The sequence below is a fragment of the Heterodontus francisci genome, chromosome X, assembly GCF_036365525.1.
Source record: "Heterodontus francisci isolate sHetFra1 chromosome X, sHetFra1.hap1, whole genome shotgun sequence".
NCBI lineage: Eukaryota > Metazoa > Chordata > Chondrichthyes > Heterodontiformes > Heterodontidae > Heterodontus > Heterodontus francisci.
Genome location: NC_090421.1, coordinates 10624082 through 10912439, shown reverse-complemented (window position 1 = coordinate 10912439; position 288358 = coordinate 10624082). Strand labels below are relative to the sequence as shown.

General features: G+C 44.1%; 3 protein-coding genes across 7 annotated transcripts; 1 reads left to right on the top strand and 2 right to left on the bottom strand.

Moving 5' to 3' along the window:
- The first annotated feature begins 21191 nt into the window (after positions 1 to 21191).
- cd63 (CD63 molecule) lies at positions 21192 to 68827 on the top strand. Of its 2 annotated transcripts, none has more exons than XM_068024669.1 (8): positions 21192 to 21318; positions 21927 to 22012; positions 58054 to 58242; positions 60395 to 60469; positions 61467 to 61559; positions 62248 to 62382; positions 64260 to 64343; positions 66537 to 68827. In XM_068024669.1, the coding sequence occupies exons 2-8, from the start codon at positions 21947 to 21949 to the stop codon at positions 66600 to 66602; spliced, it is 708 nt and encodes a 235-aa protein (XP_067880770.1). In that variant the 5' UTR covers positions 21192 to 21318; positions 21927 to 21946; the 3' UTR covers positions 66603 to 68827. The 2 variants fall into 2 exon arrangements, with proteins under 2 accessions (XP_067880770.1, XP_067880769.1); XM_068024668.1 differs by lacking the exon at positions 21192 to 21318 and adding an exon at positions 21546 to 21666.
- Positions 68828 to 135984: 67157 nt separating this feature from the next.
- rdh5 (retinol dehydrogenase 5 (11-cis/9-cis)) lies at positions 135985 to 172271 on the bottom strand. Of its 4 annotated transcripts, XM_068024789.1 has the most exons (6): positions 171997 to 172270; positions 161223 to 161320; positions 145704 to 146034; positions 144377 to 144635; positions 143167 to 143330; positions 135985 to 141777 (listed from the first exon to the last, which is right to left on the bottom strand). In XM_068024789.1, exons 3-6 carry the CDS (start codon positions 146014 to 146016, stop codon positions 141554 to 141556), a joined length of 960 nt encoding a protein of 319 aa, XP_067880890.1. In that variant the 5' UTR covers positions 146017 to 146034; positions 161223 to 161320; positions 171997 to 172270; the 3' UTR covers positions 135985 to 141553. The 4 variants fall into 4 exon arrangements, with proteins under 4 accessions (XP_067880890.1, XP_067880893.1, XP_067880889.1 ...); XM_068024792.1 differs by lacking the exon at positions 161223 to 161320 and having other exon boundaries at positions 171997 to 172271; XM_068024788.1 differs by lacking the exon at positions 171997 to 172270 and having other exon boundaries at positions 161223 to 161379.
- An 11009-nt stretch (positions 172272 to 183280) lies between these two features.
- bloc1s1 (biogenesis of lysosomal organelles complex-1, subunit 1) lies at positions 183281 to 267590 on the bottom strand. The gene is made up of 4 exons (XM_068024911.1): positions 267453 to 267590; positions 247279 to 247351; positions 195668 to 195800; positions 183281 to 183711 (listed from the first exon to the last, which is right to left on the bottom strand). The coding sequence occupies exons 1-4, from the start codon at positions 267511 to 267513 to the stop codon at positions 183604 to 183606; spliced, it is 375 nt and encodes a 124-aa protein (XP_067881012.1). The 5' UTR covers positions 267514 to 267590; the 3' UTR covers positions 183281 to 183603.
- Positions 267591 to 288358: the final 20768 nt, after the last annotated feature.

The window sequence follows — 288358 nt, the reverse complement described above, 5'->3', positions numbered from 1 at the left end:
GGTGTAGTGGTAATGTCACTAATGCTAGTATTCCAGAGGCCCAAGCTAATGCCCTGGGCACATGGGTTCAAATCTCACCATGGCAGCTGGTGGAGCCTAAATTCAATTAACTAACAAAAGGCAGTCGTAGTAATGGTGCCGTGAAACGATCATTGATTGGTGTAAAAACCTGTCTGGTTTACTGTTGTCATTTAGGGAAGGCCTACATGTGACTCCAGACCCACAGCAGCCTCTCAACTGCCCTCGCAAGCCATTTTGTTGTCAGGGGCAATTAGGGATGGGCAACAAATGCTGGCCTTGTCAATGATGCCTGCATGCCATGAAAATGTTTTTTAAAGTTTCTCCTGAATCCCCTATTGGATTTATTTGTGACTATCTTTATATTGATGGCCCTTAGCTTTGGTTTCCCCATGACTAGAAACATCTTCTCGACGTCTACCCTACGTCATAGTCTTCAAGACTTCTATCAGGTCACCCCTCAGTCTTCCCTTTTGTCAAATCACAGATCATTAGATCCAAAAGTGGTGGCTGTTAATAAAAGTGCAAAATGCCACCTTGTGTAGTAAAAGTGGAAAATGCTTGCGGTTCTGCCAAGAAGGTTACTTCTGCAAATGTGCACCAGCCTGTTCTACTTTCAGAGGCAACGCGACCTGTGGTGTATTGCCTGCATTTTCTGTGTAAAAATCTCTACAGCTTCCTTTATCTTTCCAAATGCATTTCAAATTTATTTTACAATAAAAGAGATTCAGATCAGCTCCCTTTCAAAGCGCGGTCTGAATATTTCCACTCGGCTGTAGAACAATAGTAAAATGGATTAAAATTCCACACTGTAACACTTCTGTCATAAACCAGCATGTCATCTGACTGACCATGAGGAACATCATGGGAGATCCGAGAGCTTTTTTTAAATACTGCCTAGCTGAAAACCAGGCACATGCCAAACCTGATGGGGTGTAGTTTCCTCATTTCATATTCACAATATGTTTGCTGCATACAACCAACAGAGTAAAACACAGCCTTCAGCTGCCTCGGCCCTAAGCTCTGGAATTCCTTTCCTAAACCTCTCCTCCTCCCTCTCCTCCTTTAAGACACTCCTTAAAATCTATCTGTTTGACCAAACTTTTGAGCATTTTCCCTGATATCTCCTTACGTGACTCGATCCTTTCCTCACTCAAAGGTCCATTCACGCACGCTTTCCAGCAAGGAGTCCCTGGATAGCAATCCGGAGCGGGAACCTTTGTGGATTTATCCCTTTTCCAGCCCAGAATTGCAAGGCCAACTGTTGGGGTGCAACAGTCACTGACATCAGTGACTCAATACAAACCATATAGTGTCAGCTGTGGTTCAGTTGGTAGTACTCTGCTCTTTGAGTCAAATGCTTGGGGGGTGGGGTTAAGCCCCACTCCAGCCCTTCAGCACATTGTCCAGGCTGATACTTCAAAGCAATACTGTTGCCTTTTGGATAAAGAAGTTAAACTGAGGCCCCACCTTGCCTGTTCAAATAGATATTGATGTTCCCATGGCAGTATTCAAATCAGAGTGAGGAGCTTTCCCAATGTTCAGGCCAATGTTCTTCCTTCAACTGACAGATTAGGGAGAAGTGGTGTCGTAGTGCTCGTGTCACTGGACTCGTAATCCAGAGCCCAGGCTAATGCTCTGGGGACATGCGCTCAAATCCCACCATGGCAGATGGTGAAATTTGAATTCAGTTAATAAAAATCTGGAATTAAGAAGATGGTGGCCATGAAACCATTGTCAATTGTTGTAAAAACCCACGGGTGTACGAATGTCCTTTAGGGAAGGAAATCTGCCATCCTTACTCGGTCTGGCCTACATGTGACTCCAGACCCACAGCAATGTGGTTGATTCTTAACTGCCCTCTGAGCAAGCCATTCAGTTGTCAAGGGCAATTAGGGATAGGTAATAAATGCTGGCCTAGCCAGTGATGCCCACATTCCACAAAAAAAACAGCAACAAACAGATTACCTACTCATTCATTAACTTGCCACATGCAAATTGGTTGCCACATGTATCTACAAAATAAAAATGACTGCACTCTAAAAAGTAATTGGATGTGAAATATTTAGGCACATCATGAGGTCATTGCAAAATAGGCGATAACAAATGGGGAGTCTGTTTTACATTCTTCCGGATTTTACGGATTGCACAACCATTGAGTGAGATCACTGATCGAGCTACACCTCAACTCCAGTTCTTTGCCTTAGCTCTATATCACTTGATACCCTTTCCTAACAAAAAAAAAATCAATCCCAGGCTTGAAAGCCCTAATTGTCCCAAAGCATCCACAGCCTTTTGGTGGAGAGAATTCCAGATTTCCATGACCCTTTGTGTGAAAAAGTGCTTCCCGACTTCCCTTTTGGTGTCAGCTGTGGTTCAATGGGTAGCACACTTGGGACTTGTACACAAAAATCAAGGCTGCCACTCCAGTGCAGTACCCAGGGAGTGCTGCAGTTTTTTGGATAACCTGTTAAACTCAAGGGGCCCCCAACCGCCTCTCAGTTGGATGTAAATGATCTCAAGGCACTATTTCAAAGAAAAGTAGGCGAGTCATCCCTGGTGATCGAGCCAATATTTATCCCTCAACCAACATGACTAAAACAGTTTAGCTGGTGGGTGATTTATCACATTGCTGCTTGTGGGAGTTTGCTGTGACAGATTAGCTATCGTGTTTCCTACATTACAACAGTGACTACACTTCAAAAGGACTTCATTGGCTGTAAAGCGCTTTGGGACGTCCTGAGGGCATGAAAGGCACCATAGGGGCTGGATTCCGTGGCACCGGCACAAGGCCGAAAAGGCGGGGGGAACCCCACCTTGGCTTTCCAAGACCCCCGCCCCCGCCCCCATTCCCCCAGCACGATCTTACATTGTTCTGGTGCTTAAGTGCCCAGCACCGGGATCCCTTTCCCTTTAAAGATGGGGACCCCGCCTCCAAGAGCTGCTGGCTAATCAGAGAGCTGGCAGCTCAGCAGTATCAGCAGCGCCACCAGGAGTGGTGGCCATTGTCAGTACTGCAAAGACCTTGGACCCAGGCCCAGTGCTGGAGACTGAGACCCAAGGTAAGTGAGGCGGAGTCATGGGGGCCAGTCCAAAAAACCCCGGCAGGGAGGGGGTTGGGGTTGGGAAGGTGGATGTCAAGTGCAGGGGGAGGGGAGTCCAGGGAGGTGGAGTTCTTCCTGGTGGGGGTCCTCCGTGGGCCACCGAGGAGGGACCACCTCCCCAAGCCCGCAGGGAGGGCACTTCATATTATTGGGATTAAACCAGCGGTGGGGGCGGGGGAAGAAGCCCTTAAATGGCTATTAATAGGTCACTTAAGAGTGTCAATTGGCCTCTGGCGGAAAGGCCGTCATCGGCCAATCCCACCCCCGACAAAATCATTTGGGGATGGGGAGTTGACGGGCCTGCTGCCCCCCGTCTCCCATCGGAATTCTATGGGCCCCCACCGTCTCTGACCCCGTCTCGCGGGACTCATAAAATCCAGCCCTAGAAATGCAAGTCTTTGTTTTTCCCAAATTGGAAAGAAAGAACATTTTGAAGGAGAGTCACAGTTATAATGTAGGAAAGGTGGCAGCCAGTTAGTGCACAGCAAGCTCCCACAAACAGCAATATGATGATGCCCAGCTAGTTTGTTTTAGGTTTTGGTTAAAGGATAAATATTAGCCCAGGACACTGGGAGAACTTCACTGTTCTTCTTAGCAATAGTGCCATGGGATGTTATACGTCCATCTGAGAGAGCAGACAGGGCTCGGTTTAATGACTCACCCAAAAGACGACACCTCCAAATTGGGACTGACATCAATGACCTGTCTCCATTGGGAAAGAAAATCAGATGGAGTGCAAATCAGGCTGCCGATTCGCTGCCTCCGAGTGTGTGCTACCCCGTCTCAAGGCAAATTTATACCCCTTGTCCTTTGCTTCATCTTTCTTTGCCATTTATACCAAGCTATTGTGGGCTCACAAATTTATTCCAAGAATTTTCAAAAATCCTAAAACCCAAAAATTGGCAAAAGTCCTGTTAAGGACATATTCAGTAAAAAGCACATAGAATATTATGAATCTGGTGATGGCTGTCAATAAATTGCTCTTCAGTAATGGAATCAAGCAATCAAAATACTGCACACAGATTGCAACTCTCCTGAAATCAGGTATCACATTACTGAGTGTAATGTCGGCCGTCCACTAAGATCAATATTACATTGAGGTTACTGATGATTTGTGAAATAATGAAAAAACATTTTATGCCATTTGCAATGGCACTGAATGGGTTTGCAGTACATGATGTACTACCTCAGTAGATAGCTTTAAATTATCTTCCTGAGTTTCCTCAAGAAGAGTTTGTCCAAGTCCAGATGGTTTGATTCCCAGTATGATTTGAGCTGCAATGTTTCCATATTGCCCGAGACCCGCACTGGCACTGCCAGCCACCAGCTTGAACCCACAGCTTTCTGACTCAGAAACGAGAATGGTACCAACTGAGCCACAGCTAATACTGTACCTGATGACATTACAACTTTACCGAACGCCAGCATGGAGACAGAGCATGTCCACAACCTCGTGAGTCACCAGCAGTGCAGGAGACCTCATACAGAGCATGGAAGAAGTAGAATCTCCACCAGTCAATAGTGGTTTGGAAAATCCATTGCAGAGCGCAGAGATCCTACGACTTAGGATCCATGGGGGTCGGTAGGTACAGAGATCAGCATGGTCTTCCAACTGAGGGCAGTGACACATCGTTGCTATATTTGACATGGGGTCTACTTACCCAAGAAGGCCTGCAGTTAGGATAGTTAGTCTTATGGATATACAGATTCTGTTCTCAAACACAAGTGGGAGCCATAAGTCTACCATCAGTGACCTAAGCAGGGCACCAATTTATCAGCCGAGATTATGTGGCTTCACTCCATGACCTTTTGACCCATAGGTGAGAGCACTACCACCAAGCTAAGCTGACGTCGATGTGTGGCGTACAGCCATAGGCACAAGACAGTGACTGAGGCTTTCCTTGCCCTGGCACCAACTGGTCCCTCCACCATTTCCTCCGCATAATCTGAAGTGCCACTGGTGGATGAGCCATCTTCTACCAATGATACTGGTACAGGAAGGGCACCACCAAAGGTAAATACTCAGAGGGTAAGAAGTGCACGGTTGCACAGAAAAAGACCACAAAATACATACATCAGGCCCATATCAACTTGTGTAAAGAAAACCTGTTGATATCACCGTCTTTATTCATGTCTCCTTTATCAGATGGATTTCCAGTAATCTGGGGATAAAATTCAGTGGTACTTCAGTGTTGCTAGATTCAATGACAATGTCATCCCCAGTTTCAATTGATATTTGAGATGTACTGTCGAAACAGAGACATTCTGCAGTCTGCTGTTCTAAGATCTCCGAATCGACAGACAAGTACTTCTTGGAAGGGGAGGAGCCACTCAATCCCTAGTCTTTTCCATAAATGGCAGCTCATCTAAAACTCTGCTACCTGTGCTGATTCGCACCAAGTCCTGTTCATCCATACCCACTGTGCTCACTCACCTACACTGACTCCCAGTCCAGCAGCGCCTCGATTTAAAAATTGTCACCCTTGTTTTCAAATCACTCCATGGCCTTGCCACTCCCTATTTCTGTAACCTCTTCCAGCCCTACAATCCTCTGAGATATCTGTGCTCCTCCAATCCTGGCCTCTTGCGTATCCCTGATTTTAATCACTCCACTATTGGCAGCCATGCTTTCAGCTGCCTGGGCACTAAGCTCTGCAATTCCCCCCTAAACCTCTCCACCTCTCTCTCCTCCTTTAAGACACTCCTTAAAAACTTACCTCTTCGACCAAGCTTTTGTGATGACACAAAGCTGGGGGGGGGAATGTGAGCTGTGAGGAGGATGCAAAGAGGCTCCAATGTGATCTGGACAAGTTGGCTGAGTGGGCAAATGCATGGCAGATGCAGTATAATGTGAATAAATGTGAGGTTATCCACTTTGGTTGTAAAAACAGAAAGGCAGATTATCTGAATGGTGATAGATTGGGAAAGGGGGAGGTGCAACGAGACCTTGGTGTCCTTGTACACCAGTCACTGAAAGCAAGTATTGAGGTGCAGCAAGCAGTTAGGAAGGCGAATGGTATGTTGGCCTTCATTGCAAGAGGATTTGAGTACAGGAGCAAGGATGTCTTACTGCAGTTATACAGGGCCTTGGTGAGACCACATCTGGAGTACTTTGTGCAGTTTTGGTCTCCTTCTCTGAGGAAGGATGTTCTTGCCATGGAGGGAGTGCAAAGAAGCTTTACTGGGCTGATTCCTGGAATGGCAGGATTGACGTATGAGGAGAGATTGGGTCGACTAGGCCTATATTCACTAGAGTTTAGAAGAATGAGAGGGGATCTCATAGAAACCTATAAAATTCTAACAGGACTAGACAGGCGAGATGCAGGGAGGATGTTCCTGATGGCTGGGGAGTCCAGAACCAAAGGTCACAGTCTCAGGATATGGGGTATGCCATTTAGAACCGAGATGAGGAGAAATTTCTTCACTCGGAGGGTGGTGAACCTGTGGAATTCTCTACCGCAGAAGGCAGTGGAGGCCAAGTCATTAAATATATTCAAGAAGGAGATAGATATATTTCTTAATGCCAAAGGGATCAAGGGATATGGGGAGAAAGCGGGAACAGGGTACTGAATTAGACAGTCAGCCATGATCTTTTTTGAATGGAGGAGCGCGCCTGAAGGGCCGAATGGTCTACTCCTGCTCCTATTTTCTATATTTCTATGGTCATCTGTCCTAATAACTCCAACGTGTCTCAGATTTTGTTTGATAATTGCTCCTGTGAAGAAACTTGGGATGTTGTACTATATTGAAGGTGCTATATAAACACAAGTTGTTGTTTTTAAGCATCTTGTCCTTGGAATTGCATTTTAGCTACACGACGGTTGTAGCCAAACAAAAAACATAATTAACTAATGTATTTAAAAGCACAGGTTCTTATACTCCTCACCCTTTTGAATGACAGTCTCACTTTTGAGAAATCAGTCTCCCAGTCAGAGGTACCTTATTCAGGCAATGGACAGCAAGCTCCATAACACATACACACACACAGGAGTGCTGATGGCCACCCATAGTGTTTGACATGCACTGTCTGTGTTGGGCCTTTCCTGATGAGATTATATCTTGGCTTAAAGCCCAGCCGATGCACATTGTTTCAAATAGTTGCTTGTTTTTGGCAATTGTTATCCCAGATGTGTACGTCTGACAGGAATCAACAGCATTTGCTTGGCTGCTTTTTAAATGATGTACTTCATGCCGATCAAAAAAAAAGCCAAGTTCCCAGCATGCAATTGCTAAAGGGATTTTTGAAGGTAGTGTCTCTCTTAAAAGCAACCGGTTTTAAAACATGGAATGTATTACAAAGAGAGGCTACATAAACAATGGAGAAAGGTCCTTCATTTTTGTCACCCTCGGTACCTCCTATAGTACTCCCTTCCTTCTACAATCTACATGACTACGAAATCCATGCTTGGCATCAGATCATCACCCTTTCTTGATTTATTTAATCTTTTCTTGTACTCTCGAATCTTGGTGGTGTCCTGCACTTGGGCCTCGGCCATTCAAGTACCCTTGTATCGTTTGAATAATTGGCAAACACTTGGACAGTGAACGGTTCTGGTCGCCATATTGTAAAAAGGATATAGAGTCACTTGAAAAGGTGCAAAATGATTCACAAGGATGATACTAGAACTGAGAAGTTAGAAGTTTCAGGAAAGATTGACCAGGCTGAGGTTCGGTGCTCTAAAAAAAGAGAAGCCTGAGGGGTGAACTGATAGAGGTCTTTATAATTATGAAAGTGTTTATTGGGGTAGACATAGGGAAAATGATTTCACTTGCAGGGGAGACAAAGCTAGGGGCCATAAATATAAAATAGTCACTATAAATCCAATAGGGAATTCAGGAGAAACGTTTTACCCAGAGAGTGGTGAGAATGCGGAACTTGCTACCACATGGAGTAGTTGAGGCAAAGGTAGATAAACACATGTGGGAGAAAAGAAGAGTTGGGGTGAGATGAAGTGGGGGGTGAGAGGAGACTTGTCCAGAGCATAAACACTGGCATGGACCAATTGAGCTGAATGGCTTGTTTCTGTGCTGTAGAACAGATGTAACTCGATGAACACAAACTTGAGATACTGGGACTATTTCCACTTCAGCAGAGAAGACTAAAAGGAGATTCAATTCAGGTTTCTTGAATTATGCAAAGTTTTGTAAGCATGAATAGAGAAAGACTATTTTTTCCATTTGGAGAATCAGTGACAAGAGGACAAGGACAATTTAAAATTGGCTTTTAGAAAGCAAGGAGGAAAGTTAGGAGAAATTTCTTCATGCAGCAGATTATTGGAAAAGGGAGTGGTTGAAACAGAAACTGTTCCATCCTTCAGTAGAAAATTGGATAAATATATGAAGCAGAGGGATATTTAGAGCTATAGGGAGAGTGCAGAGTGGTAGGATTAGTTTGGGATTGAGACAGGGATATGGGGACTGAGTGGGGCAGTGGGATTAGTTTGGGATTGATATAGGGCTATGGAAAGTGAGTGGGGCAGTGGGATTACTTTAGATTGATATACGTCAACAGGGAGAGAGTGAGGCAGTGAAATGAGTTTGGGATTGATACTGGGCTATGGGGAGAAAGCAGGGCAGTGGATTTAGTTTGGAATTGATACAGGGCTATGGGGAGAGAGTGGGGCAGTGGGATTAGTTTGGGATTGATACTGAGCTATGGGGAGAGAGTGAGGCAGTGGGATTAGTTTGGGATTGATACTGGGCTATGGGGAGAGAGTGAGGCAGTGGGATTAGTTTGGGATTGATACTGAGCTATGGGGAAAGAGTGGGGCAGTGGGATTAGTTTGGGAGTGATGCTGGGCTATGGGGAGAGAGTGGGGCAGTGGGATTACTTTGGGATTGATACTGGGCTATGGGGAGAGAGTGGGGCAGTGGGATTAGTTTGGGATTGATACTGGGCTATGGGGAGAGAGTGGGGCAGCGGGATTGGTTTGGGATTGATACTGGGCTATGGGGAAAGAGTGGGGCTGTGGGATTAGTTTGGGATTGATACTGGGCTATGGGGAGAGAGTGAGGCAGTGGGATTAGTTTGGGATTGATACTGGGCTATGGGGAGAGAGTGGGGCAGTGTGATTAGTTTGGGATTGATACTGGGCTATGGGGAGAGAGTGGGGCAGTGTGATTGGTTTGGGATTGATACTGGGCTATGGGGAAAGAGTGGGGCAGTGGGATTAGTTTGGGATTGATACTGGGCTATGGGGAGAGAGTGAGGCAGTGGGATTAGTTTGGGATTGATACTGGGCTATGGGGAGAGAGTGGGGCAGTGGGATTAGTTTGGGATTGATACAGGGCTATTGGGAGAGAGTGGGGCAGTGGGATTAGTTTGTAATTGATACTGGGCAATGGGGAGAGAGTGGGACAGTGGGATTAGATTCGGATTAATATAGGGATATGTGGAGAGAATGGGTCAGTGAGATTTGTTTGGGATTGATACTGGGCAATGGGGAGAGAGTGGGACAGTGGGATTAGATTCGGATTAATATAGGGATATGTGGAGAGAGTGGGTCAGTGAGATTTGTTTGGGATTGATACTGGGCAATGGGGAGACAGCGGGACAGTGGGATTAGATTCGGATTAATATAGGGATATGTGGAGAGAGTGTGTCAGTGAGATTTGTTTGGGATTGCTCTATCAAAGAGCCAGCACAGACACAATTAGCCGAATGGCCTCTCTCTGTCCTGCAAATCTCTATGGTTCCAGGTCAATGCTCAAATGAGGTCAAACCAAACAGACCATACCAACTGAATCACAAAAATGTGAGAAACTGTTCAATGATATCACAAGACGTCTTTCCCCCTTCCTCCTCCAGCCCCAAAAAGACAGATAAATGCCTGCATATTTCAAAACAAAAGCTCATCCTAACAGATTATTCATGGGACTGATAAAATATCCCCAGGGTGTCATTAAATGTACAATGTAATCAACTTGTGACAGAGTCTTCATGGTCCACTTGTGATTCTGAAGCTCACTGCCTATGAGGTCAGGTTTCCTGTCATATTATTTAAATACAATAGATCTGTGTGAGTATCTTGCCATTTGCATTCCTTTCAGATCCAGTAAAAATCCAGAAGAACTAAGTCATAAATCTCGTGTTCCCAGCTCTGTGGAAGTTGAAGGAGCACGATGAAAAGGCCTGAATTGACCGTGTTTTTTCTCTTTACAAATCATTTTTCCTTGTTTTCACCCGAACTCCTGAAGTCAGAAACTCAGGCCGTGGCTTGGCAAATGCTGCCAGCCCTCCACTACCTCGCTGAAACGACCAGTTCCCAAGCTTGAGCATAGACAGACAAGGCCCAATTTTAATCCTGCTCACCCGGCAGAAACTGGACAGGCAGACCGTTAAAACTGGGCCAGTGACTTCTCCACCCTCCCCCCCACCCCCCTCCCCCTCCCACCCATTGATCCCGCTGTTTCCAAGAGGAATGCACAGGGATCATGGCAGGAGAGGAGGTGGACTGTGGAACAGGGTGGACCGCAGAGACATCGAGGGGACGGGGAATGGTGATGGTGAAGGGGGATGTGAAAGGAGCATGGCTGGATGCAAGTTTAACTTGCTCTATTTGGCAAGCGATCGGGACACCCAGTCAGAAGGAAACGGGGTCCTGGATTAAATATGAAAATTGGGCTCTGATGATGCCAAAGTCCGACTGCCAATTTTGACCCCAGGCATAAGCGGCTGAAACCCAATGTTTTTTTGTTACCTTGTGTGTCCAGGTGGAGCAGGTGTGAAGGGCACCACTCCTGAGCCAAGTCTTGTCCTCAATTGACAGCCACAGGTTCAATGGAGAACCCTCCAGCTCCCTTTCCTGAATCTGCTCAGCCCTGGGGATGCCACACATCTCCGACTTCTGATTTTGCCTTGAAGATATTAGACTGGTTATATTTTCACATCAGCCCTTATTCATATTGTGTTGCCAGATGTGGCTCAGTTGATAGCACTCTGAGTCAGAAAGTCCACACTCCAGGGACTTGAGCAGAAAATCAAGGCTGACACTCCGGTGCAGTACTGAGGGAGTGCTGCACTGTCAGAGGCACCGTCTTTCAGAAGAGACGTTAAACCAAAGCTCTGTCTGCCCTCTCAGCTGGACGTAAAAGATCCCATGGCACTATTTCAAAGAAGAACTGGGTAGCTATCACTGGTGTCCTGGCCAACAATTTATCCCTCAACCAACATCACTAAAACAGATTAACTTGTTATTTATCTCACGGAACCTTGCGGTTCCTGCCATGACAAGACAAACGCTGAAAAGATTCTCAACACATACTTGGTGCAATCTTATTGGTTCCCCTTATCTTTTCTCTTACTGGTAGCTCTTTGCTAACTGCACATTTCTGACCTGTAGCTTTTGAACATCCTGAACAACCATTTTCATTTCTGCTTTTGACTGATACGTTTTCTATCAGTTTCACCGTAATTTATTGCTGTCTTATTGTTGTATACTGTAATCGCTGAGCATTTTGTTAGACTGCCTTCTCTGTTGGGGAGGTATAAATAAAGTAGTTTAATAATGGCTGCTTGCTGTGAGTCTATATGTTAGTCTTACTCAGTGAAACACACAACAGAATGATGGCGATGAGGATGGGATTGAATTCTTTTTACATTTCAGTCGAGAAATCAAAGTCTGGGGAATATTGTGACACTTTTTGGAACTCCCAAAGTTGATTTTGAGGAAGTTTGGGGTGATTTGAAAGATTGCTTTGTGTAAGCGTACATCAGGTACAACAGTGAGTCAGCACGGTATGTACGTTAAAAAAAAAGGCACTGAAGACATATTTTGGGACAATGGGGTAATTCAACCCGAACAAAAAGGACTGGTACAATTATGAACAAAGGTTGCACATTTGGCTGAAAGCAAATAAAATAGGAGATGAGGATAAAGTAAATGTTTCACTTAAGGAGGAAGTATTAGCTGTATTAGTGGGTTTAAAGGTGGATAAATCCCCAGGCCCAGATGAGATGTATCCCAGGCTGCTATGTGAGGCAAGGGAGGAGATAACGGGAGCTCTGACACAAATTTTCAGATCCTCTCTGGCCACAGGAGAGGTACCAGAGGATTGAAGGACAGTGAATGTGGTACCATTATTCAAGAAGGGTAGCAGGGATAAACCAGGTAATTACAGGCCGGTGAGTCTAACATCAGCGGTCGGGAAATTATTGGAAAAAATTCTGAGGGACATGATTAATCTCCATTTGGAGAGGCAGGGATTAATCAGGGATAGTCAACACGGCTTTGTCAGGGGGAGATCATATCTAACAAATTTGATTGAATTTTTCAAGGAGGTGACTCGAGGTGTCGATGAGGGTAAAGCAGTTGATGTAGTCTATATGGTCTTCAGTAAGGCTTTTGATAAGGTCCCGCATGGGAGATTGGTTCAGAAGGTAGGAGCCCATGGGATCCGGGGTAATTTGGCAAGTTGGTTCCAAAATTGGTTTAGTGGCAGGAGGCAGAGGGTGATGATCGAGGGTTGTTTTTGCGAGTGGAAGCCTGTGACCAGTGGTGTACCACAGGGATCAGTGCTGGGACCCTTACTGTTTGTAGTGTACATTAATGATTTCCTGTCAAAGTGCTATGCCTGTGGGAAAGTCGGTCACATCCAGATGGCATGCAGGAGTAGAGGAAACAGTGATACTCCAGGTCACAGCAATGCACCAGGTTGAGGTTATGGTAGACCTAAAGCTAGTTCAGGAGCCTGGAAGTCCTCGAATGCCCATATAATAGATATGGAAACAGAAGTTGATGTTATCGAGCAGGAAGATCAAGAGCTGTACGCAGTCAGACAGCAAGAAAAACACATGGAAAATGATAGCAAAAGGTTGAAGATATAATTCCAGCACCCACAGTAAAAATGAAAGTCGGAGATTCACAAGTTACTTTCATCGTTGATACAACTATAGCAGTGTCTGTTATCTCGGAAGGAGAAGACGAGAAGTCCCCAAATCACATTCGTTACACAGAATTGCTGTGAAACTGACTAGTTATTCCAATAACAGTATTCCAGTGTTAAGTGAAGTTAGTGTTAGGGTGGAATACGATGAAGCATCCTATTACTTGCCATTGGTAGTAGAGGAGGGAACAAAGTCTCCTTGATGGGAAAGAATTGGCTTAAGAAAATATGGTTAAACTGGGCCGAGTTATTTACAATAGGGATCCGTAAGAGTACCTTTGACATTGAGGATGTGCTAAGAGAGCACAAAGTGGTGTTTGAGCAAAGCGGACCAAATGATAAAATTAGGCATCACAAGGCCGAAGTCAAGATAAATGATAATGTACAGCCGATATTTTGCAAAGCTAGGCCAGAGCCTTATGCACAGTCAGAAGCAGTAAGTAAAGAGCTGGATAGATTAGAAAGAACAGGGGCAATTAAGAAGGTGAAGAGCAGTGAATGGGCCGCACCCATTGTGGTAGTTCAAAAAGCATATGGTCTGTTCGGATTTGTGGAGATTATAAACAAATGGTAAATAAGGTGATTGAAAATGATACTTCCCTACTGGTGATGATTTGTTTTCCAATTTAGCCAATGGGAAGGTGTTCAGTAAGATAGATCTGTCAAATGTAGATTTGCAATTAGAATTAACTGACAAGAGCAAGGGCTTGCTTACCATTCAAACACACAAAGGGTTGTACCAGTACAAAAGGGTACCATATGGGGTGTCCACTGTTCCTGCAGTGTTCCAGAGCGTCATGGATCAGGTACTAAGTGGGACGAAATGAGTGTGCTGCTTCTTGGATGACATTTTAATTATCAGTAAGACAGAGAAAGAGCACATTGTAAGGTTGAACAAAGTCCCAGATCGACTTCAAGAGTATGGCATCAAAGCTAAAAAGCACAAGTGTTGCTTCATGGTGTCAAGTGTAACATACCTGGGTCACCAAATAGATGAAGGTATCCACCCAATGCAGGAGAAGGTTGAGGGGATTTTGAAAGCAAAGAGACCAGAGAACAAAGAAGAACTTAGAACTTTCATAGGAATTGTTGTGCATCATTCTAAGTTCACCCCTGACTAAACTAATACATTTGCTCCATTGCATTGTATCAATTACTCAAAGATGGAATCGATTGGGAATGGTCTGTGGAGTGTCAGAAAGCATTTGAAGAAGTGAAGAAAGTACTGACTAGTGATATTGTTTCGACCCACTACGATCCCAAGAAACCATTGGTTTTAGCGTGCGACACCTCACCACAGTGGTTAGGTGTGGTGTTATCTCACATAATGGAAGACTGTGTGGAGAAGCCCGTAGCATATGCTTCATGTACTTTAAAAAAGTCAGAGCAAAACTACTCACAAATTGAGAAAGAGGCATTAGTGATCATATATGGGTGTTACAAAGTTCCATCACTAACTGGACAGTAGAAAGTTCACTTTGTTAACTGACTACCAAGACCTTACGATCACATCTGGTTTAAAGAAGGGAGTACCATCTCTAGCGGCAGCACAGCTTCAGAGATGGGCGTTGATTTTGATGGCCCCTGAGTACGATATTAAATATTGTAAGTCAGCAATCATGCAGATGCAGATGTTCTTTCGAGATTTCTCATGAAGGCTGATACTTTCTTTAGCAAATGAGTTACATATACAAATGAGATGCCAGTAGCTGCCAGAGAAATTAGTGAAGAAACTCACAAGGATGTGGTGCTCACTAAAGTACTCAATTATGTCATGAATGGCTGACCTAAAGAGTGTGATGATGAGAAATTGCATGAGTTTGTCACACATAGAAATGAACTGAGTGTAGATCAAGGCTGTCTCCTATGGGGCTTAACAGTCATTATTCCGCCAAGGTTTAGGGAGAGATTGATAGAGGAACGTCATTCAAGAGTACGCAGGGATAGTCCGCATGAAAGCAGTAGCAAGAAGCTATTTTTGGTATTCAAAGGTAGAGAGAGATATTGAAGAGTTGGTGAAAAGTTATGAAGTGTGCCTCAGAATGTGAAATGAGCCAACCAAGGTTCCTTTCATTCAGAAAACCGTGGGAATGAGTACATGTCGATTTCTTTGAAGTGGAAGGGAAAGAGTACTTTATTTTGATGGATAGCTATAACAAGTGGATAAATGTTGAGTCTAAGCCCAACACCACAAGTGCCGAAACGACTGAGGTTTTGAAAAGTTGGTTTACAATTTATGGGTTGCCAGAAGTGTTGGTGTCAGATAATGGTCCACAGTTTACATCAGAAGAGTTTGAAATATTTCTGAGTAAGAATGGAGTGAAACATACTCTTCTTCTTTGGCCTCCTTGTCTCGAGAGACAATGGGTAAGCGCCTGGAGGTGATCAGTGGTTTGTGAAGCAGCGCCTGGAGTGGCTATAAAGGCCAATTCTAGAGTGACAGACTCTTCCACAGGTGCTGCAGATAAAATTGGTTGTTGGGGCTGTTACACAGTTGGGTCTCCCCTTGCGCTTCTGTCTTTTTTCCTGCCAACTGCTAAGTCTCTTCGACTCGCCACACTTTAGCCCCGCCTTTATTGGCTGCCCGCCAGCTCTGGCCATCACTGGCAACTGACTCCCAAGACTTGTGATCAATGTCACAGGACTTCATGTCGTGTTTGCAGACGTCTTTAAAGCGGAGACATGGGCGGCCGGTGGGTCTGATACCAGTGACGAGCTCGCTGTACAATGTGTCCTTGGGGATCCTGCCATCGTCCATGCAGCTCACATGGCCAAGCCATCTCAAGCGCCGCTGGCTCAGTAGGGTATACATGCTGGGGATGTTGGCCGCCTCGAGGACTTCTGTGTTGGAGATACGGTCCTGCCACCTGATGCCAAGGATTCTCCGGAGGCAGCGAAGATGGAATGAATTGAGACACCGCTCTTGGCTGACATACATTGTCCAGGCCTCGCTGCCGTAGAGCAAGGTACTGAGGACACAGGCTTGATACACTCGGACTTTTGTGTTCCGTGTCAGTGCGCCATTTTCCCACACTCTCTTGGCCAGTCTGGACAAAACAGTGGAAGCCTTTCCCATGCGCTTGTTGATTTCTGCATTCAGAGACAGGTTAATGGTGATAGTTGAGCCTAGATAGGTGAACTCTTGAACCACTTCCAGAGCGTGGTCGCCAATATTGCTGGATGGAGCATTTCTGACATCCTGTCCTATGGTGTTTGTTTTCTTGAGGCTGATGGTTAGGCCAAATCCGTTGTAGGCAGCCGCAATCCTGTCGATGAGTCTCTGCAGACACTCTTCCGTGTGGGATGTTAATGCAGCATCGTCCGCAAAGACCATCATACCACCATATCACCCAACATTAAATGGTGCTGCAGAAAGAAGTGTACAAATTGTGAAGAGGTCTTTGCAGAAGACAAGCTAGGTGACAAGCCAGGCAGTAATTTCCATCTTTGTCTTTGACACAGGCTAGGCAATTTTCTGTTCTCTTACAGAATAACCCCACAGTCTACAACAGGTTGCTCACTTTACAAGTTAGTATTTAAACATGCTCCTAGGACAAGGATTAGTTTGCTTCAGCCTGACGTCAATAGCAAAGTAAGAGAAAAGCAAGGTAGAGTGAAGATGAATCATGATACACAAGGTATGAAACTTAGAGAGTTCAGTGCTGGTCAGAAGGTCATGGTGAAAAACCATCGAGGTGATAAGGAGAAGTATTTGTTTGGAACAAAAACATAAAGTGCTGGAAATACTCAGCAGGTTTGGCAGCATCTGTGGAGAGAGAAGCAAAATTACCAATTCAGGTCTGTGACCTTTCATCAGAACTGAAACATTAAATTTGCTTCTCTCCACAGATGCTGCCAGACCTGCTGAGTATTTCCAGCACTTTTTGTTTTTGTTTCAGATTTCCAGTATCTGCAGCATTTTGCTTTTATATTGGTATGTGTTTGGAGTTGTTGTAAAAAGACTATGTGCATTCACATATCTAGTGAAGATTGGCGAGAGACTCCGTCAGTGTCATGTAGATCATTTGCTTGAAAGAGAAAATCTGACAAAGGGAGAGCACGAGAAACCTCTTATATCACAAATTCCTACAGCCCCAAGTGAAAGTCAGAAAGAAAGTGCAAGTCACAAAGATACTGAAAGTTTTCCGGTATCATAGAATCCACCACTAAAGTAAAGTGAGTCAGGGTCTTTGATTAAGACTAATCTATCAATTTCACAGTCCCAACCATTAAAAGGAGTTGGTAGCCAAAGTCAAAGTTCAGGGTTGGCTCAGTTTGAGATGTTGGGAGAGCAGAATTAAGCTAATTGAAATGGAAGAAGATACCCAGGCAGAAAGAGAAAGAAGGCAGATAGGTTAATTGAAAGTCTGTAGGAAGAAGAAATAATTTGTTCTTTTCATTACTTCTAATCAAATGATCATATTTCTGTTAAAGACATACTGGTGTTCAGGAAATACAATTATTTTTACATGTAAATTACACTGGAAATATTGGTCATACATGTTTTAGTTGTGATTACAGTAACAACATGCATGCAACACAACCTATTAAATTTCAGGATATAGTTATGGTATTCTGGGAAATTATGTACATGTACCATTTTACATTTTAATGTATAAGTTTTAAGTGGGGAGGGAGTGTAGTATATTGTAATAGCTGAGCATTTTGTTATAGGCCCTCTCTGCTGGGGAGATGTAAATAAAGTTAGTTCAATAATGGCTGCTAACTGTGAGTCCACATGTTAGTCTTACTCAGTGAAATACACAACACTTATGAATATGATATTTGAATCAATCAGGTTTACGTGTGATGCTGAAATTTGCAAGTGTGGTAATAGAACAGAAAAACATAAGAAATAGGAGCAGGAGTAGGCCATTCGGCCCCTCAAGCCTGCTCTGCCATTCAATAAGATCATGGCTGATCTGATTGTGGCCTTAACTCCACTTTTCTGTCTGCCCCCCCCCCCCCCCCCACAACCCTTGACTCCCGTATAGATCAATAATCTGTCTAACTCAGCCTTGAATATATTCAATGACCCAGCATCCACTGCTCTCTGGTGAAGAGAATTCCAAAGATTAATGACCCTCAGAGAAAAGAAATTTCTCCTCATCTTAAATGGGAGACCACTTATTTTGAAATTGTGCCCCCTAGTTCTAGATTCCCCCACGAGGGGAAACATCCTCTCAGCATCTAACCTGTCAAACCCCTTCAGAATCTTATATGTTTCAATAAGATCATCTCTCATTCTTCTAAACTCCAATGAGTATAGGCTCAACCTTTCTTCATAAGACAACCCCTTCATCCCAGGAATCAGCCTAGTGAACCTTCTTTGAACTGCCTCAAGGTAGGATGGACAAAATGCGCCCAAGGTGCAAGACATCTATAGATAATATTTAAGATTGACATCATGCATCCTTAATGAATGCAAAAGGAAATGGCTGTCAATTTCCAAATATGTTTCCACCTCTGATGTGAGCAAGAGACAAGCTGACAATTAAAACACAATCATTACAATATTCTGCAACATCATGGCATTAGGGATGATGCTTCACAAACTATGACATGTCAACTCTCACTTAGGAGCTGCACTTAAGTCTGATATTGTGCTGAAAGGATGGTAATTCTTACCTATTTGTGCCAACTCACAAAATCATGGAAAGTAGATTTCAAAATGGCTGACACTGCCCTGCAAAAGCTGATAACTCACATAACAACCAACAACTCCAAGAACAGCCATGTCTATGGGCTAGCAGCCAGGACACTGCTTTACAGTGACTTAAGAAGTTAAGTCCTATATTATTACATGGGGTTCCAGTATGTTCAACATTATTTCATTATCTTCCATTGTTAATGCTCGTTCAGGGCACTTAGTAACCCCCCCCCCCCCCATTTTACTGTTACTCACCACTCACAGCCATGTTGTGAGGCTCATTAAGTAGCTGTGTCTCAAATTAGGTCCCCCTGCTGCCAATGCATTACTGTCAGCCAATCGCACATCACTGACTAAGGTCACAGTGAAAGTCATACCCCAGAATTCCCATGATCCCTCCCCGCTGCCCCCAACTGCAAGAGGTATTCCTCCAACAATGCTGCACTCTTTCAGCATTGCACTAAAGCATAGCCAAGAATAAACACTCGAATCCTTGAGTAACTGAGCCATGTGTATCAGAAAGCTCCTATTTCTGAGTTAGCTGATTGCAGCCAGGGTGGCAATTGAACTGTAACAATTGGTCTCGTTCCTTTCTCAATTAGGGAAAGGAAAAATCAGCCAGTGTTGCAACAAGGCATCTAATCACTACAGAGATTCCTCTCCCTTCATTAGAAAGTGTTTGTGTGTGAACGTCAGATCAGATTAAGGTAGGACTCAAATGTCTTGCAACCCTATGGTTGAACAGTCTTCTGATTTTCAGTGGCCAGACACACACATGAGGAATGCCCATTTGGATGATGTGCAGCAGAATTGCTGGCTCCCATGGAATTGTAGCCAGCAAGGTGACCAAGTGTTGAGATGTTGGTCCAGTTAGTTTTGCTTGACAAGCGCTTTCAAATAACAATGGATAGCATTAGGAGTCTGTGACGGATCTGATTGTTGGTCTTGCTTTTGATCAGAAGAACCCCGATTTCAAATATGCTGATCAGGATTTATAGCTTGCCAGAACTGCAGCAATTTTTAAATGACTGTTTTTGGGGGGCAGGGAATAAGCAAGCTGCACAGACTTGACATTGAAGTGAAGGAGGAGTTAGTTTGCCTTTTATTGTCATTGTCTGTATACAGTCCCTCATGAGATCTAGATAGGAACATAGGAATTGCCAGATAAAGAATGACCAAGGTCCATCTAGTTCACCTTCTACCTGGGAGTTGCATGATACACCGATAATGGAGTTGATGACTAATCATAGCTTTCAATCTCTATCAATGAGTCCACACCAGACCCAGACATGAGGTGAGGAAAAGCCCCAGTGGTGGAGAGCTTTGGGAACCATAGATTCAAAGTCACCCATTCCACCCAAGCATGCAACACTTACCACGTCAGGTCCCAAAATCAGCGGACCAGACGCTTGGGCTTGTTACGAACAATGTTGAATGTTGTTGATCAGTATGCCGCTGCAAGAGACGACTCCTGTTGTTCTCACGGAATGGCTGTCCCATCAAAAATGAGCTGAGTGTGTGAGAAGCTAGTTGGGTGTCCATTGTGTCTGTTAAAAAAAAGAGACTTGCATTTATATAGCTCCTTTCACAATCTCAGGACGTCCCGAAGTGCTCTCCAGCCAATGGAGTCAGTGTCATGACTGTTGAGATGTATTGGTGTATCCAGGCTGAAAGAGACACATATGAACATTTAGGGTCAGGCTATTTGTATTCCTCAATTAGCGTTACAAAATGCACTTGGTGAGAGGCCCATTCTGTGGGTTGCCGATTGCTTCTTGTCCAGTTTATTGCATTGCATTTTTGAACTCTACTTTTGATTGACAATTTTCTTTAATTGGGATAGTCATTTTAAAAGAAGAGAATCTTTGAGAATCCAGGACCCGTTGACCAGTTCCCTTCTGGATTCAGTCAACTGATTCTCACCAGTCCCACATGGCAAATAAGAGCCATTTCCTGAGGAGCAAATGGAGAGGGAAGCTTTGGCATATCCATGGGTCCATTGTCATATTGAGCCCCATAATGCAAGTCCCAGGTTTCATTCTCAGCCTGTCCTGAGGTAGCTGATCTTTGGAAGGCTGGAAGTAGGGGTCCTATAAATTGGTCTGGTGGTGGGGAAAGAGTCAGGATTGAGGAGGGGATTCACTCTTCATCATGGTGTCTGCTGGAAAGCAAACATGAAGTTGTACATATTGATGGGAATAGGATCAGTTCAGCTGAGTTGTGTCCCTCACACAATCAAGCAGCTTTCCAATGTTCATTGCTCAGGCTGATAGAGGCAAGGTGGCCACTGGTGATTATTGTCCTTGGACCTGTAAGGCAGCATTAGCAGGAGAGGCAAAAATGGAGAAAAATCCAATGGGACCCCAAGACTATACTGTCGTGCTGTGCCCAAGCTTTAAAGTGTCTTTAAGAGAGCTCCATCCTCTCTGTGGGAGTGAAAGAGCAGTTGCAACAGCTATGTGCAATTTCTGGCATTTATTGCACTCAATGGCCCCACGCAATGACGCATTTCACAAACTGACCAGATAAACAGAGATTGGGAAATGGTTCGGCTCATCGTACTTCATCCATGCTGAAGTAAAGCCTACAGTGCATCAGGGCAAAAACGGACTCCTCAAGGCTTCTTCGTCCACTATTGTGTCTGCCCGACCATTACTCTTTGTAAGTTGACCTTTCACCAATTTGAACCCGTACCCCCTTGACTTCGTGCCACTGCTTGCTTTAAATTGTGCTGCAAATGAATCTTGGCTGTGCTATTTAACATGTGCACACTTCTCTCAGTCACCTTTTAAGGCGAGACAGTCCTCTGTGTTTCTCAAGCCTTTCCCGACTGCCTCTCCTTCAGGGCTGGAACATTGGCGTGATTTAAAAAAAAAAGTCTCGGCCCTGCCCCTTAAGTAGAAATTGCCTTGACGTCGAATCAGAGGATTGGGGAAAGGTGTTCGATACTCGCATGCGCTACTGTGTGGCAGTTTTTCTGCAACAAAGTGTGTTTTGTTCGGATTTGAGGTAGAGATTTGGACTTTAATTCCTGTTTGCTAGTGCTCTTTTACCTTGGTATCGCTTGTTTTCTCCTGTATGTAAGATTTTTTTTTTGCTAGACACTAAAACTGCTAGTTGCTCCAGGCTGTAGAGAAACATGGCTGGGATTGGAGTGTTTTTTTTCCCCCAGCCACGTCCTTCAGCCGTGCTGCTGGCTTCTGTCTTTTTCCCGGACCTCTTTTTTTTTTTAAAAAGGCGTTAACATTTAAAAATGTTTTTGTTTTCAGAGAAGAGACCCGAGTGAAAAATGGCTGTAGAAGGAGGAATGAAGTGCGTCAAGTACTTGTTGTTTATATTTAACTTCTTGTTTTGGGTGAGTGTTAGTTTCATGTCACTTTCGCCCTGTTAATTTCCCCTGTATTTTTTGTGTATGGAAATGAAGAATGGCGCGGTCACGAGAGGCTAAGTGTCAGTATCCGATTTTTCTTCCCCGATGATGTAACGACTTAAATTATTCTGTTAAGTGGTAGATTTTTGGCAAAATGTCAGTCTCGAAGTGTTGGGAGGCACCGAGAAAACTTAAAATTAATATTGTTTCTTAACTACCTTTTGTGAAATTGAGTATCCCCTCATTTTAAAACGTTTCATATTGTTTTAAAAGTCTATTTACTGCTGTAGGCAATTTTCTTTGCAGTACTTGAGGTTATTTATGTTAAACTCTGATGTGTTTTATTTAGTCCTTCTCCGAATCAAAATGCTGTTTGCGTGCCAGGGTTGAGATTCCCTTAACTAGCGACGTGGACAGAGATTTTAGTTTGGAAATTACCCAGTCTGACTCTCTAGAAATTCTAGATGTGCAGAAGGCTTCGTCATCTGGTTTGATCTCCAGTTTAAGCTTTGGGGGGGGAATTAGCTTGTATTTGTGTTAATAAGTTGGGAGGGGGGAATGAATTGTATATAGGAGAAAGTGGAAAAACAATTGCCTTGAAGAAAAATAGGATTTTTTTTTTTGTGTTGTGAATAGGAAGTGAGGAAAAATTGGGATTGTTTTGTGAGCGGGGTGATGAAGGTTTCCGGGCTTGTTGAATTGAAAGTGCTGGATGGCAATCTTTTATGTTGTCTGTGTTTCATGAACGAGCTATGGTGTCCCTCACTGTAGTTTCCCAGTTCCTGCACTGCCTTTTTGATTCATTGTTTACAAACAGGAACGTCAGGTTTTCCAAGTTGAAAATTCTCTCGGGCAAATGCATGGGGGTGGGGTGGGGGTGGGGAAATTGGTAAACGAGGCTGTTTGGGGTCAATTGAGATGACCATGCAGTGAAAAAAAAACAGCCTCAGAACCAAGTACTAATCTGTCTAAAAGTAGTGTTGGGGATCATGGACTTGACTAGTCCTTTACAAGTATTTCCTATTTGTTTTAATAAATCTCTTGGTGACATGTAGACTTCTCAGCTTAACGCTCTGAGAAGCATTTTATTTCTTGAGTAAAATAGGTACTTCTAGAATTTGTTTTGAAGGGGGTTGGGAGCGTGTCTGGAAAACAGAAGTAGAAGTGAGATTGTCATGGTTGTGGCTTTGGGGGAGAATGTGCACTGCTGTGTTATTGGAAGTTGGTGGGGTTTTTTTTCAGATTTTGCTCTGCCTAGCTTCAGAACCTGAGGAAGGTTTGTTCACCTTCTCTGTCTCTCCAGACAATGACCTAGTGGGAGTGCTGCCCCCTATTGGTGCTCACTGTCTAGTCTTACTAGTGTATAATGACCATTTGGTTGGGAACATGGGCCATAACCCAGCATAAGGGAGGGATGGGGGTGGAAATTGGGAGTGGTGGGGGAGGGGTGCAGATGGGTATATTGAGAACAGATGTTGTATCTGAGTGGAACAACTACTAAATGGGAGGATTTTGAATGTCCTGAAAAGGATGCTGTTATTGTGAACAGGGGTGAGACATCTTTGAGGATGGCCCTACTCGAGACATGTCTGCAGCTACTGGGTGGGGGGAGAGAGAGAGAGAATCAGCAAGGAAGCCCTCATTACTTTGGACATCTTGCTTGTGAGAGAGGGTATCCACTACCTCCCCAGATCCTGATTGGCACAATGCATCAAATGATGGTGACTTTCATCTATATAAATGCCTTTTAAGATAGTAAAACATTACAAGGCACTTTGCAGGCGTGTTCTCAAATAAAATCTCACACTGATTAGATGAGCAATTAGGGAGCCAGAGTAGGTCAGCGAGCACAGGGGTGATGAATGACAGGGACTTGGTGCGAGTTAGCATACAGGCTGCAGAGTTTTGGATGAGCTCGAGTTTTGAGGGTAGAATATGGGAGACTGGCCTTGGAACTGAATTGATGCATGTTTGCTTCCCCTTTCACGCAAACCTCTCCCTCCTAATGTTTAAAAGTGACCTTTTTCATGAGCCGACCGTAAAGCTTCACCACTCTGCTTATGCAAATAAGAGAGCAGTGATGCTTATCAATCGTGTGTGTAGCCAGTGTTCGAGATTGCCTGAGGAACTTCAGCACCTTTTTTCGTGTTGCAGCACTGTGGTTTTGCCTTGCGACTTAGCAAAATTATGTAGAACGACAACATCCAAAAGTGTGATATCCAGGCTGTGCTTCAGGTTTAACTAGTGAAGTTAGTTTCTCTTTATTGTGAAATCGGGCAGTCTGCTGGGCGGCCTCTGTTAAAGTGCAGATAGGACAGTTGGGTTTGAGAAGTGCTGACTGACCTTGCGAGGCATGGTTGAAAAGTGAGAATACTGAAGTCTCTTCACACGAAGGATGGTCAAAGTTTTTGGACCTCCTTTTGTAGATGGCAATCAATTGTAGATTTTCAAAAATGTATCAAACTCAGATTTGTTACCAAAGGTATTGAGGGATACGGGGCAAAGGGCAGATGGAGTTGGTTGCGGATCAACCATGATCTCGTTGAATGGTGGAACAGGCTCCTAGCCAAGCTGCTCCAGTACAGCTACAACACTGGCATCTACCCTGCAATGTGGAAAAGTGCCCAGGTATGTCCTGTACACAAAAAGCAGGACAAGTCCAACCCTGCCATTTACCGCCCCATCAACCTACTCTCAATCATCAGTAAAGTGATGGAAGGTGTCATCAACAGTGCCATCAAGCGGCACTTGCTTAGCAATAACCTGCTCAGTGACGCTCAGTTTGGGTTCCGCCAGGGCCACTCAGCTCCTGACCTCATTACAGCCTTGGTTCAAACATGGACAAAAGAGCTGAACTCGAGAGGTGAGGTGAGAGTGACTGCCCTTGACATCAAGGCAGCATTTGATCGAGTATGGCATCAAGGAGCCCAAGCAAAACTGGAGTCAATGGGAATCGGGGGGGGGGGGTGGGGGGGAAATCTCTGCTGGCTGGAGTCATACCTAGCACAAAGAAAGATGATTTTGGTTGTTGGAGGTCAATCATCTGAGCTCCAGGACATCACTGCAGGAGTTCCTCAGGGTAGTGTCCTAGGCCCAACCATCTTCAGCTGCTTCATCAATGACCTTCCTTCAATCATAAGGTCAGAAGTGGGGATGTTCATTGAGCAATGTTCAGCACCATTCGCGACTCCTCAGATTCTGAAGCAGTCCATGTAGAAATGCAGCAACATTTGGACAATGGCTTGGACTTCTACCAACTAGAAGGACAAGGGTGGAAAATGCATAGGAACACCACCTGCAAGTTCCCCTCCAAGTCACACACCAAGACTTGTCTTGGGCTGATAAGTGGCAAGTAACATTTGTGCCACACAAGTGCCAGGCAATGACCATCTCCAACAAGAGCGAATCTAACCATCTCCCCTTGACATTCAATGGCATTACTATCACTGAATCCCCCACTATCAATAATCATAGGGGCTGCCATTGACCAGAAGCTGAACTGGAGTAGCCATATAAATACCGTGGCTACAAGAGCAGGTCAGAGGCTAGGAATCCTGCGGTGAGTAACTCGCCTCCTATCTCCCCAGAGCCTGTCCATCTACAAGGCACAAGTCAGGAGTGTAATGGAATACTCTCCACTTGCCTGGATGGGTGCAGCTCGAACAACACTCAAGAAGCTCGACACCATCCAGGACAAAGCAGCCAGCTTGATTGGCACCCCATCTCCAAACATTCACTCACTCCTTCCACCGCTGACACGCAGTGGCAGTAGTGTGTACCATCTACAAGATGCACTGCAGCAACGCACCAAGGCTCATTTAGACAGCACCTTCCATACCCGTGACCTCTACCAACTAGAAGGACAAGGGCAGCAATTTCATGGGAACACCACCACCTGCAAGTTCCCCTCCAAGTCACACACCATCCTCACTTGGAACTATATCGCCGTTCCTTCACTGTCGCTGGGTCAAAATCCTGGAACTCCCTTCCTAACAGCACTGTGGGTGTACCTACCCCACATGGACTGCAGCGGTTCAAGAAGGCAGCTCACCACCACCTTCTCGAGGGCAATTTGGGATGGGCAATAAATGCTGGCCTGGCCAGGGACACCCACCTCTCTTGAATAAGTTTTTTTTTTTAATTAAAAAAAAAGACTGAAGGGCTAACTAGCCTACCCCTGTTCCTATGTTCTACCATCTCTGAAGTGGGCACTTTTTTTTTGGGTAGTGCACCCAAATTTGGGGAGAGGTTTATAATTGGCCTGACCAGAAAGGTAAGGGTTTAATCAAATTAATCCAATTGCCACTTCGCCTCAAGTGAGAGACTCTTGTTGCAGTGTTGTAACCGTGAGCCAGATAATCCCATGGCTGTAGCTCATTGCATCACATGGTACTCTACCTGCTTTTTTTTTTTTGCTTTTTTTCTCTTCCCCCCCATCCCACGATTGTACAGAAGGCAGGCATAGGTGTGTATGCGTATTCTGGCTATATACCTGCTATTTTTAATGCCAGTACCGTCAACACCAAAAGAACACAAAGGGCCCAACGCCCTAAATGGGGCACCTTCTCGTGGAATAGGTTTGCACATGTATGTGCTTTTAAGGATGTCCTCTTTCATGTGTGGGGATGAAGTTGTCCCATAAGACAGTGCAGCATAGCTTCCCAACACTCTGCATTATGGGAAGTGGGTTAAACCATGCATTCTTTAAAACAAAATTTTAAATATAGAGCAGCCAATTTAAACTCCTGTTTTTTTTTTCCACCTCTCTCTGCATGCCTCTCCAAGTGTGTTCGTCTCTGTTTCTCTCTTATGTGCACATGCATACCTTTTTTGATTTCCTCCCAGTCCCCAGGCGATAATACCAGGATTGACTAATTTGAGGTTTCATCACATGATTTTTAGCTGTCCCACCCAGTCCATTAGCTGCCTTCCATATCACTTTTCTAACTGATAAGCATGCATTCAAAAAAGCCTCTTTTTTTTTTTTAAATGCCCCTCTGAGATTTCACCCAGGTTGCTCACAAGTGTCCAGCAGATTAATCCCCCTGGAGGATTAGTAACATTGGGCTGTTAAAGGAGTAGGTGCGTTTCCTTTTGCTCTTGCTGTGCTTTTTATTTGTCTCTTCTCAGTAAGCTGATGGAATTTATACTGTGGCTCTGTTATTTGTCTGCGGAACACCTCTTTCTAATTTCTCGTGCGGAGATGAACTCATTTTTGTTTAGTATCCTCACAAGGCCAGGCTAGTGATTGAAGTAATTTAGCCAGTCTTCTTTTTCTTACTAATAGCATAGCTCTTTCTCCTTGGTCACACTCTGGTAGCCTAATGTTGCAATCTTGTCACTGTCTTTTTCAAGTAACGCTTTTTTTCCCTCCCCCACCTCTGATCTAATGGAATTGAATTTTCACACCATTATTTCTCCACCTGCCCCCTTCTCTCGGTGGGGGAGGGTGGGCACAATTCTCCTCCCTGTCCCTTGAGTTCTTATCTATATATAAACGTTTTGAGAAGTGCTAAATGTAGTATTCACACCAGCAAAGTAGTAGCGATAATGCAAACCCGCCAACAATATTAGCACAGCTGCCAGAATGTGTTGGTGGTCTTGTGTGTGTGACCTGCAGTGTCCAGCTACACAGCTGTTGAATGAACTGTTTTTTTTCAAGTTAGATAGCAATTTTATTTGTATTGGGGATGGTGGTGGGGGTGGGCACTGCAGCCGATTCCTGCTCTAAGCTACCTTCCCAGTAGGTGACGGTAGACAGCAATTGGAAGTGGGGCTCCTGGTTATTTCCGCCCCAAAAGCCCGAGGTTGGTGATTGGTCAGTTGAAAGTACTGCGCAATCCTATTCTGTATTGCTCAGCTTATCAGAGGTAGAAATGGGCTGGGAGGTGAGAAAGGAAAAGTGAGATGAGGGAGTGGAAAAATGAGGAAGGGGTTGCATGAAAATATGGGGTTGGAAGGGAAAATAAGGGGAGGAGGTGTTAGTCAGCAAGGGAGGAGAAACATGAGGTGAGGGAAGGGTGTGGATGGAGAATAACCAGGAAAAGGGATGGTGGAGGAAGAGAGTTTGACAAACCTGTGAGTGGGGAGTGGGGGGCGGGAAATGAAAGCACAAGATGGGGAAGAGTAGGATGCAAGCTAGTAATAGATACAGACTTTGTGGAGGAAAGAGATGGGAAGGAAAAACAGCTGCCAGATACAAGCAAAGTAGGGGAGATAGCGGGAAGGAAGTGTGTGGGGTCAAGAATGGGAAGGAAAGCGAAGGGCCCTCTTCAGGATGTAGAAAAGTTGAGGACACAAGCGTTCATAGTCAATTGGATTGGGGAGCTATTGAATTAGGTTTGTTCACTTGTAAGCTGTGAGCAAATGTGGGCTTAATTTATATCATTTTGCTCCAGGAAAATTTGAGGTCCATCTGTGCATTTCAGGCATTGGTGCCAGCTAGGTTTCATTTTTCTCATGAAATAGTTCAAAAGTACGTCACTACTTTTTAAAAAAAAAAAAAAATTGAATCCTCCTTTTCAATGTTTTGAAGATTATTCTGGTGCTTCCAGATGTAACTAGTCCCCATACACTTTCTTCAACCTTGTATTTTAACACCTGGATTCTTCAACTCTGCCCTTTCCCAATCCCCACCAGGCCCATGTTCGTCAATTTTATTGCAACACTTGGCACTGCACAGTGGTGCAGTGGTTAGCACCACAGCCTCACTGCTCCAGCGACCCGGGTTCGGTTCTGGGTACTACCTCTGGCGTTTGCAAGTTCTCCCTGTGACTGCGTGGGTTTCTGCCGGGTGCTCCGGTTTCCTCCCACGGCCAAAGACTTGCAGGTTGATGGGTAAATTGGCCATTGTAAATTGCCCCTAGTATAGGTAGGTGGTAGAATTGAGGGAAGGTGGGGATGTGGTAGGGAATATGGGATTTTAAATGGGTGGTTGGTCGGCATAGACTTGGTGGGCCGAGGGGCCTGTTTCAGTGCTGTATCTCTCTATGACTCCATGACACAAGGAGTGCCACATTGGAGACAGGACCTCTGGGCTTTGCCCTTAGGTTGCCAACCCCCTGGAATTGAAGATCTATCTCTTGGGCACTGAGCAACCCAGGAGAAAAATTGTGGGGCATTTGTTTTGTTTTTTTGACTACTTTTTATTGGTCATAAATTAGAGCAGAGGTTGGAGGTGTTTAGGTAGGGCAGTTGGCAATAGGAGGTCATGCGATGAAACCTTCAGGACTGTGCTCAGCCAGATTTGGCAACCCTACATGTCCTCCTAACATGAATGGTGCTTGTGCACCTCCTACCCCAACCCCTCTTTGGAGAGCACCTGAAAGGGGTGCTGTTTTCCACCCCTCCCATCTCCATAATCGTAATGTATAAAATACTGCTTCCCAGGTGCTTTTGGACATATGGAGTTTGTTTTCTATTTAATGTACTGTTGAAGATGGTGATTTTTAAAAAGTCCCCCCCCCCCCCCACTGTCAATGGAAAAGAATCTATTAAATTAAAAGTTAAGGGTGAAATGAGAATCTGCGACAGAAAATTGTTGATACTCTGAATTTAGTACAAGGAAATCTTCCTGTTTTGGGGTGGAATCCTGAGTCTCAACTGAAAGCATGAACCTGGCTTGTCCTTTCAGATACTGACAGACCTGCGTGTATTTGCAAGACTTTCTGTTTTTTAATTGCCTTTTATCTTGCTACATAAATAACCTGAGGCCCCTTGGGGAGAGGGAGATCAGTCTTGCGTTTCAGTGCACTATGGAGGCTGGCATGGGTTGGTTCCTGAAATGAATAATCTGGCCATTTATCTCATTGCTTGTGGGACCTTGCTGTGCCCAAATTTGACTGCAGCCCTTCCTACATTATAGCAGTTGACTACTGCTTGTATTGCTCTATTGCTTGTAAAGCACCGTGGGATGTCCTAAGGATGTGAAAGGCGTTAAATAAATGCAAGTCTTCCTTTTCTAATCGAAGTCGGAGGCTCAGCAATTTTTTTTTTTGGGGGGAGGGAGGGTGGGTGGGGGGGGGGCCCGGGGGCTGAAGTTTTTTTAAAAAATCTAACAATGTGAATAAAAAGGTCTTTTACATCCACGGCCAGTCGGGAACAGTGCTGCTCTGTCACTGGGCGGTGTGAGAACTGTCTACAAGCACTTGGTTTCTTTTGCTTTCTGTCTTGCTGGGTGATTAGTTTCAGCATTCACACTTGGTTTGTAGTCGGTGTGGGAGGGGGTTTCCATTTGAACTGGGAAAACACTAGCCGTACAATGATTGACTTTGTCCTTCTAAACCTTGGTTGCAATGAACGTTTTGACTGTGTGGTTATAGAACGAGTATCCCACAGCATTGCAGTTTATTGATTTTAATTGCAATTTTATAACCCCCATAATGTATTCCAGCCACCCCTTTTATCTAGTGCCTTCAATTAAGGAATAGAAAAGGAAGCCAAGCTGATGGAGATATTAGGGTGTGACGAAGGTTGAAAAGGTGAGTTTTAGTGAGGGGCTTGTGATGGGAGTTCCACAGAGTTTGGGGGTGGGGTTCTTAAAAAAAAAAAAATAAATAAATAAAAATATAGGAGGCTTCATGACTCTACATGTTGCTGTTTATAACAACTTGCAAAGTAAACCAAGTGACCGCACTGGGTTGGACCCTGATTATTTCTCTTTCCCAACTTTGACAACATTGCTACAGTTAGAGGCTGAACTAGATTTACACCCTAGCTCCTCAATTAGAGCCTTTGCCTGGCTTGATGAATTTAGATGTCTGCTTAGCTCATCTGGAATATATTTTTCGAGTCCTTGAAGTTTGCATCCTTGGGCTTCATTCCCATTTGTAGATCGCCGATGGGGGATTTGATGGGCATGTTAATTTTGTGCGTCCTGGTGTAACAAAGTAAATGTAATTCCTAAAACGGAATCAGTTTGAGGGGGCTTCTTGGTGACTAGTGTCTGGCTGGTCAGAGGTACTCTTGGGGGGGGGGGGGGAAAAAGCATTCTGTGTAAGTTTCCTATCTCTTTCTAGTCCCCTGTTGCAGTTTTTGTTGCTGGGTGGAATGAGCGATTTTAATGCTGCTCACTTGCAAAATCAACACATGGTCAAATTGTTACTTCACATTCTTAAGCAGAGAAAATGGAAAGGAAGGCTTGTGAAACTGATGCCCAGACATTGCATTGTCAAGTGGTTGCCCCAAGAGTGTAGGTGGGGGCAGCTTGGAATTAATTCCAAGCAAGTACATTTAAATGCTACTTGGCTAGATGCACCACTGAAAAGCAAAGTGAGCTCTTGCGTCATCTGTGATCATCCGATTCACCTGGCATGTTGGGAAAAGCACTGATCAAGTGACACCTGGAGATCCCAGGTTGGATGTCTGATCTTAGTTGGGACTTGGCACCCTCTGGATTCGAGAGTGGGAAATTGGCCTGCCTTCCCACTCCGACTGTTTGAAATTGTGTTGCAATGTTTGCTTTTCTGCTGGCTGCCATTTTGAGGAAGGTTTCTCACTTGGGTAAAATGGGTGGCTTTGTGTGCTTATCTTGCAACTCATCGCCAATGAGGGACAGACTTGCATTTATATAGCACCTTTCCCAAATTGCTTTTCAAAATACTTGATTGGCTGTTGTGTAATCCCTGTTGTAATGTAGGAAACGTAACAGATGTTTTCCGTGAACAGCAATGTGGTTGTGACCAGACCATCGTTTGTTTTTTTTTTAATGGTTGAGTGATGAGTATTGGCCAAAAAATTCCAGGAACTCCTCTACTTCGAAATAGTGCTATGGGACCTTTTTACCTCCACTAGACAGAGCAGTCGGGGCCTTCATTTAACATCATCTGAAAGACGGCAGGCCTGATAGCACAGCTCTTCCTCAGTCAGCTCTGGGTGCATCAGCCTGGCTATCTCTTGATGGAAGGTGCACGTGTCTGAATGAGCGGTGCAGCTCTGATGTTGACCCTCACTCGGAAGGGAGATGGATTGCTGGCACCCGTGGAACGATTGTGCCCCAAGAAGAACTGGCGCAATCGAGGGAAACTGAGGGGATGGGAACGTTGCCGCGTCACCTCATCCCCCAGAAATTACTGGTGTCCGCTAATTGTTCTGTTTACTTTGGGAGCTGTCAGTCACGTGGGTGCATTGAGACCACTGTGGCCTTAGCCCATCCCCTGTTATCATGACTAGTCCCCTTTTTTTTTTCAGGTGCTGTACTGTCTCCCCAGCAGTTCCGATGTTTTAAACAATCGTTTTATTTCTCTTTTGAGGCTGGTGGTTCCATACCATTGAATGGCTTGGATCTTCCTGGATTCTGAAGTCCAATACTACAGACAATTACATGTTGGTGTTGAGAAATGAGTCATGAGTGGAAGTGCAAGTGTACCTCTCTCCCTCCTTTGAACTGCCCTTGGCTATGTAGCTAGATCAGGATGATGTTACATAAGGCATGACTGGCAAATGGTCTTTTGGGGGGGGGGGGGGAAACAAAAGGCCCATGATGGCGTTGCTAAGCAGTGGCGTGATTGCCTCTCCACTGTAAATTCTAACTGAATTAGTGAAATGACGCCAGTCGCATCAACAAGAGCACAACACCTGCCGTGGAAAGTGGTGAACAGTCGATGTCTGTAATGGATGTATCTGTTTGAGGTTTCCATCTGCCCATTGGATGGGTGCCATCAATTGGATACCCAGCAGCTCCTTGCATCTAGTGCCTGGATACAATTTGGACCATCTGTCGTACACTGTCCTGTGCCTGCATGCTTGACCTCACCTGTATTGAGAACACTGCCACAAGCCTTGGCAATCTCTGTTTTCAATAAGCTATTGGTATGTTCAATGTTAGCCGTGGCTCAGTGGGTAGCATACTCGCCTCCTGGGTCAAAGGATCTGGTTTCAAGTCCCATTCTAAGCACATAAACAAGTCTGATAATCCCCAGTGCAATACTTTTGGCATGAGATGTAAAATTGTAATCCTGTCTGCCCCCTCGGAAGGGCATAAAAGGTCCCATGGTACAATTAGAGCAGTGGAGTTCCCCTAGATGTCCTGGCCAATATTTATCTCAACCAACATCACTTCCATTTTAAAAAAAAATGATCTGATCATGATCACATTGCTGTTTGTGGGAGCTTGCTGTGCACAAATTAACTGCCGCAAATTTGCTAGCTTCCGAAGTACTTCATTGCTTGTGAAGAGCTTTGGGATGTCCTGAAATCATGAAAGGTGCTCTATAAATGTACCTCTTTTTCTTTAGAAAGTCATCCAAACCCCTGAGCAATTTGATTTTGATGCTGCATGCAGGACTGGCTCCTCCTAGGGCGTCGGGCTCTGGAGTTTAGAGTTTTACTGTCTCTTCAGCATTGTGTCGTGGATGTCACATGCAGCATAAGTGCACCCAGAGGCCAGCAGTACTCTGTGGAGCTTTTAAAATGTGCTCTTTTTTATTTAAAAGAAAAATGGTACTTTTTGAGCTGGTGGGAATAAGTCATGCTGGCAGCTCGTGGCAACTGTGTGAAGTAGCAGTGAATTTTGCAATTGTGCTGTTACCTCATTTTAAGTGGTCTTGTAGCTTGAGGGATTGCAGTACATTTTTAGGCGGAGTCTCCAGTATAAAGCGTCAATGCAGGCATTTGATTCTCCTGTATGTGTGTCTTTGAACACACGGGTTGTAAGGGGGGTGTGTTCAGTTGCTTCGTACGAGCTGCCCAAGTATGACATGGGAAGCTTGCCATCACAGTGCTGCTTTCAACCAGACATCAGTTTGCTCGTGATCAGTGCTGTAATGCTTGTCTGGCTGTATTTCAGCGCTATGTTGAATCTGCTGGTTGCTCTGTGGAGTTGAATTGGCTTTGAAGAGGGCTGAAGATGGGAAATGAGTTGGGCCTCCCTGGCTTTATTTTTGTTCTATCTATTGTATACTGTAACTCTTCAGCCAATTTGGATGTTAACTGATGTTGAAACTTCCCCTTCCCATTATAGAAAATTTCTCACTTAAAAGCTGCTTTGCAGTTGTCTTCCTCCTTTTTAGAAGAAAGAACCTGACTAAAAGGGTGCTGTTAGGTTTCTCCCACACAAACCTATCGCTGGCATGTGTCTATGCCGTGAGGGAAGGTCAGATGAGTCATCCATGTAGTGGGAGGTTTCTTTGTTTACTGCCTCGTGACTGTGTCATCACACATCCTTTTTGACTTTGACCCCTCCTGAGGTTAAGTACACTCTAGTCTCCAATTCATCAGGGCGGCGTTTCTGTTGTAGCACAAGTCAAATACAGGAGAGAAGTAAAGTGCAATCTTTTTTTTTTGCTTTAAACCACAATTTTAAGCTTCGTTCTCCAATTTATTAAAAGGATTTCCAAGGGGCATCAACAGGCAAAGAGATGGCAGAAAAGACTGGCTGGAATTCAATGCCACCCCAACAAGCCGGTGGGTGGCATAGAATGGAGCAGGAGGCTTTCCCGACCCACTCCTGTCTCCACTGCCCTTTATGGGGGGGGGGGGGGGTGAAAAAGGCCCACCTGCCCCAGGCCAATCGAGGCCCTTAAGTGGACACTTAACGGCCACTTGCAGGCACTTGCCCGCATCGATGTGGATTTTCTGGGGGGAGCAGGGGGCTGCTCATCAGGCACCCTGTGCCTGATGGAGGGCTGCCCCTGCTACCCCAACCATCCCCCAGCACCCAACATGCCACCTATTCTCCTCCTCCTTTCCCCCCACGCCCCCACAAACTGACTACCCTTACCTCGCCAGGGCCTGACTGATTACCCCCAGCGAGGCAACCAAAACTTGCCTTAACTCCCAACTCCATGTCTTCCTCCTGTGGTTAGCTGGGCTGCAGTCCCAGCAGTGGCCACTGCTCCCGGTGGTGCTGCTGGGACTAAGATCTGCCAGCCCGCTGATTGGCCAGTAGCTCAGTGAGGTGAGACTTCCTCCTTCAAGTGGGTGGAAGTCCTACCTCGGAACGATTCAAGCCCGGGGACCCGTAAAAAGCGGGACGGATCCCCAGGCGAGGCGGAAGCGGGTTTGCCACCGACTTTTCAGTTGGTGGGCGGACGGGAGCTGGCCAATGTAAAATCCCAACATGTGTCGCTAGTGCTACCGAGTTCTCTGCATCCTCCCCTTCCCCTTTCAGAGTACAGGCCAGCATTATAATTTTTTTAATTTTGCAGTCACTGGCTTGTAACAGACTTTGCTTTTAAGACTGCAGCTGTTGTGACTTCTGAAGAGTGTTTCTTTGGCCTAGTTCTGCAACATGAGGCTCCAATTCAGAGCACCACAAGCCTGCGCAAAACTGGGCTCTTTGCGCAAAAGCACCAAAAACCTACGTGTAAGAAACTGGGCAATAGAAACCAAGGCCAGCAGTCCCTGCTGCGCAATAGAAATGTTGGCTGCTCTTATTCCAGAGGATATTGATGAATGGATTATAAATTGGACAATAGGAAAGTTTACTGTTCAGATTCTGGTTTGATTTGCACACATTTGCTTGTAGGTTTCTATTGAGCTGGAAGTCTCCAAACCTGGTAGAAGCCAGTGAAGAATCTCCCAAGTTGACCTAGGTACAGGTTGTTAGTGATTTTTTTTTTCAACAGTGATGTTCCTTTCAAGATCTTAGTATGCTAATAAGCTGAGTAATGGGATGCAGTCATGTAATTACATGCCATGCTCGCTCTAACTGTAACACCAAGAGGCAGCTTCTGTTAATCGCTTTGCACTGTATGTACTTAGCTGTTTGAAATCTTCAAACTGAACTCCACGCATCTCATTTATGTTGCATCCAACAACATGAATAGCTTCTCATTACACAGGTGGTACTGATGCTGCCGATTACTAGTATGCGTGTGTGTATCTATAACAGGACTTTGCTCTTGCTCAACCAAGAACGTTGAGTGTAGTGGAAAAGCTGAGGATTGATTTACCTCTGATTACTGCAAATGTCGTGTTTAAATCGATACCTTCCTATGTTCAATGATCACTGAAATTATAAAAGAATGGGCTTCAGGAAACCAAATCCCAACTAGTGATCAATTTACACAAGTGTACTTTAACTTTTTTTTTACTAGCAGCTAAAGTGAAGTGGTACTATTCCTGCCTCTGAGCCAGAAGGTGCAGAGTTCAAATCCCACTCGAGACCATTCCTACAAGTGGTAAATAAAAGCAAAATACTGCAGATGCTGGAAATACTCAGGTCAGGCAGTGTCTGTGGAGAGAAGCGGAGTTCAACATTTCTGGTTGGTGATCTTTTGATCAGAACTGGCAAAGCTTAGAAAAGTATTCGGTTTTAAGCAAGTGAAGGGGGGTAGGTTTGGTGGGGTAAGAGAACAAAAGGGAAGGTGTGTTCTAAAGCAGAGGACAGGAGAGATTAAATAACAAGGATGTCATGGGACAAAGACAAAGGGAGTGCTAATGGGTGTGGTGAATGACAAAGCATTAGTCCAGAGAGTGTTAATGACAGAATAATGAACAGCTGTGTCCAAAAGCACATGAAAAACAGACATGTTTTTAAAAATATATATTTTTATATATGGTGTGTGTTGAAAGTGCTGCATTCTGTGTCGTCCAGTTGGAGCCTTGTGTCCAGTAGGCGAGTGCCCTTTCCCTCCAATAAGGATTTTGGGAGTCCACAAAAACCTTCCACCATGTGCAACCAACCTTTGTCAACTGGTATAAAGGTGGTTCTGATCATGGGAGGAGTGTTATGTCACAGCCTGTGAATCCTTCCTACTCTTGTTCTCCGTGTGAAGATGAACAACTTGGCAGCTGTTTTTTTTTTTTCTTTTGAATGCTTCCTTGCTCTCCCTTTCCCCTGTCACAAGCCGAGCCCAGAACTCTGGCTATCAAAGCCCGCATGTATGAAAAGAAAAGTTGGGTCTCTGCTGTGGAGCAAAGTGCATGGGCATTTTTCTATTTCCTATTGCAGCTGATGGCAGGGCAATTGTGTCTGTGTTAGCAGCTACCATGTGGTAATTAAATACCAAGAAACTCCCATGAGATGGTCTTGTGTAAGGAATATCTTGAACTTTTGCATTTACAGGTGGCTTGTGTGTACTGTGGTTCTGTGCAGGCCACCCATGCATGTGTTTCAAATGTAATATTTCCATTGTTGCTATCTTCAGCTGTGGATACTAACACTTCTTGGTGTTTTGATTTAGGGTTTACGCCGCAATGAGGCAACAGCGCAAAGAGCCGCCCCTATTCCACAAGCTCAAGAAGTTCTAATGGGACAAAGCAGCAGGGGAAAAAAAAAAATCTAAGCGCAAGTAGGATTTGGCTTTGTGGACTGGATTCTTGGGTCATAGTTTGACCTGCACCTTGGCTCTCATTCTGCTACACCTGTTTTTAAACAATTCTCATCCTTGTTTTCAGATCCCTCGATGGTCTTGTCCTTCCCAATCTCTCTCACCTCCTCTAGCCCTACAACTCTCCAATCTCTTGCGCTCCTCCAATTTCAGCCTCTTGTGCATCCTGTCTTTTAAAAAATCACTCTGCCGTTGGCCCTAAGTTGTGGAATTCCCTCCCTAAACCCCTCTGCCTTTGCTACCCCTCCCTTACTCTTTAAGATGCTCCCTTTAAAACTAACCTTTTTGGTCACCTATCCTAATATCTCCACATATGGCTTGGTGTCAAATTTTGTTCATTGATCACTCAGAGTCCCTTGGAATGTTCTCGCTGTGTTCGAGGCGCTATATAAATGCAAGTAGTTGTATTGTGAGCTTCCACAACTCCTGGTATGAGTGACTACGATTGCAAAAAGTGTCCGCATTTTAGTTTAAAAACACAAAAGCTCGCTCTAACGTGAGTCCAGGATGTTGGCCGACTTCAAAAGTTTATAAGTTAACGACTGCATTTTAATTTTTGGATGTGTGCAGCTTAACCATCCTTCTCTTTGCCCTTCATGTACTTGCAGGCTGGACGTCGAGCAGTTGCTGACCGCATGCAGTGTTCTCGGCTGGATGGATTTCAGTGTCTGTTACGTGGTGCGCAACCAACATGCCTCGCAGTGCTTATTGGTTATGGGGGGGGATGCGGGGGCAAGGCGGCATTCAAACCAAAGCTCCACGCACAATTTCCTCTGGGCCTTTGGCCTGGTGCCACCAGCGACAGAAGTTGCAAGTCTATGGTTGCTGGTTTATGAGGGGCACGGGGGGAAATCGGGCTCTTTGTGCATTTCCATTTGGGGATGGGAGTTGGCTGGGTTAGCGAGAGGTGTGGGCCTCTGCTTCCCTTAGAGCACTGGAGGTCAGGTTAGGTTGCTTTGCTCATATTTCCAAGTGCGGCTGATGAGGGGCGAGCTGTGCTTTTACTGTCGCTCGTGGTCCCCTGATGCAGGAGTGCCTTTCGGGCCAGAGCAGGTCTGTGGGGACGGGATGAGGACAGGAAGTGAGGCAAGACAGTTGTGCAGCCTTCAGAAATGGCAAGGAACCTCGTCATCTGAAAGCATTCACACGGCCTCATTCCAACTACCTTCGACCCCCTCCCTACCTTCAGATTGCTGAGCATTCTAAAGCCACCTAGGTGGTGGCCGTGGCTCAGTTGGAAGCACTTTTCCCTCTTCGTCTGAAGGTTGTGTGTTGAAGTGCTGCTCCAGAGACATGAGCACAAAATTGCAGCTGATGCTCCAGGGGAGTACAGAGGGAGTGCCATCTTTTGGATGAGACGTTAAATCACAGCTGTGTCTGTCCCCTCGGGTGGGTGTTAAATGATCCCATGGCACTATTTCGAAGAACTGGGGAGTTCTCCCTGATCTAGTCAATATTTGCCTTTCAATCAACATTGCTAAAAACAGATGATCTGGTCATTATCAATTTGCTATTTGTGGGAGCTTGCTGTGCGCAAACTGGCTGCTGCATTTTCAACATTACAACAGTGACAACACTTCAAAACTGTTTTGAAGCATCCTGAGGCTGTGAAAGGCGCTATATAAATGCAAGTTTGTTTGTTTTTTTTTTTGCTTTTGCATTAAATGTGATTTCTGGGTAGCAGAGGTTGAAAGAGGACCTGTAGGCCATGTCCTGTATACTTCATATCGCAATTACTTTTTATTCGGGGGGAGGGGCTGTGGGGTGCATATCCTGCCATTAAAGGGTAAATGGAGATTGATGTGCAGTTTGTGGGACCCACACAAATGTTAGTTTCCAATCTTGTCAGACTTCCACAGATGGCTCACTTGATGCAAAGTGTGCTTCAGGGAGGGCGAGGTGCTTCTGAGGAAGGAATTTACTGGGGTTCCCAATTCTGGCTGCTATCTGCTGATCTCTGTGTGGGGGGGGGGGGGGGTGGAAATAGACAAGTAGATGGTGAAGTACAAACCCAGTAGTCGTTCAGAAGTCAAGGGTTCGGGCAAATCCTGATTAGCTGGACTTGAATGGCTGAGAGGAGGAGCAGAAAGAAGCCTCCTTGTAAATTTCCTTTTTCATACTTTTTCTCCTCTCCTGAAGCTGTAGCTTTTTTGATCCTGACACTATGGTTGCAAAACTGCAGAGCATTCCATGTGCCTGCAAAAATAATTTGCTAAACTAAATCTTATGGGGCGGCATCGTCGTCCCTGATCACTATATTTGCTGAAAACTCTTGGGCTTGATTGGCAAGCTCCAAGTAAGAGACCAAAGGAGGGGGTGGTGTCAGCATATCCAATGCAGCTGCAGCCCTTTAAGGGCTGCAGCTACCATTTTAACTGGGAAGTAGTAACCTAAAGGGAAGTGCTCATTGCAGTCACAAAAACTCTTCAGGTACTCCACAACATTGATGGAGAAGACAGGAAGAGGAAGTATCTGGCCAAATGGAATGGCATAGGACCTGAAACCTGCTGTTTAGTGGTTGGCGAAGTGGAGGCCTTGCTGCATGAGATGTAAGGTGGTGGGGGGTTGCCCTGTTGAGCACTTCAAGGCAACCTCCCCAGAGGACAGCAAGGCTGACAGGAGGTGACGGCCGTGGTGAACGGTGTGGGCCCTATCTGCAGAATCTTGGAACAGATATGGAAGAAGATAGCCCATCTTAAGGAAACTGCCAAGGTATGGCTACGCAATGGTACCACATACTGGGTAGTTGGCCCATGTATACATGTTGCAAATTTTTGTTTTGTCTTTTTCTATTTTGCATTTACTGCTGGCTTATGCCAGGCCTTCAGACACTCTTAGAACTCAGTATGCATTGCTTTTCCCATGCATTCCCATATTCCAGCAGGGCACACACTCAAGCTGCAACTTGCAAGTCTTGGCACACCAACGTGTTCAAGGCTTCACACACTAAAATATAGTAACACAACCTAGCTGTATGGTCATTTACAAATGCAGGTTGGGTGCATTCCTGTTCTTGTCCATGTTCCTTTCACTAAAACTGCTGAAGACTAAATTTATCTGCTTGCAGTTCAATATGGCATATAACAGAAGTGTGTAGACCCAAACCCAAGGAGGACTTGAGAGACCAGCCTTAACTCCTTTGGAGGAGGTGATTGTGAAGGTAGAGTGTCCTTCAACCAAACTCTGCTAGTACCATCCTGTTTTTTTTTTTTTGTCTTGTTATCCTCCTTGCTCACTCTGCAGCATACACATGAGCAATGCAGTCTTAATAGGCAAAATGTTTTTTTTAAGATATGTCACAATGCAAGTGCTTTTTTAAAAAAAAGTGTGTCTTAATGCAAACTTTCTTTACGGTATCTTAAGCTTTGTTTTAAGTATGCCTGGGAGCCATGTCTGACGTGTGCCTTCCTTTTTCTGTCATTGTAGGCTTGGAAGAGCAGGCCGTTATTGGCTCAGAACAAGAGAACACCACCCTGTGTCCCCCTCACCACCGTTTGCAAGCACCAGCACAGCTACACATGTCCAGGAGGATACAGTTGGTGAGATTGAGGAGGTAGCACTGGGTGAGTTACATTGTATGGCTGAGGAGGATCAAGAATATGATGCCAGTTTGCACCATGGTTGCTACCGATGATCCCCCTTTACTTTGGGGGAATCTTGAGTGCAGTGCAATTGGTCAACTATTGTGTTGCTGTTGGCAAGCATGTGGAAAGTGCTGGCCAGGGCATGCTCACCTGATCGAGTGTGCATACAGGCCACTGGCTATTGCTGCATCCGCTGCGCACCTGGAAGGAGAGAGGTTGAGGATGGCAAATGACCTTGGCTGCTGCTGGCAGTGCTGTCCCTCTGGTGCGGGTTGCGTGCAGGTGGACACGATGTCACAGCTCTGCAACTGCCTTTGTGTTGGGCCTGTGGTGGTAGTTTCCCATTGGCCATGGCTAAGGAAGTGTAGTTGTGATTGGCATAATGGCAGATGTGGCAGTCTATCCCCTGGGTCTGACCTTCCTGGCATGCCACCTTTCATCTTGTACTATTTCAACCATATAATATATTTTGGCGGGTTTTTTTATCTTCGTTCGTGGGATGTGGGTGTTACTGGCTTGGCCAGCATTTATTGCCCATTGTGAACTGCCCTTGAGAGGGTGGTGAGCTGCCGCCTTGAACCGCTGCAGTCCTTTGGGTGTAGTTACACCCACAGTGCTGTTAGGAAGGGAGTTCCAGGATTTTGACCCAGTGACAGTGAAGTACTGGCGATTATAGTTCCAAGTCAGGATGGTGTGGCTTGGAGAGGAACTTGCAGGTGGTGGTGTTCCCATGTGACTGCTGCCCTTGTTCTTCTAGGTGGTAGAGGTCGTGGGTTTGGAAGGTTCTATTGAAGGAGCCTTGCTGAGTTGCTGCAGTGCATCTTGGAGATGGTACACACTGCTGCCACTGCATCAGTGGTGGAGGGAGTGAATGTTTAAGGTGGTGGATGGGGGGGCCGAGCAAGCAGACTGCTTTATCCTGGATGGTGTCGAGCTTCTTGAGTGTTGTTGGAGCTGCATCCATCCAGGCAAGTGGAGAGTATTCCATCACACTCCTGACTTGTGCCTTGTAGATGGTGGACAGGCTTTGGGGAGTCAGGAGGTGAGTTACTCACCACCAGAATTCCCAGCCTCTGACCTGCTTTTGTAGCTGCAGTATTTATGTATTGAACCTTGAACCACCAAGACCAGATCATTCGCTATCACAGGTGGTGCTTATGGGGCTCATTGGTGTTGGCCCACATTTTTGCTCTCTGTTAAATGGAGGGGAAAGCCATGGATGTGCACAAGCAGTAAATGTCAAACAATATGACAGCCATCTGTTCATCTTTTGCTGGAAAATGTTAACTGTGTCACCTAATGAATCATTTGGGTCACACGCAACCATGTAATTACTTTTTTAAAAATAACAACTTCTGACTTCAAGTTTAACCCAGTGTGTTAGTTGCTGTTTCAGTCAACAGACTGAGCTGCTCCAGTGATGTGCTTCTGAAAGCCATGTCAGTGTTGGGGGAGAGTTGGTCACTGTCTTTTGGCTTATACCCTGTTTTTAAAACCTCTTGGGATCTTTCCTGTATAAAGAATGAACAAGCTTGCATTTTATGTACTTTTCATGACCTCCTGGATGCATTTTACAGCCAATTAAATGGAGTCATTGTAGGATGCACAGCAAGCTCCCACAGACAACAATGTGATAACCATATCATTTGGTGTTGGATGAGGGGCAACTATTGGCCAAGACACCAGGGGAACCCCCTCCACCCCACCACCTTTCTTCAAAATAATGCTGTAGAATCTTGATTATTTGTATTTAATGACGTCCTCTCGTGCGCACTCCATTTTACACCGTTCTGCTGAATGAATGATGTATGTATACCAGGGTAATTTTTTTTTTTAGTAATTAAAGCATCCATTGAGTAACATTAGGATTGAATAGACTCTGAACATTCTTTATTGAAGCAGTTTGGGGTTGAAATTCCTTGCTTTTTTTAAAGGTACTGGGTAACTTTTTTTAAACTGTCATTCTCACACGCACTGTTCTGTCGCAGTTCATGTTTAAAATGGTGGCACAACTTGAAGTTGGGTAGGAATTTGACATGAGCATGTTCAAGGAGTGCGTTTACGTAAACGCAAAAATGCACCATAGAACTTTAACTTTTTTTTAGGGCAACATGAGACTGTCGACACCTGAGGAACTAGTCTGATTAAATAAGTGGGATTAATAAAATTAGAAAGCCTGCATCTATATAGCAACTTGCCTTTTTTTTCTCCATGTCCCAAACTGCTTCATGTCTAATAAATTAAATTAATAAAATAATTGGGGCAAATATCTTTTGAATTGGGTGCGTGCACAACTTTTCCACCCTGAGTAGTTGCACTCCAAGATGGCTTTTCCTTGTACCTCCCTGGATAGCAAGTGCATCCCAATTGTCCTTGTTCCCATTTACCTCTCCTGAAAGCTTTGAACTCCTCATTCCAGTTATCCACATGGCCATTCTTTAGTGAGCCTCGTCTGTAGCTCTCGGCAGGCTCTTTGACTATGGGGAGTTTCACAGCTGAGCTCCATCTTGGTGTCTTCTGACACTAAGGTCTAATTGTAATGCATCTTTCAGCCCAGTTCTGATCCATTAACTCAACAGAGCAAAAAATTTAAACCTGATATCCTCTTAATATAATTCTACAGCTGCCCACTGGGTTGGTACAGCAGCAGCTGATGTTGGGTCTATTGACTCGCATTTTGTTTGCAGGCAGGTCTGCAAAATCAGGATAGTAATTCAATTTTCTCATAATCTCAGTCTCCAGGAATTCAAGATCAATCTCCTGCACCCTTCTGTACCCAACCTGGATGAAAAATTATGGGGTGCATTTTTTTTTAAAAAAAGGAACTTAATTGTTTTCCTTTTGGTTGAACACTTCAGTTATTAATGGATTGAGGGCCATGAAATCTCCAGGGATGTGTCCAATCAGAGTTGGCAATCCAATTTATAGTGTAAATAGGATGTATATCCATGCCGGTGGCTTTTTAAGTTGCAAAGCCAGTTCCATAATAGAAACAGAATGTGTTCCAGTGCTTTAGGTCATATAAATTTATAATCTGCTGCACGTGTTTTAATAGTGTTAAGAAAACAGGTGTTCCTTAACTGATAAGAGAAGCGGGCACACTGATCTCACTACAGTTTGCTTATCTTGGGTAGAAGGAGAGTAGAACACAAGGGAAGCGGAGGTGTGGGTAGGGGAGCGGAACGCTCCTCAGGCCACCGCTCATTCCTTTTATTCTTGACCAAGGCGCCCTGGGCAGATGCCCAAATGTAAGGCTGGTCCTGCACTGCCTACAGACGCCAGTTTGAGAAACTACATTAGGTAGATGTTCAATCTCACTATGCTATTTGGCGAAGAGCAGGATGTTTGCCTTGTGTCTGATCCAACGATTCTCCCACTATTCGATTAGCGAATAATTGTCTTGTTTGTGCGATCTTTGGCGTGTTTGCCCAAGTGTCACTAATTCTTCTGCATGGGGAAGTGCTTTGAGATGATTGGGTGATAAGCTTGTGACCTAATTCTAGTCCGACTTTCGTGTTTCCAGCATTTTGTTTGAAGTACTGATCGCTCAACAGGAAATGGAGGCCCCTTGCCACTTGGAGTTTTGTTTTTGTGGGAGAGGGAGATGATGGAAATCCTTTTTGTAAGCTACTATTTTTAAATGCATTTTTGGCACTTGAAAATACAGCATATAAACTCGAGGATGGGCACAAATGTGAATGAGTCGACTGGTATCTATGTCTACGCATTTAACCGAGGTGATTTGCTCGTCCTTGTGGAGTTAGTGAATGTTCCTGTTTTTGAAAGGGCTTGGAATTTGGGTTAGACATTCTGTTCCCTATTTGTGCTTCTGGGTACCTTCCTGTGTGCTGATTGGTACTGGTTCTTGTGCTGATTTTAAAGATGCGTTGTTGTGAAATGAAGTGATCATGTTCCAGCCTTGGGGGAGGAGATCAATCTGTTGCATCCATTATTACAAACCCCCTGCCTCTCTTCATAAACTAGATATTAAGCTTTGTGTTTTTATCGCAGCTCCCTATGGTGTCAATCCAGTTTTCACTGAGCAAGTTAATCATGACCAGTGTGATCCAGGCAGTGCAATTTGGTTTCCCATTCCCTGTGGCTGGAAGGGAATGATCAGGCTGGATTCCCACTGTTCCTACACCATTTCACCTTCGAGTTACAAACTCTGCCAGCCCTATGTACCCACTCATGTCCTGCACTAGACCGTCTTGGGTCTCCTGTACCCTCCCCTGTTTCACCTTTTGATCAGAAAGCAGTAAGACATCTTGGTTCCACGTGCTGACTTTGTTAGTACTCTCGTGCTCCGCCCCCCCCCCTTCAAAATGTTCCTCGCAATCTACTTTGACGTTGCCTACCACTGCTTCAATTTTTAGCACTTAGCACTCTAATGCAATGAAACATGATATGCAATCTGAGATGTTGCTATCCAGTGACCTCTGTTGGGTAGAATATGGCTCTGTTGTGACTGTCTTCCTAATTTTCCTTTCCCCCAAGTAAAATAGCCAGTCAATATTCTTCGCTCACAGGGAGGAAGATAGCCACTTGTCCAAGTAATGGAGAGAGAGTGACTGCCCGTAGAAGCTCACGACCAAAAACTTCACAAGGAGGGTGGAAAATGGAAACTCACTGGAGGTCATTTTCGTGTTGGCAAAACCTAGCAGTAGCGAATCAGCCTCCTGCTATACATTCTGCCTGACCTTTTTTTTTCTTCCCCCTCCCCCTCCCATTAGTAAAGAGCATCAGGCAGGGCACTTAACTGGCATGCAATCTGTGACCAGTTTACACCTGCATCCAAAGTGAAAATTGCCTTCATTATGTGGTAATGCAAAGGAAACCGAACAAAACTGGTCACCCAAGCAAGTTGTTCAGGAATGACTTATCGATGTCAAGTTGCAAAGCAGGTGTAGGAACAGACACCTGGGGGTGTGCGTACTCGAGTTTTTAAAGGTGTCGGGACAAGTTGAGAAGGCTGTTTTCTTTTTTAAAAGCATGCAGCATCCTTGGCTTTATAATTCGAGGCATAGAACACAAAAGCAAGGAAGCTACGCTAAACCTTTTATAAACACTTGTTGGGCCTCCAACTGGAGTTTTGTGGCCAATTCAGGCCACCACACCTTGGGAAGAATGTCCAGGCCTTGGCAAGGCCGCAGTGAAGATTTACTCGAATGATCCCGGGAAGCAACACTTGACTTACTTGTCAAGTTGTAGTTCGGGTTGTCCTCTTTGGAGCACAGAAGGTCAAGGGGAGATTTGATGGGTGTCTGAGATCACGAAGGGTTTTGAGTCAACTGGGAGAAACTATTTCAGCTTGCAGAATGGTCAGTAACCAGAGGACAAAAATTTGAGCTAATTGGAGAAAGAACCAGAGAAGAGAGGAGGATGTGGCAGTGAATTATAATCTGGAATGCACTGCGTGGAAGGTTGATGGAACTAGATTCAGTCCTAAATTGGATAAATACTTGAAGGGGGAAAATTTACAGGGCTTTGGGGAGCAAAGCAGCGGGGAAGTGGGCTAACTAGATGTCTCTTTGAAAGAGACAGCACAGGCACGATGGGCTGAATAGCTTACTGTGCATATGAATCTATCCTCATGCCAGGAGTTGCTTCTGTCCACCTCCCCCACCATCAAAGGTTATTGCAGAAAATAAAAGCTCATTGTGTAAGGGGTAACATATTGGCATGGATAGAAGATTGGCTAGCTAACGGGAAACTATATTGTGGGACAATCACCACATGAGACTCGGGTCCATGTTCAATCTATTTTATTCAAGTGTACGCAGGTAGAGATACTACCTCGGGGTATTCCAAGGTGATACTCTAACTTTACATTCAGGAGCACAAACGTATATACCTTTCTTATCATTCAATGTGTTCAAACAACAGATGATTGATCATAAAACAATGCTGATTGAATACACATTCCAATGAACACCCATCCTCAGCCGTATCAATACACGTACCAGATGGCTCCAACCCGAGCTTATTATCTGTTTGCCATTACACCAACCTTCCACGGAAACAGTGGCCTCAAGGTCTGGGCTCCAACCTTTGCTCTCCAACCTTGTCCTTTACCCTCACAGCATGTTTCTCAACCTGACTCTTTAAATTCTGCTGAGATGCTTTTCTAAAACTCAACTTGTTTCTACTTAACCCCTTAAACAGTAGGCATAAATGGGTAATTTTTCTGGTTGGCAAGATGCAACGAGTGGTGTCAGAGGGATCTGTGCTGGGGCCTCAACTTTTTACAATTTATATAAATGACTTAGATGAAGAGACCAAAGGTATGGTTGCTAAATTTGTTGATGACACAAAGATAGGTAGGAAAGTAACTTGTGAAGAAGACTTAAGGAGGCTACAAAGGGATATAGATAGGTTAAGTGAGTGGGCAAAGACCTGGCAAATGGAGTATAATGTGGGAAAGTGTGAAATTATCCACTTTGGCAGGAAGAATAAAAAAGAAGCATATTATCTGAATGGTGAGAGATTGCAGGGCTCTGAGATGCAGAGGGATCTGGGTCTCCTAGTGCATGAATCGCAAAAGGTTAGTATGCCGATACAGCAGGTAATTAGGAAAGCTAATGGAATGTTATCGTTTATCACGAGGGGAATTGAATACAAAAGTAGGGAGGTTATGCTTCAGCTATACAGGACATTGGTGAGACCACATCTGGAGTACTGTGTACAGTACTGGTCTCCTTATTTAAGGAAGGATGTAAATGCGTTGGAGGCAGATCAGAGAAGGTTTACTAATACCTGGATTGGGCAGGCTGCCTTATGAGGAAAGGTTGGACAGGCTAGGCTTGTATCGGCCGGAGTTTAGAAGAGTAAGAGGCGACTTGATTGAAACATATAAGATCCTGGGGCATCTTGACAGGGTGGATGTGGAAAGGATGTTGCCCATTGTGGGAGAATCTAGAACTAGGGGTCACTGTTTTAAAAATAAGGTGTCACCCATTTAAGACAGATGAGAAATTTTTTCTCAAGGTTGAGTCTTTGGAATTCTCTTCCTCGAAAGGCGGTGGAAGCAGAGTCTTTGAATATTTTTAAGGCAGAGGTAGATGGATTTTTGATAAGCAAGGGGGTGGAAATGTGGAGTAATCCATTCAGCCATGACCTTATTGAATGGCACAGCAGGCTCGAAGGGCTGAGTGGCCTACTCCTGTTCCAAATTCGTATGTTCCAAAATAAGGGGACTGATGAGGTTGATTAGCCTAGCTTGCTGTTCAGGCTGTCATTATCAATACCAAGCCATTTACCAACCGTTAGAACAGCACGGTCATTACCAACTGTCTAATCAAGGCCAGAGCTGCTTACTTTCCAAGCAGCTTGTGCTTTTCACATTGCTGCAGTTTTCAACCTGAGTTGTCGCTTACTTAGTGTTGGCACTGTTTTCATTTGGGTATGGGGGGTGGGGGTGAATGGGATTACTGGGACTTGATGTATTCATATTCTTGTCGTTTTTTTTTCTTGCAATAGATGGTTTAAATTTCGGTCAGATAAGTGCTCTTAATTCAACTTGCAACTTCGTCACTCCCCTTGTGGTTCACAATATAGTGGAATCTCAATTATCAACAAGAATGTTCAAGGATAATATAAGAACTAGGAGCAGGAGTAGGCAATTCAGCTCCTCGCGCCTGCTCCACCATTCAATACGATCATGGCTGATCTCATCTCGGCCTCAACTCCACTTTCCTGCCCGTTCTCTGTAACCCTTCAACCCATTTCTAATTAAAAATCTGTCGATCTTTTTTTAAATTTACTCAATATCCCGGCATCCACCGCACTCTGGGGTAGTGAATTCCTCAGACTCACGACCCTTAGAGAGAAGTAATTTCTCCTCATCTCTGTTTTAAATCTGCTACCCCTTATCCTAAAACTATGACCTCTCATTTTAGATTGTTTCCTCTTGTGGAGCATCCTCTCTACGCCTACTTTGTCAATCCCCTTGATCATCTTGTATACCTCAATTAGATCTCCCCTCATTCTTCTAAACTCTAGAGAGTAAAGGCCTAAACTGCTCAATCCCTCTCCATAAGACAAGCCACTCATCTCTGGAATCAATCTAGTGAACCTCCTCTGAACTGCCTCCAATGCAACTACATCCCTCCTCAAGTAAGGGGACCAAAACTGTACGCAATACTCCAGGTGCGGTCTCACTAATGCTTTTGTACAGTTGCAGCAACACTTCCTACTTTTATACTCTCTCTCTCCCTTTAGCAATAAATGCCAAAATTCCATTTGCCTTCCTTATCACCTGCGTACTAGTTTTCTGAGATTCATGCACGAGGACACCCAGATCCCTCTGCACAGAAGCACTCTGAAGTTTCTCTCCATTTAGATAATTTGTCTATCTATTCTTCTGACCAAAATGGATAACCTCACACTTATCCATGTTAAACTCCATTTGCCAAATTTTGGCCCATTCACCTAACTTATCCACATCCATGTGTAAATTTCTTTTTTTTTTTTATTGCAACTTACTATCCCACCTATTTTCGTGTCATCTGCAAATTTGGCTATAGTACCTTCTATCCCTGCATCCAAGTCATTTATATAGATTGTAAATAGTTGGGGCCTGAGGACCGAACCCTGTGGCACCCCACTAGTTACATCTTGCCAACCAGAAAAGGACCCATTTATCCCGACTCTCTGTTTTCTGTTGGTTAGCCAATCCTCTATCCAAGCTAATAAATTGCCCCTAACCCATATGATCTTACCTTGTGTATTAACCTTTTGTGCGGCACCTTATCAAATGTCTTCTGGAAGTCCAGATATGCTACATCTACAGGATCCTCATTATCCACTTTACTTGTTACATCTTCGAAGAACCATGCTGACTCTGGATTGTGTTTTGACTTTCTAAATGTTCTGTTATTGCTTCCTTTTAATAATGGATTCTAACAATTTCCCAACCACAGGTAATGGGAGACCAATGGGGGTTGGACACAGTTGGCAAAGATTTTAGGCTTTTTAAATGGGGAGGCAAGTGAGATGGTGGTTTTGGCAAGGATTTCGTGAGCCAGGTGCAATGAATAATGTTTATGCCATTTTTATGTTGGAGCAAAGCACTGTAGATGCTAAAATCTGTAATAAAAACAGAAAATGCTGGAAATACTCAGCAGATCAGATAGTATTTGGAGAGAATACTCCCTTCCCCCTAAATATTATTTCGTTTGCCATCTGGGAGGGGAAATCAGGAAGCACTTTCTCCACTGTATTGGATGTCTGGAATTTGCTGCTTGTCTGCACCCCCTTCCCCTGCCCCAGCCAAAAGGTTGTAGATGGTCGGGGGCAAATGAAGCTTTCAAAATCGAGTGACAGGTTTGTTTGGGTGTTGAGGGTTACGGAACCGAGGCAGGTAGCTGGATACTCAGATACAGATCAGCCGTGGTCTAATTGAATCGTGGAACAGGTTGGAGGGACTGAATGGCCTCCTCCTGAAATCCCATGTTGACGGATGAGGGCGTGGCATGCCAAACAAGTCCATACTAGCGCTTTTTATTTTGAGGGGTTTTCTTTTTTTTCCAGTATACAACTATCTGTAGCTGAGAGCAGATCGTCTATTGATCTTGTAATATGGAAGTGTGCAAGAGTCGTATGTCTTTTTGTCTCTGTCTCTTTTTTTTTCCCACCCCCTGTCATAGTCCACAAATGTCAACTAATTCCCTCCTTTAAAATGTGATTTGACCTGGCTTCAATAGCCACTCATAATGGATTACCTCCTCGTAAAGCCCATGGAAGAAAATAAGTTTGTATCTACTCCCTTTGAGTGCTAATCATGCGTTGTGGCCTCCTTTTGTTTGCCGACTCACCAATCATTGAAATGCTGCTCAGTGAATCTGTTCAAAGCCTATTTGTTGGAACTGTGAGGTACTGCCATGTGCTGTTGAATCATTGAGCTGCGATGAGTGTGGGCTTTGTTCTTGTCACCAGACATACTAAGTTACTGGTGGGGAATGAATGTTGAGTCTATTAATAATTCCTCCCAAATTATAAGGTTCAGACACATTTATTGGCTTTCATAGGAATTAGGTATGCAGTGATAACTAATAGTTAAGAGCACACTCGTGATCAGGCAAGTTAATGGAGAATTTGCATGTTGCAGTTCTCGCGCTTGTGGGGAATAGCTAATCAGGCACTGTCAAATTTTGACCGTTGGTCATTACGACACAAAAGGAGGCCATTTGGCCCATCGAGTCCATGCCGGCTCTCTGTAGAGCAATCCAGTCAGTCCCATTGCCCTTGAACTGAGTGGCTTGCTGAGGCATTTCAGAGGGCAGTTAAGAGTCAACCACATTGCTGTGGGTCTGGAGTCACATGTAGGCCAGACCAGGTAAGGACAGTAGATTTCCTTCCCTAAAGGACATTAATGAATCCGATGGGTTTTTACAACAATGGCTTCATGGTCACCATTAGACTAGCTTTTTAAATTCCAGATTTATTAATTAAATTCAAATTTCACCATCAGCTGTGGTGGGATTCGAACCCATGTCCCTAAGTATTAGCCTGGTTTCTGGAATACAAGCCCAGTGACATTACCACTACACAACCACCTCTCCATGAGAACCTGCGTGTTTCCAAATCTGGCCTCTTGCTCATCCACCGTTCGCAGCTGTGCCTTTTGGCCATCTAGACCCTCAATTTTGGAATTCCCTCCCTAAATCTGTCCACCTCTCCACTCCTTGAAATCTTTGTGCGATTGGTCACTCTCCTGATGTCTGCTCTTTGGCTTGGTGTCTTTTTTTTTTTGTCTGCATTTGTGAAGCTTCTTGGGACATTTCATGTTCAAGGCCCTATATAAATGCAAGTTACGGTTACTGAGATTACAAATGGGTACTGTGGGCTGTTCTGTACTGTCAAGTATCAGCCACATTAAAGCATAGTTCAGGTTGTCCATGACCTTAATCTATGCAGCCTACAGGAACCCATAGAGCATGACGCCACTGAAGTTCAGAGATGGGGGAGAAAGTAGTGATTTGGTGCTTTTGGGTTTAAAGGCCTATTGAAGTTGGAGGGTGGCAGGCCAGTATATGAACAATCTCTCTTGACCTTCATGCTCTTAAATCTAGTTTCTGTAGTCTGGCAGCAGACTTGTGCACCCATGTTAAATGGATGTGCAGGTGCTTTTGCATTGTGTGACGCAGCTGGCTTACTGATAGACTGAGTTACCAATGACTATAACATAGACAGTGACTAGCTATTCCAGACTGTTCTAGCCAGTCAAACCAGAGGACGTGATCTGTGCTTGAAAGGGGGGATATTCAAAACTTATCTGTAGAAATGATATTTGTGAGGGAACAGTCAATCTATGGAAGAGCTCCCTAGAAGAAAGGTGGAAGTAGCAGTATTCCGTTTTAATGCATCAGATTTGTCGTTAAAATAAAATTTTGGGATATGGGGTGAGTAATTTGAGGTGAAACAGGTGACTTTCAACCTGTAATTCCCAAAGTGCTGCACTGCTGGGGTTTTCCTCCTGTCATGTCTGGGTCTGTAGGCTAATTGGTCAACAACTCCCTTTATCTTTCTACTGTGCAAGTACCAGAATAGTCGAAAGTGAACTGGATTTGTGTAGTTTTTGTTTTGTCCAGACATTCCTCTGTGGGTTTTGCCAGGTGTGAGCTCAACGTTTTTAAAACTGTCAGCTTTGGTATATCTAGCTGTTTTTCACTGATTTCGCAGCCAGCTGCATGCAACTCTTCCATCGGAGCCCAGTGCCATTTAATGTCAGAAAAGGCACCTTTTTTTTTTTAACACAAAAACAAGAAATGCTGGAGTCACTCAGCAGGTCTGGCAGCATCTGTGGAAAGAGAAGCAGAGTTAACGTTTCGGGTCAGTGACCCTTCTTCGGAACTGACAAATATTAGAAAAGTCACAGATTATAAACAAGTGAGGCTTTGTCTTTCAACACACCATTAACATATTGTTTGCCTTTTCTCCGTGACCTTTTGGTCAGCTATGTGGCCTGGTCCAATCTGCACCTTCTCCTTTGTTATCTCTTGCCCAACCCCCACCTCACTTGTTTATAATCTGTGACTTTTCTAATATTTGTCAGTTCCGAAGAAGGGTCACTGACCCGAAACGTTAACTCTGCTTCTCTTTCCACAGATGCTGCCAGACCTGCTGAGTGACTCCAGCATTTCTTGTTTTTGTTTCAGATTTCCAGCATCCGCAGTATTTTGCTTTTACCTTTTTTTTTAAAGCTGGAGGGCGAGTTTGTATGCATTCTCTCTCCAGTTGGTACAGTAAACACCAACCACCATTTTGACTGACTTTTTTTCTTTTTGACCCTCTGCCAATAGCAGTGTTTATATTTCCAGGTTTTATAGTGGTAAGGCAGTCATGTAGACAGCAGTCATTTTATATAATGTCCTTCAATTTTCTTCATCCTTGATGTGAGCATCATTGGCAAGGCTAGCATTTATTGCCCATCTCTCATTGCCCTTGAGAAGGTGGCAGTGAACTGCTGCCTTGAACTGCTCTGGTCCATATGGTGTTGGTACACTGGTGCTGTTCGGGAAGGGGTTCCAGGATTTCGACCCAGTGACCATGAAGGAACGGTGATATAGTTCCGAATCGGCGATGTGTTGCTTGGAGGGGAAATTGCAGATGGTGGTGTTCCCCTGCATCTGCTGCCCTTGTCCTTTTAGGTGGTAGAGGTTGTGAGCTTGGAAGGTGCTGTCGAAGGAACCTTGGGTTGCTGCAGTGCATCTTGTAGATGGTACACACTGCTGCAATTGTGCACCGGTGATGGCGGAAGTGAATGTTGAAGGTGGTGGATGGGGTGCCGATCAAGTGGGCTGCTTTGTCCTGGATGGTGTCGTGCTGATTGAGTGTTGGAGCTGCACCCATCCAGGCAAGTGGAGAGTATTCCATCACGCTGTAGGAGCAAAATCTCTAATGCAGGAAGGGCTTCTTGAGTTATTTTGTGATCTGCACCCTTGGTGACCGGTTGACCAGGTGGTTTATAAAATAAGGAATCTTGGGTCATCAAGGCTGCAGGAGTGTATAAAGTTCAAGACCAATGCACATGACCTAATTTACCTGCCAACCATGTGCTATCAACTTCTATTGTCTCCCATCAGTGTTGCATGTTCTTATCTTGTATCATTACATGTGTAAGTTCCAACTGAACCATAACTGATCGTATCTGTTCAGTACATCTCACTTTGCAGAATAAAGCAGCTTACAATTTGAACCAAACTTCCTCTGAGCATTGACTCGTTCTTTAGATCCCTCCGAAGGTGAAATAGGTGTGCATAAGACACGCATCTTGCTCCGATTACAAGAGAGTTTCATTGTTGCATTTCTGGGTCTCCATTGCTGTGCAAGTAGATGTAGAGGAGTGTGAGTCAATGCCCACAGAAGGAAGATGTTCAAACTAAATCCAAGCAACTGGCACTGCTTAAGCCAAGAAGATATCTATAATTGTGGACCTGAGTTTGTAACAATTGTCTAGGCCATGGTACTAAAGTATTGTGAACGCCATTATGTAAAGACACTAAAGCTACTCACCAAGATGATGGCAATATTGGAGAAACTGTATAATTTTGAGAAACACTGGTTTGGAGATGTTTCAATTAGAATGGATTTTGATGGTGCAAACTTTTCCTCTGGCTGGTGAGAAGGTAACCAGGGGTCATCAGTTTAAAATTGTTACCAAGAGAGCGGAGCAGACTTAGAGAAATTTCTAAACATGAAGAATGTTGGAGCATGGAATGCTTTGCTACAAGTTGAGACAGTTGTACTTTAATAAAAGTGAGAATTGTAAACATTTGAGAAGATATGGGACTATAAGAAGAGAACGCAAGTGAGGTTTATTTTGGATGGTTCTGGCATAGGCACGGCGGCCTGAATGGCTTTCTTCAGTGTAAAAGTCCTATGGAATAGGAACCACACCTTTCCTTCCCTCGCTCACCCATCCCTAACCAATTCCCTGATGTTGGCAGGGAAGGGAACTTTAAGAATATTAACTAATGTACATCACCTCTGCTGTTCCAATAGTGCCATGGGATGTTTTACATCCACCTGTGAGGGCAGACAGGGCCTCCGTTTAATGTTTCCTCTGAAAAACGCTACCTGCAACAGTGCTGCACTCCCTCGGTTGTACTGCACTGGAGTGTCAGCCTGGATTCTGTGCTCATGTTTCTGGAGTCGTACTGGAACCTGCAACTTACTCCAGATCCATGTTGTGCTGAGAGTTGTTCAGAAAATGATGACTGAATCCTTTTTAAAAGCTGCCTTTCTGCCCCTATAAAATGTTCTGTTTTTAAATGAAGCATCCCCTTCATCCTGCATTTGAATTGTGTGGGGCATTGCATGCTATGTTGAAATACTGTAGAATGTGGCACTATTTGATCTTGCTAAGGAGCTGTTCTGTATATGATGTCCGAATGGACTTTTGGTTTTCTTTTAAAAAGGTTCAGCACATCCTGGAGTGCCCTCTGAGCGCTGAAACCCAATTTCCAAACTCAACTGTGCATTTTTTCATTTTAGCCTTTTACTCCTTGGGTAATGTGGTTTAATTGCACTCTTCAATCCCTCTGGACATGAGTAGCTATGTTTAATGAGGTGCTCGTTGGTTAGTGAAACACTTCCCTGTTGAGTGTCTTCCATTTGAGAATAAATGGATTCATGGGTGTGTTTACAAGGCAATAATTTGAAGCGATTTAAAAACAAGAAATGCTGGAACCACTCAGCAGGTCTGGCAGCATCTGTGGAAAGGGTCACTGACCCAAAACATTAAGGTTTACTTTACTTATACAGCACTGAAACAGGCCCTTCGGCCCACCGAGTCTGTGCCGACCATCAACCACCCATTTAAACTAATCCTACACTAATTCCATATTCCTACCACATCCCCACCTGTCCCTATATTTCCCTACCACCTACCTATACTAGGGGCAATTTATAATGGCCAATTTACCTACCAACCTGCAAGTCTTTTGGCATGTGGGAGGAAACCGGAGCACCCGGAGGAAACCCACGCAGACACAGGGAGAACTTGCAAACACCACACAGGCAGTACCCAGAATTGACCCCGGGTCACTGGAGCTGTGAGGCTGCGGTGCTAACCACTGCGCCACTGTGCTGCTTCTCTTTCCACAGATGCTGCCAGACCTGCTGAGTGGTTGCAGCATTTCTTGTTTTTATTTCAGATTTCCAGCTTGCGCAGTATTTTGCTTTTATAATAATTTGAAGAGTTTGAATGTCCTGAACTGTCTCTAAAGGACATTCTTGGCTAAATAGTCTGCCAGCAATAGTTTATTACATTTTTCAACGATACAAAGGAGGAAAATGGTCATGTTTCTTGACCTCCAAGACTAGACCTTTTTTTTTTCTCTTGGATCCCAAGAACAACTGCAGGCAGTGGAAAGTAAGTCATTTTTTTTCCCCCTTGTGGTTTGCTGCAACTGTCCCAACACTATCTTGGAGTAAAGCAAATTGATGGCCTTCTGTATTTACTGTGGCTTTCTTGGGAGTGACATTCTTCCCCTATCCCCAGCTGCCATCTGGTAGCTTGCTGAAATGACCATTCTTCATTTATGGTTGGTGGGAGAATTAATTGTGTGTGGAGTCTTTTTCCAGCAGAAGTTGCTGGATAATAGAGTGGGAACTCGTAGCTCTTTACTTAAGATTCCCCTTTTCTTTAGCCCTTTTGGGGCACAGGTCAACTGTATTTACGACTCAAATGCGGTCCAGGAATTGAACCTGGGATATCTCTGATCTGTGTGGTTTTGTCTCCTGTTGGTAGTGTACTTGCCACTGAACTGTTGGAGTTTCTTTTCTTCCTCTGTGTTGCCAGCAGTTTAATATGTTGATGTGCATGTTATGCTGTTGACTCTCTCTTTTTTGAATATCCACACTTGCAACTACCTAGCAGTTGTGTTCTAATTCTTCTGAGTTCATTAGAACGAGACTTTATTGCCAGATAGTTCTTCCAGTGGTTCAGCTGGCAAATGCATGGCCTGGAAGGTCTTTGGTTGCATTGCCTATCGTGTTGGCTGGTTTCAGCTCGAGTAGGAATTTAGAAGAGTAAGAGGCGACTTGATTTGAAACATACAAGATCCTGAGGGGTCTTGACAGGGTGGATGTGGAAAGGATGTGGGAGAATCTAGAACTCGGGGTCAATGTTTAAAAATAAGGGGTCGCCCATTTAAGACCGAGATGAGGAGCAATTTTTTCTGAGAGTCCTGAGTCTTTGGAATTCTCTTCCTCAAAAGGTGGTGGAAGCAGAGTCTTTGAATATTTTTATGGCAGAGGTAGATAAATTCTTGATAACCTTCCACCCCCTTGCTTATCGGAGGTAGGTGGAAATGTGGAGTAATCAGTACAGCCATGAACTTAGTGAATGGTGGGGAGGTGTCGAGTGGCCTGCTCCTTCTAATTCGTATGTTCGTTGGGGGGGCGGTGGGTGGGTGTCTGCAAGGTTTGCAGAGGGAGAATCGGCAAGGCCTGATCTCCATTATTCCATGACTATTACATGTGGACATGAGGTGCAGATAGGACTAGACCTGGTTAAATTTCCACCCACCCCCCCCCCCCGACCACCTATTCCCTCTACTTAAGCGAAACATTGCCTGTTGACCTATTTGCTCTATAGGTATCAAATTACCATACAAACATGGTAACAGAGGGCTAATGTCACATGTGGGGGCCATGACCCCAGAATAAATTGCCTTCCAAGAGAGAAGTGAATAAAATTGGAAAGCCCCCCGCACCCCCAGTTAGATTTCCAGTGATGCACTGGCAGAGGGTGCAGTTCCTTGCTGTTAAGCGTGTACTTGACATTTAAGCTGTTATTTGAAGAGTACTGATTTTTGGCTTGGAGGGCTGGGTGCCATTTTCTGACTGGGCATGGTCACCAGATGATAGAAAGATGAGCACTTGTGTCTCCAGAAATTTGAATAATGTACCGCTTATTGAAAAATTACTTGTCGCTTGGGTATTGTATGACTTGCCTTTGACGAATGTTTCCTTTTGTGTGTTCAAGTGTAGTTATACCCCTGTCTGGCATTGTAAATGTTAACCCATTTCACCGGTGTTCAGTTGCTGTGCATTCTCACGTGAAGAGATGAAGGAACAAGCGTTCTAATGTGTTTCTTGTTTTTTTTTTAATCTCCTTCCCCTCAATTGTTGTTAACTGTTGCTCTTTCTCTCCTCATTCCAGATCTCTGGTATTGCACTCATTGTGGTTGGTATTCTGGTCCAGACTAAACTGAATGGCACGCTGCACATCACCGATGTAGCTGCTTCCGGAGCTCCCATTGTCATCATCATAGTTGGAGTGATCATCAACTTTGTTGCCTTCTTTGGTTGCTGTGGTGCCTGGAAGGAGAACTACTGCATGGTGACCACGGTGAGAGGTCCATTTGGGCTGCATTTTAAGCTGTCTGTTAACTGCAATTCAGCAAGTAGAAGGGCTGTTCCCCAGTCTGTAAATCAGTTGTGGCTTTGTGGGGGGGAGAAACCTCTTTTATTTTTAAATTCCCACACCCCCATGTAGCTCCTCCATCTTGTGTCGAAATGGAAAATGCTGCAACTGCACTAGTCTGTCACATGAAGTTTGATTTACTGCACGCTAAGAACAGACTGGTCCGACTTACTGGCTGCTTCCATGTTGTTTCTTGACCAGCATTTGGGCAGACTGGTTGCTGAGCTAAATTCTGAGATTCTGCACTGGCGCAATGCAGATTGGCAAGCCAGGTGTGTATGTCACCACTGTGCCTGTATTCCAGTGAGATTTCAATCTAACTTGTCAGGTAAAGGTTAAAAGTGGAAGTCTTTCTTCCCATATCAATCCTGTGAAATTGGCACCTGAACTCATTGATAATTTATCCAGTATTCTTTGTACTCCTGGCAGATACCTGGCTTCTTGTTAGTATGCTGATTACATTTTCTCTCTAGGAGGGTATTTAGCACTGCTAGTCCCATAATAGAAGTTGTGAAGATCGTTAAGTCCCTGGGCAAGACTTTTTTTTAAAAAAATTTGTTCATGGTATGTTAGTGCCGCTGACAAGGCATTTGTTGCCCACCCGCAATTGCCCTTGGAGTTGAGCTGCCTTCTTGAACCACTACTGGCCATGTGGTGTAGGAACACCCACGGTGCTATTAGAGGGGATTCCAGGATTTTGACCCAGCGCCAGTGAAGGGACGTGATCTAGTTCCAAGTCTGGATGATATGTGGATTGGGGAGTTTGAATGCAGTGGCGGTCCATGCATCTGCTGTCCTCCGCCTTCTAGGTGGTAAAAGTCGTGGTTTTGGAAGTTGTTATTGAAGGAGGCTTGGCGAGTTGTTGCAGTGCACCTTGCAGATGGTACACACTGCTGCCACTGTGCGTCGGTGGTGGAGGGAGTGAATGTTGAAGGTGGTGGACGGGGCTTTGGCCTGAATGGTGTTGAGTTTCTTGAGTGTTGGAGCTGCACTCGTTCAGGCAAGTGGAAAGCATTCTATCACACTCCTGACTTGTGCCTTGCAGATGATGGACAAGCACTGGGGAGTCAGAACCTGAGCTACTCACCACAGAATTCCCAGCCTTTCACCTGCTCTGATAGCAACAGTAGTTGTATAGCTGGTCCAGTTCAGTTTCTGGTCAATGGTACCACCCTGCCCCAAGGAGGATGATAGTGGGGAATTCAGCAATGGTAATGTTGTTGAATGTCGCGGGCAGATGTAGATTTTTCTCTTGTTGGCGGTGGTCATTGCCTGACACTTGGGTGACACAAATGTTACTTGCCACTTAACAGCCCAAGCCTGAATGTTGTCCAGATATTCAGACACTTCAGTGCCTTCTCTTCTTAAGGGTCTGCACAGGTGTAATGGACCAAATGGGCTCCTTCGCATCATTCTATGATTCCATAAAATTAATATCAATTATATACTTTTGTTTTTCTCCCCGACCCCACCAAAAATTATGGTAAAAGGAGGGGTGGTTGAGTTGATGGGACATGAACTGCAGTTGCCAAGGTGACTAGTCACAGAGACAACATTGCAGTGAGTGGCAGCCCAGTGATGAGCTTCTAGCTCTGTTGCCAATGCCACCTTGCTTGGGGAGCACCGTTCTGCATTCCTTATTTCATGTTGTTGGTGTAAACCTAGGATTTTTGTTCCATCATTGGTTGACTTCCCTTGGTTTCTGTTCACCTGGGATCCCGAGCACTTATTTTTCTACCCGTTTGACATCTTGAAAATCCAGTAAATACTCTGGACTGCACGATACTGCCTCCTAGATGTGATGGAGCTTTTTGATGTATTTATGGATTTGGCGGAGTGGGGGGGTAGATATGGTGAGCTATTTGGCTGTCCCTGCATTGCAGGAGTTAATTGTGGATGAAATGTTGAGTAAAACCTCCTGTACAGTCTATGCTGCAGTCAACCACTGGTTTACTTAATAGTAATTGTGTTTCTCTGTCTCCCCACGTTCTCCCACAACACAGTTGTCACGCTGTTAGGGGGCCAATTTTGAAATCTTTTGCTGGTGAAATATGAACTTTTTTTTTTTTGTCTTCAGTTTGCAGTTCTGCTCATCCTCATCTTCCTTGTGGAAATTGCTGCCGCCATTGCTGGTTACATTTTCAAGGACCAAGTGAGTAGCCCCATCTCTGGAAATGTGCATGTGTGTGTCTTTTTGGGTTAATGCAGCAGTTAATTTGTACTCGGCAAGGTCCCACCGACGACAAATTAGATGAGTGACTGGTTAATTTGTGGCATTTTGTTCTTTGGTGGAATGTTGTCCAGGTGAATTTCTATAGTGCTGTGGAGCTTTTACATTCACCTGCACCAGCAGCACAGGAATGCAGGGTCTTGGCGGGTCATCTCTGCCAATATAGCACTCCCTGAGTAACCGTGCCTGTCTAGATTATGCAGAAGTCCCTAGAGTAGAACCTGTACTCTCAACCATCTGACTGAGGTGAAAATGCCACCAACTAGGTCAAGTTGACAGTATGAAACTGTACATCAGATATGGCTGAGGCAGGGTAGAAGATTGAAAAATGATGACAAAAAACTTGTGCACATTCCTTTGTCCAGTCTAAAATTGTAATACCGTTTCATTGTGCTGTTTGGTTTGTTACTAGTGTAGACTTTCTAATTGGCATTTGTTATTGCCGCTGAGTGCCTGTTTATTTTAAATAGGATCATTCCAGTTGGGTAATCCAGGTTACGGACGACTCCTACCCATAAGTTGCATCATCTCCTTGACCTCGGAAGTCCAATCTGAACCATATAGTCTTCATGTAGAGACTACAAGCCTCTTGTGACATTTCATCAGATTCTTAGTTGATTCATTTGTGTTTGAATGGTTGGGCAAGGGAGGGAAATGCTCAGGCACGATCTGATCTGTTTGAGAGGTGTAGTCCATAAAGAATAGACTAGGAGTTCTAGGGGAATCATTCTGATGTGTCATTTGCCTCCTAGTTAGCATCCTTGGACAGCAGGGAGAATTGTGCAAGTAAGCATTACACCCTTGTTCAGTGTCTGTTATTACCTGAAATTTGAGGAATTACAACATTGTTTTCGTTTTCTTTGTGCAGTACTGATTTTTTTTTTTTTTTTGGAAATTATTTTTCTCCTCCTTCGACCAGATTCGTAGTGTCTTTGAGAAGTCATTTAATGAGACTATGAGCAATTACAACCAGTCAGCGAATGCTGTTAACATTAACAACTTGCAGAAACAGGTGAGACCAGAGCTCTTGAACGTTTGATCTGAAGTTTCACAAAGTGGGGGAATTGGCAGTAAATTTTAAAGCAAGGATTGCTTTTGGTAAAAAGAAATAGCTGTACTGTTTTTGCTTTGAAAAAGATTCTCTAAATGTGGTGCAGTAGTGTGAATCGTCCTTTTTCTCTTTTTTTTTTTAAATATACAAATTTGACAGCAATTCCTGATTGCTTTAAAATCTTCCTTTTTTAGACTGCTTCAATTATGTCAAAAATGCAACTTGAGCAAGAACAGCTGATGGAGCTTAAAGCTGACTACCTTGGCTTCTTCAGTGATGTATCTTGAGGTCCAAAAACTGCAGACTTTTAAAAATGTATTTTTCAAATTTTCTGCAGAAACTTTGACTTTGATCGTTTTTAATCTGCGGTGTGAAGCTGGATTTCACTAGAGGGGAGAATATATTTCAAATGTCCAAGTTTTTACTAGACTGGTAACGTGCGATCTAGATTAATGATCTAGAAAATGTGAGCTCAAATCCCACTGACAGTTGAAAATTATTCCTCACATCAACACCCCAAAAAAAAAATCATAACTGAACAAGCCTTGTGGCACAGGGTTAGCATGCTTGACCTCGTGTGGTACTGAGATCTGTAGCATGAATCACATTAACTCACTTGAGTGTGTGTGTATTTTGTTTTCCTTTACAGTTTCATTGCTGTGGCAGTAAACAGTTCAGTGACTGGTTTGAACAATTCACCACCCAAAGAGTGCCAGATTCCTGTTGTAGGAAGCCCGTGCCAGGGTGTGGGAGGAACACGACTATTGCCAACATATACCACGAAGTGAGTATGCATTCCTGACTTTTCATCTCTCTCTTGAAATACATCCAATGAATCCATTCCTGCTGTAAAATGATGAGGCCAACCTTGTGCATTGTTGGGATGGCTCCCATTTGCGATACCAGGGGCACCCTCCAGAAGGCGCACAATAGGAAGCCAAGTGGGTAATGGAGTACTTTGGTACAGTCGTGGTTATGCTGTTGGATTAGGGATCTGTTAATGCAAGTTAATATCCTACCATGGCAGTTTGTTGAACTTGTTCAGCTTTAAAAAATCTGAAAATAAAAAACTGGTAGCAGTAAAAGTGACCAAAAAGCTGTTGGATTGCTGTTTAAAAACACAACTGGTTCACTAATGTGTTTTTTTTTGAAGGAAAGGAAATTTGCTGTCCTAACCCAGACTAGCCTTTTTCTTGAATCCAGAACTGCCCTGTGAAGTGCTGTAGCAAGCCTCTTTGTTTAAATCCAAAGTGCTGGTGGATGGGCAATAAATGTCAAACTTGCCAGCAATGCCCACATCCTGAAATTTTTAAAGTTGAGAAAAATGAAGTCTCTCAGGCTACCACCTTCTGCTGTGATGGTCAAGGGGGCAAGTCTATGAAAATGAGAGCCCTATTTTCCCTGTAACATGCAGCCGGTTCGCCCAGTCCTGGTGGGGTTGGTGGTGGAGTAGGCTTAAGATTGGTGTAGCATATTGGGTTGGCTATTCCTTGGCTGAATTGTCTTCCTTCTCGCTGAAGACGCTTTCAAAACAATTTGGGCCACCATTGTTGAAGCACCCCTGCACATCAATGCAATCTATAACCTTTTCAACACAGCATTTTTGGGGCTCTGTCTTGAAGCTGTGAAAATCTTAATATTGCCATGGCAGATTGAGTTTAATCTGGACAAATGTGAGGTAATGCATTTTGGAAGGTCTAATGCAGGTGGGAGGTATACAGTAAATGGCAGAACCCTTAGGAGTATTGACAGGCAGAGAGATCTGGGCGTACAGGTCCACAGGTCACTGAAAGTGGCAACACAGGTGGATAAGGTAGTCAAGGAGGCATACGGCATGCTTGCCTTCATTGGTCGGGGCATAGAGTATAAAAATTGGCAAGTCATGTTGCAGCTGTACAGAACCTTAGTTAGTCCACACTTAGAATATTGCGTGCAATTCTGGTCGCCACACTACCAGAAGGACGTGGAGGCTTTGGAGAGGGTACAGAGGAGGTTTACCAAGATGTTGCCTGGTCTGGAGGGCATTAGCTATGAGGAGAGGTTGGAAAAACTCGGATTGTTTTCACTGGAACGACGGAGGTGGAGGGGCAACATGATAGAGGTTTACAAAGTTATGAGCGGCATGGACAGAGTGGATAGTCAGAAGCTTTTTCCCAGGGTGGAAGAGTCAGTTACTCGGGGACATAGGTTTAAGGTGCGAGGGGCAAAGTTTAGAGGGGATGTGCGTGGCAAGTTTTTTTTTATATATATATATATATATATATATATATATATACACAGAGGGTGGTGAGTGCCTGGAACTTGCTGCTAGGGGAGGTGGTGGAAGCAGGTACGATAGTGATGTTTGAGACATCTTGACAAATACATGAATAGGAAGGGAATAGAGGGATATGGGCCCCGGAAGTGCAGAAGGTGTTAGTTTCGGCAGGCATCAAGATCGGCGCAGGCTTGGAGGGCTGAATGGCCTGTTCCTGTGCTGTACTGTTCTACCCTTAGACTTGTATTCACCTTGTTTTCAGTTGCTTGTTCTGTAGCCTTGCTGCTAATGTGCAATGTTGTAAATTGCCCTCCTTTTTTCTAAATGCACTTCCTTTGCCTTCCAGTAAGTTACTCTGTTGAATGGTCTGTTGTTCGTTCATCCCCCTTTTTTTATTTACATAGGGTTGTGTGAACGTTATTAACGATTGGCTTAAAGACAACATTGTGATTGTCGCAGGTGTGGCTCTTGGTATTGCCTTATTCCAGGTAAGAGAGCGAATTCAGTTGCTGTGTGACAGATATGTGAAGCAAAATTAACAGCCAAGAATATAGCAGATTTGGCTGTTTTCAGTCAATTTAGCCATCACATCTAACTGGAATGGTGAGGCCGAAGACCACATCAGTGATACTTAGCTTGGTCAGAATGTAGCAGGTATAAAGAGTGCTCTCAATTTTATTACTATGCAATTATATCTCTTCCCTTTTGAACAACTAGCCAACCAAGAGCTTGCAGTGCTCAAAATGGAATGACCAAACCTACACAAGCTGCATTGAACATTAGTAAGGGAGGATTTCCTCAGCTCTTGTAATCCATTTTGTGAAGGATTTATAACTTCACCTGTAATGTGCAGAAGGAAATCTTCCTTGTTTTTGGAATATGTTGAGTAGTTCCCATAGCTAGACTTTTTTTTTTTTTGGCTTCCTCTTGTTTTTGTTCTCTGTTGGTTTCCCCTTGGGTAAGGCATCTCCTTTTTAACAAGGGTGCAAATGGTCCTGAGGAAAAGCGTAAGATGCGAGCACTATTTTCACTAGAACAAAAAAAAGCTGAGCAGTTTTGAGATTTTAAAGTTGTGAAGCATTTTGATATGGCAAACCAGGAAAGACCATCTCCTCTGGAGAACCAAGGGGTCACCAGTTTAAAATCAGCTGTGGGAGAAGGTAGGAGAAAGCTCTTTGCATGCTCTGACAGCCATCTGTTGCAATCAATTGCTGCCAGGAGCAATTGAGGAAGAGACCATTGCATCCTGTAAAGGAGAATTTGGATAGAAGGAAAGATTGGGCAGAGTGGAATTAGTTTAGAATTGCTCACAATGGGTAGAATGGTCCCTATGCTCTAAGATTCTATGGCATGGTGGGCTGAAGGTGTGGTGTGGGTGGTTCCCATTTCCTAGATGGACACCAATTGCTACTGGCTAGTACCAGGCAGCATGCAGGACAGCTTGATAACTGACCTATGCTTCTGAGTAGATACTTCAGGGATGTGAATGGATGTAGTAGGTGTTTTTTATTTTTAAAAAAAACTTGTTTTCAGGCCACTTTTGACTTGAGTTTGGAAATGGAAACCCTTACCTGGAGCTCTGACACACTTTTTTTGTCTCCAATGACTATGCACTTCCTCTGATTATGTATAACTTGGACAGATGGCCGCTGAGACCTGCCGTGACCATCTCACACCAGACTCAAGTGTTGCAAATGTTTCACTTGATTCTCAACCTATTGAGGAATCCACCTTTTTTTTGAGACCCCCTAAACTTGGGGCCCAATTACCAAGTTTGAGTAGATTCAGAACTGGGAGAGCAAGCTTTAGCCCAAGAAGAAATATTTCTGTTGCCACTGACCTTGGATTTTGAAAATCTGCTTGTAGGAGGAAGTTCCTTGGTTTTCGAGAGTTTGGGAAAGTGAGTTAGAATAAAAGGTAGAGGCTCAGAAAATCACTGTCAATGCTTCCTTTTATTTCATCGTCCGTTCCTATTACTGATCATGGACTTATAGAAGGGTCTTACAAGGATCTCCCTTCCAGCAAGATACCAGTGTTCTCAAGTAGACCATAAAACTTGAGCTTCATTGTTAAACCAATTGAGCTCCATCCCTGCTGCCTCCAGTAAGGATACCCTTCTCAAGTAACCATTCACAGAACAGGATTGAGAAGAAATAAAAGCAGAAAATGCTGGCAATACACAGCAGCTCGGGCAGCATCTGTGGAGAGAGAAAGACTTAATATTTCAGGTCGATGACCTTTCATCAGAAAGAGTTCCGATCTGAATATCTCTCCACAGATGCTGCCCAACCTGCTGAGTATTTCCAGCATTTTCTGCTTTTTATTTCAGATTTCCAGCATGTGCAATACTTTGCTTTAGGTTTCTGAAAGTCACCTTCCATTTAGGTGTTTTTTTTTTTAGTAAATTGCTTTGAAGTGGAGTGGTATAATTTCTGATGGCACTGGGCTAATGCCAACATTTAAAATGCTGTGGGTGGAAATTTGTGACCAGTGCATTAAGCATTCTTGCCAAGAATACAGATTGGAAAACATGTCATAGTTGGTGTTCTGTTGGCAAATGAGGTGGCCATTTTGTAAGCATCAAGATCTCTCCAACAGTAATGAGATGCATGACCAGTTAGTCGGATATTTTAAACTCAAAACCGTTGTGCATTTAAAAAAAAAATCCTTTTTTTTTCCAGCTCCTTGGAATTATTTTCGCATGTGTGCTGATGAAAGGCATCCGAAGTGGCTATGAAGTAATGTAGTCTCCATCTAGAATGCCAACTTTCATCGGATATATATTTTGTTCGTATTTTTTTTTTGCCACAGCTGTGAATGTTAATCACAATGAATATTATTTCCTTTTTAAAAGAAAGTTGCCTGTACCTTTTTTTTTTTTCTTATCCTGCTTTTGACGTTTTTAAAATGTATAAATACTAAAATGTAAATGGACGACTTGCCAAATGCAGCTCTTCAATTTGTTTCCGGTACCTCCCCTGTTCCTCAGAGGATCACAAAAGTTCAGTGCACTCAAGAACAGCATCTTCTGCAGGGCTCCCTCTTTTTAGTCTTATTAGGAGGCAAAAATGCTGTAGGGTCATGATCTAGGGTGAGGCCTATTCCCCTTGTTCTAGGGAACCTTGTGTTGGTCAGTTTGAGTTGGACAGCACATGGGTATATGGCTCTCAATTGAGGCAACCAGCCACTCAACACGTTGCACAACTATGTTCATTTGAGAGGCTTCTGTATCTTCTGACTGGCCATAATGTTCAAGTTGTGTTTTTGTGAGCATATGCATGAGGGAGGGAGAAGTAGGTGTGGGATAGAGGGGCTTAATAAAAAGGTTTAAGAGGGCATTGCCATCAATTTTATAGCTTGGTGGTCAAATGCCTTTTTTTTTTCCCCTTGAAGCTTGAGCAAGCAACCAAAGGAATCTAAGAAATCCACTATGGACATGGTGTAAATGATTTGTTTTATTCGCCTGTCCAGGGACCTAGATAATTGGGGCACACTTTGTATTCTGCTTCTATTTGAAATACACTCTCTTGCCTGTGCCACCTATGTGCTCCTGTGCCCTCTCACCCTATTGTGTTTGTGTACTGGTCAGGGGCTGTCATTTTTTTTTTCCTCCCTCCCACAACATTGAAAAAATTCACAATTCTGCCAGCTTCAGTCTTTCTTTGGGAAGAGTCTTGCTCTTTCAAAGGGGTTATTGTGTCTGGTTTAATTTTGGTTCTATGATATAACTGTTGAAAATGCATGTTTTAAAATTTAAATTTCTTCAGGTTATCTGATCAAGATCCTTTTGGTACCTCTTTTTTTTTTTTTTCTCTCATTATCCATGTGCAGCTGGCAGCTTTAGTGCGTTTAAACAAAAGTCTCCAAAATCCAGGGTAGGAATGTGTTTCTGCCCCTGCGCTAAGGCTTTGCATCACTAAATCTGGTGAGATTTGTAGACCACATTGACGAACAGCATTGCAGAATAAAGGGTGTAGAAAATGATTTTTTTTCATGTTCAGATTCCTCAGCTAGCATCTTGTGTGCAGATGTATATTAATTAAGACTCTCCAGTGTGAGCTGCTGAAATCTGTTTTTTCGGCCACCTGTTTGTGTCGTCTTCATGACATGTAGCACTTGAAGCTTTTTTTTAAAGAAGATTGTGGGCCAAGTTGGGGAAATCTGGTTAACTGCAGCACTGTGCACCCCAATGTCACAGCCTGAGGCCTTCCAAGACATGGCTTGTCCAATGTTAATAGCCATTTATTTTTAACTCCTTCCTTTGCTCCATTTCCCCACTGGTTCCAGTTGGGATCTTCATGTACTCAGTGGAGACCCAGGAGGGAATAAGAGGACCTGCCCCCTCCCCTTTCCAGAAAATGGTGCAACTGGGTAGTGTGTCAGCTGACTTGGCCAAGCAATGAGAGCATTTGCTCAGTGCCACTAACTGCTTTTCTAAAAGTTAAACTTAATATTGTCTTCAAAGAAAATACTTCTGTTGTCACCTCCTGAATGTTTTGTTTGTGGAGAAAAATTAGGACCCTAGTGTTTTTGTTTTCATATGGTTGGGTGGGGGAGGTGATTGCAAGGTTTTGAGTTATTCCTGGCCATCCCACTCCAAAAAATGCTCCCGTTTCATTGCTAATTTTTTTTTTTCAATGTCAAAAATACTTTGTTAAAGGAAAATTCCGCTCCTGCAGGATTAAGGGTGGTGCTTCCAAGGGGGCAGTCTTGTAGTGTCTTGGAAGGTTCTTTAACCTCTCCCAAGGATGATGTCTTCAAGCAAAGGCTTTTCTGTAACTTTAACCCCTACAGTAATGTGGTGGGTTGGAAACCTGTTGGTAGAATTGTAAGTTTGATGTATTTTTCCAATCTTTCAGCATGGAAATGTGACTGCATGCTACTTTCAATATGGCTCCTCATATATTCAAGTGTAAAGAGATTTTTGGTGTTCTATATGTGGCAAAATAAACATTTTCTAGGTTGTACACCATCTCTTGTGTCTTTTGTTTCATTTTAAGCACTCTTTTGATATCTCTACTCCAATGCAGTGTGCCATAAGAGGGAGACAGCCATTTTAGCTTGCTAAGCAGTAATGGTTTGGAGAGCTCTATTTGGGTTGGGGGTGGGAGGAGGAGAATGTTGCATCTGAACTGGGGTTTCTTCATTTTTATACAATCTTCTGTCTCCAAAGGCACTTCATAGATAACTAATAACTAGAAATGCAGTGACTTAGGTAAGCAAACTATCTACCAATTGATACATAACCAGTTCCCCAAGGCTGCAGCAGTGAGAAATGACCAGATCATCCAGAGTTGGGGGATGAATGTTGGCCAGGACACCAGGGTTATTGCTGTTTTTGGATGATGCCATGGATCTTTAACACTCACTTAATGGGATGTTTCTAAACTTCTCAAAGATGGCACCTTTGTTAAAACAGCATTGGTGTGTTTGGTCTAGATTTAGATACACTCATCCGACTAAAGTAGGAGTAAAACTGACTTTTTTAAAAATAAATTTAGGATAATTCTACGCTCGCAATAGCATAGGGTGGAATAGGGCTGCAACATTGTACACCAGCCTTTGGCCCATGCTCCAAGTGTACCTCCTGACTAGGAGTGTAGAATTACCTTTTTTTTTTTAAAAATCTGGATGGATTCCTGTGCATTTTCTTTTAAAGACAGTAACCCAGACCTTTAAACTTGAGAATGTTGTACACACCATTTCCTGAACCTGATACAGTATAGTAAAAGTGGATGTCCCCCATCTTGCAATAGATAGAAAGCAGGCTTTTGCACAAGCTTATTTACACAACTGGTATATAGCTAATGAATGTGTTTCATGCCAATGTGGTAACTCACTTCTGCACATAGATCATGTACTGGGGCGTTTTAACTAATGACTAGCCCCTTACCCATTGTGCAGAGTTGCTATTCAGGAGATCTTGCAAGGCTCCTGTTTTGCAGTTTTCCAGGATCTTGATGGCAGATGCCATATAGTGCAAGTAGCGTCCCCATCCTTTCCAGTAAAATGTGATGGGAGCGGCAGGAAAAAGGAGTCTTTAGTGTGTGATGTGCTTAATGCAATCCGAAGTTCCCAAATGCATCTGCATGATTTGCAAGCATTAAATTGGGTGGCCTGTGTTGGATAATTGGGCCCAGTGCCATAATTTAGATATCTGCCCACCTTTCTGATAGTTAAAGGAAGTACCTGCCTTTTTTACCCAGCTGTATGGAAATGATGCAGTGAGCCCCTTTCTCCATTTGTGCCTCGGTGCTGTTTCCTCATCGGGATGTAGGAATGGGCGTAGGCCATTCAGCCCATCGAGCCTGCTCTGCCATTCAATATGATCATGGCTGATCATCCACTTCAATGCCTTTTTCCCCACACTATCCCCATATCCCTTTGTCATTGGTTATATCTCTAAAATGTTTGTCTGGGGTTCTTGGAAGTATGATGGAAAATAGAGTATTAAAAGTGTGTAGCATATCAACATTCATTGTATCACCTTTTGAAACCTACTTGTGCCTTTTTTTGTTGTTGCCGTCTATGTTATGCCTGTTGTTGGGTTACCATCTCTTCTTTTCCCACCCCCCTCCCTCCCCCTGCCTGTCCTCCCTACCATTTTGTATAGAACCATAGCTTTCCTATTTGGGATTCGCCTGTATTTGGCTTCCAAAAAATCAAATATAGAGTGGGAGTCATGGCGGGACATCAGGCAGCACTAAAGATTAATGGCACCCACCTGCCACTACTCTCACTATAAAATATATAGCAAGTGCACATTGCATGCATTTATCAGAGAATCAGCTTGAGGAGGCTTCTGTTTAGTGAGTACACATCCTTATCCAAACCCAACTGCCAGTATGTTTTAAAATAATAGCTGCTCTTGTGTAAGCTACATAGCCTAATTTCAGCTACCAGAGGACGTTTGAGCGCGCTAGAAACTTCATCTATTTCCTCAATCAATCGGAACAATTTTAGAGTGGCAGGATTCTCGAAGATCAAGGGAGTTGCAATTTACACCCATCTGCCCAGATGTGCTTCCTTGCTTAATACCACTGCCTACAAAAACATTGATCTAGACAGGATGGTCAAATGGGCAGGAAAGTGGCAGATGGAATTTAACACTGAAAAGTGTGAGGTGATGCACTTTGGAAGGAGTAATGTGACATGAAAGTTTTCAGTGAATGGCCTGACACGGGGAAGTTCCGAGGAACAAAGGGACCTTGGCGTGTTTGTCCATAGATCGCTGTAGGCAGAAGGGCAGGTTAATAGGGTGGTGAAAAAGGCATATGGGACACTTGCCTTTATTAATCGAGGCATAGATTACAAAAGCAGGGAGGTCATGTTGGAGTTGTACAGAACTTTGGTCAGGCCACAGCTGGAGTACTGTGTGCAATTCTGGTCGCCACATTATAGGAAAGATGTGATTGCATTGGAGGGGGTGCATAGGCGATTCACCAGGATGTTGCCTGGGATGGAACATTTAAGCTTTGCCGAGAGGTTGGATAGGCTTGGGTTATTTTCATTGGAGCAGAGAAGACTGAGGGGTGACCTGATCGAGGTGTACACGATTATGAGGGGCGTGTATAGGGAGCAGCTGTTCCTCTTAGTTAAAGGGTCAGTTACGAGGGGTCACAAGTTTAAGGTGAGGGGCGGGAGGTTTAAGGAGGATTTGAGGAAGAACTTTTTCCCCAGAGGGTGGTGACGGTCTGGAATGCCCTGCCTGGGAGGGTGGTAGAGGCAGGTTGCCTCACATCCTTTAAAAAGTACCTGGATGAGCACTTGGCACGTCATAACATTCAAGGCTATGGGCCAAGTGCTGGCAAATGGGATTAGGTAGACAGGTCAGGTGTTTTAATGCATCGGTGCAGACTCGATGGGCCGAAGGGCCTCTTCTGCACTGTATTATTCTGTGATTGAAGAATTCCACTCTTTCTCAAGCATGTTGGTGTTTGCTGATTGAAGCCAGCATTCTTTTGCAACCTCAATGCTTCGTGTTCAATTCACCCCCAAGACAATTCCCACAAATTTATGCGCCAGAGTTCTTGCAGTTCAGTGAAATTGGGCAAATCAGCAATGTACCATACTTGTACAAAAGACTGGTGCTTTTTCCGCAGAGGGCTCGAGTGCTGCCTCAGCCCAGCATTTGGCAGCATAACATGGCCAACAATATCCTGATTCAGAGGTGACCGTGCTGCCACTGAGCCAGGGCTGTCACCTCTGAGTCAGAAGGTTCTGGGTTCAAGTCCCACTCAAGTTCTTGAGCACGTAATCCAGGCTAATGCTTCAATGCAGTACGAAGGGAGTGCTGCACTGTCGGAGGTGCTGTCTTTCAAGATGTGACGTTAAACCGTGGCCCTGTCTGCCCTCTCAGGAGGTTGTAAGTGATTCCATGGCACCATTTCAAGAAAAAGCAGGGGAGTTATCCCCAGTGTACTGGCCAATCTTTAGCCCTCAAGCAACATTATGAAAAAAACAGATGATCTGGTCAGTATCACATTGCTTTTTGTGGGATCTTGCTGTGTGCAAATTGGCTGCCATGTTTCCTACATTACAACAGTGGCTACACTGCAAAGGTACAGCATTGGCTGTAAAGTGCCAATTGCAGGTATTTCTTTTATTACCAAATCTTCCTTGGACTTTCTTTCCAGCAGCATATGTCACTCTTCTCCCTGTGTTCTTGTCTTAAGCTGTTTAGGTAAGCTTTATCTGCTTTCTATATCTTCCCCATCTAGCTTCTTTCCTCAATTCACATGTCTTCTTGTCAGTGACCTATTTAGGCTATTTTTTCTGTCTCTCCATGCTAAGACTCCTTCTACAAACACTCATCTCTCCTCATTCTTTATGCGGTACTCAATATTTGAGCTCACTGCTGACTTCTGTCCCTTCTTGCCTCGCTATTGTTTTGGATGCTTCTTGGCCTAGCATGCTTTGTTAGAATTAGGATCAATAACACTTTCTGATCAGCCAGGAGATGTGATTTCTGCCTTGCAAGCTCTTTGCTTTCATGTTGTACTTCCTGGAAGAGGCCTGACAGCGAAACGCTCATCGAGGTAGTTCAAGTCAATGTGAGTGGCAGACACGATATAACTGCATACAGTTTCTCTATTATTGCCTCTTCACACTGGTATGACAGCCCATACCAGTCTCAAGTGGCCCTACGTAATGCAATTGAGCTTAAGGCTCATGGTGAGTCTTTTTTTAAATGGGCAACCATGTGTAGAGAACTTTTATGCTACTGTAGTAACAATGTACCAGTCTTTCTCCACACAGCATCATTGCCATTTCTACAGTGACTCACCACTGCAATGGTGCATAGGTGCTATCTGGAGCTAGTTGCCACTTGCCTGCAATACCCAACAGTCTGCTTTGCTGAAAAGATGTGCCACCCCTGGAGGTAGATGGCACACCACATTATGAACGACGAAAGAAAGAACTTGCATTTATATCGTGCCTTTCAGAACTTCAGGATATCCCAAAGCTCTTTACAGCCAAAATAAAAGCAAAATACTGCAGATACTGGAAATCTGAAATTGTTGAGGACCATTCGTGATTCCTCCGATACGGAAGCAGTCTTTGCTGGCTACAGAAAGACCTGGACAACCTTCAGGTTTGAGGTGATAAGTGGCAAGTAACATTCACGCCACACAATTTCCAGGCATTGACCATCTCTCCTTGACATTCAAGGGCATTACCATTGCTGGGGCATCAATATCCTGGGGGTTACCATCGACCAGAAACTTCAGCTGCAGCAGCCATATAAATGTTGTGGCTACAAAAGGACGTCAGAGGCTGGCAATTCTGTGGCGAGTAACTCACCTCTTGACTCCCCAGATCCTGTCTACCATCTGCAAGGCACATCAGGAATGTGATGGAATACTCTCCACTTGCCTGGATGGTGCATCTCCAACTCAAGAATCGCAACACCATCCAAGACAAAGCAGCCCGCTTGCTCGGCACCCCATCCACCACCTTCAACTTTCACTCCTTCCACTACCAACACCAACAGCAGTGTGTACCATCCACAAGATGCACTACAGCAACACACCAAGCCTCCTTCGACAGCACCTTCCAAACCCGTGACCTTTACCACCTAGAAGGACAAGGGCAGCAGATGCATGGGTACACCACCACCTGCAAGTTCCCCTCCAAGCCACACACCATCCTGACTTGGAACTTTTATTGACACGCCTTCTCTGTTGCTGGGTTAAAATCCTGGAACTCCCTCCCCAACAGCACTGTGGGTGTACCTATACCACAAAGACTGCAGTGGTTCAAGAAGGCAGCTCACCACCATATTCCCAAGGGCAATTAGGGATGGGCAATAAATGCTGGCCTTGCGACACTCACATCCCATGAGTGAATAAAAAAAAAGGCTGCCAATTTATGCACAGCATGTTGGTTGAGGGATAAATATTGGCCCTAGACTCCACAGAGAACTCCCCTGCTCTTCTTCAAATAATGCCATCGGATCTTTTACAGCCCCTTGAGAACACAGACAGGGCCTCGGTTTAACATCTCATCTGAAAGACGGCATCTCTGACAGCCCAGCACTGAGGACACAACACTCTAACAGTGGCCAATCCAACGTTTTGTATAAATTTATCATTGACTTTTTAGTCTCATACTCTATTCCCTTATTAATAAACAACAAAATGCTATTGGCTTTCTTGATGGCTCGATCTACCTGCACTTAGTCTTTCAAAGAATTATGTAGTAGCTCACTTCTGTGTTACATCTTGGAGAAAGGAATCTTAATTGAGGCCAAGATGGAATGGAAGAAATGCTATCTTCTGGAGCTTTTTGCTGTAGTCATCTGATTCTTCCTCCCTATCGCCAGCCTATCCAGGTCAAGCACTGAGTGCATCTACGAGCAGATGAGCAATTGTCCCAGTTCTTAACTAATACCGATACAGCCCAGCTATTAGGAGATCCACAAGGGTTTGGTGTGTCGTGCTTATGACCGGACAGTAGCAAACCAGAGGTTGTGAGTTCATAATGCTCCTACAACAAGTAGTGAAACTGAGTTCAATAGTCTTCAATGCTCAACATTCTCCCAGATTGCATCTCCTTTCTAACTCAAGTTTAACTCTGTTATAAATGCTGCAAATTTTGCAGAACACATCATCAACAAATGACAAAGAACAAAGAAAATTACAGCACAGGAACAGGCCCTTCGGCCCTCCAAGCCTGCGCCGATCCAGATCCTCTATCTAAACATGTCGCCTATTTTCTAAGGGTCTGTATCTCTTTGCTTCCTGCCCATTCATGTATCTGTCTAGATACATCTTAAAAGACGCTATCGTGCCCGCATCTACCACCTCCGCTGGCAACGCGTTCCAGGCACCCACCACCCTCTGCGTAAAGAACTTTCCACGCATATCCCCCCTAAACTTTTCCCCTCTCACTTTGAACTCGTGACCCCTAGTAATTGAATCCCCCACTCTGGGAAAAAGCTTCTTGCTATCCACCCTGTCTATACCTCTCATGATTTTGTACACCTCAATCAGGTCCCCCCTCAACCTCCGTCTTTCTAATGAAAATAATCCTAATCTACTCAACCAACCTCTCTTCATAGCTAGCGCCCTCCATACCAGGCAACATCCTGGTGAACCTCCTCTGCACCCTCTCCAAAGCATCTACATCCTTTTGGTAATGTGGCGACCAGAACTGCATGCAGTATTCCAAATGTGGCCGAACCAAAGTCTTATACAACTGTAACATGACCTGCCAACTCTTGTACTCAATACCCCGTCCGATGAAGGAAAGCATGCTGTATGCCTTCTTGACCACTCTATTGACCTGCGTTGCCACCTTCAGGGAACAATGGACCTGAACACCCAAATCTCTCTGGACATCAATTTTCCCCAGGACTTTTCCATTTATTGTATAGTTCACTCTTGAATTGGATCTTCCAAAATGCATCACCTCGCATTTGCCCGGATTGAACTCCATCTGCCATTTCTCTGTCCAACTCTCCAATCTGTCTATATTCTGCTGTATTCTCTGACAGTCCCCTTCACTATCTGTTACTCCACCAATCTTAGTGTCGTCTGCAAACATGCTAATCAGACCACCTATACTTTCCTCCAAATCATTTATGTATATCACAAACAACAGTGGTCCCAGCACGGATCCCTGTGGAACACCACTGGTCACACGTCTTCATTTTGAGAAACTCCCTTCCACTGCTACTCTCTGTCTCCTGTTGCCCAGCCAGTTCTTTATCCATCTAGCTAGTACACCCTGGACCCCATGCGACTTCACTTTCTCCATCAACCTACCATGGGGAACCTTATCAAACGCCTTACTGAAGTCCATGTATATGACATCTACAGCCCTTCCCTCATCAATCAACTTTGTCACTTCCTCAAAGAATTCTATTAAGTTGGTAAGACATGACCTTCCCTGCACAAAACCATGTTGCCTATCACTGATAAGCCCATTTTCTTCCAAATGGGAATAGATCCTATCCCTCAGTATCTTCTCCAGCAGCTTCCCTACCACTGACGTCAGGCTCACCGGTCTATAATTACCTGGATTATCCCTGCTACCCTTCTTAAACAAGGAGACAACATTAGCAATTCTCCAGTCCTCCGGGACCTCACCCGTGTTTAAGGATGCTGCAAAGATATCTGTTAAAGCCCCAGCTATTTCCTCTCTCGCTTCCCTCAGTAACCTGGGATAGATCCCATCCGGACCTGGGGACTTGTCCACCTTAATGCCTTTTAGAATACCCAACACTTCCTCCCTCCTTATGCCAACTTGACCTAGAGTAATCAATTATCTATCCCTAACCTCAACATCCGTCATGTCCCTCTCCTCGGTGAATACCGATGCAAAGTACTCGTTTAGAATCTCACCCATTTTCTCTGACTCCACGCATAATTTTCCTCCTTTGTCCTTGAGTGGGCCAATCCTTTCTCTAGTTACCCTCTTGCTCCTTATATATGAATAAAAGGCTTTGGGATTTTCCTTAACCCTGTTTGCTAAAGATATTTCATGACCCCTTTTAGCCCTCTTAATTCCTCGTTTCAGATTGGTCCTACATTCCCGATATTCTTCCAAAGCTTCGTCTTTCTTCAGCCGCCTAGACCTTATGTATGCTTCCTTTTTCCTCTTAGTTAGTTTCACAATTTCACCTGTCATCCATGGTTCCCTAATCTTGCCATTTCTATCCCTCATTTTCACAGGAACATGTCTCTCCTGCACGCTAATCAACCTCTCTTTAAAAGCCTCCCACATATCAAATGTGGATTTACCTTCAAACAGCTGCTCCCAATCTACATTCCCCAGCTCCTGCCGAATTTTGGTATAGTTGGCCTTCCCCCAATTTAGCATTCTTCCTTTAGGACCACTCTCGTCTTTGTCCATGAGTATTCTAAAACTTACGGAATTGTGATCACTATTCCCAAAGTAGTCCCCTACTGAAACTTCAACCACCTGGCCGGGCTCATTCCCCAACACCAGGTATAGTATGGCCCCTTCCCGAGTTGGACTATTTACATACTGCTCTGGAAAGCCCTCCTGGATGCTCCTTACAAATTCTGCTCCATCTAGACCTCTAACACTAAGTGAATCCCAGTCAATGTTGGGAAAATTAAAATCTCCTATCATCACCACCCTGTTGCTCCTACATCTTTCCATAATCTGTTTACATATTTGTACCTCTATCTCACGCTCGCTGTTGGGAGGCCTGTAGTACAGCCCCAACATTGTTACCGCACCCTTCCTATTTCTGAGTTCTGCCCATATTGCCTCACTGCTCGAGTCCTCCATAGTGCCCTCCTTCAGCACAGCTGTGATATCCTCTTTGACCAGTAATGCAACTCCTCCACCCCTTTTACCTCCCTCTCTATCCCGCCTGAAGCATCGATATCCTGGGATATTTAGTTGCCAATCGTGCCCTTCCCTTAACCAAGTCTCAGTAATAGCAATAACATCATACTCCCAGGTACTAATCCAAGCCCGAAGTTCATCTGCCTTACCTACTACACTTCTTGCATTAAAACAAATGCACCTCAGACCACCAGTCCCTTTGCGTTCATCATCTGCTCCCTGCCTACTCTTCCCCTTAGTCACGCTGACTTCATTATCTTCATCTGTAACTGTCAAACAATTTACTTCCCTTTCTCGAGTGGTTGAGGCAAGAGATAAGGAAGCCTGACAGTTACCCACTTTTAATTGAAATTATTTCCACCAATTGTACTGTTCCCACTATTTCTGAGGGGACACTAGGGTTGTCACTTTTTTGTGAAGTCCAAAACTAGATTGAGTAGAATATGGGGGTTGAATCATTACATGGATTCTGGCACTTGCTTTGTGGCTGATGAAAAGAAAATGAATTGAAAACTTAACACTTCCACATCAAGTGAAAGAGAGATGTCACTGGAAAAAATAACTGCTGCTTTCGAAGAGTAGCTGTTTGTGTTAAATCTCTCAGACAGTTCTGGACATTATGCTCTAAAGTTAAAGCACAGATTGCCTGGTTCGAAAGTGGGATGTCTGGCAACTGTACAGTTGCATCCATTAATTACTAGATCTGAGAGTTGGTTCGGAGTCTCCTGTTTGAATGGGCAACGTGAAGCCAGAGTTTGAATGCTGCACTGAACTATCCATCAGCTATAGTGTCTGCAAAATAACTGTCTGCAGAATCATCCACTTATGATTCAAAGCTACAATATTCCACTAGAATTTTAAAACGGTATTGACTTAAAAAATTGCTTTCCCATTTTCTCCTCTGCTCTCCTGAAGGCTGCAGTCCTTAACTACTGGGCACCCTCCGGTATGTCACCCAAGTGGCCACTGTTTTTGTATGAGTGCCAAATCCAATGCCCCACGCATGGGTATGCAATACAGGGACACGTTTAATGACCTTACCAGGCCAGGCAAGGTCAAAGAAACCAGTCACACCTTTCAAGAATGTACAGTATTGAATGAAAGTTCCAAACAAAGAGGGGAAGACAAAAGGATGCAGAAAAGAGGGAAAGGAAAAGAAATTCAAAAGGAACTGAAATGAGAAGTGAAACTATAAGGGAATCAAAGTAAAATTCAAAACAAAATGAAATATGATGAAAAATACAGGAGTATGGAACACAATGACTATCTGTTTTCTCCTCTCCTCTCCAGACACCTGCTGTGTTATGGCTCCAAAGCACACCAAATGTGCTCTGGTAAATATTAACAGGCTATTTCTACACAGCGGGCATCTTAAGTCAATGCCCGCATGTGCGATTTGCCAGAAAGGGTCACTGAACAATGGCCAGGAAAGGGAATCCCAACAGATATTTGCCTCTTATTTCCCAGAGAGGGTGAGGCCACTTGTAGTGCCTGAACTGCTACCCTTGCTCAGAGAAGCTCCGAATACGTATCTGGAATTTAAGCGTGGAGGTCAGTGTGTTTTGCAGAATAGGACCCGAGATACGTGCACCCAGCAGACAAGGCGCTATGCCAGGAGCACCAATTTGTACGATTGCCTCTCATATTGCAGTGCCTTTGAACGTGGCTCCTTTGCATAAGGCAAGTTTAGCCAATCATTAAACTACTCAATGCTGGACAAGTATCAGTGTGTACTCAGCCATTCCTGAGTTATTTAATAATTGACAGCTTTGGGCTTGCTTCCAAGGACTAAACAGGATCCTGATTGAGTCACTTCACACACTCCCGCTATTGTACTGTGCACAATGCTAATGAAGCTCAGTTCCGTGAACAACTGAGAGCAACCTGCACTGAAACAACAAAAACCTGCATTTATATAGCACATTTAACATACGAACATACAAATTAGGAGCAGGAGTAGGCCACTCGACCCCTTCGAGCCTGCTCCGCCATTCAATAAGGTCATGGCTGAACTGATCTCTCCACATTTCCACCTACCCCCGATAACCTTCCACCCCCTTGCTTATCAAGAATCTATCTACCTCTGCCTTAAAAATATTCAAAGACTCTGCTTCCACCGCCTTTTGAGGAAGAGAGTTCCAAAGACTCACAACCCTCCGAGAGAAAAAATTTCTCCTCATCTCTGTGTTAAATGGGTGACCCCTTATTTTTAAACAGTGACCCCTAGTTCTAGATTCTCCCACAAGGGAAAACATCCTTTCCACATTCACCCTGTCAAGACCCCTCAGGATCTTATATGTTTCAATCAAGTCACCTCTTACTCTTCTAAATTCCAGCCGATACAAGCCTAGCCTGTCCAATTTTTCCTCGTAAGACAGGCCACTTATTCCAGGTATCAGTCTAGTAAACTTTCTCTGTACTGCCTCCAATACATTTACATCCTTCCTTAAATAAGGAGACCAGTACTGTACACAGTATTCCGGATGTGGTCTCACCAATGCCCTGTATAGCTGAAGCATAACCTCCCTACTTTTGTATTCAATTCCCCTCGCGATAAACGATAACATTCTATTAGCTTTCCAAATTACGTGCTGCACCTGCAGACTAACCTTTTGCGATTCATGCACTAGGAGACCCAGATCCCTCTGCATCTCAGAGCTCTGCAATCTCTCACCATTTAGATAATCTGCTTCTTTTTTATTCTTCCTGCCAAAGTGGACAATTTCCCACTTTCCCACATTATACTGCAGATCTTTGCCCACTCACTTAACCTATCTATATCCCTTTGTAGCCTCCTTATGTCCTCATCACAAGTTACTTTCCTACCTATCTTTGTGTCATCAGAAAATTTAGCAACCATACCTTCGGTCCCTTCATCTAAGTCATTTATATAAATTGTAAAAAGTTGAGGCCCCAGCACAGATCCCTGTGATACACGACCCGTTACATCTTGCCAACCAGAAAATGACCTATTTATGCCTACTCTCTGTTTCCTGTTATCTCGCCAATCTTCTATCCATGCCAATATGTTACTCCCTACATCACAAGCTATTATTTTCTGCAATAACCTTTGATGTGGCACCTTATCAAATGCCTTCTGGAAATCTAAGAATAATACATCCACTGGTTCCCCTTTATCCAGAGCACATGTAATTCCCTCAAATAACTCCAATAAATTGGTTAAACATGATTTCCGTTTCACAAAACCATATTGACTCTGCCCAATTACCTTGAATTTTTCTAAATGCCCTGCTATAACATCTTTAATAATAGCTTCTAACATTTTCCCTAAGACAGATGTTAAGCTAACTGGCCTGTAGTTTCCTGCTTTCTGTCTCCCTCCCTTTTTGAATAAAGGAGTTACATTCACTATTTTCCAATCTAAAAGAACCATCCTCGAATCGAGGGAATTTTGGAAAATTAAAACTAATGCATCAACTATCTCACTAGCCACTTCTTTTAACACCCGAGGATGAAGTCCATCAGGACCCGGGGACTTGTCAGCCCGCAGCTCCAACAATTTGTTCAGTACCACTTCCCTGGTGATTGTAATTTTCTTGAGTTCCTCCCTCCCTTCCATTTCCAGACTCTCAGCTAATACTGGGATGTTACGTGTACCCTCAATAGTGAAGACCGATGCAAAATATCTGTTCAATTCATCTGCCATCTCTTTATTATCCATTATTAATTCCCCAGACTCACTTTCTATAGGACCAATGCTCACTTTGTTAACTCTTTTCTTTTTTAAATACCTGTAGAAATTCTTACTATCTGTCTTTATATTTCGAGCTAGCTTTCTCTCATACTCTAATTTTACCTTCCTTATCAATCTTTTAGTCCTTCTTTTCTGTTTTTTATATTCTGTTCAATCTTCTGACCTGCCTCCCATCTTTGCGCAATTATAGGCTTTTTCTTTAAGTTTGATACTATCTTTAACTGTTTTAGTTAACCACGGATGGCAGGTCCCACCCTTAGAATTTTTCTTTCTCGTTGAAATGTGTCTATTCTGTGCATTCTGAAATATCCCCTTAAATGTCTCCCACTGCATCTCTATTGACCTATCCCTTAACCTGATTTGCCAGTTCACTTTAGTTAGCTCTGCTTTCATGCCCTCATAATTGCCCTTATTTATGTTTAAAATACTAGGCCTGGACCCATTTTTCTCTCCCTCAAACTGAATGTAAAATTCCATCATATTATGATCGCTGCTACCTACCTTAGCTCCAGAATGTATTGTTCCAAGAAATTATCCCAAAAACATTCTATGTACTCCTCATCCAGGCTACCTCTGCCCCTCTGATTTTTCCAGTTTAACGTAGTAAAAAGTGTCCCGAGGCACTTCACAGGAGCATAATCAGGCAAAGACTTAAAACGGTAGGACAGGTGATCAAAGGCTTGGTCAAAGGGATATGTTTTAAGGAGCATTTTAAAGGAGGAGAGAGAGATGGAGAGGCGGAGAGGTTTAGGGAGGGAATTCTAGAACTTGGGGCCCAGGCAGCTGAAGGCATGGTTGCCAAAGGCGGAGCGATGAAAATTGGAGATGCTCAGGAGGGCAGAATTGAAGGAATGCAGAGATCTCGGAGGATTATAGGGCTAGAGGAGGATACACAGTTAACTCAGCTCAATGTCACCATGTTGGTCACAAATGAATATGTGCATCACAGTAGATGCTGGGAGAACATTTCCTGTGTGCACTATATGTAGCAAAATATTAAACCTGTTTATGAAGAATTGATTTAGGGTTTCATTATCCAAAGTTCATCAAGGAAAGTTTGCTCCTGATAGAAATATCTATCACTCTGCGATTAATATATATGTTTATATCAGAGGTGGCGGGGGCTATAATAATCACTACATATTTAAATCCAAGTAACAGAAAGCCTTAACCCAATTGCATCCGACACTATTTTAAACGCAGACGGGTAAACGGGTTGATATAGTGCAGCTACGGGTTTATTTTGAGCAAATGTCGTGTCTCCATCTTACAATCTTGCCATATATAAGATGCAAACTCAGAATGCAACAGCAATAATGAACTGCCCGGTCCACTCCCAGTGTACACAGCTTATTATTCCCAAAGCAAACTACTTTGTCAATTAAACCCTATAAGGTTGAGTTGCCATGCCTCGCAAAGTGATTGATGGCTTGCAAATGAGCTGCGAGGCTTCATGCCAAATTGCTTATGATCACAGATGAGCTACTTTTCATGGGGTAAATTAGGCAACTCCAGAACACACAGTTATTACATCATTACTGACGCCGATTTACGATCTTTAATTTTATGTAAGTGGCACAGTAGAAATGAAAAGTTGATGTGCAAGAAATGATAACCTTGGGCATTGCAGTTTTTTTTAATAGAATCCAGATTTGCTGGAGAAAAATTGAAAGCATTCTCTAAAGAGCAGTGTGAAAATGACTGGATAACAGCTTGGGTTATCCATGAAGGATGGGAATTGGGGCATTCCTCCTGCTCAGGTAGGGTGATGGGTGCAATAATAAGTCTATACTGCATCTCCCTGCCAACTATTCTGGTGAGACGCATGTGGCTGATCCACCCATGTTGCACACTACATCGCTCTATCCCCTTGACTATTGTATGGAGCTTCCTCTAAAACTCATTAGCACTGATGGGCAGTCTTTCTCTCACAAGAGGGAAATTTTTCCAGGACTTTGGAGGCAGCGGGGGGGGGGGGTGGGGGGGGGGGGTGAGAGAATCAGGATAAAAAATGGCAGTGGCCCAGGTTTCCCGCTTCCTCCCGCTTTTTCCAGGGGTGGGTTGTGTACGCTGTCACCAACCCGCTCGGCAGCGGTGGGATGCCAATTGTTACCGAGGCAACTAACAGCCATTTTCCAGGGCAATGGCATTTTACCATTAGCGCAGGAGGCCCACAGAGTGTCTGGAACTTAGAGGAGGCGAGAACACAGTGGGAAGCCATTGAGGCCTGAAACTGACAGGCACAGGACTAAAAAAGGGGGAAAGCGGCTTTAGGATCTCCTTGCTTTAAGTCATCCCAAGCTGCTACCCCTTCCACTTTAACACTGTGACTACCCAATCTGCGCTGCTGCCGGATGCACGTGACTCATGTGACAGTGCATCCTCAGAGTGCTGATGTTTCTCTGAGCTCTGCACTGTCTCCTCATGCTGCTGCAGCTGCGCCTCCGGCATTGCCTCTGTGGGAGAGAGAAGACCTCAGTTAGTGAAGCACCGAGGCATTATTGCTTTCATGCCATCACATGTTGCTGAACTTGAAGTGGTCTCTTACGGGTACAAGAGCAACACTTGAAGAAGCTGCTCAGATCCAATTGCAGGATTACGACACAATGCTTTCGCCCGCTCTCTGCTGCACCCCGATCTCTCCTCTTGGCGACAGCCTTGTCTGCTGCCACCCTGCCACTCTCCAGGACTTCCTCCTCCATTGGCAAGAAGATTGCCAGTAAGGGCACTCCACCCCCAGTTTGACACCTCTCCGGGAGTTGTGCGCTTTCTTCTTCCGTATTGAGAAAAAGCAGAGCATTTGGAATCTGATGCGTGCAGTGTGAGGATCATAGGGGCAGTGACATTTGCTGGACTTTACTGTTGAATGGGGCGTGCAAAGTCATCACTTTAGGACCGAGTGTGAGTGTTGTCTCCGTGTGTGAAGGGTCACAAAGGGACCTTGTGAGACATTCCTCTGTGTTGATGCAGAGAATGTTTCTTTCTGCCTTCCTGTGCTAAGGAGGTCAGAGAGTCATGGCTGCCAGCTGGTAATTGCAGGGCACTCACCTTGCCAGCCCTCAAGAGGTCATTGAATTGTTTCCTGCACAGTATCCAGGCCCTGATGATGACACCGTAGCTGCTGATTTGCTCAGCTACCTCCAGCCATGCCTGCTTGGTCATGCTGGCTGGCCTCCTTCTCCTGTCCTCCGCAAACAGCACCTGCCTCCATGCCCTCACCACCTTCAGGGAGGCATTCGTGAAGCAGGGTCCAGCCCTTCCCCATCCACCATCCATGTTCTGCCAAGGTCTCTGCTGAAAAACGCCACCTCAGTTTTCTCAATGCAGCCCCTGTGATGGCTGCCTGGGGCCCTTTAAATCTTGCACGCTTAGGCGCGCTGCTGACTTGATGTCCCGCCCACCATCCCCAATTGGACAGCGAGCCTGAAGGTGGGTTAATTGAACATAAAAACAGAAAAGCATGGAAATACTCAGCAGATCTGGCAGCATCTGTGGAATGAGAAGCAGAGCTAACGTTTCACGTCTGTGACCTTTCATCCGAACTGGCAAGGGTTAGAAATGGAATAGGTTTTAAGCAAGTAAAGCGGGGGTGGTGGGGAAAGAGAACAAAAGGGAAGGTGTGTGATAGGACAGAGGGCCGGAGAGATTAACTGACAGGGAGGTCTTGGGGCAAAGGCAAAGGGAGTGTGCTAATGGTGTGGTGAAAGACAAAGCATTAGTACAGAGAGAGTGGAAATGACAGAATAATGAACAGCCCTAGCCAAAAGCACAAACATGAAAAACCCAGTTTAAGGCAGGCACATGGTAAAAAAATGAGAAAACAAAATAAAATAAAATAAAACAATAATAAAAAAGGGGCCAGTCATGCTATGAAATTATTGAACTCAATGTTGAGTCCCAGAAGGCTGTAGCATGCCTAATTGGAAATGCGGTGCTGTTCCTCAAGCTTGCGTTGATGTTCACTGGAACACTGCAGCAGGCCAAGGACAGAAATGTGGGCATGAGAGCAGGGGGGAGTGTTGAAATGGCAAACAACCGGAAACTCAGGGTTATGCTTGCGGACTGAGCGAGGTGTTCCACAAAGTGGTCACCCAGTCTGCGTTTGGTCTCCCCAGTGTAGAGGAGACCACATTGTGAGCAGCGAATACAGTATACTAAATTGAAAGAAGTACAAGTAAATCACTGTTTCACCTGGAAGGAGTGTTTGGGGCCTGGGATAGTGAGGAGAGAGCAGGTAAAAGGGCAGGAATTACACCGCCTGTGATTGTATGGGACGGTGCTGTGGGAAGGGGACGAGGTGTCAGGGGTAATGGAGGAGTGGACCAGGGTGTCGCGGAGCGAACAATCTCTTCGGAATGCTGACAGGGGAGGGGACGGGAAGATGTGTTTGGTGGTGGCATCACGCTGGAGGTGGCGGAAATGGCAGAGGATGATCCTTTGGATGTAGAGGCTGGTGGGGTGAAAAGTGAGGACAAGGGGAACCCTGTCGCAGTTCTGGGAGGGAGGGGAAAGGGTGAGGGCAGAAGTGTGGGAAATGGATCAGACACGGTTAATTGGACACCTCGCAGAAGATTGGACCAGAAGTCCTGGCAATCGCGCATGTGGGTTGGCGATGCAGAAATGGTCCCAACCTCCAAAAAAAAATAAGTCGGAAAAATTCTGCCCCTGATTTGTAACACCTCTTCCTGTCCATCATATCCTTTCTTGTCTCCTATTCCCTTCAGTGTTGATGGTGCTCTGCAACGTGGGATTTGGGCCCTCTCAGTACAGTTCTCAATGAAAGGGAGTGGTTTTCTGGGGGTTGGTTCCATCAGTTGTTTGAGAGATATCAGGTCATGCTCTTTTTGAGTTGTGATTGGTCTATTCTGTACTGCAATGGATCCTCGATTCTATATATCCATCCATTTCCCATTCCGATTGGATGAGATCTACTTTGTGTAGTCTCTGTGACAATAAACTCTTAAGGATAAAATTTCTGATTGGCTAACTTCACGGTCAAACGTTTAAAGTTAAAGACGAGCTGATGGCTGCCTAAAAATGGTGCACACGGGAATGGTGTGCAAGTGCTTGGATGTGAGATTTGACAATGGGAACTTCCATTCTTCAATTCCCTTTTGAACCACAACAAAATTCCCTGCTGTGAATCATCTGTCAATAATATTCACTAGTTATGGGATCACAATAGCATCTTGTAGTTTTCAGCCAATGTGATTTTAGTTTAATCAATAGTATAACTGGAGTTTCTTTTTAAAAAAACGTCAGTGGTAGTTCCCTGGTGCTTTTGTAATTAACAGCACTGCCAGGTGCAGCATTGAGGCTTATGAAGAAAGTCTTGTATTAACATAGCGCCTTTCACAACCTCTGAATTGTTCCAAAACGCTTTGTAGCCAATGAAGTACTTTTGAAGTGTAGTCACTGTTGTAATGTAGGAAACGCGATAGCCAACTTGCACACAGCAAGCTCCCACAGATAACAACATGATAATCTGCTTTAGTGATGTTGGTTGAGAGATAGATATTGGCCCCATAGAGAGCTTCACTGCTCTTGTTTGCGATAGTGCCATGGGATCCGCTTGAGAGGGAAAATGGGATCTTGGTTTAAGGTCTCACCCAAAGGACAGTTTCAATGTAGATTTTTTTGTATTCACATCTCACAGAGCAGGACTTGAACCCATAATAGTCTATCACATAGACAAGAGTGCTATCAATTGAGTCACATCTGATTCTGGCACTGCATGCCCTGAGTTTAATTCCTGCCTTATCTGGAGTTAGCTGATCACAGCTGGGGTGCCAGCTTGGTTTCTCTGACTGGCATGAGTGCTTCTGGGCTAGTGGGAGGGGGGAAAGAAATCAACCAGGCTTCCTGCTTTGTGTGTGGATGTCGGGTGAGGACAGCTTCAGTCTTAGCTGCAATGACCTGTGCTATCAAATAGCCTGCTGACACTCACCAACTAGGTACACATATGAAGAGTGCCAGCTTGGATCAGGGGCAGGTGTGCAGTGGGCACCATAGGATTTGTACCAGAGCAAGAGTCCGTGCCTTCAGAGAGGAGAGGAGAGGAGGGCAGAGGAGAGGATTTCCTCTTTGAATGTGGAAGGTACAAAGTTGTAATTGCATTTCAGACTGCTTTGTTTACCCTACCTGTTGGTTGCCCAGCTGCGAGTGCTGCTCTTGCCTCCAAAGGCGCGTCCAAAGGACAGGTTTCATAAACTAGGCTTGTATTCCCTTGAGTATTGAAGACTAAGGAGTAATCTAAATGTTCAAGGTGATTAAAGGATTTGATAGGGCCGATAGAGAGAAATTATATCCTCTGGTGGGGAGTCCACAACAAGGGGGCAGAACCTTAACATTAGAACCAGGCCATTCATGGGTGATGTCAGGGAGCACTTCTTCACACAAAGGGTAGTGGAAACCTGGAACTCTCCCCCGAAAGGCCGTGGATGCTACGGGACAATTGGAGCTGCCAAGACGAAGAGAGATAGATTTTTGGGGGGTTTAAGTTATGAAGGGATATGGAGCTAAGGTGGGTAAATAATTGTGAGGCGCAGATCAGCCACGATCTAATTGAATGGCAGAACAGACTCAAAGGGCTGAATGGCCTTCTCCCGTTCCTGTGGTCCTCAAGAGGTGGCCATCTTCACACGCAGCTGGAGGCAGCTGTTGCTGACATCTCCAAACTGGTATTATTCCTAACCCCATGCCAGGGCTGGGGGAGGGGAAAAAGGCGGGCCAGATATTGTGTTGACATCACTAGCCTGTACGGAACATTCCCAACCATTTGTGGGGAAGTCCTCGGCAAAAAAAGAAGAAACGTCACATCCATAGTTAGTTTCAAGTTGGAATCTGCTCCACAACATATATGGGTCAGATTCCAGAGGCTGGGAGTCTGGCGTGGGATCACAGCTTTTTTTTCACTCTTTCATGGGATGCGGCTGCCACTGGAAAGGCCAGAATTTGTTGCCCATCCCTAATTGCCCTTGATAACTGAGTGGCTTGCTGGGCCACTTCAGAGGGCAGTTAAGAGTCAGCCACATTGCTGTGGGTCTGGAGTCACATGTAGGCCAGACCAGGTAAGGACGGCAGATTTCCTTCCCTAAAGGGCATTAGTGAACCAGATGGGTTTTTAAAACAATCAATGATAGTTTCATGGCACCATTACTGAGACTAGCCTTTAATTCCAGATTTTTTTTACTTCAAAGAATTTAAGCTCAACCAGCTGGGGTGGTGGGATTGAACCCATGCCCCCATGGCATTAGCCTGGCCTTCTGAATTATTAGCTTAATGACATTACCAGCTCCCCAACCTTGGAAGCAAGTGGTCAGGATGTTCCAGCTATTGTGAGATGTGGGGCGGGCTTGATGGGCTAGTTGGTCTTTATCTGCCTGTCAATTTTCGGGCATTCCTATTTCCAACATTTTCTGTTCTGGTTTTCCGATATGTACAATGTTAGCATGACTGCAGAAACATGAGTGCACTCCACAGCGAGTTAAAGCAGGCGGGATAGATGTTGCTCTGCAATTAGGTGGAGCCCTGTGCTATTAAACGTTCTGCTTCCCCAGCATCATCACATTATAGAGTTCGTTTTGAAATGATTCAAAGTGACATTCAAGCAGGTCCTCTGCTGCATTGCCATCAGATAGCTCACTAGGAACCATTTCATACTCTTCCTTGGATTTTGACATACTTATATTTTTAGCCCTGATCCAGAAAAACTACATCAGTAATAAAAAAAAAAGCATTCTGAAGATAGACAGTCGGGGTGGTGACTAGGCTGAAAGAGTGAGTCATGCTGCTCTCAGCAAGCATGAAACTGAATTACAGGAAACAGCTGGATAGAGTTTGGCTGTTGTGGTGCTGCCACGTTTTATTTTGTTGTCTGTTGAGAGGCTTGGGTGCAGGCCAGCTAGGCCCACACTGCAGAGCAGCATCAAGATTGAAGAGAGTAGGAAAGAGAAGGCAAAGTACTTGAGGAAGTAAATGGCTAGATGCCACCAAGCTTGGGTTTTTCGGCCCTGGCGATTGTGGGAGGAAGGGAGGTGAACAGGTCCATAGTTTTGAGGTCCTGAGAATGAATGAGTTGGAGCAGGAGTGTGCAGTCTGAACTTCAACGCAGAGAGAGCGCAGGGAGGATGTAGGGTGTTTGTGGATGGTGAGTGAACTTAGCAGGACAAGAGAGGAAAGCTTCAGAGAAGCATAGTGACCAAGATAATTTAGGAGTAAGAAAGGTTGGCAGGGGAGAAGCCATGATCATGAAGCTAGTTCGCCCAGGACAGGGCCAGCCCTTCGTGTTGTCCCCAAAATACAAAAAGCAAAAAGAAAGGTTACGATGCATACCGATCCCCAGAGAGTCCAGCCCACTGTCCCGGATACCAGTGTGAAGTGTTTACACCATGACAGACTATAAGACCTTCTGAATGCCATATATACCTGGAGATTGGTGTGCCAGTGAGCTAACTTCAACTGGCCACACTGGTGTTGCTGGGAGGTAAGAGGGGGAAATCAATGTTACCATCTTGCAGTAAACCTTGCATCTATTTACATTGGGTTCATACTGATTTGAAACAGATAATGAGAGAGGGAATGTCCAGTCGGAATTTTGTAGAGTAAACAGAGATATGATTGTGTCATTGGCCTCAGTGAGAGCCCTATAGGTGTGGAACTATAAAGTGGCTGTCCTGGAGAAACTGGGCCTAAATCAGCCTTCGGTTTAAATCTAATATTTAAACTTTATTCAAAGGCCTTTTGTTTGTCCACTTCACAATTTCCAAGTATGTTTGCTGCGTCAACGATGGGGGCTGGGTAGATGGGGACAAGGTTGGTGTCTTATTCCTGTTAATTGTGATTCACACAGCATGCCTGAGTTTACACAGTGCTGTGAGCTAAGAGAACAGACTGAAACCTGAGTTTCCTTTTGGTCACCGCAACACTTAGCTGCTCAAAATATCATTTTAAGTACCTCCAAACTGGAACCATAGACAACTGACTTGAAAGTTTAAATGGGCACTTCGCCCTGCCATTAGGTACTCATTAGGCCCAGCAGAAGAAGGCCCCAAACTTGAATGGGGGACCTGTAGGGTTTTTATAGATAGATCAGCTAAGAATGGTCTACCTCAGCAGTTCTAGTTTAAAGTTCATGATTTGTAGAATGGAAATGTCGCACTTTTACATTCGGTGAGGTATTAATGTTTCCCACAGAAATGTTTTAACTTCTTCTTTCTTCTGTCTTTTTTGGTACCGATATTAGTTTGTTAGGTCTTGGTACCTTTGAGTAACTTGGTACTTGCCCACTGTCTATTTAGGCTGCTCTCTGTGGTCAGTTACTGTGAAGAACCCCATCTACTGTAGTTTTAAGTGTTTTTTTTCAGTTCTTTCGTGGAATGTAGGGGCTCGCCAAAACCTTCTCAAGGGCCATTAGGGATGGGCAACAAATGCTGGCCTTTCCAATGACACTCACATCCCATGAAAGAATTAAAAAAACGTCCTGCATCATATACAGTTCAAATACGCTTGTATTGTGGGTCAATGCACTTCTCAGTGTGATATTGAGCTGTCCTGAGCAAGGAGGTCTCAAGTTTGAAACTTGCTCTGAGATCTCAGCTGAGGCAATGCTGGAGGGCCACAACTGACTTCCTTGCCCCTGAGCTAGTGTTCATGACTCCAACTCCTGATCACTATTTAATGATTCCTGTTGGGGGTGAATGAGAACACCACTTAACTTGAATGTGATGACCTGCACAGTCAAATAGCCTGCCGACATCCACTATCTAGACTCACATATGAAGAATGGGTACTTGGGCAAGAAACAGGGTCCAGCAAGTGTCAGCACCTTAAGGATGGGTGAAATTTGTATTTAATAAATGGAATCCCATTGCTGCTAACAACAGTTTATCTGTTATGATATGATTCCATGTTAGGGTATGTCCCACACGACTGTAGGATTCCAAGTTAGGATATGGTTGTATGCTGAGATGTGGTTCCATTTGGAGTGTGATTCCATGATGGGGTGTGATTCCATGATGGGGTACACTTACATGTTGGGGTGTGGTTCCATGTTGGGCTACAGTTCCATGTCGGGGTGCGGTTCTATGTTAGTGTGTGGATGCATGATGGGGTACAGTTCCATTTTGGGGTGCGGTTGCATGTTAGTGTGTGGTGCCATGATGGGGTATGGTGCCATGATGGGGTACAGTTCCATGTTGGGGTACGGTTCCATGTTGGGGTATATTCCCATGCCAGCCATGTACTCTATGCTGGGCTGGGCTAGGCTGAGCTGGGCTCCGTTACTTTGACTAATTGACCATTTTTCAGTTGTGACCGCAACAGGTTACTCACTCATGTCGGACATTCCAGGCAAGCCTGATCCTTTGCTAGTTTGATGCTGACAAACACACACTTTCTAGCAAGAATCGCTGAATAACCATTAGGACATATATCCTGTCTGGTGTTTGCCCTCCCAAGCCCAGAACACTGAGGCCAATTGAAGTGACCCAGCTGTTGTCGCAAGACCAAGGATCAAAGCTTCTGGATGTGTAGGTCTCAATTCCACACAGAGATCTGAATTAAACTGTGCTGCGAAAGAAACAAAGGTACTGTGAATGGTGTCAATTCTGGAATAAGCCCAAGTGGAGTCTGGCTAAGCAGCACATAACAACAGAAGAGCTGGCACTGTAGCTTCTAGCTGTGGCTTCGTGTTGAGCCCTCTTGCTTCTAAATCAGAAGGTTGTGAGTTCAAGTTCCACTCAAGAGATATAAACACTATATCTAGGCTGGTACTCCTGAGGAAGTACTGCACTGTTGGATGTGATGTTGACCTGAAGCTCCCTTTCAAGTCTTTTGAAGAGCAGGTGAGTTCTCCCCAGTATCCTGGGACAATATTTATCCCTCAACCAACATCACTAAAACAGATTATCTGGACGTTATCACGGCGCTGTTTATGGAACCTTTGTGCAAATTGGCTGTCACGTTTCCTACATTACAACGGTAATAGTACTTCAATGACTGATCTCGCAATGCCAGGACCCACTTTAGTGCTTGCTGGACCCCACGTCCCATCCGGCAGTCCAGCACAGCTACTTGTAGGTGTTTTTCTGTCATTGGCTGTTCTAAGCTTTTATGATATCGCCAATCGCGGGGGGTGGGGTAGGGGTGATGCAAGTGGGAGAGGAACAGTTTTGCTGTGTGACTGTGAGCCCACATGACTAAATTCTCCAAATTAATGTCAACAGGAGATCCCTCCAGTGTGAGCGAAAAGATTTTCACAGGCTTTCAATGCAATTATGCAATAAATTGTCATCTCACAGTAAGAAACGAGCAGCTGAAAAAAGCGATTAATGTTTAATATAATGCCTGGTTGAAGCATTCTGCATCACAAAAGGAAAATGATTTGGTGCTCCGTTCTTGGGTCCGATAACTGCTGATTTAGAATTGGCTGCACTTAAAATAAGGAACGCATTTTGCCAAGGCCATGCCACTTGATGTCAGGTTCCATGTCTCACTGTGGCTGTGGGAAAGCAGAATTCACTTCGATTCTGAAAGAAATAAAATGGTGAAGCCCACCTCATTAATCTTCAGAGCCTGTTGCTGTTCGCAGCCCACTGCAATCAGAGTCACATTGCCATGGAAACCACCAACTGCAGGCCATCAGGCCTACGCCACCTCATGTGCACTAATCGTGAAAGGATATGTTGATAGCAATTTAAATGATACAATCAGCACCGCTTTGCGTGGTTGTACAGACAGGAGTGTAGATTTCAGTTGGTAATTAGATAGCGTCCCAGCAATTACAATTTGTTGTAATCTGTTTATCTAGAGCAGTGTTCAATTAGACAGTAATGAGCTGGAAAAACTAGAGGATAATAAAATCAAAAACGGGTGCCTCAAATGGGGCTGATTCCACACATGCAGCAGCAGCTGTGTTTAACACATTCACCGCAGGCTGTTAGTGACAGCCACTGAAAGGCTGTCTGCAGTCTTACTGGGATTGAAAGAAGCCAGAGCAGTGCAGAAAGGACATAAATTAAACTAGCTTCAATAGAGCAGACTTCAAGTCACGCTCTGACCAGCTCCATGTTCCTGATATTGTGGTGTGTGGGTCAATGGTCCGACTAATGTAACCATTGACACGTAGCCTGTCAGATCAATCACTTCATAAAATGCATGGCAGAAGGGAGCAGCTCGCAAACCAGTCAGTAGCGATCGAAACTACACAGTAGATTTCCCACACATCCTCGATTTTCATCGCTCCACCATTGGCGGACGTGCCTGCAGTTGTGTGGGCCCTATTCTCTGGAGATCCCCCCTAAACCTCTCCACCTCTCTCTCCTCCATAAGACGTTCCTTACGATCTACCTCTTTGACCAAACATCTTGGCCACGTGTCCTAGTGTTTCCTTATGTGGCTCGATGTCAACTTTTCTCCAACTACGCTCTTTTGGGACACTTTACTACATTACAGATGCTATATAAATGCAAGTTGTTGTTGTTATACAGCACTTAAAGCTGCCAATACTCACAGATCTTGGCACTTGGGTGACGTAGAACACACACTCAAAACCTGCGATCACCACTGACCTTCCCAAACCTCCAGGCACAGCAGTTGAACCAAGAGAAGCCAATGGATTAAGGAACCCCAAGCGCAAATACCAAAGCAACTTGGGTTGGTGGCGTTTCGCAGGTCATACTGTGACCATGGGCTGTAGTTGGGACAGCAGCTGGTGTCTGCTAAGCCAATGGAGGCGGGGAAGGGTGGGAGGTGGGTGCCAGGTGGTGGTTATACAGTCATTTTATTAACAATGCCCTTTTCTGATAATTGGGACTTTATAGTGAGTTATCTATTTTAGGGCTTCTGTGAAACTGAAAATCTTTCATTCATCCCTAAGGGATGCTCCATGCTCTAGCTTCATTATTCCTCACTTTAACAAACCACATAAAAAAGCCTATCAGTGTTGTGTCACGATGAATAATGAGAGGAAGCGGCTAGCAATTTCCAGTAAAATTCCGCTCTTCAGCCATGCCTCAGTGGGTCAGCTCTGAGTCAGGAGGTCATGGGGTTGAGTACACTTCCATTGAGAAACAAATCTAGGCTGACCCTCCCAGTGCAGTACTGAGGGAGCACCGCACTGTCAGCGGTGCTGTTTCTCAGATGCGATGTTAACTGCGGCCCTCTCGGGTGAATGTAAAAGATCCCATGGCACTATCAAAGAAGAGCAGGGGAGTTCTCCCTGGTGTCCTGGCCAATCTTTAACCCTCAATCAACATCACTAAAACAGATTATCTGGCCATTATCTCATTGCTGTTTGTGGGAGCTTGCTGTGCGTAAATTGGCTGCCCCATTTCCTTTATTAGAACAGTGACTACACTTCAAAAAAGTACCTCATTGACTGTAAAACGCTTTGGGATGTCCCGAAGTCGTGAAAGTCTCTATATAAATGCAAAGCTTTCTTTCAGGTGAGCTGATTCCCAGTATTTTCTGCGGTCAGTTCCGCAAAACCGAGCTAAACTAGAACATTCTGAAGGTGACTTCGCTCATCCTCAGAACAGTGTCAAAGTGGCAGAATAATCAGAGCACAGCTGGTCTGGGATCAGTGACGGTGCAAAAAAACCCCAGTTATACTGTTGGCTCCACAACACTGGCTACCAACATGCTACATATGCCTGGCCACATGCAAGAACAGAGGTCCATTCGTTGGCGTCTAAATTTCATTGGTTAAATTTTGTTGTTAGCAGTGAAGTGATTAGCTAACCAGCTCTCAGCTGACTCTACAGCAGTGAAAAAAGTCAATTGGACCCACGAACCATTTAAAAGAAGGACTTGCATTTATGTAGCACCTGTCATAACCTTGGGATGTCTCAAAGTGTTTTAAAGCCAATAAAATACTTTTGAAGTGTAGCCACTGTTGTAGTGTAAGAGACTTGGGAGCCAGTTTGCACACATCAAGCTCACACAAACAGCAATGTGATAATGACCAGAAAATGTGTTTTTTTAGTGATATTTGTTAAGGGATAAAATGTTGACCAGGACACCAGGGAGCAGTTCTGTGCCCTTCTCTGAAATAGTGCCATGGGATCTTTTAAATCCACCTGAGAGGGCAGACGAAGGTCTCAGTTTAATGTCTCATCCCAAAGTTAGCATCTCCAACTGTGCAACACTCCCTCAGTACTGCACTGGGACTGCCGGCCAGGATTTTAAAAGTTCTCTCACACTGGTTGAAGTTATATGTGAGGCAAAGTGGTGTGAGGTTTACATGTGGTGTCGATCCAGGAATACCCAGGTAATTTACTAAGGAAGAGGATGCTGACAAAATATCAGTAGAGGCAGAGATGGTAGAGGTAATGGATGGGGTGAAAATTGATCGGCAGGATGAACTGGAAAGGCTGACTATGCTTAGAGTGGATAAGTTGCTGGTCCTGATTGTAATGAACACTGATGGCTTGGATCCCAGTTTGCTAAAGGAAGTGGGAGTGGAGATAGCAGAAGGGATTGCCATAATCTTCCAATCTTCCCTAGATAATTGGGGAGGTGCCAGAGGATTGGAGAGTAGCAAATGTGGCATCCTTATTCAAGAAAGGGTGTAAGGGCATTACTAATAACTAGAGGCTGGTCAGTTTCACATCAGTGGTGGGTAAGGTTTTAGAAACAATAATCAGGGAAAAAAAAATCAACAGGCACTTGGAGAGGTTTGAGTTAATTAAGGAGAGCCAGCACAGATTTGTAAAAGGCAGATCGTGCTTGACTAATCTAATAGAATTTTTTGATGAACTAACAGAGAGTGATGAGGGGAATGTGGTGGATGTTGTCTATATGGATTTTAAGAAAGCATTTGACAAAGTACCACATAAAAGACTGGTTAACAAAATTGAGGCTCATGGAATAGGAGGGTCAGTGTCAGCTTGGTAAAGAATTGGCTTAAGGACAGAAACCAGCGAGTCAGGGTAAATGGCTGTTTTTCAGACTGGAGGATCATAGACAGTGGTGTTTCCCCAAGGTTCAGTGCTAGGACCACTGCTATTTTGATATAGATAAGTGACTTGGATATTGGAATACAGAGTAAAATTTCAAAATTTGCCAATGATACCAAACTTGGAGGTAATGGCAAACAGCGAGGATGATGCCAATCGACTGCAGCAGGACATAGATAGGCTAGCAGAATGGGCAGGCAAGTGGCAGATGGAATTTAATACAGAAAGGTGTGAGGTGATACATTTTGGCAGAAGGGATAGGGACAGACTAAATGGCACAGATCAAAATAGTGTGCAACAACAACAGCTTATATTTCTATAGCACCTTTAACGTAATGAAACGTTCAAGACGCTTTACAGGAACATTATAAAATAAAGTATGACACCAAGCCACAAAAGGAGATATTAGGTTCGATGACCAAAAGCTTCGTCAAAGAGGTAGGTTTTAAGGAGTATCTTAAAGGAGGAAAGTGATGCGGAGAGGTGTTGGGAGGGTATTCAGAAGTTTGGGACCTAGGCCACTGAAAGCGTGGCCTGCAGAGTCGGAGATGCACAAGAGGCTAGAATTAGAGGAGTGCAGATATCTCGGAAGGTTGTGGGGCTGGAGGAGATTACAGAGATAGGGAGGGGCGAGGCCATGGAGGGATTTGAAAACAAGGATGAGAATTTTAAAATCAAGATGTTGCTTGACCGGGAGCCAATGTAGGTCAGTGAGCACAGGAGTGATAGGGGAATGGGACTTGGTGTGAGTAAGGACAGGGGCAAAGTTTTGGATGACCTCAAGTTTACGGAGAGTAGAATGTAGGAAGTCAGCCAGGAGTGCATTGGAATAGTCAAGTCTAGAGGTAACGCAGGCATGAATGAGGGACAGAGGGACTTGGGGGATGGGGCGTGCATAGATGTGCATAGATCTTTGAAGGTGGCAGGACGTATTGAGAGAGTGGTTAGCAAAGCATATGGGATCTTGGGACTCATAAATAGATGTATTGAGTACAAAAGTAGGAAAGTTATGCTGAACCTTTATAAAGCTCTGGTTAGGCCACAAATAGAGTATTGTGTCCAATTCTGTTCACCCCACTTTGGGAAGGATGTGAGGGCCCTTGAGAGGGTGCAGAGGAGATTTACCAGAATGGTTCCAGGGATGAGGGATTTTAGTTACAAGGTTAGGTTGGTGAAGCTTGGATTGTTCTCCTTGGAGTGGAGAAGATTTGATAGAGATGTACAAGATTATGACAGGTTTAGATAAGGTAGACAAAGAAAAGTTGTTCCTATTGGCTGAGGGTACAAGGACTAGGGGACACAGATTTAAGGTTTTGGGCAAGAGATGCAGGGGGGGTATGTGAGGAAGAACCTTTTTACTCAGTGAGTGGTAATGACCTGGAACTCACTATCTATGAGGGTGGTGGAAGTGGAGATAATGAATAATTACAAAAGAAAATTGGATGGGCACATGAGGGAAATAAACTTGCAGGGTATGGAACAGTGTGGGGAAATGGAACAAATTGATTGCTCTACAGAAAGCTGGCACGGACTTGATGGGCCGAATGGCCTCCTTCTGTGCCATAATGACTCTATGACTCTAATAAACCACCTTCCTGCTTACACTGAGACTGCTATCGGATGTACTGTGGAAGAAATATGCTTTGAGGTGAACAAGATGAAGGAGACTGGTGCAAATGAATGGTGAGGTCTGTTTTGTTCCTGTTCCATCATGTTCTCGGTCCTCAAGTAGCAAAATAATACCAGCTCACGGGGCTTTGGTTGCTTTTCTCATATGTGCATTCCCCTCAATCAATCCGGTTATCACTAGGTTCGCTCCCAATTCTGGTCGTTTGCACATCCGCGATTTTCATTGCTCCATCATTGGCGGCCATGCCTTCAGCTGCCTGGGCCTTAAAATCTGGAGTTCCCTCCCTAAACCTCTCCACCTCTCTACCTGTCTTTCCTCCTTTAAAGCCCACCTGTTTGACTAGTCACATGTATGCACTCCCCCTCCCCTCAGGGCAGTGACTCTTGCTGGGGTATTGTCTCCATGTGCTGGACTGCCTGCCAGTATCTCACCCTTGTGCCCAATATGAGCCCAGACAGTGAGTCTAGGAGGCAGCACAGCCAAGTCCAATGCTGTGCTCGTGCATATCCACATATACATGCTTGCCAGCTGGCCAGTGGCCAAGAGCAGGAGACTCTTGCTGGTTGAGCTCATCCAAAACTCTGCTTTCCATATTGGAACTCACACCAAGTCCTGTTCCTGTATGACCCCTGAGCTCGCTGACCGACATTGGCTCCCGGTCAAGCAATGGCTTGATTTTAAAATTCTCATCCATGTTTTCAAATTCCTCCATGGCCTCGCCCCTCCCTATCTCTGTAATCTCCTCCAGCCTCTACAACCTTCCAAGATGTCTGTGCTCCTCTAATTCTGGCCTCTTGAGCATCCCCGATTTTAATCACTCCACCATTAGCAGCCATGTCTTCAGCTGCTTAGGCCCCAAGTTCTATTCCCTCCCTAAAACTGTCTGCCTCTCCACCTCTCTCTCCTCCTATAAGATGCTCCTTAAAACCTACCTCTTTGACCAAGCTTTTGGTCACCTGCCCTAATATCTCTTTATGTGGCTCGGTGTCAAATTTTGTTTTGTAATGCACCTTGAGTTTTATTACGTTAAAGGTGCTCTATAAATATAAGTTGTTGTTGGTTTCCCCTTCATTATTCTTAGCTCAGTTATAGAACCCTTACCACAAGTCAGGCTGATATCAGCAAACGAGGCACAGATCGAACCTGATCCGTATATCTTCAACAGACACTGTATATATCCTGTTAAGGTGTGTGTGTCATGTAACTTCCATTAGATGTTTAGCAGATATGTTGATAGAGGGGTGATTCTGCAATCCCACACTCTCAGGGGCTGTGACGGTCTGAACTGTATGTCGCTGGCTGTGAGGATCTGTTACTGTATATCAGTGACTGAGGGTCTTTTATGGTTACTCCAATGTTGTTACACTATCTTCACCTATTTTACCTATTGCAATATGGAATCAGCCCATTTGAGCCAGCCATTCCACATTGGCATTTATCTAGTATGGGTCATTTAGCCTGTAGCTCGCTGCAAAAGTCCTGCACTTCAACAATCTGATGGCACTGTGGCATTTGTGCTCTGCCCATATACTTTGGGCAGTTCAATGCTGAGTATGTTTTCCTATGCAATCTTGCAGTGACTGGAAAACTGCATTTGGTTCTCGGGGTATCAAACGTTGGATACGGTATTTACCCGCCTCGCACCTCCCCACCACACCTGCCCTTTACGGTGCGGATTGCCGTGCAGTGAGGAATGTGCCCCCCCTGTTCCTATCAGGGCAATTCTTCTTCACAGCACCTATTCCATCAGTGCTTTTAAATGCCCAATTTGATTCACATATCATGTATCTTCCATTTTCTGCGATTGGCAGCTTGTTTCAGCACAAGTTCTTTGCATTTAAATATGAGTGGCAGCCCTTTAAGAGCTGGAGTAAAGATAGTTATAACCTCTCAGTTCTGATGTCAACCTTGCGAAGCTTGTTTTGCATGTTCAGCAGCACCTCTATATTCTGTTTATAATGTGGAGACCAGAACTGTACACAGTACTCCAAGTGTGGTCTAACCGAGGTTCCATATAACTTCGAAAATAAAAGCCAAATACTGCGGATGCTGGAAGTCTGAAATCAAAACAGAAAGTGCTGGAAATACTCAGCAAGTCTGGCAGCATCTGTGGAGAGAGAAATGGAGTTAGCGTTTCAGATCAGTGACCTTTCATCAGAACCTATTTCTGATGAAAGGTCACAGACCTGAAACATTAACTCTGTTTCTCTCTCCACAGATGCTGCCAGACTTGCTGAGTATTTCCAGCACTTTCTGTTTTTATTCCATATAACTTCTCTGCTTTTCAATGTTATCCCTCTAGAAATGAATCCCAGTGCCTGGTTTGGCCTGGTTAAAGTGCATTGCTACTTTTAATCATTTGTGAATCTGGATGCCTAATAATTGAACTCTCCCTGTATGTTTCGTTCAGCCAGCAAGCAGTTAATTAAATGCAAGGTGCTTTTCAAATCTCAACCAACAGGCTCCCTGCTGAATGTCCAGGGACAGTGGCGGTAACTCATCTGTGATATCCAGAGCTAAAGCCAAATACCGCAGAGGCCCACATATAATTCACCTCGGCAACAGATTGGTTATCAAATCTTTCAAGAGAAAATAAACACGGACTGCCCCTTATTTGATGCGAGGGAAATGAAACTGTGGCTCTGTTTCCTTAGACTACAACATAGATATTCCTCTTTCAGCAATGCTGCATGAAAGTAAAAGTGTTCTCATGTTTAATCCTGTTCATTGAAACCCATTAAAATGTGCTACAGAAAGGAGAATTGCCTTTAGGGGTGGGCAACAAATGATGGCCTAGCCAGCGACGCTCACACCCCACGGAAGAATTTTAAAAAATGATTTATGCGCCCGTCAGGTTGTTCCTAGACAGGAAAACAGGAAGGGATGCGGCCTTTTACTTTGTGCTTAAACATCCTGTTTTAGCGGAGCCACTCCTGCTGTACCCCTCAGAGTCAGGTGTCTGCTGCATTGCCTGTGGGGCTTGTTGGCTCCGGCTCAGGGTGGGATGATCCCACGTGACTTTTTCGCGGACCGGCCCTGTGTGAAGGCAGAGAGTACAAGTGCTGAGAAGTGGATACAGCTTCTCAGGGGAGCCGATACAGTTTTGTAGGTAAGGTTTCAGAGTGGAGTGGATATGGTTTGGAGGGTCCAGGATAGGGTTTTGGAATGGAGTGTTTAAGGAGTGGAGTGAATAGATTGGAGATTAGAGCTTGGTTTCACAAATGTGTAGAAAGGAATTGGGGTTGAAATAGGCCACTTAAAATAGTGCGTTAGGGTGTTAGCGAATGAGTATCCATCGGGTGGGGTGTGATATGAGCTCCAGATTCACCCTAGCCAGGGGAAGCAGTGGCATAGTGGTAATGTTGCTGTGCTGGTAATCAAGGTGCCCAGGTTAATGCCCTGGGGGCACAGGTTCCAATCCCACCACGGCAGCCGGTGGAATTTCAAATTAATTAATTAATAAAAATCTGAATTTGAAAGCTAGTCTCAGTAATGGTGTCATGAAACTAACATCAATTGTCACAAAAATCCATCTGGTTCACTAATGTCCTTTAGGAAAGGAAATCTGCCATCTTTATGTGGTCTGGCCTACATGTGACTTCAGACCCACAGCCATGTGGTTGACTCTTAACTGCCCTCTGAAATGGCCTAACAAGCCACTTTGTCCTGGAAATTAGGGATGGGCAACAACTGCTGGCCTTGCCAACAATGCCCACATCCCATGAAAGAATTAAAGAAAATCTTTGTGCGACTGACAAAGACCAATCTCACTTGGCAATGTTTCCATTCTGTAGGCTTGGTGGCTCTGCTGTTAAAATAGAGACCCAGACAGCAAGTATGTGGGACTGGCACTGGCTTTTTGGACAACAGAAATCAGAGGGTTTACCCCAGTGGCAGAATTTGAATCAGGTGGGCTTCAGGCAGCCAATGGGAGAGGATTTTTGTTTTACTATCTGTCTGCCGGCCGCCCCGATTCTCCTCATGAAGGGGGCATTGGGCAGACACGAGTCACTCTAACATCCCGCTCCCCGCCACCCTCATGTATCTTGTCTTCAGCACTGTAGTTTGTCAATAACCCACTGTGACCGCTGCATTCCAGCTTCTGTTGGCTTTGTCGGGGCTTGCATTTTCTTCCTTCACGTTCACCCCGACGTCATAGCGCCGGGTGTTTCTACATGCCCTCTGGTTGGATTCGCACCTCACAAGTTCAGTCATCTGCTCAAGCAGAAACCGGCCAATCAGCCCAGGCAGTCATTTTCACACTTCTAAAAAAAAAAGAAAGATTTGCATTTCTGTAGCACCTTTCACATCCACAGGACGCCCCAAAGTGCTTTACAGCCAATGAAGTACTTTTGAAGTGTAGTCACTGTTGTAATGTAGGAAACGTGGCAGCCAATTTGCGCACAGCAAGATCCCACAAACAGCAATGTGTTAATGACCAAAAATACTTGATTGAGTGATAAATATTGGCCAGGACACCGTGAATAGCTCCCCTGCTCTTCTTTGAAATAGTGCCATGCAATTTTTTCTTCTGCCTGAAGGAGCAGACAGAGCCTCCGTTTCATAAATACAGAGAGTGCTGGAAATACTCAGCAGGTCTGGCAGCATCTGTGGAGAGAGAAACAGAGTTAATGTTTCAGGTCTGTGACCTTTCATCAGAACTGGGAAAAGTTAGAAAGGTGATAGGTTTTGAGCAAGTGAAAGGGGGTGTGGTGGAAAGAACAAAACATTAACTCTGCTCCTCTCTCCAAAGATGCTGCCAGACCTGCTGAGTATTTCCAGTATCTGCAGCATTTAGTTTTGCTTTAATATCTCATCCAAAAGGTGGCATTGCCACCAATGCAGCACTCCCTCAGTACTGCAGTGGCGTTTTAGCCAAGATTATCTGCTAGTCTCTACAGTTGAACTTGAACACAAAACCTTCTAACTCACCTTTGAGAGTGCTGTCAACTGAGCCACAGCTGACACCAAAAGCACTCACTTAGTACAATCGGCAGCGGTACCTTACACCACTTCCCTGCCGAAATGAAGAAATGGTGAGTGGGGCTTACCAGGGGTTAATGTGGAAAACATCACGCACTAAAGCTTTACACGTTTGAACGGGTGTGTACACGGTTTACTGAATTGATTCATAGTTCAATGCCCCTCCCTTCACTTTGGGCAGCAAAGCCTTATTTGTCAACTTGTGCAATGGGGTGACTTCTCAGTGCAGCAAAGTTAAAGGTTTGGCAGAAGTGCATGAACAGTGTGGTGTAATGAGTAATTACATTTACACCATATTACTTGCTAAACTGCATGACTCTGCAAGTCAGTGTCTTCGTACAATATATTGTGCAATCTGGGAATGACAATTTAGTTGGCCAGCAGGCAGATTTACAGTATTTTTTCAATTCATTCTCGGGATGCGTGCGTCGCTGGCTAGGCCAGCATTTATTGCCCATCCCTAATTGCCCTTGAGAAGGTGGTGGTGAGCTGCCTTCTTGAACCGCTGCAGTCCATGTGGGGTAGGTACACCCACTGTGCTGTTAGGGAGGGAGTTCCAGGATTTTGACCCAGCAACAGTGAAGGAACGGCGATAACGTTCCAAGTCAGGATGGTGTGTGACTTGGACGGGAACTTTCAGGTGTTGGTGTTCCCATGCAACTGCTGCCCTTGTCCTTCTAGGTGGTAGACGTCACAAGTTTGAAAGGTGCTGTCAAAGGAGCCTTGGTGCGTTGCTGCAGTGCATCTTGTAGATGGTACACACTGCTGCTACTGTGTGTCGGTGGTGGAGGGAGTAAATGTTGAAGGTAGTAGATGGAGTGTCGATCAAGTGGACTGCTTTGTCCTGGATGGTGTCGAGCTTCTTGAGTGTTGGAGCTGCACCCATCCAGGCAAGTGGAGAGTATTCCATCACTCTCCTGACTTGTACCTTGTAGATGGTGGACAGGCATTGGGGAGTCAGGAGATGAGTTACTTTCTGGCTGATTGTCAATGGGACTAGTTTGTGAGACAACTCACAACTTTGGCACCAGTCTCCAAATGTCAGTGAGGAGGACTTTGCAGAGTTGACTGGGCTGGGTGTACCTTCATCATGTCATCATTCAATATCTGGACCGCAGTCAAGTGATCCGTCCAGTTTTATTCTTTTGTTCAAGTGCAATGGTTTTGATGCAACTGTGTTGCTAAGCTGCTTCCGAGGGCAGTTAAGAGTCAACCAAGTTGGAGTGGGACTGGAGTCACATATAGGCCCAGACCGAGTAAGGACGGCAGGTTTCCTTCCCGAAAGGACATTAGTGAACCAGTTGTATTTTTACAGCAATCTGACAGCATTATGGCCACTTTTACTTCTAGATATTTTATAAAAAAGATTGAATTCAAATTCTCAAATGTGCCCTCAGGTGCATTGCACTGAAGCTCACTGCAGGTCTAAGTTTAACCCGTAAAGCAAATTACACTTATCATCTCATCTACTTCATATCAAGTAGCAGTTCTGTAAAGCCAGAGGGAGTGTGAATCACCAAGCGAGTGGATAATAGCAGGAATCATAAGCCATTCAGCCCATCAAGTCCATGCCGGCTCTCTGTCGAGCAATCCAGTCAGCCCCGCTACCGCACTCTGTCCCTGTAGCCCTGCAAGTTTATTTCCCTCGGGCCCATCCAATTTCCTTTTGAAATCATTGACCATCTCTGCTTCCATCACCCTCGGAGGCAGTGAGTTCCAGGTCATTACCACTCGCTGTGTAAAAAAATTCCTCCTCACATCCCCCCTGTATCTCTTTCCCAAAACCTTAAATCTGTGTCCCCTAGTCCTTGTACCATCAGCTAATGGGAACAACTTTTCTTTGTCTACCTTATCGAAACCTGTTATAATCTTGTACACCTCTATCAAATCTCCCCTCAATCTCCTTTGCTCCAAGGAGAACAACCCCAGCTTCTCCAACCTAACCTTGTAACTAAAATCCCCCATCCCTGGAACCATTCTGGTAAATCTCCTCTGCACCCTCTCAAGGACCCTCACATCCTTCCAAAAGTGTGGTGACCAGAACTGGACACAATACTCTAGTTGTGGCCTAACCAGAGTTTTATAAAGGTTCAGCATAACTTCCCTGCTTTTGTACTCAATACCAGGTCAGAAAGTACAGTGTCCTTCAGATAGCGTGCTCCAGTGGGAATGAAACAGCTTCAATCCTCTTCATAAAGGAATGGCCAGTCTGACTAGACAGGGATAGCACTCTCTTCCAATGCTTACCATGCTGAGGAAAGCACCGACTGTTTCTATGGAAATGAATTCAACAAACACAGTTCAGCTTAATTTGGGATTAACAAGGTCCCTTAAGCAGATCTTCCTTTCTCCTTTCATTTTTGACCAATCGACATTCTGTGCTCACAAGGAGATCACTGAGAATAATGCAGTCAAAGGGAATTTAAATTGGCATGCCTCACAGGTTTGTGCCACAAAGAAAATATATGACTGTATACCTGAGTTGCATCAGCAGAAAAGTAATGTAACTATACTGTATGCAGTGCTGTATAAATATTTATAAACCATGCACGGATCTGAGTGATTGACACATCAGTCACAGCTTTCCCAGTAATGAGTTTTGGTGCAGTAAAACTGACGCTTGGCAACCTACTGTTTGGATGTCGCCAAGGTAACTTGTGCCAACTCTGAACTCGAAACTCTCCAACAGAATACAGTGGGAAAACTGTATTTATTAGTGTTGGAAGTTGCAAATAGGTAATGCCTGGGGCTTGCTGTGCACAGTTTGGCTCGGCTGCAGGGCTGTGTTGGAACCCTGAGCCTGGATTTTAACTGTCCGTCCCCGGCAACGGCGCCAGCTTCCTGTGCGCAGGCGCTGACGCCATTTTTAGAGAGCTTTGAGCCCTACCGTTTAATTTAAATATTTAAAGGAAAATTTAATTTAAAAAAATTAAATGCATTTATTCTGCCCCTCTCCCACCCTCCAAAAACAATTAAATTATCTACTTGCCCTCTCCCACCCCCCAAAATCACTTACCTTGTCCACCTGGCCATCCCCCCACAAAGTACATAAACTTTAAACTCTAACCCTTCCCACCATCCCCTACACCAATGAGATTACTTTGACCCCACTCCCACCCTCCCTCACTGAGAAACTTACCTCCTCCCCCCTCCCCACCCAGTGTTCCGCCTCAGTTCCCAGGACAGGGGATCCGAAGGCGAGGGAGTTACGGCCAGTGGCATGAAGATCGCACTGGGACAGACGGTGGGAGGGTAAGGGTAATTAATTCATTAATTTAAATGTATTTAAATATGTTAATAGGCCTCCTGTCGCCGAACAGCGGGCGGGGGCGGAGTTGCCTTGAGGTCTCGCCGCCACCGGCAATATTGGGCCGGGCCTTGCCGACATCAGGGTGCGTGGTGGCCCTCTCCCGGAGACATTTTTCGGGCCCCCACCACCACCACAACCCCTGACATTGCCAGGGGGTCTGTAAAATTCAGCCCATGGAGTTAGGTCACAGATCAGCCACGATCTCAATGTATGGTGGAACAGGCTCGAGGGGCCGAATGGCCTCCTCTTGTTCTGCAGTGCTACTACACACTCATAATTTCAACTTTTACCCAGCATTGCTTCAAGCCTTCTGGCAGCCACTGTTCACAAGGGTGAAATTCTTCAGAATAAATTTATGGCCATTTGCAAAGCTACCAAATTCATTTGGAGCCTGGAGAAATGTATTCGCTTCAGAAGATATCCCCTGTGAATAAACGTTTAATTTCTGAAAGCCAATAGCTCCTGGAAGATTTATGAAATAATTGTTTTGGCTGCCAACAGGAAACCCTCTGGGAACTCCGGCACCTCAACCTTCCTGGAATTGCTCCAGCTTCTCATTATCTGAGAAATGAGCAAAATAATGGCTTTGGCTGGAGTGCAGAGTGTTCGGGATTAACCCAATTAGTTTACATTGCTGGTGCCATTATTGAACATTTTAGGACATTAGAAAGGAACTCAGGAACAGGAGTAGGCCATTCAGCCCCTTGAGTCTGTTCTGCCATTCAATTAGATCATGGCTGATCAGTATACTTCAATTCCATCTTGGTTCCATATCCCTTAATACTCTTTGCTCACAAAATTCACTCAGTCTCAATTTTAAAATTTTCAATTGACCCCCCCCCCCCCCCCCACCACCACCCCCCCGAGTCTCAACAGCTTTTTAGGAGGAAAGAGTTGCAATTTCCATAATCTTTTGTGTGCTCTTGCTGCATTGAAATGGACACTAATTCAGGAGGACTCCTGTACTGTTGTCAACGAAGGCAATTTTCTCATGAAGTAAGTTTTCTCCCCTTCCAACCCATTCAGTTTTTGGAAAACATTAAGTTTTGAAACTTGTTCGATACCATGATAAAAATTGCAACAGAATCATCTCTCCTGCCATATTATATTTTCCCCGATTTTCAATTTTGTAATTATCAAAGTGTTAGTTCCGGGGAACTTAGCCACACAGTCTGAGCATCAAACACTCCCAATCAGGTATATAGAATGGAAGAAAGAACTTGCATTTATATAGCACCTTTCACAGCCTCAGGCCATTCCAAAGCGCTTTACAGCAAATGAAATATTTTCAAAGAGTAGTCGCTGTTGTAATGTAGGAAACTCGGCAGCCAATTTGCGCACAGCAAGCTCCCACAAACAGCAATGAGAATGTTGAAAGATAAATATTGGTCGGGACAAAAGGGAGAGCTCCTCTACTCTGCTTCAGAATAGTGGCCTGAGATCTTTTACATCTACCTGAGAGGGCAGACAAGGCCTTGATTTAACATCTCGTCCGAAAGACGGCAGCCCTGACAGTGCCGCACTCCCTCAGTACTACACCGGGAGTGTCAGTCTAGATTATGTGCTCAAATCTCTGGAGTAGGACTTGCATCAACAATCTTTTTCTCAGTGCTACGAGTGCTACCCACTGAGTCATGGCTGAGACCTGAGCACAACTTAGATGCAGACTAAAGCTTCAGCTTTATCTGATCGAAAATATCCCCTCGGCCAATCGTGCTGAATTTGGGGCAGCTCTTGTGTTGTTCACATTTGCCCATTGGGTTGAGATTTTGCAAAATCATCTTGCGTGGGACCCATATGGAGAAGAGGCATTGAACTAGATCTGAACCTGGAGACAAAATGCTATTGCCTAGTCTACTGTACCTTCCCCCCTCCCCACCTCCATAGTTTACCTTCACTGTGAGAGATTTTCAGCAGAAATGTGGTAGATTTGTCAAATGAGATCAAGCTAGCCAGATTGAAGTGATGTGCTCCTTTACGAGTAAATCCTTTGATTCTGATTGCCAGCTTGTTGCTTTATAAAAGACCATCCGATGTTTGCACAAGACTGTTAATATTAAAAATACTCATCTCATTTATATTTTACTGGGTGTTCTGTTTGGGCATTTTTTTTAATGAGAGAAAATAGATTTGCTGCTTTCATTTCCTGTATTTAAAATAAATCACACTTCTTAAAAAAAATTAAAGTTCGCTTACAAACAGGAACTATTTTTTAAAAACCAAACAAAGCTGGGACTTTGACAGTAAATGCTTCTGTATGTGGTGCAATTTGCTTACAGTGCGACTGGACAATTTCACTAAATTAGAATTAGAATTAGAATTAGAATATTACAGCGCAGTACAGGCCCTTCGGCCCTCGATGTTGCGCCGATCATCTGACCTACACTATTCCATTTACATCCATATGTCTATCCAATGACCACTTAAATGCCCTTAAAGTTGGCGAGTCTACTACTGTTGCAGGCAGGGCGTTCCACACCCCTACTACTCTCTGCGTAAAGAAACTACCTCTGACATCTGTCCTATATCTTTCACCCCTCAACTTAAAGCTATGTCCCCTCGTGTTTGCCATCCTCATCCGAGGAAAAAGACTCTCACTATCCACCCTATCTAACCCTCTGATTATCTTGTATGTCTCTATTAAGTCACCTCTCCTCCTCCTTCTCTCTAACGAAAACAACCCCAAGTCCCTCAGCCTTTCCTCGTAAGACCTTCCTTCCATACCAGGCAACATCCTAGTAAATCTCCTCTGCACCCTTTCCAAAGCTTCGACATCCTTCCTATAATGCGGTGACCAGAACTGCACGCAATACTCCAGGTGCGGCCTCACCAGAGTTTTGTACAGCTGCATCATGACCCCGTGGCTCCGAAACTCGATCCCCCTACTAATAAAGGCTAACACACCATATGCCTTCTTAACAGCCCTATTAACCTGGGTAGCAACTTTCAGGGATTTATGTACCTGGATACCAAGATCTCTCTGCTCATCTACACTACCAAGAATCTTCCCATTAGCCCAGTACTCTGCATTGCTGTTACTCCTTCCAAAGTGAATCACCTCACACTTCTCCGCATTAAACTCCATTTGCCATCTCTCAGCCCAGCTCTGCAGCCTATCTATGTCCCTCTGTACCCTACAACACCCTTCGACACTATCCACAACTCCACCGACCTTCGTGTCATCCGCAAATTTACTAACCCACCCTTCTACACCCTCATCCAGGTCGTTTATAAAAATGACAAACAGCAATGGCCCCAAAACAGAACCTTGCGGTACACCACTAGTAACTAAACTCCAGGATGAACATTTGCCATCAACCACCACCCTCTGTCTTCTTTCAGCTAGCCAATTTCTGATCCAAAGCTCTAAATCACCTTCAACCACATACTTCCGTATTTTCTGCAATAGCCTACCGTGGGGAACCTTATCAAACGCCTTACTGAAATCCATATACACCACATCCACGGCTTTACCCTCATCCACCTGTTTGGTCACCTTCTCGAAAAACTCAATAAGGTTTGTGAGGCACGACCTACCTTTCACAAAACCGTGCTGACTATCGCAAATGAACTTATTCTTTTCAAGATGATTATAAATCCTGTCTCTTATAACCTTTTCCAACATTTTACCCACAACCGAAGTAAGGCTCACAGGTCTATAATTACCAGGGCTGTCTCTACTCCCCTTCTTGAACAAGGGGACAACATTTGCTATCCTCCAGTCCTCCGGCACTACTCCTGTCGACAATGACGACTTAAAGATCAACAACAACGGCTCTGCAATCTCCTCCCTGGCTTCCCAGAGAATCCTAGGATAAATCCCATCTGGCCCGGGGGACTTATCTATTTTCACTCTTTCCAAAATTGCTAACACCTCCTCCTTGTGAATCTCAATCCCATCTAGTCTAGTAGGCTGTATCTCAGTAATCTCCTCGGCAACATTTTCTTTTTCTACTGTAAATACTGACGAAAAATATTCATTTAACGCTTCCCCTATCTCCTCTGATTCCGCACACAACTTCCCACTACTATCCTTGATTGGCCCTGTTCTAACTCTTATCATTCGTTTATTCCTGATATACCTATAGAAAGCCTTAGGGTTTTCTTTGATCCTATCCGCCAATGACTTCTCGTGTCCTCTCCTTGCTCTTCTTATCTCTCCCTTTAGATCCTTCCTGGCTAGCTTGTAACTCTCAAGCGCCCTAACTGAGCCTTCACGTCTCATCCTAACATAAGCCGCCCTCTTCCTCTTGACAAGCGCTTCAACTTCTTGAGTAAACCACGGCTCCCTCGCTCGACAACTTCCTCCCTGCCTGACAGGTACATACTTATCAAGGACACGCATTAGCTGCTCCTTGAATAAGCTCCACATTTCGTTTGTGCCCATCCCCTGCAGTTTCCTTCCCCATCCTACACATCCTAAATCTTGCCTAATCGCGTCATAATTTCCTTTCCCCCAGCTATAATTCTTGCCCTGCGGTATATACCTGTCCCTGCCCATCGCTAAGGTAAACCTAACCGAATTGTGATCACTATCGCCAAAGTGCTCACTAAAAGAACAATTTTTCTGGGTTGAGCAAAAGGACACAGCGATTGCTACAAGGAACTTTCTGCAGGGCTGACGTGAAGCACCATTGAATTACAAGACAGTCTATATTTTTCAGAGCCCCGCCGTCCTCTGAGCTGGACATAAAAGAACCCACAGCGGCTATTTTAAAGAAGAGCAGGGGAGTTCTCCCAGGTGTCCTGGCCAACATTTGTCCCTCAACTAACATCACTAAAAAAACAGATTATCTGGGCATTTATCTCATTGCTGTTTGTGGGAGCTTGCTGTGTGCAAATTGACTGAAACGTTTTCTACATTACAACAGCGACTATAGATCAAATGTACCTCAATGGCTGTGAAGAACATAGGGATGTAATGAAAGGCCTTGTATAAATATAAGTCAGTCTTTCTATGCAAACATGGCAAATTTGAGGTGGGAGGAAGAAATAAATCATAGAATTTTACAGAAGGAGACCGTTCAGCCCATCGAACCTCTGCCAGCTCTCAAAGAGCTATCCAAATGCTCCCTTACTCCTGCCCTTTCCCATACCCTTTTACATTTTTCTTTTTCAGATATTTATCCAGTTCCATTCTAAAAATGTCAACATCCCCCATTGTTTCTGGTCATGTGTTCCATGTCTTAACAACACCCTGGAAAACAAAAAAGATTCTCATAACTCTCCCTTCCCACCTTTGGTGATGATCTTAAATTACTGGATGCCCTCCAGTGACCGATTCACCAACGAGCAGGAATAATTTCTCCCAATTTACCTTATCCAGATCCCTCTTAATTATGTCTGCCTCTGTCAGATCTCCTCTTAACCCACGGGTGTAATTTCCCATGGGTCTATATGTTTGCTGCCAGGATTAAGTGAGGCAAATTAATGTGAGGCATTAATCCTCAGTCAGCGGGAATCTAAGTTAAAAAGGGCTTTGATATAAAATAGGATTGGCAACTCTGGTTGAATGTATCCCTGGAGGTGTCATCACATGACATCTCACCTCCAACCACCCCACCCCTTCTTTTCCCATTTCCAGTTTTTGTGTAACTAATGATCAAAAGTGTTCCAAGAAAATGAAAACAAAACACTTTTTTTTAATGTCCCTGTGATTTTTCTCCCTGGTTTCTCACAGAAGGGTCCAGGAGATTGATAGTTTATCCTCAGAGACTCCAGGGCAATCCTGGAGGCTTGGTTACCCAAATAATGCAATTTAAAATTACCATACAGTAGGCAGACAGACCGCTGCGTACTGCTGAGGCTATTATCCACAGTCATCCCTCGTCAGCAGTGAACAGAAGAGCATTCTGCATTTACACCAGATCAATGTCATGCTTCAGTAATAAATCTTGGCCACTGTGTCCCAGACTTTGTTAAAGTCAGTTGGATTGGATGATTGTGGTCATTTTCTCCAGTTACCTTCAGTGCTGCAGAAGCTTATTTGCTTCAAGATATTTTGCCCTATTAATGAGGTATTGATCAGACATGTCTGACTTTCAAGCACCAGTCTAGCTGGACAAGGGGAACCCCGGCAGACTTCCCATCCATTCATGCAACAAGGTATGAATTAAAGCCCTTTATTAACCACTGAAAGTCTGTTGGCTTTTCTTTAGCAGTTTTGATTTGGTTGTTAACTTATTAAAGGCCTAGTATTTCAGTTTCTTCTGTTTCTCTGCTCCTTTCGGATGCTTCTTAAAACCTACCTCCATGACCAAGCTTTTGGCCATCTGCCCCATTATCGTCTTATGTAGCTCAGTGTCAAACTTTGCTTTATAACGCTCCTTATAACACACCTTGGGACATTTTATTACATTAAAGGTGCTATATAAATACAGGTTATTGGTGTTCTTCTCCCTTGAACTGCGGCCCCACTAGTCCCCAACCACCACCACCCTTTAACTATCATAGTTTCACCCATTCACTTCATCTGTCCATGTCCCTTTGTAACTTTCTGCACCCATCGACACTTACAAGCAGTTGTTTTTATTCTTTCGTTGGATGCGGGCATCGCTGGCAAGGCCAGCATTTGTCGCCCATCCTTAATTGCCCCTTGACAACGGAGTGGTTTGCTAGACCAGTTCAGAGGGCATTTAAGAGTCAACCACATTGCTGTGGGTCTGGAGTCACATGTAGGCCAGGCCGGGTAAGGACGGCAGATTTCCTTCCCTAAAGGACAGGAGTGAACCAGATGGGTTTGTTCGACAGTCGATGATAGTTTCATGGCACCATTACTGAGAATAGCTTTCAAGTCCAGATTTTGAATAGTTAATTGAATTTAAACTCCACCAGCTGCCGTGGTGGGATTTGAACCCATGTCCCCAGGGCATAAGCCTGGGCCTCTGGATTACTAGTTCAGCAACATTACCATTGCACCACCATCTCCCGAACTGTGCCTCTTAGCTTTGTGTCATCTGTGACCTTAGATACACAACTTTATTCCTTATCCAAGTCATTGATATATACGGTGAAAAGCTGAAGCTCCAGTACAGGATAGCATACAAGGCTACAGGCCAAGTGCTGGAAAACGGGATTAGAATAGTTAGGTGCTTGATGGCCGGCACAGACACGATGGGCCGAAGGGCCTGTTTCTGAGCTGTATAACTCTATGACTCTACAGACCACTGGCAAACACCACATGTCATATGGCCAAATCCAAGCAGTGTACACATGCAAAGTTCTGACATCGTGACACCAGTACAGGGAATCAACAGGATCCTGCCATTCCATCACGTCACAATGTCACTGCCAGGATCGCACAGTTGTTTTACTAACCCCAGGAAATCCAGAACACCGACTAAAAAGCAGGCTATGGAATCAGAGAAACACAACTTTCACTTCCAGTAAAAAGCTCCAAAGAGACTTGGGGATCCAGGTACAAAGAGCATTAAAATGTCATTAACAGATACAGAAAATAATCAAAAAGGCTAATGGAATGCTGGCCTTTATATCTGGAAGACTAGAATACAATGGGGTAGATGTCATACTTCAGCTATACAAAGCCCTGGTTAGACCACACCTGGAGTTACTGTGAGCAGTTCTGGACACCAGACCTTAGGAAGGATATATTGGCCTTGGAGGGAGTGCAGTGTAGATTTACCAGAATGATACCTGGACTCCAAGGGTTAAATTATGAGGAGAGATTACACAAACTAGGGTTGTACCCTCTGGAATTTAGAAGGATTAAGGGGTGATTTGATCAAAGTTTTCAAGATATTAAGGGTTGGAGAGAAATAATTTCTGCTGGTTTGAGAGTCCAGGATTAGTCGAAAAATAGTCGAAAAATTAAAGCCGAGCCTTTCAGGAGTGAAATTAAGGAACATTTCTACACAAAAAGCATGGTAGAAGTTTGGAACTCTCTTCTGCAAAGGGCAATTGATGCAAGATCAAATGTTAATTTGCAATTAATCCACTTTTGCGGGTCAAAAGTATGAAGGGATATGGGACAAAGGTGTCAAATAGCTTGCCAGAAATCCCTACCTATGTTGACACTTGAAGCCTGGTGCTCCAGCACATAATCAGGCTGTCACTTCAGTGTAGTATTGAGGGAAGACTGCATTGTCTTTTGGATGACATGTTAAACCCTCTCGTGTGGACATAAAAGACTCTGCAGGGGTCATTTTAACCCCATAATCGGGTGGGTTTGGGTCAGGTGGGATGTTAAAATGTGAAAAGTCTTGGTGTGTCGGGCAGTCTGCTGCCTTAACCTTCGGGGTTTTGGTGCAAAACTCGAGCAGTAGGTCAAAGCCATTTAATTCTGCTGGCGATGATTTGGCATTGCATCCAACAACAAATCCTGCAGGTTCCTCCACTTCCCATGCACAGGACAATCTGCTAGTCTGAGTACAGCAATGTTGCACAGAAGTCCCGGAGTCTGTGAAAATGCCGATTTCCGAGCTGATCCAATGGATCATGTGTCCGAATTCACATGATTGTTGTGGCACATTAAACACTATTCAGTGTTCTCATGCACAGCCCTGCTGTTTGTTCCTTCTCATGGTTTATTATTCAGTCATGTCCTTTTCTTGCCCAATATATGTCTTTTACTGTTTAATTTTTCTGATTAATCAGTCTATCAGTCTCCCCCTTTGCCAAATTTTAAGAGCGCCAACCGGCACAGACACGATAGGCCAAATGGCCTCCTTCTGTGCCAGGCATTGGCAGCTTGCTGTGACTACCAAATGAGGCCTGAGGACCAACCTTTCATGATCCTTGGGACTCCATCTACAGGCATGAGGATTGGCCCAAAACCAATTCCATGGCAACATGATAGTCCTGCCAGAGGCGTCATCCCATTCAAAATGGGTTGGTGTGCGGACCATCCAGACCTGAGCTTTGCCCATCAGAAAATACCTTCCATTATGTACACACTCTAGACTTAACTATCGCTCAGCTGCATAAAGCAACACACCCATGGATTGGAACCCAGTGGTGTACTTAGGGTGGATTACTTTCAAACCAGGTGTTATCTTCAATTGCAAATTTACGAGCAGGCCAGCCTTCTGTATCAATAGATTCTGAAAGCAGCTGAGAGACGTCTTCAAATGTCAATGTGTTCACAGTGTAAATACTGTAAATACAATAAAAGTGTTAATTTAGTCGGAGGTGGATAGAGTTGAAAACTTGCCAACCTAGGGATTCCAAGCTAAAAGGAAAAAAGAATTTGCATTAATTTAGTGCCTTTCACAATTTCCAAAGCGCTTTGCAGACAATTAAGTACTGTTTGAAGTGCTGGTACTGTTGTAATGTAGCAAACGTGGCAGCCAATTTGCATACAGCAAGCTCCCACAAACAGAAATGTGATAATGACCAGATCATCTGTTTTCGTGATGTTGATTGAGGGATAAATATTGACCAGGGCACAAGGGAGAACTCCCCTGCTCTTCTTCGAAATAGTGCCACAGGAACTTCTGCATCCACCTGAGAGAGCAGGCAAGTCTTCAGTTTAATATCTCATCTAAAATACAGCACCTCTGATAACACAGCACTGGAGAGTCAACCTAGAGTTTTGCACTCAAGTCCTGGAGTGGGACTTCAACCCACAACCAACTGACTTAGAGACACACGGTCAACCCACTAAGCCACAGCTGACACTTTTCCCAAGCTTGCCACGTCCTTAGTTAAGTCTTTTCTCCCGCTCCTCCCAAGATTCTCCCTTCCTTTTCTCCTGTGGGCACTGACCTATGCTCAAGTATACAGTGATTGTAGCATAAGGGAGCCACTCATGGCTGAATCTAATCCCATCCTCACACATACACACTTTCAGGCGGTGGTCACTGGGTGCTGATGTGGAGTTAGGTCACAGATCAGCCATGATCTCAGGCTCGAGGGGCTAAGTGGCCTAATCCTGTTCCTATAATCAGGAGCAGAAAGCAAGGGCAGGGAGTGGGGTGCATTGAGGTCAATTGAGGTCAACTGGCTCAACACAAGCCAGCACGAGGGTGTGAGCTTCCTGGTAAGTAAAAGTTCCGTTCCCCACTGGCCACAAAGGTTGTGGGTTTAAGCACATGATCTAGGATGTCACCTCGGTGCAGTCCTGAGGGAGTGCAGCACTGTCAGAGGTGCCATCTTTCAGGTGAGATGGTAAAGGAAGGCTTTGTCTCCTCTTTCAGGAAAAGATCCCATGGCACTTTTTCAAAGGAGGGCCGAGGCGCTCTCCTGGTCAACATTAGTCTCTCAAAAAAAACCAGATTGTCTGATCAGTCATCTTATTTGCTGTGGGACCTTGCTCTGAGAAAGCGTCAATTCTTTTAAAAGGTACCTGGACATGCACCTGAAGTGCTGTAAAACTCAAGGCTATGGACCTGGTGCTGGAAGGTGGGATTAAATTCGGCGGCTAGTTTTTTCAGCCGGCACGGACATGATGGGCTGACTGGCTTCCTCTGTGCCGTAATTTTTCTGTGGTTCTATGGTTCTAATGAGCTAAGTACCAGGACACAGGCATGTGACTCTGAGCCAGAGTCACTCTGCAACTGTAACACCCAGAGTAAGGTTCTGTACATAGTTAGCTCTGTACTGTATATAACTGTTTAGCTGCAATAAACCTGTTTGAGATCTTCAGCATAACTGGACTCCACGCATCGCATTTATGTTGCATCAGACAACATAAAAGAACTCATTACAAGAGGCAGAGACATAGGTGGACTCTGTTTTAGGATTTAACTGGGACCAAAACCACCCAAAAGGCCAATGACTTTCTGTGGGCAGTGGCTAGTCACGATGCTGAGGTATGATCTGAAGCTTATTCATCCTGCCCTGCTCAACATTGCTGTGTGCTCCACCTGCTGACCTGGATGAAAACACTCTGTGCCGGAAGAAGCTCATGTGGAAGTTAGTGTTGGGATTTGATTCTGGGTCTCTTAATCCATAGGAATGACTTCATTTCAAGGGAAAATTTGGGGAAATATAAAATCCTACTGACTGTATCACTTTAGATGAGTTCCTCTTTAATAGAAAAGGCAAGACTTTCATTTCTATAGCACCTTTCAAGGCTAAGGCCACCTCAAAGTACTTTACAGCAAATGAAGTGTAGTCACTGCAGCAATGTAGGAAACAAGGCAGCCAATAGGCACACAGCAAGCTCCCACAAACAGCAATAAGATGGTGATCAGATAATCTGTTTTATTAACCAGGCAGAACTCCCCTGATCTTCCAATATGTGGGATCATTTATGTCCATCAGAGAGGGCAGACAGGGCCTCAGTTTAGCATCTCACCAAAAAGATTGAGGCTCCAACAGTGCAGAACTCCCTCACTACTGCACTGCAATGTCAGTCTGGACTGTATACACAAATCTCCAGAGTGGGCACTTGAACCCACAGCTTTCTTAGAGGTGACAGGACGACCCACTCAATTTACTTCTTTCTTGATCCTCGACTCGTGTGCCTGCAATCGCCCCAAGGGTTCTCCCAATCTCCTGCCGTCACCTTGGAAGCATCCCCAGAGAAACAGCATAAAGGACTTAAAATGGCCATTTACATCATGTGGCCGGGGCAGAGTGGGGCGGAGATAAGTAAGATCAATTGTGGTCAATGTGATCTCCTGGAATAGCTAAGGGGTTTGGAGAGGAATTTTACAGATTAGGCAAGTGGAGAGTATTCCATCACAGTCCTGACTTGTGACTTGTATATGGTGGACAGGCTTTGGGGAGGCAGAAGGTGAGTTACTCACCGCAGAGTTCCCAGCCTCTGGCCTGCTCTTGTATTTATGTGGCTGCTGCAGTTCAGTTTCTGGTCAATGGTAACCCCCAGATGTTGCTGGTGGGGGATTCAGCGATGGTAATGTCCAGGTCTTGCTGCATGCGGGCACGGATTGTTTCTGTATCTGAGGAGTTGCGAATGGAAATGAACATTGTCCCATCAGCAGCGAACATCCCCACTGGTAATTTTATCATGGAGGGAAGGTCACTGATGAAGCAGCTGAAGATAATTGGGCCTAGGACACTACCCTGATGAACTAGAGGTCTAGATGAGGCAGTGTCTCACTTGCCTCATCTGAGAAACACCTCTGTTATCCACTGATGCTTGGTGCTGGGTGAGTTCAGCTGTTATGTCTCCTTATGGTCTATGAGCCTGTCAACACTCATGTCTAGGCTTACACATGGAAAATAACCACATCGGTGGAAGACTGAGACAGGGAGGGGAGGGCAAATGATTTCTGTTGCACTGTTTCTCAGTGAGGACTTGGCACCTTCAGTTCAAGAGGGGAGAAAGCTGCTTATTTGTGGTGAGGGGGCTGGGGTGTGGGGGAGATTTATACAAGGAACTAGCAATGATCTGGCACAGACTTGATGGGCTGAATGGGCTCGCTGGAGCCCGGTGAGACTGATTGCACACTTTCAATTTTACGCTCATGCGATGATCATGAGACTGCAAACTGACAGAGTGTAGCAATTGTCTCCACAATTACAAGCTTGCACAATCTGTCATTCAGGTTTGCAAACTTTACTCCAAACACTATTTCCTTTCTTTTGCAAGAACATACACGTCATCATTCAACTTACATAGTATTTACAGCGCAGAAACAGGCCATTCGGCCCAACTGGTCCATGATGGTGTTTATTCTCCACACAAGCCTCCTCCCACCTTATTTTATTTCAGCCTATCACCATATCTTTCTCTTCCTTTCTCCCGCTTGTGTTTATCTAGCTTCGCCTTAAATACATCTGTTATTCACCCCAGCCACTCCGTGTGGTAGTGAGTTCCACATTCTCACCACTCCCTGAGTACAGAAGTTTCTCCTGAATTTCCTATTGGATTTATTGGTGACTATCTTACATTGATGGCCCCTAGTTCTGATGTCCCCTGGGTTCTGGAGGAACGTTTGCAAAAGTGGAGCCCAGGAAGCGATCTGTGGAACCTCCCTCTCTGTGGCAATATCATCAGCCAGTTATGAAAGCACATTTTTTGGCATTAACCCTGCTTTGGATGCAATTGCCACAGAGTCATATTTCCCACACTGAGGCTATTTTCTCCCTCCGCCCCTTGAGGGGGCTGATTCGTACAGAAGCCCCATCTCAGCCACCACTGCTGGCAGCCCAGCCATGCCTTGCCCAGCCGGCCATTCTTCCTGTGTGAGCCTGCAACAGTGAGTGCCAGCAGGCTGTTCAGCTACGCAACTGAACCCACCCACGGCTCACCCACTTGCTGGCAGGAGTCACTGGATTGCAATCAGAAGTGGGAGCCATGGCCGGGAGTATCTTCCTGCGAGCTGGTAGCTAATTGAAACCCATCCACGGCCGCACCCAGCTGAGATCAGTTGAAATGGAACAGACAGGAAATTGAATTCTCTATGATGAGATAATCCCAGACATAATGTATCATTTCATGGTGACTAACGCATTAATTATTGAATGGGAATAAACAACGGCAACATGCAATTTCCCGCACTCTCTCTCTTGGTCTAAACATGTTTGTGAGGGGATAAGGGATTTGAAATAGTTGAACACCTCCTATTCTATTAGACAAATCTTTAGCTACATATGTAGCTGTAGCTCACTTAGTATCACTTTTTCTGCTGAGTTAGATGGTCCCACTGCGAGCAATATCGAGCACAAAATCTAGGCTACTATTTCCAGTGAAGCATTGAGGGAGTGGTGTACTGCTGGATGGTGCCAATGGTGAGATGTTAAGCCAAGGACAAAAAAGATCCCATGGCACTATTCAAATATTATCCCTCAAACACCCTCCACCCACCCCCCCCCCCCCCCCACATCACTTTAAGGGGGAGGTGGTGCCGTAATGTTAATGTCACCGAGCTAGTAATCCAGAGGCCCAGGCTAGTGCCCTGGGGACACGGGTTCAAATCCCACCACCCCAGCTATTGGAGTTTAAATTCAATTAATTTAACTAATAAAAATAAAATCTGGAGGTGAAAGCTAGTCTCAGTAAGGGTGCCGTGAAATTACCATTGATTGTTGTAAAAATCCATCTGGTTCACTAATGTCCTCCAGGGAAGGAAATCTGCCATCCTTACCTGGTCTGGCCTACATGTGGCTCCAGACCCACAGCAATGTGGTTGACTCTTAACCGCCCTAGCTAGCCACTGAGCTGACAAGGGCAATTAGGGACGGGCAACAAATGCTGGCCTTGCCAGCGATGCCCACATCCCATGAAAGAATAACAAAAAAAGAATCAGACTATCTGATCATTATCACATTGTTGCTTGATTTTGGCTTCGCACACCGCTCGCTTCCCCTCCCCCCTCCTCCCACCAGGTTAAAATAGGGTCTAGTTCTCAAAATGTCTGGAATTGTTCATCTATTAATGTATTAGTTCTGTTTCATGCAGCGGGACCATTCTGCATACTGGTTTCCTCCCACAGCCAAAAGACTTGCAGGTTGATAGGTAAACTGGCCATTATAAATTGCTCCTAGTATAGGTAGGTGGTAGGGGAATATAGGGACAGGTCGGGATGTGGTAGGAATATGGGATTAGTGTAGGATTAGTATAAATAGGAGGTTAATGGTCGGCACAGACTCGGTGGGCCGAAGGGCCTGCTTCAGTGCTGTATCTCTAAAACTAAATCTAAACACTGCTTTTCGGAAGCTGGATCAGGGGATTCCTGGGAGTGTAGGAGTAAGTATATATACATAGGGGAACTTGATTTAATTGAAGAACCTGTACTGTGTTATAAGGAACAATCAGCTAGATATCTATTGAACCAATCCAATTTGTGCAGTCTACATTTGTTCCTACGCATTTCAGTAGTAATTCTAGTGTCCAAGAACACATGAGGCATGTTGGCCTAGAGCAGCTAGTTGACATTTAAAGGGTGGGTCCCAGAAAATATTTGCAGCAGGGGCCCTGGGAATTTGGCAATAGTTGCAGGGGGTTCCACAGGAGTCAATATTGGCAGGGGTTTCCCCACACAGAATAGTTTGAAAGTCACTGAACTAGATTAATTGAAGTGAATACAAAAAAATGCAGGAAATGACTCAGCAGGTCAGGCAACGTCTGTCGAGAGAGAAACAGAGTTAATGTTTCAGGCAGGTGACCCTTCATCACTGATCTGAAACGTTAACTCTGTTTCTCTCTCCACAGATGTTGCCAGACCTGCTGAGTTTTTCCAGCGGTTTCGGTTTTTATTTCAGATTGCCAGCATCTGCATTATTTCGCTCTTGTAGATTAATTGAAGTATTGTTTACAAGCAGGCAGATTTTAGCCTACTTCAATGAGTTCCACTATATTAGTGGAGGAATTCTGAGCATCACAGGGAGATTGTTAGGAGCTGGCTGTATAATCAGACTGTATTATCTAATCTATGTTTTACTGCTATTTGTGTTTATTTCTAGTTGATTATTTCTGGCAGTAAACTATAATTAGATTTAATTCACACCTTTAAGCAAATGTGCTGGATAAATACAGAGCCCAGAAGCTAGATCTGCAATCAAGAGCAAATGAAATGTAATTAAATGAAAAGCAAAATCCTGCAGAGGTTGGAAAGCTGAAACAAAAACTGAATCAAGCAGCAGGTCAGGCAGCAGCTGTGGACGTAAATCCTTCCTCATTTATGCTTCTGCCCAGTTAAACGTCTCCTCTTCTCCGCTAGGGTTCCCAACTCTGTTTGGATGTATTCCTGGAGGTCTCATCACATGACTGCTCAGTCAAACAGCCTTTTGCACCCCATCTCCAATATTTTGCTATTACACTAAAGCTTTGACAAAGAAAACGACAAAAAAGGCACAATTTTGTTTGATGCCCCTCGGATTTTTCTCCTGCGTCTGCTTGCAGCAGAGTCCAGGAGATTAATCTTTAATTCCTGGAGGCTCCAGCGCAATCCTGGAGAGCTGAGAAACTCTTCTGCACTTTACTGGCCATTCAGAACTTTACCTGTGTGTGCCCCATTGTGTTTGATATTTTCTCCCCTTATCCCTTCCCTTCGTTCTGTTCCTTTCTCAATGCTGTTTGACTGTCGTGTCCTCCAGTTCTGAAAGATGGTTTATGCCTGAAGCATCAATCTCCCACATTCACTGTCTGACTTGCAGAGTGCTTGCAGCACTTTCTGTTTTAGATTTAGATTCGGTAAACACTGCAGTGGAGCAAAAGAGACCAAGAGGCAGTGCAAAGGAGCTGAATCATTAATGTGTTTATGAGAAGTGGCATTTATTTATGTTCTGTTTAGTCTGACTGCAGAAGTGAGGTCTGCTTCTGAATACTGAAGAGAAATGTCTCAAACGGGAGAATTGAAGTAGTTCGAGCAATAGACTGGTCTTATTTGTGGCTCATTGGGTAGCATGTTCAGCTTTAACTCAGGAGGTTGTGTCCAGGCTCATACTCCAGTGGGGTACTGAGGGAGTGCTGTGCTGTCTTTCAGATGTCATATTAGACTGACGCCCTGTCTTCTCTCTCACGTGGATGCAAAATAATCTCATGGCACTATTTGAAGACCAACAGGGGAGTTCTCCCTGGGGGCCTTGCTAGCATTGATTCTCTCAATCAATTTTCTCCCTCCTACCAACCCCCGGAAGTACCAAGTCTTGCTGGGATACAGGCCGGTGGGTGCCAGTTGCCCTTTGGCACCTTAGTCAAGGATTCCTTAATGCTAGTGTGTTGGCAGGCTGGTTGATCTTGTGAGCCTAACCTCCTACAACCCTCCGAGATCTCTGCACTCCTCCAATTCTGGCCTCTTATACATCCTCAATTTTCATCACCCCACTATTGGTGGTTATACTTTCAGCTGCCTAGGCCCTAAGCTGTGGAATTCCCTCCCTAAATCTCTAACTCTCTCTTCTCCTTTAAGACACTCCTTAAAACCTACTCCTTTGACCGAGCTTTTGGTCACCTGTCCTAATAACTCCTTATGTGGCTCAGTGTCACGTTTTATTTGATAACGCTGCTGTGAAGCGCCTTAGGATTTTTCTACTGTGCTAAAGGCGCTATATAAATGCAGGTTGTTCCAAGTAAGGTATGACAGGGTTGGCAAGGGTGGTGGGGGAGAGAGACGAGTAAGGGCTTCTAGCTTAAAAGTCTGGCTGTTGCTGCCCAGATCGACATTTTACAAATTTCTGAACACTACAATCAAAAACCAGAATGATTCCAAACTGGAAAGGGCGTGCCCCTGAGTCATGATGGAGTGGGTGGCGCCTGGATGTGTGATTCACAACAAAGCTGTGATTAAATATAGACATTGCTCAACAAATCAGGGAGGGCACCATCACTCAGTTCTTTTCCTGATGGAATGTATGTTAAATCACTTTTTTTTGGTGACAGGGGGAATGAAGTGGGTTGAATTACCCTTTTTGCAGAGATTCTACAGTACTGAAACAGGCCTTTCAGCCCAACTGGTCTTTGCTAGTGCCTCGTACTCCACACAAGCCTCCTCCCACTCTAATTATGTCCTGCCCTTGTATCCCTCTGTTCCCTTCTCCAATAGGAACAGGGGTTGGCCATTCAGCCCCTTGAGTCTGTTCCACCATTCAATTAGATCAGTTTTGACATTTAAATGTAAATCATTGATATATATCATGAAAAACAAGGGACATAGTTCTGAGCCCTGTGGAACCCCACTGGAAACAGCCTTCCTGTCACAAAAACACCCATTGATGTTACTTCCTACCACTGAACCAATTTTGGATCCAACTTGCCACTTTCACTTGGGTCCCATGGCTTTTACTTTACTGACCAGTCTGCCATGTGGGACTTGCCAATAGCCTTGCTGAATGTAGGCTACATTAAACGCACTACCCTCATTGACCCTCCTAGTTACCTCCTCAAAACGTCAATCAAGTTAGTCAAACGCAACCTTCCCTTAACAAATCCACGCTGACTGTCCCTGATTAATCCGTGCAGACTGAACTAGTCATGAACAGGAAACACATAGGCACACAGAAACATGCACACATGTGGTTTATTTCTAAAGGGGTAGAATTGAAAAGCAGGAAGTTACGTTAAACTCATTTGGAATCTTGGTTAGACCACACTTGGAGTACTGTGAACAGTTCTGGTCTCCATATTAGAAATAGGATGTAAAGGCACTAGAGAATGTACAAAAAGAATTCACAAGGAGCATACCAGAGCTGAAAGGTTATACCTATCAGGAAAGATTGAACAGGCTGGGGGTCTTTTCTCTAGAAAAGAGAAGATTGAGGGATGACCTGATAGAGATCTTTAAAATTATGAAAAGGTTTGATAAGGTAGACGTAGAGAAGATCGTTCCACTTGCGGGCAAAAACAGAACTAAAACCCATAAATATAAGATAGCCAGTAATAAATCCAATAAGGAATTCATAAAAAACCTCTTTACCCAGACAGTGGTGAGAATGTAGAACTCCCCAGGGAGTAGTTGAGGTGAATAATATAAATACATTTAAAGGGAAGCTGGATAAACACAGGAGGGATAAAGGAATAGAGGATACACTGATGGGGTGAGATGAAGTAGGGTGGGAGGAGGTTCTTGTGGAGCACAAACACCAGCATGGACCAGTTGGGCTGAATGGCCTGTTTCTGTGCTGTAAATTCTATGTAATACATTGTAATACCATGTATATATACACACCTAAACATACATACGCATACCCACATGCACACACAGTCATTAAAATCCACTTTGTTCCTCAAAGGAATTGTCGATTTTTAATTCTGGATGAACACAAAAACTCGCATCGAATTATACAGACACCACAGCTGAGGAGAACAGCAGTTACACTCCTGATAGACTGGTTAAATACTAGCGAGGTACTTAATAAGCTGAAACCTGCCACAGCCAGTGAATGTCGTTGCAAAGTGTGTCCGCCTCCATTATTTCAGTTCCGGCTCTTGGCCTTGTACTGGGAGGCCTTCGACTTTGTGGGAATAAAATGACAGCCTGTATTGAAAGTTCTGTTTGTGGTAACGTACTTTGCTGTTCATTTGATACGGCTGATCAGATATCTTCTGATTTCTGGAGCAGGTATTAATTACTTGGAATTGTGAGGAAGGGATGAGATCAATGGGTCAACAGCAGACATGTGATTATGCAAAATTTTATAATCCTTTCATATAAAAGCATGGATTATAGTCGTGGCAAGTTTTTCATTAATTTGCATTTTAAGTGACTAAAATGTAGATGTTACTGTATCTGACTGAACAGGTACAATAGGAATATTCACAGTCTGTCTTTTCCAATATCTTGTGCAATGATGTGTAACCACTATGGAATAGGACACGCAAGGGATTGTCAGGTTTCCTGCTTAAGCTGCCAGTTTCACATAGCCTTTCATAGACCCGTGCTCAATATTATTGTTGAGCTAGCATACAGGGAATAGCCTGAACTGAAGGTGATTGTTCTTTAAGATTTTCAGCTTCATCCATGCATTTCATATAATACAACACTGTTGGGTCTTTCTGGGTCTCTGGCTCAGCTCCCCCACGGCCCCATATGCGTTGATTTGTCTGGTTTAGTTCACTTCCACACTCATTCCTCTTCTGCTCTAACGCCACCTCTGCTTCGGCATATTTACAACAAGAAATACAAACGTGTGCAGTTTTGTGCTTGATAACTATCAGGACTGCAACAAGAGCAAACAGGAACCACCCATAGGTTCTTTAGCAAGTTTCCCAGCATTCCTAATGTGCACCAGTATCCTGAAAAGCTAAAATAAATCTTACTTTTGTTAAGAGGAGAACTTAAGGGTGTGATTCAGGCTTGTCTCCTATACTGAGCTTGGTAAAGACAATGGGCTGGATTTTGGGCAGGAGGTGGGCTGGAAAGTCAGGAGGAACCCCACTCCGGTCTTTTGGGGTCAAAGTTTAAGGAGGCAGGATTCCCTTTAAAGACTTTATCGGGATGGGGAATCCCACCCCCAAGAGCTGCTGGCCAATCATAGGGCCTGGATCGGAGGCAAGTAGCAGCTAAAAATAGCCCCATTGACTGGCGTGCTATTTGCCCGGCTCCATCTCGCTACCTTTGCAGAGGTGGAATCGGAGGCCACAGAAGGACGACTCGTCCACATGCAGTAGGTTGTCGATCAAGCTCATTAAGAGCAGAATTGAGGTCAATTAAAGGAGGCGGACTAGAATTTTCCAGCCGGCCTCTGGATTCAAGCGGTGGGGGCCAGTGTAGGTGCCAGGAGGTGGGCACTCGGCAGCAGGCTGGGGTGCCAGCACTCCAGGCAGGCCTAGAGGTCCTCCCTGCTTGCCTGTGTGCTGCAGCCACCTCAGTCCGCCCTGTAGAGGGACTCTCTCCACCTCCCCCACAGTGGTGGCCTGGCTGCAAATGCCAATTTTTAATGAAAGGTCAAAAAAAGTTGGAGAGAGGGCGCCTTCATTTTGAAGCGCCCTCTCTGTTACTTACCTTCCACTGCAGCCTGCTGTTATTTTTAGCTGGAAGACCTCTGATTGGCCCTCCAGCTTCGAGTGCCCAGCCACCTGCGGTCCTTAATTGGACTTTGAACCTGCCCTCTGGCCATTAATTGGCCGCTCCAAGGGAAATCATAGGTGACTGTTTTCCCCCCGGGGGCAGGTTTGGGACCTGGAAACCCAACCTCTGTTTCCCACCCTCGGAGGGAAAATCCAGCCCCAGAAGTCAGACAATAAGGGGAGAACAGTGCAGATTTAAACACAATACTGATGGTGAACACTCTCTTGTTTATGTTATAGGCCCTGTAGGGAATGAGAGAAAAGGACAGACGCTGTATTTGTCTCATTGAACTGATCAGATGACAGTGGCTCTGTGATGTTTCTGCCATGCTTGTTTATGTCACAACTCAACGCCTCAGAAGGCTGTGGGTACAAGCCCCACTCCAGAGATCTGAGCAAGCAATCTAGGCTGACACTCCAGTGTCATACCGAGGGAGTGCTGCACTGCCGGAGACGCTGTCTTTCGGATGAGACATTAAACCGCGGCTCTGTCTGCCCTCTCATGGATTAAAAGATCCCACGGCACTGTTTCAAAGAAGAGCAGGGGAGTTCTCCCCGGTGTCCTGGCCAATATTTACCCTTCAATCAACATCACTAAAACAGATTATCTGGTCGTTTGTCTTGTCCAGAACTCGGCTGTCTGTGCACCCATCACCCCTGTGCTCACCGATCAATGTTGGCTCCCAGTCTTCCAACATCTTAAATAGAAAATTCTCATCCTTATGCTTAAATCCCTTCAGGGCCTCGTCCCTCCCTATTTCTATAACCGCCAGCAGCCCTACAGCACTCTCCATCCCTCCAACTCTGTCTCTTGAGAATAACCCCACCACACCACCAACAGCTGTGCCTTCAGCTGTTTAAGCCTAAGTTCTGGAATTCTCCCTCAAATTTCTCCACCTCTCTCTTCCCCCCCCTCCCCCCCTTGAAACCCACCTCTTTGGATCCATGTCCTTCGTCGGATTAGTGCCCGTTTCTGTATGGTAATACCTCTGCGCAGCGCCTTGGGACATTTTGCTATGTTACAGGCACTATATAAATGCAAGTTCTTGTTGCAGTTTGGGGGGGACCTTGCTGTGCACAAATTGGCTGCTCTGTTTGCTGACACACTTCGAAAGCATTGGACGTTCTGAAGACAGGAAAGGCGCTACATAAATGCAGGGTTCTTTCTTCTTAGCTTTGAGGTACGTAGCTAGTGAATGAATGCTCCACACCTGAGTTTGCCAATTGTATGACCGTGCCAGAGTGAGTCAGGTGGCATTGTTGAAATCTCACTTGGCAGTGCCCGTTGATAAAGACATTCTTCTGCTGCCTGTTGGATCTTGCTGTACTCTCCGTTCCTTATTTAGCGGCCTCCTATTTGGCATTAAATATTCCCGAATGTGGAGGAGGGATGCTAACCAGGAAAGGGAACTCAGGAAATAAATACTACACGGAAGCCAGCAAGGTGCAATATAGTGAGTTAAACCACCCTGAATGGGTTTGCCCATACTGAAGCAGTAATACAATGGAAAATCATTTCATATGGGTCAGTGCACCAAGAATATCGCTTTCAATATCATATTAACACACAAGGAAGCTGGAGCAGACTTATTGCAGGCACCTGCTATCCATTACTGGTCACCAGAAGGAAAATGCAAAAAACTCCCAAGTTTTGATCTGGTCTGTGTTGACTTAGTTGATCTCAGTCAGTGCACTGTCCAGTAAATGCCTTCAGTGCTGCTGGGTGAAGGAGAAAACCCCTCACGCCACCCCCACCTCCACCCCCATCAGCTGGGGTCCCCGCTCCTGATCGTCGTCCAGCAGCCGCTGCAGGAAAGTATGCACAGGTGTATTGGGGGAAGAGCAGGTTCCCATTCCACTGTGATGCCCCATGCGGGTGAATAGCCCACCAGCCTTTGCCGCCCAGCTTCACACAAGCGGTGAATGGTGCCTTGGGCAAGTTACTGGAGAACAGCCCTGGTGAAATTGGTGCCTCCAATAGAGCAGGGGAGGGAGGGAAGTGGGTCGGAAAAGACAGCAGTGATTGAAAGGATCGGGGTGGGGTTCAGTTGTTTAACTGGTACAAAATGGCCCAGGAACATCACACAAGATGAAGGGAAGGGCAAGGAAGTAGGACTTACCTATTTTTACAAAATCCTCTTGGCATTTGTCAAGTGGATTTTTCTGCATTGCATATCACAACTTGTTCCGTGACACACCGATTGGCTTTAAATTGCCTCCTTTAATTGCATTAATATGATTGCAGCTTTATAAACCGAGCTGCCAATTAGCCAGGGTTTAATAAATATCATCTTGATCCTCGTATAAGGGCTCAACGCAGTGTGTGCTGAGCACTTCTAGTGATGTCTGCTTAATTAAAAAACACCAGTGTTTTGTGTCATAATCACTTTCTAATCATGCAATTTACAGCACTCTCATGTTTCTGTGTCAAACACAGACACCCACACACACGCCCGCATACAAATGAACAACTTTGTGTGACTGAAAATCCAGCTGAATAAATGTCCTGAAACTTCAAAAGAATTGAAATGTAAAGTTTAGTTTTGTCACTGTTGTTTTTCCCCTTTAAATCTCCCTCCACCACCAACCCGCCCACAACCACCAAAAAAAGGCGCTGACTCAAGCCGGGCCCTTTTACGTCACCTCACCTGAGTGACCACACCACGTGCCCGAGCCCCCGCAGTGTTGACAGGCTATTTGGCAACTCACTCCTGTATTGAAGGAAACTGATCTCCTTTGCACTCTTTGTATTGCCGACTTGGTGCTGTTTTGAAATGTATTTTTTTTTTTACAGATTTTATGAATAAAGTATATTTTGGAGAAAAAAAGGCTATTTGGCATTGGATGGCATCACCTCTGAGGTTAATGCTGTCCTCGCACGCCCACGTGCCCCTGGGTGTCACTGGACAGTGACTGGAAGCAAGGACTCTAAACTCCGAGAGGGATGGGATGCTCAGCCCTGCTATCAGGACTGAGGTACTTCAACACAGGCTAAGGGATCCTTCCTGATCTGTCTAACAGAGTGCAACACTGGGCCAGCACACTGCCAAAATTTAGACCGGGCTGGTGAGGCCTGTGAACGGCCTTCCCGCCCTGTCGCCAAATGAGGCCCTTAACTTGGCAATTAATCCCCAAGAAGGGCCTCTTCCCGCCGCAGCTGCAATTAGCCGTGCAGCGGGCGGCCCTGTCGCCACGCGGGAAGCACAGCACAAAAGACCATATGGGCTGCTTCCCGGCTCCAGGGGTTCGGGTGGGGGCGGGGCGAAGTCCCTCGTTAAAAGGCACTTAGTGCCTGAACGAGGGATCCTGCATCGGGAAGTGGGGGTCCCGTTGAGAGCCACACCCCTGCTCTTACTAACGACCCCCCCTCCACAACCCCCACCCCAGGAGACCCCTCCTGCCCTGATCTGCCAGTGGCCTGGCTACAGTGACGCTCCTCAGCCGGTCACCTCCAGCAGCAGCCACCGCCTGTGTGGTGGCGCTGCAGGTGCCAGCCTTCTGATTGGCTGGCACCTCTCCAAGGGCGGGACCTCCAGCAACAGGGTCCTTGATCCTGTGGAAGGCCTGCCACTGTCCACTTCAGTGCTTGACTGGCACTAGATTCGGCAGTCGTTCCGGAAAAGAGGCGATGCGGGGATCTCGGCATTGCTTTTTCTGGACGTCGAGGCCCCCGTCACCAGCATAAAATCCCGGCCTAAGCCTGTGTTGAAGTACTTCAGTCCTGGTAGCAGGACTCAGCACTAGGGATGGCATCAATGAGCCAGGAATAAATTACGCTGCCCCCCCCACCACCTCCCCCTTCCCCCTCCTGCCCAACCCTACTCCACCTAAAAGCAGGAACACTGGCCAAAGTTTGATTGAGTTGCAGTGATGCTCCCTGGGGAGGGAGTATCCAGTCTCCAACAATGTCGCCATCCATTGATCACATTGTTTAATGTCCTTCAACCAACTAGAGAACAGGCCATCCTAGACTGGGTATTGTGTAATGAGAGAGGAGTAATTGACAATCTAGTGGTATGAGACCCCTTGGGGAACAGCGACCATAATATGATAGAATTCTTCATCAAGATGGAGAGTGACGTAGTTGATTCTGAGACTAGGGTCCTGAATCTTAGTAAAGGAAACTACGAAGGTATGAGGCGCGAGTTGGCCATGATGGATTGAGAAACGTTACTTAAAGGGATGACGGTGGATAGGAAACGGCAAACATTCAAAGAGTGCATGGATGAACTGCAGCAATCGTTTATCCCTGTCTGGCGCAAAAGTAAAACGGGAAAGGTAGCCAAACCATGGATTACAAGGGAAATTAGAGATAGCATTAGATCCAAGGAAGAGGCATATAAATTTGCCAGGAAAAACAACAGACCTGAGGATTGGGAGCAGTTTAGAATTCAGCAAAGGAGGACCAAGGGATTGATTAAGAAGGGGAAAATAGAGTACGAGAGCAAGTTTGCAGGGAACATAAAAACTAACTTTAAAAGTTTCTATAGGTATGTGAAGAGAAAAAGATTGGTGAAGACAAATGTAGGTTCCTTACAGTCAAAAACAGGGGAATTTATTATGGGGTATAAAGAAATGGCTGACCAACTAAATGCATACTTTGGTTCTGTCTTCACAAAGGAGGACACAAATATCATACCAGAAATGTTGGGGAACACAGGGCTTAGTGAGAGAGAGGAACTGACAGAAATCAGTATTAGTAGAAAAATGGTGTTGGGGAAATTGATGGCATTGAAGGCCGATAAATCCCCAGGGCCTGATGGTATGCATCCCAGAGTACTTAAGGAAGTGGCCCTAGAAATAGTGGATGCATTGGTGGTCATCTTTCAATATTCTATAGACTCTGGAACAGTTCCTACAGATTTGAGGGTAGCTAATGTAACCCCACTATTTAAAAAGGGAGGTAGAGAGAAAACAGGAAATTATAGACCAGTCAGCCTGACGTCAGTAGTGAGGAAAATTCTAGAGTCCATTGTCAAAGATTTTATAGCAGAGCACTTAGAGAACAGTGGTAGAATCAGACAGAGTCAGCATGGATTTACGAAAGGGAAATCATGCTTGACAAATCTACTAGAATTCTTTGAGGATGTAACTAGTAGAGTAGATGAGGGGGAGCCAGTGGATGTGGTTTATTTGGACTTTCAGAAGGCTTTCGACAAAGTCCCACATAAGAGATTAGCGTGTAAAATTAAAGCACATGGGATTGGGGGTAGCGTATTGCGATGGATAGAAAATTGGTTGGCGGACAGGAAACGAAGAGTAGGGATAAATGGGTCTTTTTTCGAGGGCTGGAATATAAAGTTATGCTTCAGTTGTATGCTCTGGCCAGACCCCACCTGGAGTAACTGTGTTCAGTTCTGGGCACCACACCTCAGGAAAGAGATATTGGCCTTGGAGGGGGTGCAGTGCAGATTAAATTATGAGGACAGGCTGCTTAGACTTGACTTGTATTCCCTTCAGTTTAGCAGATTGAGGGGCGATCCAATTGGCATGCTTAAGATGGTCAAAGGATTCAATAGGGTGGATACAGAGAAACTATTTCCTCTGGTGGCGGAATTGAGAACGAGGGGACATAACCTTAAAATTCGAGCCAGGCCGTTCAGGGGTGATGTCAGGAAGCACTTCTTCACACAAAGGGGAGTGGAAATCTGGAACTCCCTCCCCCAAAAAGCTGTGGATGTTGGCGATCAACTGGAGCTTACAAGACTGAGATCGATAGATTTTTTGTGAGTTAAGGGCATCAAGGGACATGGAACTAAGGTGGTTGGTTAAATGGTGTTGAGGTACAGATCAACCATGAGCTAACTGAATGGTGGAACAGGTTAGAGGGGGTGAACGGTCTCCTCCTGTCCCTAATGTTCCTGTGTAAAACACTGACCGTCGGCGTGTAGGTTTAAGGAGAGGGGAAAGTAGCCGGGGCTTGTGATCCCGATTGCTGTTCAGTGACTTTTACTGGAAAACATGCAGCCATTCAGTGAGAGCAGGATTATGTTGGGAAGTGATGCCGCCCCCGCCAATAGTAAAACAGTTTGCCTACAGTTGAGGCGTACACATGAAGAATGGCCACATGGCTAAGGGCAGGCGGTATCTTGGAAACTGGGCCCCAGCAAGAATCAGTGACTTCAGGAGAGGAGAGGAGACAAAATAATTTGGTGGATTTTTAAAGAGCACTTCTCACAAAGCAGAAATACATTTTCAAATATGGACTATTAGCACCACAGAGTGGTTGGCCAAGGGTTTGGGATGAGAAGCCTCCCCTCTGGAGTGTTACCAGGAGTTACTACTGTTCCATCCTGTGGCCAGTTTATGAACTGCAACTTACTAGGCCCAGGAGCCAGGGACTTGCTTGCTCTCGTAGCCACACTTTTGTGTCTGGTACTGGGGGACTAAATTGGGGACAAGGGCTAAACAATAACTTAACAGATAGAAAAAGTCTCACCTTCATTGTGGAAATAGCATAAACGTTTTTTGGGCACTAGCAGAAAGAACATAAATTTATGTTTTACAGGAGACCGCTAACTGTAAGATTTGCATATATTCTAAAATTAATTGATATAAATACATTCTCCCTGCAAACTGATGTAAACCGATGGAGAGCGGCAAGGAATCAATTCAATCCGTCGTTAATTGTTATGAGCTATTTTTCTTTGAGCTAACTTGCCGTCATGACATCCACATGATCAAGTGTTACTTTCATGGCTGGTGTAGGTTCCAGAACATATCTCATCGTTCCTTCATTGCCGCTGGGTCAATATCCTGGAATTCCCTGCCTAACACCATTCTGGGAGCACAATGATCACACAGACCGACGATGTGGTGGGATCAGGCTGTCCAACCCTGGCAATGGCGTCAGCTGCCTGAGCGCAGGCGCTGACGCCATTTTTAAAGGGCTTTGAGCCCTGCCGTTAAATTTAAAGATGTAAAGCTACAGTAAATACATGTATTTTGCCCCTCTCCCACCCCCACAATAACAAAGTAATTACTTGTCCTCTCCCCCCCCACCACCCAAAACACCTTGTCCACCTGAACTTCCCCCTCCCTCCCGTGCATAAACTTTAACCTAAAACTCTTCCCACCATTCCCTACACTAATAATGTTACTTTGAACCCGTTCGCCCCAACTCCTGCACTGAGAAACTTACCTCCTCCCCCTCCCCACAAGCGTTCCACCTCGTTTCCCCGGACGGGGATCCAAAGGCATGGGAGTGCCGGCTAGCGGCAGGAAAATTGCAGCGGGATAGAAGGCAGGAATGTAAGTATAATTAAGGCATTCATTTATATTTATTTAACTATGCAAATGGGGGTCCCATGCTGAGCGGGAGGGGGAGCGCTACGAGGCCTCGCCACCGTCGGCAATGTTGGGCCGGGCCCTCCCAGCTTTGGGGTGTGTGGCGGCCCTCTCCTGGAGGCATTTTCCAGGCTCCCCCCCGGCACGACCCTGACATTGGGGAGTCGGTAAAATCCAGTCCAATGACTAGCCAGGCATACACTGCAATTCAGTTTACTATTCTCATCAATGTTTTCCACTTGAAATGAATCCATTATACTCACAAACATTAAGATGCCCATTCATCCGGTACATTTTTAAGTAGCCAACTTGAGGATGGGAGGCCCGTGATGCCATAGGAATGACAATAGACTCACTCGCTTTTTAGCGACGTAGGCCCGAAGAATAGAATACTCTGGGGTAAAGCCTGGCTCGGATATAAAATTAAAACCCGACCCGACCACAGCCAATCCGAACCCGACCCAGGCCCGAGTCCTTCAATTTTTTTTTCGTGCCCGACCCGACAATATCAAACATGTTATTAGTACAGAAAAAAAATCGTGTCAAAACGTAGATTAAAAAGAAAACCCGACCCGAGCCCGAATGCCAGACACAGAATATAGACCCGAGCCGACCTGAACCCAACACATGTAGTCAGGTTTGGTCGGGTTCGGGTCGGATAGCCAGGTCTTATTCTGGGGGAGGCAGTGGCATAGTGGTAATGTCACTAGACTAGTAATCCAGAGCCCAAGCTAATGCTCTGGGGACCTGGGCTTGATTCTCACCACGGCAGATGGTGAAATTTGAATTCAATTAATAAATCTGGAATTAAAAGCTCGTCTAACGGTCACTATGAAACCATTGTCAATTGTTGTAAAAACCCATCTGGTTCACTAATGTCCTTGAGGGGAGGAAATCTGCCGTCCTTACTTGGTCTGGCCTACATGTGACTCCAGCCCCACAGCAATGTGGTTGACTCTTAAAATTCTCTCTGAAATGTCCTAGCAAGCCACTCAGTTCAAGGGCAATTAGGGATGGGCAATAAATCCTGGCCTAGTCAGTGACACCCACATCCCATTAAAAAAAAGGAACATGGAATTGTGCAGCACAGAAGGAGGCCATTCAGCCCATTGTGCCTATACTGGCTCTTTTAAAGATCAACCCATTAGTTCCATTCCCCTGCTCTTTCCCCTTACCCCTCCAAATTTTTCCCTTCAAGTATTTATCGAAATCCCTATTGAAAATTTCTATTGAATCTGCTCCCCCATGTCTATAACAGTTATACTGTGGCTTTACAATGAACTGGTTAGACCACATGTAGGATACCGGGTTCGATTCTGATCACCGCAGCTCCAAGCATCGTAACACAAGCACTGAGAGAGTGCTCAGAAGATCAAGACTCAGTGTGAAGGAGAAAAGTCAGAGGAACTCAAAACCTGCAGGAGGGGGTTAAGAGGGATCCACCCTGAGTTATATCAAATATTCAATGTTAAATTCATAATATTGCTTCAAAGTAAGATAAAGAAGCAAAAGGATATAAATTTAATTGTTAAAAATAATTTTAAAACAGATATTAGGAAAATTCTAACAAGGTGACTGAGGCAAAAGCATCAGGGTTATTTGAATATAATTATATGCTGTGATCGGAGTGTTAAAGGACCAGAGAGATGAGTTACAATGAGACAAATGACCTCTTCTTATCATTAAAAAAATCAATGTTCCAACCTCTTGTGCAAATCCAATTTTAATTGTTCCACAACTGGCAGCCGTACCTTCAGCTGCCTCGGCCCGAAGGTCTGGAATTCCCTCCCTAAACCCCTCTGCCTCTCCTTTAAGATGCTCCATAAAACCCACCTCTTTGACCATCTCCTTATGTGATTCGATGTCAAATTCTGATTAATTACACTCCTGTAATGCTCCTTGGGACGTTTCACTCTGTTTAAGGTGCTACATAAATGCAAGTTGTTGTTGCTGCTGTATGGCAAGGCTGGAAAATGCTACAGGGAAGTAACAGAGTCTAATATTTATCCTATTTCCAAATTCATCAGAGATTCTTAGCATCAAATATTACCTCAGTTGCATTTATTGCACACAATTTTTGAAACAGAAAAATATCACAAGAATTCATCAGTAGAAAATAGTGAAGAAGCACATTTGCTGCCCTCTTGTGAATATGTTTCATATATGTGAATATGGATGTTATTGCTCACTGAAACACTTCCGCAAATTTGTTTGAATACATTGCCTAATGTTATGCGCCAGCCCCTCCACTAACTCACCCAAGTAACATCCTATCATTAACTAATGCCTTGTCACCTACAATTTCATTAGGAATCACTTTCTAACGTGCAGTCCCACTGCCCCAGAAGCAAGTGGTGTTTGTATAAAATTACCAAGGGTCATGGAAGAATTGAGAGGAGTGTTTCCCTCATGAAGTTGTGAATATGGAGAATAAACCCACAGCTAAAGCAACTGATTCGGCATCAATTAACAATCAGCTCAGTGAGGATCTGGTTAAGATTAGCATTGAGGGTCATCAGGACAAGTATGGATACAAATACACTTCTATACGGTACATAACAGATTTCAGCAATCAAACCACAGAGATGGCCTGCCAAGATGAAGGCTCACTGTCACCTTCTCAGGGCAAGTTGGGATGGGCAGTAAATGCCAGTCTTGTCAATGATGTCTACATCCTAAGAATGAATTGAAAAGATATGTAGCATACATTTGAACAGGGGAACTGTGACCACATGCTTGGCTATATTACAGCCAGATTTGATACAATGGTTTACATCATAATCTACTGTTTATAATAGCCCTTCCACTGTTTGCATGGCTCCTGTCGAGAAACTGGTACAAACCCACTGTAACTTCAGGATGAACAGAGTCTTGGTCCTAGATGTCGCATTGTATTGTGGCCAGTTTAATGGTCGTTACTAGAGTCCTCCAGGCAATAAAAAGTGCAAGAGATAGATCATGCCCTATGTCCCACTATCTGGTGGCTAAAGAGGTTGTAAGTATGTAAAGTTGTCGATATAATAACAAGAATTGGTGCACTACTGATATCCTGTCAGTTTTGTCCCTACAAGCTCAGTATCTCCTCTTTACAAAGCATGCTAATAAGACGGAGAGGCAGATCATTACTGTATTGACCCTTTCTCCACTTTGACTTCAATATCAGCCTTCAAAAAGTTGCAGAGTTACCAATAACTTTCAGGTGCCCCAATCTGACAGCTTGGAATTAAATTTGGCTGCGATGGAGCCACATTCCTGTTGTGATTAATTTTAACAAGTTATGTGATCTCACATATGGCACAGTGGAAAGGGATAGAGAGAGAGAGAGAGAGAAGGGAGTAGATGGGATACCGGAGAGCTGCTGGTCAACGTTCCCTCTTTTTTTTTTGTTTTGTGCGGCCTATTTATTTAAGTGCATGGGCCCTTTCCTTTTTTCTTTGCATAGCTGCGCATGCGCGGGAACTTAAAGGGGCTAACTTGTGCTCGGCCTGCACAGGAACCTGGGTTGCTCTGTGGCTGCACTGCTGCTGGTGCTTGTGGGAGCTTAGTAGAAAGAACTTGCATTTATATAGTGCCTTTCACAGCCTCGGGACATCCCACCGCGCCTTATAGCTAATTACGTATTTTTTGAAGTGCAGTCACTGTGGTCAGAACATAGGAGCAGGAGTAAGCCAATCATCCCATCGACCCTGCTCCATCATTCAATTAGTTCATTGCTGATCATCTACCTTAATGTCACTTTCCCGCGCTATCCCCATATCCCTTCATGTCATTAGTATTCAGATATCCATCGATCTCTGTCTTGAACATGCTCAATGATTGAGCTTCCACAGCCCTCTGGGGTAGAGAATTCCACAGATTCACCACCCTCTGAGTAAAGAAATTCCTCCTCATCTCAGTCTTAAATGGCCTGTCCCTTATTCTGAGACTGTGTCCCCTGGTTCTAGACTCACCAGCCAGAGGAAACATCCTATCCACATCTACCCTGTCACGCCCTGTATGAATTTTGTAAGTTTCAATGAGATCACCTCTCATTCTTCGAAAAGCTAGAGAATACAGGCCCAGTTTCCTCAATCTCTCCTCATAAAACAATCCCGCCATCCCAGGGATTAGTCTGGTGAACCTATGTCATGTAGGAAATGCAGCAGCCAATTAACACACAGCAAGCTGCCACAAACAGCAATGTGATAGCAACGACCAGATTATGTTTTTAGTGATGTTCATTGAGGGCAAATATTGGCCAACACACCCGAGAGAACTCCCTCGCTGTCCTTTGAATGCATCTGTATGTCTACCTGAGAGGATATACGGCATCTCAGTTTAATGTCTCATCCAGAAGATGCCACCTTCAACAATGCAACACTCCCTCAGTACTGCACTGGAACATCAGCCTTGATTACGTACTTAACTCTCTGAACCTACAACCTTTGAACTCAGAGGCAAGAGTGCTACCCAATGAGCCAAAAAGAGACTTAAGAGCTTTCAAATTAATAATATTGATGACAGACATTACCCACATGACACAATCTGCTCTTCACACAGATTAGGTGAAGAAGTGTGGGAAGAGGCTCATGTCGAGCACAAACATCAGCATCGACCACTTTGGCCTGTTTTGTGCTGTAGATTCTATGTAATTCTATGTAAAGAAGGAACTAGATCGCAAACCAAACAATTGTTAGAAAATTTATTTCATGATTTAGGTATTCCCACCTCACAAAGAACAAAGAACAGTACAGCACAGGAACAGGCCATTCGGCCCTCCAAGCCTGTGCCGATCATGATGCCTGCCTAAACTAACACCTTCTGCACTTCCGGGGTCCGTATCCCTCTATTCCCATCTAATTCATGTATTTGTCAAGATGCCTCTTAAACGTCACTATCGTACCTGCTTCCACCACCTCCCCTGGCAGCAAGTTCCAGGCACTCACCACCCTCTGTGTAAAGAACTTGCCTCGCACATCCCCTCTAAACTTTGCCCCTCGCACCTTAAACCTATGTCCCCTAGTAACTGACTCTTCCACCCTGGGAAAAAGCTTCTGACAATCCACTCTGTCCATGCCGCTCATAACTTTGTAAACCTCTATCATGTCGCCCCTCCACCTCCGTTGTTCCAGTGAAAACAATCCGAGTTTATCCAACCTCTCCTCATAGCTAATGCCCTCCAGACCAGGCAACATCCTGATAAACCTCTTCTGTATCCTCTCCAAAGCCTCCACATCCTTCTGGTAGTGTGGCGACCAGAATTGTACGCAAAATTCCAAGTGTGGCCTAACTGACTAGCCATGACCAGTGTCTCGATACTGGGGATATTGGCCTGAGAGAGGACACTGATAATGGAGCACCTGTCCTTCCACTGAATTTGCAGGATCTTGCAGAGGTTCCGCTGGTGATATCTCTCCAGGGCTTTGAGATGTCTGCTGAATAGTTCATAGTTATCTGGGAGATATAGCACAACATATCTGGAATTACGATCTGTTACAGAGATCCCCTCCCCCTACCTCCTCATCAATTCCACCTTCTCCTGAAGACACAGGATTTCTTGCTGGAGTTGGGTTCCTCGTATGCTGGGCATCCTCCAGCACTTTGCCAGTTTCAGCATTATTCACGTCTCAGACTGGACAGTGAGTGTCGGCAAGATTTTTTGATATCTGTATAAATGGCTTGGATATTGGAATACAGAGCAAAATTCCAAAATTTGCTGATGATACCAAACTTGGATGACACCAATTGACTGCAACAGGACGTAGATAGGCTGGTGGAATGGGCAGACAAGTGGCAGATGGAATTTAATACAGAGAAGTGTGAGGTGATGCAATTTGGGAGAGGAAATATAGACTTAATGGCACCATTCTAAAAAGTGTGCAGGAACAGAGGGGCCTGGGGGTTCATGTGCATAGATTTTTGAAGGTGGCAGGACCTATTGAGAGAGTAATTAGCAAAGCATGTAGGATCTTAGGATTCATAAATAGAGGTATTGAGTACAAAAGCAGAGAAGTTTTGCTGAACCTTTATAAAGCTCTGGTTAGGCCACAACTAGAATATTGTGCCCAGTTCTGGTCACCACACTTTAGGAAGGATGTGAGGGTCCTTGAGAAGGTGCAGAGGAGATTTACCAGAATGGTTCCAGGGATGAGGGATTTTAGCTACAAGGTTAGGTTGGAGAAGCTGGGGTTGTTCTCCTTAGAGCAAAGGAGATTTAGCGGAGATTTAATAGAGGTGTACAAGATTATGAGAGGTTTAGATAAGGTAGACAAAGAAAAGCTGTTCCCATTAGCTGAGGGTACAAGGACTAAGGGGCACAGATAGAAGGTTTTGGGCAGGGGGGGGATGTGAGGAAGAACCAAGTGTTAGCACACCACCTGCAATTTCAGCTGGGAGTAACTGGATAGCAACCTACAGTCCCTTGGCTAGGGTTGTAAATGTCTATTATAGTACCCCTACTGTCGCCCCAGCCACCTTCAGGTGATTCAGTGCAGTCCAGGGATTCAATCCTGGGCACTTTCTGCTCTGAATGGCTCATCTCACCACATCTCACTGCACCATCAAAGAAGCTAGCAGCCATTTTAGAAGCAGGTTTGAGTCCCTTTTCCTGCTCAGCCAAGATTCTTAGCTCAGCTACTTTTAAAGCATATGGGAACTCTCCACATCTTCAATGTATTTTTTTTCCCCTTCAAGGACTCCTTGGCTGTTAATTCTGGATTCCAGATAAGAGAAGGGTGGTCGACAACTGGCATCTTTCTGGCTCTTTTTAATGTCACTTACAGGTGCTCATGTGGAACTCAGGTTAGAAACTCTGCCTATTTCTTCCCAATTTCAGCAAACTACCTTCCTCCCAGCAGCAGTGGCCGAAGTGCCCGAGTCCTATTTTCAATTTGCCATGTGAGGGATGTCTTAGATGAAGCCAAGGGAGGGATTGAAACCAAGGTCTGCCAACCTGTGGCACAGTGCGCCAATCACACATTTGAAGATGGGAGCATTAGTCATCTCACAGTGCAAAAGTCATCGATGTTAACTATGGTAGAATAACAGTTGGCCTTTCTAAAGTCTGATGAAACTACAAATATTCTTTCACCTACTAAAAATCTAGGGGGTAATTTTACTTTGGGCCGACATCAGGCAGGAGATGAACAGTGTAATTGTTCTGCCCACCCAGTATCCTTAGTGAGAGGCTTCAGTCAGGATGCCGATGAGCTACTGAACTCGCACTCACAGGTGGCTCGCTGGTTTGGAGTGGGAGTGGGAGAGGGAGGGGCGGTGGTAGGGGTGACGGGATAGAAATTCTGACAGCTCATCCATGGATCCAAGGCAGAGGTTCCAAGTTAAAAGCATGGACAGGTCAACTGCAAGCCGGAAGAGTTTTGTGGGGCCGGGAGGAGCATTTTACACAGTGGTTTGTTAGACTGCTCAATGCTTAGCACCAATGGGCGGAGTGCACACAACACACTCCTGGTATATGAAAATGACATCAGGATCCTACAACTGGACTGGGAATCTGATTCGCATATTAAATATAGGGTGCCGCCTGGTGAAAGCCCTGAAAATCGATGCCCTAGGATTGCTGTAGACTGGAAGAGTTCTTTCACTCCATTCTGATCTGCTGACTGACTTCCACCCCCATTTAACAGACACTTTGGGAAGGCTTTGGCAACAGAAGAGCAAGCATGAAATCACTAAAAACGGTCGGCATGTAAGAGAGAGGAACCCAGAATAACTTGGCATCCCATCCCGCAGCATATCGTGTGCGAGGATATCTGGCGGTTAAAGCATGCTCCATACAGTTTGTGACTTTGGACAGGTCCCCATCACATAACACATTCATGGAAAACCTCTGGACCTTCACATCTGGAAAGGAAAGAAAAACACCTTCAAATATTTTCTACTTCTACCTTTACTGGAAATACTCAATGCCCATAATTATGAATACCACATCATTTGTTTTCCGGAAGTGGGCAGAATCAGTGGAAAACACACAGCAAAGGTTTGACCTGCCACTCTGATGATGTAATCAGATCAAGCTTTATCAATCTCCTGATGGACGATAACAAAATGGACTTCCAACCAGAGAGGCGCTGTCAGCAAACTAGATTTTGAGGTGGATCCAGCAACTGGCTAAGGTGGCTCAGTGGGCAAAAGCACTGCCTGGTGTGGTATTGAACCATACAAACCAGAACAGGTTTTAAATTCAATCCCTGAGTTGACCAATCTCAACTGAGGCAGCGGTAGGGACACCACAAATGGCCTCAGTACCCTAAAGAGATACCGCAAGGTTGCTCAGGGGAATAAAAAGGATAGTACACTCAATCACTGACTCAATGAGGGGCAACGTCAATCCAGAACATTGGAAGAAAACAGAGCATCTTACACCAATGCTTTGGTACTTATGTCATTCTGCATTTAGTCACCAGGAGACACCATGGCCAGAATTTCACGAGGAGGCAGTGGCCATGCCCACTGGATGGAAAACCGGGGGCAAGCTCACCTCTGCCAGCCCTGAAAGCTGCGCTGCTATTTTGCATGGCTCAGGCAATTAGTTGCCTGAGGTTGTGAATTCTGCCCTTTTAAGGCAGGATGTCCCACCTCCAAGAGCTGCCGGACAATCAGAGGGTCAGCAGCTCTTCAGTCCCAGCAGCGCCACTGGGAGCGGTGGCCTCTGCTGGGACTGCACCCAGCGAGAAGAGGACGATGGACGTGGGCCTTGGAAGAGGGAAATGGGGCCGGGGCCGGGGCCTGGCCGATTGGCCCCAGCGAGGGGGAGTGGGTGTTGATGGAGAGGGTAGGGGAGTCTTCCAGCAGGAGCAGCCCATGCCGCAGGGATGTGCCCTCTGTGGGGCACAGAGTGCCCAATCAGAAGGGTCCCCCCAGCCCCCAAGGAGGCTGTTAAGTTTTACTAGGCAGCCTCCCCAAATGCCGCTGGTAAAATACTGGCAGGGGTGAGAACAGGCCCTCAGGTGGAAATTAATTGGCCTCCAGTGGCGGCAGGTAGGAGACGGGCACGGCACCCCCACCATGCCACCTGATTTTATGCTGCCACCGCCTTCCAGCATGCTCCTGGGGGGCAGGAGGGGCGTAAAATTCTGACCCACATCTTCATCATCAGCGTGTCCTTTCTCAATAACAGGTCCTGCAACCTGTTGATATAAATATCTACCTGAACTTGATCCAACTTCTTAAAAGTATTCTGATGGTCAAAATTAATGCAATAATGTTCAGACTAAACTGAAGACCACCTACACTTTTCAAAGTATTTCTGTCCATAACTCTCGCGGACTTCTGGAGATAATCTGTCCCACAGACGTTGTAGATCATTTTCAATGCTTTCCAAGTTTGTCACAGCTGTCTTGAAGAAGCCAGGCTCAATGATGCAAACCCGAACACCAAAATAGTGCATGTCCCGTCTAAGAAATAAAACAATGGCAATGTACAAGATTCAGTACACAAGATGTGTTCCTAAACTGACAGAATAAAGTCTTTTTATCCATTAAATATGTGCTAGGAACAACAACTTGCATTTATATAGCATCTTTAATGTAGTACAAAACATCCCAAGCTGCTTCACATGGTATTCGGACAGGAGACCAAAAACCTGGTCAAAGAGGTAAGGTTTAAGAAGTGACTTAAAGGAGAAAACAGGGAGAGGTTTAGGGAGGGAATTCCAGAGCTTGGGACCCAGACAGCTGAAGGCATGGCCGCCAATGGCGGACCGATGGGAATCAGAGATGCTCAAGAGGCCAGAATTGGAGGAGCGCAGAAATCTCAGACCTAGGAACAGGAGGAGGCCATTTAGCCCCTTGAGCCTGTTCCGCCATTCAGTTAGATCATGGCTGATCTGTACCTCAACTCTATTTAACCGCCTTTGTTCCATATCGCTAGATACCCTTACCTAACAAAAATCCTGCTTTTCATGAGTTATGCCCCTGAAAATCACAATTGGACCTGGGAGCTGAGATGGAATCCATGACACCATTACAGTCCTGATTTAATGCCTCATCCAAAAGACAGCACCTCCAGCAGTGATGCATTCCCTCAGTACAATGCTGGAGTGTGTTAGCCTCGATTTTGTGCTCAGGTCGCTGGAGTGGGACTTGAATGCACAACCTCCTGACTCAACAGTGAGAGCTCGAGCGAATGATCCCTGGCTGACACCATCCAAATACAGTTAACACTGTGACCAGCAAAACAATCGTTTTCACACGATCAGCAATAATAGATGGAAACTAAAAGCTAAAAAGAAATGTCGCGGCTAATTATACCCCTTCAGGACAGTTTTCTTATCAAAAAGGACTCAACATAGTGAGACAAGAAAGGTTATTTCTGTGTGTTACTGAAATTTGAGAACATTTCTGCACTTTGCGGAGATTTACATTTGACTGGTACACACATAACCGGCACCTATGTTGGTCTGACCCTGAAGATAATAGTGAACAACAGTGGGGTTGCTAACCTCAGGCTGTCGGAGAAAGACTCCACTCCACATTTTGAGAGACAGTATCCACCACCTGCAAACGATATCCTCCCCATAACACTGGACACATTCACCACCCGTCCCCTGGCCTTTTTAACCAATGGGAGAAAGGTCAGTGTAACCTCCATCAGTCCAATCAAATTCACATTCAAGACTTTAAAATAATCCTCCATCTTCATCCATTCTGTTGGGCCAATGGGAATAGCTCTCCCCGCATTGTTGACCAACCCCCAAAGACCTGTAAAAGAAAGGGGAAAGGGAACACACGTGCAAGAATTGCTTCAGATATCGGTAGATTTTGCTGCTTTTTCTTCACTCAGGTCAGTAGTGAGACTAAACCACAAGAATAGTGTGATGTTCCTGTTATCAGCCCTGTTTCAATGGTATGTTTGAAATCTTCTGTGTTGGATTACATTTCGCACATTGCTGTGAGACTCTTGACCAATCAAAACTTCTGTTTTGCAAAATACAAGGACACCTGGAACCAGACAGCAATCATTTCCATACAATGATTTGATCAAAATGTTCTTGATATCAAGGGGAACCGAATATTAAGGGTAGGGAAACCACTTTCGTTGGTTGGGGAGTCTAGGACTAGGGGCTAATTTCAAAATTAGAGCCAGACCTTTCAGGAGTGAAATTAGGAAACACTTCTACACACAAAGGGTGGTGTGGCAGGACATTGGGTGCGATCTTCCCCAAGGAGGCCAATTAAGAACCCGCTTTTGGGATCACCATCCAACTGGGAACGGCAGGCGGGCTGAGGAGGCGGGAGGGCCAATCAGGAGCTGGGATGAGAGAGGCCGGCAGCCTTCACTTTGGCTGCAGTGGGAGTGCCATAGTTAAAAGGGGCTGTGTGATGGCTTAATCGGTGACGGCACTAACCAGTGCAGAACAGAGTCTTGCAAACCAGAAAGTCACATGTTCATCCCCTGGCCTGTGCTGAGTTAACTAATCCACCCGGGTGGCTTTATCAGCAGTACCTCAGAATCTTGGGTGTATTAATATCCTGGGTAAGGAGGGGGAAATCAGTCAAGGTTCCCACTCTTGTTGGCTGGAAAGCATGACTGGAAAGTGAAAGCATGAGTTGGTCTGTGCTGTATTGCCTGATCTCAACCGAATGGTTATAGAAGGTGCCATAATTGGCCACAACATCATGGGTACTATTGGCAATAGTGATGCAAGAACCAAAGTGGCTTTGGCCACAGCAGTTTGCCACAGTGCTTTTATCTTGCTTAAATTGTTAAAAGAACGGGACTTTTCCTTGAGTGTTAATCTATGATCACCGGATCAGGCTCACAGTTACCTTTCTCTCCCACCTCTGCCTGGACCCAGTCTGCTGCTTTCTGTATGCTGCTGTAATCAGTCACATCAAGCAAGACAGCTTTCAGTGTGGATGAGTTGCTCCTCTGCAGGGTGTCCACTCCTTTTTGTGTCAGGCAGCCAGCAAGGACACGGAATCCTTGCCGGTCCAGGCGTTTTGCCAGGAGGTTGCCAAAGCCTGTGTCACATCCAGTGATAAAGACATACTTGTCTTTGACATCTTGGATCTTCTGACGGTTCCTGATAAACCAGCCAATGGCAAGCAGGAAAACAGCAGTGAGGAGATACACCCACATGAAGTTTGGTTGAAGAATCTGAGTGGAAGAGACAGAACATTTGAATAAGAGAAATTCATCATAACCAGTTCACAATATGAAATCACACAAGTTATCATTCACCTTTGGCTTGGAATTTGCTTTATATGTAACGTGGGGAAAGTGCCCTGATGGCTTAATTGGTAAACACTCTACTCAATGTAGAACTGAGCCATATAGAGTAGCAAGGTCCCAAGTTTGATCTCTGATCTGCCACAAAGAAGTTGAATGATCTCACCAGTGTAGGTAAGGCAAGAGAAGTCATCAGCATGTTCCATGAATGCACTGCACAAAGTCACAAATCTACTTCAAAGATAGATAGCAACCAGTAGTCAGTAGCAGAAAAAACAAATACAAACTGAGCCAGAAACAAATTTTAAAGGTACAAGTACCTCCTGTGCCATTTTCCATTTACTTCCACCTGTTCAGTAGCCTAGCAACACTCAATACCTGTTTCATTGAGCTGTGATTAAGATCCAGTGTGAATGAGGCAGGAATGGCAGAAAATGGGATCCATAACATTACTGCCTCGTTTAAATGCACCTTCCTGTATTTAGGGAAGACAGTGATATCATGGTAATGTCACTGGATTAGTAATGCAGAGGGTCCAGGCTAATGCCCTGGGGATGCAGGTTCCAATCCCACCGTGGTAGCCGATGGAATTTAAATCCAATTAATTAATAAAAATCTGGAATTGAAAGCTAGTCTCAGTAATGGTACCATGAAACTATCAATTGTTGTAAAAACCCATCTGGTTCACTAATGTCCTTTGGGGAAGGAAATCTGCTGTCCTTACCTGGTCTGGCCTACATGTGACTCCAGACCCACAGCAATGTGGTTAACTCTTAACTGCCCTCTGAAATGGCCTAGCAAGCCACTCAGTTCGAGGGCAATTAGGGATGGGCAACAAATGCTGGCCTAGCCAGTGATGCCCACATCCCATGAAAGAATTTTTAAAAAGAGTGCATCCAGCACACAATGGAAGTGATGCCATAAATCAAGTGGGCAGAAAAATGGATGGGGTTCTCTATAATGAGCTCCTGGCTGGTTTAAGTGAACAAATACAGAAAATTGTACTCCTGGTACACAACAGATCCATCCCCATGGATTCCCCAGGGTCCACAGACACAAGTTTCAAAACCAACAATATACAAGCTAATCAGAGGTTTGGTAACTGATTTTACACAACTACCTAGAAACATGCTCCAGAACTGGTTCAAGTGTGGACCAGTTGTCTGAAAGCAGTTTGTCAAAAGAAAACGAAAACTATTTAAATTAGAAGAAAACTTACATCTTTTATTTCAAGCTTTCACTCCTCTATTTCGAATCAGAGGGAGCTGAATACCACTTGGCAGTAACTGTTAGGTCTGGTTCTGACATTCATATTCTGGTCCTGTGTGTGGCCTTATTGTTTGTAGCTTTTAGCTGTATAGAGCTCGCCTTCATGGGCGAGTCACTGTTGAGATGGTAAGTAGCTCATGATTCACTAATCTCTTTCTACACAAGATTCTCAGCTGACCTTCAATTTTCCATGATAGCGGACCAGGCCAACTCTGCATATAGGTTAAAGGACCCTTGTAAACTTTCAGGAAGTTCTAAAGCTTTCCTTTTGTGCATCTCATTTGGCTCTAGAAGATACTGTAGTAATGATCACATTTGTCCATGTGCATATAAATAGGGGAGTTGGACTGAAATTTAAGAAAGTATCAATTTGAGGTTATTGCATTTTAATAGCGAATAGAATTTCTACCTCCAATTTTCTCCTGAAGATGCTGGCTCTTGGTTTCATTGACACTCACCACCTGGTGGCACCTCGATTAAACATGGACAAAATGGATACAGATGAGAGGAACCATTCAGTCCACCTTCAGTCATCAGAAAAAAAGCCTTATATCCTCCCAATGAATGTGGAACTGGCTGGCAGAATGTGGAACTTGATACCACAAGGAGTAGTTGAGGCAACTAGCATATATCCTAGTCATTGCTATCTCCTAGAAGCTAGATAAGCACATGACAGAGGAAGGAATTGAAGGTTATGTTGGTGGGGTTAGATGAAGAATGGTGGGAGGAGGCTTACGTAGAGCATAAATATTGACATTGATTGGAGGGGCCAAATGTCCTGTTTGTGCTTTAAATACTATATAATGCCATGTAATCTCAACATCTGATTGGATCATGAATGAGACTAGGGTTTTTATTCTCCACTACCCTACCTGGATGGTCATCCAAGGTGTGAATATCTCTTTGTGTGAAAAAGTTCTTCTTGATATCTTTCCTAAATTTGTTTTTACAAGTTTTAACCTATGCCATAGTTCTAATATTCTATCATACCCTGAAGAAATGCTCTAGATTAAACTTACTTGTGCCATTAAATAATATATTGTACATTTCTATAAAGTCCCCTCTCAGTCTCCTTTGTTCAAGGTTTATTTATTTTTTTATTATTTATTTATTTAGAGATACAGCGCTGAAACAGGCCCTTCGGCCCACCGAGTCTGTGCCGACCAACCACCCATTTACACTAATCCTACATTAATCCCATGTTCTCTACCACATCTCCACCATTCTCCTACCACCTACCTATACTAGGGGCAATTTACAACAGCCAATTTACCTATCAACCTGCAAGTCTTTGGCTGTGGGAGGACCCGGAGCACCCGGTGGAAACCCACGCTGACACAGGGAGAACTTGCAAACTCCTCACAGGCAGTACCCAGAACTGAACCCGGGTCGCTGGAGCTGTGAGGCTGCAGTGCTAACCACTGCGTCACTGAGCCTCAGTTCCTCCAGCCTTTTCTGGAGAACATTGGCTCAGACAGTGAGTCAACTCCCCATCTCTTCTTCAGATAGAGACATGGGATCTTTGACATCAACCTGAAAGATGGCACCTGCAACAGTTTCTGTAGTCAGATAAAAACATGGCTGAGCTTGTAACTGTGTAATTGTAATTGATGAGGCTGGTTGCTTAATGCACAGTTCAAAGGAAAACGAGTAGCTTCTAGAATGTAGTATGCTCGCTTAGAGCATGCAATGCCATCGATAATTAAATGTCTAGCGATGAACTAGAAAGGGAAATAGATGTAGCTTATCATGTTAATTAGTTGGACAGTTTTGAGGCTTAGCAATGGTTAACCACATCAACAACAACAACAACTTGCATTTATATAGTGCCTTTAAGATAATAAAACATCCCAAGGTGCTTCGCTTCACAAAATAAAATATGACATCGGGCCACATAAGACAATGTTAGGTCAAGTGACGAAAAGCTTGGTCAAAGAGGTAGGAATGCCTTAAAGGAGGAAAGCAAAATAGGTGAAGAGGTTTGGGGAGGGACATCCAAAGCTAAGGGCTTAGACAAGTGAAGCCAATGTTGGAACAATTAAAACCAGGGATGTTCAAGAGGCCAGAATTAGAGGAGCGCAGATATCTCAGAGGATTGTGGGGCTGGAGGAGATTACAGAGATAGGGAGAGTTGAGGCCAGGGAGGGAATTATAAATAATGTATGTTAATGAGGTGGATAGCATGTACACATGGGTTATATATTTTTAATTCCTTTCTATCCTACTCTCAAGGCACTGAGCCTTACTAGAGTACAGTTCCATGGGTACTATAACTCTCATATATCTCATCCGAGCAGCTGGTCCTCATATGTGAGTCTAGACAATGTGCATGAGCATGGTCAACCTTGGAGGTCACGACAAATAGGCTCAATTCGATCCTCATCCAGCATTCCATTCACACGCTTGAGCTTTCTAGCATGAGTTAGAAGCTGGTCAACAGGTTAGAAATGGGTTAGAACATATAAGAAGCCAGGCAAAAAAAGAACAGCTTGCCCATCAAGTCTGTACCATTCAGCTATGGTACAGCTAAGCAACATGACGCAATGTGCCCCACTCACCAGGAGTCATGTAATCTCCTGGAGACCCCAACAAAAAGATTTTAAAAAGCCCATGGCCAATTCAGGGAGAAAGGAAATCTTGGAAACTCCTCTCCAACCTTCAAAGGTGATCAACGATGGGTTCCAGGAGATAGCATTAACCATGAGGTACATCACCTCACCTACCTTACCTACCTTGCATATGCAGCAATATCAGTCTACTCCAAGAAAAGGTCCAGCTCCCTTTTAAACGTTTGCAGCAAATGTGCATGGATTGAATAAGCCGGCAACCTACTCCAGAGGTCAATGAGCCTCTGGGGAAAGAAAAGCCTCCCAACATTGAACCTACTTCAATGTTTACACAGCTTGCATGCATGACCTCTCATTCTCTTTAACTTATCTAATTCAAACAATTTGTCCACATGCCCCCTCATCATTTTAAATATTATAATCAAGTCTCCCCGAAGTGTACGTTTTTCTAGGGTAAAAAAGAACCAGCTCTCTCAACCTAACTTAATAGCTAAGTGTTTTTAGGCTGGGTATTAATATAGTAGCCCTCCTCTGAACCTTTCCAAGGGCCTCTATATTTCCCACTATGTGAGGAGCCAGAACTGGACACAGCATCCTCAATGGGGCCCAACCAAGGCATTGTACAGGGTCACTAAGTGTTCTTGGTTTTGTATTTTACCTGTACATCCTAATGCCCTGTTTGCTTTTGTGATTGGCTCTCAGCACTGGTCAAGAACCTTCAAGCACTTGTACACTATTACATCCAGGTCTCTTTTTAGCAGACTTCAGTTCAGAACCCAGCATGGCATATACATGCTTGGTATTAGCCCTACCAACATGCATCACACTACACCTATCAACATTACATGTCATCTGCCTGATATGGGCCCATTTCTCCATTGCATCTAGATCAGATTGTCATCTTTACCTCTCATCAAGGGTTCTGAAACCAACACAGATCTTCGTGTTATCCACAACTCATGGAGACTACCCCTAACACCTTCATCCAGGTCACTGATATAAACACTGAAGAGTAACGGTCCTAACACCAATCCCTGCGAGATAACCTACCGTCTGTGAGAATGCAACACCCAATTTCCTATCTAACACAGGACCTGCCCTTCAATCACCTTACACTGTATGTTATATAGCAGCCTATTGTGAGGTACCTTATCAAAAGCTTTTTGAAAGTCCAAATATACAATGCCAAGTGGGCTACCTTCATCCAGCAACCTGGTAACCTCTTTAAAGAATTCAACCAGATGAGTAAGACATGACCTTCTTTTCCAGAAGCCATGCTGCCTATCCCTACTCTGTCAAGGTAGTCATAAAGGACATCCCTAAGGCATCCCTCCGAGCAATTTTCCTCCAACTGATGTCAAGCTAATGGGCCTATAATTTCCTGGTTCTAACTTATTGCCTTTTTTGAATATTGTTGCAACACTAATTTCCCGCCAGTCACCAGGAACAGCCTCGAAATGCCAGCAAACTATTGAATATATGAGTAAGTGGTTCACTTAGCACGGTTCCCATCTCTTTAAGCTACCTTGGGAAAATGCTATCTCAGCCAGCAGTCTGATCTGTTTTAAGACCTCTTATTCTCTTCACGGTCAGATCTGCATCTACTTCAACATTAACAACTTTAGTGCCAACGACACACTGCATTAATGGCAACTGAGCACAGCCTACAGGTATAAAGACAGCTGCAAAGCTCCTGGAAGTCCATCTGACTCTGCTCTGAGGAATGCTTTATTGGCTCTATGCAGTTATTTATTGCCCACTGACATTTTACTATTCCTCCCGCAGTTATCCACAATCTTCTTTCCCACTGACCTTATGGCTGCTCTGATAGCAACCCTTAAGATAAGCACGATATCTATTTCTATTCTCTTGAGACAAAAGCAAAATACTGCAGACGCTGGAAATCTGAAATAAAACCAGAAAATGCTGGAAATACTCAGCAGGTCAGGCAGCATTTGTGGAGAGAGAAGCAGAGTTAATGTTTCAGGTTAATAACCTCATCAGAACAGTTCTGAGGAAAGGCTAATGACCTGAAACATGAATTCTGTTTCTCTCTCCACAGATGCTGCCAGACCCTATTCTCTTGAGAGTTGCTTTTGTTTAATCTGTAAAAGTATTTCCACTCAAGGCTGAATAGTCCTTGTACACGACCAGTTACCACTTGCCTTTATCACGTGCCCTTCCTCTGACTTTAGGGACATACATGGCTTAACATGTCAAAAATTGAAATCACCAGCACTGACCCAATCAGCCTAAATTAATTGGAACAAAAGCATAGCCCTAATGAAAATGAACAGGACCACAACAAGTTAGAGGGAAGCTTTGAAGCTACTCAATTTCTCTATAAGCTGCAGTGAGCATCAAGAAATGCACGCTATGCAGCTTGTTTTATAATTCACTTAAGAGAGCAGCCTCAAAGGAATTCTTTTTTTTAAAACAATGTGTTACTTTAATGGGATTTTAAGGGCTTAAATCTAAGTGGAAAATCTTGAAGTTGCATTAGCGTTTACTTAATAGGCATTCTCAAACAAATCTGTAATCTTTTTGTGCTAAGAATCTGAAATCACAAGGAGCCCTGCAGCTACTGAGATCACGGTAATAGAAGGGCATTGGGTTTAAAACAGAATATTAGTTATCCCCAAGCAAGCATGGGGAATAGTAGGAATGCATCTGCTCTCTGGTACTTGGACTGTGGGTGGATATGAATTTGATTGTTGGCAGCTTCGTAGTGGCCATATATCTTGTCTCTGGCAAATGGATGATGGAACGGATCTGGTAGACTGATGGGCATTTGATCCTGAGCATCCAGGTGACCGACCCACCTCCATCCAGTGATGCATAACTACTCAACTCTTGGGAATCTAATGGAAGAATGCCTTAAAATATCCAATATATGCATACTGGAACATGGGCAAGGTTTTAATGGTCAAATTTCTGTATGTCAGAGAACCTCTGGCAACATGTATACCTGCTTCTGGCATAGATTAACTACTGAGCCAATTTCAGATTCTACAGTCTGATTTCTGAGCAGTTTGCAGGGAAACTTTAAAAAGATATAGTCAACAGGGGGCTGGCCTTGGGGGAAGAGTGGGGGGAGGGGGGTGGGGAAAGTGTGGGAAGGCAACCAACCTTACATGTTCAATTCACAAGGTGTCTGATTTTCTAACAGGCAAATTGGAACTATAAAATGAGGTTTGCTAACATCATGAGTCCTCCTCATTTTTTAATGTTAAAATGAGCTACTGAAAGTCCCACACTGTACATTCCAACTTCAATGCTGCGCCCATGGTGCACCATGGGACCTGTATTTACAGAAGCTGCTTGGACATGTTAGACGAGAGCTGTCATCAACACCTCCACTTCACGAGGAACAGCTGGTACATAGATGTACCCTATGTTGCAGGATAACTTGCAACCAACATCTGGCACAGGGACAGCAGTTCTGACAGATGTGAAGGTTAACACATCATGCCAGTGCATCCTTCAAAAACCATTCTCGGAGTTAACTGCCCCATCAGTCAGTCTACTGTGCACACAATTAAATCACCATGTTGGCAAGGGGCAGGCAACACTGTCATCACTTTTTTTGTGGAAAGGCAGCATCAGTTGGGAAAAAAAAACCAGAACTTCACTGGGTGGCAGGTGGCACGGGGAGGCGGTGGCGTAGTGGTATTGTCACTGGACTCGTAACCCAGAGACCCAGGGTATTGTTCTGGGGACATGGATTCAAATCCCACCACAGCAGAAGGTGGAATTTGAATTTAATTCATAAATCTGGCATTAAAAAAAAAAGCTAGTCTAATGATGGCCATGAAACCACTGTCAATTGTTGTAAAAACCCATCGGGTTCACTAATGTCCTTTAGGGAAGGAAATCTGCCGTCCTTACCTGGTCTGGCCTACATGTGACTCCAGACCCACAGCAGCGTGGTTGACTCTTACATGCCCTCTGAAATGGCCTAGCAAGCCACTCAGTTGTATCTAACCGCTAGCACTGTGGGTGTACCTACCCCATATGGACTGCAGCAGTTCAAGAAGGCAGCTCACCACCACATTCTCAAGGGCAATTAGGGACGGGCAATAAATGCTGGCCTGGCCAGCGATGCCCACATCCCATGAATGAATTAAAAAAAAAATTACCCCAAGTGCAGGGCAATGTAGATGGCACCTTTGTGGGTATCAGGGCTTTTACATCAACAAATGGATTATATGAATAGAATGAGTACAAATCCTATTATCGCTAAGGAGGTGTCTCACTACCAAAGCATCATTATGCATGTTACAACCAGGTGAGAAAGAGGTCTAGGGTTCCCTTTCAGCCTTCACCTGGTCTCACTTTAACAGGGTTTTATTTTTAAATACACTGTTTTTAGCTCGCCCTTGGGGAATCCTTGTTCACCACTTTCCAATTATAAGGCAAAGAAGTGAGCACAAACGGGCTTTCTTCGGTTTAAAGAAAAAGAGTGAAATTTATTAAACTTGAACTCTAATTCGGGGTTTAATGCCTACAGATACACAACGTGCCCCATGCCAGCATGCATTCACGATACGCATGTGCAAATAGAGACAGAAAAGAGCAGAAGAAAAATTAAAGTGGAAAGATTTGAGGCAATATCTGAAGAGTTGTTGTTCCAGTTCTTCGAGCTCACTGTAGGATCCTTTTGGAGGTAGATCTTGCTTTTCGTTGGGGCCCAGTATTCTTCTTAAACCTTGTTCACTGTTGGAGACTTTTCTCTCTTGGGGTTCATGTGTCTTCAGTGGGTTTTGGAGTTCCATGAGAAAGAGATGGGAGCAGACAGACAGGAGAGGCTGTGGCGAGACAGACAGGAGAGGTCTTTTCAATCCAGGAGCCAAGAGCTTTCTGCCAGTTCAAACACTGTCTCTCCAATTTAAAACTCTCAGTTCAAACTTAGCCACAGCCAGTTAGCCATGTGACTAACTGGTTTGACCACGTCTGTTTGTGGATTGAATTGGAGCAGAGAATGGCTCCTTTGTCTACAAGCCTGTCTGTTAATATGCAAAAATGTCTTTCCAGCCAGTGGCCTGGCAACCCCTCACATCAGGCCTTCTCTTCCTCCCAGCAACAATTTGAAATTTAATGTCCATGTGGTGAAATTAATATGCCTCATTCTTGGCAGGTGGGGGCCTGCATGACAGTGCATATCAGTAATAGTTATCCAGGAAGCAGCCACAAGGCTTTCTATTTACAGTATTCTACATTATTTGAAGGAGAAGGTAGGTAGCTGGATCATAGGAGAACGTGGCTATCCTTTGTGTCCATCCCAGTTGGCCCTACCGAGAGTGCCACCACACCTCACCACTGCCCCCCAAACAGTACTGGAGCACCTCGGTCTGGACACTTCAGCATTGGTTTGTTGCTCCTAGCTGCTCCCTCCAAGCCATGCAGCTTAAGCAAGGTGAAAGAGAGCATGTGCAAAAGGGCAATAAGCACATCAAGTGCTCCAAATGGTACCTCTCAGGTGTGTGGCAGTTCCCAACTTAGGTTTGGTCTGCTCACAAGAAATGAGTACAATTATCTCCGTTGCCCTTGCCTTCCTGCTCATACCAACAAACAACATCTGCATTTGCAGCCACGTATGAGGGAGCTGGGTGACTGCATTGACTCAACTGGAAACCTGCCTCCAGTCAGTTTCTAGTTGTGCCTATCCCATTCCACCTGTGGCTGCCACAAATTTGAAAGATCTATGCATTTGGAGTGTCTAACCTCTTTGTTAAGTATACAGTTAGCAGAGAGACTGCAACTGGGAACTCTTGCCATAGTCCAACTTGGAGACCTTTGCAAAGGGTGGCAGGCAGCCTAGCTTGATAGTGAGTGTAGAAAGCTGGTTTTCTCACCACCCTTGTGCTTGAACGTCAGGTTCTGATCCAGAGAATCAAAATCTCCAACCTTTCAACTCAAGCCTGAACCCATTCTAATGCTGATCCCTACCGTCATGAGGAGAGCTATGAGGAGAGGTTGGATAAACTCGGATTGTTTTCACTGGAACGACGGAGGTGGAGGGGCGACATGATGGAGGTTTACAAAGTTATGAGCGGCATGGACAGAGTGGATAGTCAGAAGCTTTTTCCCAGGGTGGAAGAGTCAGTTACTAGGGGACATAGGTTTAAGGTGCGAGGGGCAAAGTTTAGAGGGGATGTGCGAGGCAAGTTTTTTTACACAGAGGGTGGTGAGTGCCTGGAACTTGCTGCCAGGGGAGGTGGTGGAAGCAGATACAATAGCGACGTTTAAGAGACATCTTGACAAATATATGAATAGGAAGGGAATAGAGGGATATGGGCCCCGGAAGTGCAGAAGGTGTTAGTTTCGGCAGGCATCAAGATCGGCGCAGGCTTGGAGGGCCGAATGGCCTGTTCCTGTGCTGTACTGTTCTTTGTTCTTTGTTCTCATCCCTTACCTTGGGTTTTCTGCATTGCCCTGGGCTAGTTTCCAGACCACTCTTGCATTTTATTAAATCTTATTACACAAGCACTTTCTCAATGAAAATGGCATTCTTCATGGAGGATTAGCATCATACTGTAAATCTGGTTAAATCCTAACACATGCAACGAACTTCGAAGCGCCTGCAAACCTGGGCCCAATTTATACAGGTCTTGAGAAGACAGACACAAGCAGCACTATTGTCCAGTAATCAAAGATAAATAAAATGGATCAATGGATTATAACCTGAATCTGTAATCACTAGTGAATAGGAATGATCTAATTCTGGGTATTGTGCTAATCCATTCATATTATAATTACTCAGTTTGGATCGTTTTAGACCTTGAGCACTACCTCGTTCTATTTACATAGATATAACAGCAAGCATTGCAAAAAAATAGCCTGAAGCTGTCAGTTTCATCAATGATTAACAGACTCCAGCCTCTGGACAATAGAGTCCAGTTACGAGTGACTGACAACGGCTGTCAGGCTTCTCCTCCAGGACTCATCAGGGTTATTTTGGGAGATGAGTACTTATCTGACAAGTCAACCAAAGAGAAGCTGTAGAATGGACAAATAAACCTTTTCTGTCAAGGGTTACAAGGGAGTGGCTCGGAGCTGGGGAAAGAGTGGATGGGGGAAACAAAAATCGATCTGCTAAAGTTGGAGAATTAACACCTCCATTTCCAAATGTGGAATGCAAGAACTCACTGTGTCGGAATCTGTGTACCCTGTGCCATGTTTTATGCATTACCAAAGCGTTTGTGTTATCAAACTTTGAGGGCACTCTGTGCTCAATTAATGTTTAATCCAGGTACTGTAAAGCATGCTAATGTGAGATGGCAGAGCACTGGTAGTAGGCTGCTACCTTAGCCAAATATTAACTCTCCCTGTAACTTCCAGCAAGGTTTGGTGGAACTACTACATTGTCTCATCAAAAAGGGCATTAATAGTTGCCACAGCAGTTTCTATTGGCAATGAATTGTATACTTGTCTAACCACTGAATTCAGCTGCAAAACATGCAAGTCTGATGGCCATCAAGAAATAGCTGGATGACCGTCATATTGATTCTCCACATTGTGCATTTCTAATTTCAGCCATGCCATTGTGGAGAGCAGCTGAGTAGAGTCCAGGTGTTTCCTCACAGGAAGGGTCCTGGGTAGTCTAATGTGCATGCTAGCAACCATGAAGTGGCAGAAGCAGAGAGCAGATCACCTGAAAGGGGGTATTGTGTCATATAGAGAGAGACATGCAGAATGCCAAGGCAAAAATATACTTCACATATTAAACAGGCCATTCGGCCCAACTGGATCATGCTGGTGTTTATGCGCCACACGAGCCTCCTCCCACTCTACTTTTCAGCTATGAAGAGAGACTGAAAAGGCTAGCGTTGTTTTCCTTAGAGCAGAGAAGGCTGAGGGGGGACATGATTGAAGTATACAAAATTATGAGGGGCACTGATAGGTTAGATAGGAAGAAACATTTTCCCTTAGCAGAGGGGTCAATAACCAGGGGGCATAGATTTAAGGTAAGGGGCAGGAGGTTTAGAGGGGATTTGAGGAAAAAATTTTCACCCAGAGGGTGGTTGGAATCTGGAACGCACTGCCTGAAGAGGTGGTAGAGGCAGGAACCCTCACAACATTTAAGAAGTATTTAGATGAGCACTTGAAACACCATAGCATACAAGGCTACGGGCCAAGTGCTGGAAAATGGGATTAGAATAGATAGGTGCTTGATGGCCGGCACAGACACGATGGGCCTGTTTCTGTGCTGTGTAACTCTATTACTCTATCAGCATATCCTTCTATTCCTTTCTCCCTCATGTGCTTATCCAGCTTCCCCTTAAATACATCTAAAATTCAACTTACTGGATCCCAGCATTTTTTCCTTCTCATAATTGAAAGCTTATGTAAAATCTTCCTGCTGTCATGAGCAGGGACAGCAACACATTCAGAAGTTGCATCATTCTGCAGTTTGGGAGGAACAGAACAGTGTGGAAGCAGGATGCAAAAGACAAAACTGATACTGCCGCTCACATTGTGAACGAAAATCATGCAGAGAACATCATGAGAAGTAAGCTGAGGAGTGAGGTGATAGTGTGTTGGACCACCAATGCACTGGACCACAAAGTGGTAGAACATGGACTCATGTTGACAATTCTATACACAATGGAGTTCATCATCTCAGTGTGTTGCTGTTGGGACTTGGTACTTTCCAGACAGAAGGAGAATATCATTCCCAAGCCATTCTCATAAGAATTTTCATTTATATAGAAACTTATTAAATCCTAAGGATATCCTGCAGTGCTTCACAGCCAATTAATTACTTTTGAAATGCAGTCACGGTTATGCCAGAAAACACGGCAGCCAATTTGTACACAGCAAAGTCACACAAGCAGCAAATTTTTTTTTATTCATTCATGGGATGTGGGCGTCACTGGCCATGCCAGCATTTATTGCCCATCCCTAATTGCCCTTGAGAAGGTGGTGGTGAGCTGCCTTCTTGAACCCCTGCAGTCCAAGTGAGGTAGGTACACCTATAGTGCTGTTAGGAAAGGAGTTCCAGGATTTTGACCCAGCGACAGTGAAGGAACGGCGATATAGTTCCTAGTCAGGATGGTGTGTGACTTGGAGGGGAACTTGTAGGTGGTGATGTTCCCATGCACTTGTTGCCCTTGACCTTCTAGTTGGTGAAGGTCGTGGGTTTGGAAGGTGCTGTCTAAGGAGCCTTGGTGCGTTGCTGCAGTGCATCTTGTAGATGGTACACACTGCTGCCACTGTGCGTCAGTGGAGGGAGTTAATGTTTGTAGATGGGGTGCCAATCAAGCGGACTGCTTTGTCTTGGATGGTGTCGAGCTTCTTGAGTGTTGTTGGAGCTGCACCCATCCAGGCAAGTGGAAAGTATTCCATCACACTCCTGACTTGTGCCTGGTAGACGGTGGACAGGCTTTGGGGAGGCAGGAGGTGAGCTACTCGCTGCAGGATTCCTAGCCTCTGACCTGCTGTTGTAGCCACGGTATTTATATGGCTACTCCAGTTCAGTTTCTGGTCAATGGTAACCCCTAGGATGTTGATAGTGAGGGATTCAGCAATGGTAATGCCATTGAATGTCAAGGGGAGATAATTGAGATGAATTGACCAGTTCATCTGGAAGAATGTCTTGCTGTTCTTCAAGTAGTGTCATGGATTTATAATGTCCTTCTGAACAACGAGGCAGCACCTGGGTTTAAAGTCTAATCCCAAAGACAAGCACCTCAGAGTGGGCACTTTGCTTTCAGCATTGAGGAAGGCTTGAAATCGGGTTTCTGAGCCTCTTAACATGGCAGAGATCAAGATAGGAAAAAGGAAAAATGATCTATATAGTTTGTCTTTCTGCTTGGCTGTTCTTTCATTAAAACTGCACGTGCAGGCAGCCATCTAACATGTTTTAGTTGACTTTGATACAATGGTGGTAATTTTGACTTATACATTTGGAGTGAATGGACATAAAAAGAGATGTAGAACCGGCAGCTGATTTGATTTTGGCTGTTTTACACTATTGCCCAAAATCAAAATTGCCCCTAAGGATACATTGTGCACTGTAATATAAAAAACACGTTTCTTATCACAGTCAATCAATGTGCTAAAACCATGCCACAAAAAAGGCATTAGAGTACACCTTATTTCTCAATTGATACTCTTGTATTGTTAGCATTTTAATCTCACTGTGCTTCCTGTTAAAAACAGCAAACAGCCCAATTGCTGCTGTTCAGGTCAGGAGTGTAAATGAAGGAGTTTGGCTTCAACAATTGGAAATTCAAATCAACACGCAGCCTCTACAATACAATTCATCACGATACTTGCGGAACCAGTTATTCTGGGGGTTACATTTTATGCAGAAATGGCTTTTAACCTTTAGTCTCAAATGAAAGGAACAGATCAAAAAGATTGTACTGTTGGTTTTAAGTGAATGCAGTGATTACACTGCATTCCCAACACATAGTTTGATCTCTACATGATAGTACAAATCCTCAAACTGGAATGCTCAGACCCTAAGGATCTGTAAGGGACCCCTTTGGGTCCGTGATGTCTTGTGTTTGTTGATTTCCCAGCATGTTATTTCTGTTATTATATTATATATTATATGGGACACAGATTTAAGGCAATTGGCAAAAGAACTAGATGGGCGATGAGGAGAATTTTTTGTTACACAGCGAGTTGTTGTGATCTGGAACACACTGGCTGAAAGGCTGGTAGAAACAGATTCAATCGTAACTTTCAAAAGAGAATTAGAGATAGACCTGAAAAGAAAAAAATTGCAAGGCGATGGGGAAAGAGCAGGGAAATAGGACTAATTGGATAGCTCTAGAAAAGAGGCCGGTCTCAGATTCACAGTCCGTGCTAAATTAGTAAATTCTTAGCCCAAGCAGCAGCAAGGGTATTACAAGCAATCTGAGGCTTGAAGCAAGGGGGAAGAAAAATCAACTAGGCCTCCCACGCCCGACTGCCATCCAGGGACCCCAGCTGCAAAACATATGTGAAAAAGATGTCACATGATGCGGCTAGCTGTGAAAGCCTGCTTTTTGTCTATGTACATAGGTGAAAACAGATTACCCTAGTGTGAACCACCCACCTTCATCGAGAGATAAAAAGCCCTGAAGAAAACTGCGAAAGAAATTAGCCCCCAAAAACGTTGTAGTTAAAATAAGTTAATGAACAGGTAAGATTGAATTACAAAAGCTTTCTCCAGTTATAGGCCATGCTGAATACTACATTGCCTTCGGACCCAGCACATGTCTAAGAGAGATTCTGATAAATTCACTTTTGCTTGTGATCAGCCTTAATAGTCTTAGTTTGACTTACCTGGACAATGAGAAGATTATCAGAAACTTCTCACCCAGATTTCTCCTATTTTTCAGTAGATTGGAGGAATGCCAGCCTTCTATTTCTCCCTATGCTTTCTACTTTGGATGCATAAAAATGAGACGGTGAGAAAACAGTTCGCACTTAAATAAAGCTTATGCAACAGGCTAAGACTTGAAGCACTCCCTAGAGGGTGGAGTTTGAATATTTAAAGTCACAAAGAACCTTATCACTTGCAAAATTAGAAGTGCAAATACATTTTGCATTTTCAATTAGAGGAGATTTCAAGAGAATTACACCGATTTATGAATGACTGAGATATTAAAAGGACTACAACTCGAGCCAGATATATTTGGTACGAGTTACTGTATTTACTAGAATACAAGTTCACTACAGGTTACCAGTTGGCACAAAGGTTTCACAAATATTTCTGCCAAATGCTATGTGCCAGTTCAGAGAGGAGATATGGGGCAGATGCGTAGAACCAAGTGATGGTGCATGGAAAATAGATCAAGAGAACAATGGTGGTTGAAATTTATTGCTGATAAAGCTTTGCACAGTGGAAGGGAAAATGGGCAATGCACGTACTTCATGAACGGTGTTGAAATAGTTAAGGATAAAACTGAAAGAGACACAGGAGGCTCGAAGCTCAACATGCCCAATCAACAAAGCCAACAGAAATTGAATGGCATGGCCAAAACAGTAGAATGAAAAGTAGAGGAAGTCATGATCAAGGACTGTAGAGGGCTCTGGTCATTGAAAAACAAAGGAGTCATTCAAGAACTGGAGGCAGTGCAGAGAAGAACCATAAGATTGACCCTTGGCGCTTCAGAGGATCTTAATTATGCAGAAGGACTAGAAAGATTTCAACCAGATAAAATAGACAGTTATGAGAATGGAAAAGGTCAGTCAAGAACGTTACTTTAAGTTAAACCATGAGAGTAAAACAAGGGGACACAAGTTCAAACTAGCGAAAGGTAAACTTAGGACTAGTATGAGGAAGTTCTTCACACAAAGTGATCAACATTTGGAGTGGATGTCCAGATAAACTATGGGAGGTGAAAATATTGGAATAATTAAAGGAAGAATTAAATACGACAATGAGGGAGCATAAGTATTTCCGGATGGAGGATCAGCCAAATGGGGAGGAAGTATCCCCTCCTGAACTCAATAACCTCACCGAGTGTGTGCTTGCACTATTAAAAACGTTTTTCAATTGTGACATGTGGAATATGTGGAAACTTTTTGCAGAAAATTGCAGAGTGTCTTCATTTGGTCAGGTATGCAGCTCACCCACCCCTCCACCACCCCCCCCCACTACCGCATTCTTCTTCAATAAGGACTTTATGGTTCTTACACCTCTTTCCGCTTCACCATTCGACTGTAGATAACATGGTGAACTTGTGAGGTGTTGAAATCCCATTCTTGCCCCAAACTGTGTGAAATATTCATTTGCAAGCTGTGGTCCATTGTCTGACAGTACTTCGTCAGGGATACCATGTGTCACAAAGATGTCTTGTAGAATTCTTATAACTGCTTCTGGTTGTTGCTGAATACAACCTTCTCACTTCTATCCATCTTGAGAAATAATCATTGATGACTATGTAGGACTTTCCATTGAACATGAATAAATCCATACTGAGACGTTGCCAAGGTCTGGTTGGAAATTGAGTAGTTATCAGAGGTTCACGCATTTCTGATCTTTGTATTGCACAGATCTGGCAGTTCTGGATCACATTTTCGATGTCTTTGGATAGTCCTGGCCAACACACTGATGATTGTGCCCTTGCTCTGCACTTCATTATTCCCATGTGGCTTGATGTAGATGTTCTAAAATATCCGATCTAAGTGAACTGGGAATGACTAGTCTGTCATTGTAAACTGGTAAATCATCGATGACTGTGAAGTATTTTCGATATTAGAAAGTTTTCATTGTCTTCCCACTAGGACGTTCTTGTGGTCACTCTTGTGTGCAATACTGCCTTATATGAGTACATTCTTCATCGCTTTTTTGGGCGTGATGAATTTCTTGCAGTTTCTGGACACTTGCCGGCCATTGTTGTGCAGTATATAGCGAATATGACTATCTCGTCCACAAAATTCACATCGTGTGTTGTGTCGGATGGTCTACCGTTGCTCTTGATAGCGCATCAGCAGATGTTTGTATCTTTCCCTGGACATATACGGTCCTGTACACACATCTCATCAATCTTAAATGAAATCTTTGGATTCTTGGAGGCATTTTTGTGATCTCCTTCTCATCCAATAAAGATACCAAAAGTTTATGGTCTGTCTTGATGACGACTCTCAATCCAAAAATATAACCAGAAAACTTCTCATATGCCCAAGTGACAGCAAGTGCTTCTTTTTCAATTACAGTATACCTCGCCTCTGGACAAAGCTCTAGATGTGTAGTATATTGGTCTCCGAGAACCATCAGGTTGCTCCTAGAAAAGGACTGCCCCTAACCCTGTGGAGGAGGTGTCTGCTGCTATCCTCCAGAATCCATGTTCCTGATGTGAACTCCTACACTACACTGGATCTTTTTTAACACGTTGTCTTAGCGGTTCTGTTGCCTGTGCCAAATGAGGTAGAAATTTGGCAAACTGATTCACCACTCCAAGTTGGAGTAGGGAATTCTGTAATGGCTCCTGTCTTCTGTGGGTCTGCCATTATACCCTTGCTGCTTACTATGTGTCCCAAGAAGCAAATTGATGTCTTTGAGAATTCGTACTTCTCGGCAGAGTTAGCCCTCCTTCTTGAAGCCGTTGTAAAACTGTTTGACCTCTTTGATCATGTTCCTCTACTGACTGCCCATGTACCAGGATGTCATCCATGAGACAAATAACTCCTTTCAGTCCTTCTAAGATGTTTGACATAGACCTTTGGAAGATCTCTGGTGCGGAAGTTATCCCAAATGGTAACCAAATAAAACAAAACCTTCTGAATGGTGTTAGAAATGTGGTCAGTAATCGTGAGGTCTTGTCGTAGAGAACCTGCCAAAACCCACTATTGGCATCGAGTTCGGTAAACGTGGGAGGCAATGGCGTAGTGGTATTGTCACTGGACTAGTAACCCAGAGACCCAGGGTATTGCTCTGGCAACATGAGTTTGAATCTCAGCACAGCAGAAGGTGGAGTTTGAATTCGATGAATAAATCTGGATTTAAAAGCTAGTCTAATGATGGCCATGAAACCATTGTCGATTGTTGTAAAAACGCACCTGGTTCACTAATGTCCTTCAGGGAAGGAAATCTGATGTCCTTACCTGGTTTGGCCTACATATGACTCCAGCCCCACAGCAATGTGGTTGACTCTTACATGCCCTCTGAAATGGCCTAGCAAGCCACTCAGTTGTATCTAACCGCTACGTAGTCAATAAAGAATGAAGCCAGATGGAACACCCGGCATTGGCATAAGCACCAGAAACGACAAAGGCAAACCCAGCCCTGTCAACCCTGCAAAGTCCTCCTTACTAATATCTGGGGGCTTGTGCCAAAATTGGGAGAGCTGTCCCACAGACTAGTCAAGCAACAGCCTGACATAGTCATACTCACGGAATCATACCTTACAGACAATGTCCCAGACACTGCCATCACCATCCCCGGGTATGTCCTGTCCCACCGGTAGGACAGACCCAGCAGAGGTGGCGGCACAGTGGTATACAGTAGGGAGGGAGTTGCCCTGGGAGTCCTCAACATCGACTCCGGACCCCACGAAGTCTCATGGCATCAGGTCAAACATGGGCAAGGTAACCTCCTACTGATTACCACCTACTGCCCTCCCTCAGCTGATGAATCAGTACTTCTCTACGTTGAACACCACTTGGAGGAAGCACTAAGGGTGGCAAGTGCACAGAATGTACTCTGGGTGGAGGACTTCAATGTCCATCACCAAGAGTGGCTCGGGAGTACCACTACTGACCGAGCTGGCTGAGTCCTAAAGGACATAGCTGCTAGACTGGGTATGCAGCAGGTAGTGAGGGAACCAACAAGAGGGGAAAACATACTTGACCTCGTCCTCACCAATCTGCCTGCCGCAGATACTTCTGTCCATGACAGTATTGGTAGGAGTGACCACCACACAGTCCTTGTGGAGACGAAGTCCCGCCTTCACATTGAGGATACCCTCCATCGTGTTGTGTGGCACTATCACCGTGCTAAATGGGATAGATTTTGAACAAATCTAGTAATACAAAACTGGGCATCCATGAGGCGCTGTGGGCCATCAGCAGCAGCAGAATTGTACTCAACCACAATCTGTAACCTCATGGCCTGGCATATCCCCCACTCTACCATTACCATCAAGCCAGGAGACCAACCCTGGTTCAATGAAGAGTGCAGGAGGGCATGCCAGGAGCAGCACCAGGCATTATTTCAAGTATAATATTAAAGCATATTACATTATCTTCACTATTGCCTAATGTTTCCCTACTTTTATTTGCTCTGGTTCATTCTCCATTATTAGATCCAGTAGTGTATGTTATGAATCATCCCTTGTTGGGTTTCTTAAATACTGGGTTAGAAAGGATTCCGGTTCACATTGTATGAACTCCATTCCCTTATCCTCTTTACCTCTTCTGGCCAATTAATTTCGAGGTAGTTGAAATCCCCCATGATTACTATTCTATGCCCTTTTACTTGCTTCCATAATTTATTTGCATTTTTCTTCCTTCACCTCCCTTCTAGTATTAGGTGGTCTGTAAACTACCCCTATGTGACTGTTCCTTTATTATCTTCTTTCTCTGTCCACATGGGTTCTATTTCTGTCTTCCTGATAGTAGAAACAAGTGACGCACAGCCATTATGTGCAGCTACTCCCCTTTTTCCCTATCTTTGACATATGTTATACTCTGCAATGTTTAATCCCCAGTCCTAATTTTTCTGTAGTCATGTCTCAGTAATCCCAATTATATCTGGTTCTTCACAACTTATCATTCCTTCAGTTCCCGTTTTATTGCAGACACAGTATACATAGCGGTACAGATATTTTAACGAATTTTTAAAATCAGTTCCTCTCACTCCGATTCCATAACACTATTTATTCCCTGGCCCTTAATGTCCTACCTTAGTTTAGTCTGTCCTGTACGCTGCTTTCCTGTTTCATTTATATTTCGGCTTGTTTCATTTCTTGTAGACTGTTCCCCCCACCTCCCTTAGTTTAAAGCCTTTGCCACCTCCCTTCCAGTTCAGACAGAGCCTGCCACATCAGTACAGGCCCTTCTTGTCTCAGTACTGGTGCCAGCGTCCCATGAAAAGGAAGCCCTCTTACCCACACCAGCGCTTTAGCCATGTGTTAAATTCTCCTGATTTGTCTGTCTCTATCCCAATTTGCATGTGGCTCAGGCAATAATCTAGAAGTTATTACTCTCGAGGTCCTGCTTTTAAATTCAGCTCCTAACTCCTGACAATCACTCAGCAGGACCTCCTCCCAGTTCCTACTTATGTCGGTTGATCCAACATGGACTACGACAACTGAATTTTCCCCCATCCTCACCAAATTCCTCTTCAGCTGCCTCGAGATATCCCTTCCCATGGTACTGAGTAGGCAACACACCCTTAGGGACTCTCATTTGTGGCTGCAGAGGACACTATCGATCACCCTAATTATAGAATCCCCTATCATTATCACATTTCTATTCTGCTCTTCCACTACTGTGGAAAACCTTTGAGCCGCAGTGCCTTGGTCTACATTGAGGCTGTCCTCCCTGCAGTCTTTCTCCTTGTCCTCACAGGTAACGAGTACATCATAGCTGTTGGACAGGGTCAATGCTTGTGGGAACTCCTTCTTAACGTCTCCCAAGTCCCTGCTACCAGGCTCCCTGACAGTCACATCCTCCTCTTCCTGAACCTGTGCTTTCCTATGGGGTGTGACGATGTTCTGGATAAAACTATCCAGAATAAACTGTGTTTCAGAGCGTTTCTAACTCTCCCTCCAGCATAATAACTCAGAAACTGTAGAGACTGAAGGCAGAGAGATTTCCTGCAGATATGGGAACCCAGGATTAGTCTCACTGTCCACAAACTCCCACATATTACAGTCCCGACACATAACCTGTCCTGCTATCTGTAGCCTTTGTTTTATTTATTTCTTTATTGAAAACCTGTATTAAAATTTGGTAGACGGCTTTTGTTCAAAAAAGACTTACTTTTACTCACTTGATTTACTCCCTTCAGAGCTCCACTCCGTGTTCATCGTGATGTCATTTAGCATTCATAGACTCCTCCACTCTGTCATCTGAACCGTCACTTTTGCAAATTTACTCAGATTTTGCTTTCCCTGCTCTTCTAATGCTATTGTACATTGAACATTAATATAAAGGGACCAAATACCATCAAGCCAGGAGACCAGCCCTGGCTCAATGAAGAGTGTAGGAGGGCATGCCAGGAGCAGCACCAGGCATACCTGAAAATGAGGTGTCAACCTGGTGAAGCTACAACCCAGGACTACTTGCGTGCCAAACTGCGTAAGTTGCACGATAGACAGAGCTAAGCGATCCCATAACCAACGGATCAGTTCTAAGCTCTGCAGTCCTGCCACGTCCAGCCATGAATGGTGGTGGACAATTAAACAACTAACTGGAGGAGGTGGCTCCACAAATAAACCCTTCCTCAATGATGGGGGAGCCCAGCATCAGTGCAAAAGTTAAGGCTGAAGCATTTGCAACAATCTTCAGCCAGAAGTGTCAAGTTGATGACCCATCTCAGCCTCCTCCTGAAATCCCCAGCATCACAGATGCCAAACTTCAGCCAATTCGATTCACTCCACGTGATATCAAGAAACAACTGAAGACACTGGATATTGCAAAGGCTATGGGCCCTGACAATATTCCGGCAATAGTACTGACGACCTGTGCTCCAGAACTTGCCGCACCCCTAGCCAAGCTGTTCCAGTACAGCTACAACACTGGCATCTACCTGGCAATGTGGAAAATTGCCCAGGTAAGTCCTGTGCACAAAAGGCAGGACAAGTCCAACCCGGCCAATTACCACCCCATCAGTTTACTCTCAATCATCAGTTAAGTGATGGAAGGTGTCATCGACAGTGCCATCAAGCGGCACTTGCTTAGCAATAACCTGCTCAGTGACGCTCAGTTTAGGTTCTGCCAGGGCCACTCAGCTCCTGACCTCATTACAGCCTTGGTTCTAACATGGACAAAAGAGCTGAACTCAAGAGGTGAGGTGAGAGTGACTGCCCTTGACATCAAGGCAGCATTTGACAGAGTATGGCATCAAGGAGCCCTAGCAAAACTGAGGTCAATGGGAATCAGGGGGAAAACTCTCCACTGGTTGGAGTCATACCTAGCACAAAGAAAGATGATTTTGGTTGTTGGAGGTCAATCATCTGAGCTCCAGGACATCACTGCAGGAGTTCCTCAGGGTGGTGTCCTAGGCCCAACCATCTTCAGCTGCTTTATCAATGACCTTCCTTCAATCATAAGGTCAGAAGTGGGGATGTTCGCTGATGATTGCACAATGTTCAGCACCATTTGTGACTCCTCAGATACTGAAGCAGTCCATGTAGAAATGCAGCAAGACCTGGACAATATCCAGGCTTGGGCTGATAAGTGACAAGTAACATTCATGCTACATAAGTGCCAGGCAATGACCATCTCCAACAAGAGAAAATCTAACCATCTCCCCTTGACATTCAATGGCATTACCATCGCTGAATCCCCCACTATCAAGATCCTGGGAGTTATCATTGACCAGAAACTGAACTAGAGTAGCCATATAAATACCGTAGCTGTTAGAGCAGGTCAGAGGCTGGGAATCCTGCGGCGAGTAACTCACTTTCTGCCTCCCCAAAGCCTGTCCACCATCTACAAGGCACAAGTCAGGAGTGTGGTGGAATACTCTCCACTTGCCTGGATGGGTGCAGCTCCAACAACACTCAAGAAGCTCGACACGATCCGGACAAAGCAGTCCGCTTGATTGGCACCCCAGCCATAAACATTCACTCCCTCTACCACTGACACACAGTGGCAGCAGTGTGTACCATCTACAAGATGCACTGCATCAACACACCAAGGCTCCGTAGACAGCACCTTCCAAACCCACGACCTCTACCAACTAGAAGGACAAGGGCAGCAAATGCATGGGAACACCACCACCTGCAAGTTCCCCTCCAAGTCACACACCATCCTGACTTGGAACTATATCGCCGTTCCTTCACTATCGCTGGGTCAAAATCCTGGAACTCCCTTCCTAACAGCACTGTGGGTGTACCTACCCCACATGGACTGCAGCGGTTCAAGAAGGCAGCTCACCACCACCGTCTCAGGGGCAATTAGGGATGGGCAATAAATGCTGGCCTGGCCAGTGATGCCCACATCCCATGAATGAATTGAAAAACATGATGCTGTGAGACAATTTTGCCAAGCTGCCATCCACTGTGGATATTAGATGAATTTCCAATGCCACTGCTTTGTTAAACTCTGTTAAATCCACACCGATACGAAGAGTACCATTTTGTTTTGGGACTGGAACCATAGTCAAACACCACTCCGTTGGTCTCGTAACAGGAGAAATGACTCCCATCCTGATCATCTCTTTCAGCTGGTCTTGAACTTGTTTCATCAACGGGTATGGTAGCTTTCCTTGGATTTGGATTTCTTCTCATCCAAGACTTCTTTTCAGCCCGCAGAACGGCTTTATTTTGTCTTCGGCCTTCTGCCTGTCATATGATCTGAATTGCCTTCTTGAGTGTAAGGTTATCTTTCGACTGTAAGAGAGCTGATAAAGACTCATCAGCTATTCCCACAACTATTTGGTCCCATATCAGTTCCAACTTCAATTCTCCATCATCACATCGCTCAGCCAGTCTGTACAGATCATTTTTAAAAGAGTCTATGGATTCACCTCTCTTCTGGACTCGCTTGTTAAATTTTGCTCTTTCCAGAATTTTGTTACTCCTTAAATTGAAATATTTGTGGAAGGCCAGTAGCACATCCTCAAAACTATCAGAAGCCTCATTTATTCCTTGCCTCACAATCACGTCATCTGCAATTGCACCCATACAGTATAAAAGGGTATTTACTTATTCTGCTTCTGATTTACAAGAACTCAAGAACTAGGAGCAGGAGTAGACCATACGGCCCATCGAGCCTGCTCCGCCATTCAATACGATCACGGCTGATCTTGGGCTTCAATTCCACTTCCCTGCCCGGTCCCCATATCTCTTGATTCCCTGCAAGACCAAAAATCCATCTATCCCAGCCTTAAATGTATTTAAATGGAGCATCCGCAACCCTCTGGGGCCTCTGTACAGCCTATCATAGGACAACCCCCTTATCCCAAGGAACAATTTAGTAAATCTTCACTGCACCACCTCCAGTGCAAGTATATCCTTTCATAAATGTGGAGACCAAAACTGCACACAGTATTCCAGGTGCGGTCTCACCAAAGCCCTGTACAATTTTAGTAAGACTTCTTTAAACCTGTATTCCAATACCCTTGCAATCAAGGCCAGCATGCCATTAGTATGCAGCTGGGAAGCTATCCTATATTGTAGGAATCTTTTTCTCCATAAGGACCAACTTTGTACCTGATTAGGTCCTTCCTGATCATGGAAGCTTCCAGACATTCTAAATTTTGAATCCATTTTGTTTTCATCGGCTTTGTTCGGCTTTTTAGGACGTTCCCCTTTCTTTTTAAATCATTTTGACTTTAATGGAGGTGTTCGTGCTCTTTCTGGGGGCTTCCCATGCTTTCCGGGGGTTCCCGTGCTTTTCTGAGGTTTTCCGCGCTCTCTCTCTGCGGTTTGGTTGATTAATGGCTGCCGACTCTGCCCGACTCGCTTTTTTGCTCGAGAGCGACCTCTCTCCCAGTTTTTCCAACCCCAGTGCGCCGTTGTCCACCAATGTCCCCTTTTAAAATTCTCTCACCCTATGCTAGACTGTGCACAGCACTGTGACTCGGAACCCGATTGTTGAACCTGGATGTTTTGTTGCAGACCACCACACTTCTGTGGTGCAGTCTGGATGCCTGCAGGGCTGACTCACCGACTGTCTGCGTCTTCTTCGGCCACGGAACAGCTCTGGAGCTCTTTGCAGTCTCCCGAAGAGATCTGCTATTCTCTTGGCGCTACTTCACGAGGTAAGGTGTTTTCAGTACTTTCTGGTCGTCTTAACCGGTGCCACCATGTTGCGTGTTGTTGGTGTAGTTGCAGCACAGCTAAGGCGTGTTGATAAGGTCTCGGAGTCTGGAAAAAGCCAACTAATAACTCTTATTTACACATCTCTCTTTACACTCTCCACAAGCCTCTCTAGCTAGCATCCTTCGTGCTGCTACTCTCTTCTTCCCAAAGCCCATTACCATGTGACTATCATATCATCATCAATACAGTGGGAGGGGTTGCTCTCACTGTCTCCAACATTAACCCTTTCAGGTCCTTATGCTACATAAATTAAAAGAAAAAATAATGATGGTTGTGTTCGAATGGCCCTATACTTCAGAAAATACAATAATTGGCTTTCTTAAAGATATGTGAGTAGCAATGGCACAGGAATGAGTCAATGAGCTGCTTACACAAACACCACCTGTTAAAAGGTGGCTTTGTGCTTTGGCAAATGCAAATTTCCAAGGAGAGAAAGAAAATGTAACAGAAATCCGGCTGGCAATGGCTACTTATTTCAACCTCTAACATTCTCAATTAATAGTGATAACAGCTTTAAAGATGGGACCGAACAGGGCTGGAAACTTTCACTTGCCAACTGGTCCAGGCGCAAGTTACTTTTGCAGCTTTGGTCAGGAGCTGAAAACAAAGGACCTCACCAGCTTGTTTGCAGCATCGATGTATTTATCCCTCCACCTCTGACTGTGTCGCAGGTTCTTGACCTGCTTTCCTGTTACGCCTTACTGTTTGCAGGCCCTTTGCAGCTGTTCTCTATCCCACAGAGCAGCCACTCATACATACAAGGAAGGGTTGTTGTTTTTTCCGTCCTCGTTTTGTCTCCACTTCGACTCTCCTCTCCTGAAGGTACCAACTTAATTGATAGCTGTGGATGTTAACCAGACAGACTTAACTCTAAAAATAAAATGTGCCTTTGAAATATTGCCTACGCACAAAGTTCCTTCCACAGTGAGTTCCTGAATTCAGATGTGTCATTAAGTCAAGTGAGGCAGGGCATTTCCTCACAGGGAGGGAAGCTGGCTGACTCACCCCTACGAATATCATAGGTCTCTTATTAGCTGATCCAAGAACAATGTTGGCACAGGAGTAGGAGCAATTTGCTTGCCTTCCACACAGACAAGGTCATAGGATGCAAATAGCAACCAAGAAGGTCCCCAGGTTTGATGCCTGTGCTGTGCAGATTTCGTTGATGTCAGCTGGGGTGGCAGTGGGACAGCTAACATTGGTCTGTCTTCCCCTGGCTAGGGAAGGGAATCAGTTGGAGTTCCTGCTTCTAATTACAATCCAATGACTTCGGTTTGAAGTGTGTATGGTCAGACACAACAACTTGCATTTATATCGCGCCTTTAATGCAGTACAATTTCTTTGGCACTTCACATGAGCATTATCAAATAAAATTTGACATCGAAACCCACAAGGAGATTTGGCTGGCATTTTATGCTGGTGATGGGGGTCTCGACGTCCGGGAAAAGCGCCGCCGAGAACCCCGCGCCGCCGAGAACCCCGCGCCGCCTCTTCTCTGAAAGGCCCTCTGAATCTAGTGCCAATCAGGCACCAAAGTGCCTTCCACAAGGACCCTGTCGCCAGAGGTCCCGCCTTTGGAGAGCTGTCAGCTAATCAGAGGCTGGCATCTCTTCCACTGAGCAGTGCCTTGGAGAGACGGTGGCTGCTGCTGGGGGAGCACCTACTGGAGGCCCAGGAGTGGCGCTGGACCCAGGCCACAGGTAGGTCAGGGCCGGAGGGGTCTCGCAAAGTGGGGGTTGCGGGGGACGAGGGCCTAGGGGGGTCGGCAGCAAGGGCAGGGGTGTGGCTCTCAGCAGGCCCCCCATTCCCGATTCTAGGTCCCTCACTCAGGCACTGTGACTTTTAACGATGCCACCCACCCCCAACACCCAGGCTTGGAGCTGGGAAACAGCCTGCACGGTTTCTCCTGTCTGCCTGCCACATGGCTAATTGCGGCAGTGTGATGAGGCCATTAATTGGGGTTAATTGCCCAGTTAAGGGCCTCAATTGGTGGTGGGGCAGGAAGGCCTGTAACGGCCTTCCTGCCCTGGACTAAATTTTGGTGGAGGCAGGATGGTGGCAGGAACCCCCCCCTCGCCACCATCCCACCCAATTTTATGCTCTCCCTGCCTCCAAACCTGCCATGGGGTAGAGCATAAAATTCCCCCCATTAGGACAGATGACCAAAAGCTTGGGCAAAGAGGTAGGTTTTAAGGAGCACCTTAAAAGGGCAGCGAGAGGTCATGAAGTGGAGATGTTTAGAAAGTGAATTCTAAAGTTTGGGACCCAGGCAACTGAAAGCATGGCTGCCAGTGGTGCGGTGATTAAAATAGTGCATGTGTAAGAGACTAAAATTGGAGGAGCGCAGAGATCTCAGAGGGTTGTAGGACTAGAGGAGGTTACAGAAACAGGGAGGGCGAGGCCATGGAGACATTTGAAAATGAGGATGAGAATTTTAAAATTCACATGTTGCTGGACCGGGAGTCATAGAGTTATACAGCACAGAAAAAGGCCCTTTGGCCCATCATGTCCATGCCGGCCATCAAGCACCTAACTATTTTAATCCCATTTTCCAGCACTTGGCCCACAGCCTTGTATGCTATGGCGTTTTCAAGTGCTCATCGAAATACTTCTTAAATGTTGTGAGGGTTCCTGCCTCTACCACCTCTTCAGGCAGTGTGTTCTGGATTCCAACCACCCTCTGGGTGAAATTTGTTTTCTTCAAATCCCCTTTCAACCTCCTGCCCCTTACCTTAAATCTATGCCCCCTGGTTATTGACCCCTCCGCTAAGGGAAAAAGTTTCTTCCTATCTAACCTATCAATGCCCCTCATAATTTTGTATACCTCAATCATGTCCCCCCCTCAGCCTTCTCTGCTCTAAGGAAAACAACCCTAGCCTATCCAGTCTCTCTTCATAGCTGAAATGCTCCAGCCCAGGCAACATCCTGGTGAATTTCCTCTGCAACCTCTATCGTGCAATCACATCCTTCCTATAGTGTAGTGCCCAGATCTGTACACAGTACTCCAGCTGTGGCCTAATGCAGATCAGTGAGCAGGGGGGTAATGGGTGAATGGGACTTTGTACAAGTTAGGATACAGGCAGCAGAATTTTGGATGACCTCAAGTTTACATAGGGTGGAAGGTGGGAGGTGGGAGGTCAGCCAGGAGAACATTGGAATAGGTAAGTCCAAAGGTAACAAGGGCCCTCAGTGATGGTATCAGCAGCAGATGAGCTGAGGCAAGGGTAGAGTTGGGCGATGTTACTGAGGTGTAAGTAGGCAGACATGGTGATGAAGCGGACATGTGGTCGGAAGCTCATTTCGGTGTCAAGCACGACACCCAAGTTGCGAATGGTCTGCTTCAGTCTCAGACAAGTTGCCAGGGAGAGGGATGGAGTCGGAAGCCGAGGAACAGGTTTGTGTGTGATGCCTCCATTATCAAATAGCCAGAAGATACTCACTGTTTAGGCTCACACTCAGAAAATGGTCACTCAAGTCAGTAATGCAAATACTGCCAGTCCCCAGGGAACTGTGTCCTGGCATGAGTTAGCAGCTCCAGGAGGACAGCAAACAGAAATAGAGACAATTGGGGAAGAAACTAATACAATGATCACTATATATATTTCCGTAGGATAAATGGCTTCAGTAGACCTGCAAATGGTGTGGCGCAACTGTTATGTTGCCAATAAGCTGGTAAGTACTTTGTTTTCAAATCCTGGCCAAAGTTAGAAAGTAAGTTTCTCATCTAGTCCTCTCTTTTGACACCATTGCTGTTAAACGGACAGTCAGAAAGGTTGGGATAAGATCTCAGTGTAATAACAGCTCTCCTGTGCAAGGATCAATAAGCTCGGTAGAACAGTCAGCAGCATGTAGGCATATAGGTAGACTGTGATAACAGTAAGGGTTAAACTGGATTAAATCACACTCTGCACATACAGAAGTGTAAGACTAAGATGCTAAGTGAAGGATGGAAAGTTAATTGTTGGACAGGCGCCCAAGTGTCTGGTAAGAGGTGTGGGGTGCGTGAATGAAGAATAGGCCTCAATGTAATAAAAATCTAGAGCGATAAGATGCAAAATTTCTTAAGGACGACCTTCATTGATCATGCATGTGGAATGTCCAGGAACAATAAATAGATATTAATAAAAATGTGTAAGGGGGCTGGGGGAAAATGGTCATTGTGACCATTAACATGGTTATGCATTAACCCTGCTTACTTACACACTAACTGCACTTATTAGGTAACTAATACAATTCTCACCTTAACCATATAGCACACTAAGGAACTCAACTTTTTTTGATGAGACTGCCATGAGCAGTAAGGAGACACAATTCTCAAGGCCCACATCAGTTCATTGCTTGTGGGTAGTACTGACGTCAAGCTCATAAAGCGCTGTGATGTGCTGGTCGTGTGTGAGTGTATTTATAAAGATTATTAATCAGACATCCCTCTGCCTCTTGAGTCTATGTACCTGTATCCAAGTGAAGAAGAAGAATTATTCTGAATCCAACACCCAATGAGTGTTGGCAGGCTGTTGGATTATTGGGAAGCATAATTGCTGAACCAGATCCGATCTTCACCCAACATTTTGCAGCAGGGGATCACTGGATATTATTTTAACAATTGCTACTGTTTTTAAAAAAAAAAATAGAATTCATACTTTAGGCTCTACAAGTACATGTCCTATCCCTTCCTCGTATCTAAAGTTCATGATTTCAAAACGGAATATGTTCAGTGAAGATCTCAGAACAAATAACTGCAATAGCCACTAAATGCCAGCCAGTGGTGCTGCTGAACTCAAAGTCTCTGTTCTCAGAAATCCTCCCAGCCTGATTATAAATCCCAACAAAAAAACTACCCCCTCATCTGTGTACACCTTAAATTTCATAATTAATTCAGTGAATGAGAGAATTATGGGCAAGCAAAATACAGAATTCCCAGGACATATTTAAAGGCCTCAGGCTACCCTGACAGGGAGAAGCAGTATAATTATGGCAATAGGTTAGAACAGCATGGGGAACTGGATAGCACAATGGATTAGAAGTCTCAACCACTGTCACAGTTGAGATGAGCTAATTCAGCACAAACCAGGAATCAAGCCTTTGATCTTCTAGTCAGTCTGGCTAAATATCACAATGGCTTTTGCAAATAAAGAGTGGGGGTCTGGGGCGAGAAGGTACACTGGGATATATTTTTTGACTACGTGAAGTTGAATGAGTTAGAGAAAAATAACTTCAGTGCTGTAACTAAAACACTCCAGATAGTGGGAAATTTAATTTATTAAAACACGGATAATTACATATGATTCAAATAAAGCCAGAACTCCAGCACGTGAGGAACGGCACACCCTGTTCAATTTGCCAGCTGGCCTACTTTGCTATTTTCCTCATCGTACACACCAATATTTACTCATTTACATGCTGGGTAATTTGGAATGGAAGCAGTCCGTGCCTAACTGACTATCAGAAGGATAAAGCTGCACAATTCTATTTCAATAAAGGCGACTCTGGTAGATCATTCAGTATTTTCAATATGAAAGAGGAACTTGCTGCATGTGTATGTGCGCAAGCGAGGTGAATAGGGTCACTTATGTATCCGCCTTTTCAGTTATTCCACTGCCAAGTATTTTGTTCTGAAACAAAGTTCCCTACCTAATAGCAGAAAGCTTCCTTTGAGTTACCAACCCACAGGGATGCTAATCTCCGCTAATTCAGTAGAGTTACTCACTGTCAGGCAAGTAGCATTTGGGAGACTTCCTGACCCACAATGTCAGGTTTCCATGTGGCTCCATGAGGGAATTAAAAGGAAAGTCTCCCATATTGTCAGATGCTGAGAGATTCAGAACAAACCAAATTGAAGTGGAAGGAGGGTGCAGCTTGAGGAACCCGTCAGCCCCTACAAAAAAGTAATTTCATTTACTAATATGAGTACAAGACTGGTCACAGGTAAGGAAATACAGATTTACGATTATGCCCAATGGTTCGTACGTGGGAGGGGGAGTGGAAGAAAGATTTTCTCTCTACCTCTCCTGAAGCTGCTGGCTTCTTGTCAGTTTCCATAGGCATCAGCAGCTTTCCAGTACCTCATCCAACTTGTCGTTCTTCACATAGCAACCTAGGTAGTGCATGCCAACAATCTATCTGACCATAGGAGACATCATAGCAGAGCCCAATCTGTTCCCCTAACATCCACTTGCCATCAGGAATCAATGGATAGTGATCAAAAGTGACAATATTTCTCCTCTGTAACCCAAGAGTACCAAGGCCAATTGTAATCTCCCTACTGTCTGAGATTCACTTACTCAGCACAAACCAAGGACTGACTGGACTGCTCCCCAAAGAGCTGGCATGGACTCAATGGGCTGAATGGCCTCCTTCTGTACTGTAAATGACTCCCCATCAACACTAATTATGTTTCATATATGTGGGAGGTTGCCCTACCTTAATACTGCAGCAAGTATCAGCTTGGCTATTGGTTGCACTTACCTCTGAATAGAAGGTTATGGGTACAAACTCCACACCTAGACCTCAGCACAGTCTAGTTATGTTCTTGCAATTCCGAGGTAGTGATGCTTTGTTGGCAGTGCTGTCTTCCAGATAAAAGGTTAAGGTCCTGGTTTGGGATGGATCGAAAAGATCCCATCAGGAGTTCTTTGAAGAAGAGCATGGCAAGCTCTCAAACTGCACATACTAACTGGTCATTCAGCCCAGTTTCTGTTTGTGGGACCTTGCCGTGCGAATCTGTTGGGATAATGTCCAAATTAAATACATTCTGACAAGGAATAAAGGGGGTCTGTGAAAGAGCGGAGCTCCATGGGCAAAGGGGTTAGAGCACAAATGACATTTAAAAAAGGCAGATGATAAATATAGAAGGTATAATATGGAAGAAAATTATGAAATGTAAGCATATTTAGCAACCAAAATGGGATATTGGGAAAATTAAAATGGAGTACAAATGAAGAACTACAGTCAATATAAACAACGTATATTTATATAGCGCCTTTAAAGTAATAAAACATCCCAAGGCACTTCACAGGAGCATTATAAAACAAAATATGACACCAAGCCGCTAAGGGCAGGTGACCAATAGCTTGGTCAGAGGTAGGTTTTAAGGAGTGCCTTAAAGAAGGAAAGCGAGGTACAGAGGTTTAGGGAGAAAATTCCAGAACTTAGGGCCTAGGCAACTGAAAGCACAGTCACCAATTGTGGAGCGATCAAAATCAGGGATGCACAAGAAGCCAGAATTAGAGGAGTGAAGATATCCTGGAGGGTTGTGGGGCTGCAGGAGATTACAGAGATAGGGAGGGGCGAGGCCATGGAGGGATTTGAAAACAAGGATGAGGAACTTAAAATTAAGACATTGCATGATCAGGAGTCAATGTAGGTCAGTGAGCACAGAGGTGATAGGTGAACGAGACTTGGTGCGAGTTAAGACACTCGCAGCAGAGAATTGGATGCCCTCAATCTTACAAAAGGGTAGTAGTCCTGAAAGACATCACAGTGCTAATTGAGGCCATAGTTTGAACAGATTCCACAATGAAATGACGGCTAGAGAGTAGTATCGGAATAGAACTAAAAGCAGAAGTCCTCATGACTGTGACGTTTTAGTGGATGCCAATAAACTTTAGGACAAAACTAGGGTGGCACAGTGGTTAGCACCGCCGCCTCACAGCTCCAGCGACCCGGGTTCCATTCTGGGTACTGCCTGTGTGGAGTTTGCAAGTTCTCCCTGTGTCTGCGTGGGTTTCCTCTGGGTGCTCCGGTTTCCTCCCACAGCCAAAAGACTTGCAGGTTGATAGGTAAATTGGCCATTATAAATTGCCCCTAGTATAGGTAGGTGGTAGGGGAATATAGGGACAGGTGAGGATGTGGTAGAAATATGGGATTAGTGTAGGATTAGTATAAATGGGTGGTTAATGGTAGGCACAGACTCGGTGGGCCGAAGGGCCTGTTTCAGTGCTGTATCTCTAAATCTAAATCTAAAATCTAGAACATGGGAGACCAGCCAGGAGTGTGTTGCAATAGTTAAGTCTAGAGGTAACGAAGGCATAAATGAGCGTCTTAGCAGATGAGCTGAGACAGGGGCGAAGTCGGGCAATATTACAGAGGTGGAAATAGATGATCTTAGTGAATGCGCAAATATAAGGTCGGAAGCGGATCTCAGGATCAAATGTGACACTCGGGTTGCAAAGAGACTGGCTTAATCGCAGACTATTGTCAGAAAGACAGATGGAGTCAGTAGCTGGGGAATGGAGATTGGAGCAGGGCCCGAAAACAATGGTTTCTGTCTTTGCAATATTTAATTGGAGGAAATTTCTGCTCATCCAGTACTGGACGTTCGATAAGCAGTCTGATAATTTAACAGTGAAGGAGTTTAGAGAGGTGACGGTGAGATAGAACCGGGTGTTGTCAGTGTACATGTGAAAACTAACGCTGTGCTTTCGGATGATGTTGCCAAGGGGCAACATGTAGATGAGAAATAGGAGGGGCCAAGGATAGATCCTTGGGGGACACCAGGCAGATGATAAATATCGAAGGTATAATACAGAAGAAAATTATGAACTATAAGTTTAGATAGCAACCAAAATTGGAGATTAGGTAGACGAAAATGGAGTACGAAGGAAGAACTGCAGTCAACTTATATTATTAAACGCCTTTAATGGAATAAAACATCCCAAGGCATGTTACAGGAACATTATAAAACAAAATATGACGAGAAGCACTAAGGACATATTAGGGCAGGTGACCAAAAGCTTCGTCAAAGTGGTAGGTTTTAAGGATTGTCTTAAAGGAGGAAAGCGAGGAACAGCAGAGAGGTATTGGGAGGGTAATGGTGTGGGAGCAGGAAGTGAAGCCATTGCAAGTGATTCTCTGGACATGATTAGATAGATAATAATAGCGAGAGCAGTCCAACCCAGCTGGATGACAGTGGAGAGGCATCGGAGGAGGAAGTGTAGTCAACTGTGTCAAAGGCTGCAGACAGAACGAGGAGGGATAGCTTACCTTTGTCACAGTCATGTAGGTCATTTGTGACTTTGATAAGAGCTGTTTGGGTACGATGGCACGGGCAGAAACCTGATTGGAGGCAGGGAAGTAACAAGGGATTTTATAGACACTTAGGTATAATTAAAGAAGGGATGTTACCACTTAGTGATGAAAGGGGCCATCTCATCAGATTGTACTTAAGAGTCAGCATGTGGCAGAAATACTTAAAAAAAAAGAGGCAAAACACTTGTCTAAGAGGAAGGTTAAGATGGCATGGCAGGGCTACTTAGGGAGATTGTGGAAACATTCAAAAGCTATTAAAAAGTTAATCGGACTGAAAGTAGATAAATCACTAAGCCCACACAAGATGCATACCATAACTCTTGAGGAGGTAGCAAAAGTGTGCACCGTCATTTTCCAAAAAACTTCAGAAACAGGAGTTATGCCAAAAGACTGAAGGATAGCAGATGTTACACCCGTTTAAGAGAGAGTAAAGGAATAAGCCAGAAAATTATAGATCAGTTAGTCTTATGTCAGTTGTGGGTGAACGGCGTAGGATTGGTAAATTGCACGTCATGCTTGATTTGAATGATTGAATGATTTGAGTAAATTATAGGAGTGTATAAAGGGAATATGATGGGTGTTGTCTATGTGGATTTTCAGAGGGCATTTGATAAGGTACTATTACAGGGTATTAAGATAAATTTAGCCACATGGATAGAGAGATGGCTAAAAGACAGAATGCAGAGGGAAGGGATAAATGGATGTTTTATTGATTAGCAGGATGCAGGTAGCAGTGTGTGCCCAAGATCTATCCTGTGACAGCATTTTTCATTTATATAGATGATTTGGACCCAAGCTCAAGAGGGATGAAATCAAAAGATTGCTGATGAAAGCAAATTGAAGGACATGATAAACAGTGAGGAAGAATGTCTCTTCCATCCTGTAATTTACAAGTTTGCAGAGATGAGATAGGAGGTCACTGCAGAGAAATATGAAATACTACCTTTTGGGAAAAAGCACAGTCATAGGAAAATTACCCAAAACAAGAAGACTCCTAACAGAGATATCTAGGAGGCAGATATAAATTCTTTAAAGGTAGTGCAGGTGGTAAAGGCCATAAAATGGCAAATTGAATTCTGTGTTTTATATATGCAGCAAATGAACACTAAAGCAAGGAACTGATGTTCAATTTGTACAAAATATCGTTTCGGCATAATTAAAGTACTGCATGTATCCAATTAGGCACCCCATTATAAGTAGATTAGAACCACAGAACAGGTACAGCAAAGATTTACCAGAATGCCACAAATGAGAGGCTCTAATTCTGAAAAAAAGTCTCAAAAATTGGAGATGTTTCCAGTGGAACAGAAAAAATTGAGGGGCAGGAAATCTAATTGAGGCTTTGAAAATTATGAAATGTTTTGAGAGGTTAAATGAAAGATTGTTTCCACTCGTTGCCAAATTGCTAACAGATGGAGGATCATCACAAGAGCAATGAAGGGGGAAGTTAGAAGGAATACTTCTCCACATAGATTATTAAAATATGGAATGCTTTACCAAAAGTTGCAACTGAGGCAGAGACTTTATCATTTAAAATGAGATTGGATAAACATTTAAACAAAATATAAAAGGATCCATGAAATGGGAAATGGGATTAAGAGTAGATATCTCTAGTGAAAGAGCCAGCACTAGCACAGGCATGGTAGGCTGAATGTCCTCCTTCTGTACTGTAGTTTCTATGCTTCTGCCTCTTGACAAAAACCTGAGAGCAGATTCTATTTTACACAGGCCCATATGAACACAGAGCCAAGCACGCCTGACCCCACAGGGACAAAATCAAGTGTTACTTTTACTTCCCATTATAAGGGTTACATACTGTATTCATCCTTCCAGATTGTCAATACAGTGCTACATTGTAGGCTTATGCTTGAGAGGAACTGGGTTGAGACCGTCAAAATCACTTCACAAAGGATCCTTATAGGCAGCAGACAGAGACTACTTTCACCCTGGGCTAGACTTAGCCCAGTCCTAAAAGGTGAAAGGACAGCATAGTTGTACAGCATTATGTGATCAAATGATCATCCCAGCCACACTGCATGCATACCAGGACTGATGAGGAAAATTGCAAACACAGAGCAACACAATCAGCAAAAAGTTAATTCATTTGAATCAAAGGGTTATTTATCATCTTACTTTATTAAATGTGCACTATAGACAGGTTAATTTTTAACAGTTCATTTATAAACATCTGTATGCTGATAGATGCTTTTACTTCTGGGTGGGACAATATCATATTTCTGCACAGAATTTTGGCTCATTTAAACAAAAAAGCAATTTGTTCTATTTAGGATCCCAAATTCTGTGGCAAGTCAGAATTCAGTAACGGAGCACAAGCAAGCATGGGAGGTCTACCCCAACAAGAACAGGCAGAAGCCGCCATCAGAGCAGAGGCTGGCAAATCAAGTTATCTGCCTGACGAAGGGGAAGCAACAGATAGAAAGAAGCTGGTAAATGAGGCCATCCATCAAAAATACACTACAGAAAGGGGAAGCAGCAGCTGCAGTGTAAAGTCTGGCAAGGTAGTTCACTCTAGTGACAGTTCACTGCAAGAAGGAGAAGCAATAGCTGCAGACTGGCAATTGGCATCATTCCCACTGACAAACTGCAGAAAGGAGAAGCAACAATGTCCTCTGGTTGGCAAAATAAATATGAGTGCAGTATTACACAATACAGCAGCACGTGATGCAAACTGTTTGGCACAGAGGATTGAGCTTGTGAGGGATCTAATCAAAATGTAATAATTTTGATTTCAACAGGGCAATATTCCACTGAATATTTCTACCATGAATGCTCTCTGGTGTGTTTTTCTGGAAAAAAAATTTGCTGCGATCGACCAGAGTCATACAAATTATTTTAGCAGTAAAAGATGAAATAGACCTGCATGCATTTTATTCAAGATCGTAACACCTACACATGATCCTTTCTGGATTATTACACTCTACGAAAACAAAAGCAAATGCATCAAGTCTCAGATATGTGCATTCATTCTTAGGCTATTGTAGTTAACAGTCATCACAGTGGGTGGACATAGAACAGTCCTCATCGGGAAGGGCATTCCAGCCTTACTGCAATCTTCCTGTTGGAAACCCTTTTTTTCCCCCCACATAGCTTGTGTTTAAAATGTCAGCTTTAAACTATGAAGGCGCTTCAGCTTCTTCCTCACAAAATGCCCATTTCTCAGATCCACATTTGATGTTTCATGTTGCAGGCTGTAGCTGTCCTTTATAGACATACTCTAGGGCAGTGGCGATAGTCCTCATGTCCATCTCAATACTTCTCGCCCAGTTCTCCACATCACCAATTTCCTGGAGGGAAAACAAATATTTAGCAAGACCAGACAAAATTAACATCCACTTGCTGCTACCTTTTTGCTGCTTAAGTCTCATTTTATTTTAAAAACTTATTACCCATTAGCCTTACAGAATTCAATCCAGTTTTATCACGATGGAACTTCAATCAGCTGTCATCTATGGTCCTCTAAAATTTAGTATTTCTACAGCAAGTTTTTGCCCATCCTCCACAGATGCCAGCCTTCCAGCAAAAAAGGAAAAAGCTTGCATTTATAAAGCCCCTTTCAGATCTTTAGGATGTCCCAAAGTACTTCACAGTCAATGAATTACTTTGGTCAGCAAATGCAGCAGCTAACTTGTGCACAGCAAGTTCCAACAAACAGCTGACATATTTGTTTCGATGATGTTGGTTGAGGGATGAATAGGACACGGGGGAACTCCCTTGCTCTTCTTCAAAATACTGCCATGGGATCTTTTACATCCGCTTGAGAGGACAGACAGGGACCTTGGTTTAACATCTCATTCAAAAGACAACACCTCTGAGAGTGCAGCATTCCATCAATAGTGCACTGAAGTCATCAGTTTCGATTATGTGCTCAAGTCCCTGGGGTGGGACTTGAACCTTCTGACTCAGAGGCAAGAATTTTGGCAAGATTTGACAATAGGAGGTATCAAAGCCAAGCCCAATTCTGTCCTCACACTAGAACATACCAGCAGGGGTTACTTGATACCAACTAAGAGCTGGAACTCTGGCAGATTGTCTGCTCCCCAGCAGATTGGAGTACCCGCAACAAATACCTGAGAATCAAACCTGGGATACGCCACTCTGTTCGGCTTAACATTACAGCAGGTAGTGTCTCTACTCACTAGGCCATCAGAGAGCTTGAATGAGATGTTAAACTGAAAATGCTACAAATACTCAGCAGGTCAGGCAGCATCTGTGGAGAGAGAAACAGTTCAATTTTCAGGTCGATGACCTTTCATCAGAACTTTTGGCACCGCCCTGAAGCGTTAATTCTGTTTCTCTCTCTACAGATGCTGCCAAACCTGATGAGTATTGGCCGCATTTTCTGTTTTTATTTCAGATTATCACCATTCATAGTATTTTACTTTTGTTTCAAAAGTCTGAGCATGCATCAGAAGCAAGAGGCTGCCATCTCATCTTCGGAACTTGATTCAGTCAGGATCACAAACCTAGAAGTGTCAGATTGGCTTAGTGCCACCTCTCACCTTGGTGGCAGATTTTAACCCCTGCTCAGCAGGAACAGTGTGAGCAAGATGTTCAGGAAGAAGCAGGGCAGCGGTGGGGAAGGGAGGGGAAGAACGGGGGGAAGATTGTCAAGCCGCATTCCAACCGCCCCCCAACACCTCCCCCGCCTACCATCTTTACTTACCTGAATTCAGGCACAAAGGAACACCCGAGAAGCGGGAACCTACTTTACATCGGAAAATTGCGGCCCAATGCTGCAATGCCATTTTGACTTCTGAATTCGAGAGGTCCTCACGAGGCCAATCCTGACAGCAGAACCAGAGTGGCCAGAAGAGACCAAGGTTAAATTGAAAAAAAAAAATCTCTTTTCTTGGTATCCTTCTGGGCCAGGAGGAATAGTGTGTTTTGTCCCCTCCAGACCCTGCAAGGAATCCTTGTGTTTCCCCAACCCCAGCCAGGCCTCTCCCTCCCAGTGCTGGCATTGACTTCCAAAGTCCTGCCCAACGTCAAATGTATTAACCGTTCACTTGGGTCCCCGACGTCCTTGGGCACGCAACCCAATATTTGCTCCCACCCAACCAGCTCTGATGTCATCCCTGCTTGTTTTGTGTGGAGCCTGTCCCGAATTATATAAATGAGATCCAGGGATTAAAATGTCCCAGGTTTCATGCTGAACTTCCCCGTGGGGATTTCCTTCCTGCTCCGCACCGCCACCTACCTCCAGTTAAAATCGAACCCTTCAAAGTCAGAACACAGTGGATTCAAGCCCCAGTCCAGGACTTGAGCACATAATCTCTAGGCTGACACTTCAATGCCGTATTGAGCAAGTGCTGCACTGTTGGAGGTGTCATCTTTCAGATGAGATGTTAAACTGAAACCTGATCTGCCTTTAAAAAGATCCCAGTGCACCAATGAAAGAGCAGGCTCCTGGCTAACATTTATCCCTCAATCAACACCACCAGAAGTAGATTAACTGGTCATTTACCTCTTTGCTTTTTGTTGGACCTCGCTGTGTGCAGATTTGTGCCGTGGTGACGTACTTAACAACAATAACTGCACTTCAAAAGGAATTAATTGGCAGTTAAATGCTTTAGGACATGAAACATACTATAGAAATGCAATTTCATATTTTCTCCACTCTGACACCCAGGTCTTAAGGCTACGTTCTAAAGAAAACCCTAAGAACAAAACTTGGTAATAGATCAAAGCTGCAGATTGCTTCTGTAAGGACTAAATTACAAATTGAGGAAAAGGGGAAAAGGTCCTGCTTTTAGGCACTTCATTATTTAAATTCCATGGGGCACATGACTTTTTTGAAAAACAACTGGATGAACAGAATTGAGAATTTAAGGATACCTGTGGAGCATAATGGTTCATGAAACACAGATATGCACTGATCAAGCCAAAAACATGTGACTGCATCACTTATACAGTACACTGTGACAAAAATAGAACATGGCTCTCCTGCCTCCCTCAACAAACAATTCTTCATGAAAGCGGTGCCTCTTTTAAACTAGTAATACAACTCAAAACTGGATTTACCAAGGTCACGGTACAATTGATTTTATTTCTCTCCATAAGCCAGCAGATGGTGCTCAGCGCTACATTAATTCAATGCTGTTAACTAAAGAGGTTTTATCTTTTCTCCATCTAGTTTTCTGCCTTTCTCCCCTGAAGCACTGACTGACCTATGCTGGGGTACAGTTCAAGATTACCTAACTCCCTCCAAGAGTTAGGGTTGCCAACCCTCCAGGATTGGCCTGGATTCTCTAGAAATTGAAGATTAATCTCACTGCTGCATGCAAACCTGGAGAAAAATCATAGTAGCATGTGGTTTATCATATTCTTTGAACACTTGTTAATTAGTTCTAAAAATATTGGAGATGTGAAAAAAGGCTGTTTGATAGTCAAGAATCATCCAAGTTGGTAACAAAGAGTTCCTTTGTTTTCCAATTGATTTGGGGAGGCTGGACGTGTTGGGCAATACAATGGCAGCAGTCAGGGGGGCAGGGTAGTTGAAGGCCAGAGGTCATGTGATGAAATCTCCAGGGACACGTTCAAAGTTAGCAACCCTACCCAGAGAATGTCAAACAAGTAGCTATTCTTTGTGTGTGAGCCTAAACAGTTAATGTCAACAGACTGTTGTATCATAGGGAACATCCAAACATCCCAGAGCTTCCTTGCCTGTACTGCCCATGACTACATGATGCAGCACATTTGCTAACTGAGGGTAGATGCTGGGAAGATGTTTCTCCTGGCTGAGGAGTCTAGAGCTAAGGGTCACAGTCTTGGTCTTGGCCATTTAGGACCAAGAGGAGGAGAAATTTTTTTCACTCAAAGGGCTGTAAATCTTCAGAATTTTCTACCGCAGAGGGCTGTGGACACTCAGTTGTTGAGTATATTCAAGACAGCGATCAATAGATTTTTGGATACTAAGGGAATCAAGGGATATTGGGATAGTATGGAAAGGTGTAACTGAGGTAGAAGATTAGCCATGATTTTAGTGAATGGTGGAGCAGGCTCGAGGAGCCATACGTCCTATTAATAGGGTCAGAACAGGGAAAAATGGTGACAGGACAAATTTAAAGGCTCTTCATCTGAATGCACACAGCATTCGTCACAAGATAGATGAATTGCTGACACAAATATAAATAAATGGGTAATATCTGATAGCCATTACAGAGATGTGGTTGTGAGGTGACCAAAGCTGGGAACTGAATATTCAGGGGTATTTCACATTTCAGAAGGATCGGCAGAAAGGAAAAGGAGGTGGGGTAGCTCTGTTAATAAAAGGATGAGACCAGTACAGTAGTGAGAAATGATCTTTGCTCGGAAGATCAGGATGCAGAATCAGTTTGGGTGGAGATATGAAACAGCAAGGGAAAGAAGTCACTGGTGGGAATAGTCCATCGGCCCCCTAATAGTAGCTACATTGTAGGACAGAGTATGAATCAAGAAATAATGGGGACTTGTAAGGAAAGTACTGCAATAATCATGGGGTGACTTTGATCTTCATATGGATGGAACAAATCAAATTGGCAAAAGGTAGCATTGAGGACGAGTTCATAGAGTGCATTCAGGACAGTTTCTTAGAAGCATATGTTGTAGACCCAACCAGGGAACAGGCCATTTTAGGTCTGGTAATGTGTAATAAGACAGGATTAATTAACAATCTCATAGTAAAAGATCCTCTTGGGAAGAGTGATCATAACTTGATGAATTTAACATTCAGTTTGAGGGTTAGAAACTCTGATCCGAAACTAGTATCAAACTTAAGTAAAGGCAATTATAAAGGCATGAATACAGAGTTGGCTAAAGTGGACTGGGAAAATAAAAAGACAGTAGATAAAAAGTGGCAAATATTCAAGGAGATATTTAATAATTCTCAACAAAGATATATTCCACTGAGAAAGAAAGACACCACGAGAAGAATGAACCATCCATGGCTAACTAAGGAAGTTGAGGATGATATCAAATTGAAAGAAAATACATAAAATGTTACAAAGATGAGTGGTAGGCCAGAAGATTGAGAAAATTTTAGAAACCAGCAAATGATGACTTAAAAAAGAGTAAATAGATTATGAGAGTAAACTAACAAGAAATATAAAAAAGACAGTAAGAACTTCAATAAGTATATAAAAAAAAAAAGAGTAGCTAAAGTAAATATTTGTCTCTTAGATGATCAGCCTGGAGAATTAATAATGCGAAACAAGGAAATGGCAGCGACTTTGAACTAATATTTTGTATCTGTATTCATGGCAGAAGACACTAAAAGTATTCTAATAATAGTAGAAAATTGAGGGGCAAAAGGCAGAGTGGAACTAAAAATAATCATCACTAGAGAAAAAGTAGTACACAAATTAATGGGACTAAAGGCTGACTAGTACTCTGGACCTGATGGCCTACATCCGAGGGTTTAAAAGAAGTGGCTGCAGAGATAGTGGATGCATTGGTTGTAATCTTCCAAAATTCCCTAGTTTCTGGAAAGGTCCCAGTGGATTGGAAAACCCAAATGTAAAAACTGCAAATATCAAGAAAGGTGGGAGACAGAAAGCAGGAAACTATAGGCCAGTTAGCCTAACATCTGTCATTCAGAAAATGCTGGAATCCATTATTCAGGAAGTAGTAGCAGGGCATTAAAAAAAATAAAATAAAATCAAGCACAGTTCACATGGTTTTACAAAAGGGAAATTGCTTTTGACAAATCTATTTGAGGATGTAACAAGCAGGGTGGATAAAGGGGAACCAGTAGATGTAGTGTATTTGGATTTCCAAAAGGCATTTGATAAGGTGCCATATAAAAGGTTACTACACAAGTTAAGAGCTCATGGTATTGGGGGTAATATATTAGCATGGATAGAAGATTGGCGAACTAACAGAAAACAGAGTTGGGATAAAGGGGACATTTTCAGGTTGGCAAAACTGTAACTAGTGTGGTGCCATAGCTTCAGTGCTGGGGCCTCAACTACTTACAATCTATATTAATGACTTGGATGAAGGGCCAGAGTGTATTGAAGTCAAACTTGATGACAATACAAAGATAGGTGGGAAAGCAAGATGTGAGGAGGAGACAAGGGCAGAATTTTTATTCTCTGGAGGCGGCGAGCGGGCCCGCAATTTCTTGGCACTAGTCTGCCTCCTGGTTTACCAGTACGTGCTCGCCTCCAGGGTATTTTACAAGTGGATGGTAGGGTTGGGGGGGGGGGGCACAGTAGTGGTGGAATATAACAGTTATCTGCCCGCAAGTGGCGGGTAGTCAATTACAGCCCATAAAAGGGACACAGTGCAGATGCAGACTGGAATTTTCCAGTCAACAGATGGCCCCCGCCCCAGCTGAGGCCGAATCCTGGCCCAGAGATGGAGGCGACCTGGCAGCAGACTGGGGCGGGGGCAGCGCTCCATCAACAATGTTCGACTCCCACCCATTGCAAGATGGCCACAGGCTGCCCTGTGGAAGTGTTTTCCCCCTCCACAGTAGCAGTCTGGTAGCTGTGGACAGTTTTAATATCACTTTGACAAAAAGTCTTCAGAGGGTGCCTTCATCGTGAAGCACCATCTCTCAATCTACAATTGGCAGATCCCATCTTGGACTGTGGGGCTGCCAATGTGCCAATGCTGGAGGGCCTCCTATTGGCCCTCCAACCTCAGGAGCGTGCCCGCTGTCCCTATGTGGCGAGTGCGCTCGCTGATCACTAATTGTCTTGCTGGTCAAAAATCGTGTTGAGCGTCAGATGCCAACACAACACGGGGTTGGAATCTGGAAATTAATCCGATGTCAGGGTCCTGACCCCGAAAACAAAAATCCAGACCAAAGAGTCTGAAAAGAGATACAAGGAAAAGGGTTAAGTGAGTGGGCAAAAATTTGGCAGATGGAGTATAATGTGGCAAAATGTGGTACTTTGATCAGAAGAATAGAAAAGCAAAGTATTATTTACTTTAGATACGGCAAAGGCTATGGGCCCTGACAACATTCCGGCAATAGTACTGAAGACTTGTGCTCCAGAACTGGCTGCGCCCCTAGTCAAGCTGTTCCAGTACAGCTACAACACCGGTATCTACTCGGCAATGTGGAAAATTGTCCATGCATTTGCAACAATCTTCAGCCAGAAGTGCCGAGTTGATGATCCATCTCGGCCTTCTCATGAAGTCCCCAGCATCACAGATGCCAGACTTCAGCCAATTCAATTCACTCCGCGTGATATCAAGAAACGATTGAAGGCACTGGATACTGCAAAGACTATGGGCCCTGACAATATTCCGGCAATAGTGCTGAAGACCTGTGCTCCAGAACTTGCCGTGCCCCTAGCCAAGCTGTTCCAGTACAGCTACAACACTGACATCTACCCGGCAATGTGGAAAATTGTCCAGGTATGTCCTGAACATAAAAAGCAGGACAAATCCAACCTGCCAATTATCGTCCCCATCAGTCTACTTTTGATCATCAAAGTGATGGAAGGTGTTGTTGACAGTGCTATCAAGCAGCACTTACTCAGCAATAACCTGCTCACTGACGCTCAGTTTGGTTTCCACCAGGGCCACTCAGCTCCTGACCTCATTACAGCCTTGGTCCAAACATGGACAAAAGAGCTGAACTCAGGAGGTGAGGTGAGAGTGACTGCCCTTGATATCAGGCAGCATAAAACCAAGTGTTGCATCAAGGAGCAATAGCAAAACTGCAGTCAATGGGAATCAGGGGAAACCCCTCCACTAGTTGGAGTCATACCTAGCATAAAGGAAGATGGTTGTGGTTGTTGGAGATCAATCATCTCAGTCCCAGGAATTAACTGCAGGAGTTCCTCATGCCTAACCATTTTTAGGCGCTTCATCAATGACCGTCCCTCCATTAGAAGGTCAGAAGTGGGGATGTTCACTGATGATTGCACAATGTTCAGCACCATTCGCGACTCCTCAGATACTGATGCAGTCTGTGTGGAAATGTAGCAAGGCCTGGACAATATCCTGGCTTGGGCTGATAAGTGGTAAGTTACGTTCGCACCACACAAGTGCCAGGCAATGACCATCTCGAACAAGAGAGAATCTAACTATCTCCTCTTGATATTCAATGGCATTACCATCGCTGAATTCCCCCACCATCAACAACATCCTGGGAGTTACCATTGACCAGAAACTGAACTCGACCAGTGATATAAGTGCTGTGGCTACAAGAGCAGGTCAGAAGCTGGGAAATCTGCGGTGAGCAACACACCTCCTGACTCCCCAAATCCTGTCCACCATCTACAAGGCACAAGTCAGGAGTGTGATGGAATATTCTCCACTTGCCTGGATGGGTGCAGCTCCAACAACACTCAAGAAGCTCGACACCATCCAGGACAAAGCAGTCAGCATGATTGGCACCCCATCCACCACCTTCAACATTCACTCCCTCCACCACAAATGCAAAGTGGCAGCAGTGTGTACTATATACAAGATGCACTGCACCAACTCACCAAGCCTCCTTCGACAACACCTTCCAAACCCGTGACCTCTACCACCTCGAAGGACAAGGGCAGCAGATGCATGGGAACACACCACCTGCAAGTTCACCTCCAAGCCACACACCATCCTGACTCGGAACTATGTTGCTGTCCCTCCACTGTTGCTGGGCCAAAATCCTGGAACTCCCTTCCCACCAGCACCAGATGGACGGCAGTGGTTCAAGTAGGCGGCTCACCAACACCTTCTCAAGGGCAATTAGGGTTGGGCAATAAATGCTGGCCTTGCCAGCAATGCCCACATCCCATAAAAGAATACATTTAAAAAAAATTAAATGGAGAGGGACTACAGATTGTTGTGGTACAGAGAGATCTGGGAGTCCACATACATGAAACACAAAAAGTTAGCATGCAGGTACAACATGTAATTAAGAAGGCAAATGAAATGTCGACCTTTATTGCAAGGGGGATGGAGTATAAAAGTAGGGAAGTCTTGCTACAACTTTACTGGGCATTGGTGAGACCACGCCTAAAGTACTACATACAGTTTTGGTCTCCTTATTTAAGGAGGGATATACTTGCATTGGAGGCAGTTCAGAGAAGGTTCACTAGGCTGATTCCTGGGATGAAGGGGTTGTCTTACGAGAAAAGATTGAGCAGGTTGGGCCTATACTCATTGGAGTTTAGAAGAATGAGAAGTGATCTTATTGAAACATATAAGATTCTGCGGGGGCTTGACATGATAGATGCTGAGAGGATGTTTCCACTCGTGGGGCAATAGTTTCAGTCTAAGGGACCACCTATTTAAGATAGCGATCAGGAGGAATTTCTTCTCTGAGGGCTGTGAATCTTTTGAATTCTCTACTCCTGAGAGCTGTGGAGACTGAGTCATTGAATATATTCAAGGCTGAGATAGACAGATTTTTGAACTATAGAGGAGTCGAGGGTTATGGAGAACAGGGGGGATTTGAGGCCAAGATCAGATCAGCCATGGTCTTAATGAATAGTGGAGCAGGCTGGAGGGGCCATATGGCCTGCTCTTGCTCGTATTTCCTCTGTACTTATGAGCCATTGCAGAAAGCCTCAACTAAAGGGTTTTAACCTTGCAACAAAGCTTATACTGGTAAAGTTGAAATTTCAAAGTATCCTTCTGTTCTTTTATTAATCAGAGACGTTCCAATTTAGGGAAAAAAGAAAATCACAAAATAGCTTCAAAAGTGCTCCTGTAAGTTTCTAAGTGATGAACATTAGAAAATGCAAAGAAAACAATACAACTGCACTGTTCTGAATTTATAGTACTAGAAATATTTACTTAAATGCGGTGCAGAAATACTACCGAGTGATCAAACAGTTCATGTTGTTACACTCCAGTATTTTCCTAAAAATTGTGGCTTAATTTATCATTCTCATGCCTCCTTTTTAAAGTGGTGTTTTCCTGGATAAATGATTTCCAAATAATGTAGAAAAAGGTTAACAATCTGCAAGAATTCTCATGATTAAAAATGACTTCCAAGGGGATGTCAATGGTGGCTTTTTGCTCGCAGATTTGCAGTGTTCTGGCAGGTGACGGGTTACTGAAGCCACATCATCCTGAACAATCTCACTTATTAATTCGCTGTGATTGGCAGAGTGGAATCTTATAAAAATTTGATCACTCGAGTTAGGACAGTAGGTGGAAAAATGAAGATTCCAAAGCAAATATCGAGCTACATTTTCCACAAATATAGCAGCCCTCCTGAAATGCAATAATTGACCAAGGTCTGAGCAGCTTCAAACACTCAGAACTGAAAGTAAAGGCTGTTTATCCAGTTGCTTGAGCAGCAGCTGGGGAGCTGAAAATAATTATAGCATCTATAGTTAGCAGGCCTCTTAAAAGATCGATCGGCTTAACACCCACAGGTGTGGGCTCTTGATCTCAGGCAAATAGCATATTTGTGTTGTCCAACTGCAGTGGAACATTTGAGAGGAGAACATTTGCAATGAGATCTCATGAACAACTTTGGAAATGGCCAGAATGCACAAGAGTGATACATAACTTGTTGAAATGCATTATTAGATGGACTTGTATACAATATTAAAATAAAAAATAATACTTTCTTCCACCCCAACCAAATGCCACGTGCAAGAGGAGTCTTCTTCATTTTAGATATGAGATTGTGCTCTGATCATGTCAGTTTACAAAACGTCTATCTGAAGTGGGGAAGAGGAAGCAACCTACCCATTACCAGCAGTGTGGGTAGTATCAAGAAAATAGATTTACCTGGCAGATATTACAACCATCCAGTGAAACCATTACTGAGGGGCAAGGAAGTAAACAGCAGTGAATATGCCACCCAGTAGAAAATTCAGCCCACCACAGACAAAGCATTCCAAGTTGCTGACTATTGTATATCTCTACTGATGGAAATTCCAACTCCCTGACCTGGGACATCAATGGAGATAGTCATTAACCTGGGATAATTAAATGATTATGTTGTTCCAGACTGAAGGCAGCAACAGTCTCTCTGACAGCTGTTGGAAAGATATAGCAGCTCATTATTTCAAGGTTTAACATTTCCTGAGTGACTATAGTCAAAGTAGGTTTGGCAATATGCCAAAAATCAGATACACTTAATTCCCTGTTCTCACAATTAGAAGCCAAATGCGTAAATTAAGCCAACTCCCCACCTCACCAAGGAAAATGAAAATTACAAAAAGCACATTTTGCACATCAGATTCAGTCAGAGTTCACAGAGTGTTTACAAGGTCGCACAGGTATCATACACCCAGTACATTAGCAATCTTGTACATGCTTGCGCAGTACTGGGCACTGAGGTAGTAAGAATAGTTGATTGTGGATCAAAGTATGAGTTTAGCTCAGTGGATAACACTCTTACCCAAGTCAGAAGGCTATGGGTTCAAGCCCCTCCAGAACTTGAGCACATAATCTAGGCTGACACTGCGGTGCAGCACTGAGGGAATGTTAGAGGTGCCATCTTTTGGTTTAAACACGAAATCAAGATCCCAGCTACTTCCTCAGGTGGAAAAAAAAGAGATCCCACAGCACGACTCAAAGAGAATAGGGAGTACTCCCAGGCGAGCATTTGTCTCTCAACCAACACCATCAAAAGATTAACTGGTCATGTATCTCACTGCTGTTTATGGGATTTTGCTGTGTGCAAACTGGCTGCCACTTTTACCCACACAATAGTGACAGCATTTTAAAAGAAATTCACTGGCTGTGGGGTGCTTTGGGACATTCTAAGGACATGATAAAGCACTATATAAACACCAGTTCTTTCTTTCATAACCACTGCTGTTCCATCAGTATAAGTTTCATTTAAGATTCTGCTCAAAAGGCCAACGTTCTGGATTGAATCAAAAACAAAAAGTGCCGGAAATACTCAGCAGGTCTGGCAGCATCTGCTGCCTGCTGAGTATTTCCGGCACTTTTTTTTGTTTCAGATTTCCAGCATCTGCAGTATTTTGCTTTTATTCTGGATAGAATGCTGGATGCTGCTTTTACTCTGGATTGAATGTTGATGGGATTAAATTTTTTTCTGTTGAAAAAAAAAATCACCTTAGCTATTTTGAATTGAGTTTGATCGTAAATTGGCTTATAGAAGGATCATTGTCATTTTTAATGGGGGACTTGGGAAGAGAAGGTGTAGAAAATTCAAGCTGAGAGGAGCAGCGTAATTTTTTTGTCCCAAATCTTCATGTGCAATTAATGTGGCAAAGACAAAAAGCGTTATGCAAGATGTTAGTTTGTTGAAAAACACAAGCAAGGCGATTAACATATTTTGGAATATTTTACTGCATATCAGGTCCTTCCACTATTACAATTTACCTTTAGCGCCTGGTTGAAGTTGTCCACCATACCAAGCCACTGCTGAGTCTGTTTGGCAAACTGGGCAGCCTGGATCTGCAGAGTTTTTACTTCATTGTCCAATTTCCGCTGATTCACATAGGCCTGCGCCACTCTGAAAGGGAGACAGCAACATATCAATCAGCATGTTTGCAGAAGTGATAAATGGCTGATTACTTATGCAGCCAAGTAAATGGCAAAATATGATCTTATGAACAATTTTATCACAATTGTCATTCATCTCACTGAATATTTTGAATCTTTTATTTAGCTTAAATAAAGTAAAGCACATTTGCACTGTTCTTAAAAATGTAAGTGCTCCTGCAATTATTGCATTCTTCAACAGCACCTCCCTCCCCTGTGCCATTTACCATCAAGACAAACAAATGCAGCGATGTTATGGAGCGCCATCCTTGCCATGTTCCCCTTTAAGTCACACACCAGCCTGGCTTGAACATATATTGCTTTTCCTTCATCACTGGGCCAGTATCCTGAAATTTCTTACCTAACACCATCACAAAAGGACTGCAGCAGTTCAAGGAGAAGGCTCACCACCACGTTCGTAGGGCAACCTTTCCAGTGCTGTCCACATTCCAGAACCACTAGCTTTAAAATCTGCTTCAGATAATAGGACCCCACCTCAAACCAAATTGAATTCTCAGACAGGTCACAATTCCCATTCCCATCGAGTTACTGAGCGCACCTAATTAAGACATTCCATTACATAAGGTTTCAATGATGCTATTGGGGTCTGGCACTGGGTTTAAATATATATTGCTATCAATATTTAACAACAGAAGCCCTGAGTGTAAATAAGTTCACTTGATTTTAATGTTCCAAGATGGGCAAACTCAAGCCCCCTTCAAAGAGTCACCGTCACTGCCAACAATGGAGCAGACACTGTAAATATAAAAAGGGCCGCATTTCAGCTGCGTGAGAAACGTAAACCCTCCTCAAGAGAAGGTATGTGCCTGCTCCTCTAGAAGCACGAGTGCCTCTGGCAGCTGAAAACAGCTGCTGCAGCTCACACAACACATCAGTTTTCCTGGCTGCACACAGGCTAAGCACACAACCTGTGTGCTGAGCATTGCAGTTTTTAGTGTTGGGCTGTACAGGTATATTGAGGTGAAGGTCCAACTGCTGAAATAAAAGCCATGTACCATTGGTTATGTGTTGCTGCCACTGCTAAAGAATCCATTCCATTGTGTAAATAACAACACCCTGCATTTATATACCACCTTTAAATGTAGCAAACATCCCAAGGCCCTGTTCTAGCCATAGTCCCAGAGGACCATCAGCATCTCACCCCATTAGAAAAAGAGACAATTGGTGATGTATAGCTTAAGGGTCACCACTCCTCAAGCATGGGGTAAGGTGAGGAGGTAGGCCTCCATGAACTACCACAGCCAATATGGAGATTGAACCCATGCTGTTGGCGTCTTTCTGCATCACACCACGGCGCAGCACAGGAGCATTATCAAACATAAATTTGACACCAACTCACATAAAGAGATTTATTAGGTAGGGTAACTAAAAGCTTGGTTAAAGAGGTAGGTTTTAAAGGATTGTCTTAAGGGAGCAGAGAGACAAAGAAGTTTTGGGAAGGAATTCCAGAGCTTAGGGTCTAGGCAGCTGAAGGCACGGGTGCCAATGGTAGAACGATGAAAATCAGAGACGCTCAAGAGGCTAGAATTTGAGGAGCGCAGACAGGGAATAGAGGTGTATTCCGCAGCATCCGCGTATTACAGAATCACTTCAATTTGAAGTGAAACAGTTCTGTACTGTACAGGAGGCATAAGGTTGCACTGGATTTGGAGAAGGTTGAAAAATCCACTTGAGGATTAATTGGTTAACAACAATCGACCTCCAGAATAAAATACAACCAACAAATCAGCACTAACGGTAAAGTGCAATAAGAAACAGCTGACAAAACGTCATGCCAATTAACAGGCTTAATGTGCAGTATGTGTACAATTATGGAGGTCATACTTTTCAGCTGCGATGTCCTGCCATAGTCAAACAGCTTGCCAAAACTCTCTGCCAAGGCTTTTGCGTGAGGAATGATTCGTGCTTGAGGAACTGTGTCGGGGCATGAGTCAATCCTTTCAGGAGAGGAGGAGAGAAATTCAGAAGGAAAAGCAGAGTATTTGTACCAGTATTTATGATTCTCATGCTCACACTGGATATTAGCAATATCCCAACTTCCCAAAGAGATTTCTGTGCGCTGACAAATATTCAGCATTAACTTTCTTGCAAACACTATAAATAAGCCCTTTATGGTTTTGCTTCAATTTTTAAGTTACTTTTCTCTCCTTCTTTGGGTTCCCCCTCCCTCAATTGTATCTTGGGAAGGGTGGCAGATAAAATTATTTTGGATTTCTGCTTTCCAAGTTAAAAACATTAAAATGCAAAATACTTCCAGCAAATGAAAATTTAAGAACCATATCACTTATTTTCCAGGGTTACTATCTTAAAAACCCTGAAGCTGTGGTATTTACCCTGACTCAAATCAGCAGGAGTTTGTACCATGGGACGTGATTAATCCAGTGCCAGAGGCAGCCACATCTTAATGTCAGCTTGTGAACTTGACTTGAGTGAGCTTAGGCAGAAATTGGGAAGCTGGAAGGCACGTGAACTGATGTGAGGACATTCTACATTTTAATTACGATTGTCAGAGGCTCTCAAGCATCCACCAGGTTTGACAGTTTATCTATAATCAAAAAACTTTGGTTAACTTGCATCATAAATCTCAAAATAATCAACCAAATGGCCAGTTTACAAAATATACCAATAAGTTTGTTAAATGACAAACAGCTAATAAAATATTCTATCAAAGTATATAATCCCATGAAGTACCAATCTGCAACATCAACTAAAAGGGTCCAAAGCCCAAGGATAGATGGTATTTGTCCAGGGAAGGGATTTGTGAGGCACTGACAATCATTATGAGGGAGTCACTGGACACTGGGTAGGTACCAGTAGATTTGAAACAGGCTCATATGGCTTCCATATTCAAAAGATGACAAAAAAACACAGGGAGCTACAGACTCATTAGTCTTACTTCAATTCCATGTAAAATAATAGAACTGATCAAGAGAAAGCTTTTGGTCAACATGCATTCAGAAGGTGATGATCTTGCCGTACCAACTTCCTTGACTTTTCTGAGGAAGTGACAACCCAAGTGGACAGTGGAACGCCCTATATTGTTGTGTGCCTAAATTTTCAAAAAGCGTTAGACCAAGTTCCACACAAGGAAGGCTAATAGTTAAGTTCAAAGCTGTGGGGATCCGGGGTAAATCACAGAATTGTTACAGTGCAAAAGGAGGCCATTCGGCCCATCGTGTCTGCACCGGCTCTCCTAATGAGCATTTCATCTAGTGTCTAGAGGAGAGTTACTCGCTGCAGAATTCCCAGCCTCTGATTTACCCTCACAGTATTTATATGGACGGTCCAATTAAGCTTCTGTCAATGGTAACCCCCAGGATATTGATGGTGCGGGATTCAGCGATGGTAATGTCGTTGAATGTCAATCTTAGGAATGAATAAGAAACTGGAAGAAGATATAAAACATCAGGTACTTGTTGGAGGAGTTGTGTCAAGGTTGGGGGTGTACCAAGTGGAGTGCCCAGCTATTGGTGTTGGGATCATCACTGTTTCTAATTCATATAAATGACTGACTTGGATTTGGAAATTCAGTGAAAATTGATCAAATTTGCTGATGATACCAAATTAAAAAGAGGCAGTGGAACTGGAGGAGGCAGCTAAAAAATTGGTCAGACAACATTTGCAAATGGAACAATTGTAGATTAAATTTAATGTGGACAGTAGTGAAATACAGCACTTAAGGAAGGAAACAGGGACTGCACGAATGACCTTCATGAATGGTGCTGAAATAGCCAGGATGAAGTTGAAACAGACCTGCAAGTCTTCGTAGGCTTGACACTCATGTCAAATTGGTATGGAGTAGCAATTAGCAAAGTCAATAAAATGCTGAACTATATTGCCAGAACAATAGAATACAAGTTAAGGCGATCTAGTTAGGCCACCCCTCTAGTACAAGTTCAGTTCTGGTCACCAAGACACGGGATATATTCAGGTGCTGGAGGCACTGCAGAAGAGAGCTACAAGGCTGGTTTCTAGTATCAATGGTCTTGGTTATGAGGAAAGACTGGAAATAACTAAATTAAATTGTAAAAGTAGAACCAGGTGACAGGTTTGTCTCGAAAGCACAGACATTCAAAGATATTTGTGAGAGGATTGAGATTGCGATGTGCCCATCAATCCAATTGACTCTCACCTCCCAGCTTCGCACAAAGAATGTCCTCTTGATGAGGAATCAGAGGGCACTTGATCCTGTGAAACTACACCCCAGTGAGAGAAGGGAAAGTGGGCATACTGGGGAAAGATGTGAATTCCGATACTGATTGTGGACAAGAAAACAAGACACACCACACGGAGTTCAGGAAACAGAACATTTTTCTAAACTGCTTTCTGAAACTTTCTTTTGTACCTTGCTTTGTACAAAAAGAGGATATTACAGCACGATAGCAATACTCCAACCTTTAGGTTCCATTAAAGGAGGACTGTACTTCTGCCAAGTCTTACAAAGAAAATTGTGGGAAAAAAGTGGAAATCAATTGTTCCATTATATCCTCAAACAAGTGTCACCCTTACTGATGTGAAATGATTTCTTTGTTGATGTTACAGAGATGCCTACTTTAGAAGTCAGTCACAACACTGAGCCATTGCGCTAATGGCACAATAAATTGTTCCTTTTATGAGAGCCCACAATTACTTGGTAGTCAGTTTGTGTTCTGGTCGATCACAGATAACACTAGGCTTTGGAGGATAGCATCTATATTTTTATCTTTTCAGTCAGCAGATTATTGCAGTGCCAGACATGGTTGTGCTGTTTTCAGACTAGGAAAACTTTAAAAAATGAAAAACACAGTCAGTCAGTCATTCTTGGGCTCGATGTAATCAGAGAAGTACAAGGCTTCATCACAGTAGAAAGGCCAGTTAAGTTGGTTCAGACAATGAATGGAGGAAGAACTTGAAGGAAAGACAGGAGTTCAGGTTGCTCAACACTTAGCAATATCCTCATCAAAAAGATGGCACATTCAGCTCCCCGGACTACCCTTCAAGTCATCTCATTTGCTTTGGCTAAGGAGGAGGTTGCAGGGGGGACAAATGGGAGTAAATAAAAGAGCAAAGGACAAAGGAAAGAAGTGTGAGTGGAAGAGATTCTGGAAAGGGGTAGAAAACCCATCCGAAGCAGTGGTTCAAGGAGCAATTGACAATACATGAAAATGAAGATGGTGGTGGTACTGAAGGAGTTGAGGAATTTGGCTCTAGAGCGAGGTGCAAGACCTTGTAGGCATCAGGATCTTCCTGCTGCCATGCACTGGACCTGTTAGGTAGACATAGATTAGTTGCATTGTGTGGCGAGACAGATAGTATAGGAGAGGGTTTTTAGATCCCTCAGATATGGGAATACAGCAGGGGGAAGATGCTTAGATGGGGTGCCAGTCATCTAAATTGGATTGGTAGCAATGTTCTTGCAGAGCGGAAGGACTAAAACTTATTAGCCTCGGGAGAAGGGAATAAACCAAAAAGAAAATAAAGAAAGGAATTTAACAGCAAAAAGATCAACAGGAAGAGAGATCGACAAATGACAGGTTTTAACATAATTGGGTTGAATTTCCTGTGATTATGCCAATAAACTGGCAAAACTGGGCCAGACAAGGGAGCAACATCAAGTGGCGAGCCATTTTGCTAATTCTCCTTCACTGGATGCCACTTCTGGACTTTTTGCTCTCGAAGCAACATTGACTACACAATAAATCCAACCAAATGATAGGAATACATCATGCAATGCATTGCCAGTCATTTTCACATTAGCAAAACTGGGCAGGAAGAACGCATGCATGTTCCTGGCACCCAGTGTGGTTATGTGCCCGGGGGTGCTTAAATTTTATGGGGACATTTTTACTAATGCAATAAGTCAATGGCACTAGTCAAAGGAGAATTTAAAAAGTTGAAATAAAACAAAAATCCATCATTGTTAGCTTTGGTATGGTAGGCCCGTCAACAATTTCCTTCCCCATCCCACATGAACAGAATGACTCAAGGGCAGCACAAATTTGAGGTCGTCATTTATGATAATTACCTTGAGCCTAGGAAATAAGGCCGGGTTAAGCACACAGGCAAGAGGCGGATGGAAGTCTTTCCTCACCAAAGATCGACTGCCATCATTTGTATGACTTAATTTTAGGCTGTTATGACAACTAGGAACTACAATGGAATGCCCGGAAACGTGTGCTGGAAATTTATGTTGGACGGAGCCACCGGTTAAAAGGTTGGGGGGCAAGCCCGCCTTCACCGGGCTGGGGCGCCACGCCAGGATTTTAAGCTCCCTAACCCTCCACTGGACTTGGGCGGGACTTCCATCTCACTGAAGCAGGAAGTCCCACCTCCAAGAGCTGCTGGTCAATCAGCAGGCTGGCAGCTCTCAGTCCCAGCAGCGTCACTGGGAGCGGTGGCCACTGCTGGGACTGCACCCAGCCAACAGCAGGATTGTGGACGTCGGCCCTGGAAGAGAGGTACGTTTTGGGGCCTTGCCGGGGACAACTGGCCGGGCCCCGATGTGGCAAGGGGGGGGGGGGGGGGGCGCGGTTTGGAGGGGCATTGTTGTGCAGTGGAGGCGGTTGGGCAGTGGGGGGGGTGCCCTCCATGGGGCACAAAGTGCCCAATCAGGAGGGGCCCCCCCCCCCCAGCCCGCAAGGAGGCCACCAGGTTTCACCTGGCAACCTCCTGGGGACCTCAGCCGCCCGCCCGCCACTGGTACTTTACCGGCGGCGGCGGGAGGCCCTTAAGTGGTAGTTAATTGGCACCCGCCTCCCACTCAATTTTACACCCCCCCCCCGCCACCAGCCTGCTCCTGTGGGGGGCCGTAAAATTCCGGCCATGGTTAACCCCAATAGCATCTACCTGAATAATGTCACTTCCTCAAAGAGGTCAAGGATATCTTAAATGGATGTCAAAAAAAAAAAGGGTCACATATCATCTACCCAAGACTTCCAGAAACCATTTAATAAGGTTCCAGGTGAAAGGCGCCACACAAGCCTGCGGCAATGGATAGCTGACATAAAACATGGAGATGGATTAGAAATTGGTTGAAGCAGGAAAAGCAGCGAGTAGTGGGGAAGCAAGGTCAGGCTGAGGAGACTTAGTGGAATGCCTCAGATTTTGGTGCCGAGACTCCCACTGTTTCTGATCTAGAAAATGATCTGAATTCAGAAACACAATGCAAGTTGGATAAACTTGCTGATATCAAACAGGGAGGGAAAGCAGTAGAGTTTCATAAAATTGCTAAGCAGTTACAGAAGGATCCAGACAATACTTGTAAGTGGGAAAAATTATGGAAATGCAATTCAATGCAGATAAATTCAAGGTTTTACAGACTGGAAGAAAAATGGCAGACAAAATTAATGAATGGTGCTGAACGACACAGAGATTACAATATAGAAACAAGCTTTTCGGCCCTATTAGTCCATATCGGTATTTACCCTCCACATGAGCAGAGTCCTAATCACATTTACCCACCCTATTCCTACGTCCCTTTATCCACCTCTCCTATCGGATCCTGAATGTTGAAATAGTTTCTGCCTCAACCACTACATCAGAAGTGAATTCCACACCCTCACAACTCTGTATAAAGAAGTCTCACTTGCTCTGTCCGAAATCGCTTACATTTGATCCCTGCGAATCTGTGATTATACCCTCCTAAAGTTTCAATGTCCTTCCTAAAGCAAGGGAAGAGGCTGAGAGAGATGCAGGAGCAATTGTAAACTCTACACTGCCCATGTCATGTCATTGCAGAGTTGCAATGAACAAAGTAAACAGAATGCTGAGCTACACTGTCAAATCAGTCGAGTCAAAGGCTGAGGCAGTCATGCTGACGCTGTATATTGCTCTGATCATCTTGTATCTTGAATACTGCATCCCATTCTGATCATTGAAGCATAAAAGAAATATCCAAGCTCTGGGAACTGAACAACTACAAGGTCCTAGGGTCAGAGGACCGTGTTGCAAGGAAAGAATGTGAGCAAGAGGGAACCTCATAGAGGTACTAAGTGGCAGAAAGCCAATCCTGAGCACAATTTGATTATATATTATATATAAAAATTTGTGTGTGCGTGAGAGATATCACACACACACGCTATTGAACGAGGTAGCAGCCACTGAAATGAATGGAACCGCATTCCACAATGAGCGTAAATGTCACCACATAGTGTAGCACTAAGCCACACAAACCAGATGATCACAGATTTGATCCCCTTGTCTGCACTGAGTTAGCTGATCTCAGACAGGGTGGCAATTGGAGGGCTTGGGAGGTGGGTGGGGCACAGAAAGAGATGCGAACTAGCCAGGGCTCCCGCTTCTGTTTGCCATCTTGCTAGTAAGTGCATTTGAGTGCTCGGTGTGAACAGTGTTGGGCGCAGCTTTGATGTTGAATAGCCTGCTGACTCTTCCTAAGCTTGCACATGGAAAGACCCCTTAAGGGAAACAGCAGAGTGCTGCCTGCACCCAGGTTTTGTACCCCCAGTAACAGTGAGCGTCTTCAAAGAGAGGGACAAAAATATAATGAAAAACATAACCCTGTATTTCTGTGCAGTTCAAATTTGTGAAATTATATACAATAAACAGTGTTGTCTGTACTACTTGATGGTGCCTGGGACACTCCAATATACTCTATTCCCATGAACGTTTTAACCAAATTTGCAGTAATGATCAAACCAGATGTTCATCACACAAGAACCAAGATTGCTAACATTGTTTCACATTGGATAATTCAGTTAATTTGCAACACAAAACAAAGGCCTTGTGTTCTGGTAAAATCACACTTTTTTTTAATTTTAGGTACAATGCACAACTGTGAAGAACACAATTAATTTGGCTGCCAATTATTCTTCCTTGTTACAGTAATTAAACTGGACTCTTCTAATACTCCACGGCCTTTCAAAATCTGCATGGTTTCAGTCACACAACATCTGCCAAAGAATCTCTGTAGATTCTGTTCTATCCAACATTTTTTTCCAAATCTAATTGAAACACCAAGGTCCATGGAGCAGGGCACCAGCCAAGTTGAAAGATGCAATTTAGAATTTATGAACTACAATAAAAAGTATTCATCTTTTGGATGAGACATTAAACCGAGGCCCCATCTACCCTCTCAGGTGGGCACGATAAAAACAGTCCCATGTCACTAAGTCGAGCAGGAGAGTTCTCCTCCATGTTCTGGCTAATATTTATCCCAAAATCAACAACAGATTATCTGGTCCTTACCAAGACACTGCTGTTTGTGGGAGCTTGCAGTGCGAGTTGGCTGCCGCACTTCCTACATTACAACAGTGACTATTCTTCAAAAGTACTTAATTGGCTGTAAAGAGCTTTGGGACTTCCTGAGGTTGTGAAAGGCGCCGTATAAGTGCAAGTTCGAGTTTCTAGTTTCTAGATTTTTTTACAAGTCTCAAAAACGTATAGAATCGTTATTAAGTCATTATTTTGTATTTTGAAATCATCCAATGACAGATTCTTTTGCCCCTTTTCTTTATACTCATCAGCATTGAGCACGCTCAATTCAGGTACAGCAGACTCTCCAACTTCATTTCATATAGGACTCTTGCCAGCAACCGCAAAAGTGGACTATTATTTCTAAGACTCTAAGGCAAACCCAGATCCCAGAGATACATGTTCAAAACCCCTGCACCAGCCAATCTGATACTTACAGAATTAATAGTATATCATTGAACACAGACAAAAAATGTGCAGGTTACAATACTGTAAACCTTTGTTGACAATGACCAGATGGCTCACATCCATCCTCATCAAATACACATACTTGAAGATTTTTAAAACCTGAACAAAGACGGGATTTAAGCATCAGATATGACAGTACTATGCATCAAATATTTCCCAGTCTTCTGCTGGTGAGAAAGGGAAATCGAAACTTGCATTGTACTAGCAGTCACAGATACCTTCAGGTCGAATATGATTATCATTTGCTACACTTTAAGCCATGCCAGATCACCTTCAGTGCACTCAGCATGACCACAATCCCACAGAAAGAAAAATCTCAAACATAGCATCAACTATGCATCATAGATTATAAAGAAACAATTAGCTTGCAGCAGGCTTCAGGCAATAATTCAATCTCTGGTCTCTCCTGCTGTTCAGGAGACGACTTGAGCGTCACTCTTGCAGTTTCTTCAACCATCAAGACTACTTGACAGAATTAATGGCCGAAATCTTGCTGCAAATTATTGGGTTTACTTAATAAAAGTCTGAGGAAAAAAGCAGCATTGTAACTAATACAGCTGATTTTTTTCTAGGCACCACCTTGGAGAACAAATTCATCATAATCAGTGACTATTCTGCAGGGCACTTGTGTTTATTAGATCTTTGTAACTGTTACATGCTTAGAATAGGATATTTCATAGGATAGTTGGGGAGACAGAAAGAGGGAAGAAAGAGAAGGGAAGTGAAATTTGGTTTGGCTCAGCTGTCATCAACTGATGATGGAGCAGGACTGACTGAAAAGAAAGTGGACACAGGTTCCTGTAATGGCTTGAGGGGTACATGAGCCAGTGTAGTACTCAGCCATATAGACCAGAAGGTTCAAGATACAATTACCAGTCTGGGCTCAGTTAGCTGATCACACTCAGGGCAGCAATAAGAGCATCATAGCTGGGTTGAGCGCCCCCAGGCTTGGAAGAACCAACTATGGTACCCTGCTCCTAACTGTTATCCAGTGGCCAACACTGAAATGTGCATGCATGTGATAGTCACTGGAGGTCAGGATCAGGCTCAATGGCGATACCCTTCAGGGTTGAATGGGCACAGGAATATTCAAGAGGGTAGATTTTCCCTCAGTACAGACTTAGGATAGCCAAAGCGTGTCCACCAACCACCTGATAAAATGTACCGGGCCTCCTTCCCAGACTATTTTGAGGGCTGCGCCTCACTGGTATTTGGCTGGAAAACCAATGTACAGTGGCAGCCCACCAACTCTGAGTTGCTGCAATATCTGACGACCCGGGGGAAAAAGGAACCCGGTGTGAAGGAGCACTCCTACTCCTCCCGGCCCCACAAAAATACCGTAAAAACATACCTGTGGGCTCCTCTTCGGCTGGCCTCCTAGCTGGCATATGGAGGAGCCCTCACTCCACCCAGTATGGTACTAAAATGGCAAACAGGGTCCTATGAACATTACAGGACTCCAATTTGCATATCAAAAGGCCCAGTGCCCGACTTAGGTGGGAACTCTGGCTGCCCAGGGGTAGGATTGCATTGGCCACAGCAACGGGGGAGAATGGGGAGGTATCTCATTCCCCACCATTTTCAGACTGCCTCTGCCTCATTACCATCAGACAGCAGGCCTCAAACATCTAGCCCTCAATGTTGAGTCTTGCACATAAAGAATGACCATATAAATAAAAAAGGTTGCAAGACCCATCTAATCATATTCAAGCAAAGGTTAATGCCTTCATGAAAGGAAGGGGAGGGGAAAGCAGAACAAAAATTGGAGAGAAGAAAAACAATTTTTCACAGGGTACATTGTCTGACGGAGACAGGGTGATAGTAAGTAGCTCTCATGGAAGAGCATTTTTTTAAAAAAAAACAGAAAAGCCTATATTTCAATTCCTTTCCTGCAGATGTTTGTTATTTTTCACATGGGATTTCTTTTGTTGTACTACTCACACAATTCAAGCCAAAAGGTCAGCGACAATGGTGAGTAAACCCTGTTTTTCAGCAATTTGTCCCACAACAACTGACAGAATGGAGAAAGAACATTAAAGCTTTAAAGACACTTTGTATACATGGTTGTTATAATAAACAAAGTTATAATCCCAGTGCTTACAGATGGCTTGTTAGCTAAGGTAACTCAAAATGAATTCTCTCAAACATAGTTCCCTTCTACAAATGGGATCTTTGTCGTTGAAAAGGGAAACATTCAATAACAACTTCAATTTATATAGCAACTTTAACGTAGTAAAACGTGCCAAGGCACTTCACGGGAGCGTAGTCAGACAAAGTTTGACACCGAGACACATCGAGCTGAGCTATTTTACCAAGCATTTGGGCACCTGTCCTAAGACGTGGCTTTTAAGGAGTATCTTAAAAGCAGGAGACAAGTAGACAACCAGAGAGGCTTGGGGAGGGAATTCCAGAGCTTAGGGCCTATGCAGCTGAAGGCACAGTCGCCAATGGTGGAGCAAAGGAAAATTGGGGATGTGCAAGAGGCCAGTATTGGGTGGAATGTAGAGACCTGAGGGTTATAGGGCTGAAGGAGGTGGAGATAGGAAGGGACAAGGCCATGGAGGGATTTGAATACAAGGATAGGAATTTTGAAATCAAGCCATTGAAGTCAAGGACTGGGAGCCAATGTAGGTCATGAAACACAGTGGTGATGGGTGAATGGGACTTATTGAGAGTTAGGATATGGGAAGCAGAGTTTTGGATGAGCTCAAGTTTATATAAGGTAATAGGTGGGAGTGCCACTTTCATTCCTCCCAGTTCTTGCCCTAGACTTGGAGATCTCCCCAGCTTGCCCCATCCACTTTCTCTTCTCAATCCTAGTCCTTCATCCAACTCTCATCACCCTCAGCCTTCACCCAACCCTATCACCCCCTTGCCCTCTGATTTTTGGTACCCCCCCCTCCCCCACAATGCCGTGACTCAGCATTTCCCAGCCTTGATGATTGCCACCCCCAGTCTGTTGACTGATCTTTGCCAGATTCCCAGCACTGAGCCAGGAAACTGACAGTTTTGCTTTGAAAGCATTCAGTGTGGTAACAATACACAATAAATGCAATGAACACTTTGAAATGTAAACTGGCAATCTCTCAGCTCAGTGCTGGCAAACCAGAGAACAGAACTGGGGATGGCAAAGGAGCCTTCGACACCAAGATTAGGCCGATCGGGCCAGTAAAGAGGCAACAGCAACAGAAAAAGAATTTGCGTTTATACAGCCTCTTTCATGTCCTAGGATGTTCCAAAATGATTCATAACCAATGAAGTACTTTTGAGGTGTGTTCATGATGGAGCCTAAGCAAGCACAGTAACTAAATTGAGCACAGCAAGATCTCACAATCAATAATGTGATGTGACCAGATAAACTGCTTTAGTGATGTTAGTGGCAGCCAAACGGGGGGGGGGGGGGGGGGGGCGGGGGGAACTCCCCTGCTCTTCTAGTGCCATGGGATCATTCACATCGACTGAGGGGGAGAGGGGGGTCTCACAGATCATGGCCCAGGGATAGTCAGAAGCAGGTGCAGGATTCCTAAGTGGCGGGATTGTGGTAAATAGGAGCGAAACTGACTAGATCCCAATGCTTATTAGAGAGGCTGAACGCCTGTAGTTTTATATTATTTTAGTAAGCCGGCTCAAGGATGGTAGATGGTGAGTGAGTGCCATGTGGTAGCTGAGGGACGAGGAAAAGAAAAAGGAAAAAATAATTCAGTGAAACTCATTTGACAGCTGGTGAGAGGAGGAGAAAAAAATGAAGACAAAAAAATTTAATTACTTGCAGTGCTATCAAAAGGAACGCACCTGGAAGATGGCACTTGGAGTTGCAGCAGTACCACCTAATGTTAGGAGAACTGAAAGGCAAGTCTAATGGAAGGTACACAATTCTAAAGTTTAAAATAATACCCAGGCGTGACAAAACTGTGACAAGATTTAACAAATTAATTTTTAGCATCAGTATAAGCCAACAGTTTTCTTTAAAAAAAAAACAATGATGGGTTTATTATTTCTTTGAAGTTTGGTTTCATTGCAGCTTGATCGGTCTATGTTATTTTAGTGTGGTACAGGTTTAGAATAGTTGCACTTTGAACTTTTCCTTCAAGTGACTTCAGCTCCTTTCCTGAAGGCACTGATGGAGCTGGGCACCTATCACCCTGACATATCTCACTTAAGTGGCACTGAGGGATTAGCTAATGCAGCATAAAGCTGGAGTTGAACCTGGGACCTTCTGGCATGTGTGGCACAGTTACTCACTTCCTTTACCAACTGAGTCATCAAGGGAAGCCGCTGAAGTGAATAGTTACAGCAATTTAAATGCGATGTAACGTCATATCCATGAAAAATGTCTCAATAAAAATATCATCCTGTATAAATAAAGCAGAAGTATCCAACTCTAACTTTTTCAACGAACCCAGAACATTCAAAGGCTTGGATTGTTCAGTGCCAAGTGGAAAAAAACATTCCTCAGTATTGCCTTCTATCTTGAAGAGTACAGATTTCCCTCGAAACTCACTGGATTTCCTGCATTAGACAAAGGTTTAATTCTGGGGTGAGGAGGGAAAATGAATAGATTGGGATGGCAGTGAACTGTTTTTGAAAAATAATTATTTTATATGTAACTTTTCTTTGGAAATTGCTGTTTGGACATGTTTTGATCATTTGCAAGTATGTGGGGCTGCACAGCGAAATATAGAACCTACGAGCATAATGGCGGAAGGGCGAGATTTATTGTGTTCACTACTTGCAGCAAAATGATAAAAAATATAAATGAGATCTGTATAACAATGTTTACAATGTGCATGCAAACAGTAAACATAGGGGATCTTGAGAAATGTGTGAAGAAAAATAAGGACTAACACTAGAACAGGGATAATGCTATGAATGGGTTAGATTTCAGACACATTGCAAGGGCAACAAAAAGCCCAGATTGGATTGCTGTTGCACCTGACCTCAAAGCACTGGCTTTTAGAAGCTTCTCGGTACTCACAATGGTGAGAACACACTACACCTGGAAAAGTTACAAAGCATTTACAGCACAGAAACAGGCCTCTTATTTTGTTTCATGGGATGTGGGCATCACTGGCAAGGCCAGTATTTGTTGCCCATCCCTAATTGCCCTGGAGAAGGTGATGGTGAGCCACCTTCTTGAACCGCTGCAGTATCTATATGTTGGTCCAGTCCCGTTTCTGGTCATTTGTGCTCAAGTGATCAAAAATATTGGACTTAAGTTTTTAAATAAAAACACTCTGCAGTTTTAAATTCTTAATTTCCATTCTTTACTTCTTTCCCCCAACCCCGTCTCTCACTTGATTCTGATGACAATCCGACAGCTTCATGGTCCTTTTTACTGATTTCAGATTTCTATTCCCAGATTTTTTTTTTTTATAAACTGAATTCAAATTGTCAAACCGCCATGGTGGAATTTGAACTCACATTCTCTGAAATATTAGGATTACTAGTCCTGTAACATAACCACTGCCCGCTCCCCATGATTTAAAGGGCTTCCTCCTCATGCCAATTAAAAATTCTACGGTTGGTAGATGCACCACCCATTCAGTCGATTTCTATGACTGGAGCCTTCCCTTTTTTAAAAACGAACCAAACACGGCTTTGAGAATTTGGAAGTGCTACCTTGGTGGCCAATCTCCATCCTACCTTGTGTGAATGGATGCATAAGCAGCATGCCAGTAGCTTGAGTTGGAAGTTTAACTCAGTTACACCTGAAGGAGACTACCACTATCAGTCCCCAGTAATCATAGAATCTCACAGCACAGAAGGAGGCCATTCGGCCCATCATGCCTTTGCTGGCTCTTAAGAGCTATCCGATTAGTCCCACTCCCCTATTTTTCACCCATAGACCTGCATATTTTTCCTTTTCAAATAAACTTTAAATTTCTCATCCTCGTTTTTAAATTGACTCCATGGCCTCGCCCCTCCCTATCGCTGTAAACTCCTCCAACCCTCAGATCTCTGCAATTCTGGTCTCTAGTGCTTCCCCAAGTTTTATTGCCCCACCATTGGCAGCTGTGCTGTCTAGGCCCCAAGCTCTGATTCAGAAGAGCTTTTAAAATGTGAGTATGTTTCAGAAACCTTTCGTGGGTCAAGACAAAAAACATGCATGCTACACACCATGAAGTAAAGAATTAACATCCTAAAGAGATAAATATAAAAATAGTCCTCTGGCTGCTAAAGTGATGTTCTCAAAGTACTCTATATTAGACATAAAGTAGGATGACAGAGATAAAGCAGGTGATCCATCTTTATCTTTGCAGGGTTCTGATTAGTGTGTGTGAATGTCTTGAATTTCTGTTCCCAGACACACTGATTTTTCCATTGTTTTGAGGGTTTCTTGCTATCATTGCAAGGTCAGTGCTGCTCCATATGACAAGCAGGCTTCACAGGGATGCTAGAGAAGGCAAATGATAGATTGGAGTGAAGAGTCAGTGAGAAAATGAATTTGGAATGTTTTAAACCCAGCAGCCTCAGTTATTTTTCCTCAGTTTATAAACAGAAATGTTAGCTTAAACTGCTCTTTTCTAATGTCTAAAATATTTCAGTAGTTGAGTCAGTCACATCTGATATTTGATCCTTTTGCAAGTTTTATATTATGTGTGATCATTGTGGGAGGGAGTAGAGGATAAGTGATAAAGATGGCAATGTTGAACGGTGGGGGGCAATCATTGTGTAGCATGGTCTTTTTTAAAACTTAGATACAAGAATATATCTTCCAAACAGACTCATGAAGAAAGCCATTCAATGTCTTCTCCTGAAGTGTATTCCTTTTTAAAAACCATATAGATGAAGGACAGCAATTCTCCACCAGTTTTTGTATGATTACTCGAGTGTGAACCACCTTGGGACGTTTCCCTAGGTTCAAGGTGCTATATACATGCAAGTTGCTGTAACGAGTTGCTGGTCTCAATTCTGTTGCCACTGGGAATGTGCCAAGCACAGGAAGGTGGCTGGGGGAAAAAAAAATGAGAGACAGGAGATTTGCAAAGTTGTCATGACCATCTTAGTGCGAAACCATAGAGCAGCATTGGTGAACAGTTGGAGATGGGGTCCCCAAGCTTCCTTTTCGGGAGAGAAAATGCCAACTTAAAACTGAGTACCTAATTGAATGTTACATTTGCTTGATTAGGGAAAAATTTTATGTCTGAATGTTGTCATTATTTTATTTTATTTTCACCATTTCTGAAAGTATCTAATTTGGATAACCATTATAGTAATTGATGAGTAGTCTGCAATTATTAGATTAAAAAAGGAAAAGAACTACACACCAAGTCAGTGAGGGATTTTCCTATTTATCTTTCCTAACTATAATCTAGACTTGTCCTTAAAATAAGAGCAATGTTCAATTTAATTTTTATTATGTCTTGTGGCTATAATATCAACAACTTTATCAAAATTGCTCAGAGAAATAAACCTGCCTCTAGCTCTTGCAGTGGCTAATAGATGATGTTTACAAATCATGGTAGAAAACATTTTGGAAAAAGGACCAAGCTTCCAATATGGGTACATTTTGAAAGCTACAGTAACTTCGACAGTATCGAACCTTGGTTAGACCACACTTGGAGTCCTGTGAACAGTTTTGGTTGCCATATTAGAAAAAGGGCATAGATGCACTGGAGAAGGTGTAAAAAAGATTTACGAGAATGGTATAACCTCTTAGTTCTGGTACCAATCATTGAGGATTGAACAGGCATATTTTCACTTGAAAAGAGATTGAGGGGTGACCTAATGGAAGTCTTCAAGATTATGAAAGTGTTTAATAGGGTAGACATAGGGAAGATATTTCCACTTGTGGGCAAGACCAGAACTAGCAGCCATATTGACAGTTACTAATAAATCCAATAGGAAATTCAAGAGAAATGTCTTTACCCAGAGAGTGGTGAGAATGTGGAGCTCACTATCACAAAGAGTCATTGAGGTGAATAGCATTTATGGGGAAGCTAGATAAACACATGGGGGAGGAAGGAATAGAAGGTTATGTTGATTGGGTGAGATGAAGTAGGGTGGGAGGAGGTTCATGTGGAGCATAAACACCAGCATAGACCAGTTGGGCCAATTTTTGGAGGTCAATCATCACAGCCCCAGGATATCACTGCAGGAGTTCCTCAGGGTAGGGTTCGAGGCCCAACCATCTTCAGCTGCTCCATCAACGACCTTCCCTCCGTCATAAGGTCAGAAGTGGGGATGTTTGCTTATGATTGGACAATGTTCAGTACCATTCGCAACTTCTCAGATACTGAAGCAGTCCATGTCCATATGGACAACATTCAGGCTTGGGTTGATAAGTGGCAAGTAACATTCATGCCACACAAGTGCCAGGCAATGACCATCATTATTACCATTATTCAAGAAGGGTAGCAGGGATGAACCAGGTAATTACAGGCCGGTGAGTTTAACATCAGTGGTTGGGAAAATATTGGAAAAAATTCTGAGGGACAGGATAAATCTCCACTTGGAGAGGCAGGGATTAATCAGGGATAGTCAGCATGGCTTTGTCTGGGGGAGATCGTGTCTAACTAACTTGACTGAATTTTTCGAGGAGGTGACTAGATGTGTAGATGAGGGTAAAGCAGTAGATGTAATATTCATGGATTTCAGTAAGGCTTTTGATAAGGTCCTGCATGGGAGATTGGTTAAGAAGGTAATAGCCCATGGGATCCAGGGCAATTTAGCAAATTGGATCCAAATTTGGCTTAGTGGCAGGAGGCAGAGCGTAATGGTCGAGGGCTGTTTTTGCGATTGGAAGCCTGTGATTAGCGGTGTACTACAGGGATTGGTGCTGGGACCCTTGCTGTTTGTAGTGTACATTCATGATTTAGACGTGAATATAGGAGGTATGTATGATCAGTAAGTTCGCAGATGACACAAAAATTGGTGGTGTTATAAATAGCGAGGAGGAAATCCTTAGATTACAGGGAGATATAGATGGGCTGGTAAGATGGGCGCAGCAGTGGCAAATGGAATTTAATCCTGAGAAGTGTGAGGTAATGCATTTTGGGAGGACTAACAAGGCAAGGGAATATACAATGGATGGTAGGATCCTAGGAAGTACAGAAGGTCAGAGGGACCTTGGTGTACTTGTCCATAGATCACTGAAGGCAGCAGCACAGGTAGATAAAGGTGGTTAGGAAGGCATATGGGATACTTGCCTTTATTAGCCAAGGCATAGAGTTTCATAGCAGGGAGGTTATCATGGAGCTGCATAAAACGCTAGTTAGGCCACAGCTGGAGTACTGTGTACAGTTCTGGTCACCACACAATAGGAAGGATGTGATTGCACTGGAGAGGGTGCACAGGAGATTCACCAGGATGTTGCCTGGGCTGGAGCATTTCAGTTATGAAGAGAGACTGAAAAGGTTAGGGTTGTTTTCCTTGAAGCAGAGAAAGCGGAGGAGGGACTTGATTGAGGTGTACAAGATTATGAGGGGCATTGATAGGTTAGATAGGATGAAACATTTTCCCTTAGCAGAGGGGTCAATAACCAGGGGGCATAGATTTAGGGTAAGGGGCAGGAGGTTTAGGGGGGATTTGAGGAAAAATATTTTCACCCAGCGGGTGGTTGGAATCTGGAACGCACTGCCTGAAGAGGTGGTGGAGGCAGGAACCCTCACAACATTTAAGAAGTATTTAGATGAGCACTTGAAAACGCCTAGCATACAAGGCTACGGGCCAAGTGCAGGAATATGGGATTAGAATAGTTGGGTGCTGGATGGCCGGGACAGACACGACAGGCCAAAGGGCCTGTTTCTGTGCTGTATAACTCGATGACTCTATCTGCACCTCAAGTGCTGCAACCTGAAGGGCTATGGACCAAATGTTGGAAGGTGGGTGTAGACTCTGTGGTTCGTTTCTCGGCCGGCACAGACACTATGGGCCAGATGGCCTCTTTCTGTGCCGTAAACTTCTATGATCTCCAACAAGAGAGAATCTAACCATCTCTTCCTGACATTCAATGGCATTACCATCGCTGAATTCACCACTATCAATATCCTGGGGGTTACCATTGACCAGAAACTGAACTGGAGCAGCCACATAAATACTGTGGCTACAAGAGCAGGTCAGAGGCTGGGAATTGTGCAGTGAGTAACCCACCTCCTGACTCCCCAAAGCCTGTCCACCATCTACAAGGCACAAGTCGGGAGTGTGATGGAATACTCTCCACTTGCCTGGATGGGTGCAGCTCCAACAACACTCATGAAGCTTGACACCATCCAGGACAAAACAGCCTGCATGATTAGCACCCCATCCACCACCTTAAACATTCACTCCCTCCACCACTGGCACACAGTGGCAGCAGTGCGTACCATCTACAAGATGCATTGTAGCAAGGCTCCTTCAACAGCACCTTCCAAACCCGCAACCTCTACCAACTAGAAGGGTAGCAGACGCATGGGTATACCACCACCTGTAAGTTGCCCTCGAGGTCACACACCATCCCGACTTGGATATATATCGCCGTTCTTTCATTGTCGCTGGATCAGAACCCTGGAACTCCCTCCCTAACAGGTCTGTGGGTGTACCTACACTACATGGACTGCAGCAATTCAAGGCAGCAGCTCACCACCACCTTCTCAAGGGCACATAGAGATGGACAATAAATGCTGGCCTTGTCAGCGATGCCCACATTCCATGAATTAATAAACTCAGGGCTATTAGTGCCTAGTACTGTTGTACCCCAAGCATGACAGTCATGCAAGAAAGTAGAGAAACTCTCTCAGTGAAACGCACATGTGGATTTGGATCATCAACAGCCCAGCTTTGAGCAGATTATTCTGAAACTTCTAAAAGGGAAGTCAGACACCAAAAGTCATTTTTTTCAATAAAAGCCAGTTTTCCCTCATCTATCTGTGCCTCGTGAACATGGATGCGTTCATCCAAGTTTCGCAAGCTTTTTGATGAAATTCATCAGCAGCAAAGCAAACAGCAGAACTCAAGGGGTAATCCTTTCTTTCCTCTGCCCCACCCGAGGACGGATTTTGAAGTTGAGCACAAAAAGTGAAATTCACTTAAGTATGTTGACAATTTTAGATTCTCCTCTAACAAGCAATATTACTCATAGTTATGACCATTATTGCCACTACAAGTACTCCAGCAATGTTACTCATCATTATGCGTCGCCAAGTAATTACAAGATACATTTATTTTTAAACTTCCTTCCTGAAACAAGTCAGAACAAAGGCTTAAGTCTACATCTGGACAGGCAGATAAAGCAGTTGACTTTAGATAAATGGGTTTCCATCCAAGTGCAGTTTCAATTGCCTTGAGATGAAACAGGATTCTTTTAGTTGACGCCAAAAAATATTCCAAACTTTCAATCTACGCAGGAAAGTTTGCATATTTGAATGGAGAATGTTTGTTCCTTTAACCCTCTACAGCACCAGACATGTAAATCACCTTTTTTTTTAAAGAAAACAATCTTTTCATAGTGAAGGACGTCACTCCTGAGGAATGGAAGCTCCTTCCACATCTTGCAACTACTATGGTTAGGTGTACCATGGTTTAGATGCAAGGTAACGTTCTATTCTGCCCCTTTATCAAAAAGAACACGCTCTTACACAAGTGTGACATTTCTATTTTCCACACCATCCATGTCACTTCATTTTATTTCTTACCAGTTTTCCCTTCTCCTCTCCTCTCTTAGGGCTGAATTTTCTGGTCCGTTAAAAAGTGGATTTTGTGGTCTGGGGCGGGTGTGGGGGGGTGGGGGGGGGGGGGGCGCCGCCGGAGAATCAGCGCAGAGTCATCTGCCACAGAACCCGACGCCGTAATGCCGGTTTCCTTTTTTCTTGGGGCGGCGAAGTTCCGTGGCGGGAAGGGGAAGGTGGAACTCTGCAATCCAACATCAGGAGACACCGTTAACAGCATCGCCAATGCCACCATGTTATTGGGGAGGCGATGGCCGCCATCATTATGCAAAATGGTCACTCACCGCGTAATTGCCAGCCCTTAGTTCGAGCAGTGATCTACAAGTGCCAACCTCCTCCAGTATCTCATCCAAGTGGCTATTATTTATGTGTGAATTGTGAGAGTTGGCAGGCTACTTGGTCATCGGGGATCCTGATCCTGTACTCAGCCCAGCAATTTCAAGTGTATTTCTAGAAGGATTCCTTGGATAGTAATCCTGAGTGGAAGCCCCGGCTGACTTTTCCCTTACTAATCAAGTCAAACACCAACCTCCACCCCAAATGAGATTAGCTAATTTAATCCCACAGATTTAATTAGAGACTTTCCTCTGTGTAGTTTTGTGCTATCGATCAGTACCCAGTGGGAGCTAGGCTGAAATGACCACATTTATTTCACTTCATAACTTTAGAAGCTGCAGAACAAGGGAACATTCATATTGTCCTTCTAAGGCACAACTCAACCACAATGTTAAATGGGAGAGGCTCAGATCAGATCTGGTAGCTCAAAACTGGGGACCCATGAGTCGCTATGGGCCATGAGCAGCAGCAGAATTGTATTCAACTACAATCTCATGGCCTGACCTATCCCTCACTCTACCATTACCATTATGCTAGGGGTCCAACCATGGTTCAATGAGGAGTGCAGGAGAGCGCGCCAGGAGCAGCACCAGACATACCTAAAAACGAGGTGCCAACCTGGTGAATCAGCATGCTACAGACAGAGCTAAGCAATCCCACAACAAATGAATCAGATCAAAGCTCTGCAGTCCTGCCACATCCAGTCGTGAATAGTGGTGGACAACTGAACAACTAATTGGAGGAACAGGATCTAAAAACATTCCCATCTTTAATGGTGGGGGAGCCCAGCACATCAGTGCAAAAGTCAAGACTGAAGCATTTGCAAACATCTTCAGCCAGAAGTGCTGAGTGGAGAATCCATCTCTGCCTCCTCGAGGGCTCAACCATTACAGATGCCAGCTTTCAGACAATTCAATTTCTTCCATGTGATATCAAGAAATGGCTGAAGGCACTAGATACAGCAAAGGCCATGGGCCCTGACAATATCCTGGCTGCAGTACTGAAGACTTGTGCTCCAGAACTAGCTGCAACCTTAGCCAAGCTGTTCCAGTATAGCGACAACACTGGCATCTATCCAACAATATGGAAAATTGCCCAGGTATTGTCCACAAAAAGCAGGACAAATCCAATCTGGCCAAATACCGCCTCATCAATCTACTCGCAATCAACAAAGTGATGGAAGGTGTTGTCGACAGTGCTATCGAGCAGCACTTACTCAGCAATAACCTGCTCACCAATGCTCAGTTTGCGTTCCACCAGGGTCACTCAGCTCCAGACCTCATTACAGCCTTTGTCCAAACATGGGCAAAAGAGCTGAATTTCAGGTGCGAGGGAACAGTGACATCAAGGAAGCATGTGACAGTGTGTGGCATCAAGAAGCAGAAACCAAATTGAAGTCAATGGGAATCGGGGGAAAACTCTCCACTGGTTGGAATCATGCCTAGCACAAAGGAAGATGGCTGTGGTTCAAAAGCAAAATTCTGTGGATGCTGGAAATCTGAAACAAAAACAGAAAATGCTGGAGACACCTAGCAGGTCAGGCAGCATCCATGGAGAGAAAAGCAGAGTTAAAGTTTCAGGTCGATGACCATTTGTGGTTGTGGTTGCTAAAGGCCAATCATTTCAGCCCCAGGACATTGCTGCGTTAGTTCCTCAGGGCAATGTCGGAGGCCCAACCATCTTCAGTTGCTTCATCAATGACCTTCCCTCCAATATAAAGTCAGAAGTAGGGATGTTCGCTGATGATTACAGTGTTCAGCACCATCCACAACTCATCGGATACTGAAATAGCCCCTGCCCACATGCAGCAAGACCCGGACAATATTCAGGCTTGGACTGATAAGTGGCAAGTAACATTTGCGCCACACAAGTGCCGGGCAATGACCACCTCCAACATGAGAGAATCTAACCATCTCCCCTTGGCAGTCAATGACATTACCATTGCTGAATCCCCCACTATCAACATCCTGGGGGTTACCATTGACCATAAACTGAACTCGACCAGCCATATAAGTGCTGTGGCTACAAGATCAGGTCACAGGCTGGGAATTCTGAGGTGAGTAACTCACCTGACTCCCCAAAGCCGTTCAGCCATCTAAAAGGCACAAATAAGGTGTGTGATGGAATACTCTCCACTTACCTGGATCAGTGCAGCTCTAACAACACTCAAGAAGCTCGACACCATCCCGGATAAAACAGCCCACTTGATTGGCACTCCATTCACCACCTTAAACACGCAGTCCGTTCATCACCCGCGCACAGTGGTGGCAGTGTGCATCATTTACAAGATGTACTGCAGCAACTCACCAAGACTCCTTCGAGAGCAACTTCCAAACCCACGACCTCTACTACCTAGAAGGAAAAGGGCAGCAGATGCATGGGAACACCACCGCCTGCAAGTTCCCCTCCAAGCCACACACCATCCTGACTTGGAACTATATCGCTGTACCTTCACTGTCTCTAGGTCAAAATCCTGGAACTCCCTCCCGAAAAACATTGTGGGTGTACCTACACAACATGGACTGCAGTGGTTCAAGGTGACGGCTCACCACCACCTTCTCAAGGGCAATTAGGGATGGGCAATAAATGCTGGCCTTGCCAGTGATGCTCACATCCCAAGGACAAATAAAAACCAGAGGCACCAGTGCCAAAGGAAAATGTTCTAACTCAGTGCACCTCACTCACGCTTTCCATACGGATTCCTGTTTATTCACGAGAATAAGGATTAAAATGCTAGTCACTATATTTGAGGCACTAAATAGAAGTTCTTTTATCCAGTATCCCATATACTCAATCATCCATAGGCTATTTGTGCTCTAGTTCGTTCTGTCACTACACAATTATCATTTAGTAATCGTGCATCACAAACTTACAAAACACAATAAAATATTGAGGAGCATTTCTTCATTCTGAGTCCCCTAATCCAATATTAGATGTGGGTGCCTAATTAGATTCCTCCAATTTCTTTGCCTTACACAGCCTCGGCATGGGTAGTAACACGGACTTCAATACCAGCAATGCGAGGTAAAGCAGGCAACGTGGCTGTCGCCACAGATGCCAAGAACAAAACAAGGCAGGTTTTACTGGTGCTGGCAACTGCCATTCTTCTGGCTCATGTTGGGCTGGACGTTTGGCTCACTCACACAAGCCAGTGATGAGCTTTTCCGTCACTGGTTTGCATGGCCTTCTCCAGCCACTGGGAAGGTCTGGCGGGAAGAAACTTGCCACTGGTTTGTCTACGGCACTAGATCTGTGAAATCAGCTCTCAAAATAGGTGCAGTGGATTCCACAGCACCAGAAGCCTTTATGTATATACGAACATATGAGTAGTAGGCCACTTGTCCCCTCGAGCCTGCTCCGCCATTCAACATGATCATGGTTGATCTTGTTGTAATGTTGACTCCACATTCCTGCCTAACCCCGATAACCTTTCACCCCCTTACTTATCAAGAATCTATCTACCTCTGCCGTAAAAATATTTAAAGACTCTGCTTCCACCGCCTTTTGAGGAAGAGAGTTCAAAAGACTCACGACCCTCAGAAAACAATTTCTCCTCATCTCTGCCTTAAATGGGTGACCCCTTATTTTTAAACAGTGAGCCCTAGTTCTAGATTCTCCCACAAGGGGAAACATCCTTTCCACATCCACCCTGTCAAGACCCCTCAGAATCTTATATGTTTTAATTAAGTCACCTCTTACTCTTCTAAACTCCAGCGGATACAAGCCTAGCTTGTCCAATCTTTCCTCATAAGACAACCTGCCCATTCCAGGAATTAGTCTGGCAAACCTTCTCTGTACTGCTTCCAATGCATTTACATCCTTCCTTAAATAAGGAGACCAATACTGTACACAGTACTCCAGATGTGGTCTCACCAATGCCCTGTATAACTGCAGCATAACCTCCCTACTTTTGTATTCAATTCCCATCGCAATAAACGATAACTATTAGCTTTCCTAATTACATGCTGCACCTGCATACTAACCTTTTGCGATTCATGCACGAGGACACCAGATCCCTCTGCATCTCCGAGCTCTGCAAACTCTCACCATTCAGATAATATGCTTCTTTTTTATTTTTCCTGCCAAAATGGACAATTTCACATTTTCCCACATTATACTCCATTTGCCAGGTCTTTGCCCACTCACTTAACCTATCTATATCCCTTTGAAACCTCCTTATGTCCTCTTCACAACTTACTTTCCTACCTCTCTTTGTGTCATCAGCAAATTTAGCAGCCATACCTTCGGTCCCTTCATCTAAGTCATTTATATAAATTGTAAAAAGTTGATGTTATATGTGACTGAATTGCTTCTACTGGAGCAGGGGGTGGGGGTAGGGGGGGGTGGTGGCATTAGATCTAAAAGACCATATGGTTCAAATATTATTTACAGCATTGGAGAACGTGCTGCAAAAAATTCCTCCCACTCCTTGCAATAATTGAGGCTTTCATCATCCATCACAGAAGCAACTGCAAGCACACTGCCTCATTTTACAAATCAATTCAGTAACCAAATGATTAAATAAGGGACTGCACTGATAATGCAAATTGCTCATTTTTGTGCATTTGTGCATGCAATGTACTTTGATCACAGTATAAAATCTGAGCAAACAAGTTCTGTATTTATCAAGATGCAACTAAATGGCTTGCAATAAGTGCCAGATGTTAGCTCATTACTGACACGATGCAAATAATTATAGTAGGAGTTCAAAGGTTCCACATACAGGGTGAAAAACACAGGGCAGATTCTAAAAAAAAAAATACTCAGTATCCCGGCTATAATTAGGAGGTGGGATCCATTGGTACATAAATTAAAACAAAAAGTTTTTTTAAAAAAGAAAAATGTTCGAAACATTATCGCTTCAGTAACAGAATAAAGCTTATATAATTGCTGTATTAGGAACAATTACTAGGCAAAGTCCAGCAGGCAGAAGCAAAATTTCAGTCAGTTATTTTGTAAATTTGTGACTTTCAACTGACAACACATTTCCTTGAGCTGGGAGAAATACTGGCTTGAATACTGTAGGGGTCTTCTCTGCACAGTGACTATGCCCAACAGGTATTGGGCGTGCATCCTCTGGGACTGGGATGCTAGTTATGGTTATTTTGTGGTCTCCCAGACTGCAGTCCCAAAGGGGACACACCAATTTTGCTTTGCCTTTCGAACACCTGCAACAAGCACTCAGCTCAAAGAAAATATAGCTATCCAACCAACCAGAGAAGAGTAAATGGAGACCGACGTGCTGCACAGGAAGAAGGTACCTGCCTGTAGAGAGCGAGAGAGCGCGCGAGGTGGAGAAGTTTCGGGAGAGAATTCCAGAGCTTAGGGCCCAGGCAACTGAAAGCACAGCTCGCAATAGTGCAGCGATGAATTTCGGGGATGTGCAAGAGACCAGAATTGGAGGAATGCAGATATCTCGGAGGGTTGTATGGCTGCAGGAGGTTACAATAATGAGCTCTTTTGATGGTTCAGTTGGTAAATTTGCAATTGCCGCTGGTGGAACCATATCTCAGGAAGGTTCTGGCTTCAGGAAGAGAGAGGAGAAACATGGAGGGGAAAAAATCCTACATTAATGGTTTTGCTTTCATTTATTTGCTGCCATGTAAGGGTTGGCAAGATAGAGTGAATACATTATTTTAAAAAATGTTCTCATGGGTGATATCCATGTTGAAATAAATTTGGAATTTTTGAATTTCTTCCTACTGCTATGTAAAAAATCTGACTCGTCAGGTGCGTGAAAATGTCCCTCTCTAAACCACTCAGATATGACGCATGCTTAACATTATCATTTTACAGCTTTCTGTGGTTAGTCTCCACTATTGAGCATGCTGTGTGAAATCATTTAATATTGCACCTTGAAAATTGATTTAATCAATTGGTAATCCTGATGCATGTTCAAATGGGATGCATCAATCCAAGAAAGGAGGGCCTGAAATGCATGATTCAATAGAATGACTACACCATATAAATAGGGCCTAAATGGCACACCCAGTCCCTGGGAGAAACACTTCTTCGTTTAAAGCATTGTATACTGTGCTCCCTGCAGTCTTGTTATTTGTAATCCACATTCCACTCCCATTACCCATCTCAGACAAATGCCAATATAAACCAACATGAATGGACTGGGTGGATGCAGGCTGTCAGAGAAAGCCCTTCCGATTTCCAGTATGTTACATGCACTTCCCGCAGAAAAAAATCAAGTGACAAGTGAAATTTAAAAGATGACCCCATTTCAAATGTTTCAGATTCAGAGTCATAAAAGCAAAACATGCAAGATATTTTAGGCTTTATTAATTTATTATTTTGTTTGGCATGCTACGTGTAGAGAAGACTTGCTTGACTTGTTTTTGTCGATGAACAGTCCAAAACTGGAATATAAATCACATGAGAGTCACAGAAGCCCCTTGTGAAACATGCTTAGCATTTGCACCTCAGAACCAACAGTGACCTTTTCCCATTTATTTTAAGATACTGACTTGGGATTAACAAAGTTTGTTCAGCTGTATACTTTCAAGCTAAAGCACAGCAAAAAAAATTTGTCTATCAGCTATAGTCATACACTGCATTGTAATTTCTGTGCTAAAATTCCCCACCTCCAATTTCTGCGCTCTTTTCCTAAAGGTGATGAGTCTTGCTGGGCAGGGTCACTTCACCAGTTCAACAACCAGGTACATTAAAAGGTGCTGCATAAATTCAAGGTGTTGTTGGGTGGAGTCAAACATTACAGGGACAGGGCTAAAGGTACAAACATGTTGAGGTGGTGGAGAGAGGGGGCTAAGTTCCACTTCTTAAAGTCCACATCAATTACCTTTGCTGGGTTACAATTCTTACAGATGCTGACAACTCTCCGGTATCTCACACAAATATCTATTTTTATTTGAGTCAGAGCAATGAGTGTCAAAAGACCATTGCCAAAGCCCAATCCTGTCCTTACCCGCATCCACCCATGCTGCTGCACACTTTCCAGCAGTAGTCACTTGATAGTAAGGCTGTGTTTTGTAAGCCAAGGGACACTGAGTCCACTTGTGTCCCCTCTCAGCTTAGCTGACAACATAGAGCCAGGGTACTACACCTTGCACATCCTGGTCTGCATGGTTCAATACACCAGGTGATGCAGTTTTTCAGCCGAGCATTGCGGGTGCGGGGCAAAGGAGATGCTTCTTGTATTTTATTTTAAAATTTTAATAATAGGTAGGCCAATATGAGGACACCGTGAGTTTCCTATTGATTCAGAAGATTTTTTCTAAGGAAGATCAGCTCCAATGTCAGGCTAACCCCTACTAATTGCCATCCAAGAGGGTAGCTGAATGGCTTAATTTTCAGTTCAAAGCATGGTTCATCTGCCATTATAGTACTCCATCACAGCACTGTGGTGTAAGTTAATCTTTCATCCGCTGCCCTGGGATCTGAATGTTCACTAGCTTGTTGGAATATTAACTTGCATTTTTTTTCACCAATTGGACCTCACTCAAGTGAGTTGAAATGACTAGAAAGATTCATACAGCATTTTGTGTGATGATTTTGCAGTTCCTTTTAAAGACCACAACTCCACTTTATTTTTAAAATCCAGCAGGTCTCAGGTAGATGATCTTGGAGAGGGGCAGGGTTCTTTCCAGTACCACTAAAGAATACAATTTGATGCGTTAACCAAAGACAGGTAGGGGTGTGTGTGTGTGGGTAGGAGTGTGTGTGGGTGAGTGAGTGAGTGAGTGGAGTGTGTGTAGGTGAGTGAGTGAGTGAGTGTGAGTGAGAGAGATGGGTAGAAAATTTTAAAATAAAGATCTGTTATGATTTTTATAGAACTACAAGTCATCATGATCATCAGGGTTTATGAATACCAGACAAAAAGAACAATCCTGGTCACGTAACTTCAGAGTTTTCACTGCCTCCCAAGATAATTTATCCATATAGGAGGGAAGAGCACAAAAGAGACTGCAAAAATAAAATTAGAAGTATAGAGTTCAACTTCAGTACAATATATAAAAACTAAATTTTCCTTTAGTCCCATTCTGTAAACTATTATTTAGTTTTGCATGTTTTAAGGGGCCAACAGTTACTGTATAATCCTGCAGATCATTAGTGGCTGGGCATAGGATCTTTGAGACATTACAACGACATTCCCAGCGTTTAATAATCCATGCCACACTCAGCTTCACTTTTCCTAGCTCCAACTTCAGTTAGTCAGAGGCAGGAAAAGACCAGCACCAGATGTGGGATACTTGGTGTGCAAGAGTACTGCCAGGGTAGACTCAAAACTAATTTGAAATGACTAAAGCAAGCTCAGTCCAGCTCAACCAAACTGACCCCAAGCCCATCTACCCTGTAGCCAAGTTCAAAATAGTGCCATACAAGTGAAATGTGGGCTCCGTTGAATGCTCTTTCCTCCAATATAGGGTTGGATTTCTTGTTGGACAGAGGTGTAGCACGTTACACAAAATCTGAAACTCTAGTCTTAATTACATTGGTCACGTTCATGTGTTTGCTTTTGCAGCCCCATTTGGAACATAAACACCACACCACCACAGCCCTGTTGGGCCGAAAGGCCTTTTTCTGTGCTGTAGACTCTATGGCTGGAATTTTACACCCCCCACCAAAAGAACGGGCTGGTGGCCGGGGTGGGGGCGTAAAATGGAGTGGGAGGCTTGGGCGGCCCTTCCTGACCTGCTCCCACCTCCAATTTATGAGGCCCGGCAGTGGCGAGAAATGGCCCGCCTGCCCCAGGCCAATCAAGGCCCTTAAGTGGCTAATTAATGGCCACTGCCTGCCGCCATGGGGACTTTACGGTTGGCAGGCGGGCAGCTGAGGCCTCAGAAAGGCCGCCTGATAAAAGTAGGCGGCCTTCTGACGTCCTGGGGTGGGGGCCCTCCTGATCGGGCACCCTGTGCCTGATGGAGAACCGCCCCCGAAGCCCCAACCGCCCCCAACGTCCAACACAACCCCCGCACCCCCTCGCCTCGCCGGGGCCTGACCGATTGCCCCCGGCAAGGCTCCCCGTCATCTTCATTCTTGAGCGGGGTTGCAGTCCCAGCAGTGGCCACTGCTTCCGGCGGCATTGCTGGGACTATGAGCTGCCGGCACACTGATTGGCTGACAGCTCCATTAGGCGGAACTTCCTACCTCAGTGAAGTTGAAGTCCCGCCCAAGATCAATTAAGGGTCTGGGGACTGTAAAATCCGGTCTGGATCCCCAGGCCCGGAGGAGGTGGGATCGCCACCGACTTTTCGGTGGGTGGACGGCTCCCCCCGCCCCGCCGTGAAATCCAGCCCTATGTCATTCTATGTATCGATATCATAGAAAATAAAACAGACACTTGACAGGCCTCTACAAGGCTTGTAACATACCTGGAATTTGGGGGGGGGGGGGGGGGGGTGGCTGAGGGAGGTGGTAGGATAGTACAAATTCTTACAGGTGAAGAGAACTACAAATGCTGGAGTTAAGAGGGAGCAGAAGTAAGAAATGGTAGAAATACACAGTAGGCTGATCCGATGGCTGCTGAGAGAAAAGAGTCTCACCTTTCAGGTAAAGACCCTTCCTCAGGTCTGAACATCTCCATGGGAAATATTAGCTCATCTTTTTTCTTTCAGATATGGTAGATCTTGTACAAACACAGAAAATGTTGGAAATATACACAAGAGCAAAGATTAAACTGTTTATACAGTTATCTAAATCCCCAAGAGCATGCAAGTCTGGCAGCTGAAGTTCCCACATTACTCTCTTCCATTTGAGCTTTCTAGTCACCAAACGATGCAAAAAAAGCATATTGCTGAAAAGAAATGGAAGCATGCGCATATATGGATACACACAGTGGTTAATAGATAACTGGCAGTGAAGCCACATGACAATAATTGAATTAAGGGCTTGGATGATGTCATATATCACAAGGGCAAAGCTTGAGCTCCTAATGAAGTCTTGTCACTGTTAGCTTCCATTGCGAGGAAATTTAAAAAATACATTTTCAGCATACATGACACTATTGTTGATATATTCTGAAATATCATAGATTTTGGTAAATGACAATTATCATTCTTATTTAAAAATATCAGTAATGTCTAACAGGAAACAAAACTGATGCAGATGGTACACACCTCTGCTGCATTATAATCCTGTAAAATCCAGTACTAAAGGCACACCAAGTGCTTTTATGAACTGTGAATCTGGGGGTGCAAATAAGGTTTGCCACTCTGTATGAAAACATACAGATGAGATCTGAATGCTGGTGGGACTTTGAAACAATAATGAGATAAGCTCTTAAACCATTAGCTGACACACTGCCCCCCTGCCCAGCTAATTGTTCATGCTGAGTTGGTCACAAAGGTCACTGGACAAATAGAAGACACATTCTAGTACTTATATGTAAATCCTTTATACAATATGCATGAAGTAGGGGTGATTTCCATAATTAATTCTAATTTTAATTAATAATTCTAATGCACTGCTTTATACTAACAGCTATAAGTACCGGATGGACTGTGGCAACAAGAGCGCAGGCGTTATCCTACTAACCACTTGAGTATGTTACAGGCCTTGCTTCAGGTCCAATTTTCTTGCCTGCTTTCCTCAAAGTACAGATTCACACTATGGTTTCAGACACAGACACTCCATTGGGGCCTCAGCCCAGTGGTCATATTTAAATGTGCAAGCCCAGGTGGTGAGTATTGCTCAGCTATTCCACAGTGTAGTAGAGATTCATTACGCCCTCACTTAATTTCCACACTTTCTGACAGAGGTCCCTGAACAATATATAGAATAAAATCCCTGATTTGCCACTTCTTAGCCCAGGGGCATTGAGACCAACTGTGATCTCCCAAGTGCTGCACTGTTTTGAGATGAACTAACTCAGCTAGACTGGGGATCAATGCAAGATTTTTTGATCTGAATGGTTTAGGACTACATAAAGGAGTTTGACCATTGGAGTATCAAATCAAAATATCTGAATTGTCACTTTTTAAAAAAGTTTTAAGTCCTTAAAAACAGAGTGCAACAACCTTAAAACATAGTAAAATCTCCCAAGGAGAAGGTGAAACAGAGGGATTTAGGAAGGGGATTCCAGTAAGTGGGACTTCGGTAACTGAAAGCACAGCTGTCAACAGTGGGGCAAAAGGAGAAGGAAGCACAAGAGGCCAGAGTCAAAAGGAACAGAGAGTTTGGAGCAAGTGCTGTAGGGCTGAAGGAGGTTACAGAAATTGGAGGGGTGAGGACAAGAAGGGATTTAAAATGCAAGGATGAGTATTTTTAATTTGAGACATGAGGAGACTGGAATCCAACGTAGATCAGCAAGGATGACAGTGGTGGAGGATGGAGGATGGGAGGCCGGCCAGGAGAGCACTGAAATAATCAAACCTGTAGGTATTTAACAAGTGGATCATTCAAAGTTTCACTTTCAATATTTTGAATGATTTAAAAGGTTTTCTTTAAAATATGCTAGGTGTTAGGTTTTAAAAGGAAAGGGTTAAAAACTGTTGGCACATCACTGGAGAATTTTTCCATTGCCAAATCTCAAAGTCTCAGCCTCTCACAGCTGCCGGCCACTGTAGGCAGTTCAAGACACTGTAAACCTCACTCCAGTAAAGCACAATTGCAAGATTTTATGAGTGGGAAACTGGAAAATATGACGAGAGCTGGTCTGCATCAGTCCAAGGGTGGGACCAGCAATATAAAAAAAAGATTCTGATCTGGAACACCAAAAACAAAAGGCAGTCATGAGCACGAGGGAAAACCAAGCCAGACGTGGGAACTTAAAAAGGCAAGCGGCTGTTTGTAGCACTGAATGGGCCCTGCAGTTTTCTAAAAACATGCACATGATTTCTGTCGGAGATCAGATGGGAAAAATAACTTTCTGTAAAAGGCAGAGGGTTGGAAGCCAAATACTTCCCACCAAGATAATCTTTCAATACACGAGAGTGTAAAAGGGACATTTTACAGAAAGAGAAAATTTTAAAAAATTCTAAAGACTACATATCCCAGTGGGACAAGTTTGACTTTACGATGGGTTGCAGGGTGCAGTACAAAAGATCGTGCCACACAAAACGTGCATAAAATGCTCCCAGTTTCTCAGAAATCACCAGTTTTGAACCAGAAGCTAGATGAAGAGGTGACCTCACACCACTTGCACTGTACATCGGTTACAGTATAATCGCAACTGATACTCAGCCATATTTTTAAACTCTGAAGTCGAAGTGCACTCACCAGGAGTGGGAGGTCCAGATTTCCTTGTGGGGCTGACAAGGAAATGTTTAAAAAATAAAATGAAATTACCTTTTCCACCCTCTTCTGGACCTGCTGCTCCTTCGCACCCAGTGTTCTGGTGAAGTTGGCACCAGACGTCATACCCAGCCGTCACTGTGAAATCATTGCCTGGGTCTCAATTATGTCATCAGCCCCCAACCTTTGAATGTCAATGAGCCCCCCCGCACGTTAAAATGGTGCTAGGGCTTCAACCCCACACACTACCTGTTATTCTGGGGCGGGCAGACTTCACAATCAGAGGTCTGTGGTTACGTTTCACGTGGCACTGATCAATTGAGGCACTGAGAGTTCAAAACATTCTTATTCAAAAAGAGTGCTGACAAACTCTTGTGTGAAAATGCTTTGTAGAAAATACTGGCCATACAGTGAGGGAGTCGAGGGATGACTAAACCCACACCCAACACACACAAACATGACTGCATTTTATTCTGGAGACCCCACCTCAGATCTCCGTCAGACCCCCAAAGCCATTTAATGGTGGGCAGCCAATTAACTGCCCGCCATAGGGGTTGCTGTCCCTTTAAGGGATGAGCTCCACCTCCACAGATGTCAGCCAATCGGAGGGCTGGCAGCTCTGCAGTGCCACTGGGAGCACTGGCCACTGCTGGTACTGCAGGAGTCCATGCAGCGCCGAAGACTGGAGAAGACCCTAGGACAGGCGAGTGGGGTCAGGGTCACCGGGACCATTCAGGCAGACCCTGGCGACGGGGTGGGGTCCTTCCTGGGGGATGGGGGTGGTGATTTCCGCCAAGGGGGCCCTCCAGGGGCCCTGGAATGCCCCCAAAGGGGTGGGGGGAAATGCCCTCAACCCCCCCCCCAACCAAGAAGGCCGCTAGGCATTACCTGGCAGTATCTTCCCGCGGCAGCAGACTCCTCCGCCTTCCACAAAATTGAGCCAGAGGCAGGAAGAGACCCTTAAGTGGCCATTAATTGCCCACTTAAGGGCCTCAATTGGTCTGGGGTGGGAGTCTTCCCTGCCCTGGACAAAATGGTAGGTGGCCCGGGCAACGTTGGGAAAGGCACTCCCTGCCTTTTGTTTGCCCCTTCGTCTCCGTGCCCATCTCCAAGGGCAGAGAAAAATGCTGCCCAATATCAACTAGCGATAATTTAGCTCTTGCATACTATTGAGCTCAACAACCTTCTCCCCAAAGATTTGCACTATGTACTGTTCAAAAATACTACTTTCAAAAAACAATTTGGCAAAAATATTGAAAGATATAAATATTGCATTTCTTGAAATAGCTTAGAAATAAAAATAGAAAAAAAAAAGGTTCTCATGGTGACACTCAATTTTTAAATCTCAGGATCTCATCCCATTTTTAAACTTAAATGCTGCTGCTGTTCTCCAGGGACAGTAGAGATTGTAGGAGAAGAGCTAGAAACACACAGGTTCGTGAGCTTCCACAAAGAGAAAAGGAGTTACACTCCATTCCTAAGAAGAACTATTTGCCTACTTTCCTCTGCTGAAGCAGCATACTCATGTTCGTTTACGATTCCATGGGCAGCAAATGCCAACTGTACTCTGCCCAAGTTGCTGTTCATGAGTTGGTAGGTTGTTTGACTGTGGAAAGGGGCGGGGAAAGAAAAAAAAAATAAAGCCACGCCCAGTTCTATCCTCACCCAAAATTGATGACCATGCACTTTGCATGATCCTGGCTGATTTTTCCCTCCCTAATCAAAGGGGAAGTGTGGCACCCCAAATCAAATCAGCTCAAATATTCCTGGTTCATACGGCCCAGTTCCATGCAGCAAGGTCATTTACCCATCAAGTAACCATAATCGATAAATCTAATTCGAAGTTACTATCACAGCAAACCCGCCCAGATTATTCTGAACCATACAAGAGAGTGTTGACAAACTGTTTTACATATTACATGGGTAGCTCACAATACACATTTGGCCATAAGCTTTGGCATCCCTCCCTAAAATCCTCCACTACTCTCTATTCCTTTAAGGAACTCCTTAGAACTTACCTCTTTGACCAAGCTTTTGGTCACCAGTCCTAATATCTCCTTATGTGGCTTGGTGTCAAATTTTGTCTGATAATGCTCCTGTGAAGAACCTTGGGACATTTTTACTACCTTTAAACGTGCAAGTTGTTATCACCTGTACGTTCAGAACTTATTCAACTTATGCAAGATAACAATCTGATTAACACCACTTTCCTGTGAGTCACTAGTAGTTTAAAAAATACAGACAAAACTGTCAATTTTCATGCAGCATTCGCTGTAAACACAGCAACTTCCTCACCTTGACCGCCACACAGCATGCAGAAGCATCAGCTATCTCCCTGGTACCACACAGCCAAGACAAGAAAAGAAAATGTGTGGAATCCAGTACTAATGCAGACCTATCATGTATTAAGGAAGGATACTGGCAACATTTATCTATGCTGCACTGCTATTTTTACATACTGTAATTATAAAAAGGGAGCCGAGAGAGCCCTTGCATACATTGTTCCAAGTAAGACCCAGGTAGCAGCAAAAGTCTTTTGCTACTGTTGGCGCTTGCTTTGCCTTTTGTTCTGACATTTCTGTCACTAATCTCTCCTGCCCTCTGCTCTATCACAGACCTTCCCATGTTCTCCTCTTCCCCCCGACCCTTCACTTGCTCAAAGCCCATTACATTTCTAACTTTTGCCAGTTCTGATGAAAAGTCACTGACCTGAAATGTTAACTCTGCTTCTCTCCCCACAGATGCTGCCAGACCTGAGTATTTCCAGCACTTTGTTCTTATTTCAGATTTCCAGCATCTGCAGTATTTTGCTTTTATTATAACCAGCAAAAGTCTTCTTCTGCCTACATGACCAGTATTTATAATGGACAGAATTTTCGAATAAATACAGTATCCAAATACAAATCCTTTTCTTTGGAGTATTTTTCAGCTTCTTGGTCTTATTTCTTTGTGCCAACTCTTCATAAAGGATACAAAGCGTCCAACATTTTATAAGGATAAAGCAGTATTCTTATAGCTTTGCTTCAATCTGTTTTTTTTTACACATCAAGGGCTTTTGTCTCTTACAGAATTTTCTTTGCTTGGGAGATTGGGTGAACAGACTTTGGACATCTCCATTCTTGGTGCAGCTGTAAATACCTCTGTTCAGCAGCATTTAACAGACATACTTGCTGTTGAATAAAGTGGCTCTTGACAGCTTCCCCAAGAGGTTATCCTTCCATCAGCTTAAACTCAATTAAAAAATTATGATGTGAGCAGCTTATCTACAAAAATAACTAGCAAACAAATGGACAGACAGACATCCATTCCCTATCAAATTATGACAAGTGACCATTTATAATACACAGCAACTTATGATCCATCTTTCATAGTCAACGTAATGCTACATGTGGAACTGAAGCAGTTGAAAAGATTGTCTTTGCCATAGGCATCGAAGAACCACTGGGAAATAAAGGAACAACAAATGCTACTTACATCTCAATGAAGGATGGAAGGGCAATTCTTAGCCCCCTTGAAAAAAGCTTTAATTTACAGTTCTCTTATTTACCCGTTACTCTACACTTTCTGGATCTGGGTATTTAAAAGGACATTTGGACAAGATGACACACCCTCCACAACCACCCAAAATCAAGTATCCCAGTACCTATCAATGACATGATGATCAAATGCAAAATATCTCTACATTAGCTCAGTCAACTTCATGTGTCTTGCTAAAACTCTCACCACCATACACAGACTAAGGGTTTTCTGGAAGACAAACTACATTTGATTTTCTGTGGAGGTACCAACTATCAACCTTTTGCTTTTAAGTGAAGATATGAAAAAGAAACACATTGAAACCAGCGTTTAATTTAAATTAGTTAAATTTTAGTTGACAACAAATTTTGAAAAGTTGGAAAACTTTACTTCCTCCACTTTATAATTGTTCCACTTTCACATGAGATGGACATGGCGGATGGCCTACAATGTTCTTCCGTGTTGACTGACAGACGACAGCTTGTGTGGGAGGCTGAGGCCCCATACCAAATCTTTCTTTTCCCTTAACCCACTCCCTGTCTCCTGCCAATTGAGCATTCTTTATCTCTCATACCAGCAAAGAATTGCAAAGTCTCAACACAGAGTGGCTAAATTCTTAAGTCAATCAAGGGTGCAATTAAGAGCAGAATCTAGTTGGCACAATTGCTCTAAAAAGCAGAGTTTCATCTCCTGGGCTCCCATGTTCTAAAACAAGTGGCAGCAATGGCAGATGGCTCATTTTTTTAATCAGCACTAATACAGACATTTCTTGCACCAGCTGCTGTCGAGAGCCAGTGGCACATTCTACTGCTGGAAATAATATTTTTCTGGTTATAGGCACTCACTATTTAGGCTGAGGTGGCTACAAATTCCTGCATGTTGCATTTCTCCCATGGGGAAAATCACAATGGGTACGAGATTTTGCTCATGAGACAAAATGTAAAGTATGTAGGGATTTCTAGCCAAGACTGTATGAGTAAGCAGCCACTATTCAATCACCCACTGAGCTATACAGCAAACGGAATGATTATAACAAACTGAATACACCCTCAGCCACAATACCTCCTACGAATTTGTCTGTAATAAGCTGCATTACTTTTCAGGTGAAGTATTTGATATTTTAGTGACTCGCGCCCTTGGTCTTCATTTTTTCAAACTTATAATGAGGAGATAGGGCAGGGGTAAATTGGTAATTATTTTCATATGCATCCCATAAAAGTTTGATCCAAACATTTACATTTCTTGGCAAACCACTTGTGCATTTATTTGGATTCAACTATATTACAACAGTTTATGCAGTTTCACAGAGGGTACTGTACTCTCCAAGAGCTTGGCTCTTAAAAGGGCCTTTTGATAAGTTGATTTTAAAAACTAAAAGAAAGCGTGGCTTGTTCTAAATATCATATAAACTTTAATTTTGACCTTAATTTTGCAATTTAACAGGCTCCCTTTTGTATTCTGCAAAACAACACGGTCAAGACCAGCTTTTTCTTACCCACCTACTTCAGGATTTTAAGAACTGGCAGCGCCTACTTCCCGATCCCAGTTCAGGAGGCACTGCATTCTGGGCAGAATCCGACTGGCATAGCAAGCTATAAAATAATTTTGAAAGTGCCGTTTCATCTCCCAGGTCCCATGTTAAAACTGCTAATAAAAACAATTGGGAATAGGCAGGATGCTCAATGTTCAATTAGAACAAAAGCAGCTGCTTTTTGCAGCAACTCTGCAGGTCTACATGCAGAAAGTCAGCGGCACACGTCAGTGTTGCAAAATATATTTTGTTCTTGCATCTCATTTTTTACATCATTAAAAACACGGATGGAGGTTTCCAGATGGTGCAATCGGTAAAGGCACTGCCTGGTGTGGCACTAAGCCACATAGGGAATGATCACAGGTGTGATTCCTAGTTCACACTAAGTGAGCTAATACCATGTTGGGATAGCAGCCGGGGCTCCAATGCCACAGAACTAAGATGATTGGCAGGGGTGGTTGTGTGAAATTAGTCAGGGTTCCATTTCTGGCAGTTATCCAAACAACCTTAATGAGAAGTGCATGAGACTGGCCATTGGGTGAGATTACATAGGATTTGCAAGCCGGATGGCCTGGTCCATGCCAGTGCTTATGCTCCACACCAGCTTCCTACTTCATCTTACCCCATCAGCATATCCAATCCAAAGATTGTGCTCAGCTTCGATGCCCTCAACAGTTCAACAGTCTACAGACACGCCAATTTTACATTGCAGGCGGGAACGTAGCCTAATGACTGCCCAGTGAGGCAGAGCAGAAGCCTAAATGATTTTAACAGCCGCACCTCATGTGCGGTGCAGTGGTTAGCACTGCAGCCTCACAGCTCCAGCGACCCGGGTTCAGTTCTGGGTACTGCCTGTGCGGAGTTTGCAAGTTCTCCCTGTGACCGTGTGGGTTTCCGCCGGGTGCTCCGGTTTCCTCCCACAGCCAAAGATTTGCAGGTTGATAGGTAAATTGGCCATTGTAAATTGCCCCTAGTGTAGGTAGGTGGTAGGGGAATTGAGGGAAGGTGGGGATGTGGTAGGGGACATGGGATTAATGTAGGATTAGTATAAATGGGTGGTTGATGGTCAGCACAGACACGGTGGGCCGAAGGGCCTGTTTCAGTGCTGTACCTATGACTCTATAACATGCCACTGCCTGACTTGTCGATCAAAATGACCTGGAAGTCAGTGGGAAGTGGCTGCCTGGCCATTAAAATCAGCCAGCAGAAGTGCTTCGCCGTGCCCTTGGCACTAAGGTAAGTGATCAGGAGGGGGATCTGACAGGGATAGCGGTTGGTAGAGGGTGGGGAGCGCCAGAGGAGCTATCCTGCTCCAGATCTCCACAAGGAAACAATTTTAAAGAAACAAGTTTTTAAATTTATCACTTTGGGCCTCTTCTGGCCCAGATCCATTTTCTGACAGCTCAGGCATGGTGGGGAAGCCAGTACTGCTCCCTCGCTCAGGCCTTCAGTTAATATTGCAGATGGTCCTTGTTGATGGCATTGGAGTCCGATTCGCACTATTAGAGGAGCACGCTGGTTTCAAACAGGTCCCTTTGCCACCTGCAATGTATAATTATAGTTGGCCAGATTGGGGACAGGAAGCCAGTGGGCTAAGTCCCATGTTCCATTTTAACTGCCACCAGCCTGGCAGAAACCAGGGTGGGGAAGTTAAAATTCCCTCCACTCTGTCAGGACTAACATATGGAGACTAGCAATTTGAGTGAAGTACTGGTGGCGTGTGCCTGTTGTTTATAGATCTGTGCCATGAGTTAGGAGAGGTGAAAAACTGTGCATGGAGGTGGAGGGTGGAAAATCAACTCCAACCATGCAAAATTAATCCAAGAAAGAAATAAAGGGCATCCTTAATATAAAAGAGAAGCCAGTCTGTTGGGGGTAGCAAAGACTTGCAAAAATTTACAATGGATCAAATGCAGCAAGAAATTGCAGAATGGAGCAATAAAACGATTGATGGAGTATCTAGCTGAAAGAACTTGGATGCTGGCCAGTTCCCTTGTTTTCCTGTTCACCAATGCTGGGTATTAAGTTGCTTCCAACTGCTTGGTTAGTGGAAAGTTCCAGTCCTGGCATGACTGCTTCAATCAGAGGGGTACTGCTACAGGACACTTTTTGAGGCAGAAATTGAAACAAGCTTCCTCCCTCAAATATAAGGCAAAGACCTGTATAACCAGATGACACAAACTATACAATGTTTCCTGCTCTCTAAGTGGATATACTCGCACGCAATTTTTGGTTCTCTTTTATTTGGGGGGTGCTCATGAGCTCGATCGTGACTACCATTCTTGTTTTTGATAAAAACAGGTCTACATGTGCATTATCCAGCACACGATGTGTATGCACAGTCATGCATCCCATGAGTCCTGAACCCAGGTCTCTGCTCCCATCCTTAGGTGCTCACAGCCTTAAGATCAAAATCTTCTGTTCCCTTTCAGTTTTCAATTACCTTCCTATGAAGGCTCCCTAACATCGTGGAAATTAGTCTCTGCACTATAAATTTACACTATTTTGTGTCTTTGGACCTATATACACATTATTCAGAAAACAAATATCTGCGTATATCACGCCTTTTGGGAACAGTGGGCTAAAAATTGGTTTGCATCATTATTCAGGAACAAGAGTTGTGATTCGTGACCTGCCCACACCGGTTCCGGTGGAGGCGGGCAGCATGCAAATTTAGTGCTGCCTCCTTATTTACCTGATTGTAGCGTAGGGCCGAGCATCTGCTGCACTGCTGGTTGCCTCTGCATTCAGCAGAGGGCCGAGCAGCGTTCACTGATAGGATGACTGTGCCATGTGCTTCTATTCTTAAAGCCAGTCTGTCCCATTTAAAGGGAATTTGCAGTGAATGATCAGAGGCTGCTGCTGAATACTATTGCCGCAATTCTAAACAAGGAAAATGGAACACCAGGGCAGGGGTACAGATGTGGCACTGTAGGCCTTAGTGGTGGAGGGAGACAGTAGGAGAGATGCCACAGTTCCTTGTGGGGGGAGGGGGGTGGGAAAGTGGGGCAGGAAGCCCTCAAAGATAACCCTCAGGAGGAAATGAGCGCAGCTTGCCAAGGAGGTGAATTCCCCATGTCTGGACCCAAGGTCCTGGCAGCAGTGCCACAAGAAGTCTAATGACCTCATAAGTCAGTGAATGTATCTTCATCTGGCATCTCCTACCCATCACACCACTAACCTCTCACACTGCTCAATGCACTGCTCACCCATTAGCAGCCCCTGGCACTCAGAACACATGGCTAACATCCAGATACTCCATCTCATTCACGTACCAATGCTGCCAGCCTCATGCCCACCTCTCGCTGCCTCCACATACCTCCAGCTATTCAGCTATGGCACACACAATCACCCAAACACAGTACAACACCATCACTGACATTCTGCCCTCACTCTTGCAGGACAAGATGGCACACAATCAAAGGGGGCATAACAGAGCTAGCAGGGGCAATGACACCTGCAAATTCTTAGCCCTATGGAGGATATGGTTCTCCACGTTATTATTTGGCAGGTTGTGACAGAGACCGTGGCATCGGGCGCCACTAAGAATTTTTTTTTAATTCGTTTGTGGGATGTGGGCATCGCTGGCAAGGCCAGCATATATTGCCCATCCCTAATTACCCTTGAACTGAGTGGCTTGCCAGGCCATTTCAGAGAGCAGTTAAGAGTCAACCACATTGCTGTGGGTCTGGAGTCACATGTAGACCAGACTAGGTAAGGACAGCAGATTTCCTTCCCTAAAGGACATTAGTGAACCAGATGGGTTTTTACAACATTCGACAATGTTTGCCACCATTGGGACCATCTTTTAATTCCAGATTTATTAATTGAATTCAAATTTCAATATCTGCCATGGTGGGGACGATGGCATGTTCTTGCCTTATGCCCCTTCTCAACTCCCAGCTTACCCTCATCCTCTTATCTGGCATGATGAGCAAGCTGCAGATGGTATCACCATGGACCTCTTGTTTTCCACCCCATCCCCTTTCCCTCACCCCAACCTTCCCCTTTTGATTTTCTGCTTTCAGACACCAAAGAACTGCCACCAGCTCAGATACTGGCACTGCACGTACCTTAAAAGCTCGTATATAGAGTTGGGATCAGCAAGGGGTGCATCATCGGCACGAGTAGGCTGCAGCCAGACCAGCGACAATGAATAGTGTGTGCGGCAACTTACCAGAGGGCGAGGTTGCAGATGAGTTCTAACACAGGAGATGCAGATGAGGACTCGTTGGGGCTGCATACAGGAAAATGCTGATGGGCTTGCACACCAAGATGCTAGGGTGCATTGGCTGGCCTGCCAGACAGCCTTCTGTCACTGTCAAGGAGCATGGAGAGGGCACTGTAGAGAGCTTTCCCTCTCCACAGCCTCTGCTTCATCTCCCTGTCATGCTGCAGACTCAGAGGCACGGCAACTGCAATCCCCATACCTGTTGCAGCCTGTGGACAGGTTACCTACTCTTCTGCCCACCCTGTGAGGATGCAGCAACACTCCCTGCCAAATCCAGGAACTCACCACAACAACTCCAAAAACACTTCAGAGTGCTTTTAGACACTTTGCAATAGCAGAGTTTCTTCAAAATAGCTTTACCTGCAAGTTGGACGCCTGGCCCTTTAGGTATCGTTAGTGCAGGGCTCATCTTGCAGCTGAATGCTTGATCGCTTGCGAGCGACGTGCAAATTCGTTGAACGGACCAGTGTGGTCCAAATTTGGAAAACAGACATCACATCAGCTGCTTGGGCTGTGTGGCGTCGTGATAAGATGAATTCAGTAGCTTCTGATGCTTGCAGGGGAATTCAGCGAGTGTGCGCTTCTGAAGCAGACCCCTAAGAGGGCAATCGGCTTCCGTAGCGCTGTCTCCAGCAGCGCTACAGATCCGAATTTCTCACCCAGAATCTTTAAAGAAAATCAGACATGTAAATAATTTTAAATAAATGAGACATAATTTGCTACCGGTAAAAAAATAACAGACAATTGTGATTCAAGTACTGAAGTATAAGTAGTTCTTCAAAGTTCTGGGGCTAGTGAGCTGCTCAAATATTTCAGCCAAAGTCAACTTGGGATCATTTGAGCAAACCTTTGTAATCTAGCTCATACCAAAAACTAAAGAGTATATAACAAGCTGCCATTCAAACTCGCAAATTTAGAAACACAATGCACCAAGCTTTCAAATGCATGGCAGACACTTCTCAATCTTAGTTATGACAATCCCGGACTAGAAAGTCTTAAAATATAAATATAGCTCCTAAATGCAGAGTTCCAGCAACAGTGCAAGTGATAGATAAACAGAGACACTGTAAATCAGAGAAAAATCACAGTGAGACAATATCATGCCCTCAGGCAATGTGTCACCTTACTAGGTTTGTCCCCTATTACACCAAGGCAGATGGAGATTAATTTGATATATAATGTGATTTGAAGACATTACTTTTGACTGTAATTACATTGTACTTGATGTTCCACAAATCTAATCCAATATTCCTTGCAGACACAGGCCACCTAGAATCTTCTAAATTGCAACAGGAACCAGGAACTGCAACAGTAAGAAAACGGAACAAAATTAAATATTCACTATCATGCACACAGATCATGATCAATCTCAGTCATTCTGAAACGTTTAATTAATCTTGGGGTTCAAATGATAAATGCAACCTGACTAAACTCTCCTCTCAGAGTTTCAGGTGTCATCTCAATCCCTCGACATGACCACTGCCTTGTCATAACAGTGTTGTTTGTTACCCCCAATTGGAATGTCTGCAATCAAAAAAGTCAAGACAGTTCAAGAACATAATGAATTGAAAGATTCAAGGCAAGAGCACTGAAAAACAACTTGCTCCACGAAACTCATAACTACACAGATTCTGAAGTCTGAATTGTTGACATACAGTGGGATTCACCAGTATCTGTGTAAAATGGATTGGTACAGTCGAGAGACTGTTAAGCAAATTTCAAATGACATGCAGCAGTACTATTAATGCGGTTGCTGTTGTCTGGAGGTTTATCCATCAGAGGACATTGCTGCTACCAGCATCTTCTGACCATTACAATTCAGGGCTCTCACTTGTACCACATTGCCCAAGGCTGTTGATGTTGAGGAGCACTTTGATGTTTTCATCCCATCTTGCTCTGGGTCTGCCTCATGGTCTCTTGTATGTTGGTGGTGATTTAGTGGTGAGTAATCTGGCAGGGTTAGACTCAGATGGTGCATTAGGCGTCCATCCAGAGGACTTGGTACAACGAACTAACCAGAACAGCAGTAATTGATTATTCAGCTCACATTTCGGCTGGAATTTTACAGACCCCACAATGAGCAGGCTGGTAGTGTGGGGGGTGCACCAAAATTGAGTGGGAGGCGGGGAATGCCTTCCCGATGCCTTCCTGCCTCCACTGCAATTTTATGCAGGGCAGCGAGAAATGGCCCGCCTGCCCCAGGCCAATCAAGGCCCTTAAGTGGCCAATTAACTGCCACTTAAGGGCCTCGTCCCAACACCACAGATATTTTACCCATGGCAGGTGGGCAGCAAAGGCCCCAAGAACACTGCCAGGTAAAACCTGGCACCCTGTGCCCCACAGAGGGCCGCCCGAACGCACAACACCCCCCCCCCCCCCCCGCCCGCAGGTCACTCATCTTCTTTCCGGGGTCTTCCTCTTCCTGCTGAAGCTGGGTGTAGTCCCAGCAGTGGCCACTGCTACCGGTGGCGCTGCTGGGACTAAGAGCTGCCAGCCCGCTGATTGGCTGGCAGGTCTATTAGGCAGGACTTCCTGCCTCAAGGAGGTGGAAGTCCCGCCCAAAGTCAATTAAGGGCCTGGGGAGCGAAAAATCCCAACCTGCCTCTCCAGGCCTGACGGAGGTGAGCTCGCCACCGACGTTTCGGCTGGTGGGCGGGGCCTCCCGCCCAACGTTAAATTCCAGCAATAGTCTCATTTGAGATTATATCCTCAAGTTTAATCTTTAGTAGTGGGCGAAGGGATCTCAAATTGAACCCATCAATCCAACTATTCATTACTTTGCTGTTTCCACATGTTTCTGAGCCATATTTAAACATGGCTATTACTGATGCACTGTAGCGCCATATTCTGAGATTGCGACTTATGTTCAATCTCCATACAGGCGGGAAAAGAGAGAGTTCATTGCAGAGCTCACAAATGCAATGCGTCTACAGCAGTTAGGAAGACTGTCCCCACTGGAGGAAATCATGCAACCTAAGTAAATGAAATGTTCCTGATGCCACTGGATCATCTATTATGAAGGTAGTTGGAATGATATTGTGCCCTCATTGTTTTCCAGCTGACTTGAAGACCAAAGCTAGCTGCTTCTTGGTCAAGAAGCTTTGGTGCAGATGCCCAGTTTCAGATATGGTCTCTACATCATTGGCAAAGCTCAGCTCTGTTCACACACACGGTCATTGTCCAGGCTGGTTCCACGTTCATTTTTTTTTTAAAACTGTTGTTGACTTCATAATGTGGTCAACAATCGGCACAAATAAGGTTGGGGTGAGAACACAGCCTTTACGTACTCAGGTATAAAACTTGAAATGCTCAGCAAATGTTCCAACAATATGGACCTTGTGTGGGCATAAAGCTCTCTAATTAAATGACAGAAATTTGGTAGGAATACCTAGAGATTGTAACAAGAGGCATAGGCATTCTCAATTTAGTGAGTAAAAAGCTATTTTTCATGTTGAAGGCGGCAACATATATTGGCTCATTGTATTCAAGCCACCCGTCTCCCACCTGCCTTAATGCGACTATCTGTTCGATGGTGAACCTATTCTCTGTGAAGTCATAGAGTCAGAGTCATTTATGGCACAGGAGGTCATCATTCGGCCCATCGAGTCCATGTCAGACTGTTTGTCGCACTTGTCTTTCAACGGGTTCTTGATTCAAGAAAGTATCATCCAAGTGAATATTTCAGCCACTGTTGACAGTGGGTTGATACCCCTGTAGTTGCTGCAGTCTGCTTTGGATCCCTTGCCTCTGGAAAAGTACATGAGGCTGCCTTTGTGCTACTGTTGCAACGCAGTCGACAAAAAAGAAATATTATGAGTTCTGGGTGGAGAGGAGGATGTACTTCTAAACAAAACGCAATGAATTGCGGGTACTCATGATTATGGGATAGGTCAATTAAAAACTAGCTTGTCAAGAAAATAAAAGACACCCTGTGGGTACCATAGCTCCGGCTCAGGTATTCAGCAGATGGCTAAAAAATTATATGCTGGAAGAGAGTTATAGCAGTACTTCATTTGGTTTGCAAGTCATTCCAGGAAACTTTATTTAATAAAAACCTTTAATCTAAAAAACCCACAAAACTGCAGCTCTATTCTCAGGCCACTTACCTTTCACAGCCTTAATGGATCTAAATCTACCTTCATGTTTGTTAAGAATTAAGGAAAGGTATACCATTAAGGTTTGAAATGAGATTTAAACAATTGATTCCGACCAGTTTACCAAAATCCTTTATTGCTGCACAAAAAGAAATAAATAGTCACCTTAACAAGATTCTTATTCCTCTAAATATGCTCTGCTCTAACTTTTCAAACTAAATTAAAAATTTCTTCCCTTGGTCTCAGTATAGTTCCATTAATAGTTATTGGAATTTGACCCTCTAGTAAACAAACACCTCCTGTAAAAAAAAAAGTTGGCAAACTGCACACCAACATTTGTAGTAAATTTTTCCCTCCATTGTAACAGCTGTAATTTTTTGGCACTGAGGAAGTGCCACGGCTGTAGAATTTCCTGCATGCAATTTTACATGTAGCAGCTAAAAACAACGCGAAAATGTTCTTCTTTGTATCTGCCTGCAGAAGAGCACCAAAACCTCAAATCTATATATTAACAAAATTGTATTCATGTATCTGCCTTGTCCATTTTTTGGCAATGTCCCAAAGAAATGGAGACATTTTTTATTTATTCCCTGGATGTGAGGGACACCGAGGCCTAACTAAATGCCCATCCCTTGTTACCCTCAGAAGGTAGTGGTGGGCCTTCTTCACACTGATTTTTTCTTTTGACAACTGAATGCTAGGTCACCTCAGAGGACACTAAAAATCAACCACCTTACCATGTGTAGGTCAAAGCAGGTGAGGATCTCAAGTACCCTTCCCTGAAAGATAGTGGGGAACCATTTGTGCTTTTACTACAGCACAGCAGCTTTCACAAACTCATTTGTTCCCCCTAATCCTTGACTTCCTGCTCAACATCTCCTCATCCTACCTGCTCCCCATTCTCCCCAACCTTTCTGCTCATCCTAGTCTCATTGCTCATTCCTTCCTTTTAGGCTTGTAGAGCAAAATATAGTTCATATATTTTTTAAAAATCAAGTGACAATGGCTGCAGTGTGTAAATGAGCAGGTCTATTAGGATGCATTGTGGAACAACACAAGTCCAGCGGTACAGCTGACAGTCGTGTGAGAATACTCATTCGACAGTTCAATGGGTTTTAGGGTCACAATGCTTCAGCGATGCTGTAAACAATTGGTAATTATCAAACTATAAGGGAATAAGTTGAAATCTTAATTTAATTAGATCTTCTTTCAGTAACCAGTTAATTGTGCAAGCCTTTAAGGGTACAGATAATACTTTCGAGATTTCAATTGAAGTTCCCGAATACTGCACGGGAATCAAATGGCTCCCAACCAGTCACTCCCGTTTAAAAGTCCTACAAGAAAGGTGAGCAGCTGGGGGAAACTAATCTTACAACAAAAATTACTGCATGCATCGTGTGGAATTATGCAGTCACTACATGGCATATTCCGGATATCATAATGGGGAATGTACACATTGTGGTGAGCCATGTGGTCCAAAAAGTTAATTCCTTGATCTCTGCTGTGTTAGCTGATCTCAGCAAGTAAGAGTATCCTATAGGCCTTCTCATCCCCAAGTTAGGTAGGAAGTTTTTTTCTTACAAAGTCAGCCAGGGTTCAGGTTCACCTATTATCCCCCACCATCCTCCTTCCCCAAGACAACAAATGCCCTGGGCTCACATGTGGCGAATGGGCACTTGACATTCTGCACACGTGCAAAGTCAGCCTGAATCAGTGCCAAAATTGAGTTGGTTCAGCAGGTAATGTAACTGGGGATATACCATGACAACCTTGTTTAAAAAGGCACAAGATGATTCAAATAAAATGTGAAGGAATGAATAGTGTCAATACCTTAAACCTGAATGTGGAAAGGAACCAACAGCTACTGGAATTCCCCATTATGGCTCCTAGACTTCCCTGCATGACGACTTCATAACCCTACAGCAGACACACAGTGATACTGTCACCATCACACATGCCCTGTAAATGCTCAGCTTTGGTTCATACATTTCTCAAGTCATGAGCACCATGCCTCCCCAGATAAGCCTTGTGATCCATTTGTTAGCCTTCTATTGACAGGCAATCTTTCTCATTCTACAACTGACCAAATTAGGTAGACATGGTTACAAACATTACACAAACGTGAAAGGGGGTTGGTGGGGCAGGGGGGGGGGGTTTGGTGTATAGAAGAAATAGCAGCACACAGGAAAGAAGGGCAGCAGAGTGTTGTTAATCATAAGCACAGCTGTGATATCAGGGAAGAGCAGGGGCTCACAGTCTATGCACTCTGTATCAAACGAGTGCCTAAAGCATTTCAGCACCCCTGCCCACCCCCACACCTGCTTCACACAGCTGCTATAGTGCTGATGAGTGATAGGTCATGGTTAGGTTAAGCAGCTACCACTGCAGTGGATTTTACAGTGGAAATAAAACAATAACCTTACCCAGCAAAGCATAATGTTGAAGGCCACTGGTACTCAATTACTAGTAGAATGATTTCATTTCTCAGTATTGAAATATGAAACACTGAGAACATAATAGTAATAGTGCACCCCCTCCCACTCATTCAGTTAATTTCACAAGAAGCAATTACAATGTTTAACTCATTCACTGGCTTGACTACTCTGTTAATGCCTTTTGCACAGCTGGTACTTTTGAATTACATGCCATCCAATCATCTCTATAAATATCATACCTGTTATTATGAAAATTATACCCTCGTCAGTATTTAATATTCCCTACCACTCCCTTTGCTCTCTCGATACCATGCTTCATTTTCCATAAGTAAAAGCATGCCGGTTTATTTAAAAATTGAAAGAAAATGGAAATGGAAGATTAATTTAAGGCAATATACACTAACTTTAGATCCACTGGATTCTCCAAGATTTCATCTGGAATCATGCGCATTACTGAAATGGCACAAAAATGTAGCAAGCTATGAAGGGTCAGGGTAAACAGATTAAGGGGCTTTTGTTGTGGTCCTATCATCATTAATAGCTGAAGAACCAAACACAAGTGGCTTCATTTGATTAAGAAAGAAAAACATTCTTGTTTCAAATGACTTGCCTAGTGTCAAGCCGACAAGCTTTTTTCAAGTGCTCTTTCAATAGGAGACACACACAGTCAAAATGAGTGCGAGGTTGACACTGTGCCTCCTGTGCCCAAATGTACCATTTTCAAGATTGGGGCTCATTAGAATAAAGTTAGTGAGCTGCTCAGTGTTCGATAAGCTCCAGTGGGCAGTTCACCGTACCTGGGATGGTGGGGCGGCGGGAGGGGGGAGCTACCCAGCAGTATTTGTGTGAGGTCAGCAGCAACATTCCTGCTCCTCCTGGCCCCAGCAAAAATGATCCAAACTGTTTTTGGATCAGCCTCCAGTGGTGCATCTAAGTCAGCCAGTTAGTCCATTCACTGCACAATACAAATAGTTGAGTGTGCACAGGACAGGCTCCACTCGTTTGTTCTTGACAATTGCAAACAGAGTCCTACAACCGGCAAAGGACCCTGATTGAATCAATTTGCAGACAGCCGCCCACCTGTTTCAGACAGCAACGCTGAGCATCCATTTACAGGCCTGCCTGAAAATCCGCCTCAGGCAGGGCTTGGAGCAGCCAAGGAGTGGCCGCTGTTTCACTGCCAGGCGCCTAATAAACAGGGCAGGCAGCAGCTAAAAATATGTCAAACACACACATGGCTGTGGTCACTAGATAGTAACCAGATTTCACCTTGCAGGTATACTAATGATAATCGGAATATTCACTCTAATGCCTATTTTTTTTTTTTTTAAGCACAGCCCCAAAGCTAGTAGGTTTTATTGGTACATATTTTACAGATCGCCTTTGGCTTTTAACAAACGATAAGGATTAGTGCACAAGTAAGAAGGCTTCAATTCAATATATGCAACTCAAGGAGCACAGACTACTGGATCCGTCCTAACAGTACCCGCAGCAAGACATAATCCTGCCTTGGGGCAATCAGACTATTATCCTCTTGTAATTATCGTGGGTGATTTGAACATTTATAACGAACAACAAGACTGTCAGAAAAATGATTAGTCAATCCCGCAACAATGCCATATTTGAGGAGGAAGAAACACCTTGCATAAGGATTGCAAAATAAGTACAGAAATCATTGACAATTATTCCCTCCTGCCATTTCATAAGTTCTGAAGAACTGTGCAAAAAAGATAAAAGCTTTACTTTTTTTTTTCCATGTCACTGATAAAGGCAAATACCCACCCAACATTAAGATGATCCACCAGTGCTTCAGTAAGACGGGTAGCAGCTGCAACAGCTTCTCTCCTCCTTTTTTCTGAAAGGAAATGATGAAACAAGGTTGGTGAAGAACTGCACGGTTACCCTATTCTATCCTTGCCCTCGGAAGGGGGAAGAAAAATAACCCCATATGCATGATCTGAATAAAATCTCGCATTCTAAATATCCAGTGTTGCTATCAAAACGCACACTTGGGTCTGGATTTTGTTCCCAGCCTGACGTCAGGTTTCATGGCGGGGTGGGGGGGGGGGGGGATGCTGGAGAATCGGAGTGGCGGCAGCCGCCATGGAGCCCGCGCCAGGATTGCCGGGCCCGATCATCCTGGTGGCAGTGAGGCTTCGTGGCTGCACCTCCGACACTCTGCGACGGGGCCCGACTTTAAATATTTAAAATAGCTCTCTGCATAAATTTAAATTTAATTCCCCACAATCTTACCTTCAGTTCCCAAACTGGAGGACATTGTGTGGCACTCACGCACCTTCACTTTCCCATCCAGGAGAAGATGGCACCACTGAGGTGGGGAAGGGGTCAACCCTGCATTATTTAGTGTATGGGGGAAAGGGGTCAACCCTGCATTATTTAATGTATGGGGGGGGAAAGGGGTCAACTCTGCATTATTTAATGTATGGGGGAAAGGGGTCAACTCTGCATTATTTAATGTATGGGGGAAAGGGGTCAACTCTGCATTATTTAATGTATGGGGGAAAGGGGTCAACTCTGCATTATTTAATGTATGGGGGAAAGGGGTCAACTCTGCATTATTTAATGTATGGGAGAAAGGGGTCAACTCTGCATTATTTAATGTATGGGAGAAAGGGGTCAACTCTGCATTATTTAATGTATGGGAGAAAGGGGTCAACTCTGCATTATTTAATGTATGGGGGCAATGGGTCAACTCTGCATTATTTAATGTATGGGAGAAAGGGGTCAACTCTGCATTATTTAATGTATGGGGGAAAGGGGTCAACTCTGCATTACTTAATGTATGGGGGCAATGGGTCAACTCTGCATTATTTAATGTATGGGGGAAAGGGGTCAACTCTGCATTATTTAATGTATGGGAGAAAGGGGTCAACTCTGCATTATTTAATGTATGGGAGAAAGGGGTCAACTCTGCATTATTTAATGTATGGGAGAAAGAGGTCAACTCTGCATTATTTAATGTATGGGGGCAATGGGTCAACTCTGCATTATTTAATGTATGGGAGAAAGGGGTCAACTCTGCATTATTTAATGTATGGGGGAAAGGGGTCAACTCTGCATTACTTAATGTATGGGGGCAATGGGTCAACTCTGCATTACTTAATGTATGGGGGCAATGGGTCAACTCTGCATTATTTAACGTATGGGGGAAAGAGGTCAACTCTGCATTACTTAATGTATGGGGGCAATGGGTCAACTCTGCATTATTTAATGTATGGGGGCAATGGGTCAACTCTGCATTATTTAATGTATGGGGGAAAGGGGTCAACTCTGCATTATTTTGAACTGTTTGCAGGGCTGGCAACCTTTTAAAAATGGCGCCAGCACCTGCTCCTGCATTAGGTGTCACCGCGAACAGTGTCACCAATGCCACCCCCGCCATGTGATTTGGGGGGGGAGCGACTACCATCAATATGTTAAGTGGCTGCCTGCTGCGTAATCACAGGGGCGCGGATCCTGCTCCCAGTGGCCGGACAATAAAAGCCAGCCCTTGGAATAGCCTACGGAAATGACTACCCCCACATCACTCATCTGCATGTAGGAATGGGCTTGAGGACCCGAATGCTATCCAAGTGCTTTAATTCATTTCTGTACTGTAATTGTGATTGTGCAGTGACAGACAGAACAGTTGGAAGCTAATCACAACTACTGCTCCACAATATGCTGGAAGCAGACTGCAAGCTTCCCCGAATAAACAACTACCATTTCCTGCGCTCTGTCCTCGACATCAAATGTTTTCTGCCCATCTGCATCAAAAGATTGGTGACAGCATCAAGGCAGCAGGAACACTTGTCCATTTTCATTACAAAACTAGTAAATGCACCAAAATAGTTTCCTAATGGAAGAATCGCAATATTAGAGATTCTACTGCCAATGCCATATTCAGATGCTGCAATTGCTGCAGAGAAATCTAAATGCTTTCCTTCTTTTATATAAAAAGAACCTTCCCCACTCCCCATTCCTCCCTCCCTCTCAAGCTGGGAAAATGTTCTAGAGGCACAAGCAGCTTTCTAGTGCCTTTTCCAATTCTTTATGTACAAGCTTGAATGGTAATCATCGACAACCTCTTCAACTGTGAGGAGTATCACAGCTGAGCTCACCTGAAGACACCATCCAGTGAGGGGGGCGGTGGGGTCACTGTAGGATGACCAGGAACAGGATGATTTTTCCCTTCCCCACCATTGAAACACAAACTAAACAAACCACTCCCCCAGAAGAGATCTGCTCATTCAGCACATCCCAAAGACAGAACCCGAGGCCTTTCTGGTCTGTGAAGGTCCATATCATGCCATATGGCGCATTTGCCCACCTATCCATCTTGGGAGTTCCAGCACAGTAGTGCTTGATTCAATGTTGAAAGATGCTTTGTTTCTCCATTGTATTTTGGTTAGGTTATCATGACAGTAATACTGCACCAATGTATTGCACCACAGAGTGGGTCGGTGTCTGCAATTCCCCATAGCGCATTCTTGATCTTGGTCTTGCCACAGGAAAGGAGACATAAAAAGCCTGAGTGCTGAGCGGAAGGAAGGAGCTTGTTCACAAAGAGGGGAAAAAGCACAGGAGCAAAAAAAAAAATTAAATGAGTCATTATTGGTTTCGAACAGTAGAAGCAGTGAGAGCAGCTTATGAATGAGGGTTCGAAACCCAGAAAATGAAGGTGGCAAATAAACAATTACTATTGCTTTAAAGAATTAACATACAATTATCACTCTTTACCCAAGTCTTATTTTTTTTCTGAACAGTAAAAATCCACATGTGGCTGCTATCTCTAAATCATCACTTTGGACAGCAAGACTCAAGGTTTTAACATCATCGTTTGCAATGTAAAAAGAACACATGGTGACTTCAAAGTAACAGGAGGGAGAGTGACAGTCATACAAGACCCACATATCAAGAGCCAGCAGCATTAACACAGCTTTACAAAAGCAGCTATGGATTCTGTCATTCCAACTTAAAGATTTTAAGCTGTATAATACAATGGTCAAGTACCAGCACTCACAGGTCTGTCATTGTTTTTAGTTATTTCCAGCACCCATGTATTAAATGAGATCACTAAAGAAATATTGAGGCAGAAGTGCCTGGAGTCGGAGGGGGTAGGGGAGGTCCTAAATGAATACTTTGCTTCAGTATTCACTAGTGAGAGGGACCTGGTCGTTTGTGAGGACTGCGTGAAACAGGCTGATATGCTCGAACAGGTTGAGGTTAAGAAGGAGGATGTGCTGGAAACTTTGAATGATATGAGGACAGATAAGTCCCCAGGGCCAGACGGGATATACCCAAGGATATTACAGGAAGCGAGGGAAGAGATTCCCGCGCCTTTGGCGATGATCTTTGTGTCCTCACTGTCCACTGGAGTAGTACCGGATGATTGGAGGGTGGCAAATGTTATTCCCTTGTTCAAGAAAGGGAATAACTTAACCCTGGGAATTATAGACCAGTCAGTCTTACGTTGGTAGTGGGCAAATTATTGGAGAGGATTCTGAGAGACAGGATTTATGATTATTTGGAAAAGCATGGTTTGATTAGAGATAGTCAGCATGGCTTTGTGAGGGGCAGGTCATGCCTCACAAGCCTTATTGAATTCTTTGAAGATGTGACAAAACACATTGATGAAGGAAGAGCAGTGGATGTGGTGTATATGGATTTTAGCAAGGCGTTTGATAAGGTTCCCCATGGTAGGCTCATTCAGAAAGTAAGGAGGCATGGGATACAGGGAAAGTTGGCTGTCTGGATACAAAATTGGCTGGCCCATAGAAGACAGAGGGTGGTAGTAGATGGAAAGTATTCAACCTGGAGCTCGGTGACCAGTGGTGTTCCGCAGGGATCTGTTCTGGGACCTCTGCTCTTTGTGATTTTTATAAATGACTTGGATGAGGAAGTGGAAGGCTGGGTTAGCAAGTTTGCCGATGACACGAAGATTGCTGGAGTTGTGGATAGTGTGGAAGGCTGTTGTAGGTTGAAACGGGACATTGACAGGATGCAGAGCTGGGCTGAGAAGTGGCAGATGGAGTTCAACCTGGAAAAGTGTGAAGTGACTCATTTTGGAAGGTCGAATTTGAATGCAGAATACAGGCTTAAAGACAGGATTCTTGGAAGTGTGAAGGAACAGAGGGATCTTGGGGTCCATGTCCATAGATCGCTCATAGTTGCCACCCAAGTTGATAGGGTTGTTAAGAAGGCGTATGGTGTGTTGGCTTTCTTTAACAGGGGGATTGAGTTTAAGAGCCGCGAGGTTATGCTGCAGCTCTATAAAGCCCTGGTTAGACCACACTTGGAATATTGTGTTCAATTCTGGTCGCCTCATTATAGGAAGGATGTGGAAGCTTTAGAGAGGGTGCAGAGGAGATTTACCAGGATGCTGCCTGGACTGGAGGGCATGTCTTACGAAGAAAGATTGAGGGAGCTAGGGCTTTTCTCATTGGAGCGAAGAGGGATGAGAGGTGACTTGATAGAGGGGTACAAGATGATGAGAGGCATAGATAGAGTGGATAGCCAGAGACTTTTTCCCAGGGCGGAAAGGGCTATCACCAGGGGGCATAATTTTAAGGTGATTGGAGGAAGGTTTCAGGGAGATGTCAGAGGTAGGTTCTTTACACAGAGAGTGGTGGGTGCGTGGAATGCGCTGCCAGCGGTGGTAGTAGAAGCAGATACATTAGGGACATTTAAGCGACTCTTGGATAGGTACATGGATGATAGTAGAATGAAGGGTAGGTAGGTAGTTTGATCTTAGAGTAGGTTAAAGGTTCGGCCGAAGGGCTGTGCTGTACTGTTCTATGTTCTAAGTCCAGCTCAATAGAGTGTTATGATTCTGTTAAGTTTTTTTTCCAGGAAATATTGGCCATGTGGTTGATAATGAAGAAGAAAATTGTAGACTGTAGGAAGATATCGATGAATTACAGTCAGGCAAACAGGACAGTGGGAAATGGAGTTCAATCCGGAAAAGTGTGAGGTAATGCATTTGGGGAAGGCTAACAAGGCAAGGGAATACACAATAAATGGTCGGATATGGAGAAGTGTAGAGGAACAGAGGGACTTTGGAGCTCATGTCCACAGACCCCTGAAGGTGGCTGGACAGGTAGATAAGGTGGTCAAGAAGACATATGGGATACTTGCCTTTATTAGACGAGGCATAGAATATAAGAGCTGGGAGGTTATGCTGGAACTGTATAAAACACTGGTTAGGCTGCGTGCAGTTCTGGTCACCGCACTACAGAAAAGATGTGATTGCACTAGAGAGGGTACAGAGGGGATTTATGAGGATGTTGCCTGGACTGGAGAATTTTACTTATTCTTTGGAACAGAGGAAGCTGAGGGGAGACCTAACTGAAGTGCATAAAATTATGAGGGATCTAGATAGAGTGGATAGGAAGGCCCAATTCCCCTTGGTTGAGGAGCCCATAACCAGGGGCCATAGATTTAGGGTAAGAGGTAAGAGGTTTAGAGAGGATTCAAGAGGAATTTTTTTCACCCAGAGGGTGGTGGGGATCTGGAACACACTGCCTGAAAGGATGATAGCGACAGAAACCCTCATAACATTTAAAAATTACTTGGATATGCATGTGAAGTGCCGTAACCTACAGGACTACAGACCAGGAGCTGGAAAGTGGGATTAGGCTGGATGGCTACTTGTCGGCTGCCGCAGACACAATGGGCTGAAGGGCATCCTTTCGTGCTATAAACTTCTACGAAGATACTGGAAATCGACAGCATAATGACCTGAAATGTGACCTTGTCATTTTCTCTTCTCACATATCGGCCTATTGTGAATGTCCAGAATTTGCATTTTTTTATAACCTTGCAGTTTTGTTCTTATTTGTGCACCGTTAAGACATTGGCTTAAGTGCAACATTTCCTATAGTGCACTGGTACAATATGCTAAATAAGCCTGGTGATGAACTGGTTTTGGCAGCTGGGTTGCAGAGGCTTTTCTGGATCAAATGTAATGTGGCTGCTTGAATGATTTTTTTTTTAAATGGGGGGAAAAGACCCTTTCTGGCCCTTGGTATGCATTGTATGACAACCGTTTTTGGAGATTATTTTTCCTGTCTGGGAAAAGATGCTGGTTAGGCCTCAACTTCTCTGCTTAGAGAATAACTTGGGTCTCCAAGGTAATAAAGGGCTAACTGAAACTGGAATAGTTTTATCTTTACTACAGAACAGAGGCTGCTCTGGTAGCGTAATGGATGGCTACACTATTACTCTTTTCAAGGAATAAGCACCATGTAACAAAGGGGAGAAGACCCTTGATGTATCAGCCTGATCAATCAAGTCAGAAAGTTGGCATTACTACTGTAGAATCATCTTGGAAATTATGGGCAAATCACAGTAGGATAACTTTGGGTTGACTTGTGACTTTTATTGTAACTAATAACTTTTTAAGTCAAACTGCTGGTGAAGGGAAAACTTTAAATATCATTCAGGAGACATTTAGCTACACAGGACACAAAATGAACAGCCACATAGCCAACTGTCTGAGTGCTAGGGCATTTTTTTTTAAATTTGCTGTACTTTGTTTTATGCCAGTTTTTCTCTACTCCTCTTGAGAGTACTGACTCTTGCAGGGGTACAATTTCACCAATGCCAGCATCCTCGAGATGCCTTGCTCAACTGGTTATGCTTGATGCGTGAGCCTAAACAGTGAGTGCCAGAGAGTTATTCAATGTCTAAGGGCATCACAACTGAGCCAACTTGCACTTTCTAGCAGGAGTCACTGAATAGCGATCAAGAATGGGAACCCCCTTTCTATACCGGGGCACAGCGAGAAATTGAAACTCTCCAAATGAGATCAACTAACTCAGATCAAGAATTAAAGACAAATCCTTTTGATCTGTATGGCTCAGTACCACACTACACAATTTATTTCACCTAAACCACTGGGGGAAGACTGCACTTGGTATTTTTGGTGCCTGTGAGCCAATGCATGAACACATTATTGTTCAGTTGGACCTTGTTAATCCAACCCATCTGTTGTGGTACCTGTTCTGTCAGGCATCACATTTTCATTATTTCCTCACCAACATTAAACGTCAGTATTAAATAGCCGCCCAGTGTTGCTAGGAGAGGTGCAATGCTCACTGCAAAGGGTTTAAAGACCAAGGCAGGATCGCAAATCAACTTAGGCATTGCCAATTCTGTACTGGTCGGTGTTGCCACTTCATCAGAGTCATAGATAGAAAGTCATAGAGTCATAGAACACTGAAACAGGCCCTTCTGCCCACCGAGTCTGTGCTGACCAACAACCACCCATTGATACTAATCCTACGTTAATCCTATATTCCCTATCACATCCCCACCATTCTCCTACCACCTACCTACACTAGGGGCAATTTACAATGACCAATTTACCTATCAACCTGCAAGCCTTTGGCTGTGGGAGGAAACCGGAGCACCCAGCGGAAACCCACACAGTCACAGGGAGAACTTGCAAACTCCGCACAGGCAGTACCCAGAATCGAACCCGGGTCGCTGGAGCTGTGAGGCTGTGGTGCTAACCACTGCGCCACTGTGCCACCCCGCAATCTTCAAGGCGTCTGCATAAGTCCATCTCCAGCAGCGATAGCCATTTTCACCTTCACTCACATGGCGAGGTCTCCAGTACAGGCCCAAATACTGCCAGAAGCCACTGTAAAACATTTAAAATTAAGCTGGTCCCAAAAGTTTCACCGGAATCACGGGAAGAGTGAAGCCAGAAGTTGAAATAGATTTCTTCACACAGAGTGTTAGTAGAACATGGAATGTTCGACTGAGAGTTGCCACCAAGGCAGGCATCAGAATATGATTTAAAAAGGGGGGATTGGATCAGCATTTGAAAAGAGCGAATACAAAAGTATGTGGAGAATGGGCAGGAAAATGGAACTGAACAGATAGTTCCAGTAGAAGTGCTAGCACTGGCACAGACACAATGGCTGAATGACCTACTTCTGCACTGTAATTCCTATTGAAAATAATTCTATATGATTCCATGATATCGTTATCATTGGCATGTCTACAGTGTACTGCAATCAAATTTACAAAGCATGTACTAATGGCAATCAGGGCAAGATATCCCTAATACACCAGATTTCTGCATTCATTCCAATACTGGAGTTATGAAAATTAAACATGGAGTCCAAATGGCCTAATTTCAGAATCTTAGATCTAAGTGATGGGATTCAAAATGTTTTTGCCAAGTATACTCCAGTCAGGCAGATGTCCAAAAATTAAATCTTAAACTTCAGAGCTTAGAACAGCTGCACTCTGCATAGCAGCTATTCTATCTTAATGACGGTCTGAATTTGAAAAGTTCTGGAACTACTATTGTTATAATCAGATTTTTTTGTTTTTAAAAGATGCCTTTGGGGGCACGGTGCTACCAGAATGTAGTGCCCTCTACACAGCTCACAGAGGTTGACATCAAGTATATGAACTTGACAAAATCACACAGGAACTGTGCACTATTTGTACAGGAGTTTACACCATTTGAACAAGAGACATGGCAATTAAACCCAGTGCTAGAACAATAAATACCAGCTTTCCCAGCACTGACACAGCATGATCTACTCTCTATCAGTTCCTCTGTATGCATCCCATTAAGAGCATACATGGAACCAATGATACCAATAAACATGCGGTAGAGTGCCAGATGTGTACAACTAACTAATATTTACCTCACTGCATACTGTATCAGTAAGAAGATCCACGTTATTTAGTGCAAGTAAAGTGATTTAGCCGACCTAAACTTTACCTCGGAGTACAATATTATGGCAGGCTTGGATAAGCTAGACAAGGAAAAACTGTGCTCATTAACAAATGGTACAAGGACAAGGGGGCACAGATTGAAAGTTTTGGGCAAAAGATGCAGGGGAATCTGAGGAAGCACCTTTTTACACAGCGGGTGGTTATGACCTGGAACACACTGCCCACAAGGGTGGTGGAAGCGGAGACGATCAATGATTTTAAGAGGAAGTTGGATGGCCTGACAGAAATAGACGTACAGAGCTACGGGGATTGAGCCAGTGAGTGGGACTGACTGCATAGCTCTGTGGAGAGCCGGCATGGACTTGACGGGCCGAATGGCCTCCTTCTGTGCTGTAAATGACTCTATATGCAGGATTCTGCCATCACCCTGGCAGCATTATTTATACCAGCAGCATTAATGGCTTTCTGAAATGTCCTCGGCAGCTTTCAATATACTCACACATTTCCTCATTTTGACTGTAGCTTTGGGGGGAGGTGCAGATTGGAGGCTAACTGCTTTCACATTATGATACAGAGGGAAAACAGAAGGATAATCAGTCCAGGTCAGTCTACACAGCTTCTAATAGCTAGTTAAGTAGCAGGTTCATAGATTCATGGAATGATACAGCACAGAAGGAGGACAATCAGCCCATTGTGTCTATACTGGCTCTATGGTAGAGCTCTCCAATTAATCCCATTCCCCTGCCCTTTTCCCATAGCCCTGTAATTTTTTTTCCCCTGAAGTATTTATCCAATTAACCTGCCTACAATCTCAAGTGGGGAACAATGATAGGGTGGGGACAAGAATTTGATTTTTGAAATTGCTACTGCAACCCTCAATCTTTACCAACCTCAACAATACCATAATTAGAATTATCAGCAGATCCCAACTCTAATTATTCTTACCTAAGATAGAATAACTTTGGGTTTTCCCAGCAAAATGGTTCCCTCAACCAACACCATCAAAATACATTAACTTGTCTCAGCTGTTTGCAGAACCTTGTCGCATGCAAACTGCTTGTTACATCTGCTTACAAATAGAACAGACTTCTGAAGTCATTTGTTGACCATGAAGCACTTTGGAATATCCTGAGGATATGACAGATGCCATATAAATACAAGTTATTTCTCTCCTCTAGCTGTCACATACAATGAGATTGATGTATCTATACTGTGATTCATGGGTCTTTCCTATTCTCCCTTGATCTCACCATTACCCGACACCATCAATCACTCCATCCTCCTTTGATATCTCTCGCCATACAGTGCAACAAAAACACTAGATCACCTCCAATGTCTGCCCCGCCTTTGGTACATGATTAACTCCAATATACCCCAAGGCTTCATCTTGGATCTCCTCCCCCAAATCATTTACATGCTATCCTTTGATGACATCACTGGAACTACTAAATCAGCCTCCATATGTATGGCAACAACTAGCTCTATCCCCAAACCTCTTCCATTGATCCATAGGCTGAGACCAGTTAATGCATTTTGATGGAGACAGGAGGTGAGTTATTCGCCACAGAATTCCTAGCCTCTGACTGGCTCTTGCAGCCACAGTATTTTATGTGGCTAGTTCAGGTCAGTTTCTGGTCAATGGTAACCCCAAGGAACTGCCCAAGATCCTTGTCCTTGTTCATTTAAGCATGCATTAGCAATCACCTCTGGCACAAGCCCAAGCACACATCCTCCACTCCTCTGATACCACCACATCACTCCTTGTCCTGTGGTCCACCGATGGTGGCTACAAGGTATCCCTGCCCGCTGGAGATCCCGCCCTCTGCCACTGTACTTTGCCACCTATGCCTGCTTTCACAACCCTTCTTAAACTCCTTCTGTTCAATTATGCCTTTATGCCAGTCCAATCCTCTCAGGTTTTCCCTTTTTCCATCCTGCCTCCCATCCTGTTTTCCTTTGTAATGTAAAGATAATTTGAGACATCTTCCTGTGCATGGAAGCATTATGAAGATGCAAGCTGATGTTGCTGTAAATAAAGATTCATGACTTCTAATTAGTGCCTAAATTGTCTGCGACTAATGAAAAGGAAAGCGTGCAGCAAAAACCATTTGCACTTCAGTCATTAATCATTAAGAAACATTACATTGAACATTATCTACATGCTGGTGTCAATTTGAAGGTTAGAAGATAATTCCTAGACATATATGTATACAGTTTGATGCTACAACTTCTTAATGAATTAATAACGACCATAGCACAAATGACAAGCTTTTTTACAACTTGTCAAGCCTCCATGACATTTACTGGTTAATGAAGGTGGGTGGTGGAAACACTGCTTTAAAACAAAATACGATCCTGCTGTTCTTGAAAATTGCTCGATTAATTTCAGTTGGTTTTAAAGAGCACTTCCTTTACAGAGAAGTGTTTGGCAAATTTTATTAATCTGTTTGCAAACACTGCACTGAAACATATAATTGAGTCAATTGCAAGTATTGTCGGCCAGAAACTTTTCCTCTGCCTCCTAGAAAGAAAATAGATTTGCCCAACTCTGTGTAACCAAGGCAGTGAGCATCATGACCCAGGCCTTCTCCAGATACTTTTCCCTCATACCTTGTGCAAAGGACCCCTACTACAAAAAAGACCAAATTCCCTACGAACCACAATGTGATCTTATGCAAAGTCATGTGGGACAGAGTGTTGCAGAGTGAACAATTAGCCTTTTGTACCTTTATTTCCTGGGATAGAGAGACGGCCTTCAGAATGTAACAGCCATTTAAAAATTTGTCACAATACAACCAACTGGTAACTTTCCATAAAGAAACAATACATATAATTAGACAGAATATACTGCACAGAAAGAGGCCATTCGACCCAAATGTCCATGCCGGCATTCATGCTCCACTCAAGCCCCTCCTTTCCTTCCTCATCTAACTCTATCAGCATAACCCTCTATTTCCTTCTCCTTCGTATACTTATCTAGTCTCTCCTTAAGTGCATCTATACTATTCACCTCAACTACTCCCTGTGGCAGCAGGTTCCACAGTATCACCACTCTCTGGGTAAAGAAGTTTCTTCTGAATTCCTTATTGGATTTCTTGGTGACTATCTTATATTGATGGCCTCGAGTGTTGCTCTTCACCACAAGTGGGAACATACTCTCTGTATCTGCTTGATCAAAACCTTTCATAATTTTATAGACCTCGATGAAGTCACCCCTCAGCTTTCTCTTTTCAAAAAAAAGACCCAGCCTGTTCAATACTTTCCTGATAGGTATAACCTTGCAGTTCTGATCTCATTCTAGTAAATCTTTTTTGCACCCTCTCCGGTGCCTCTATATCCTTTTTATACTACATTGACCAGAACTATACACAATATTCCATATGTGGTCTCACCAAGGTTCAATACAAATTGAGCATATTTTCTCTACGTTTCAATTCTATCCCTCGAGAAATAAACAGAGTGCTTGGTTTGCTTTTTTATGGCCTTATTAAACCATGTCACTATTTTTAGTGATTTGTATATTTGTACTCCCAGATTCCTTCACTCTCTACCCAATTTGGATTCCAAGTTAGAAGCAGCCTCCTTATTTTTCTTACAAAAATGCAATACGTCACACTTATCTGTGTTGAAATTCATTTGCCCGTGATAGGCCCATTCTGCAGTTTATTAATGTCTTCTTGTAATTTGTTGTAGTCCTCCACAGTATTTGGGGTTATCTGCAAATTTAGGAATTGTGTTTTTGATTCCAAAGTCTAAATCATGAATATAAATTGTGAACTTTTCAGCACTGGTATTTGTGGGACTCCACTTTCCACCTTCTGCCACTCTGAATAGTTACCTTTTACCCTTAGTCTCTGCTTTCTGTCTGCAGTCAGCTATCCATTCTGCTACTTTTCCCCGACTCTCCATGTTCTAACTTTATTCATTAGTCTATTACATGGCACTTTATCGAACATCTTATGGAAATCCAGATAGATTATATCTACTACATTACCCTTGTCTACTCTCTCTTATCACTTCAAAGAATTCAATAAGATTGGTCATGCAAGACTTCCCCATTTGAAATGCACAGACTATTCTTCTGGTATTTTTGGTTTCCAAATGTTTTTCCCTTTTTTTGGGTAGGGATTCCATTATTTTTCCTGCCACCGATGTTAAGCTGACTGGTCTATAGCTCCCTGGACATGTTCTCTATCCCTTTTTAAATATCGGCATAACGTTAGCTATGCCAGTCCTCTGGCACTATGCCCTTTTCTAACAAATTATTAATATGTGCAATTGTGCCTCTGGTATCTCTTCTTTAGATTCTTTTAAAATACATGGAAACAATATGTCTGAACCAAGAGCCTTAGCCTCGGAGTTTGATCAGTTTATTTAACATTTCTCTTTTTCGTTTAAATGTGGTGAGATCAATTCTAACCTCATCGTCCGATGTCATGTCCACCTCCTCTGTCTCCCTGGTAAATAGTGAAGCAAAGTAATTGTTTAATATTTCTGCCATTTGATTATCACTGCCTGCGATTTTATCCTGTCCATTCCGACCCCATTCCGACTTTCCTGTTTTTAGTTATGTGCCTGTAGAATATTTTACTGGTTTGTCTTATGTTTGCTAATAATTTAATTTCATGGTTCCTTTGCCTTCCTAATTGGGTTTTTGACTTCTCTCCTAATTTCTTTATATTCTGCCTTGTTTTGTTCTCCCTTACTGTCCATGTACTCAGTGTATGCCAATTTCCCTCCCTTCAATTTTCTTTTATGTCTTTATTCATCCACGGAGTCTCATTAGTACTTAGTTTGTTCTTGTTTTTTAGCCGAATATATTTTCCCTGGACTCTGCTGAACACCATTTTAAATGTTTCCATTGCTGTTTGCCAATATTGTTGTCCATTGTATTTTCCCAAGTTTGATTCTCAGCCCCCCTCAAACTCAGTTTTTCTCCAATCTATTATCCTGTTATTTGGCATGCTTATGTCTTTTTCAAGTATAATCTTAAAGCATATTATATTATCTTCACTATTGCCTAATGTTTCCCTACTTTTATTTGCTCTGGTTCATTCTCCATTATTAGATCCAGTAGTGTATGTTATGAATCATCCCTTGTTGGGTTTCTTAAATACTGGGTTAGAAAGGATTCCGGTTCACATTGTATGAACTCCATTCCCTTATCCTCTTTACCTCTTCTGGCCAATTAATTTCGAGGTAGTTGAAATCCCCCATGATTACTATTCTATGCCCTTTTACTTGCTTCCATAATTTATTTGCATTTTTCTTCCTTCACCTCCCTTCTAGTATTAGGTGGTCTGTAAACTACCCCTATGTGACTGTTCCTTTATTATCTTCTTTCTCTGTCCACATGGGTTCTATTTCTGTCTTCCTGATAGTAGAAACAAGTGACGCACAGCCATTATGTGCAGCTACTCCCCTTTTTCCCTATCTTTGACATATGTTATACTCTGCAATGTTTAATCCCCAGTCCTAATTTTTCTGTAGTCATGTCTCAGTAATCCCAATTATATCTGGTTCTTCACAACTTACCATTCCTTCAGTTCCCGTTTTATTGCAGACACAGTATACATAGCGGTACAGATATTTTAACGAATTTTTAAAATCAGTTCCTCTCACTCCGATTCCATAACACTATTTATTCCCTGGCCCTTAATGTCCTACCTTAGTTTAGTCTGTCCTGTACGCTGCTTTCCTGTTTCATTTATATTTCGGCTTGTTTCATTTCTTGTAGACTGTTCCCCCCACCTCCCTTAGTTTAAAGCCTTTGCCACCTCCCTTTCTGCTAGGACAGTGGTCCCCTTCCAGTTCAGACAGAGCCTGCCACATCAGTACAGGCCCTTCTTGTCTCAGTACTGGCGCCAGCGTCCCATGAAAAGGAAGCCCTCTTACCCACACCAGCGCTTTAGCCATGTGTTAAATTCTCCTGATTTGTCTGTCTCTATCCCAATTTGCATGTGGCTCAGGCAATAATCTAGAAGTTATTACTCTCGAGGTCCTGCTTTTAAATTCAGCGCCTAACTCCTGACAATCACTCAGCAGGACCTCCTCCCAGTTCCTACTTATGTCGGTTGATCCAACATGGACTACGACAACTGAATTTTCCCCCATCCTCACCAAATTCCTCTTCAGCTGCCTCGAGATATCCCTTCCCATGGCACTGAGTAGGCAACACACCCTTAGGGACTCTCATTTGTGGCTGCAGAGGACACTATCGATCACCCTAATTATAGAATCCCCTATCATTATCACATTTCTATTCTGCTCTTCCACTACTGGTTAAAACCTTTGAGCCGCACTGCCTTGGTCTACATTGAGGCTGTCCTCCCTGCAGTCTTTCTCCTTGTCCTCACAGGTAACGAGTACATCATAGCTGTTGGACAGGGTCAATGCTTGTGGGAACTCCTTCTTAACGTCTCCCAAGTCCCTGCTACCAGGCTCCCTGACAGTCACATCCTCCTCTTCCTGAACCTGTGCTTTCCTATGGGGTGTGACGATGTTCTGGATAAAACTATCCAGAATAAACTGTGTTTCAGAGCGTTTCTAACTCTCCCTCCAGCATAATAACTCAGAAACTGTAGAGACTGAAGGCAGAGAGATTTCCTGCAGATATGGGAACCCAGGATTAGTCTCACTGTCCACAAACTCCCACATATTACAGTCCCGACACATAACCTGTCCTGCTATCTGTAGCCTTTGTTTTATTTATTTCTTTATTGAAAACCTGTATTAAAATTTGGTAGACGGCTTTTGTTCAAAAAAGACTTACTTTTACTCACCTGATTTACTCCCTTCAGAGCTCCACTCCGTGTTCATCGTGATGTCATTTAGCATTCATAGACTCCTCCACTCTGTCATCTGAACCGTCACTTTTGCAAATTTACTCAGATTTTGCTTTCCCTGCTCTTCTAATGCTATTGTACATTGAACATTAATATAAAGGGACCAAATACCATCAAGCCAGGAGACCAGCCCTGGCTCAATGAAGAGTGTAGGAGGGCATGCCAGGAGCAGCACCAGGCATACCTCAAAATGAGGTGTCAACATGGTGAAGCGACAACACAGGACTACTTGCGTGTCAAATTGCGTAAGCAGCATGCGATAGACAGAGCTAAGCGATCCCATAACCAACGGATCAGATCTAAGCTCTGCAGTCCTGCCACATCCAGCCATGAATGGTGGTGGACAATTAAACAACTAACTGGAGGAGATGGCTCCACAAATATCCCCATCCTCAATGATGGGGGGAGTCCAGCACATCAGCACAAAAGATAAGGCTGAAGCATTTACAACAATCTTCAGCCAGAAGTGCCGAATTAATGATCCATCTCGGCCTCCTCCTGAAGTCCCCGGCATCACAGACGCCAGACTTCAGCCAATTCGATTCACTCTGCGTGATATCAAGAAACAACTGAAGGCACTGGATACTGCAAAGGCTATGGGCCCTGACAATATTCCAGCAATATTACTGAAGAGCTGTGCTCCAGAACTTGCCGCACCCCTAGCCAAGCTGTTCCAGTACAGCTACAACACTGGCATCTACCCTGCAATGTGGAAAATTGCCCAGGTATGTCCTGAACATAAAAAGCAGGACGTCAATCCCGGTCAATTACTGCCTCAGCAGTCTACTCTCAATCATCAGTTAAGTGATGGAAGGTGCCATCGACAGTGTGATCAAGCGGCACTTGCTTAGCAACAACCTGCTCAGTGATGCTCAGTTTGGCTTCCGCCAGGGCCACTCAGCTCCTGACCTCATTACAGCCTTGGTTCAAACATGGACAAAAGAGATGAACTCAACAGGTGAGGTGAGGTGAGAGTGACTGCCCTTGACCTCAAGGCAGCATTTGACCGAGTATGGCATCATACTCTAGCCCTTGCAAAACTGGAGTCAATGGGAATCAGGGGGAAAACTTTCCACTGGTTGGAGTCATACCTAGCACAAAGGAAGATGGTTGTGGTGGTTGGAGGTCAATCATCGGAGCTCCAGGACATCACTGCAAGAGTTCCTCATGGTAATGTCCTAGGCCTAACCATCTTCAGCTGCCTCATCAATGACCTTCCTTCAATCATAAGGTCAGAAGTGGGGATGTTCGCTGATGATTGCACAATGTTCAGTACCATTCGCGACTCCTCAGATACTGAAGGAGTCTGTGTAGAAATGCAGCAAGACCTGGACAATATCCAGACTTGGGCTGATGTGTGGCACAAATGTTACTTGCCACTAAAGTGCCAGGCAATGACCAACTCCAACAAGAGAGAATCTAACCATCTCCCCTTGACATTCAATGGCATTACCATTGCTGAATCCACCACTATCAACATCCTGGAGGCTACCATTGACCAGAAACTGAACTGAAGTAGCCATATAAATACCGTGGCGACAAGAGCAGGTCAGAGGCTAGGATTCCTGCGGCGAGTAACTCACCTCCTGACTCCCCAAAGCCTGTCCACCATCTACAAGGCACAAGTCAGGAGTGTGATGGAATATTCTCCACTTGCCTGGATGGGTGCAGCTCCAACAACACTCAAGAAGCTCGACACCATCCAAGACAAAGCAGCCCGCTTGACTGGCACCCCATCCACAAACATTCACTCCCTGCACCACCGACACGCAGTGGCAGCAGTGTGTACCATCTACAAGATGCACTGCAGCAACGCACCAAGGCTCTTTAGACAGCACCTTCCAAACCCGCAACCTCGACCAACTAAAAGGACAAGGGCAGCAAATGCATGGGAACATCACCTGCAAGTTCCCCTCCAAGTCACACACCATCCTGACTTGGAACTATATTGCCGTTCCTTCACTGTCGCTGGGTCAAAATGCTGGAACTCTCTTCCTAACGGCACTGTGGGTGTACCTACCCCACATGGACTGCAGCAGTTCAAGAAGGCAGCTCACCACCACTTTCTCAGGGGCAACTGGGGATAGGCAATAAATGCTGGCCTAGCCAGCAACGCCCACATCCCATGAATGAATAAAAAAATGAAATAAAAATAAAAAATCCTAAGGATGTCCTGACTGCCTCTTTACGGGTCCTCCAAATTGAAAGGCCAGCCTAACAGCATCTAACACTCAAGTTCCATGGGCATTCAATTGCTCATGTGTGCACCCAACGTTTGGCCTGGAAAAATGGCATATGAAGCATTATTACATCAGTCCAACGCCATTAATACCCAATTTAAAAGGTTTCCCCTTTCAGACAGGAGCTTTCTGCCCAAGCAGAGGATACCACCAGAAACGCATATCAAGCACAAACAGGGTTGAAGCTCAGCATTACAGAGCTGCAACCCTTATTTCTATCTTTAATTCCCAAGAAATTGGTGTACACGGGATATTAGGCAGACAAAAATGAGCCCCAGAGTGTCCATTGACTGAAAGCAAGACCAATTGTTGAACCTGGTGGAGAGTAAACCATGAACACTGCATGTCTGAAATAAAACAGAAAATGCTGGAAGTGCACAGCAGATCAATCAGCATGTAAAGCCAGCGTAGCATCTTGGGCTGGACTCATTAAATTGAAGAGAATGAATCATTTTGTCTTCTGCAGCACCCTGACAACACTGTTTCTACACAAAGAATGTAGATCAACCCTTTTCAACTCCAAGAGGCATCATGGGACGGTCAGTCTTGAACATCTCTTATAGTGAAAGGATATAGAGTGTGAAATATTCCTGTTCTATTCTGTATTTTGTTCTACAAAAACAAGTGAAAGTTGTTGCAAAAGATCATTCTATTGTGTAATACTGCAACACACATTACTAACATGGTATATCAACAACAATCTGCATTCATATATAGCATCTATAACATAGTAAAATGTCCAAAGGTGCTTCACTGAGCCACACAAGGAGATATTAGAAGAGGTGGCCAAAAGCCTGGTCAAAGAGGTAGGTTTGAAGGAATATCTTAAAGAAGGACAGAGATGTTTATGGTGGGAATTCCAGAAGTGAGGACCAATGCTGCTCCAGGACTTGAGTACATAATCTAGGCTCATATTTCAGTGCAATATGGAAGAAGTGCAGCATTGTCAGAGGTGCCATCTTTCAGGTTAAACAGTAAACCGAGACCCCCATCTGCCCTGTCAGGTGGGCGTAAAAGATCCCACCACAGCGCACTGCTCAAAGACCAGGGGTGTTCTTCTGGTAAACTAGCCAGCATTTATCCCTCAACAAATACCATCTAAAAAAGCTTAACTAGTTATCTATCTCAATGCTAAATGTGAGACCTTTGCTGTGTGCAAACTGGCTACCAGTTACCTACAGAACAGGTGAACACGTGTCAAGAATAGTTAATTGGCTGTAAAAACACATTGGGACGTTCTGAGGACGTGAAAGGAGTGATATAAAAGCAATTGCTGTTTTCTTTCTATATGTCTGCTCAGGTGGACGTAGACCATCCCACCGCCCTATCTGAAGAGCAAGAAACTCTTCCCAGTGTGCAGACCAACATGCCTCCCTCACCACCAGAAACAGATTAGCTCTCATGGGCCCTTAACAGCTGCATTTTGGCTGCCCTATTTGCCTCCATCACAGTAACTGCATTGCAAAAACAAGAACAATTACATGGCTGTGAAACACTTTGACCCAGCCTGAGCTCACGAAAAACATTCTATAAATGCAGATTTTCCCCCCTTAAACACAGACAAGTGGATACTGAGTCTAAATTGTTAATTGTTATTGTAAAAACATAACTAGTTGGCAGGTATGTGTATATAAACTTCATCAAGTACGCTGCTGACAGCTTTCGATGTGGATGTCAATGCATCAGGTGTTCAATGTTGACAATTTGTGAAAATTATTTAGTTTAATCACAAATAATTAATATAGTGATCGATGTAAGTTTATCAAGGTACAGTTTGCGTTATTACGTGAGAGGCGGAACATTATATACGGACGATGGTAGTTCAATCGCAGAGATAAGTATAATGTCTTTTCACCTACACATTAACTATTTATTCTGCAATCCGACAGCACTTGTAACATATAAAACACAAACCCGTAAAAGAAATTAGAACCTCATCTTGTAGGACTGACAGCCGATTGCACCAAGAACGCGACTTTATTGCTGCATTCCATATATGGGCAGACCTTCCGCTTATATAGATGAATCAGCGGGAGTACAGGCCTGTCTCCATGGCGATCTGGGCCTCGATCTTGAGGCGTGCGCAGCAGCCGAACTCCAGCGGTCAATAGCCGCCAACGTTTGAAGGGAAGTTTGGTCTGACGGCGAAAATAGTAATGTCGGCACCCACCTTGTACTTCTTTGCGTTCGTTTTGCTTGGTCTGATGCTCTTTTAGTAAGCGGGATAACATGATGTCGGCGAAGTTGTTGAAGAAAGGAACGCCACTCCGCCGTCGCACAGAAAACCCCAAAACGGGAATTTACTTCAGATCTCGCGAGAGCATGGCCTTCTGAACAGAGTGGTTGTGTTCACGTGAAGTCATAGTTCAGAATTATTTTGATATTTTTCCAAAGAGAATTTGGGGAAAAGTTACTTTTTAATGCGACTGGGTGATACAGATGCTAGAGTAGATTCTCCCACAGCTGGAAAAGTAATCAAAAATCTTTTAACTCTTTTGGCCACATATTTATGGGTGTGTCGATCAATGGACATTGTCATTCTAGGCCCCCACCTGCTGAGAATGAGGCACATTAATTTTGTCATGAACACTGATTTTAAACTGTTACTGGAGGAAAGGACTTGTGAAACAGATCAGCTGTGGCTAGAAAATACATTTGCATATTAACAGATGGTAATTGGAAGGACAAAGGACCATTCCCTGACACATTCAACCCACAATGGACCTTGATCACCAGGTATTGTGTGTAAGAGGAGCATTCCAGAGACTGCTAAGGTGATACAATCCAAGACTGGTCAGACCAGTTAGTCACATGACTAACCTGCTTGGCAACCTAGGGTTTTCTGAATTGTACAAACAGTTTGAACTGAGTGTCTGTTTGTTCCAGGACTGAGAAGATCTCTCCTGTCTGCTCCCACCTCTTTCTCACAAGCTTCTGAACCCACTGAAGACACATAAATCCCAAGAGAGAAAGGTCTCCTACAGCAAACAAGGTTTAAGAATAATACTGGGCCCAATCAAGGACTCTACAGTGAACTAGTAAAACTGTAACAACAATTCTTCAGATATTGCCTCAAACTTTTCCACTTTACTTTTCTATCTCTATTTGCATACGTGTATCGCATATGCATGCTATCATAGGCATGTCGTGTATCCGTAGGTGTTAACCGAATTAGAGTTCAAGTTTAATAAATTTCAACTTTTCTTCTTTAAACCTAAGAAAACCTGTTTGTGCTGATTTATTTGCCTTATAATTGGAAAGCGTTGAACAAGGATTCACCAAGTGGGAGTTAAAAACACTGGGCTGGATTTTACCTTAGGCGGATGGGAATTCGCCACCAACATAAAAGTTGGTGGTGAACCTGCTTCCGTCTAGCCTGGGGACACGTCCCGCATTTTATGGGTCCCCAGGCTTTAATTGTCCCAAGGCGGGACTTCCACCCACTTGAGGGAAAAGGCCCTACCTCAATGAGTTGCTGGCCAATCAGTGGACCGGCAGCTCAGTCCCAGCAGTGCCACAGGGGTCAGTGGCCACTGCTGGGATTGCAACCCAGCTGACCACATGGAGCCATGAGTGAAGGTAAGTTGGGCATGCCTCATCAGGGGTATTGGTCGTGCACTGGTGATGCTAGGGTGTTTGCTTGGGGGGGGTTGCAGATTGGGTCCCAGGGGTCGTTTGGGAGGCGGGGGTGGCCCTCAATCGGTCACTCTGTGCCCTACTGCTATGGCACCGCACTCCCCCCACCAATGCTCGTGGAAAGGCCAGCAGCTTTCATGTCCCCAGCACGCCTGATTGCCATTGATAAAATACCCGTGGAGGCAGGCGAGGGCCCTTAATAGTCATAGAGAGATACACCACCGAAACAGGCCCTTCTGTGCCGACCAACAACCACCCATTTATACTAATGCTATATTAATCCCATATTCCTTACCACATCCCCACCATTCTCCTACCACCTACCTACCCTAGGGGCAATTTACAATAGCCAATTTACCTATCAACCTGCAAGTCTTTGGCTGTGGGAGGAAACTGGAGCACCCGGCGGAAACCCACAGGGAGAACTTGCAAACTCCGCACAAGCAGTACCCAGAACCGAACCCAGGTCGCTGGAGCTGTGAGGCTGCGGTGCTAACCACTGCGCCACTGTAAAGTGGCCACTTAAGGGCTTTGATTGCCCTCAGGCGGGCGGGCTGTTTTCCACCCCCCCCTCCCCCTAGCTCGACCACTGTAAAGTTGGCCGGAGGCAGGAGCGGGGCGGGAAGGCCTCCCAGAGCCTCCCACTCAATTTTACGCCGCCCCATCCGCCCCCATACCACCATCCGACCCGCTGGGGTTGCGTAAATTTCAACCCAATGTATTTAAAAATAAAGCCCTGTTAGGGTCAGACCAGGTGAAGGCTAAGAGGGACCCCTAGACACTTGTCTCACCTGGTCATAACATAAAAGCTACTTTTCTGTGGGGTGATGCTATTCAGAGAGAAGTGTTTCTGAAACCGCCCAAAGAGGCAGCAGATGCAGAAGGAAAACTATGGAAATGAAACAAATGAATCTATGGCTTGAATAATGCTCCCAAGGTGTGGTATTTTCCGGTGAGATCTGTCTGGCTGAAAATAGGTTGTGTTCAACTTAAAGCAGATCCTGCAATGTTTAATTGGTATCATAAACGAAAACTTTCAGGCATCTTCATGATGTATGTTGATGATTTTCTTATGGGGTGGTATTGCGGAATTTGAAATGTATTATTAATAGGATTAAAGTAGAATTTCAAATTGGGAGACAGGTTTGTGGGGCTTTTAAATGTATTGGTTCAGATAGTAAACAGTTGATGTGAGGGAGTGAATGTCCACAAATTCCTGAAGGTAGCAGGACAGGTCGATAAGGTGGTTAAGAAGGCACATGGAATCCTTTCCTTTATTAGCCACGGTATAGAATACAAGAGCAGGGAGGTTATGCTGGAACTGTATAACTCGTTGGTTAGGCCACAACTTGAGTAGTGTGTGCAGTTCTGGTCACCTCATTACAGAAAGGATGTAATTGCATTAGAGAGGATAGAGTGGAGATTTACGAGGATGTTGCCAGGTTTGGGAAAAATGCAGCTCTGAGGAAAGATTGGATAGGCCGGGGTTGTTCTCCTTGGAACAGAGAAGGCTGAGGGGAGATCTGATTGAAATGTACAAAATTTTGAAGGGCCTGGATAGAGTGGAGGTGAAGGGTCTGTTCACCTTAGCAGAGAGGTCAGTGTCAGGGGCATAGATTTAAAGTGATTGGTAAAAAAATTAGAGGAGAAATGAGGAAAAACTTTTTCACCCAGAGGGGGTTGAGGGTCTGGAACTCACTGCCTGAAAGGGTAGTTGAGGCAGAAACCTTCAACTCATTCAAAAGGAGTCTGGATATGCACCTCAAGTGCTATAATCTGCAGGGCTACGGACCAAATGCTGGAAGGTGGGATTAGAATAGGTGGATTGTTTTTCGTCTGGCACAGACATATTGGGCAAAGTGGCGTCTTTCTGTGCCTTAAACATTCTACGATTCTATCTGGAATAACTTAAAATCGACAATCCTACTTAAGAGTGTTACTTCCATCCTGGTTAATCGCATTAGGTCATCACAGAAGATGATATATCGAAAGAAGAAACAGAGCAATTGCAAAGCTTGATTAGTCAGTTGAACTGGTTGTGCACTCAGACTAGACCAGATGCTAGTTTTGACTTGTTGGAGTTCCGTACTATGATGACGCACCCTAAAGTAAAGAATGTTTAAGGGCAAATAAAATGTTTAAAAAAATTAAATCTGGAGAAAGGCATACTTAAGTTCCCATCCGTAGGTGACCCAAAGAACATGAAACTCATCATTTTTAGCGATGCTTCACATGCTAATCTTCCTGATGGGTATTTTAGGGCAGCTAGTTTCATAGTATTTCTGATGGAGGGAAATGGGAAATGTTGTCCTTCAGCTTAGGAAGCTAAGAAAATAAAAAGTGTTGTTAAAAGTACTTTGGCTGTTGAAACACTGGCTCTTGTGGAGGCAGTAGATATGGGATTCTAATTGTCAAATATTTTAAGTGAGATTCTGTACAATGAACATACTGAAGATAGTGTGTGTATATATACTGTTATGTAGATAATCATCCATTTGTGGGATAATGTACACTATGAAAAGTGAGAGTGAGAAAAGGTTATGGATGACTTGCTGGCTGGAAACAAATGTTTGAGAGACAATCTCTGAAAAATAATTGGGTGGATACAAGTCATCAACTGTCTGATAGTTTTGCAAAAAGAAATGCAGGTGCAAATAAATTCTCAGGAGTCCTAGGGAAGGGGTGTTTTGCAGTGTAATGCTTTGTACAGAATATAGAGGATTTTGAATTAATTTGTTTTGAAATTTTGGTTGTGTATATAAAAGTGCTATTTTTTTATTTAGAGAGGAAGGAATCTGTTAACTGTGTTTAATTGTAGGCAGGTGGTGGGCGTTAACTGGGAATTCACTTGTGCTCCTATAAATAGACACAGACTTAAACTATGATTGTTGGGTTAGGTACTTGCTTGTAATCTGTAACTGTAAATAAATGGTCATAAAAGTGTGTAAAGATTGGCTCCCGTTATATCCTTCACCGACTGGCATTCTGGAGTGTAACACCCTGTGGATTGATACATAGTTTAAAGGCCCTTATCTACCTCAGTAGGTTTAGAGAGCTGGGTCTTTTAACTCTACAAAAGTGGAGACTTCAGGGAGATATAACTGAGGCCTTTACAATAATGAAGGGAATAGCTTGACAGGTTGGGGAGAACTAGCTTGCATGTCAGGAGGTTATTCTTTTCAGAGGATCATCGACCTTTGGAACAAGCTGGCAGCTGAAGGAATTTTTTTTAATTTCCAAAATATACTTTATTCATAAAAATCTGTAAAAATTACATTGCCAAACAGTTTCCAAACAGCACCAAAAAATACAAACATTGCAAGGGAGATCAGTTTCCTTCAATACTGTCATGAGTTTCTTCCCAACCCTTCCGTTTCACAATTGTCATGTCAATTACAGTTTTACATTTACAACAATTGAGAATATTAACGATACCGTTCGAGGGGTTTCCCATGGATCCAGCCCCTCAGTCCAGCTTGGTGGGGGAACCTTACACTGGCAGCTGAAGGAATGAGAGCAGATTTGCTGCAAGCATTCAAATAAAGGAAGCTGATTGACCACCATCCAAAAGATAGGTGGGATGTTGGGTGATATGTCTCTCGGTCACTCTGGTTTCCTGGAACTCATTTTGAGCGCATTCTGGAGTTGGAGAGGAATTTTCCAGATTATATTTCCTGCATTTGTCCAATGCTTTTTTTTTCCTTTTCTCATAGATTACGTGGTTACTGGTTGTGGTGGGGGGGTGGGGGGGGGGGGGTGCAGGGCATTGTGGATCCTAATGCTCATTCACACTAAGACTGTACAGGACAGATTCATTGGACCAGCTGGTCTTTTCCTATGTCCGTACTTGCAAAAACAAAAGTTGCATACAAGTACAATTACATAAAAGTGTCAATTTTTAAACCAAAAACATGATCATAAAGCTATAGAATTCTCAAATGTTTATCAACAGGTATTTACTGAAGAATGGCATTCTAAAATACAAGGATTTGTATATGATGTGCTGTACAGTTTTTAAACAAATAAGTCACAAAATACTGTTTTCATACACCTTTAGGTATTGAGCTGTGACATTCCACAACTTCTAACATGGCAGGATCCAAGGTACCAGAAGAGGGAGATAGGTGACATACTGTTGCAATGTCAAATAGTATTAATTAGTTGTAATTAGAAGCCATTTACTGATATAGAAGCATAATTTATACCCAATTGTTGCTTACAGTTTAAAATCTATTGCCAATTGTTGAGAATGTAAAAAAATCTTTGACAGAAATGGGACCCACCAAACAACTTCAGTTGTATGTAAGTGGCCTTGACTGTGCTACCAACGCTATGGACAAGCATGATCAGTGCCAGACTTTTGTGTGGAGTTCTGAGTAGCATGAACACCCCGCTTTAGCTTCTTACTAAATTCTAAATCTTAAAATATTTTATTGTTTATTTCTGCCTTCCTCTTTCCCCTACCCACACAACCTAAATTTTGCCTCTTCCTTTCCTGAACGCCACGACTCGCGTTGAGCTATGTTTTCCTGGGCACTAACTACCCTTTTGTATCTAGCCCAAGTGTGAGCCTGACAGTGAGTATTCAGAAGCTATTTCGTTGGAGGATATCCAAACCAAGCCCAGCGCTACTCTCGACAAATATCTGCATGTGGACCTTACTGCAAAAATTACTGTATAGATTTTCTTCCCCATGCTGAGAACAGAAGTTGAGATCAACTGGCTGAACAGTTTCCTAGCTGTACGGCTCTGCACCATGCCATGTAATATATCTACATTTTCTCCTCTGTGCCCCCCACACCTCCCAAATCTACCAGAATTTGGAAAAATGGGAGAGGACAATTTGCTCCATTATTTTTTAGCAGTTGAGCCATTGGAGTATACTTGAGGGGAAGGTTGTTATTGTCTCCGGATTAACCCTTATCATATGAATTTTACTCAATTTTAGTTCAGTTTTTAATGATCTAAATTGTGAATAAATCTATTAGTTTTAGCTTGAAAGGGAATCGTCTACCAGGTTTGCCTTCTTTCCCAGCAAACATCCTTCATGGTCTCTGGTGTTTTGTACTGCAACTAAAGGGTAATTGTTACTCCTGTGGCATGCTATCTCATTCATGGGATACAAAAGGGAACAGGTTTGTTTAGAAGAAACTCGGTCTGCTTATGGGAGTATCATGAGGAAAAACCCAATCGTTGCATACAACTCTTCTCACGTCACTGAGAGATGAACTGTTGGGCATGCATCCATCAGAGTCAAATATTGATCAGGCCACCAGACATAAAGATTCCCAGCAAAAGCTTTGTCCTGTTTACGGCAAGTGTTTATGATTATTGTGACACATTAAATTGCATTGGCCACAGCTCCAGAAAGGTAATGTATTGGCCTTTTTTATTCTATGGTGTGCTGGAAAATTAGACTGTGGAGGACAAATGTTCCCGTTCCAGAAATCCATTGACAGATGTGGTACAGTTTGTATGCAAATTGTTTTGGATTGTACTCTGTTAGTACAGTATATTTGCTACTAATGTGAATTAGTCTGTAAATTCCAGCAACCAAAAAAATATTATTTTTTCAATGTAGGAATACAATCCTGTTTTACATAATGTTGAAAATCAAGTGGCCAAAAATATTTTAGTGAACAAAATATTTTAATGCTGAAATATTAAGCAATTTTTATAATCTGATACAATAATACTTAAAATTTGGAACACTCAATCTTAATTTTTTCTGCGTTAATTTTTACAGAGAGGTTAACAAGTGAACTGAAATCTGAAAGAAAATTCTGAAACTGCTGGTACTGGAAGTTAACAAAAGCCAAATTAAATGAGCGAATTATTGAGCATATTCTGACAATAGAACCATTACTTTCTCAGTCTAATGTCCTGGCTGAAATGGGCTAACTGCACAAATGTGAAATTGAACCTGGGGCTTTCTAGTCTGTGGTATAGCTTCAAGCAGCATTTATCAATTAGGTCACTGGCGAACCAAAGCACATTTCAATAAATTATTTCAATAAAGCAGGGTAGAGCATGTTTAATGCAATTGTCTATTGCTGCAGATGAGAAGACAGCATGAGGGAAGGTTGAAGGGGATAGGGTGTAGGAAGGAACAGTTGGGTAGGGAGTACTGGACATGTACAATGCCAAAAAGAGTTTCAAACAAAATTTCCCTGAGAATGCTGCTGTATCTGCAATATACACAAACCACCTCTCAAAACTAGATTCATGTCTGCCAAAGTAGTTGAGGCATCTCCACAACAACTGGATTGTTTGTGCTGCAAGTATAATCCCATCATTTTATCTACCACAGGAAACTATTGCTCCAGTCAAAACTTCCATGGGAGCTTCAAATGATACAATGAGAAAACCTCAAATGGTCACAACAACCTTCCCTGCTTTTGCGGGGGCAAGGAGAGAAAGGAATAGATTGTAGTGGCAACTTAATTTTCTTAAACAGAATGCTTAAAATTCAACTTTCTGGAACCTCAGTTGAGGAAAAGAGATGTGACTCTATCTAATCCTCCGTGGTATAGAGGTGAATGTGCATTTATAGTTATTGCTAATTTTATAAAACATTGAACAAGATCAAAAAGTCAAATATGTTGAAATGGAACACTCGCAAGAATTAATCTTGGCTGTAAAAGATATCCAAGAAGATAACAAATCTGTGCATAATTTAGTAAGTACATACAGCAGTGGTTTACATATTTGTTTATGCAAATATTTACATACACTCTGAGTCCCCTTGTCCGAAAAGACATTGCCCCAAAAATCCTTGAGATCTGATCTTGGTGGTTAATATGGGATTGCGCCCACCAGTGCCTCCAGCACTAATTCTGATGGAGTTTGAGGTCAGTGAGAAGGAACATTATGGACATGGGTTAGTCAGGCACAAGTATCACCTTTAGGCATATCTCCTGGTGGCAGCCTGCCCACACAGATAAAATTCAGCACCTGCCATTGGGGGAGGAGGGGACAGGGTTGTCCAGTCCCTCCTCTGTGCCTCCCTGCCCTACCCCACCCCCAGCTGCAACCATGTCCTCTTCGATTCCCTATGTAAGGGGGGAAGCCATCAGGTTTTTAAAAAAAAAAGACAAATTGCCCCTTTCACTTCACTGGGTTAAGATCCCTCACCCTGGTTGGGCCTCCGTCTCCTATCTGAAGGCCAAAGTGTCTCGTCTCATTCTGTGTACCGTCTTCTAGCATTGTCCCAGCTCTCACTGAGCCTGGCAAGTGGGAACTTTTGGCTTATAACACCTCTATCTCTGGCTCCAATCTCTCTAACACTCCACTCCTCCTCCCGCCTGCCTCCAGCCACACATTTGCTGCAAGAGATTGTTAATTGTATATTAATTGTATGCAGGTGGTGGGCATTAATTGGAGATTCACTTGAGCCCCTATCAATAGACACAGACTTAAACGTCATCATTGGAGGTGTATGCTTATAAGTTGTAAATGTGAATAAATATGTGTGTAAGGACTGACTCCAATTATATTCTTCACTTACTGGCTTTCTGGAATAGAACATGGTAGCAGAAGATGGTTGCCTGAAGGTGAAGGTTGGAAGCTAAGAAAAAAAAAAATCAGACAGAAAACTACAATCCTAGTAACCATTGTGAAAAATGGTAAAGAAAGAAAGTGTAAATTGTTGGGATATGATCGCCCTACGATGTTCTCGGAATCTGAACCACATGCCCAGTGGAAGAATGAAGTGGATACGTGGAGACTGGTTATGTCCCTGCCAAAGAAAACATGGCATAACCTTGGCATCGTCACTTCCTACCAGAAGTAAAATCAGAAGTACAGTATTTAGTGAGCTGGATGCCCATCAGTTGTATAGGGCTGAAGGTTTGGGCCTTCTTTAGATGAGATTGTCAGGAAAGATGATCTGTTAAATGCTTAAGAGGCATGGTCAGATTTTGATTGACCATCTGTTTTCTGAAATCTTTCTTTGGAAGAATATATGGACTTTTAACAGTTTTTTTAAAAAGACTGACACAATTCAATTTGGGGATCCCTGGATCAGTGCTAGAGTTTAAATTGCTGAATTGTGCTAAGGTGTCTCATGGACAGGCTACTGGTTCTAACTGGTGTTCAGTTCTCCAAGTGGGAGACCCTGTTGGATGAGATATCTGCTGCCTTGAAAAAATTCCTGGGGAAACAGTCATTTCCTTCAGCCTTTGTGGAACAAATGGGACATTCTGCAGTGACATGAAGAACAGAGGACTCGATGATTGCCAGATTTCAAAATGGTCCAGATACTGCAGGCGTCAATACAATGGAAGAATTAAAGATAGGCGGAATGAGGATGAAAGCACCTTTAGCAGATCTGGCTATTACAGCAGAAGACAGAATTGGAACAGCAACACTAGGCAAATAAATCCCAGGAATGCCCAAGGTACCATTAATAGGTGCTTCAAGTGTGACTCGAAGTATCATTATGTGGTGAACTACCCAAAGCAGAAAGGCAGAGTCCTCGAAATGACACATGATGGAGAATTCTGAGGAACAGGATGAAGATAATGATGAATCTGAATTGTACTGATCACAAGGAGTTTTACTCCTGTGATGAATGTGTTAATTGTGGACCAATTTAATTGTGCAGTGCCATATAGTGTTTGCATTTCAACAGTATGCAGAACAGATTGGTTGAAATGTTTCCTCTATTCGTGAAGTATTGACGATCGATGCATGGTTAAGGAATATAAAAGTACTACTTGCTTTGATGATGGCAATACATTGGTCAGTATTTCTATGTAAAGAGCTGGAGTAAGCCATTTTATAAGTGCTGATGTCGTAGCTAGTGAAGTACCTACACTGAGTAAATTTTCTATGAAAAAGGCCCAAATGAAACTTGACATGGAGCATGATAAGACAATTATTTTTGGAAAGTTAGTGGAACTGCAATTTACCCAGTCAGGCCATTACTCCATCCCCTTAACAAAACTTGATGTTTCTCATCACAGTGTTGGACAAGTGTTAATGGCATCAGGTGATCTGAACCAGAGAGGAAAAAAAGCAAGTTGTCTTGAGATGTGGGAGGTCCGTGACGCTTCCAGCGTTCCAGACGACGACATCTGCAGGAAGTGTACCCAGTTGCAGCACCTCACAGACCGCATGGATCGGTTGGACTGGCAACTGGATGCACTTCGGAGCATGCAGGTGGCGGAAAGCGTCATAGACAGACGTTTTAGAGAAGTGGTTACACCCAAGGTGCAGGCAGATAGATGGGTGACCACTAGAAGGGGCAGGCAGTCAGTGCAGGAATCCCCTGGGGCTATCCCCCTCTCCAACAAGTATACCGTTTTGGATACTGTTGGAGGGGATGGCCTATCAGGGGAAAACAACAGCTGGCACTGTTGTTCAGCAGGGAGGGACAAAGCGCAGAAGAGCAATAGTTAAAGGGAACTCTATAGTCAGGGGCACAGATAGGCGCTTCTGTGGACATGAAAGAGACTCCAGGATGGTATGTTGCCTCCCTGGTGCCAGGGTCAAGGATGTCTCTGAACGGACAGGGGGCATTCTGAAGGGGGAGGGTGAACAGCCAGAGGTTGTGGTACACATCGGTATCAATGACATAGGCAGGAAGAGTGATGAGGTCCTGCAGGGGGAGTTTAGGGAGTTAGGTAGTAAATTTAAAAAAAACAGGACCTCGAGGGTTGTAATCTCTGGATTACTCCCTGTGCCAGTGAGGCTAGAAATAGGAAGATAGTGCAGCTAAACACGTGGCTGAGCAGCTGGTGTAGAAGGGAGGGTTTCAGATATCTGGACCATTGGGCTCTCTTCAGGGACAGATGGGACCTGTACAAGAAGGACAGGTTGCATCTAAACTGGAGGGGCATAAGTATCCTGGCTGCGAGGTTTGCTAGCGTCACTCGGGAGGGTTCAAACTAGTGTGGCAGGGGGGTGGGAACAAGAGCAGTAGGACAGCTAGTGAAATAAATGAGGAGGACATAGTAAATAAGGCCAGTAGGACTAAGAGGAAGAGCAGGCAGGAAGATGTTGCGGAGAACAGCGGGACTGGTGGTCTGAAGTGCATTTGTTTCAATGCGATAAGTATAACAGGTAAGGCAGATGAACTTAGAGCTTGGATTAATACTTGGAAATATGATGTTGTTGCTATTACAGAGACTTGGTTGAGGGAAGGGCAGGATTGGCAGCTAAATGTTCCAGGCTTTAGAAGCTTCAGGCGGGATAGAGGGGGATGTAAAAGGGGTGGGGGAGTTGCATTACTGGTTAAGGAGAATATCACAGCTGTACTGAGGGAGGACACCTCAGAGGGGTCATGCAGCGAGGCAATATGGGTGGAGCTCAGGAATAGGAAGGGTGCAGTCACGATGTTGGGGGTTTACTACAGGCCTCCCAACAGCCAGCGGGAGGTAGAGGAGCAGATATGTAGACAGATTTTGGAAAGATGTAAAGGTAACAGGGTTGTGGTGGTGCGTGATTTTAACTTCCCCAATATTGACTGGGACTCACTTAGTGCTAGGGGCTTGGATGGGGCAGAATTTGTGAGGAGCATCCAGGAGGGCTTCTTGAAACAGTATGTAGATATTCCAACTGGGGATGGGGCCATTCTGGACCTGGTATTGGGGAATGAGCCCGGCCAGATGGTCGAAGTTTCAGTGGGGGAGCATTTCGGGAGTAGTGACCATAATTCCATAAGATTTAAGGTACTTGTGGATAAGGATAAGAGTAGTCCTCGGGTGAAGGTGCTAAATTGGGGGAAGGCTAATTATAACAATATTAGGCAGGAACTGAAGAATTTAGATTGGGGGCGGCTGTTTGAGGGTAAATCAACATCTGACATGTGGGAGTCTTTCAAACGTCAGCTGATTAGAATCCAGGACCAGCATGTTCCTGTGAGGAAGAAAGACAAGTTTGGAAAGTTTCGGGAAGCTTGGATAACGCGGGATATTGTGAGCCTAGTCAAATAGAAAAAGGAAGCATTTGTAAGGGCTGGAAGGCTAGGAACAGACGAAGCACTTGAGGAATATAAAGACAGTAGGAAGGAACTTAAGCAAGGAGTTAGGAGGGCTAAAAGGGGTCATGAAAAGTCATTGGCAAAAGGGATTAAGGAAAATCCCAAGGCTTTTTATACATATATAAAGAGCAAGAGGGTAACCAGGGAAAGGGTTGGCCCACTCAAGGACAGAGATGGGAATCTATGTGTGGAGCCAGAGGAAATGGGCGAGGTGCTAAATGAGTACTTTGCATCAGTATTCACCAAAGAGAAGGACTTGATGGATGATGAGCCTAGGGAAGGGAGTGTAGATAGTCTCAGTCATCTCATTATCAAAAAGGAGGAGGTGTTGGGTGTCTTGCAAAGCATTAAGGTAGATAAGTCCCCAGGGCCTGATGGGATCTACCCTAGAATACTGAGGGAGGCAAGGGAAGAAATTGCTGGGGCCTTGACAGAAATCTTTGCATCCTCATTGGCTACAGGGGAGGTCCCAGAGGACTGGAGAATAGCCAATGTTGTTCCTTTGTTTAAGAAGGGTGGCAAGGATAATCCAGGAAGTTATAGGCCAGTGAGCTTTACATCAGTGGTAGGGAAGTTATTAGAGAGGATTCTTCGGGACAGGATTTACTCCCATTTGGAAACAAATGGACTTATTAGTGAGAGGCAGCATGGTTTTGTGAAGGGGAGGTCGTGTCTTACTAATTTGATTGAGTTTTTTGAGGAAGTGACGAAGATGATTGATGAAGGAAGGGCAGTGGATGTTATCTATATGGACTTTAGTAAAGCCTTTGACAAGGTCCCACATGGCAGACTGGTACAAAAGGTGAAGTCATACGGGATCACAGGTGAGCTGGCAAGATGGATACAGAACTGGCTCGGTCATAGAAGACAGAGGGTATCAGTGGATGGGTGTTTTTCTGAATGGAGGGATGTGACTAGTGGTGTTCCGCAGGGATCAGTGCTGGGACCTTTGCTGTTTGTAGTATATATAAATGATTTGGAGGAAAATGTAGCTGGTCTGATTAGTAAGTTTGCAGACGACACAAAGGTTGGTGGAGTTGTGGATAATGATGAGGATTGTCAGAGGATACAGCAGGATATAGATCGGTTGGAGACTTGGGCGGAGAAATGGCAGATGGAGTTTAATCCGGACAAATGTGAGGTAATGCATTTTGGAAGGTATAATGCAGGTGGGAGGTATACAGTAAATGGCAGAACCCTTAGGAGTATTGACAGGCAGAGAGATCTGGGCGTACAGGTCCACAGGTCACTGAAAGTGGCAACGCAGGTGGATAAGGTAGTCAAGAAGGCATTCGGCATGCTTGCCTTCATCGGTCGGGGCATAGAGTATAAAAATTGGCAAGTCATGTTGCAGCTGTACAGAACCTTAGTTAGGCCACACTCAGAATATTGCATGCAATTCTGGTCGCCACACTACCAGAAGGACATGGAGGCTTTGGAGAGGGTACAGAGGAGGTTTACCAGGATGTTGCCTGGTCTGGAGGGCATTAGCTATGAGGAGAGGTTGGAAAAACTCGGATTGTTTTCACTGGAACGACGGAGATGGAGGGGCGACATGATAGAGGTTTACAAAGTTATGAGCGGCATGGACAGAGTGGATAGTCAGAAGCTTTTTCCCAGGGTGGAAGAGTCAGTTACTGGGGGACATAGGTTTAAGGTGCGAGGGGCAAAGTTTAGAGGGGATGTGCGAAGCAAGTTTTTTACACAGAGGGTGGTGAGTGCCTGGAACTTGCTGCCAGGGGAGGTGGTGGAAGCAGATACGATAGCGACGTTTAAGAGACATCTTGACAAATACATGAATAGGAAGGGAATAGAGGGATATGGGCCCCGGAAGTGCAGAAGGTGTTAGTTTAGGCAGGCATCAAGATCGGCGCAGGCTTGGAGGGCTGAAAGGCCTGTTCCTGTGCTGTACTGTTCTTTGTTCTTCAAGTTAGATAAACAGTTTTCTCACCCCACTTGTCAAAGGTTAAAAATACTGCTAAAGATGCAGGTCTGGTTGATGAAGAGTATACAAGGCTCCTAGAAGAGATTAGTGAGAAGTGTGAAATCCACAAAAAAGTATTGGAGGATGCCGCCTTGTCCTATTGTAAGCCTTCCATTGGCACAGGACTTAAACAAACTATTTGCCATGAATCTAAAGGTATGGGACAAAGACGGAAATATCTTGATTCTACATTTTGTAGATCTGGTGGCCAGATTTAGTCTTTCTACAATAATACTTCGGGACAAAAGGGTTATTATAGACAAAATAAGGAGGAATGGATAGGGGCCGGACTTGGGGCAGCAGCAAAGTTTTCTGAGTAGCAAATTCACTTCCATTATCAATGACGAGTTCAGAGACATGTGAAGACGTGAACATCATGGTCATGAATAGCGCAACTGAACATCCTTTCAGAAATGGACTCTGTGAAAGGAATAGTATGGTGATCGATGAAGTGCTGCATAAAATGTTAGCTGATCAACCAGACTGCAAGTTAATGACTGCCCTGGTGTGGACAGTTCATGCAAAGAATTCACTCCAGATGGTTGGAGGGTATGGTCCCTATCAATTACTCTATGGGCTGTTATGGCCAGGTGAGGAGGGGATCTCAGGTTCCCCTCTCACCGCCCCCCCCCCCCCCACCTTGTTTGACTGCAAAAGGGTTTATTCCTTTTTTAAAAACGTGGTTGTGCTTACCACCTCTGAGTGTTGAATTTTCCTCTAACGTGTTTGCAAAAGAACCAATTGGACTGGTTTTCTTGAGTTTAAACAACACACACACACACACACACACCACTACCCTACCCCTACCTGGTGGTTGGATTAAAGTCCAGAATAAATGGAACTTAAATACAGTCTGTAAAGCCAGTAGTCCGTCTTTGAAGCTGTATGCTCTAAGTCCTCGCTGGTCAAAGTGCACCTTGGTTGGCTTGCTTTGCCCAGAGTTTTCCTGAAAGCAGAATTGGTAGTTGATTCTCTTCCCCTGGTTGCTGGCTGTAGTGGTCTGTAGGGTTGGAGGGTCCCCCAGTCGCAGCCTGTTCCTTTCTTGATATTTTCTGTGGAGAGAGGGAGACTCTGGAGCAGCCACCTTCTTCACTGCTGCACATGCAGTTACTGCCTGTCTGCTATCAGTGTCACAAAACTCTCGTTTCTTCAGAGATGAGCAGGCAGTCACATGGTTCTATCAATCCCTTTTTTTTGGAATCTTCTAATGAAATTCAAGTTTCTTACATGCCCCAGGATGCCCATTCACACTTGGAGGGGGTTGGCTCTTTCAAAGTCAGTGGTGGGAAGGGCCCTGATGGCCATGCTAGTGAAGACATTCAAGGTAATTCAATCACTTGGAACAAGCCATTGTCCTGGCTGGGTTTCTTGTTAGGCTTTTTGTCTCCAGTCTAACCTCCTGGTATTTCAGATATAAATGGCAGTGACCATCTTGGTTGCTAGTTTTTAAAAAAGTTACTTGTAGGGGTTTTATCCATTAAAAGTCTCAGGTAAATTTCCAACCAATGAAATTAATATTTCCCATTTGGCATATAGGGTTTTCCTGACTGGGCAAAATCCCAAATTGCCTTCTGTGCTGTGAGATAATCCTCCTGCTTTAGAAGGTACCACAGATAGTGCCATTCTTTTCTGTACATTTGAATGCTTTACATGCAGGGAGCCAAGCTTTCATCAAGGCTTAGGTCTCAGAAAATTTGGAGAGTGCTGAGGCATCTTATAAGATCATCTGCGACAGAATTTAATTCAGGAGATTTGGTGTATTATAAAAGAGAGGTTCATGGGGAATGGAAAGGTCCCTGGTAAGGTAATAGTTCATGATGGTAAGACAGTACTTATCGAGCATGACCATCATACTATTGAGGTTCATTCCTCATGATTAATCTGAATTAATTACAATATCTTGGACTCTGAGCAGCTGATAGAAGTAAATGAGGCAACTTGTACTTCAAGTGCTGACGTGCTTGGAACAGAACACGGAAGAGCAAGAGCTAGCTAGTGGTAATGTGAGTGATCATGATACATAGGACAAAGCTATCGCATCCAAAGGCCAAATTGCCCAGAGTGGGTGACATATATTCCGGAGGGGTCTACTGAGGGATGTTACAGTTCTGGGACATGCAGGAAAAACTCCTGGCAAGTTTAAATATTGGTTGAATGTTCAGGATGATGGCCAAGAAGTAAGGTCCATGGACGGGCAGAATGGGGTGAAAGTGGAGAGTATGAAAGTGCAGTGCAAGTTCTGATAGTCGGTCTGGAAATAAAACATGTCAGAGAACGATGATGTACTGGAGAAAGCCCCTCTGGAAGTGCAGGAGGGAGATCTCTCCATGGTAGTCATGGTAGACATAAAAGTGCAAGTAGAAGCCATAGTTTGAATAGATTGGACAATGAAATAAAGGCCACAGAACAGTCTCGGAACTGAACTAGAAGCAGAAGTCCTCATGGTGGTGAAGTTTTGGTGACTGCTGATAAACCTGAGAATAAACTAATAAGCGAGGCAAAATAAAGGGAATTAGATAGTTGAAGAGAGTTTGGAGTTTATTCTGAGGTACCAGATAGGGGGCAACCACCTTTGTCAAACAGGTGGATTTGTAATGAAAAAGTCCTTACAGATGGGACTTGTAAGGGGAAACTAGTTACTTGGGGTTTTGAAGAGTAACTGGGTGATATAGATATTAGAGTGGACTCTCCCACAGCTGGAAAGGTAATCGTGAAGATTTATTTTAGCTCTTTTGGCCCCATATTCATAGCAGTGCAGATCAATGGGCATAAAAGCTGCGTTCCTGCAGAGTGTTACTTTTCAGAGAGAAGTGTTTCTGAATGTGCCTAAAGAGACAGCAGATGCAGAAGGAAAACTATGGAAATGGGAAAAAATGCATCTATGGTCTGCATGATGCTTCCAGGGTGTGGTATTTTACAGTGAGATCTGTTTTGCTAAAAATAGGTTGTATTTGAATAAAAGCAGATCCCGTAATGTTTTGTTGGTATCATAAAGGAAAACTTTCAGGCATTTTCATCGTGCATGTTGATGATTTCTTCTGGGGTGGTAATGCGGAATTTGAGAAATGTCATTAAGAGGATTAGAGTAGAATTTTAAACTGGGAGTCAAGTTGTAGGGCTTTTAAATATATTGGTTTACATAGTAAACAGAGTAGGAATGGAATAACTTTAAATCAACAATCTTATTTGGAGAGCATTACTCCCATCCCAGTTATAGTACTAAGTCATCACAGAAAGAGGATATATCTAAAGAAGAGACTGAGCAATTGCAAAGCTTGATTGGTCAGTTGAATTGGTTGGGCACTCCAACTAGGCCAGATGCTAGTTTTGATGTGTTGCAGTTAAGTAGTATGATGTTTTAGGGACAAAGGAAATGTTTTAAAGAAATTAAATGTGGAGAAATGCATACTTAAGTTCCCACCCTTGGGTGACCCAAAGAATATGAAACTTATCATTTTTAATGATGCTCCACATGTTAATCTTCCTGATGGGTATTCTATTGTAGCTGGTTTCATAGTTCTGATGGAGGAAAAGGGGAAATGTCCTTTAGCTTGGGAAGCTAGGAAAATAAAAAGTGTTAAAAGTACTTTGGCTGCTGAAACACTGGCTCTTGTGGAAGCAGTGGATATGGGATTCTATTTGTCAAATATTTTAACTGACATTCTTTACAATGGTCTTACTGAATATAGTATACCCATTGACTGATTATCTACATAATATTCATTGTAGGATAATGTACATGCCAGGAAAATGCAAATGAGAAAAGGTTACAGATTGACCTTGCTGGCTTGAAACAAATACCGGAGAGAACGGAAATGGAAATCTCTGAAATTAAATGGACGGACGCAAGTCATCACCTGACAGCGGTAACCTGGCACAACTTGGTGCATACTGTTTTCTGGTGGGATCCATCAGTTTCTGCTGGAGTTACAGCCGGCGATTGGCAGAACACTCAAGGATTTTCAGGAACATTATCAGTAACCTAAAAGGAGGGAGCCTAGAAAAGGTCTGAACAATACTGACAACAAATCTCATACTTGGAAAGCTGTTAGGTCATACTGTAGAATCTGCAATCCCAACAGATCGCTAGTTTTTAAACCCCTGGCATACACAGTGCTATAATCAAACGAGTCTGCCGTGCTCTTTCAAAGTGCTTGTGTTTTACATCAAAACACAAATTTCAGTCCTCATCATACAAAACCAAAATATTGTGGATGCTGGCAATCTGAAATAAAAACAGAAAATGCTGGAAATACTCAGCAGGTCTGGCAGTGCTGTTTTTATTCCTGATCATACAAAGCTTTTTTGTAATGCTAAAGAAACCATTTATCCAATTATTTGAATTCAGCAATGCAGGAATTGGTGCTAAATAATGATTCATCAGAGAATTTGAATGAAGTGACTTTGAATTAAGAGGAGTACAGTGTGCTCGGGGCACCCAACGAGAGGAGCTCCTACCTAGACAGATAACTCAGTGTGCTTTCAGAAGCAAAGGCTTGCCCTCCAGGGTACCGATAATCCAATAAGGGACTGATAATACCTGTAGCTATGTTTAGTAGTGTGAGGGGTATTGCATCTGTATTCCCTGGTAGCTCAGGAAGGCTTCTGTGGAGATGGGATTGGATTTTTGGCTTTAAGGGGTCCTGGAGTCAAAGAGAAAAGCAAATACTGCACTTAAGGTGACTTTGCTCAGGCTAGTAAAACCATACTACAAATGTAATTGCTTTGAAATTGCACATTCCTGTGGTACCCCTAACCTAAATGAGAGACAAATTATAATACAAGATTCATACAGACAATTGTTTCAGACGAATTAACTTTAAATTTTCTATTGAATAATAAATATTTAGAAGAAAAATGGATAACACAGCTCTTGAGCAGATACTGGCAAGCTGTGCAAGCAACTTTCTGTGTAACCCACTCCTGGAAAAAATCTCTTATTTGCAAGTAGCGGCTGAGATAAAATGTACACCCTCTACAGCATGTCAGCATGGTGGAACAGTGTAGATGGTTATTAGTAACTTAATAAGATAACCCGGCTGTGAGCTTGTCAGTGCCACTTCTTGAGGAAAAATTGTCTAGGTGATAAAAAGACTAGCAAGCTGAGGCAACCAGAAAGAAATTTAATGAAAACGCATCCACTCACGTCATTATAAGGATCCCTTGGTCCCATACCCCAATGTAAAGTGGATACAGTGATGTCTGAAGCTAAAATATTTGGGTAAATTTGATTTCTATAGGGATTGCCATAGCAACAGATATCACTCCGAACTGGAAGCAGCTCATCTTTTCAATTTGAAAAAAGCTAGTGGAGGGGAGAGGAACTGCATGGCAATATATTATGTGTAGAGCAGCCAAGCTGATTGTGGGTCTAGGAAATTTAAGGTTAACAAACCTGGGTTTGCTTTCCTCAGAAAAAAGGAGACCTCACAGGAACTTGATCGAGCTTGTGCAATAACAGGAATATTGGTGAGAGATGGAGTCTATTGTAAATGTAAACTGAGCTCCAATAGCAGGAATTTCCTCAATGTATTTGTGTGCCACTATAATTTCTGATATTAAAGGTTAGATTGAGGGACTTTGTCCTTCAATTTCTAATACAAACCAACCCAACACGTATGCAAGATAACACGATGGTGTGACCAAATGGGGAAAGTAGGCTTGGAAGGCATCATAGCTCCCTTAGTGAGCTCATAACAATAAATGGGACTCTTCCAATGGTGTCAGTGAATGATGGCTGGTTTCCTGATTGTGTTCCTACATACCAGAGTCTAAGCAGTTGACGCAGAAAATTTAAAATGATGCCAACTTATACAAAACATGGCAACGGTGTTGGTTCAAATGTAAATCATTTAAAAATCTCATGTTCTTCACAGGCTGTAGCTACAGAAATGACCCTGATATTAGACTCACTGACAGACTTGGTGCAGCTGCAGGTAATGTTGTCCATCTCCACCTGTTGATACAACACACTCAAGCCAACTTAGACAGACCAGCTCATTAATTCAACAGACATGGTCATGATAATTGCAGAGGTCAAGCAGCTGAAAGGAGAGGTTAGCTCATTCTCACAGATATTATAATGTGTTATGGGGCAGAGTGAAAGATGGCTCAATGACACTGCAGAGTGACTCTGCAAGTATGGCGAGTAACTCAGAACTGGAAGCCATACCTGATGGCACAGTGACAAATATGGTGATTCTGATCACCAATGTCCCATCAGATTTCTAGAACATAGCTGAGAGAGACGATGGATGTACTACGTCATCTTGAGAGTCAGGTTTGCTCAGGGTGTCTGTCTTGTGTCCCAGGAAACAAAACCACTGGAGAAGCTCTGGATCTAGAAATAAAATTATTTACAAGACAAATCCATTTGAGGAATAGGTCAATGTTTTCAGCATTCTCCTTGGTGGTGGAAGCAGGAGGAACTGCGAGGAGTGAAATTTTCAAATCGCAGAAACAACATTTATTT

Bases quoted from the DNA above. Each gene is read 5' to 3' on its own strand.
- cd63 (XM_068024669.1), top strand. From the start codon at position 21,947: ATGGCTGTAGAAGGAGGAATGAAGTGCGTCAAGTACTTGTTGTTTATA. The intron at 22,013-58,053 runs GTGAGTGTTAGT...TCCTCATTCCAG, and splicing joins TATTTAACTTCTTGTTTTGG to ATCTCTGGTATTGCACTCAT. The intron at 64,344-66,536 runs GTAAGAGAGCGA...TTTTTTTTCCAG, and splicing joins TTGGTATTGCCTTATTCCAG to CTCCTTGGAATTATTTTCGC.
- rdh5 (XM_068024792.1), bottom strand. From the start codon at position 146,016: ATGTGGGTGTATCTCCTCACTGCTGTTTTCCTGCTTGCCATTGGCTGG. The intron at 143,331-144,376 runs GTTAGCAACCCC...TTTATTTCTTAG, and splicing joins TCTTTCTCCGACAGCCTGAG to ACGGGACATGCACTATTTTG. The intron at 141,778-143,166 runs GTAGGTGGTCTT...TTTCCTTTCCAG, and splicing joins ACAGAAATACTTTGAAAAGT to ATGTGAAGGTCCAGAGGTTT.
- bloc1s1 (XM_068024911.1), bottom strand. From the start codon at position 267,513: ATGTTATCCCGCTTACTAAAAGAGCATCAGACCAAGCAAAACGAACGC. The intron at 247,352-267,452 runs GTGGGTGCCGAC...ATTTCCTTTCAG, and splicing joins CGAACGCAAAGAAGTACAAG to AAAAAAGGAGGAGAGAAGCT. The intron at 195,801-247,278 runs GTGGGTATTTGC...TCTCCCTTTCAG, and splicing joins GTGGATCATCTTAATGTTGG to AGTGGCGCAGGCCTATGTGA.